This window comes from Lactuca virosa, chromosome 9 (genome assembly GCF_052849685.1).
Source record: "Lactuca virosa cultivar CGN04683 chromosome 9, Lactuca_virosa_CGN04683_v6, whole genome shotgun sequence".
Taxonomy (NCBI): domain Eukaryota; kingdom Viridiplantae; phylum Streptophyta; class Magnoliopsida; order Asterales; family Asteraceae; genus Lactuca; species Lactuca virosa.
The window spans coordinates 38,380,102-38,668,459 of record NC_136434.1 but is presented as its reverse complement, the minus strand read 5'-3'; the positions used below and the strand labels follow the sequence as shown (position 1 = coordinate 38,668,459).

Below are 288,358 nucleotides of genomic sequence, written 5' to 3'. Positions count from 1 at the left end.
CTTTTCTTATAAAAAATTTTCTTTTGTTGAAACTCTTTTTTCTGTTTCCTCTTATTGTTGTTAGTTTGTATTCCGAATTGATCACAAAATTCTCCTAATTGCCTTTTTTCATTAAGATGTTGAGTTTTAATTTGGTAATTTAGTTTTATTTCACTACATAAGGCTAAACCTTCCTGTATACAAGTTTCTATCAATTTTCCATACGTATAATCTTCATAAGGAATTGTATTATCTATTCTTAGTTGGTTTTTAACTCTTTCAGCAAAAAGATTTGGTAAACCATCTATGAATTTGGATTTCCAGTAAACGCTATTACAATCATTAAGTTCCATTACTCTACTTAAGAAAGTATCCTTATACCATCGAAAAGATGTAAGAGTTTTACAAAATAATCCATTTAATAGAGTACGGATATTTTCAGAATTATCTGACCATCTTCCTGTAAAATGTTCTATTATGGTACAAGTTAGAGTATAAACTACATTAGGAGTGGTTATTCCATTTTCTGTTTTAACTGTATTAAGAATAGCTTGTTGGGTTTTTTCATCCACATAATTGTCCCACGAGCCTTTTAATTGGCCAGTAAATCCGGCAATTAACATATTAGCTACTTGTTTATCACTATTTCCTGTATTTTTAGCAATTGTACTATACATTAACATTCTATGAATCATGTTATATATTTGTCTTTCAGTATAACCATCTAAATTCCATTCATAAACATTTTTACCATTATAACTATTATTAATTTCATATTCTTGTTCCTCATGTAGGACATCTTGGGGGCTCGGTCTTGGATAATAATATAATCTTTGAACATGTTTTCTAGCAAATTTACTATCATAATTGTTAATTTTGTTTATTTGAATATTATCTATATCTGAATCATCATCAGAGTCTCTATTTATAGTATTAATTTGTAATTTTTTCATTTGTTCTTGCAGAATATCTAGCATATAATCATAATTTTTAAGTTTATAACCAGTAATATTTGGTGGGGGTTGAATAGTAGCATTTATTTGTTGTTTTTTTTATCTTTTTCTGTATTATTATATCTTTATTGTTAATGGGTGAATTTATATTTTCTAATTTTTAATTGTTGAATCATACTATTAATATGATTAACATCTATTGTAAGAGTCTTTTCTTCAAAAAGTTTTTGGTAAGCCGAAAATTTTATAGTAACATTGTTATTTGTAATAGTAAAAGGGACTTGGGGTGGAAATATACTTGTTATTATTTTGTCTCCCGATAGAGTATAATCTCTTTCTATGTTGTGAATATTATGTAAAAAAGTATAAGCAAACCAAGGAATAAAATGTATAATTTGATTTATAGAGGATAAATATTCATAAAATTTATTTTGTATTTCTTGTAACTCTTCTTTAGAATAATTTTTAAATAACCATTCTTTAAAAAATGTCAATTTAGTTGAATAAAATTCTTCTGAAATAATTTTTCTTGCCTGAGAACCAGGACTAAAATCTATTTTTTCTTTTAAATCCATTAAACTGTAAAATTCATTTCAGAAGGAGTAGATGCCTCCGCCTCATACACAATATCATCATGTATATTTAAATTGTTTATCTTTTTATTATCAACAGAAGCACGAGTAGAGGGAATTTCTACGTTATAATCTAGTGGTGATATGTATGAATGTCAAGATCTTGCAGATCTTGTTCGTTTTATTAGGTCGTTATTATACTCTATTTCTTTGTTAAACTCAATAGTAACAACGCCATCAGAAGTTTGTATAATACTTTCTATATTATTATTTATTAAAGGTGTAGGTGGTATATTATTTTCTAAAATCCAGTGTTGGGGAAATTTTATTTCATCCCATTTTATAGCTTTTCTAGTTGTAATTTTTGACACATCAAAATTACTTTCTATTAAAATTGTTTCATTTATAGGTTTATTAACTATCTTACATTTAGGATTCATAGTTTTTAATGGTTTAAAATATATACGATAACATATACATATTACTTCTGATCCTGGTAAGTAATTATAATCATGAGTTTTGACATTTAATGTTAAGGCTTGAAAAATATTTTTATCAGATAAAGAAAGCTGTAAATTTGGGTAGACATTAAAATATACCGGTCCATGAGACAAACTAGATTCTATTATACCCATTAAAGATTGTTTCCAATTTTTATTTCTAGCATCCCTAAGAACTGCTAAAAAACTTTCAGGTAATCCCTATAATGTTAATGGTTTAAAAGCAATTTGCACCAAACCAATATGCAAGTAATTATAAATATGTTTATATCTATTAATATCTTGTGGAGTTATTAACTGAACTGTCATGTCATCTTCATTCATAGTTAAATTTTCTTCTGTAGTTTTAACAGTTTGGATAAAACCTAATTCTTCAAAAGTTCCTAATTCATATATAAATTTAGGGTTGATACTAGGAATAATCCATTTATTAAGAAGGTCTAAATTTTTTGGGACTTCATATTCTTCTATTAACTGATTTTTAGTCACCTGCTTATTACTGTTTTTGAATCTACTGAATATACTCATTAAGAGTAGAATAAATGAGGTAATATCACATAGTATTCCATGGCTCTGATACCATTTTCAAGCAGGATCATAAGCAGATAACGAATTTTAAAAATTTTGAAAAATAAAAACAAAAAAGAGTTGGGTGAGATAGGCGAGTCAATGAACCTTTTCACATACTTTAAAAAACCAAGTATGCTTTCTTTGAGGATTTTCATATAAAAAGGCTTTATGAAAGCTTTCAATATAATCCCAATATGTAAATTTCATTGGTATTTTTGAAGGAGGGATTAAAAATTCCTTTTCCTTGAGGGTACTTAAACCCCATTCCTCAGGTGATATGATCTTTTTGATAATGGCTTTACTAAAATTGTAAACATTGGTATTACCTCCGGATGTAAAATGAGAAAATTCAACTGATCCGGTTATTTTCAAAATATTCTCATAATATAATCTTTGTTTGTAAGAATATCCAGCGTATGTCGCTGTATCCAAGTATCTGGTCATCAAAAACCATGGATCGTCATTATTCTCAAAATAAAGCATTATATCTTTATGCTCCAAAATAATAATATTATCTTTATGAGATGATTCCTTATATTCAAAATTATCGTTGATGGTTTCACCATCTGTGATCATTTGAGCGAGAGTGGGAGTATTTTCCCTTTTTGATTCCAAAAATTTATTATTATGATTATTATTATTATTATTATTACTACTACTACTACTACTATTATTATTATTAATACTATTACTATTACTATTACTATTACTACTATTTTTATAATTATTATTATAATTATTATTATTATTATTATTACTATTATTATTATTATTATTATTATTGTTATTATTATTATTATTACGATTACTATTATGATTACGATTAATATTACTATTACTATTACTATTACTATTATATTATTATTATTATTATTACTATTACTATTACTATTATTATTATTATTATTATTATTATCTGAGTATTTCCCAGAAACATAGCATAACAGGAGAAGTTGTACGATCACACATTTGCCTTGTCGCGATCCCCTGTTGTACCTGAAACAATAAACTGAAACTGTAAGCCCGAAAGCTTAGTGAGTTGCCCCCAAAATACCGATACACATACAAGCCAAATAGCAATATCAGCATTAGCAAATCATATCATTCAAAAACAGAACAACATACACTGGGTCCACAACTTTACAAGCTGGACTACCCCTGGGCCCTCAGTACGAGTCTGGAATACCTACCGGGCCCTCAGCTCGTATCTGTAATGCCATCGAGCCCTCATTACGAGTCTGGAATGCCTACCGGGCCCTCAGCTCGTATCTGGAATGCTCCCGAGTCCTCAATATGAGTCTGGAATGCCTACCGGGCCCTCAGCTCATATCTGGAATACTCTCGGGTTTGTTGGCTACCGCACGGAGCAGTACAACCTCAACCCATCCCACATAACATGTCGACATGTAACAAATAAATGCACATACATGTAACCAATCAGTGTCACAGGCAGCCCTGCAGATCTACCCGACTGGCTTATCAACTGGCATACATTACTAACTCAACTCAACATATCAATAACTACTAGGATATCAAATCCAATGGGCCGGCCTTGGTGCCTTAGACCCCTTAGTATAGTGAGGATAACTCACCTTGTAGATGTCAGCTCGGTAAATATATCACAGCTCTCCGATCACTCATCAAAGACTCCACCACCTATTATCATAATACGAACATGCTCATAAGTCTTCATCCTCACAGAGTACTTCATAACCCAACTAGTTAACCTTGGTCAAAGTCAAAGTCCTTAGTCAAGGTCAACAGTCCATGTTGACCTTAACTCGTCGAGTACCCTTGGCTACTCGCCGAGTTCCTTGAAATCCTTACCCACTCGCTGAGTCACCGGGGTGACTCGTCGAGTTCCCACGATCCTTGATTGAGGCCCTAAGGCCACCCGTCGAGTTTCCTTCTAGTAACACGTCTATACACACGCATTCCTAACTTGGGGAAAACTCATTCGACTTGTCGAGTTGTTCATGCAACTCGTCGAGTCTATGGCAATCTTCATCGGACTCGCCGAGTTGTTCTTCCAACTCGTCGAGTTCACGGCTATCTTCATATGACTCGCCGAGTCGCCCTTGCGACTCGCCGAGTTCATTCAGTCCTTAAGCCATACAGACCCATTTTAAGCCATGCAATGGCTCCAAATTACAGATCCAAGCTTCCAGGGCATGCCTTTCACGTAAAGTTGCAAACTTTACGTGCACGCATGGCTAAAAAGGTTCTTAATGTCCAAAACTAAGCTCTTAATGGGTTTCATGCACAAGGGGGGCCTTATTCACGACCAAGACATGAACTTTATGAATCTAGAACTCGGGAAAGGTCCATATCTAAAGTTACAACTTCAGATCTAGCTCATGTCTTGCAATATCACCTTACTTAAACCATAAAAACCCTAGATTTCCACCATATGAGATCTAGAAGGGAAAAGAGATAAAGATGTCGACTTGATACCTTCAATGGGTGCTAACTGAGGTAGATTTCGGATTTCCACTCCTTCCTTGCTCCTATCCCTTTGTTCTCCAGGTTCTTCCTCCCACAAAGCCCTCCTTCCAAGCTTACAATGCACAAGATTGACACAATACATGGTTAGGGTTTTCTATGAGCTCTAACTGACTGCAAGGAGGCCAAATGGGGCTTATGCCTCCTTAAATAGAGTGCAGAACCCGGGACTTAGGGTTTCTTCTGCCAGCTCCTACTCGTCGAGTCCCTTTATGGACTTCGGCGAGTAGATCACTAATTTCGCGATCCCGCGTCGACGCTACTCGACGAGTAGGGCATCCTTTACTCATCGAGTAGGGCTTAAAAACTAAGGAAATTCTGAATTAATTTAATACCTGGGAATCGGGGCGTTACAACTCTCCCCCACTTGAACTAGACTTCGTCCTCGAAGTCCTCTGGAATAAACAACGCTGGGTAGTGCTCGTGCATCTCCGCCTCCGGTTCCCATGTCCACTCAGACCCCTTCCGGTGTTCCCACTGCACTTTCACCAAAGGTATTTCCTTGTTCCGCAAAATCTTCTACTTCTTTTCTAAGATGTCCACAGGCCTCTCCACGTAGTTCAGGCGCTCATCGACCTGTATATCATCCGGTGATACTACCGCCTCTTGGTCCGTGATGCACTTCTGTAACTGCGAAACATGGAACGTGCTGTGAATCCGACTAAGCTCTTCCGGAAGCTCAAGCCTATAAGCCACCTTGCCAACCCTGGCAATGATCCTGAATGGCCCAATATATTGAGGGCCCAATTTTCCCCTCTTCCTGAAGCGGATCACACCCTTCCAGGGCGAGACCTTCAGAAGCACCATGTCACCTACCTGGAATTCCAACTCAGATCGGCGTCTGTCGGCGTAACTTTTCTGCCGACTCTGAGCTATCTGTAGTCTCTGCCTGATCTGCTGAATCTTCTCGGTAGTCTACAAAACCACCTCCGTCCGACCCATCACCCTATGACCCATCTCACCCCAACAAACCGGGGTGCGACACCTCCGCCCGTACAACAGCTCGAACGACGGGGCGCCGAGACTAGAATGATAGATGTTGTTGTAGGCGAACTCCGCAAGTGGTAGGTGAGAATCCCAACTCCCACCGAAGTCAATGACACACGCCCTCAACATGTCCTCGAGGGTCTGAATAGTCCGCTCGCTCTGTCCGTCTGTCTGCGGGTGGAATGTTGTGCTGAAGTGCAATGGAAACGGGAATCCCATGGCGAGACATGATCTCACGAACGTACACTTCGGCCAACTTCTCGGCCGACGAACTCTCCCGTATGGCCAAGAAATGGGCACTCTTGGTCAATCGGTCCACGATGACCCAAATGGCATCAAACCCCTTCGCCGTCCTTGGTAGCTTTGTGATAAAGTCCATCGTGATCTGTACCCATTTCCACATGGGAATCTCCAGGGGCTGCAGCTTGCCATGCGGCTTCTGATGCTCGGCCTTGACCATCCTACAGGTCAAGCACCTCTCGACGTACCAAGTGATCTCGTGCTTCATACACAACCACCAATAGCTCAAACTCAAATCCCGGTACATCTTGGTGGCCCCCCGGTGAATGGAGAAGTGAGACTTATGAGCCTCCTCCATAACCATCTGCCTAACCCCACCAGACATCGGAATCCAAACCCGACCGCATCGGGTCAATAATCCCCGACTATCCTGCACGAACCTGGTGTTTTCACCCTTGATCCTCTCCAGCTTTAAATTCTCCGGTCGCATGCCCTCTATCTGGGCATCTCTAATCAAACTCACAAGCGGGAAATCCACTGCTATCCTCATACATATCGCGGGGGTGGAAGACCCAGTCGAATTGCGGCTCAAAGCATCTGCAACCACATTCGCTTTACCAGGGTGGTAAAGGATCTCGCAATCGTAGTCCTTGACTACATCCAGCCACCTGTGCTGCCTCATGTTCAGGTTCGGCTGATCCATGATGTGTATCAAGTTCTTGTGATCCGTGTAAATGGTACAGCGGACCCCATAAAGGTAATGTCTCCATATCTTGAGAGCGAACACCACCTCCCCCAGCTCCAAGTCATGCGTAGGGTATCGTGTCTCATGCGGCTTTAGCTGCCGTGATGCGTAGGCTATCACTCGTCCTCTCTGCATGAGGACCGCCCCTAACCCTGTGATGGATGCATCACAGAACACCACAAAATCCTCAACTCCCTCCGGGAGTGTCAAGACTGGCGCCTCACACAAACGCTGACGGAGGGTCTCAAACGCCCTCTGCTGCTTGGGACCCCACCGGAAATCCACCCCTTTCCTCGTCAGACGAGTGAGGGGTACTGCAATCTTGGAGAAATCCCGTATGAATCTTCGGTAGTATCCCGCCAATCCCAGAAAGCTCCTAATATCTGAGGGAGATTTCGGAACCTCCCACTGCATAACCGCCTCGATCTTGGCTGGATCGACCAAAATCCCCTCCTGGTTAACGAGATGTCCGAGGAACTGGACCTCTCGTAACCAAAACTCACACTTCAAGAACTTGACGTACAGTCGTTTCCACCTCTGGACTCCCAACAGCTCTTCCAGATGCTCCTCATTCTGCTCTCGGGTCTTGAAATACACCAAGATATCATTTATAAATACTATGACCGAGCGGTCAAGCATCGGTCTGCAGACCCGGTTCATCAGGTCCATAAACACTGTTGGCGTGTTGGTGAGCCCAAACGGCATCACTACGAACTCTTAATGTCCATAATGAGTTTGGAACGCGGTCTTCTCCACGTCCTCTTCTCTGACCCTGACCTGATGATACCCGGACCTCAAATCTATCTTGGATAACCAAGATGCACCCTGCAACTGATCGAAGAGGTCGTCTATCATCGGGAGTGGGTAAAGGTTCTTCACCGTTAGCTTTTTCAACTCCCGGTAATCAATGCACATCCGGTGCGAACCGTCCTTCTTTCGGACAAAAAGAATCGGCGCTCCCCATGGAGAACTGCTAGGTCAAATGAACTGCTTGCCCAACAGTTCCTGTAGCTGTGACGACAGCTCCTGCATCTCTGGTGGCGCCAGTCGGTACGACGCCTTACCGATAGGGGCCGCACCTGGCACCAGGTCGATCCTGAACTCGACCTGCCTTTCCGGAGGTATCCTTGGCAACTTCTCTGGAAACACATCTGCAAACTCCCTGACCACTGGTACATCGGAAACCGAGGTCTGGTCCCTGGCTCGCGTATCTACCACATACGCTAGATAACCCATACACCCATGCTGAATGTACTGCCGAGCCCTGGCAGCTGAACAAAACCCTGAGCCTACTCTGGTGCCCTCACCATATATAACCAGTTCTCCCCCACTTGGGGTTCGAACTACCGCTCGCTGGCCCTCGCAATCAATCATAGCATCGAACCGACTGAGCCAATCCATGCCCACAATCACGCACACCTCTCCCATGGGGATCGGAATCAGATCTATCGGAAAAGACACCCCGAAAATCTCCGAGTCACATCCTCGATAAACTGAAGAAGCAGAAACCCAGTGTTCGTTAGCGATAGACAATCGCAACGGACACTCTAACTCACCCACCGGCGCACTGAACTCCCTACTAAAAGACTGAGACACGAAGGACCGACTCGCCCCCGAGTCAAATAAGACCAAAGCAGGCAAAGAGTTCACCAAAAACGTACCTAATTACAGGTACAACAGATAAGCATACAAAAGATAAATAAAACGAGATGAGGATAGAAACATACCAGCAACCACATCTGGTGCTGCTCTGGCCTCCTCCGCCGTAAGCTGGAAAGCACGAACCTGAGCCTTCGGAGGCTCTGTCCTGACTGGTCTCCCATCTGTGATCCTCAAGGTAGCCGGCGCTGCAGCCTGCACCGGCTTGGCGGCAAGTAGTGGACAGTTGGCCCTCATGTGGCCAACCTGATCGCAGTGATAACATAACCTCATACCCTGAACTGGGGCAGCCTGGCGACAATCCTTCGCGTAATGCCTCTCCTTGCCACACTTGTGGCACCCACTACCAGCTCGACATATACCAGAATGACTCCTGCCACACTTCCCACAAGTGCGGCCCTGCTGACCTCCGGTCCTAGCATCAGCGGTCTTAGACCGCTTCGGTGCCGGCTGTGACAGTGTCGGGGCTGGCCGCTGCTCCCTTAGCTGCAGCTCAATCTCCAACTCCCGCCGTCTGGCGGCCTCCTACAACTCCAGAAGAGTATCACATCGCTGGGTAGATACAAACTGTCGGATATTAGTCTTGAGCATACTCAGATAACGGGTCATCTGAGACTGCTCGGAAGCAAACTCTAGGCAGAACATCGCCCGCTCGGTGAACATACGGGTGATCTTCGTCACCGACTCTCCATGCTGTCTCAAACTCAGAAACTCCTGTGCCAAACGTTCCCGCTCAACCCTCGGAATGTAACGAGCACGGAACATATCCCTGAACTGCTCCCAAGTAACAACAGCTCTCTGATCATCAGTGTAAGCCCCAGTCGTAAGTCTCCACCAGTCCTTGGCCCCGGACCTAAGCAGGTTCAGAGCACACCTAACCTTTTGGTTAGCAGGACACGAGCAGGTGAAGAAACACCCCTTAACATCCGAAACCCATCTCATAGCCTTGATGGGATCCTGTGTCCCATCAAAAGTAGGGGGCTTCGTGTTATCGAAGTCCCTGTACTGAAAACCCCTACCAACTCCTCCCCCTGCCGTAGATACAGCTGATGCAGCTGCTGCGGCGGCTGTCTCTGCGAGGGCTGCGTAACGCTCATCGAAATACTCCGCCATGGCGGTCTTAATTGACCCGAACATTTCCGGCAACTCGGCCCGGAACAACGCAGCAACCTCATCGTGCAGGATCGCTCGGATCCTGTCATCCATCTCATCTGGCCTCATCTGGACGATAGTCTCTAGTGCTGTCAGCTCCCCCTGTCCGCCCTCTCCTGATCCTGAACCTGATCCCGAACCGGATTCGGTCACAAAGCGTCTGGTCATCACCATTCTGAAACACAACACGAGGTATCAGATAACTCATACGAATAACTGGGGACCAACCCCCAACAAAACCCTAGGGGTTGTGACTTCCTTGTTACGCGTATGGGTCCTGTGCTTCCAGTAGTACGGGCCCATACTACCTTCCACACCTACCCATATTTGTTCCAAGTATCATCACAAAGCCCTAACAATACATATAATCATATCGAGCACTCAAGCCTCACTCCTAAAGGAAGGCTAAATGCCTCGAAGTCGGCGGACTCATCCCAACAACCTATCCATCTACAAAACTTCCACCAACCCTGCAGTACTAGTGTACACTAGCCATACATAACGCTGGACCCTATAGACTTTCGAATATTCAATCCTACCCTAAGCTCCCAATCAAACAAGAACAGAACATAAGGCTAAATCAAACATTTTCAGGCTATAAGATCTTAATTATGTACAACCGTGATGCCTACACTAGATAACTGCAGTAATGATGTCAATTTCATATAAGGAAAACCCTAGGCTAGCAGGCATAATGTATCAGACAATTCTATCATGCAATTCCTGAAGATCCCTAGCCTAGTACTATCATGCTGTTCTAACATATCACATAATCAAATAACTGTATGGTATTTTGGGGTTTACTTACTGGCTCCGGCTGATCGTACACCCTGCATCCTCCTTTATTTATTTCGAAAACCAATTTCTTAAAACATTTTTGAAAACCGTTCCTTGATTTGAGACTGGATTCACACGAATGTTCCTCCAATTCGCTCAAACCAAGGCTCCGATACCAACTTGTGACATCCAAAATTTCAAACCAATTTAAACTTTTTAAAACATGTCAAGTTCATCAAAATATTACAACTTTGTTTTCGAAATATTAATTATCAGAGTATTTCCCAGAAACATAGCATAACAGGAGGAGCTGTACGGTCACGCCTTTGCCTTGCCGCGATCCCTTGGTGTACCTGAAACAATAAACTGAAACTGTAAGCCCGAAAGCTTAGTGAGTTGCCCCCAAAATACCGATACACATACAAGCCAAATAGCAATATCAGCATTAGCAAATCATATCATTCAAAAACAGAACAACATACACTGGGTCCACAACTTTACAAGCTGGACTACCCCTGGGCCCTCAGTACGAGTATGGAATACCTACCGGGCCCTCAGCTCGTATCTGTAATGCCATCGAGCCCTCATTACGAGTCTGGAATGCCTACCGGGCCCTCAGCTCGTATCTGGAATGCTCCCGAGTCCTCAATATGAGTCCGGAATGCCTACCGGGCCCTCAGCTCATATCTGGAATACTCTCGGGTTTGTTGGCTACCGCACGGAGCAGTACAACCTCAACCCATCCCACATAACATGTCGACATGTAACAAATAAATGCACATACATGTAACCAATCAGTGTCACAGGCAGCCCTGCAGATCTACCCGACTGGCTTATCAACTGGCATACATTACTAACTCAACTCAACATATCAATAACTACTAGGATATCAAATCCAATGGGGCGACCTTGGTGCCTTAGACCCCTTAGTATAGTGAGGATAATTCACCTCGTAGATGTCAGCTCGGTAAATAAATCACAGCTCTCCGATCACTCGTCAAAGACTCCACCACCTATTACCATAATACGAACATGCTCATAAGTCTTCATCCTCACAGAGTACTTCATAACCCAACTAGTTAACCCTGGTCAAAGTCAAAGTCCTTAGTCAAGGTCAACAGTCCATGTTGACCTTAACTCGTCGAGTACCCTCGGCTACTCGCCGAGTTCCTTGAAATCCTTACCCACTCGCCGAGTCACCGGGGTGACTCGTCGAGTTCCCACGATCCTTTATTGAGGCCCTAAGGCCACCCATCGAGTTTCTTTCTAGTAACACGTCGATACACACACATTCCTAACTTGGGGAAAACTCATCCGACTCGCCGAGTTGTTCATGCAACTCGTCGAGTCTATGGCAATCTTCATCGGACTCGCCGAGTTGTTCTTCCAACTCGTCGAGTTCACGGCTATCTTCATATGACTCGCCGAGTCGCCCTTGCGACTCGCCGAGTTCCTTCAGTCCTTAAGCCATACAGACCCATTTTAAGCCATGCAATGGCTCCAAATTACAGATCCAAGCTTCCAGGGCATGCCTTTCACGTAAAGTTGCAAACTTTACGTGCATGCATGGCTAAAAAGGTTCTTAATGTCCAAAACTAAGCTCTTAATGGGTTTCATGCACAAGAGGGGCCTCATTCACGACCAAGACAGGAACTTTATGAATCTAGAACTCGGGAAAGGTCCAGATCTAAAGTTACAACTTCAGATCTAGCTCATGTCTTGCAATATCACCTTACTTAAACAATAAAAACCTTAGATTTCCACCATATGAGATCTAGAAGGGAAAAGAGATAAAGATGTCGACTTGATACCTTCAATGGGTGCTAACTGAGGTAGATTTCAGATTTCCACTCCTTCCTTGCTCCTATCCCTTTGTTCTCCAAGTTCTTCCTCCCACAAAGCCCTCCTTCCAAGCTTACAATGCACAAGATTGACACAATACACAGTTAGGGTTTTCTATGAGCTCTAATTGACTGCAAGGAGGCCAAATGGGGCTTATGCCTCCTTAAATAGAGTGCAGAACCCGGGACTTAGGGTTTCTTCTGCCTGCTCCTACTCGTCGAGTCCCTTTATGGACTTCGGCGAGTAGATCACTAATTTCGCGATCCCGCATCGACGCTACTCGACGAGTAGAGCATCCTTTACTCGTCGAGTAGGGCTTAAAAACTAAGGAAATTCTTAATTAATTTAATACCTGGGAATCGGGACGTTACATTATTATTATTATTATCATTATCATTATTATCATTACATTATTATCATTACGTGTTGATCATCGTTTGGGTTTATCAGTTTCCAGATCCTTCCCACCGCCTCAAATATCTTCAGTCAACCTTATCTCTCTTTTCTTCCACAAACCTCCCATCACTCATGCGAAATCGGCGGTGGAGAAAGCAACAATTTTGAACCAGACCGGTGTCGCAGCGGCATATGGCCGGTCACCGTCACCGACTTGCAGCAGGAACAAGACCGACGTCGGCCTCTTCTGATTTCGACATCTACACCTGACTCTCCTTCTGTGGCCGCTTCGTGAAGATATTACCGACAATCGAAATCGGCGGTGGAGAAAGCAACGATTTTGAAGCAAACGGGTGTCGCAGCGGCATATGGCCGGTCACCGTCACCGACTAGCAGCAGGAACAAGAGCCGACGTCGGCCTCTTCTGATTTCGACATCTACACCTGACTCTCCTTCTGTGGCCGCTTCGTGAAGATATTTCATACAATTCTTACCCAAATTACCCTTTATAATAGGCAATCTCTTCTAACCCTAAGATGGTAGTTTTTGAAAACATGATCAGATCTATTTCAATCACATGAATCAAATAAGAACCGACTCACATCTTTCTGATGATTGTGTTCTTTTCTTCAACTTTTGCAGAGGTAGCATTAGGGATCCAATTGGATACTTGCTGCTTGATACAGATAGAACTTCTGGGGATGGTAGGTATTTCAAAATAACTTCCTCTTGGTCAGTTTATACACATACCAAATCCCACTTTATGAGTCAGTTTATTATTGATTGATGATTTGATGAATAGGTATTGTCGGGTGGGAAGGTCCTTCTTTTCTCCTAATATTGGGAAAGTGCAGCAGCTAGGAGAAGGCCTGGAGTCATGGTGTGGATTCTACCAGAGTATTTGTCCTAATCAAATGGGATTGTCACTAAATATTGATATGACAGACACAGAACAAAAGTGTTTGAAATTAATTAAAAGGCTAGGATCATAATTGGAAAATGGAAAGTTACTGCTGATTTTATTTTGATTCTATAATATAGATATGGCTTCAGCGGCTTTTATTGAGGCTCCCCCGGTATTAGATTTCGTAGGCCAGCTTCTTGGCAAAGGTATGCTATCCAGACCGCTCTCTGATTCTGACCATGTCAAGGTATATTCCTTTCCTCTTTAATCAACAAATTATCACTCTTCTTGCATTTAATATACAAAATAAACCTGTTGTAGATTAAAAGGGCTCTTAGAGGAGTCAAAGTTGAAGTCACTCACAGAGGGAGTGTACGAAGAAAATATGGAATTTTTGGATTAACGTCGCAGCCCACAACCTTTCCATTTGGGTCTGATTTGGAAGTACAGCTACTCCATCTTAAACTTAGTCATTCTGTTTTGGCATAATGAATTCATATATAATTTTGGACAAAACTTCTCTGTGGAAAAAGAAACTAATTTGGGGCTTATTAGATTAGTTTTTTGTTCATAAGTGGCAAATTTGAAGATGCACATCAACTGCTGGATGAAATGCTTCAAAGAACAGGTATTAGACCTACTCCATCATCGACTACACAAGCTTCTTACACACACTTTGATATAAGTTTTTGGTCTAGATTTGGATTTCACTTCACAAATTATAAGTAATGTATCAACAAATACTTTTTTTTGGACTGAATGAACCGTCTGAACGAGATTAGATGGGTCATGTTAACCTTCTTTCAACAAGTGATACTAAATATAAAATGACTGAGAGTACATCTATAGAAGAAATTTACTTAACCTTTTTTTTAACAGATTCCCAGTTGATGACAATGCAAAGATGAAGTCTGTTGTTGAATACTTTCAAGAAATGTATGGATTCACTATTCGGCTAACTCATCTCCCTTGCCTTCAAGTAGGAAACCAAAAGAAGGCCAACTATCTACCAATGGAGGTCAATATCTGATTAGTTCATGCATGCAAGTTTGACTATTCCTGTTGGTATACTTTACTTGGCTTGACTACAGTATAAATTTACCTTTGAATTTTTTATTTATTGGCCAGGCATGTAAAATTGTTGAAGGGCGACGATATACAAAAAGGTTAAATGAGAAACAGATTACAGCTTTATTGAAAGTTACCTGCCAGAGACCCAAGGATCGTGAAAATGATATATTGCAGGTTGTTTTTTTTTATTCCTTAACTTTTCCAACTATTGTTTTTTACTATTTGTTTCAAGAGAACTGTCTATGCAAAAGGAAGAAAAAACTTCATCTTGCAAAATAAGGCCCAACTTTGAATATTATGATCATTGTAATTAGGGGTTTCCTTTCTGCTCAACATCCAATTAGGGTTTCATCTAATTAGAGTTACTTTTTCCAGTTTTTGTATTAAATCTAACTTTTTTTTTCTTATATGATAAAGCAAGAAAGCCTTCAATTTTGACCAACTTGTGATATTGCTAGATTATGAAATCCTGCAAGTTTTTTTTTTTTGAATTTTAAACTGTTCAAATTTGTTGCCACTTCAAGGGTTGTCATTCCTGACCAAACAGCCACAATTCCTGCAAATCCAGATTTTTATAGTTAATGAGATCACAAATATTGTCGTTTTACGGGTGTGGTCAAAGCTGGTCAAAGATAACTTCTTTTCAAAGAGAATTATGTGATCTTCATTTTGTGATTTAATCCGGTTTTGCGACTCATTTGGAACATAAACTTGATCTTTATCCTGTGTCAAAACTTATTTAACAAATGTATTGATCATGTTTGCCGTTGGTTAAGGTAGAAGGGTATTTTTGTCATTGTTACCACTTGCAAGCTGATTGCTACTAAGAAGGAATGAAATGAAGTAACAATGCCCTAATTTATTTATTTATTTATTATTAGTGTTTTTTTAAAATTGTATAAATTTTTTTTATATAAATATACAGGGCTTTGGTGTGACATCTCCAAAATCGCGGCCAGAAAAGACCGGTTTCATTTATGCTTTTAAAATAATTTCATAGTAAATCCTTTTGATTTAAAAGAGTTGCGGAGTTTGTTTCCAAAACAAAATATGATAAAATAAAGTTTATCAAAGCATTTCAGCAAGAGATGCATTTTCATTATATAACAATATTCTGGATGTCATGTTCCGATAAACAGACAAAAAACATAAACATAAAAAGATAGACTATACAACAGTTATATATAACAACCGGTCTAATATCAAAAGATCTTGATAAGTCATCCAACTTATGCTCTCGCGCCACTACATGTAATACAACAAAACTGAGTGGGTCAGGCTTGGAAGCCTGGTGAGCATATAGGGTTTTCAACCCGCAATAAATAATTATATTTAATTTCACCAACCAACTATAATCCGATTACACCTTTTCCGTTATCCTCACTTTATGTCCCTAAAACAACAGCTATTATAAGGGACCTAATCTAGGATTTTCATCGGGACAGACATTACTGCAAAGAGGTTTCCTTAACAATAGATGTCCGAAAGGCAACCATGAGGGGGATGGAGTACAGCAAATGAACACCCAAGTTCATTAAAACCTACAGGTAATGAGCCTGCTAGCGTTCTACTAGACTGTCTAGAAAAGTCCGTGGTCGTCATTTAAACTCCGCTAGATGACTGAATCAGCAACAACAACGAGGCCTTTCATCTGTTTATCATACATCAACTATCTACCCATGTTCTACCCAACATATTAGTAGATAAAAATATATATTTTTATACATAGTTTAAAACCTGTATATCATGTTCAATCAATACATATTCCACATAACAGATGAGGCACACACACATAACACATATTTCATAGAGAATAAATCATATCTATGAGTTAGAAGAAAGTGAATATACATTCACACACATAACAACAAAATATACACATAACACGTATTTCGTATAAAATACTTTATAATTATGCGTTAGAAGAAGGTAACTACACACTCATTTGATCAGAAGATGATCAGACAGCACTACGACTTGTAGAAGTAGTATTCTTCGGTAGATCTGGAAGATCTTCACACACCGGGCTTCTCGCAGGCAGAGCTTCGGCTCGGAAGTTATTTTCTTCTCGGGATCTTCGGACTTCGGGACTTGCTTCGGGTCTCGGGATGAACACCGGGGCCTCGGGGGGTTAAAATAGGGCTTAGAGAGAGTATCGGGAGTGGGAGAGAAGAGATGGAGCAACCATAATCGGCTGGCCCTTCAAATCTATTTATAGGGCAAAAATTTCAGGCTCACCTCGTGAGTTTTGCAATTCTCACCTCGTGAGTTTTGCAATTCTCACCTCGTGAGCTCGATATGTCATTGCGTTTGTCATGGCCACTTGCCCTGGAAGACGTCCGTCAACTACTTACCTCGTGAGTTTTGCAATTCTCACCTCGTGAGCTCTCACACCACCTTGGGCTTCAGAAATTCATAACTTTCGCATACGAGCTCCGTTTTTGACGTTCTTTATATCCACGCGTAGGTGAGATTATGCTCTACAACACTCGTTTAGCCTCCATTGGCTAATTTTGACTTTAATTTTAATATATTATTAATATATTATTTTTAGTAGGCCGGGACAGGTAAACTCCGTTCGAAATTCATAACTCCTTCATCTGAACTCCGTTTTCGTCTGTCTTTTTATCGTTGGACTACTATTGATGAGATCTTCAATTCTCATTTAGAAAGTTTTGGCTAAAAACCGCTCGATCTCAAATCGAGTATTCGGGCTGCACACTGCTAAGTCGAAACTTCGGAAAATCATAACTTCCTCATACGAAGTCAGATTTGGGCATTCTTTTTATGCACGCTCTCGGTTTAACGAACTCTACAACTTCCGTTTAGATTACTAGGGCTAAATACCGCTCTAATGTAAATTTCACTTTTTACGTCATTCAGCGTTGCCGGTTCTGTCACGAAACTTCGACAGGTCATAACTTCTTCGTTATAACTCAGATTTCGGCATTCTTTATGTATTCGAAAACCTCGTTTCAACTACTACAACATTATCTATAGATATCGAGCTTATCTAACACTTCATTTTGACGCTTATTTTTATTCTTAATTAAATTAAGACACACAATTAAGCACATAACACATAATATTCAAATATTTAATCATTAATACTTCAAAAAGAGTTACAAAAGCTAACCTAGACTATTACATCAACGATAATGCCTAGTCTGGAAACGCGGACATTACATTTGGCTTCTGTATCTATGGATTTAAGTGCAAGAGTTACAATCTGATATTGGTTCTTAGTACAATCTGATATTCAAGTGCAAGAGTTACAATCTGTATCTATGAAACCACCAAAAACGGTATGTAGCGTCTTATTAAAATGTCTAAGATACCCTTGGTAATCTAATATTGGCTTTCTTTTGTTTTTTTTAGGAGTGAGCATATGGGTCGTACTTCCCTTTTTGTTACTTCCTGCAGTTCCAAATGGACCTGTTTTGTTATACCTTTATCAGATTCATAGCATGGTAATCTGACAGCCCCGAGTGGTCCAAAAAGGATTGTCTGGAGGGATTAATAGATCGTTTTGTAGCTTCAAAATCAACCCACTAAAAAGAGTCCGCACACAAGGTACCAGATCCTGTGTTTAAGAGAATTACGGTTACTCTGGTATGCTATGAAGCGCAGGTCTCCAGGGCCGACGATTTGATTCAAATCTTCCATTAATATTACTACTATTGTTCATCAATTGAGTCAACAGAAGAAATATTTTTCATTATAAATAAATCGATTTATTTTTTAATTATTTTTGCTTTGGTTGTGATTATTTATGATACTTTTCGTTTAACTTTACACCACTTAATGGTTTCTCACATCAATGTAATGCATTCAACTTCATAATTCATTCCATTCTATATATAATATTTAATCAATGTAATGCATTCAACTTTTTTAAGATTAATATATTGTTAGTCAACATACTATGTTTCATTACATAATGGGATCATTTACTTTTACTAGACATATAATTTTTTATATATTTTATTATTTCTTGATTGATGTAACAAGCTGGAAGGCTGATGTTGTTGATATTCTTGATACCACAAAGGAATGACTTCAAGTGTTTGAATCTTTTGCTACGAAGTTTAGATGTCATGTTAACTTGATCAAATTGTTTCTTATGTTTTTGTTGTTGCATGGTTTTAGGATGATGTGGGGAGACACCTTTCACAATCAGAAAAACAAATAAACTTATGGAATCGTAAAGATGATGAGCAAAATGATGAAAATGGTCATTTTTACCAAAATCACCTAGATGGTAAAAATGCTTTCTGTCTCCCTATTATGTCATTGTTTAAGTGGCCTTTTTCTATTTTACTAAACTAAATGTCATTATATTGATTTCTTTTTATTGCAGAAAATTAGTGCAGACTCAATCAAAATATATCGGCAACTACTAAAAGTATCACAGACTACGGATGACTATAAAGGCATTTTACTTTCATTGAGTCCATTTAATTTTTCATTTTTTTTGTATTAAAATTGCATTGTATACTTTTGCTATGTAATTCACATCCAACCCATGCAAAACATGAGCACCTACACTTGAATATAGTAAAAGGATGAACCGAGTTGTGCAACTCCGTTGCCAGGTGTATTGTAACAAGTCCAACACGCACATAAGCACTCAATATTAATGATTGATTATCATGGATGTAGAAAACTGGCGATGACATCTACTACACGGGAGGTAAGTGTTGTTTGATGGAACTGGAATGTATCGTTATGCTTCAAAAAGAAGTTTCAGAAATTGTATCACATCCAAAGTTTTTTTTTTTGGTTAAAATCAAATGCAAAGTTTCTTTTGTAAACAATATTATTGCCCCATGACGAAAAAATATTATTGCCCCATAACAATACTTAAACTATAAACAAATAGTTGATCAAATAACATTTACAACGGAAAAAATCGTCACATCCGACCCCTGCAACGCGGGGGTTCCCAAACTAGTTATTATTATTATTATTATTATTACTATTACTATTATTATTATTATTATTATTATTATTATCACTATTACTATTACTATTACTATTCCTACTATTATTATTATTATTATTATTATTATTATTGTTGTTGTTGTTATTATTATTATTATTATTATTATTATTACTATTATTATTATTATTATATATATATATATATATATATATATATATATATATATATATATATATATATATATATATATATTAAAGAAATGAAAGTTAGGAACAGTGAAGTTCCTAACTAGACAGTTTTGGTCCTTTATTTATGTATATATGTTAAAATCCATATCTTCTCTGTTTATTTCCTTCTTTTTAAGGGTCCTCTTAGGCAATTTTTAAAACTAGAACTGCACACCCGTAGGTTCTTCCAGTATCTTCCTTACACCGCTCCTTATCCAAACCTCCTGTTCTCTTCCTCTTTCATCGGATAACGTTCATCACCACCGCCATCCAATCGACCGCCTCCACTTTGTCCATAGCTTTACTCCTGTTGCTATTCGTTTTCCCACATCGCTCTCTTCACCAATAACCACAACAACACAAGCACGACCTCCTTCTTCCATATCTTCGGTGGAGGTGAGTAGGGCTATGGAGGAGGTAAGGGAGAGGGGGTAACGGCAAATATCACACCTATTACCCCCTTCACACAATCAGAATGAAATCGACGTTGAGAAGACGAGAAAGACGATGAATACGACAACTGTGTCGCCGCTTAGTCTTGCCGCCATCATCACCCTTCATCGCAACAACCGTCACCAGACTCCCTCCCCTTCCGCTCTGGTTTAGTGTCGGATCCAAACATAATGGTGGTTTTCAACGGCTTCAAATTGGCTAGCCATCTGTTGGTCTTTTTGGCTATATGAAGAAAATGTTCCCATCCCACATTGCTAGAAGGATGAAAGCTTGGGAGGTCTCCAAGCTTATAAATAAAGACCAAGGCTTTGGTTTCAAAGCACCCCAACCAACAATACACTATAAGTGTTTGGTTACTTCTTTCTTTCTCTTATTTTAGAGTGGTGAAAGTATTAGTTAAAACTTTGAGAGTGTGGGTGTAATTTTGGGGGAGGCTTGAGAGATTAGTCTATGTGATTGTAACAATTTATCATATAGTGGATCTTTCTCTCTGGAGGCCCGTGGTTTTTCTCCGGTTTTGGAGTTTCCACGTATATACTTGTGTTCAGTTTATTTTTCTATTATTGTCTTTGGGAGGTTTGTAGGGATTATTGATGCCATTTTCCCAACAAGTGGTATCAGAGCTTCGGGTTTTTGGAGGAGGTCTCGGTTTTAGAAATTGGAGTATGCTCTGTGCTTGCAGCTTTGGCTGATCTTTCACATCAGAAACAAATTTCTATTAATCGTATTGGAGTTGTCTCGGTACTTTGAAGGTTCGGAGTATGCTCTGTGGTTGCAGCTTTATCTGATCTTCCACATCAGAAACGAGGATTCGACTAATCGTTTTGTGTACGATAGAGTTATATGCGGGCTGTAAATACGTATATATCCGAAGAAGGTTCTGTCTAAGAAAGATTGGTATTTAAGCGTGTCCGTTGTGACCCTCCACTCTTATATGGGAATCCTTTATTGGGTGTATTGCGTATAGGTCCGGTGCATATTTTTCTAGTATACAATACTGTTTTTGAGATACAGATATGATGGCAAAATTCAGTCCCATGAAGTTTGATGTAGAAAAATTTGACGGAAGAATCAACTTTGGTTTGTGGCAAGTTCAAGTCAAGGATGTGTTGATTCAGTCTGGGTTACACAAGGCGTTGAAGGGGAGACCTGTCCCCGGTTCTAGCAAAGATTCAGCCGGAGCCAGTAAAGTCGATGATGAAGAATGGGAAGATCTGGATTTGAGAGCGGCAACTGCTATTCGTTTGTGTCTAGCAAAGAATGTTCTTGCAAATATGCATGGGATCGCAACGGCAAAAGATTTGTGGGAGAAACTTGAGCAGTTGTATCAAGGCAAAGGCATCTCGAATCGGTTGTATCTCAAGGAACAATTTCATACTCTTCGTATGAGTGGAGATACAAAAATCTCAGATCATCTAAGTGTTCTTAATAACATCGTGTCAGAACTGGAGGCTATTGGAGTGGAGACTGAAGATGAGGATAAAGCTTTAAGACTCATACTGTCTTTACCTTCTTCCTATGAGCATATGAAGCCTATTTTAATGTATGGAAAAGAGACCCTGAAGTATGCGGATGTTACTGGTAAACTCCTGTCCGAGGAGAAACGACTGGAAAGTAGCAACTATACTTCATCAGAAGGAACGGCTATGGTATGCAGGAACGAGAAGAAGAAACACTCCCAGAAGATCTCGGTATGCTGGAGGTGTGGAGAGTCTGGGCATGTCAAGAGAAATTGTCCAGGTGGAGCAACGAGTTCGACAAAAGGCTCCGATACAGCTAACATTATCTCCGTCGCTACTGACGGCGATGAATTCTTTTGAGTTGTGTCATCCCTATGGTATGCCCGTGATACCATGGAAATGGATGTGTTTCTGTTAGCGGGGAACTGCACATGGGCATTGGATTGGCATAAATGCAAGATGTGTGGTGAAGTTATGTTGATGGCTGATGAACTTCCGGGTATGCCAAGTGGAAGTTGCACCATAAATTTTTCAGCAGTTTTTCAACATGTGTCGAGGTGAAATTCTTAGGATGGTTTTATTCTAAGTGGTGATACTTTCTTATGGTGGAGTATGATAATTCTATGCCTTTAGAATTATGATCGTAGATGAAAACGATGTTCCTTTATGTGGTTGCGGTTTTTCTTTCATTTATCCAAGGTGAAGATTTGTTGGTCTTTTTGGCTATATGAAGAAAATGTTCCCATCCCACATTGCTAGAAGGATGAAAGCTTGGGAGGTCTCCAAGCTTATAAATAAAGACCAAGGCTTTGGTTTCAAAGCATCCCAACCAACAATACACTATAAGTGTTTGGTTACTTCTTTCTTTCTCTTATTTTAGAGTGGTGAAAGTATTAAGTTAAAACTTTGAGAGTGTGGGTGTAATTTTGGGGGAGGCTTGAGAGATTAGTCTATGTAATTGTAAATATAGTGGATCTTTCTCTCTGGAGGCCAGTGGTTTTTCTCGGGTTTTGGAGCTTCCACGTATATACTTGTCTTTAGTTGGGAGGTATGTAGGGATTATTGAGGCTATTTTCCCAACACCATCCTTCTCTTCCAATCACTTTTCTCCTCCAAATAGATGTTTTCGAGGCTATGACACACGTGTCGATTATAAAGATTCAAGCTGCGTCGTGCTCCAACAATGAAAACCCCGTCTAATTCAACGTCATCGTCAAATTCATTACCCGGTTTTCCTTCACTTCTCTCTTTCTAATTCAAATTCACTTTAATTTTTTGTGGTTTACATCGATTTGAGTGACTTTCAGACGCATGTTGTTGTTATTTTATTGAAACGATTCGTATCATAGCATGCATGAAATGATCTTACAAATTTGTATTGGTTATTAATCGACAGTTCTGTGTTTGATTTTGTTGATTTTGTTTTATGACATGATTGTGTTATGTATGGTGAAACACGATCCCGATAACGAATTTTTGTAGGTTATTTTTCTTGGGACACCTTGACGGAGAACAACACACCTGGTCTCCACTCTCCTTTTTTTTTCCCTTCCCAATGGAGGTTTCTGACATTCTGCTATGGTATGTTGATATTAAACCCTTCGGATTCTGGTGTTGATGATGTATTTGGGGATAATGGTATTGAATTTGACTAAGTTTTAAAGTTTTCAAGATTGAATAATTATGATGATGTTATGATGATGATGGTGTTGTATTGTAGAAACTTATGACACTGAAACAGAAATCGTTAAAGCAATTAAAGCTTAGACTTTAATTTTATTGTGGCTATCTCATCCCTAATTTGTTTTCCGGTTTTGCTTTTGGAGTTGACTAGGACCAATCAATTGATTGCTGAATACCAGGCTATGTATCCTTGAGGAAATAGTGGCACATATACCTTCACAGATCAATCACAACCCATAAAAAAATGGTTCTTTAAATGATGAGGGTAATATGGTCTTTGCGTCATCAAACACACAGATCTTGATAGAACAGGAAATGAGTCACTCTTCTGCTTCCTGAGCAGCTGCCCTTGACATACCATTGCAGTCCTGATTCCTCATGAATATTGGAATGATAGATCTTTAATGGACAAAAATGAGGTTGAAGAATTGAAGATGCAAAGAGGAGATAGAATCACATGCTTATTCTAAAGGGTGAGCATAATTTCTTGAATTATTTAATTGAATATTTCTGTTAATTAATATTTTTATGTAATTACTAATTTCAGGTTGTTGAATAATCTAACACAAACCTTTGGTTCTTGTGGAGTACTGGAGTTGATCTTTGACAAGCGAGTATTTGTGTGCAATTCGATATCCACACAGGGACAAGTAGTGGATCAACTTCAACAAAATCTGAACTATAGTGGTTAAACTACAAAAATGGACAAAATATAGTGGCTTTCTTGAATTATTTAATTTAATTATAGGCTTTCCACTTGACCGTTTCTATTTCAGCGGGCCATTGAAAGCATAATTTCTCTTCATGAAAATGGTGTTACCATTATTATATCTTTTAGGTAAGAAATCACAATTTAAAAGTAATCCTCTTTGATTCCAAAAGTGAAAGATATCAACTTAAGGTTCAAATAAATGTTACTTAAAAATTTACATATATCAAGCTGTTAAACTTGCTCATGTTTTTAATATAAATCCAATTTCATTGGGTCATTCTATTCCAAAACCAAGGCTATGGTAAGTACTAATGACTATTTCTTCTTTTCCTTTTGTTTTTTAAATTGCTAAATGTAATATGGTAGTGTTTGGTATATTGGTATCAAGGAAGTAATGGAATGGTTCATTCCATTGGAATGGTCGAAGGAATGGAATGGGGCATTTCGATTCCTTCTGTTTTGTTACTTTCATTCCTTAGTCGATGCTTTTCTTTTCAATTCCTTCATGGAATGGAATGAACAATTGAGATATAACCCATTTTTATTTATTTCGTCTGTGATGACAACTCTTTTTACAAAAAAAAAAAAATCATTATTTTAATTAAGTTATAGTTTATTCTTAAAAGATAAATAAAAATATTATTTTCTCATAAAAATACATTTTCTTGTCATAAATTCTTTAGGTTTTAATAAACTTTCATTATCTTTAATTTTATTTTTTGAAAATAAAAGCTCTGCCACTGCTATAAGGTAGTTTCTTCTATGAAAGAAAAATATTACAGACAATTCCTTTGAAAAATATTCAACTTATATTTTAAAATAACTAATAAATATAAATACACGTTGCATATTGATATAATACATACAAAAGAAAAACCATCATAGAATGCAATCACTGATTCCATTTCATTGTTGAATTCCATTCTAGGTTGAGGAGCTTTTGAAAGGATAAGACAACGTACGCACACTTCAAGATCTTTACCAGAAAGTGGGGAATGTTCGGTAAAGTAGCTTACTATTATGAGATTTTTTTATATGTACGATGTGAATAGTAGTTGTGGTCGAGGTCGTGTTTGTTGATCTTTCACTAATGGACCTATGGTATTATTAGCCAAAATAAATTAAATTTCATCTTTGGAATTTGCATACATCTTGAATATCAACTAATTACACAAAACTCCGTTTAAAATTCTTTATAAGATTAGTTATAGTTTTATCGCATGAAGTAGTAAACGTGGTTGGCTCTTCAAATGCTAATATCAAATCAGGAATTACCGAATCAACCCTCATGCTGTGAATTAACCATGATGATGTGCAGGTTATTGAAACAGAAGAGCTACATTTTATCATCTTAACTTATAAAACTCTATTATTTGGATAACTTTATACAATATAATTACTTATTTTTTGGGACACTTCATTTGGTGCCCTAAGGCGAAGATGCTCGACTATGATGACATTCAAAGGCACACAAACTGGGAGAGACAGGGAATAACCTAACATGGAGAAGACAAATATATTGCATTATCCTAACCAAATTTAGCAGTGTACTTTTCATTCTTTTAGAACAAGTAAACATGAATGATTGTATTCTCTATTTCATGTCGCAGTCTTTTGATATAACTTCAAGTTATGAGACCGACCATCTGACCCGTGCAACGCACGGGTCTCTACACTAGTTATCATTATGATTATTATTATGGATATTAATATTATTATTATTATTATTGTCATCGTCATCGTCATTATTATTATTATTATTATCATTATTATTTCTACTATTATTATTATTATTATTATTATTATTATTATTATTATTATTATTATGACACAATTTCAATAGAGTTTGACGGGGAAGTGGTTAATTTTAAAATGAATGATGATTACTTTCCATATGATAATTTTTCTGTTAATTTTTTGGGTACCAATAGTCCTTTGTGTGAGGACTGTTGTGAGTTTTCTAATGTTTATGTGTAAGACTAATTTGTAGACAGAAAATTTTCTGACACATCAAAAGAGCTGGAAAAAGGAAAGCTTGGGGAAGAAGGGGAGAAAGTGGTTGTTAAAAAGAAGTTGACAGAAACATATAAGCTTGGGGAAAAGGAGAAGCAGATTTCTGCAGAGGAAAAATCAGAGAACAATCTAAAAAGAAAAAAAAACTTGTGGAAAAAGAAAAGGAGATGGTGAATGCTAAGAAGAAACTGAAAAGGAAAAAATCTGAGGAGGATGAGATTGCTGGAAAGAGAAGGATCAGAAAAAAGGAAAAAAGTTTTAGAAATCTCAAGAAGGACTAAACTGATAAAAATCTGAAGTCTTTCTAGTTTGCTGTGCAAGTTCCAGATCCACCTATTTTGCCATATCTGAAGGGATCTGGAGTAACAAAGAAAAAAAGTTGAGCTAAAAAGGAGTCCCAACCACACCAGTTGATAAATCTGGTTGGGCATAGTCAAGCCAACGACTTTAAAAATGGGCAGCTTTCTGAGAGGCAACCCGATGAGTATTTTATTTTTTATGCTTTCAATAAGAGACAGTCGCAATTCCAAGCAAGCTTGGGGAAATCAGAGGATCGTCAAAATTGTTGAAATTCAGATTTTTCACCAACATCTTCATTAAAAATCAGAAATTTCTACAAACTTATTAGGTATATTCTTTCTAGTTGTACCCTTTTTGTTTTTATATGTTTTATTGAGTTGTTCATTCCTTTCTGAGCATTGATGACGATGCTTCATTTTAAGCTTGGGGACGGAGTTAGTGTGAAAATTTTGCATTTTTAGTTATATTTTAAAATTTAAAATTTCCAGTTAGATTTTTCAATTTTATTTTTTGCATTGCGTTTGTATATATATATATATATATATATATATATATATATATATATATATATATATATATATATATATTTGAAAAAATCCAAAAATATTTTATGTTTATGTTTTTATTTTTCTGCATTTCATGAAAAAAAATTAAAAATTTAACAAAAATGACATGACATGAGGATACTCTTTACATTCGATAGCTCTAGAAAACGGTGAAAAATGATTGTCCGAACCAACAGGAACGATAGTGGAAGTGTAGAATCAACTACCATAAGTTCATAACCAGGGGACGTGACACCGTGAGCTGAGATGCCAATTGTATAATAATAAACCATAATATAAATAAAATATTGCGTAAGCGAAGGTGAAACAGTTTATTGAACTAATCTCTTGAAAATTTGAAGTGAATCCTCTGTTTAAGAACTCTTGACCCCCAGTAAACGGCTCTGTTTGATTTTCTCGCCCGCTTGGTTTGAAGGAGGGACTCATATTGCAAATGTAAATCGACATATTCATCTTTAATTATGTTTTAGAGGTGACCATAGTGTACATGACTATGATATCCATTGAACAACAGTAATACACATGCTATTCGTTCATATAGTTCCATTTTTCTATTTCAATTTTCTTCTTCATGGTTTACTGCCAATTCATCTGCCCATTGATTGACCGTTGACCGGTAAATTCTCTCCTCTTTATATCTATCTATCTCTAAACATATGACCAAGGGATTATCATTTTTTTTTTTATAATTTAAAGTTAAATTGTTATTTTCTCTTAATGGTTTTCGTTGCTAATGGGTATAGAGTTAAGTTTTGTTATAGGAATGCAGAACTGATAGAAAAGTTGAAGAAGACATATGCCTATTTCCTTGAAGAATGCAAGCAATAATAGATGTTTGTTCACACAAGAAGGTATCTATGATACGATGCTTGAAACTGTTTTTCCTTTTTCTTCTTTTTTTAATTATGAGTTTGCTCTTAATATATAACAATGTCCATCATGGTTATTTGAAGGTGGATGGAGGATCAGGATCCACACTTTTCCCTTTCCATTCAGACAAACAACTTTTAACAATATCCATCAATTTTTTGGCTTAGCCGATTAACTTATGAGAAATTTCATAAAATAACCATATCTTAAGGGGGTGTTTTCACCTTTTTACCATAAAATTTCGAAATTTGTAAAATGACCATCAGATCCGTAATCGTTTAATGGCTCTAAGGATCGGTTAATGGCTCTGATGATCTGTTCTTGAGCAAAACATAGTGTCAATTTTTTAGGTATGAAAAAGTAATTGCCCGTTTTTTGAGTTAATTATATATTGTTAGGGTGTATGATAGTTTGTATGAATGTATGATAGTTTAGTAATTAGTAAATCCCAAATTTTTATCCGATTTTTGCCATGGAAATATCGTTTCTACAAAGAACAGATCCGCAGAGGTGTTTTGCTCAAGAACATATCCACAGAGCCCCCTCCCCTCTAAGGATCGATGTTCGTCTCTGCGAAATTATTAATTTTTTATTTATTTATTATTTATTATTTTGATTTTATATGCGAAAATGATTATTAAGTAACAAAAATTATTAAAAAAATAGACTTGTTGATTTTGGCACTATGTTTTGCTCAAGAACAGATCCTCATAAGAGCCAACCCAAAAACACCCTAAAAATTGTCCTTTAGTGCTGCCACTTCATTAAGATCCTGAGAAGGGGTATTTTATGATTAAAAGGTGAAAATACCGTCCATAAATGTAACACAAAACACACAAATGGAAATCATAAATAGACTGAGCACTCAGGCATGACCTACTCTTCCCCCTTTAAATTCACCGACTCCGATGATGAATCAGGTCGTCTTCTTCTACCCATAACTAGTAGCTGCAAGAGTACCATAACAATAATCCCATCAAATAACATCTCTTCCACCTCTTTCATTCTTGATCCACCCTCTACCACCGATGACAAACCCCTTGTCGGAAAAGGTGGTCTTCGGTAGTCTATGGTCGTTGTTTATCAAGATTCGGTATCTCCATATTTCTCTGGTCGATTCTCAACATTGTATCAATCCACGTAATTATTCGGTATCTGCAAGATCTGGTACCGACCCAACTCTCATTAATGTTGTCGCCAGCTCGGAAAATCACCATCGTATTATTTGGTTTCAAACCTTCACCTTCATCGTCTCAAATCTCGCCGCCACCGCTGCCTAGGGTTTCAGTATCTGTTACTTCCGTTCATTGGATCTGATATGATGGGAAAAACAAACATCGTCATCACCGGTAGTCATTTAGATCTGAAAGCGGGTTCCAGATCTACGTGTGTAGATGTTTGGTTTCTCTATACCTCGACAGATCTGGTGGGTGGTGTGCTGCCTAGGGTCGATCTCCTCTATACGAAACCTTAGATCTGAAGTGGTGCTCTTCTACGTGAGAGAGGGAAAGAATGTTAAGGATGCAATGGCCGGAAAAGTCAGCCGGAGTTGGTATCGGTTGGAGTGGGTGGTGATGGTGGATAAGAAAAATTACTTCAAGCTACTAGTATCCAGGTTTTTATAAATTATGTTTCTTGTTTTTTTATTTTATTTATTTATTTATTTTTTTAAATCTATGTTTCTAATTTAATGACCTCTTTAATGAATCCTTCAATTCAGGAATAAAGAAAGTACCAACAAAATCACTATTGATCTTCATGGACAATATAGACATGAGGCAATGTGGTTTTTGAAGCTTCACTTGTGGTTGTTTAACAATTTGCGTAGTATGATCATTAACATTAGTTTATTTAATATATTTTCATGTCTTTTTCTTTAATTTTTTATTCTTTACAACAGCTGTAAAGGAAATTGTTGTGATAACAGGACATGCTATGATCGAGAAACGAAACCGGTTTTGAAGCCAATGGTACAAGTATTTTTATTCAATTTTAATTTTCAATACTTAAAGAATAAAAGATTTGCTTTTGTTTTGTAGGTCATTGGTTTATTAAAAAGATATGGAATGGAGCCTAAAGAATTAGACATTTCCGACTGTAGAGATGTCTAAACTAGAGGAAGCCTGCCAGGGTTGATGACAATGTCATCTGCATTACTGTTGATAAATGCATTGTATGGAAATTCCATCTCATTGGACCTGGAATGGTCAACAAAAAAATTCGACTGTCTTTAGTTTCTTCACTTGTTTTCTTTAGTACCTGATGATGTGGACAGAAATTAAAAAAATCAAATACGATGATAATGATCCAACATATATTTGACCAAATATATGTTGGATCATTATCATCGTATGTGATTTTTTTAATTTTTGTCCACATCATCAGGTGCGAAAGAAAACAAGTGAAGAAACTAAAGACAGTCGAATTTTTTTGTTGACCATTCCAGGTCCAATGAGATAGAATTTCCATACAATGCATCTATCAACAGTAATGCAGATGATATTGTCATCAACCCTGGCAGGCTTCCTCTAGTTTAGACATCTCTACAGTCGGAAATGTCTAATTCTTTAGGCTCCATTCCATATCTTTTTAATAAACCAATGACCTACAAAACAAAAGCAAATCTTTTATTCTTTAAGTATTGAAAATTAAAATTGAATAAAAAATACTTGTACCATTGGCTTCAAAACCGATTCCGTTTCTCGATCATCAGCATGTCCCGTTATCACAACAATTTCCTTTACAATTGTTGTAAAGAATAAAAAATTAAAGAAAAAGACGTGAAAATATATTAAATAAACTAATGTTAATGATCATACTACGCAAATTGTTAAACAGCCACAAGTGAAGCTTCAAAAACCACATTGCCTCATGTCTATATTGTCCATGAAGATCAATAGTGATTTTGTTGGTAATTTCTTTATTCCTGAATTGAAGGATTCATTAAAGAGGTCATTAAATTAGAAACATAGATTTAAAAAAATAAATAAATAAATAAAATAAAAAAACAAGAAACTTAATTTATAAAAACCTGGATACTACTAGCTTGAACTAATTTTTCTTATCTTCGACCTTGATCTCCTTTCTTAAGTTCTCTGCTTCATCCATCTTTTGATTTCCAAGAATTATACTTCCTTCCTTGTAAAATTTAGAGGCCTGCATTAAGAGAAGATAGAAAAAAGGTGTACATAAAAACGAGACAGAAAAAACTGAATATCTTTAAGAATAAAATTATTACTTGTTTGGTCCAATAAATTGGCACGACGTTCACTTTGTTTTGCATCTTGAATAAGATCTCTAATTTCTAAATTTCTTCTGATATCTACAATAAAAATAATAGTTTTATTGATTCTTTCTATTAGGGATGAGAATTTGACCCGAAAACCTGAACCGAACCAAATTAGGCCCGAAAAAGCAATTCGATTTGGTTTTTGGGTATCTATATTATGCTTATTCGGTCCGCGTTATCCAAATAAGACCTTATTCGGTTCTAAATACCCGACCCAAATAAGAGCGTATTGGATTTTACATTCTTATATCTCAAAGAATAGTTAATTCGTCGTTTACATTTTTACTACACAAATTCTAACCTTTTTTTACACCTTCGAAGCAATTATGTATACTTTGTGCATTATTTTTAATTAACAAATTTATTTATTTAAAGGATTTGTTAAGAAATCATAAGCTACAAAAGTCATAAAAAATACAATGTTTATAATCACATTGTAAATGTTGTTTGGGTTATAGAATCCTAATACGGTTTATTCAGGTTTTTTTCGGTTATATTAGGTGCTTAATCATCTTGTACATGTTATTCGGGTAATAACTGAACCGAATCGATTAATACCCAAACCAAACCGAACCCGTATTGGTTAATTGGTTCGGTTCTCGGTCCATGCAATTACCCTTATTTGGTTTTCGGGTTGTTCAGGTCGGTTCGGTCCGGTTCCAGTCCGAATAACATCCCTACTTTCTATGTTACAATAAACAACAAAAATAATGTCAAGGATACTAACCTTGTTGGTTGACACCCACGTAAAGTTGGCCACATCGCAGTAATGCCTCTAAAACCGATCGCCAACTATTTGTTTGATCACCAACCCAGTCCATCTCATTGTCAAAGTTGTAGTCTTTTTTATTCAAGAAAAATGTGATTTCAAAAACGCCCGGGTTTTCTTTGAGTCTGACATATTTTCTAAGTAAGTAACGACCGATCTGCAAAAAAACATAGATAGTTAATTATAAAAAATATATAATCATAATGTAAAATAAACAAATTTGTACCGCTTGATGATTTGTATTCCCCGAAATTATAGTTATTTTATGCAAGGCTGTTTAGAAAAATAAAAACTTACATATTAGTAAAGATATGAGAAGGTATCTAATAATAAACTAATGTTATAACTTCTCAGGTTAAATGCAATCCATAGATGAATATCTATAAGACAAATTGCATTCTCTTCTGATTGGTCTCTCAAATTGATTTTGATTGTGTTATGACGATCTCTATTCCTGAAATATAAACATCATAGTTGTTAATAACTTTATTTTTTTTATATAACTAATTGGGAGACCCATGCATTACATGGGTTAATTTAAAAGAAAAAAAATTAAATATAAAAAGTCAATATTTGAGAACTTTGAATTTATAAGAAAGTAAGAAAAATAATGAATTATTATAACTGAAATGTTTTTTATCTTTTAAATTTAAACAAATAATTTAAATAAATAAACATAAAAAACTACAGAGCTTTAATTTGAGAATTTTAAAATTTAAAGGTAAGTTTATTAATAAAATTGATATCAATTTATTACTATAATTATTGCAATTATTATATTAAAATATTATGTGAAATTTAATAAAATAGAAAAGCTCATAAAATGACATGTGGAAAAAAAAATTTAATTTAAAATAACCACAAAATGACATTTGGCAAATTGAATAAGAATGTGACATGTGACAAAAAAAAAACACTTCTTTTTTTAGAGTAGATTAAAAATAAACTTAAAGCTAACCTTAATTCAATCAATTTAAAACTCTCCAGTTTTTTGTTCCTTGCTAGATCCCTTTCTAGAGCCGGTCTCAATATCTCTTCCTACAAACAAAAGTCATTTAAAAGTTAAAACTATCCACTTTTTGTTAAAAAAATGCAATTTTTAACAAAAGAACTTTACTCTTTATAAAAAAAAAAAAAAAAAACTACATGTTTAAATAAAAATAACAATATTAATAAAAAACTGCATTTTAATAGCTTTTATTTGTAAAAAAACAACAAAACAGCACCATTTATAAAAAACACATCTTGTAATAATTCAAAATGACTTGACTCGTCATAATTCCTTATGGGTCAAATGGTTTAATTCTTACCTTCTTAAAGGAAGAAGTTTATGGGATGTGGGGCCTAAAGATAAAATGAGTTGGAGTTGGAGAAACCTGTTGAAGATTAGACCTTACCTTCGGGACTCTTTTTATTCTCATATTGGAAATGGTGAAGGTACTTCCATGTGGTTTGATAATTGGCATCAACTAGGTCCTTTGAGTTATTTCCTATCTCATAGAGAAATAGCTAATGCTGGGTTTAATATACGGGATAAAGTCAGTGATGTGATAGTTAATGAAGATTAGAGTTGGCCATTTGATTGATTGAGAATGATTCTACAGCTTGGAGATTACCCTGTTCCTAGGCTCATTAGAGAGAAAAAGGATGTTGTGTTGTGGATGAACTGGAAGCGAGATATTGTTCCTTTTACTATTAGTCATGTCTTTTCTTCTCTAATTAGTCAAGAGCCCAAAGTTGATTGGTATGACTTGGTTTGGTTTCAAAACAGAATTCCCAATCACTATTTCATTCTTTGGCTAGCTATTTATTCTTGGAAGACTCAGAAAACAAGATAGAATGAAAAAATGGAGAGTTTCTAATGACTTCTCTTGTGCTTTTTGTAACAATCAAGTGGATTCTCATACTCATTTGTTAATGAAGATATAGTTAATGAAGATTGGAGTTGGCCATTTGATTGATTGAGAATGATTTCACAGCTTGGAGAGTACCTTGTTCCTAGGCTCATTAGAAAGAAAAAGGATGTTGTGTTGTGGATGAACTGGAAGCGAGATATTGTTCCTTTTACTGTTAGTCATGTCTTTTCTTCTCTAATTAGTCTAGAGCCCAAAGTTGATTGGTATGACTTGGTTTGGTTTCAAAACAAAATTCTCGGTCACTGTTTCATTCTTTGGCTAGCTATTCTTTGTTTCATTCTTTGGCTAGCTATTCTTGGAAGACTTAGAACACAAGATAGAATGAAAAAATGGAAAGTTTCTGATGACTTCTCTTGTGCTTTTTGTAACAATCAAGTGGATTCTCATACTCATTTGTTTTTTGAATGTAATTTCCCAATGGAAGTTTGGAAGATGATAAAAGGCAATGTGAATTTCAAACAAAAACCGGGAAATTGGTTTGAGATGATTCAGGGACTTCAATATTCTTTAAAGGCAAAAACAAAAACCGGGAAATTGGTTTGAGATGATAAACAAAAACAAAAAAAAAAAAAATGACTCGACTCGTTTGACAACTATGCCCCTGGCTACTAACTAGTAAATCAACCCAATTTATTAATACTATTGACGACGGTGAGTCTAACCGCCGTCCTCAAAATCTAAGCCGTCTAAACTCCCACGTTCTTTCGATCTCGGCCGCATAAACTCGATTTTGACGGTTGTTTACGGTTCCAGCAATCGGTTTTGACGACCCTCCTCCTTCTCCCCACCTCCCACGTTCCGGTGCTCTGTAATTCTTCCCACGATCTCCCCTTATTTCTCTCTTGGCTTCACGATTACGTATGGAGGTTTCTTTGATTGAAGTCTAAGAAAGACTCCACTTCATCTCCAATGTTCCTGATGCTCCTCTATTTCATCTCCTTCTCTCGCTTCAGATCTTCATGTACAACCCATCATCCCCAATTCATGAACCTTAGCCTAAGTTTTTCATCTCGCACAACCACTCAGGTACGTTTCTCCTACTAGCTCCACACTGTGATTGTGTTAATTTTTCCCCCTTATTTAATCTCGAACCGAATCGTTTGTCATTGAATAATCCATGGCTACTTGATGTGGAAAAACATGGATTCATTTGATTTTCAGTTTGAGTTTTAATTGGAGGCGTTTGGAAGTATAAATAAGAAGAAGAGGCAAATTCCACTTCCCTTCCCTCACCTCCACAACTGCCACTCCTTTTCTCTATGCACACACACCTCTTTGAGATGTGATTGAAGCTTTTTCCGGCAAGAGCAAACCCTAGGACCAGAAGGAAGAATGAGAGATGAAAAATCCAAAAAGAATAAGGTTTTATTTTGTTTCCCTAATGTATTTTCGCATTTTCTCAGACCTTTACTTCGTTTCATTGATGATTTTGCTTAATGACGCTCTGTTGGGATATTTCTCTTGGTCAATTGGTTAGAAAGAGGTTCAATATCAAGAGAAAATGTAAGGAATTTTAGGTTGATAAAAGTGTTTATAGAGGTGGGTATCTGATGAATCTTCATTCATGCTCTTAAGTTTACTGATGTCTTGAATCTTTGTAGAGAGTTGAAGAATGTATGAACTGTTTCGTGCATTGAATCTAATTAGGGGGGTTTTATCTTATTTTTTGCAGGGATGTGGAAAGAAAACAATTATAGAGGTTCTTAATCGAAGTGTCAATGGTTGAGGAAGTTGAAAATGACTATTAAATTTGGAATTCTTCATACGGTATGAATATCCAACTTTCGAACTACATACATTCCCCTTTGCTATCAATTTTGATTTTACGAATTTCGTTTCTTCAGTTCAGCCATATTATGTTTCGATTAGGAAATTTAAATGGTTCTCTTGATTGATTGGAATCGAATTGCTCATTTTGCAAAAGGTCTGCTATAACGTTAATGTTATTGCATTCCCTGTACTTTAGAGTCAACAATAATGCTTACATCTTTTACTTTTGGTGTTAGAGTGGGTTTTGAGCTATTTTCTATAATGGTGATTATGTTCACCATACAATGAGGTAAATCTTTTCAATTTATGGCTCTTTAGATTGTCTTGCATATTCTTCTTAGGCAGGTTAGGGATTTATGGACATTGATCAGGTAGTGGAGGTCCTAGACACTAAAAAGAAATTCATATTAGCATTTATTCATGACAGAAAATACCTCTATAAACCAAATTGATGGATCCCGTATGATAACTAATGATTGTATTAATGGAAATGAGAGAAATGAGCCACATAAAAATGGAAAATCCGTCAACTTCCATGGGAAGCAGATATTATTTGTTCATTATGATATTTTATTTCTTATGTTAATAGATGGAAATTGAAAACTAACAATTATTTAGCTATTATTTTATTTTGCTCTAGATGAAGCCTTTAGATAAAGGTGAACTTTTACTCTATCTTTTTATTATATAAAATTCCTCTTCAAATTGATATTAAATAATATGGAAATTAGATCTTAGAATCTGATTTATCAATTATTGTGTTTTCAATGTTAATGATGATTCCATTGATCCATTCCTATACACCTCAAAAATGGAATTATCTTTGTGACACCGGATAAACAGGTAAATCTCTCTGTTAAGTCAAGTCAGGGCTTATATTTAAGAAAATGAGAACACGATTAGGGAAAAAGAAGGAAAAATAATTGAGGAAAGTTTATTGTAAAAAGTCAAGGAATTTGGTTTGAAAGAATCAACCTTCATTGGTGGTGGGATGTAAAGGGACAGAGGCATAGGGAGTGATCAAGTTCCTTTAGCGAACTACTTGCACTTAACAAAATTATTGCACTTCTTGGCCTTTTACAATTTTAGGACATGAACAAGTAGTGCCCATATCTGCATCATTTAATTATTTTATGAAGTTAAAATATTGATATTTATTGTTTTGTGAACAACCATATATTTTCAAGGGTGGAGAGAATGGAACATTAAATTGGCACTTAATAAGTACTAATGATAATCTGACACAATCATATACATTTCCAAGGAGTGTAGGAGAAAAACAAAGGATGGAGTGTATGTATACACAATTTTTTTGCTTTAGAATTCTTATTTGACTATCATAATTGTGTGATTTTGTTAATATTTGTGTAAGTGTAATAGGAACTTATTGTACGGTAAAGAAGTAAATTTTTTTTAAAACATAAACTCATCTTTAAGGCAAAAAACAGAAGCAACAAGATTGCACTTCTTTTAGTTCTGAGTTCTACCCACTTTTAGCATTTACTTTATTATTTACACTCAAAATATAAAATGCATATATAAATAAATTTCCTTTATCTATTATTAAAGTTAATATTGGCAATTAATCATATTCCAGAATTGTGTAGATAGCCACTTTTGTTGATGAAATATACCTTTTTGTTTGATTCCCTTTTTAGTGAGCTATGTTTATTTGTTCTATGATCATAGTATAAGTTTGTCCCTTTATGCACATGGGATTGAACCTCAGCCACGTATTTCACATTTGCCGCTCTAACCCTTCGGCGTACCGGCGCGGCAGGTCTGATGTAATCATAAATGATTATACAATGCCACCCGTTCCTTTCTCCTCCGCCACCATCCCCACCACCGTAATTGCCACCGCCACCACCACTACCACCACCTCTGACACCAGTCGACCCCACCATTGTCACCTCCATTACTTATACCACCGCCACCTCTGTCACTACCACCTCTTCTGCGACAAACTGTAATAATCATTTATGATTACTCAATCTGTAAACAGACATATATGTATAATCATTTATGATTATGCATATACGTATAAACATGTATAATCATGTATGATTATACCTCTCTGCCATATAATCATTTATGATTAGGCATACCTCGTTGCTGCTGGTACGCTGGAGCATTAGAGCGGCAAATGCGAAATATGTGGCTGAGGTTTAATCTCAATATCTCTACTTTTTTTTAATCTCAAGTGAACCGTCCCCTATATATATATATATATATATATATATATATATATATATATATATATATATATCTTTTCCACTATTTTTTTGATTCATATGTTACTTGACTATGCGAGTACAATGGACGAGTATGGTTTCAAACCAAGTGAGTTAGAACCTGATCACAACAAACCAGTTGAGTTAACCAAATCAAGGCGAGTACATGTGAATTAACTCCAACCAAGAAAATACATATCACTTGAAAAGGATTGATCATCACATTGTGCAGGTTTAAGTTCAAACACATTCGTTTTTTAATTTTCAGTAAATTTCATTTTTAGTCCCTAAGCTATAGAGAGCTCTCTCGGTTTGGTCTTTTTTTTTTCTTTTTTTCTTCTATATAATACTATTTTAAAGTTTTTTTGCTCCCTGGGTCATCAAAAGTCAACATACCAGTCTTTAAATTTGTGAAAAGAATAGTACCATTTTCTTTTGGTGTAAAAAGAAAATTATTTGCACTTTTGGTCCTTGTGGTACTATCTATTATTGAACCATGTGGTCATGTGTTGTCAATTTTACAAAATTTAATTATTGTTAAATATTTTAAAATGATCAAGATTGGAAAAACATAAACAGAGGGCAACGTACTTTCTTTGATGTTTTTGGGTTAATTGCAAAAAAGTAAACTTGATTACATGAAATAGCAATGTACTTTCTGTTTTTGCAATTAATCCTAAATGAATCCTGTTGATTCAAGCAATTAATCCAGTAGAAGGTCTGAGGCAGTATTACCTAACTTGATTGATTTTATATTGCAAGTTTTGAAGGAATTGACACTAACTGTTTTTGAATCCTTTTAACTTTATAACTTAACTTATTATAATCGGACGAGATTCAACCATTGTACATAACTTAAAACATTTCCTAATTCTTTGTTTGATATGAGTGATGAGTATGGTTGGTTTTCCTTTTAAATGAGCTCTCATCGAGGACAATGAATGCTTAGTGTGTTGGTTTTCCTTTTACATTAATAATCCTATATTACAAGTTTATTAGTCTTTTTTAGTAAATTGTTATTTACCTTTCCATTTTATTACTCTTTTTAGTATGATTCAGCACAATATATGTAGTAACATGAAGATGAAGCTGGCACCTTCGCTGAGATATTAGATTCGTTGCCGAAGCTGTTTGGCTGAGAAAGCAGCTTGGCTGTAGAATTTATGCTATACTGGCCCTTAATCGGAGACCCCTCTTCACATGTATGTTTTATATAGTCTCATTTTCTATTTATATTTAATGTGATGGATGATTAGCGGCTCGTTTTTTCTTTATTTTTAATGCATTGTAATAGTAACCAAGTTATTTTTGAATTTTTTTTATCTTTCCATAGAGAATGTCACAGGCGAATCTAAATCTTTGGTCATCCTCCCATGATAAAAGTCGATTTTAGATTGGCTTCATCTTTTGTTGTTAGACTATGAAAATGTATCAATTTCTCCAAATCATCAACACAACAACCCCGTAAATGAGATTACTTCTTTCCTCTTAAGAAAAAAGAATCGTGCAATCAATTTTAGAGTTGGTACTTTTTTTATTTCGGTTATTTGTATGGTTAAAAAATCTACATACTTACATACTTGCATTGATATCTTTGGTTAATTGCAAAAATAGAAAATGCATTGCAAAAAATAGCAATGTACTTTATGTTTTGAGGTCTATCATATCTAGGCCAGGCCTGAGTTTGTAGTTTAAAAAAATGTTTCTGAATTGGTTTTTTAATAGGAATGTACTTGAATAAAAAATAAAAATAAATAAAAAAAAGCTTTTAGATCTTATTTTTGATTGTGTATCATTTCCAGGTTAGGTCTAAGTTTATCAAGTTTTTTTATATATAAAAAAATGTTTCCAAAATGGAAATTTTGATAGAAATGTCAAAGGTTAAGTTAGGGACAAGAGCATGATCGGAAAGTTGAAGATGGTTCAAGAATTAAGACGTTTTGAGTAAGGAGCATATATGGAAAAGTCAAAGGTTATTTGGGGTTTCAAGAACTACTTGGACACAATATTAATGGCATCTCTTCAATGATGGGATCGAGTTCTAGAGGAGTTACTTGAATTTTCCCTACCCATTACTCTCAAGAAGAACTGGAAGTACGTTGCTATGTCTTGCATATGTCCTCTATTAGGCTAAATGCAAGAAATAACAATGTATTAGCATTTGTTTGTCTACATGTACCATACCGTATCACTTTCATTTTTTTTTATCTATTTTTTTGTTTATTTTATTTTTTCTTTTTCTTATTGTCTTTAACTATTGTAAATTGAAAGTACATTGGTTTAATAAGAAAAAAGTATTATCAAATTGTATACTTTGGTGGGAATATTTGGATGTCAACTTGCTTTTAAGTTTGTTGATAAAAAAATGAACCTTAGCAATGTTCTTTTTTTTATACCATACCTTACTTATTTAGTTTTTTACCTTGGATAAATGCTTCGATATAGGCAAAAAAAAAGATATTTAAAAAGTTGCTTCCTATAAAGAAAAACATTAGGTAATTTGTCCTTATGGCAGAAAAAAGATTACATAATTCATGTTAAAGCTGTTATTGGTTCTGTGTTACCATCAGTTAAAATAGTGATAATTTTTTTCTTGTAAACAATCAATTAACATGAAAATAATTTAAAACTTTCTTATAACACATTTATAAAATTAGAAATACTTGACAAAAAATGGAAGATGGTAACTAAGGGTTAACTCTTCATTCATGTCATGTGTTTGAATAGCATTCTAACCTTTTTTAAGCTTGTAGTAATGTGTGCCAAATGTGATTTTGTTTATGCAAAAGTACATTGCTATTTACTTTCAAAAGATAGAAAGATAATTGGATAGATTTGTCATGTACCAACTAATATAGAAAGTAATGAAAGTAATATGCTATAAAAATAAGATAAACCAATATTATTGTTTATTATTTTGTCAACCTGTCCACGAGACGGGTATGACACTAGTTATAGTTATTGAAGAACAGTTTACCTCAGCTGAAAGGTAGGCGAGACGTAGCCGGATACTCGCTGATTCTTCCGTGATATGGTCATACATGTCATCTTCTTTAACACCTACAAGATCAAAATACAAAAATACTTTTAGGTTTTCTAAAACCTCCCCTTCAAAGTATGACTTGAAGAGCCTTGAACCCCTTACTTGACGGATCTACATCTCCATGTAGTTTTCCAGAGGACTTTAAAGCATTTTTTAAATCCACCCAATATCTTATGGCATTAAGAGCCGTTGTAGAGAGATAATCCCAACAACTATCCAATGTAGAGAGAACCACATAAGAATGATCACGTATGTAAAGACCAATGAAAACATCAACTAATTAGGGTTAGATAAGGAACAATCAAGCTTACCTAGAAGTAAAGTTTACACTTGATGACCAAATGGCACACTTAGTGTATCTATGTGTGTGAATGGTGCTCCTGGGTACAAGTGATATCCAAGAAAAGAAAAACTAATCATTTAAGCATGCATATGGATCAAAATTCAATAAAAATAACTTGAGAACTAGGGTTTTTTCGAAAAAAAAAGTAAAACTCACCTAGGATAGTGAATACTTCAAGTGTGGTACCACGTGAATGCTCCAATGTGGTATCACGTGAGGGGTTTCGAGATGACCCACCTAATTCACAAGTGATGAACCAAAGATGTACATTGATTGAATGTCAACGACAGATAGATGAAAAAATCTCAACAACTAGCATAGAGATTACAGAGCTGTTCTTACAATAATCAAGTTGTAGATCTGCGTGAGTGTTGCGGTTCCGTACTGTGGTGACGTCGCCGGTTGTGGCGTGTGTACGGAGGCTGGCGGTGGTTCACTAATGGGACAAGAGGGCGGTGGTATAGCAATCCTAGTGTAGCTGTGGCAATGACGGTTGAAAAATTAGGGTTTTTGATAGGAGGAGAATATTGTCAATCGAAAGATGGAGGAGGGGATTCAAAATAATTGATTTTATTTTTAGGGCTTGAGGACGACGTCGTAGTACATACTTGACGACGTCGTAGTACATACCTCTCATGGTTTCCAGCATTTACACTATTTTTGTGTAAAACTAACACAAAAACTCTTTTCAACTCCAACCACACTAAAAAATTACACTAAAACATATTTTAATATTATAAATTATAAAGAATAATAGTAATAAAAAACTAAAAACAGTTAAAATAATGCTATTTAAAAGGTGTTTGGTGTTATGAATAGTGGCCTCTATATATAGAGGCCATATTTCTTTCCACAAAAATTCTTTTAGTGGTTGATTGGAGCTTTTATGACCTATATAACACAAAAATAAGTCCCCCCAACCTAATTTTCCTACCGAAATATTTTAAGTACGATTTTTCCAGTAAATTCGGTTTTTTTAAATGTATACAAACAAAATCACTAATTTTCAACAATTTAACAAATTAAACGTAATCAATTTTGTAATTTACCTAATTTGTTTATATGTTTGATTCATTTGTTCTTACTTTTTAAGAAAAACCCAAAGTGCATTGCTATTTATGGTTTTATTCATTTGTGTTGTACACTTTCTTAAGTAATCATGTCTGTAATCATGTCCAATCAACTCTAAATCATGTCCAATCAACTCTAAAGATTGGCGCTTGTGAAGTTGACTGAAAGTGGTTATGTTTAGTCAAGTGAGACCTTTCAAACACAACACACATATACACACAACAAACACACACACCAAAAAACAATGAAGGGTGTAATATTTAATGGACCGAGCCTAAGGACACCTGGTGCCTAATCACAACCACATTTTTTATTGGAAACATTTATCGTTTGTAAGTTTTGGTCCTTTTGGATCATGATGAGGATTTATGGCAGATGTATTTCAAAAGATGATCTAAAATAAATGTTGGAAGAATATAAAATGGGCGATGAGGCCACCATTGAAGATATAATATCAGAAATTCATGTGAATGTTGTAAGTTATACTATGCAAGTTATTATAAATGAATCATACTGTTTGAATAAAGTGTTGTATGAGATGCTATTATGACCCTGACAGGATGGCAAAATCAACTATGAAGAATTCTGTAAAATAGTAAGAAGCTAAAAGATGAGGTTGAGCAAATCACCCAATTTATTTCAAGGGTAATCGGTTGAGATCCATGTCCACTTGGTGAATTATCCATTGCATATTCTTTAGCTTCTGAAAAATTACAGGTTTTAACTCAAATTTAACATTTTATTAATTAAATTGACGTGTCTTACTCTCATTAATAAATTGTTAATTTACCTTCACTATTTCTTGATATGCCTTGCGATTGTGTCAAAATTAGGCCTGACAATCGTGTCGTGTTCGGATTGACGTGTCGCGGGTTGGCAGGTCACGGGTTGGCGGGTCATGGTTTGGCGGGTTTGGAACATAAATCCATATATGACCCGTCAACCCATTTATTTATACAGGTTCACAGGTTGGCGAGTTCGTGGGTCAGATTTGGGTTCATGGGTCCGAATTTTAGACATTTAAGTCTTAAACATCCAAATGAAAATTAAAAACATTCATAAAAATATGTTACGGACTTAGCATTATAGGTTACTACTTACGACCTTAGACCATCCACCACGAGTCAAAATGTCAAAACAGTCAAATGGTCTATGAATCAATGGTACATATTATATAATACTTGTTAAATATTAATACTTGATACATAAATACATTTAAAAATTAAATAATTTTTTATTAAGAATATAAGCGGTTTGGCGGGTCAACCTGTTTATTTTTTGAGAAACCCATATATGACCCGTTTAATAAACAGGTTGGCGGGTTGAAAAATTCAACCCAAACTCATTTATTTCGTGTCGTGTCGCGTGTTGTGTCGAGAATTGTCGGCCCTAGTCAAAATGGGGGTCAACACCTTGATATTCTTGAAGTCGTGTCACCTACAAATCCGTATAATTGTGTCAATTCATGAGGGCATTATCGTCTTTTGCACATACAAGAGTTCAAGAATGAGTCACTGTTTGTCCCACTAGTGATCATATGAAAATGATGGAAAAAAACAACGTACAGCCTTGCTGTATGCAAGTGAAGCTTCTTCTGTGGCTTCCACAAGATATTTCCTGTAAAATTACAAAAATACCCTTTTAAAATCACAAAGAGAATTTTTTTTTTTAAGAAAACACAATCTTACCTTATCTTATGCAGTGTTGGGCTGATTCCTGTGTATAAGTCTCAAGCAGGAGAATATGCTACAAAACTCTGAAAGAAACGACATGAGGAAGGCATTTATGTCTTTTGAGCAAAGTGATAGGTAAAGAGAATAAAAAGACACGAACCTCAATTTGGGGCTCATGGTTTCACACCTTTTGCACAACCAAGTCTTTTTCAGTTCATCGTTAATCCTACAGAATTTTCATATAGATTTTGTTTATTATGCAATTAGCCTAAATTAGAAATTAAGAATAAAAAAAAATCATGTCTTGTTAAAAAAACATGAAAGTGGTTCCTCACGTATTTATGTTGATGTTGTAACTTCAAATCTTTCACAAGCTTAATAAGCACACCAAGTATCTGCTCCAACACCTATGAAACAAACGTGAATTCAAGGAAACAAACGTGAATTCAAGGAAGCCAATTTCACCATCACCACCTGACATGGATTTCCAACTCCAAATGGTCCCCTGCGATTGGTTATGATTTTCAATTCAAAATCGGGAGCAGTTGAAGATGATGGCGGTGTTAATGATTATCATTTATCAAACACATATACGGAGGCTTGAAGTGAAGAATTGGGGTTCAGGAAGAAAGGTGAGGGATTTCATCGTCGTTTACATCAAAGACCAACTCCATTCTTCGTAATACCTTCTTTTATCACCTATTCGCTGGTGGTGACGGTTAGGGTTGTGGAGACTGTTAGGGCTTGTCGTCGTAACAGAAGGTAGAAGAGGGGCAAGAGAGAGTGGGCGATGGTGGAGGTAACTTAAGGTTAGGGTTTCCAGTGAATGGTGTGTAACGAAGGGTTATGGTAACATAGGGATACCGGATACGGAAGATGAGTAAGATAGAGATAAAAGAGATGTTGCAGGTAGGATGGTAGTTCGGGAAGAAGGAGAAGCCGCGTAACGGACGGCTTAGGGTTTCTCAATGAATATGACTGATTTAGAGTTTCAGAATTGTGAGCAGGAATAAAAAATATTGTTTGATTCCCAAATTAATTCCATAAACGATTCATGTAGATGTATTGGATAATACTGCGGGTTAGTAGGTATTGTAACTCTTAAATTTCAAGAAATATGTAATCCTTCTTCCTAATAAATGAAAATAATTTTACCATATGTCACTATCTCATTAACTTGGACACTTGTCACTTTTTGGTATCTTTGATTAAATGTTTTTTCATTTGTCATTTTCTCATTTTTATATTTTTTCTTAATTAACATATCATATTTACACCTCAATTAATAATTGCATTTGTTGAAAATTATTTTTGTATGTGATCATCACTGAAATAAGACGAACTGTTTTTATTTTTTCTGACAAATATTATCAGTTATTTCAGGTTGCGTGGATTCGTGCTTAAATGTGAAATACAAAAATACACGAAAGACGGAATACACAAAGACGGAAAAATAGCCGCATATTTGGTCGTTTGAAGACAAAACACATCAAGAGATAAAAATTGTGAAGACATCAAAACCTCAAGGGGCTATTATGAAAATTCAATAATCTTAAATGAATTTATGAGATACTCTCACGCTCTCTGTCAAATGAAGAAGCAAAGCAACGTGCCTATCTAGCTTCTCAAACAAATATCTACTACTCGACACAAAGTAAACAAATCCTTTACTCAAAAGCTTTCATCACTCAAGTGCATTAGATATTTGTTAATTTCTCTTGTACATATATGTACGTGTGTATGTAATATGAGAGGGTGAGTGTTCATTTTTTCCATTGTAAAACCTCCAGCTACATCTCCATACATCTTACATCTCTCCCAACCAAGAACACCAAGATCAAACAACAAGCAAGTGAAGAACACCAAGATCAAACAACAATGAAATGAAGAACATCAAGATCAAAAACAAAACTCGTCACTATTCATCATCATCTTCATAAACCTTCACCACCTTCGTTCATCATCATCATACACCAACCATTCACCACCAAACAACCTCTACTACATCAACCCACTAAAACACAACCATAAAACCACCCAAAAACCTCCTGCTTTAAAAACTCATACAAAACCTGTCACTATTCATCATCATCTTCATAAACTTTCACCACCATCACCACCTTATATCAACCATATATCAACCTTATATCAACCTTATTCTAACCTCCAAACAACCTCAAAATACTCTCTAAACACCCTTCAAATACCCTCCTTAAACCTCCTCCAAAAACCCTTTCAAATCACCACAACCATCACCACCTTGCTGTTTTTTACGACATCAGAATTTGCATGTTAGAAAATAAAAAACCGAGCACAACACAGCCAAAATTCTACTAGGGAGATTTTCACCACAAATTCTTCAGAACCTTACCTACATCTAGGAATTTTCGTGGACGATTTTGACCACGGGAAACCCCAGAGAGACGCGAGAGAGAATTGGCTATCCAGAGATATTTCTGTTTTCGACTTCAGAATCTTCATGTTAGAAAATAAAAAAACCGAGCACAACACAGCCAAAATACTACTAGGGAGATTTTCACCATCAATACTTCAGAACCTTACCTACATCTAGGAATTTTCGTGGACGATTTTGACCACGGGAAACCCCAGAGAGACGCGAGAGAGAACTGGCTATCCAGAGAGATTTACTCCGAAAATCTACATTCATCACCACCCAAAGCTCTTTCAACATCACCATCTTTGCTACCTTACACCACCAAAACTACAACATTATTACACTTCCTACCACCCTCCAAATACCCACTCCAACCTCATCAAATCTCCTCAAAACACCCAATACCCGTATACAAATACATGACCCGTGTACTTTGCACTGTTTTGTAAGCAACCCATTTTACATGAAAATGAACTTTGTGTTACATATGAAATACCGGATTGAACTATGAACAAATAGAGACACAGTCTATTAAGATCCAGTCCAACCCTAAGCCAGTTCAGTCATTTATTTGACGAACCTACTTGATAGACCAGTCGTTCCATCAGTCCAGTTCAGTCAATTTATTGACGAACCTACTTGATATATATTTATATACTTATATACTTTATTATAGCTTTACGTCATTTAAATATAGTCATTTATATTATTTATAGCTTTACGTCATTTAAATACAGTCATTTATATTATTTATAGCTTTACGTCATTTATATTATTATAACTTTCAGTCATTTATAGCTTTCATATTTATACTTATTCCGCAATTATTATTCTTTATATATATCTATATCTTATACCTTTAACTCATATATCTGTCACACAGTAACTGGTAACCGAGCCTTTTGTTGTGGTAATCACATTTTTATATTTCCAACAACCGGTATCTGAGCTGATATAAAAGAATATTTTACAACAGCATTAATTAAAATAACCAATAAATTATAATATTAGTACTCATATAATATTTAATATGTTTCTTTTTATATTCAAATTTTAAATTTTAAATTTCAAATCTAAAATTTCAAATTTAAATAAATTTTTGTTTAAACTTTTATATTTAATTTTTTGTTTTATCAAACCCGTATAACATACGGGTCTTTAATAAGATAGTTAATATATATATATATATATATATATATATATATATATATATATATATATATATATATATATATATAGAGAGAGAGAGAGAGATCCACTAATGAGAAAATGGTAAGAAGGTAAGAAGAAATAGTAATTAATGATTCATAAAGGGAAAAATTGTAATATTGGAGCCGATGATTTATTTAAGTAAGTGGTTTTAAAAAGGATAGGAGTAGGTCACGTATCCAATGTAGATATTAAAGACTGCCATCAGTTACAAAGTAAAAATGGTATATAAAGACTCCATTTTTTAACTCTATTTTCTTGTCTGGGCTTTTTTTGGAACGAATACGCATGATATATAAAGAGCAACCAACCTCTGTGAAGAAGCTCACATATACATCCACCGATTTCCAGATTCAGAAGGCAGAGGGTTACTGATTCACGTTTCACAACCAAGAGAAGAAGACGCATCAAAGGTTAGAAGTATACCTGTTTGGTTAAATAAGTTTACCAATTCAGTTTTTTTTTTATTTGAATCTAAAGACTGCAGTTTTTAATTGTATGGTAATGTGAATATGTTGATTCAATATGGTGTATGTTTTTATACATTTTGTTATGCTACTTATGTTATTCAATCATGTTATAACTGATGCAAGCTGTTTCTTGACTTATAAAAAATGCTAAACAAAGCTTTTAATTAAATTTGATTTGTGTATCCTGTGTTTCGGTTAGTTGAATATGTACTGGAATCGGTAAAACAAATGTGATGAAACAATGGATTCGTTTAGGTTTTTTTAAAGATTCAGTTTAAAAAAAACACAAGTGTCACAAAAAAAACTGCAACACTTGAATCACTTGAATCAGTAATTATAAAAACAATGATTTTGCAGCGTATAATCTATTGAAAAATCATATAACGTAAGATGAAAGTTATGTGAATCAGTTTTTAAATGAATCACTTGTAAGATTAAGGTTGTTGGCTGCATCATTTTATGTTGTTTCCTAGACTATGTGACAACCGTCAAATTCTGGTCAAGTCAAAGTCAAATAAAGTCAACAAGTCAAACCGGTCAACTCAACTAACCCTTGTATACTAGGGTTTACGTTAGGTAATTACTATACAACTCGCTATTCTAATGAGAAATCATCAATTGAAAAGTTCGTATATCTAGGTTTCCTTAACCTAAAAATGTGGTAAGTAATGAACCAAACTGATAAAGCGATGTTGCATACTCATCGGGAGTGTGTAGGACCCTTAAACATGGCTTAACGGGGTTTACGGACCTTGCGTTGCGAAGCCGGACACCCAAAAATGTCACAAACGAAACCTCTCTCAATCATTTTCACTCTATCTCTCCGTATGAGAAATCTCTCCCAAATCTTTCCAAGAATGTGAAATCTCTCCCAAATCTCTCCAAGAATGTGAAATCTCTCCCAAAACTCTCTCTGTATGAGAAATCTCTCCAAGAATGTGAAATCTCTCCCAAAACTCTCTTTGTATGAGAAATCTCTCCAAGAATGTCAAATCTCTCTCAAAACTCTCTCTGTATGAGAAATCTCTCCAAGAATGTCAAATCTCACCCAAATCTCTCTCAACTTTTTATAATCACTCGGGGCATCCCGACCCTCGAATTTGACGAAAACAGCTCGAAAACGGAAGTCTACGCGAAAAACAGCATTAAGGAGCCGAAACTCCTCTTAGGAACCGAAACTCCTCTTAGGAGCCGAACCTCTTAAGAGCCTAACCTCTTAGAGTCGAACCTCCTGAGAACCGAAACCCTCTCAACCGAAATGGACCGAGCACTCGGTCTGTTTCGGTCCCTTGACAAATCCGAACCGAGACTCTCCCCTTCCCACCTTCGGCCCGAGAGAGCTTGACCTTCGGTCCGAGAGGACTTGATCTTCGGTCCGAGAAGCGACCCGCGCAGCCGAACCCCTACTCTCGGTTCCTCTTCTACTCTCGGTTCCCATGCTCAACCGAGCCTCGCCTTCGGTTCTAAGCTCCTAAGGAGCCGAACCTTTGCATCCTCGGCCTGAACTTCGGAATTTGGCAGTTTTTGCCCGGTTTCCAATATTTTTAGCGTTTTGAGCCTGTTTTTCGAGATTTTAACGCGGGATTTTCACTCAAACTCGTATTTTAACATAATAAACCCTAAATATTCATATTTTAACTATATTTTGGGGAAAATCATGGCCTAAAAATAAAATCTATTTGGTAAGATATTTAGGTGGAGTGTTGACTTATCCTTTGGACAAGGACACAAGCAACCTCCCCATACCTTCATAGTACAACCCCTAGTCACTATTCACCCATCCCTAGTCATGTCAATGTCCTTTCTCATCATTTCAACCATTTTCCCACATTCTTAGGGCTGGAACATCCACCCTCTCTCATCACTTCACTCATTTTCTCTCATTTCCACCAAAAGATCAAACACTTTTCTCTCAACTCTTCTCTCCCAATTTCGAGATTTCCAAGGCTTTCCTTCTACTTTTGGTAAGTATCTTCATCCCTTTTATGATTATTTCACATCCTCCTACTCAAAATCATTGATTGCTTACACAAATCCCATCAATTTGGTGTTAGATCTACGAATCTTCTAGCAACATTCTAAGTGTTCTTGAGTTGAATACTTCTTTTATTCAACATCCATCCACTGAAATCACACAAGGTGAGTTCATACCCCTATATTTTTCACGTTTTCTTAAGTTTTAAGGGGGGGGGGGGGATACAAGTTAAAACACCAAGAACACAACTAAATTCTTTTAACAGCTTTCATCAGAAAAGTTGGACTCCATTCACGGACTGTTTTGGTCAACTTAAACATTTTATTTTTTAAAACTGTATTAGGTGCAAATAGTTCAGGTTCTTTGCTTTAAAATGACTACTTGCACATATCCATACGATTTTTCTACAATTTATGGTGATTTTTACAAAACGGCCTGTCATTTCAGAAATGAATTCGGACCAGTCTGTGAATATGAACATTTTAACACAAGTTAAAGACTTCCAAAAATTATAATAAAAATTGTGAATAAACTAGACACATTTTATGAACTCTCAGAATTTACAGATTCAGTTTTTGACTTTGTATGATTTTTCTATGATTTTTCTAAAACAGTGCTGAAATGTTAAAAACTAGTTAGCAGCTTACAACTTGCATAACACTTTGTAATATGTTGAGCAAACTGTATAACCATAAGTTCTAAATATTGAATGTATTATCTTGATTTATCATCATAAACTGAAATTTAGTCATTTATGATAGGGTTTACTCATTCATTATGAACGCATATAATAAACTCCAATAAGCATAGTTTATGGATTTTTACTACATGGTAAAGGTTTTACTTTCAAAACAAATGGGTTTTTCATATCCTACGTGATAAACTATAATAAGTAATAGTTTAAGGATTTCATATCACTAATTTATTCAGAAAATGTGATTTTACTTCCTCCACGGAAGAGATTTTAATGTCAAACTATTTGTAAACTAGTTAACTTAGGTTGTGAGGCAATTCTCTCCCCGTACGTTCGAGTACGGGATCCCAATTCCTGTAAGTTATAACCAGAGTCTCTTGTAGGGAGAGCGTGATAATTGTGTATAGATCTATATTGGGTTTGACACCCCACACCTTGCTGTTAGCTACAGTGGGACCTGCAGGTCTACGGGTGACAAGAGTCATAGCATCTTAACGTCTGAAAAACGTTGTGCAGGTTATTTCTAGTCATAGTATGGTTATAGCGACTCACATAGGTAGTTAACAATCTTTCAAGTTTACATGGAAACTTTTACATTGAAAGGGGGTTTACTCTAAATCAAACGAGTTTATGGCGATTTAAACTTACATGAATTACTTTAAGTATGGTAAAATACTTGTACACTTTCGGTCTTAGAATTAAAGACAACTCATAACACATAAAGTCTACGAGATTTTTCTCAATTCAAAAAGGGTTTTATGCCAATTTAAAATCACTTTTATATCTTTAAGTATGGGAAATACTTGTTCATTTTGGGTCCTGTGATTTAGGACTGCATAACTTTCATAAGGAAAATATTGGATTTTTCTTGGTAACACACAACTCATTATAAAGATCGGTTTCCAAACTCTTCGTCTAAAAGCTTATGAACTCACCAACTTAATTGTTGACACTTTTTCAAAACTACTTGTATTCTCAGGGAACCAACGAAATAGGAAATCAACAGCATTTTGAGGATGGGATGTTAAATCGTCGAACAGTTCATTTTGTCATCATAATGTAATTGATTTGGAACATGTAAACACATACTTTGGTGTAACTTTTTCAACTATTTTTAGGACGGTTGTAATTACTTTGAGCACTATTATACTCGTTGTTGTGATACTATACATGAAGTCCTCCACCCCCGGACGTTTCCGCCATCCTTGGTTTGGGGGTGTGACAGACTACATTTCCAATAAACCCATCGAGTCTGTATGAGGTTGTGCTTCACCAGGATACTCTCTGAGTCAAAAAAATTCTAACACCAGCGCAAAACCTACAGGAAATTGTATCTGGTTGCTGAATTTCGATATGAAGCCTTCGACCATACAATATTTATATTGTAACATCCAAAATTTCAAACAAATTTAAACTTTTAAAAACATGTCAAGTTCATCAAAATATTACAACTTTGTTTTCAAAACATTGATTATCAAAGTCTTTTCCCAGAAACATAACATAATAGGAGGAGCTGTACGATCACGTCTTGGCCTTGCCGCGATCCCCTGAGGTACCTGAAACAATAAACTAAAACTGTAAGCCCGAAAGCTTAGTGAGTCACCCCAAAATACTGATACATATACAGTTCACATAGCAATACCAGCATTAGCATATATATCAATAGAAAAACAGAACATCATGCACTGGGTCCACAGCTTTACAAGCTGGACTACCCCCGGGCCCTCAGTACGAGTCTGGAATGCCTACCGGGCCCTCAGCTCGTATCTGGAATGCCATCGAGCCCTCAGTACGAGTCTGGAATGCCTACCAGGCCCTCAGCCCGTATCTGGAATGCTCTCGAGTCCTCAGTATGAGTCTGGAATGCCTACCGGGCCCTCAGCTCATATCTGGAATACTCTCGGGTTTGTTGGCTGCCGCACGGAGCATTACAACCTCAACCCACCCCACATAACATGTCGACATGTAACAGATAAATGCACATACAGGTAATCAATCAGTATCACAGGCAGTCCTACAAATCTACCCAACTAGCACATCAACTGGCATGCATCACTAACTCAAACTCAACATAACAATAACTACTAGGATATCAAATCCAATGGGCCGGCCTTGGTGCCTTAGACCCCTTAGTACATTGAGGATAACTCACCTCGAAACGTCGACTCACAGAAATCAGCTCCAACCTTCGGGTTACTGTCACGAGTCCCACCACCTATATTTATCACGAATTGTATACGTAAGTTTCTGATCCTTCTAGAACTGTCCTCAAAAGTCAACAGATCAACTTAGGTCAATGGTCAAAGTCAACTGTCAAGTTCAACAATCCATGTTGACCTGACTCGCCGAGTTCCCTCGGCTACTCGTCGAGTTTCCTTGGCTTCCGGTGCACTCGCCGAGTCATCAAGTGACTCGTCGAGTTTCCCTCGTTTTTCGATTGAACTCTAAAGCCACTCGTCGGGTTTCCTAAGCGAAACTCGACGGGTACATGCGTGTACATAACTTTGGGGGAAATTCATCCGACTCACCGAGTTGTTTATCAACCCGCCGAGTTTCATGATGATCTTCATCGGACTCGCCGAGTTGTTCATCCAACTCGTCGAGTTCACGACTTTCTTCATCAGACTCGCCGAGTCATCCTTGTGACTCGCCGAGTCCGTTCGGTCCTTTTTCCATACAGACTTATTCTGAGACATGCAGTGGCTCCAATTCATAGATCTAGGCTTCTATGGCATACTTATCACGTAAAGTCACAAACTTTACGTACATGCATTGCTTTTAAGGCTCTAAATGCCAAATCTAAGCTCTTAATGGGGCTTCATGCCCAAGAGGGACCTCATACATGATCAATTCTGTGACTTTATGTTGCTAGAGCTTAGAGAGGGTTCAGATCTGAAGTTACAACTTCAGATCCAACTCATTGTTCAACTTATCAACCCTTAAGGTCCATAGAAAACCCTAGAACTTCATAAAAAGGAAAACTCACAGAAGAGATGGTGATTTAGGATACCTCTGGGAGATGACAACTGAGAATAGTGCTGATTTCCCCACCTTACTTGCTCCAACCTCCTCTTCCTTCAAGCCTTCTCCTTCAAAATCTTCAAATCAAGCTTCACACACTCACCAAAGTACACACACTCGAATCAGGGACTCTCTAAGACTGTAAAGAGGCCCAAGGGAGGCTAAGGCTCCTTTAAATAGGGACACAAACCCCGAGAATTAGGGTTTCACTTGCCAGCTCCTACTCGCCGAGTCCCACTAGTGGACTCGCCGAGTCAGTCACTTAAGTTGCGATCCAATCCCGCTGCTACTCGACGAGTAGAGCAACTGATAACGTCTATTTTATGCATATATTTATGATGTTTTCTTATTATTTTATACTATGTTTTTATGTTATTTAGAACTAAAAGATACTTAATATGTTTTGAAATATTCAATTACAGTTAAAATGGGAGCTGGAATGCAAAAGGAGGAAAAAGGAGCTAAAAAGATGCAAAAAGGATATTGCTGGCAGATTGACCCATCTTCAGTGTTTCGAGTATATCTGATGACTCGTAAGTCCAATTGACGAGATTCAAAATGTTCTGAAAACTAGACGAAATTTCCTACGACTTATGTGAGAGGGCCGTTTTGCTAATTCGGCATTTATCTTATCCAAAATCGGCCTTGAAGATGAAGCATAAAAGCTGGACGGAAATTCCCTCCAAGTTACTTATTCCCCAACCATCACTTACCTTATTTTTATTTGCTTAATCCCAAAGCCACCATTAGTTTCCTTATTCCAATACAACTCTAATACTCCATATTAATTCCATCTCCCTTCAACTATAAATACCCCATATCATTCCACCATTTTCATAATCTATGAGATTCCACTTCGACTTGTGCGACAAGAAAACTTCATAGCTGCCGTTTTGAGGGTCTAGAAGGCGGCCGGAAGGTCGTTAAGCTGACAGGAGCGAAGATCTGAAGGATTAGAGAGTGGATTCGTTTCGGTAATCATGTGGTTTGTTAACGTGACCATGTTTAGCATCCCACTGTGATACTATTATGTGTTTACTTTCTGATTTAGGTGTAAAAACCTTTTACTTTGTGTTTATTATTGAATGAAACCTTGATTTATAGATTAATTGTTAGATTAGATTGTTTGTTTATGTTTAATTTATCTTGCCAAGCTTGTTAAAAGATCCTTACGTGTTAATGATAATTATTTGCTGTTAATTGTCAAGTAAATTGAGTTGTATGAACATCTGCTTGATTGCTTGTCCATTATGATTTTGATGACCATCAAGATTATATGACTAGGAATAGCGAATGTGAAACTAGGATTAACTCGGAAATAAGTAAGTTAATGTGTGAGCCTTGTGTGATGAACCATCAACAAGAGGTTAAATTGAATTAGTAATTTGATTAACTATTATTACAAGTCTTGCTTGATACGAACTGAACACTAGGAAACATGTTAGTTTAATCAACTGATCACTGTTTGAATTGACTTGTTTGCTAAAGGATTAGTAATAGTGAACGCGAATCTAATCATTTTAGGAATCGGTGAACATGAATAAATGAATTTGTGTATGCAATTGTCTATGCTTTTAAGGTGTAATTTATCTAAACTAAAGTACCTGAAGAGATTTGTTTTCTTGTTAGTTTATCGAGATTTACTATTTAATTGTTTGGTTGAGATTTAATTTAATAAAACCTTTCTTATTACTTTTGTGTGTTTTTATATAACCTATAATCAAACATTCTAATATTAATTCATTATCGTTCCCCTTGTGTTCGACACCCTTGCTTATCAAAGCTATACTATACTCGATCAGGTTCACTGCCTGTAAGGTGTGGTTTAGATGCGATAAATTAGGAATTATAAATAAAAAACTAGTGCATTAAAAATTCACATCAAGTTTTTGGCGCCGTTGCCGGGGAACGGTTTTCAATTAATTTAGTTTGTTTGATTATTCGTTATTTGTTTTTAATTTTTAGTTCTATTTTATGTTTATTTTTATTTTCGTTGATATCATGTCACTTGTCGGGAAGGTTCTTGTTGTTATTTGTAGGAATTCGTGAAATATGCATTGCTTGGTTTTACTTTTTGCATGGGTTTCGAGATTGCAAGCGATTAGGGAATTCTTGACTTGTTTAGTCTACTACTTTGGTGATTTGTCCAACTCAATCCACGAGGCGTAGTATAGCAAGACGTATTGTGGTGGTTAAGTGGAAGACCGAACTCTTGCTACTCTTGACTAGTTGGGTTAACTCTTGTTCTACTTTTAGTTAATGGTGCAAAGAAAACAAAGGAAATAGTCTGACAGGTCCCGAAAGTATTTGGTTTCACAAACCACCTCTTGCATGCAAGGGATTTAATCAACAATTGTAGCTTGATTTCGATGAAGACGAGTGATCGTGATATCCTTTTTAGTTATTTTGGTTTGCTATTTTTTTTAGTTATTTTAGTGAGTTTTTATTTTTATTTTTATTTTTATTTTTAGTTTGTTTAAATTTTGTTTTCCATGTTGATGCTCTTCATGTTTCAGATCTTTGCAGAATTTTTGCCCTTCGGCTGCTTTCAGAAATTTCAACAATTGGGGTCGAATGATGATTTGTCACGAGAGAAAAAGCCGTGTGTGAGTTTGAAGTTTACAATCGAGAGCCACGACTTTTAATAAGTGTGGGGTGCATGTTGATATTGTGAGAGTTTATTATATAAAAGAGTGGCATTTCTACCATACATTGATTCCTATGGCATGGATGAGTTGTTCCCACACCATGGAGTTTTATTTTGACGCAAAGAAGAATTATTGTCCCGGCTGCCACGACATGGTTGACACTTTCCTATGTCGTGGGGGAGTTTTTCATCGCGAAAGGAGGCTGCCATTCTCGATACCACAACGTGGCCACCATTTACCACGTCGTGGCTATGCTATTATTCGCAATATAGATTTTACTTCACTCGACGACACGATATGGTCGACACTTTCCCACGTCATGGTTACTACACATTGCATTTATTTGCAATCTTTTGCACCACATTTTAGAAGTCAGTGTTCTTGAATTTATTTTCCGGCACATTCAGAAGCAACAATCTAGTTTCCAGTGTTCCACTAATTTTCGGAGCAACATTTAGCAGCCGCATTCGATCTCGCCACTACTACCCCAGGGGAGTCTGTTCCAATTCCCTCTCTTTAATTTATGTTCCTTGATTGTTTTAGAATACAATGAGGGCATTGTATGAAATAAGTGTGGGGTAGGGGTCGAAAAAGGAATTTAAATTGGAAAATTAAAAATTGCTAGATTAGGAAAATTTAAAATTTTGAAAACTTGAAATAATAGTTTAATTTAGGAAAATCTAGTAATAATTAAAAAAGATTTTGCTAATATTGTATGGGATGATCCGATGAGAACCCAAATGTTTACTTGAGCCAACACATGTTATAGTGTATTTGTGGCTTCCCATTTCCTAGTGAAAAGTCATGAGGTATGAAAGGTAATCTGGTAGTTTATATGACATAATATGTTCTGCAGCCTAAACCTGAAATCTATCCAGGAGAGCATATATAGTCATTGCACTTAGACTAATACCTTAACTAATAAAGGTTGAAGTTAAGCTCCTTGCTTAAGCATGTAGGATATGAGAGAAAAAAGTGAGATATTAAAAAGAGAGAGAGAGAGAGAGAGAAATTACCAAAAAGTTGAAAGAATTTTGGAGCAGTCAAGTATGAAATCCAAAGATCAAAATTCTGAAGAATCAAAAAGTTGAAGATACCAAAAATCAAACAAAAAGGTAGCGAATTCAAAGAAATCAAAACAAATATCAAAGAAGATATGAATTCCAAGAGCTCCATTGTGGTATCAAAGTGTAATTCTTTCTAAAGTTTATGTATGCTTGGTAGTTTAACCAAAAATACCTTGAGGTTAAGAAAGATTTCTGAGGATTGATTCGGAGGGTTGCAGAAATGAATGTCGTATAAGCTAAGGGGTGAAGGTTCATAAAGATTGTGAGTATTTAGTGTTAGATTAGTGTCTAAGTCCATAACTATTTTGGTATGTACTTGACCCGATTATGAGCATGGTCCTTTTGGGTTGCCTTCACCATAGCAATATGTAGGATGAATTAAGGAGAGAGAAAGGTTTAATTATGATTTATTAATATATTATAAGAATAATATATTAAAGGAGAAATCATATTGTTTAATTAATATTAGTCAAGAATTAATTAAGAATTAATTTTGTGACTAAAAGAGATTAATTAAATTAAGGGGACTGATATTGTAATTATAAGATAGTTACAAAGTTGGGCTTAGGATCCATTAGATGGCAATGGACGAATTCTATATGGAGGACCATAAAGAAATCGTCCAAGGGCCTTCTGGAATGGTCCATTGGACTGCTTAGGGCTTAAGCAGTCAGATTAGGGTTTCCTAGTTGCAAACCCTAATAGCCTACATGTATATATAGGACCCCTATGCCCCAAAAACGTGGCTAAGAGTTCCTCTAGGGTTTCCAGCCATTTTTGGTGCCTCCTCTCTCCTCCCTCTTCATCCAAGTTGCTTAGCGGTGTTTGTGACTCCATTAGAGGTGCAACACTTGAGGCACTAAGCTTTCTGAAGCCAATCAAAGCAAGGATTGATTGTTATTGCTATATAATAATCAAAGGTAATTACTAAACCCTTATTTCAGTTCTTATTTGATAGATCTAGGGTTTGTAAGTCTTGGATTCATTGTATGTACAATAGAGAAACCTAGATCCAAGCATTAGGGTTTGTATGAGCACATAGGATTGTTCTTATGCTTAAAACCCATCAGTGGTATCAGAGCCTTGATTGGTTTCTGTTGTATGTGATGCAATTGTCGTTTTTCTGTTGAAAATCAATTTTTTTGCCTCTGCCCGACTCAACTCGGCGAGTCAGTATCTGGACTCGGCGAGTTCAGGACTGACTCGGCGAGTCCGGGAGTCAGACAGAGTATATTTCGGGATTTACTTGCTGTTTTGCTGTAGGATTGATGCCAAAATCGTTTTTTGATAATAAAATCCGAATTTTATTGTATGTAAATGATTATCCTTACCAAAACAAAAGATAATTTCAAATCTTTTGAATAATAGTTTCTTTATATGATAAATATAGATTATTCAAATTATTTGGTAATTATCTTGTGACTAAAATTGGATTAGGTCAAATATAGATAATCACTAAATTAATTGTTTGATTTATATTATTTGTTATTTGATCCCTAGTAAGTCTGAATAGTTTCAAATTACTCCCTTTAGGTTTTATAGTTTAAATTTGAACTTAAAAGTTTTGTTTTTGAAATTTAAATAGTTAAACCCTAATGTTTTGAAATGTTTCAAAACTTGCCCTCAAGTTTTGGAATTTAAAATTTTGATTAATAGTTTAATTATGTAATATTTAAATTCTAAAACTCTAGTATTTTGAAAAGTTCAAATTACACCCTCATGGTTTTGTTAAGTTAATTAAAAGTTTAATTAAAAGAGAAAGTTAATAAAGCCACCTAGTATTTTAAAAGTGTAAAATACACCCTATACTATATATATGTAACATTAAAAGTCTAATATTATATATATGAGTAAAGAGTCAGTCTTACCGTTAGTAGGCCTCATTCACGAAGCTGGTCTATAAGGGGTGTTTAAGGAAATTGCCTATAAAATGACGATTGAATGGGTATCCACTCTTACCCACCGCACTCTTGACTAGTAGAGGGTCGTTAGCCGAACGGGTAGGATAGGACGAAACCTTCCATTGTAAGTATAATGAAGTACAAAGTAACTAAATGCTTTTACAAATTCCCAATCTTAGTTACTTTAGGGCAAAATGTGAATTTGTATACTAATCCATGGAATTACACTTCGTACCCTTGTCAAACGTTAGTGGAGCGTGTGTGGCTAACCGGCACACTAATTTGGGATTGACATTGGTGGCGAAGGGTGGCTCGATGTTTATCATAGATCAATGGAGCGTGTGTGGCTAACCGGCACATTGATTAGGTGATAGTAGCAATTGGGTGCACCACGTGATTCGTATGGTTATTCACACCTTGTTTATGATCCTCGGCATCCCAGTCACAAATAGAAGGGCATAATCGAGATTAAACATGCCATTGAAAAGTTCAATGAATCTCAAAAGATCTAGGAGTTTCAATTCATTTAAAACTTAAATTTCTTTTTCGTTTTTCATGGTGGGAATTGGTAAATCGTCATTTACCTACCTTCAAATATTCTGCAACTAGATTACGACATCCCTCTTCTAGGTTGTAGAGTATTGTGTTGGATCCTAGCCTTGATGTTTCATTTGGGTGTTACATCAAGGATTCCTATCAAATAACTTGAATTTTCTCCCGTTTTGTAGATGTCTAAATCTTACAATGGTCTTCCCAAGTCCCTTGGAACAAGCTTTCCAAATGAAGATGACGTTCCACGATACGATCAAGGAAATGAGAGTCATGCTTCACTTCCTCCACCTCCTCCAATTATTCTCCCTGACCCACAAGTTCAAAGGCTTGAAAAGTTCAAGCTCACTCAAGCCCTTTTGGCAAGTAAACACGAAGATGGGAAACCTGTGTGTGCACACATCTTAGAGATGAAGTCACACATTGATAGGTTAAGGATGATGGGTGTCGATATCTCAGAAATGTTGGCTGTTGACTGGGTTCTTCAGTCACTTCCTGAATCATATAGTGAGTTCGTTAGAGAGTACTATATGATGGACTATGACGTGACCCTCATTGATTTGACCTATTTGCTTATAGCTGCTGAATCAGAAATGATTTGGCATGCTGATCAAGCAAATTTGTCTGGCAAATCAAACTCCCAAACTTCAATGGACATTGAAAATGGTGACATTGGAAATCCAGAAAAGGTAAATTCTGAGATAGTTCCTTGTGCCATTCCAAAAGAGTCCATCTGCTTCTACTGCCAAGAGAAGGGGCATTGGAGACGAAGCTGCTCTGTTTACCTGAGAGATCCAAGAGATGGGAGAGTCAAGACGTATGGCTCTACTTCAGGTAAAATCTATTAACTAACTCTATAAGTTCCTATTCTTTGATTCTTAATACATGATGTGATAAGATTACATTTTGATATTTTTGCAGGATCAAAGAAAAGAGAGGAAGCTTAAGGAAGAAGCGTGCTGAATCTGATCATGAAGAAATGGATTTCGATCGCATGGACTCGAGGATCAGATTTTTGAGCTGCTACTCTAGAGTTAGGATAGAATGATAAGAAATATGTAATAGCATAGTTTTTCAGTTGAATTACATTGTAAGGACAAGTTTTTCCGCAATAAAATAAATTTTGATTTTGTCTTATTTATTTATCCTTGCAATGGTGTGTATAAAAAATTGATGTTTAATTGTTTCTATAATGGATTTGATTCTCAATTATGTTATTTGTGGAAATGTCGAGAATTTGCCAAATAAGGGAAGATTCTCATCGCCCAAGTTTCAGTTGGACAGAAACTTGGAATCATGGAACTTGGTTGCGTGATGAATGAGAAACTTCATATTTGGAAATTAGACTAATTCTTTGACAAAGTGTCAAGAGAAGGACTAGGAGATCGAGTACACTAGGTTGTGCGTTGATCAAGTCCACCACAAGAGTGATAAAGATATTCGTCATGATTTACTAAAGTTTAGTAAATATGGTTATACTTATAAGATTAAGTATAATTCTGAGTTGATTGAAAGAGTTTCAATCAATAGCAGAACAAATAAAAAGAATCAAGTAGGCAGAAAGATAAAAGTTTCTCTAAGAAGGGAGAGTACCTTTTATTGTGTTTTATGATAAGTCTTAATGATTAAGAACCATATCTCAGTTGATCCTCTAAGTGAGTCTTAGTGCAATTGCATGTCTAAGAAGAGGAATCGAGAATTGTAGAAATGGTTAAATCAAGAAGTCAATCATACTTCGTTCCAATATCAAGTCTTAGAGTCAAGATTCTGACATGAGTGACAAGTCTTAAGTAGGTTTATAACACTCGACAAATGTGGAATTTGGAAAAGTTTTCTTATTCTTGCACATTTGAAATTGGTAAGTTGTGATGTCTTGGATAAGACAAAGATCAACCAGGACCAATTGTGTGAAGTGTTAAACTTGACAAAAAAAGGCTACACTAACTCTTGAATATTTGTTTGTCAAGAAATGTTTCTTGACAAGAGAATCTTATATGTCAAGGAGTCAGTGGGAGTCTTAATGGTCTTGAAAAGTTTCAAGAACAAATCAAGAGTAAACCTAGTTGATCATCACTAGCACACGACTTGAGAGTTAAAGCCTATCATGGATGACATACTCTTTTTCTGTGTCATTCCAATTGAGTTAATTATGTGTGTGAGTTCTATGAGTTCTCATTTGAATGCATAAAGACAAAACACCTTGATCAATGGAAAGTACATTAATATGAAAGGGTGAGTTGCTTGGAAGACATGGTGGGCATTCATGTTACCATGAGGCAAGAAATCAAGATTGAACAAGTTCAGTCCATATGGTTTTGGATTTGTCGCAAACTTTTGTTTTGACAAATTCACATGGATAGGAACACATACATCATAAAATCTAAGTGTCATAAGGTTTTCCTCCTTCATGAAAATGATTGTGAGGAAATGCTTTCACTAAGAGAGATTTTAAGAAGATAGCAATTGTGAAAATTGTATTCTCAAATTCGATTATGATTACGGCATCCCTTTTCATAGTTCGAATTGTGAGATTTGGCAATTGATCTGAACATTTGGGACTTAGTAACATAAATTCTGAATTGTTTAGACACACATGTGAGCTATCTAAGGCAAAGGTGTATGAGCTTAAAAAGCTTAGATAAAGGCTTATCAAAGCATTAGGTATTAGAAATATGAACTTAAGGAATTCAATAAGCATTATTTTCTAGAAGTTCAATTGTTTTCTGAATACATGTCAAAGCTAGTGGGAGCATAAGTGTTATGCTGGTAAAAAAATAATCATCATGTTAGTGGGAGCATGATTATTATGGTAAGTATTTCAAGTTAGCAATATTAATTATAGAAAACAAAGATTCACTTTGCAAAGTTGCAAGGGTTGAAAAGTTGTTTTGCTATAATTAAGGGAGAGAATATTATACTTCGTTTCAAAATTCTAAAGCTTAGATCGAGAAACGTTAATAAATATAGTCAAGGATACATAGTGCATTCTCAAAATTTGATTATGATTATGGCATCCCTCTTCATAGTTCGGATTGTGGCAGAAGGCTGATAAAGTATCACGTCTTTATGTGAGACATTATGCATCGTGTCGAATACGCTTCGGGTATAGGATCGATTGCATATGCTATAATATTTGACCATTCTAAAATTTTCCAAATGCCTAAGGCCTTAAGAAGGAAAAAGGACTAGAATCGGTTTTGACTAAAATAATTAAACAACTATCAAAGGACAATCTGAGGTTCACTGAGGATTTGTCGCTTGTGAGTAGTTAGAAGTATAGTACTGGATGGACTATATTGACATTATTATGAATAGATAAGATTCTATTAAGAATGAGTTGTCATATGGCAAATATGGAAATGTTTCCATTAATGGGAGTTAGATATTAAGAAATATGTCTAGATTAGAAACTTTTATGCGAGAAGGAGGTTCAAAGGAATGTACTTTGAATGTGAGACTTCACGTCTATGGAATTGTCTTGTAACAATTTCCGATAGAATACCTTGTAATTTCATTAGCCGGGTCTTGGTGACTTTTGTGCTATGACATTACGAAAGAATCACTACATAAAATGTTAGAATCTGACATATTCTAAAAGTGGCAAGAATTTGGATTGGGGATTGTGAAATGAGTTTCATTGGAAAAGTTTTTTAATTGATCTATTTCACAAAATATGGACCATAGGAAACCAAAGTGTGCATACTTGGAGCATGGGACAATTGTGGTTATAATTCGAGTAATAAGTTGATTTTCTGAAACAGTAAGCAATGAATAATGAGTAATCAATATGGTGTTTAAATAAAAGTGTTTTTATTTACGCTCAAAAGTTTTGGGACCATATAGGATTAATATTATTATTGCGTTTCACTTTGCATGTTTTGACTTCCAGAATAACTAGGTTATTCGAACCTCCACAGTCGGTCATACGTTGGAAGTAGGTATGAAAGAAGACTGTCATGAATCTGTCTGTAGATTGTCTAAAGTGTTTAGACATAGCACAAGTTTGCTGCAGAGTTCATGAGTGCTTTGATAAGATTAAAGTATTGGATCAAACCCACGCTCACTAGAATCACTTCATGGTTTTATCACAAGTGATTGGTGAGACGATAACATTGTATATTCTTGAAACCGAGACGTGTGAATTGTTATTTGCTGGTCGGTTGCACATTGATGATAAGTAAACGCACCAGTAACTTGGTGTTATAAAACTTATTGTTGTGTGTGATTCGATTAGTAGGTACAAGCAAGCATTTGAGTCAAAGTTTATCCATTCCTTTTACCCAAGGTGGGATAAAAGCGATATCTGTGGGCCCCTCGATGATTTAGTGATGACAAAGGAAAGTGCTCGGCCGGGCCAGGACTGAGTTGATTTGTTCAATTAGTCAGTCGTCATAAATCGGAAATCGGGAAACGACACATAGACTGAGAGAATGATTTCAATCCATGTCTCATGTCTATACGATATCTTGTAGAATGGATGAATATATAATCCCTTATCTAAAGGACACGCGTATCTGATAAGATCAGAGTTGACAGCGGCTTTTGGAAGCTACGATTGCTGACCAGGTTCTGAAGTCATACACATAATAGTTATTAGACTTATCCAAGTGGGAGACTGTTGGATTAGTGTCTAAGTCCATAACTATTTTGGTATGTACTTGACCCGATTATGAGCATGGTCCTTTTGGGTTGCCTTCACCATAGCAATATGTAGGATGAATTAAGGAGAGAGAAAGGTTTAATTATGATTTATTAATATATTATAAGAATAATATATTAAAGGAGAAATCATATTGTTTAATTAATATTAGTCAAGAATTAATTTTGTGACTAAAAGAGATTAATTAAATTAAGGGGACTGATATTGTAATTATAAGATAGTTACAAAGTTGGGCTTAGGATCCATTAGATGGCAATGGACAAATTCTATATGGAGGACCATAAAGAAATCGTCCAAGGGCCTTCTGGAATGGTCCATTGGACTGCTTAGGGCTTAAGCAGTCAGATTAGGGTTTCCTAGTTGCAAACCCTAATAGCCTACATGTATATATAGGACCCCTATGACCCAAAAACGTGGCTAAGAGTTCCTCTAGGGTTTCCAGCCATTTTTGGTGCCTCCTCTCTCCTCCCTCTTCATCCAAGTTGCTTAGCGGTGTTTGTGACTCCATTAGAGGTGCAACACTTGAGGCACTAAGCTTTCTGAAGCCAATCAAAGCAAGGATTGATTGTTATTGCTATATAATAATCAAAGGTAATTACTAAACCCTTATTTCAGTTCTTATTTGATAGATCTAGGGTTTGTAAGTCTTGGATTCATTGCATGTACAATAGAGAAACCTAGATCCAAGCATTAGGGTTTGTATGAGCACATAGGATTGTTCTTATGCTTAAAACCCATCATTTAGGAGTGGGAAGTTCTTAGGAATTATAGACACAAATACATGCATTGCGGTCTTGGGATAATATCTGGGTTTGAAATGGATTATTCTATGCGATATTGGTGAGATAATAAAATCAGTTTTGCTTGAGGGCAAGCAAAAGGCTAGTGTGGGGTAGTTTGATAACGTCTATTTTATGCATATATTTATGATGTTTTCTTATTATTTTATACTATGTTTTTATGTTATTTAGAACTAAAATATACTTCATATGTTTTGAAATATTCAATTACAGTTAAAATGGGAGCTGGAATGCAAAAGGAGGAAAAAGGAGCTAAAAAGATGCAAAAAGGATATTGCTAGCAGATTGGCCCATCTTCAGTGTTTCGAGTATATTTGATGACTCGTAAGTCCAATTGAAGAGATTCAAAAGGTTCTGAAAACTAGACGAAATTTCCTACGACTTATGTGAGAGGGCCTTTTTGCTAATTCGGCATTTATCTTATCCAAAATCGGCCTTGAAGATGAAGCATAAAAGCTGGACGGAAATTCCCTCCAAGTTACTTATTCCCCAAGCATCACTTACCTTATTTTTATTTGCTTAATCCCAAAGCCACCATTAGTTTCCTTATTCCAATCCAACTCTAATACTCCATATTAATTCCCTCTCCCTTCAACTATAAACACCCCATATCATTCCACCATTTTCATAATCTATGAGATTCCACTTCGACTTGTGCGACAAGAAAACTTCATAGCTGCCGTTTTGAGGGTCTAGAAGGCGGCCGGAAGGTCGTTAAGCTGACAGGAGCGAAGATCTGAAGGATTAGAGAGCGGATTCATTTCGGTAATCATGTGGTTTGTTAACGTGACCATGTTTAGCATCCCACTGTGATACTATTATGTGTTTACTTTCTGATTTAGGTGTAAAAACCTTTTACTTTGTGTTTATTATTGAATGAAACCTTGATTTATAGATTAATTGTTAGATTAGATTGTTTGTTTATGTTTAATTTATCTTGCCAAGCTTGTTAAAAGATCCTTACGTGTTAATGATAATTATTTGCTGTTAATTGTCAAGTAAATTGAGTTGTATGAACATCTGCTTGATTGCTTGTCTCTTATGATTTTGATGACCATCAAGATTATATGACTAGGAATAGCGAATGTGAAACTAGGATTAACTCGGAAATAAGTAAGTTAATGTGTGAGCCTTGTGTGATGAACCATCAACAAGAGGTTAAATTGAATTAGTAATTTGATTAACTATTATTACAAGTCTTGCTTGATACGAACTGAACACTAGGAAACATGTTAGTTTAATCAACTGATCACTGTTTGAATTGACTTGTTTGCTAAAGGATTAGTAATAGTGAACGCGAATCTAATCATTTTAGGAATCGGTGAACATGAATAAATGAATTTGTGTATGCAATTGTCTATGCTTTTAAGGTGTAATTTATCTAAACTAAAGTACCTGAAGAGATTTGTTTTCTTGTTAGTTTATCGAGATTTACTATTTAATTGTTTGGATGAGATTTAATTTAATAAAACCTTTCTTATTACTTTTGTGTGTTTTTATATAACCTATAATCAAACATTCTAATATTAATTCATTATCGTTCCCCTTGTGTTCGACACCCTTGCTTATCAAAGCTATACTATACTCGATCGGGTTCACTGCCTGTAAGGTGTGGTTTAGATGCGATAAATTAGGAATTATAAATAAAAAACTAGTGCATTAAAAATTCACATCAGCAACCAACTCGTCGAGTAGGGCCAAAACCAAGAAACTATAATTGAACGATACCTGAGAATCGGGGTGTTACAACTCTCCCCCACTTGAACTAGACTTCGTCCTCAAAGTCCGCTGGAATAAACAATGTCGGGTAGTGCTCGCGCATCTCCGCCTCCGGCTCCCATGTCCACTCGGATCCCTTCCGATGTTCCCACTGTACCTTTACTAAAGGTATTTCCTTGTTCCGCAAAATCTTCGTCTTTCTTTCCAAAATGGCCATAGGCCTTTCCACACAGCTCAGGCGCTCGTCAATCTGAACATCATCCAATGATACCACAACCTCCTGGTCCGTAATGCACTTTCGCAATTGCGATAAACGAAAAGTATTGTGGATCCGGCTAAGCTCCTCCGGAAGCTCCAGCCTATAAGCCACCTTGCCAACCCTTGCAATGATCCTGAATGGCCCAATATATCGAGGGCCCAATTTTCCGCTTTTTCTGAAACGGATCACACCCTTCCAGGGCGAGACCTTCAGAAGTACCATGTCGCCTGTCTGAAATTCCAATTCAGTTCGGCGTCTGTCGGCGTAACTTTTCTGCCGACTCTGAGCTGTCTGCAACCTCTGTCTGATCTGCTGAATCTTCTCGGTCGTCTGCAAAATCACCTCCATCCAGCCCATTACCCTGTGACCCACCTCGCCCCAACAAATCGGGGTGCGACATCTCCGCCCGTACAACAGCTCGAATGGCGGGGCGCCAAGACTAGAATGATAGCTGTTGTTGTAGGCGAACTCTGCAAGCGGTAGGTGAGAATCCCAGCTCCCACCGAAGTCGATGGCACACGCCCTCAGCATGTCCTCGAGGGTCTGAATAGTCCGCTCGCTCTGGCCGTCTGTCTGAGGGTGGAATGTTGTGCTGAAGTGCAACCGCGTGCCCAGTTCCTCGTGAAACTTCTGCCAGAAATGGGAGGTAAACCTGACATCCCGATCCGAGACAATGGAAACGGGAATCCCATGGCGAGACACGATCTCGCGAACGTATACTTCGGCCAACTTCTCGGCCGACGAACTCTCCCGTATGGCCAAGAAATGGGCACTCTTGGTCAATCGGTCCACGATGACCCAAATGGCATCGAACCCCTTCACCGTCTTTGGCAGCTTGGTGATAAAGTCCATCGTGATCTGCTCCCACTTCCACATGGGAATCTCCAGGGGCTGCAGCTTGCCATGCGGCCTCTGATGTTCGGCCTTGACCATCCTGCAGGTCAAGCACCTCTCGACGTACCAAGCGATCTCGCGCTTCATACTCGGCCACTAATAGCTCAAACTCAAATCCCGGTACATCTTAGTGGACCCCGGGTGGATGGAGAAGTGAGACTTATGAGCCTCTTCCATAACCATCTGCCTGATCCCGCCAGACATCGGAACCCAAACCCGACTATATCTGGTCAGTAATCCCCGACTATCCTGCATGAACCTGGTGTTTTCACCCTTGATCCTTTCCCTCTTCAAATTTTCCGGTCGCATGCTCTCTATCTGGGCATCCATGATCAAGCTCACAAGCGGGGAGTCCACAACTATTTTCATACATATTGCGGGAGTGGAAGACCCCGCCGACTTGCGGCTCAAAGCATCCGCTACCACATTCGCTTTACCAGGGTGGTAAAGGATCTCGCAATCGTAGTCCTTGACTACATCGAGCCACCTGCGCTGCCTCATGTTTAGGTTCGGCTGGTCCATGATGTGTCTCAAGCTCTTGTGATCCGTGTAAATGGTACAGCGGACCCCATAAAGGTAATGTCTCCATATCTTGAGGGCGAACACCACCGCCCCCAGCTCCAAATCGTGCGTAGGGTATCGAGTCTCATGCGGTTTCAGCTGCCGCGATGCGTAGGCTATCACTCGTCCTCTCTGCATGAGAACCGCCCCTAACCCTGTGATGGAGGCATCACAGAACACCACAAAATCCTCAACTCCCTCCGGGAGTGTCAGGACTGGTGCCTCACACAGACACTAACGGAGGGTCTCAAACGCTCCCTGTTGTTCGGAACCCCACCGGAAATCCACCCCTTTCCTCGTGAGACGAGTGAGGGGTACTGCAATCTTAAAGAAATCCCGTATGAATCTCCGGTAGTATCCTGCCAATCCTAAAAAGCTCCTAATATCTGAGGGGGATTTCGGAACCTCCCACTGTATAACCGCCTCGATCTTGGCCGGATCGACCAAAATCCCTTCTTGGTTAACGAGATGTCCAAGGAACTGGACCTCTCGTAACCAAAACTCACACTTCGAGAACTTGGCGTACAGCCGTTCCCGCCTCAGGACCCCCAGCAGCTCTCGCAGATGCTCCTCATGCTGCTCTCGGGTCTTGGAATACACCAAGATATCATCTATGAACACTATGACCGAGCGGTCGAGCATCGGTCTGCAGACCCGATTCATCAGGTCCATAAACATTGCTGGCGCGTTGGTGAGCCCAAACGGCATCACCACGAACTCGTAATGTCCATAACGAGTTCGGAATGCGGTCTTCTCCACGTCCTCCTCCCTGACCTTGGCCTGGTGGTACCCGGACCTCAAATCGATCTTAGAAAACCAAGATGCGCCCTGCAGCTGATCAAAGAGGTCGTCTATCCTCGGGAGTGGATAACGGTTCTTCACCGTTAGCTTGTTTAACTCCCAGTAATCAATACACATCCGGTGTGAACCGTCCTTCTTCCGGACGAAAAGAATCGGCGCTCCCCATGGAGAACTGCTAGGTCGAATGAACTGCTTGCCCAGCAGTTCCTGCAGCTGCGACGACAGTTCCTGCATCTCAGGCGGCGCCAATCGGTACGACGCCTTAGCGATAGGGGCCGCACCTGGCACCAGGTCGATCCTGAACTTGACCTGCCTCTCCGGAGGTATCCCTGGCAACTCCTCCGGAAACACATCTACGAACTCCCTGACCACTGGTACATCGGAGACCGAAATCTGGTCCCTGACTCGTACATCTACCACGTACACTAGATAACTCATACACCCATGCTGAATGTACTGCCGAGCCCTGGCAGCTGAACAAAAACCTGAGCCTACTCTGGTGCCCTCACCGGATCCCGACCCTGATCCTGACCCGGATCCAGTCACAAAGCGCCTAGTCATCACCATTCTGAAACACAACACAAGGTATTAGATAATTTCATACACAACAACTAGGGACCAACCCCCAACAAAACCCTGGGAGTTGTGACTTCCTTGTCACGCGTATGGGTCATGTGCTTTCAGTAGTACGAGCCTATACTACCTTCCACACCTACCCATATTTGTTCCAAGTATCACCACAACGCCCTAACAATACATATAATCACATCGAGCACTCAAGTCTGATTCCTAAAGGAATGCCAGACGACTCGAAATCGGCGGACTTATCCTAACAACCTACCCACTCACGAAACTTCCACCAACCCTGCAGTACTAGTGCATGCTAGCCATACATAACGCTGGACCCGATAGACTTTTGAATATTCAATTCTACCCTAAGCTCCCAATCAAACAAGAACAAAACATAAGGCTAAATCAGACATTCTCAGGCTATAAGGTCTTAATTATGTACAACCGTGATGCATACACTAAATCACTACAGTAATGATGTCAATTTCATGTAGAGGAAACCCTAGAGTAGCAGGCACCACGTAATCAGGCAATTTTATCATGCAATTCCTGAAGATCCCTAGCCTAGTACTAGCATGCTGTTCTAACATGTCACATAATCAAATAACTGTATGGTATTTTGGGGTTTGCTTACTGGCTCCGGCTGATCGTACACCCTGCATCCTCCTCATTTATTTTGAAAACCAATTATTAAAACATTTTTTGAAAACCGCTCCTTGATTTGAGACTGGATTCACACGAATGTTCCTCCAATTCACTCAAACCAAGGCTCTGATACCAACTTGTAACATCCAAAATTTCAAACAAATGTAAACTTTTAAAAACATGTCAAGTTCATCAAAATATTACAACTTTGTTTTCAAAACATTGATTATCAGAGTCTTTTCCCAGAAACATAACATAATAGGAGGAGTTGTACGATCACGCCTTGGCCTTGCCGCGATCCCCTGAGGTACCTGAAACAATAAACTGAAACTGTAAGCCCGAAAGCTTAGTGAGTCACCCCAAAATACCGATACACATACAGTTCACATAGCAATACCAGCATTAGCATATATATCAATAGAAAAACAGAACAGCATGCACTGGGTCCACAACTTTACAAGTCGGACTACCCTCGTGCCCTCAGTACGAGTCTGGAATGCCTACCGGGCCCTCAGCTCGTATCTGGAATGCCATCGAGCCCTCAGTACGATTCTGGAATGCCTACCGGGCCCTCAGCTCGTATCTGGAATGCTCTCGAGTCCTCAGTATGAGTCTGGAATGCCTACCGGGCCCTCAGCTCATATCTGGAATACTCTCGGGTTTGTTGGCTACCGCACGGAGCAGTACAACCTCAACCCACCCCACATAACATGTCGACATGTAACAGATAAATGTACATACAGGTAATCAATCAGTATCACAGGCAATCCTACAGATCTACCCAACTAGCACATCAACTGGCATGCATCACTAACTCAAACTCAACATAACAATAACTACTAGGATATCAAATCCAATGGGCCGGCCTTGGTGCCTTAGACCCCTTAGTACAGTGAGGATAACTCACCTCGAAACGTCGGCTCACAGAAATCAGCTCCAACCTTCGGGTTACTGTCACGAGTCCCACCACCTATATTTATCACGAATTGTATACGTAAGTTTCTGATCCTTCTAGAACTGTCCTCAAAAGTCAACAGATCAACTTGGGTCAATGGTCAAAGTCAACAGTCAAGGTCAACAGTCCATGTTGACCTGACTCGCCGAGTTCCCTCGGCTACTCGTCGAGTTTCCTTGGCTTCCGGTGCACTCGCCGAGTCATCGAGTGACTCGTCGAGTTTCCCTCGTTTTTCGACTGAACTCTAAAGCCACTCGTCGGGTTTCCTAAGCGAAACTCGACGGGTACATACGTGTGCATAACTTTGGGGGAAATTCATCCGACTCGCCGAGTTGTTCATCAACCCGCCGAGTTTCATGACGATCTTCATCGGACTCGCCGAGTTGTTCATCCAACTCGTCGAGTTCACGGCTTTCTTCATCAGACTCGCCGAGTCATTCTTGTGACTCGCCGAGTCCGTTCGGTCCTTTTTCCATACAGACTTATTCTGAGCCATGCAGTGGCTCCAATTCATAGATCTAGGCTTCTATGGCATACTTATCACATAAAGGCACAAACTTTACGTACATGCATTGCTTTTAAGGCTCTAAATGCCAAATCTAAGCTCTTAATGGGGCTTCATGCCCAAGAGGGGCCTCATACATGATCAATTCTGCGACTTTATGTTGCTATAGCTTAGAGAGGGTTCAGATCTAAAGTTACAACTTCAGATCCAACTCATTGTTCAACTTATCAACCCTTAAGGTCCATAGAAAACCCTATAACTTCATAAAAAGGAAAACTCACAGAAGAGATGGTGATTTAGGATACCTCTGGGAGATGACAACTGAGAATAGTGTTGATTTCCCCACCTTACTTGCTCCAACCTCCTCTTCCTTCAAGCCTTCTCCTTCAAAATCTTCAAATCAAGCTTCACACACTCACCAAAGTACACACACTCGAATCAGGGACTCTCTCAGACTGTAAAGAGGCCCAAGGGAGGCTAAGGCTCCTTTAAATAGGGACACAAACCCCGAGAATTAGGGTTTCACTTGCCAGCTCCTACTCGCCGAGTCCCACTAGTGGACTCGCCGAGCCAGTCACTTAAGTTGCGATCCAATCCCGCTGCTACTCGACGAGTAGGGCAACCAACTCGTCGAGTAGGGCCAAAACCAAGAAACTATAATTGAACGATACCTGAGAATCGGGGCGTTACATATATAGCTTTAACAGCCATTCAATCTTTTTAAAACCATCATAACGGAAAAATCCGTAGTACAATATCTCCAATTTAATGGTATCCAATCTCCAATAATAAACCATCGATTCTTCTTTTTTGATTTGCAAATATGAATGATTTTTTTTGGGCGAACCTGGTATTCAACCATAATGAAATATGATGAAATACGGTACAACAAATAATAACTTTCATTTAAATGATGAATTAAGATAAGATAAATACGTTAAAACTTATCTCTTCATTATCCCTAATTTTATCACATGTCTTTTTGTCTTCCTTGCCCTAATTTCCGCCCAAAAATGAAGTCGGCATCGGTGATTGATAAAGAAAAATCAACAGTTTCAATGAAAACTATCAAATTGAAGATCATGCTCTACGATATTGAATTTCTACTCGAAGGGTTTATACCAATCTTCAATATTCCTCTATGAATCCGGTTATACACAACCATAATTTTCTCCCAAAAAAATCATTCATATTTGCAAATCGAAAAAGAAGAATCAATGGTTTATTATTGGAGATTGGATACCATTAAATTGGAGATATTGTACTACGGATTTTTCCGTTATGATGGTTTTAAAAAGATTGAATGGCTGTTAAAGCTATATAAATATTGTATGGTCGAAGGCTTCATACCGAAATTCAGCAACCATATACAATTTCCTGTGGGTTTTGCGTTGGTGTTAGAATTTTTTTGACTCACAGAGTATCGTGGTGAATCACAACCTCATACTGAGTCGATGGGTAAGTACTATTTGATAATCTTATTAGTATTCATGTGTTGTGAACAAGACATCAGTGCTTGACATTATTTATGCAAGTTATATACAGTTATTCTTAATGATAGTAGTGGTTAAGTGTTTAAGTGAATCAAGTGTTTTTTATTATTGTATATGATGTGAATTTATAGTCCGGGTAATAAAACCTAGGTAGAAAAGTGATTATGTTAGTTGAAATGATTTTGGTTACCTATGCTTATCTGTCAAATGAATCCGGTTAAACACGTTTTTGGTATTAGTGATGTATAAGTTGTATTGATAGATCTTTAACTGATTCAAATTACTGTAACATATAACCAGTTAGGTATCTTGCATTAATAATCGTTTAAGTAATTTATTTTTATATATTTGTTTCTAAAGTGATTACATCAGATACTTATTCTCGAAAGCGTCCAAGTGATGATGATGACGATTTTGTAAACCCGCCGCCTGTTACAATGTCGATACAGAAGATTGTGAGAAAGCAAACCAGAATAGAAAAGCCAAGAAACGTGGAAGATTCATTAAGATGTTTGAATACCAGGTTCCCTCCGGAACACATAACCCACATATTATAATTTTCATCTTACGTTATATGATTTACAAGTGATTCATTTAAAAACTGATTCACATAATTTTCAACTTACGTTATATGATTTTTCAACAGATTATACGCGCTGCAAAATCATTGTTTTTATAATTACTGATTCAAGTGATTCAAGAGCTGTAGTTTTTTTTGTGACACTTGTGTTTTTTTTAAACTGAATCTTTAAAAAAACCTAAACGAATCCATTGTTTCATCACATTTGTTTCACTGATTCCATTACATATTCAACTAACCGAAACACAGGATACACAAATCAAATTTAATTAAAAGCTTTGTTTAGCATTTTTTATAAGTCAAGAAACAGCTTGCATCAGTTATAACATGATTGAATAACATAAGTAGCATCACAAAATGTATAAAAACATACACCATATTGAATCAACATATTCACATTACCATAGAGTTAAAAACTGCAGTCTTTAGATTCAAATACAAAAAAAAAAAAAAAAAAAACTGAATCGGTATACTTATTTAACCAAACAGGTATACTTCTAACCTTTGACGCGTCTTCTTCTCTTGGTTGTGAAACGTGAATCAGTAACCCTCTGCCTTCTGAATATGGAAATCGGTGGATGTATATGTGAGCTTCTTCACAGAGATTGGTTGCTCTTTATATATCATGTGTATTCGTTCCAAAAAAAGCCCAGACAAGAAAATAGAGTTAAAAACTGCAGTCTTTATATACCATTTTTACTTTGTAACTGATGGGAGTATTTAATATCTACATTGGATACGTGACCTACTCCTATCCTTTTTAAAACCACTTACTTAAATAAATCATTGGCTCCAATATTACAATTTTTCCCTTTATGAATCATTAATTACTATTTCTTCTTACCTTCTTACAATTTTCTCATTTCTTAATGGATCTATATTCTATATGTGTGTGTATATATATATATATATATATATATATATATATATATATATATATAGATGTTGGTTCCCTTGAGAATAAAAAAATTAGAGATTGTGAGATATGTGTATAACTGTTTGATTTGCTTATGTTTGTTTCTGAAGCTATGCAGTGGCATATTTGTAATTATGTTGGTATCTTATTAAACTAACGCCGTTAATTTACGATTGTGGGGCTATTGTTGTAATTTTACAAAGATTGATATGAATTTTGCAGGCTACGATACTGTAACCGCCTATTGTTTTCTTTTCTTTCTCGATCGAAGTCTCAATTCGAACTCTCAGGAAACCCTCTTTTTCTTTCTTTATCTCATTTTGCCCTAGTTTTCGTTTCTTACCTGTTATTGAGAATCAGTAAATGTCTTCAGGAGAAAATATAAACGAAGTTGCATCTTCCTTAATCGAAATGAAAGGTTAGAATGCGAGTTATTTTTCATTTTATTGATAATGTATGTTTTTATTAATTAGTTAACTGTCGTTTTATGTTGATAATGGTGTTTTTTGTTTTGATTCAATAGGTTTTTCGTCATTTTAACTTGATTTTGATGATTGTCTCGTTTAGAGTTGATATGTTTTTTATTATGTTTGTTTGTGGTGGTTTTTGATGTAAGTTTTTGTTTATATTTTCACAGATAAGGATTTCAAAAGAAACTATGTTCGAAAAAAATTCAAAAATCAGAAAAATATCGAATGCGGTAGAAGTGTTGTTATTTCCGAAGGTACAGTTCAAAAAAAAAATCATCTATGATTAGAAGTAGAAATAAACATATAACTTAATGTTTGAAGTTATTTGTTGTAATCATAACTGATTTTTTTATTTTTTCAGTGTATTAAACATAACATCTAGTTATATGTTTACTTTTACTTCTAATCATAGATGATTTTATACATTTGTTTATAATCATTGGTAACTAGTAATGATAAATGTATTTTTATGTATCAAACATGAATATAAAGTTATTTTTGTAATCATAACTGATTTTGTGGTTCTTTTAAGTGGATTGTATATAACATTTAGCTTGTATTTTTATTTGTTGTTCTGTTTATAATCATTAGTGAATATTAATGATAAATGTATGTTTTATTTTTTACTAACACTATTTTTGTAATGAAAATTGTATTTAAAAAAGGGAATGTAGATAGCTCAAGGAAGACACGGTCATCTTCCAAAAGAGAGAAGGCGAATGAGGTGTCGCAAACGCGTTCAAAGACATCCAAAAAAACAGTTATTGAACAACCAAAAGTGAAGTTGAGGGTTAAGGTCAAAACTGTAAGTAAGAAACGTGAACTATCTGATGAAGATGATTCATATTTTCAGAGTCGTCCTGGATCTTCAAAGAAACCAAAGAGAGAAACTAAAGTTTTGAAGAAAGATAAAAAAGCTGTTGTTATAAAAGAATTTCCTTCATTGAAGAATAGATGTTCACCCGGGTCATTGTTGGGTGTTATTCAAGGTTTAAGTAGAGAACAGAAGGATTGTGTTAGGGATATGGGATTTGGGAGTTTGTTAGGGATGAATATGATTGATGTACCGTTGAAGATTGTTTATTATGTTCTTGATCATTTTAATTTTGAATCTTTGAAGGTGGAGTTTGATAATTGTGAAGTTAGTGTTGATAGTAAGTCTGTTCAAGAGATGTTAGGATTACCATCTGGTGGCTCATTACTTTCAAACATGGATTACATTTCGGAGAATAATGAAGAGAGTTGTATGTTTGAGTGGAAGAAACAGTTTGAAAATATTGATAAATTGAGATTGAAACAGCTAAAGAATAAACTTGTTCAAACTAGTGCTGCTGATGATAACTTCAAAATCAATTTTTTGGTTCTTTTTATTAATACTTTCTGTGAGTCTACAAGCATGGGTAAATGTAATCTGAATCCATTGTATTTAATTGAGAAGAGATACTGATTTAAGTAACATTGACTGGTGCGATTACATTGTGGATTGTTTGGTAAGGACGAAGAAGGTTTACAATCCAGAGAAAGAATCTTCTTTCTTTTATGGACCAGCAGCATACCTTATGGTACGTGAGTTATTTTTTGATATTTATTATTCTTGTTAGTTGTAAAAATATGTTTGTTTTTATAATAAATCATATATGATTTTATTACATATAATCATATATGATTATGTAGTATAATTTTTGTTTAATTATATATTACACATCAAAATCATATATGATGTTATATATGTTATGATTTTATATATGTTTTTTTGTAGTTGTTGTATGTGGATACTTTCAAGTTTGATCATTTGCAAGTCACACGTAAACGTCCAACTATTTTTTATTGGACGTCAGAGAAGATAAGGTTTCTTGAGGATATTTTACAAGAGAGTGGAGGATTTGGATGTGGACATGTTAATGAAGCATATGTTGAAGAAGAATTTCAAGAATCTGAGTATAATGAGGAGGAATCTGGTGGTGATGAGGTTGAATATGATGGTGAAGAGGATTTATGTGATGAGGATGAAGAAGATTTTGATGTTAATAAAGTTAGTGATGTGGAGGTAATTCTATGGTTTTATTCATTTATGATTTAATTAGTTTATTCATTTATGACTTTTTATGTTTAAGTATTTTAGTTGTAAGTATCTTTTTTCTTATGTAGGTGTATGAAAGTAAAATTTCATGTATGTATCAGAAGATGGAGGATTTGAAAAAGGATCTTGTTGTAAAGATAGATGAGGGAGTGTTGAAGTTTCCTCAAAGTCAAAATTTGAAAAATTGGAAATTGTTATTTCCTGTTGAAGATTTAAGCACTGAAAGTTTTGATTTCCGTTATGTTTCACAAAAATATAAAGAACCGATATTAACACCTGGTTTTGTTCAAGTTAATGATGAAGATTATGGGAATGATTTTCTTAATGATGATGAAAATGTTGAAGATTATGATCAAGGGAAATGTTCTGGTGGTAAGGGGGATGGAAGTGGTCCACATGAGGGCAATATTGGTAAAAATCACGTTGAAGGTAAAGGTGATTATGATGAAGATGATGAACAAGGAAGTGGAAGTGGATGTAATAAAGAAGAGGAGATGAATTTAAATTCTGTTTTCGAAAATGTTACTAAGAGTGTGGGTCTAATTGATAGCCAGGAAGGTGTATCTTTTAGTCAATTTATTTGCGATCCAGTTGTTGAAAGTTTTCTTAAAACTTTGGATCAAGGTAGGCATATTTTATTATTATATATAGTTTAATCATATATGATTTAAATTTTTTATATTTGAATTTTATAGGTACTGATGGTTGTTTAAATCAGAAACTAGTTGAAGATGATGTGAATTTGAATTTGACTGGTATTGATGATGGTAAGTATTTATTTATGTATTTTTAATACATAAAATATATATAAATATGTTATATAGATGATTCATTTATGATTTTAATAATTTAGGGACTGTAAATTTGGGTGAGGATGATCATAAGAATAAAGTAATTTCAGATCGTCCTGTTGATAAAATTATTGTAGCAAAGAAGGACGGAGAAGGTGAAGATGTTGAAGATTGTTCAAATAAAAATAAAGATGGAGGTAATTTGTTTATAATTATTGCTTATTCACATATATTTGTGTTTATAATTATTGTTTATTCATATATGATTTTTATAATTTTATTGGGTAGAAAATGTTGAAGATTGTGCAAATAAAAACAATGATTCAAATGAGACTCGATCATTGAAAAATGATCTTGTTCCAAGTTTTAGTCTTGGATTTAGTCAAGATTCTGAAGGTTCCAAGAAGTCATCTCAAAGTCAAATTTCTTCTGAACGGATGACAAAGAAAAAGATTAAGGATAGAGTTATTTTGGGAAACCCAAGTGCTGGTCCAGAGTGTGTTATTCCAAATGTTGATGTTATTGATGCTAGTCCAGTTTCTTTTGCACCCCCTTTGGGTACATTAGAAGGATCATCAAAACCTGTTTCTGGCAAACATAAAGATATAAATGAAGAAGCAACCTCAGTAGTGGATGTCAAAGGAAAGAGACAAATGAAGTTTTCTTATGTTTATAAGTCACCATTTAAGGAAAGACTGATTGATTTTAAACCTTGTTTGACACAAGTAGAAAATGTTGTTTGTGAATGGCTTTTCAGTCTTCAAGGAAATCCAGGGTAATTTTTTTTAATATAATTTTTTATTTTTATAATTATAATATTTTCTTTTAAATAACATTTAAATAAATATATACAGGGATATTGTATTGCTTATGGAAACAGATGTTATTGGGTTTAGAGCTAATTATGAAAGTCTTTATAAAAAAACCCATTTGCATGTTAGTGTTCTTGACTCATGGTCTCGTATACTAAATCATGAAGAGAAATTCAGAGATGTTGTTAATTCTCCACTCAGATTGTTCATGAATTCTGACACTGTAAGTTTTTATTTTATTATTAATAATTTTTTTATTAAATATTTACATGTTATTATATAATCATTTATGATTTTCTTATATTACAGACTTTGTTATTTGAATATACTCATTTGAATGAAACTGGAAAATATAAAGTTTTCAAGGAGAGCTTTTCTGGCAGTGTTTGTGGTGATAGAGACTTGAAGGTTTTGAAGGATGTTGATATGGTATATTTATTTTTTTATACATTTATATATATATATATATATATATATATATATATATATATATTAATATTTTATTTCTAATATTATACATGTTGATGTTAGGTATTTTTCCCGGTTTTGAGGCATGAGCACATATATCTTATTGTTATGAATCTGAAGAAACGTGCTTTTAAGGTTATTGATAATGGTGCAGATGATGCTGATTTCGATGATAAGTATGGTGCAGTTTTTAAACCTCTTGTAAGTTTCAAATGATATTTATTCTTTAAATTTGAAATCATATATGATATATTTTATAATTATTATACTTATATTTTTCTGACTTGAAATCATATATGATTTTCAGAAAAAGTCTTTTTTGAAGTATCTAAAAGAGATCGGTCATGTTAAAGCAAATGAAATGGCTGATAAAAGTATTACTCCAGTAAGATTGACAATGCCATGGAGGACAATTTATAACAAAGTGGATTGTGGAGTTTTTGCTATGAGACATATGGAGAGTTATTTTGGAGAAAAATGTTCTAAATGGAAATGTGGTCTTCCAAAAGAAGGTGGTTCTCAAGAAAAAATTCTGGAAAAGTTGAGAATGAAATATGCAGCAACAATCTTAACTTCTGAGATTAATACAAAGCGTGATGATGTGTTGAAAGCTGCATATGAGTATCAAAAATTTGATCAAAAGATTCGTGGTAAGCATGCATATGATGCTCAATGGAATATAGAAAGAAGGTTGTCAAATTTTTTTTGATTGAATATTTTCTTATTGATGATGTTATAAGAACAAGGTTGTTTATGTTGTGTATGTTATGGATATTGTGAAAAATGTTTGTTTTTATGATGATGGAAAACATGGTGATGGAAAACAAGTTTTTATGATGATGGAAAACATGGTGATGGAAAACAAGTTAATATGTATTTTGGTAGATTTTATTATCTAAGTTTGTTTGTGTGAATTATGTTATTGAATGTTAATCATAAGTGATTATGTTATATTTTTATATGTAATTTATGTTTTTACTATTGATTATATGTTGCTTATATGTAATCATTAGTGATTGTATCGATTATTTTTTTTATTTTTTTGTAATCATAAATGATTATATTTGTTGTACAACACATTATAATTTATTATATCTTTTTCTTGATAAGTGAGCTTATCTTTACTGCATAGAATACATCACCATGCAGAATCTTATCTTTGTAAGATTTTAGTTTTGTTTTTTAGTGTTTGTATTGAAGAATCTTTTATTTATAAATGAAAACTGATCGGTATAGCCATATATTGTATTTTTGATAAGTAATTATGTTTGTATAAAGGGGGTAGCCTCGTGCTACCCCTTATATTTCTTCAAAGATGAGTCCTTATACTTCCAAATGGTTAGTTTTGTTTATTAATTTCTTCAATTTTTATATATCACCATTATTTATTTATGATGTAAACAACTTCCATTTTGTTTCAGGTAAAATATGCAGTCTATAAGTCTAAAAGAACTAATTTTGTTGTATCTAATAACATGTTCCCCATTTTTTCAAGATTCTTGTTCTTTTATTTGTAGCTAGATTTTCATACAGATTGTAGCTGACTCCGAGAACGCCTCTTCCACCATTACTTAAAAAGTTTATCTTCATTGAACATATCAGATCTTTACTAGATGTCTTTGAAGTAGAGGAATGTTATTCATTTAAAGAATATTTCTTTTTAATGAACAACATTTCTCTACATCAGATATGTAGTAAAGATTTGTTAGGTTCAATGGAGATAATCTTTCTAAGTAATGGTGGAAGACTTCTTGGAGTCAGATACAATCTGTATGAAAATCTAGCTAGGAATATGAAGAACAAGAATCTTGGAAAATGGAGAACTTGATATTTGAGACTTGTGAAATTGTTTGTTATTGAAGATTTTATCATGTTTGATGTTATTCTATGATGATCAATATTGTTATCTTTAGATTTTTTATTAGCAGTGTTGTATATTTGTTAGGAACAATGTTGTTGTATATGGTTATATGTAATGGTTAGATGTTCTTTATGTGTAATCATATTTTTAATCACTTATGATTAAACAAAACATATGAAGTAGTATTACATAATATTTTATGATTTTACAGATGAATATTGTATATGGTTATGTGTAATGATTACATGTATTGAATAATAGTTATATGTAATCTTAAATGCTTGTAGTAACATTTAATAAAAGTTTAATCATGAATGAATATATTATCAAATCAAAGAAAGAATTATCAAAGTAGATTAAATCCAGAAGACAAATCATAGTAAATTCTGTTTTATAAAAAGAGTAAAGTGTACTAAACAAAAAGTATATTATTTTGAAAAAAAAATTATGACTTATTCATTACTGATTAAAGCAGTAAATATCTATGTAGCTTTTGATGATTGTTCTGCTGCAAGTTTGATTGGGCATGTCCGCAAGTTATGAGGAGCCCTTTCTCCACATCCTGAGCATCTTCTTGTTTGCTTGTTTGAATTTTTATACGCTATTTCTGCTGCACTTTGAATTCTACTTTTCTTTCCGCATCCTTTATTGCTTTGAACATTTGGAACATTGATGTCAATGTCTTTTGGAATAGTTATGCCCATAAGCTTTCCTACCTCTTTAACATCTGTCCTATTTTTCTGCAATTCATTTGTAGGATCGTTTTCATATTCCTTCAGCATGCTTTCTGTTTTCTTAACAAACAAATCCATTTTTTCTTTATTTTTTCTTACGTATTCCAAACATGCTTCAAAGTTGTAGTATGCTTGATTGACAGATCTGTTAATTTCATTGTCTCCTGTATCATATACATGTCTACCAAAATTATAATGCCTTGATATCACATCCTTTCTCCAACGATTCTCAATATACTGTTCAGGTGTCTCCTTATTTCCATGTTTCATGAGTATGTTGAATGCATGTCTGCACAAAGTCCCAAAGCGGTTGAAGTGTTCACATGTACATTTTACATCATTTGTTGGAAGTTTTATTTCTACCTGTTCAAAATAAAATTAAAGCATTAAGTGTTTTATAATCATAAATGAATATTTTTTTTATATTATGTGCTGATTCAACAAAAATTAAAATAAGAATATATTACCTCAAATTTTGTTTTTAGATCACTGTTTTTGTTCAGTTGTTCCACTTTGTATAACTCCCATTCATTTTTTGTTGCAAGATGTTCGTATTGGCAGTACCAGGAACCTTTATAGATTTCGTTATGTACTTCATAAAACAATGTACTTGTATAAACTTTTGCAGCATGTTTTTCTATTGGTCGTGGTGAAATAAATTTATATACCGCCTTCTTTGTTTGATGATCAAGCTCTTGTTGTGTATTTCTCTGTTTTTGAATTGCTGTGTCATAGTTCATCATGAAATGTAAAAGTAAATTTCCAGATTGAGAGTAAGTGTTGAAGAAGGAATTCATGCTTTCTGATCTTGAAGTGGTTTTCATCAATCCAGACATTCTTGTGTCACTGAAGTATGCAGGTATCCATTTGTCACGTAATTCAAACATATCATTGAACCATCTTTTATCTTTCAGATTGAATTCATTAATAATCAAATCCCACTTCTTTTCAAATTCATCAGGTTTGATATGCATGTTCCAAACAAGCTTGTTAAATCTTTTCTTGAAGTCTTTGTTTTTAAATAAATCGCCAGTAATCTATGAATGAACAATGTTGCTTATATAAGTATATGATTAATCATATATGATTACTGTAATATAGGATATACAATCTATGATTAATCATATATCATATATGTATTGTAATCATATATGTTTAATCATATATGATTATTTAATCATATATCATATATGTACTGTAATCATATATGTTTAATCATATATGATTATATAATCATATATGTTTAATCATATATGATTATATAATCATATATGATTAATCATATATCATATATGAGTAATCATATATGATTAATCATATACAATTACTGTAATGTAGGATATATCATCTATGATTAATCATATATCATATATGTACTGTAAAAATATATGTTTAATCATATATGATTAATCATATATCATATATGTACTGTAAAATATATGTTTAATCATATATGATTAATCATATATCATATATGTACTGTAATCATATATGTTTAATCATATATGATTATTTAATCATATATGATTACTGTAATGTAGGATATATCATGTATGATCAATCATATATGATTTAATCATATATCATATATGTACTGTAATCATATATGTTTAATCATATATGATTAATCATATATCATATATGTACTGTTATCTTATATGTTTAATCATATATGATTAATGTAATTTAGGATATATCATCTATGATTCATCATATATCATATATGTACTGTAATCATATATGATTATTTAATCATATATGATTAATCATATATCATATATGTACTGTAATCATATATGTTTAATCATATATGATTACTGTAATGTAGGATATATCATGTATGATTAATCATATATCATATATGTACTGTAATCATATATGTTTAATCATATATGATTAATCATATATGATTATATTGTATCATCATAATCATAGTATGATATATGATAACTTATATTATTATAATCATATATGGTTAATCATATATAATCATATATGATTATATAATCATATTATTAACATACTTAATTATATATCATTATATCAATCATATATGATTAATCATATATGATTAAGTATTTTAATAATATGATTATATAATCATATATGATTATATACTGTATTATCATATTACATACTATGTAATCATATATGTTTGTACAGTATGGTATCTAATAATTCATATTATTAGAATAGTTAATCATATATGATTAATTATATATGGTTATATAGTATGATATATGATAAGTCATATATGAATCATCTGTCATAATACTATATAATCATATATGATTATATAATGTATTTTTATTATACCTTTGCTTGCAGTTTTTTCATTATGTGCCACATGCATAGTCTGTGTCTTGAATTTGGTAAGATAGATTCCACTGCTTGTTTTATTGCTGCATCTTGATCAGTTAGAACAATTTTTGGAGCTTTCCCTTCATGAGCTCTAAGAAAAGCTTTAAGCAGCCATTCATACGACTCAATTGTCTCTCTACTCAGCAACCCAGCACCAACAATAATTGATTTCTTGTGGTGGTCAACTGCTGTGAATGGAACAAATACCATTTTATACCTATATAAAGAAAATGTGTTTAGTACAATCATATTTGATTAATAGTATGTTTGAATTTATATACATTAACTTACTTGTTTGTTCTAAAAGTTGCATCAAAAGATATAACTTCTCCAAACTCTGCATAAAAATCCTTTTCTCTTTCATCTGCCCTAAACATAGCAGCCAACAGATCTCCATCACGTAGGAACTCAAATGAATAATTTGGGTAATGATCTCTACGATCATTCATTTTGTTTATCATTATTTGAGCATCCTTGTAACATAAGATTCTATTTACTCCTCTCCTCAAGTTTTTGTAGTCTGTTACCTTCGCCCCTACATATTCATATCCTCCTTTCAAAACTGCTCGTATTTTGTGAGCCATTGTCGGACCAATTTTAGCTTTTGATGCACGTACTACAAACTCTTTTTCAGAATATGACATCTTTCTTGCCTTTTTCGTATAAGGTCTTTCCTCAATACTTTCCAGTGGGTGGTTGTGCATTTCAAAGAATTTCTTAACTTTGTAATCTGTTGTTCCATAAACATTTTCAAATATAATCTTTGTTGTACACCCAGTAATTATCTTGTTTGAATTTGGTTTCCTCTTGACAGAACTTGTAGCCAACGTATCACAAGGTTTTGGTTTATCCTTGTCACCCCTATTGCATATAACATATTTTTCTTTTATTATTTGGCTATTGTATTTTGATTGGCTACTCAGTCTTGTATGAAAACCTGCCATTTCTGCATAATCAATATACATTTTTACTGCCAAATTTAGTGATTTGAAAACACTGTTTACAACTGGTACAAATTCTGTAGGGACATCTGGTTTATATTCAGATTCTTCAATTATGTTACTGCAATATGATTCATTTGTTGAATTGGAACTTTCACCTGATAAAAGAAGGGAATGACAAATATGTTATTATATAATTTTATGTTGTAATAATCATATGTGATTAACGATATGTATTTATATTTTAGTATAAAAAATCATATATGATTTTAGATATTAATATATTATTAGATGTTAAATCATATTTATTTGTACATTGTATTATATGATTGATCATATAATATACTGTGTAATCATAAATGATTATACGTATCAATTTATAAATAATCATACTTGATATTGTTTAATCATGTATGATTAATCATATGTATTTGTAGTTTGTAATATATGATTAATCCTATTTTATGATGTATAATCATATATGATTATTCATCCAAATGTAATATTAATATAGATTTCAATTTGAAAACATATATGATAAATCATAATTACAAACTATAAATACATATGATTAATCATAGATATGAACAGTCATATATGATTATTCATCCTTATATGATTAAATCACATATTGTATTGTATAATCATATATGATTATTCATAATTTATATTATATAATAAAAGAATCAGAATGAAATGTAGAAACTGTCATGTAATATGTAGTATTAAACGTAGTTTGAAGTTCTTCAGAAGTGAAAGAATTTGAATCGATTTGTTCGTCGTTAGGAGATGAATTGATTTCAGCTATAATAGTATCAGTTGCGATCGACTTGTCAATTTCTTTTGGATGCGACATCATTTATGAAAATTGATTTTGATTCGATTTTCAAATGCTTTGTTTACGATTGCGAGGTGCTTGTTTCTTCGATTTGAGGTTTGTATCTCGTATTTATGAGGATATGAACTGATGCTCTGTTTCGATTGTTTTTTTCGATTTGAAGATTGCGAATAATTTGATAACAGATTCAGTAAAAATAGGATCTTTTTTATTATATTGAATGAGTTGTTGAAGATTGGATGATATGATTACGTGACTGATACTGAAAATCGATGATTTAGCGATATGATGATTTTTAGAGAAGGAATGTGTCCGCTTTCTCAACATTAATTTGAAGTTTACTATTATACCCCCTAATCATTTAACATTTGACGTTAGTTGACGTTAAGTTCCATTGGCTGATATTTAATCTCACAATCTCTAATTTTTTATTAATCTCAAGGGATATATATATATATATATATATATATATATATATATATATATATATATATATATATATATATTAAATCTAAAGGAGCCTAGGAATAGTAATTTTTTACCTTTAGGTTTTTGCCACAAATATTTACTGAATTTGACACTTTTAGTCCCTAAAGTCAAAACTTTTACATTTTTTGTTTTGATTAAGTTTTTGTGCCTTTAGGTTTTTGCCACAAATCTTTAGTGACTTTGACACTTTTAGTCATTTCAGTCAAAAGTTTTACATTGTGGTGTTTTTGCAACAAATCTTTAATGAATTTGACACTTTTCGTCCTTATAGTCAAAACTTTTACATTTTAACATAAAAAAAACACAAAACCTCATTTACGAGATGTGCCTAGTCCACACACGACCCTAGCGTTGCCGATGACGTGGGTCCACAAAATAGCCCAATTTAGGCACACTTGGCATCGGTCGCTAAGAGCTGAGGAACTTTTATTTGTGACAGATTCGGGTCAAGTTGATTTGATCGACCTAGCCAAAGATTTTACCGGCGCTAACTTTCTTTTTGTTGATGAGGTGACGAAACCTTCTATAATCCTCTGGAAAGATTAGATATGCTTTAGTTTGAATTTAGATAAGAACAGATAAAGATATCTAGTTCAATTTCAAACCGCCACATGTTAGTCTGTGAGAGGTTGGACTTAGTCAGCGGGTATGATTTTTTGGGAGCCTCTAGGGTTTTTGTTCACTATAAATAGGACCTTCCAGGTCCCATTTACATCACATAAAATTAACAACTCTCTCTCTCTCTCTCTCTCTCTCTCCGATCTCTTCTACTTCTTTGAATATTCACTTTGCGTTTATCGTTTTCCATATCTGTTGGAAAACCGATATATTTGCATTAAATCTTAAGGTTTTACTTTATTTTTTACAGCCCTAGAAGTGAAGTAAAAACCTCTAAGGACATAAGTAAGATCCATGCAATTTTCTATAATCAAGATCAGTCAGGTCAATTTTACTTTAGTGTTTCGTATTTAAATTCGTCTAATAACATGATAGTTTGTTTCTACTCCTTTCTTGTAACCAGATATGATCGTAAAGGATCATGATACAACCCAAAACCAGATATGATCGTAAAGGATCATGATACAACCCAAAACCAAGTTTCATAATGTGACGTACAATTTCACACTAAGCCGTTTTGTAAATAGATGTATAAAACATTCAACCATATACAATGGCGACAGTGGATATGATAAACCATCAAAGAAACATTACCGTTACATCTCTAAGATTATTGTGATTTGTGAATTCTATATTATTATTTTTCAGCCATAGTGTAAACATGGATTTTAACAGCATTCCGATGAGACTAACCATGGTTTTCTAGTCATCTTCTACAAGGGATATCACTTAACGGTTGCATTACCTGCAATCTATAATTTGTACACTCTGTTCCGCCCTCTACCACTGTGATCTTGAAGGTTGCCGCCGCGGCTTCTCTGGCTTCCCCTTCGGCACTCTAACAATAAGCTCTCGTCCTACAACAACCGCCTTCGCCAACTCCGATCGTGTAGTCGCCGGAAGACGAAATCTCCACACATCAACCTCCAATTTATCCAACATCAACTCCACCTCTCCAAGGCCATTTCCTCCCCTGACAACAACTTTCGTCACCTCCGGGTGAATCTTCACGGCATGAGCCCTTACCTGACCGGCAAAGGCGTTGTCCTCAATGTTCGCTGTAAACCTGTAACAATCAGATCTATCTTCGATTAAAACATCGGCATGTGATCGGAGAGGAAGCTCGAGAACTTGGCTAAAAATGTGTGGGAGCCTCCGAAGCTGCTTCTGTGGGTTTACAGGCATTGGAGATGAAATTGAATTGGGGTTTTGATGGACGTGTTGAGGAATTAAGATTGTTATCGGTTAATTTGTAGGGATGATGGCGAGGCGAAGAATAATTGTATGAGATTTAGGAGAATCAATACCTTGAAAACGTTGGGTTGATTGCAAAAGCAATATGGAATCTTTGAATCAAATCAATCGAAGTCGGTCTTTCAAGATTCTGTCAAACCCTATGTACTACCTTCATCGATCTTGAGTTCTTGATCCTACATATTACTTTTTCTTTAAATTGTAAAATATAATAAAGTAAAGAGAAATTGCAAATCTGATCCCAATGGTTTCTTGATTTTTATTAATACGGTCCGGTGATTTTAAAAATTACGGATATGATCTTTTTGACATAATCGTTGAATTTGTCTTCGTCGAACTTAAAAAGACTATAATGCTCATATAGTTTATTTATTTTTTACAATTTCTTATATTTTTTTTTTATAAATTAAGTATAATTGTCAATTATGGTGTTCTCCTTTTCGATTAACAAATGTGAACAAAATAAAATTATCTGAGATGAAAGTTAAAGATATCATCGAATACACTCTGATGGAAGTTATTTACAATAATTATAACTTTTGTGGTAAATGTTTGCCTTGATTTTATTAAATTAGTATGCACTACATTGTTAGGAAGACCAACTGCCATCAGCCCTTATCATAGTCAGAATTGAAGTAGATACACCTTTCAAGGTTGCCAATGAACAAAACAAGTGGTGCTCTTGGGGATGCCATATAATCTTATACTCTTTCTCCCAAGTATCATGAGATCAATTCATTTGTTTTCTTGAATAATAAGTTGTAATGTTTTATTTCTTTGAAGTTGTTATCTTTTGAGTACTTCTATAACTATATAAAAGGATTAGTATCTTTAAACTTCAATTCTGTTTGATAGATTTGGTAATATTTACCAACATTTATCTTGTAAATAGATTTGAAGGTTACGTGTGGATTTAAATTCTTTAGAGCCATATAGCTGGCTTATTTTGGCTTGCAAGTGGCTCCTGACCGTTGGTGGTGGTCAACAGAGGAAAGAAGTAAGTGGCAATGGGTTTAGGAAGGTTAGAGGTTGGAGTATGGGTGGGTGGGTATTTTTCTATATTAAAAAGTGTTTAGAAATTACAAAAAATAAATAAGATATGCAAAATAGTATTTTCAATGATGTTGGCGGGAGCACAAATCCATTATGAAAGTAGGCAAAAAGGATTATATTCGTAATGGTGGAAGTCATTGGATTGTAAACAAAAAAATCAAACGGACTAAATTTGCAATTTTCTCTAAAGTAACTTAGAGTTTTGGCCATGTGGTTTCCATTTGAAGTTATAATCCAACTTTTAAAATTTTGACTTTGTTCGTTGTTATGGTTTCTAAACTTGCACCATTGGTCCCTTACCTTAACACCATTTGAATTTTCTATTAACTCCAAGGTAAAAAGACCTTGTTGTCCTTGGACCAAAATTAAAAAATACCTATAAACTTCAAGGACCATATCTGAAAAATGTTATAAAACTAAAATTAAATACCCAAAACCATCTTCAACTTTGTTTTATTTTTCACACCAAAATTATATAAAAATAATAAAAAAACACGCTTCAACTTATTAACTTTTAAATATTTATTTACAATCTTTTTTATATAAACTTTTGAAATATATTGTTACAAAATTATAAGCAAATTAATTATTTGAATAATATTAATTAGAATTAGGTGTTATTTTATCCAAATGATATTTGTAAAATAAAAAAAAATAAAACAATAAGATAAGTTTTATAATAATTAACATCAATTTATATATAACATATCATTATAATGAACAATTCCTATATTTAGCATATACGCTTCATTTTTATCGACATAATATATAACATATCATTGGGGTTGAGGTTGGGATGGGGTGAAAATATAAGGTATCAAGTTGTGGTTAGTAAACGAACAGATCTAGTAAACGAACAGATTGAAAGCGAAAACTGTGACTTGCTTCAACTAATATTAGGGTGAGATTGGTGGAAGGATTGTTTGGATTAATTTTGGTAGTAGAAAATGTAATGTTTGTGTAAAATGAGTGGTAGAAGTATAGTATTTGTGTGATAAGTAGTAGAAAGTGTGGTATTTATAATTGTTAACTAAAAAAAATCCAATACAGCCATTATGTAGTTGATGGAAAAGATCCAAAGGAAGATATGTTTGACGCCTCATCCTAGTGTGGTGTGTGGAAGGACTACTCTGTCAACCTAACAAGAATATTAGTTCATTCGTATTCCAATAAAATTTCTTTCAATAACATCATCCTACTAGCTTAAATCCAATAAACTAACTCTGTATCGGAATCCACATTCAATAATCATAAAATTTATATTTTTCATTTTCAACATCGTTTCAATCTAATTAACATGTCTTTTCAGTCGTCTTCAGAGGGATATTATTTAATGTATAAATATGAATCGTCCCAAATCTTTCACAGGCTCGCCGCCATCTTCAACCTTGCCGATGTAGTTGCTTCGGCCTCCCTTTGGCGTTATAATTGTAAGCTTTCTTCCCACAACAACAATTGTCTTCAACTCAGGTTGTGTTGTTGTCAAAAGCCTAATATCCACACATCAACCTCCCTTGACAACAACTTTTGTCACTTTCGAGTGAATCTTCACGATATAAGCCTTTACCTGGCCAGAAAAGGTATTGTTATCGACATGTGTTGTAATCTACAAGCAATAAGATCTTTCCTGGATGAAAACGTTGGCATGTGATTGGAGAGGAAGCTCAAGAATCTGGCTAAAAACGTGTGGGAGCCTCCGAAGTTGCAGTTGTTGTGAATTTGCATGCATTGGGAATTGATGGAATTGAATTGGAATTTGTTGGATTAGTGTCTAAGTCCATAACTATTTTGGTATGTACTTGACCCGATTATGAACATAATCTTTTTGGGTTGCCTTCACCATAGCAATATGTAGGATGAATTAAGGAGAGAAATGTTTAATTATGATTTATTAATATATTATAAGAATAATATATTAAAGGAGAAATCATATTGTTTAATTAATATTAGTCAAGAATTAATTAAGAATTAATTTTGTGGCTAAAAGAGATTAATTAAACTTAGGGGACTGGATTTGTAATTATAAGATAATTGCAATTGGGCTATGGAACACCTAATAATATAGGTTGGACGAATTCTATGGGAAGCCCATAAGGAATTCGTCCAAGGGATATGATTAAAGGAGTCCATGAGCTGCTTAGGGCCTAAGCAGTCAGATTAGGGTTTCCTAAGTTCAAAACCCTAATAGCCTAAGTATATAAAGACCCCTAAGGCCCCCAAAACGTGGCTATGACTTCCTTTAGGGTTTCTAGACATTTTTGGGTTGCCTCCTCTCTTCTCTTCTTCATCTAGTTGCTTAGTGGTGTTTGTGACTCCATTAGAGGTGCAACACTTGAGGCACTAAGCTTTCTGAAGCCAAGGAATTGATTGTTATTGCTATATAACAATCAAAGGTAAGATCTAAATCCTTAATTTCAGTTATAGTTTATTAGATCTAGGGTTTATGGCTTTGGATAATCAATTGCATGTTCATTAGACAAACTAGATCCAAAGCTATTAGGGTTTGCATGTACACCATAGGAATGATGTAGTGCTCAAAACCCATCAGTGGTATCAGAGCTTAGGGCTGTTTGTTGATGAATTGATGCTTATTTGATCGTTTATTGGCTGAAAAATCGATTTTTACACCACCTGCTTGACTGACTTGGCGAATCAGTAGATGAACTCGGCGAGTCCAAGGGTCTGGCAACGATTTTTGGCGATTTTCTTGCTGTTTTGGCTTGGGATACTTACCATAAACGTTTTTTATTGATAAAATCCGATTTTTATTGATTTTGGGTGATTATCCTTGCCAAAATAAAAGATAATTTCATATTAATTGAATAATTATTTCTTTATATGATAAATTTTGATTATTTGAATTATTTGGTGAATTATCTTGCAAGAAATTGGACTAGGTCAAAATTAGATAACCACCAATTAATTGTTAATTGCCTTATTTGAATTCTTGATCTAGAATGTTCTTGAAAAAAGTTTCAAATTACTCCCTTTAGGTTTCATAGTTTAAATTTAAACTTAATAGTTTTAGTTTTTGAAATTTAAATAGTTGAACCATATTGTTTTGAAAAGTTCAAAACTTGTCCTCAAGTTTTGGAATTTAAAATTTAATTAAAAGTTTAATTTTGAAATATTAAATTCTAAAACCCTAGTATTTTTTGGAAAAGTTCAAATTACACCCTTATGGTTTTATTAATTAATTAAAGTGTATAATTAAAGGAGATTTAATAAACCCATAAAAGTTTTGGTTTACATTTAATTAAATTAAAAGTATAATTTATTAAATTAGACCACCTAGTATTTTAAAAGTGTAAAATACACCCTATACTATATATATGTAACATTAAAAGTCTAATATTATATATATATATATATATATATATATATATATATATATATATGAGTAAAGAGTCAGTCTTACCGTTACTAGGCCTCATTCACGAAGCTGGTCTATAAGGGGTGTTTAAGGAAATTGCCTATAAAATGGCGATTGAATGGGTATCCACTCTTACCCACCGCACTCTTGACTAGTGGAGGGTCGTTAGCCGAACGGGTAGGATAGGACGAAACCTTCCATTAAAAGTATAATGAAGTACAAAGTAACTAAATGCTTTTACAAATTCCCAAATCGTAGTTACTTTAGGCAAAATGTGAAATTGTATGCTAATCCATGGAATTACACTTTGTACCTTTGCCAAACATTAGTGGAGCGTGCGTGGTTAACCGACACACTAATTTGGGATTGACATTGGTAGTGAAGGGTGGCTCGATGTTTATCATAGATCAATGGAGCGTGTGTGGCTAACCGGCACATTGATTAGGTGGTAGTAGCATTGGGTGCACCACGTGATTCGCATGGTTATTCACACATTGTTTGTGATCCTCGACATCCCAGTCGCAAACTTGAAGGGCATAATCGAGATTAAACATGCCATTGAAAAGTTAAATGAATCTCAAAAGATCTAGGAGTTTCAATTCATTTACAACTTAAACTTCATTTTGTTTTTCATGGTGGAAATTGATAAATCGCCATTTACCTACCTTCAAATATTCTGCAACTAGATTACGACATCCCTTTTCTAGGTTGTAGAGTATTGTGTTGGATCCTAGCCTTGATGTTTCATTTGGGTGTTACATCAAGGATTCTTATCAACTAACTTGAATTTTCTCCCGTTTTGTAGATGTATGAATCTTACAATGGTCTTCCCAAATCCCATGGAACAAGCTTTTCAAATAAAGATGATGTTCCACGATACGATCGAGGAACAAGAGATCATGCTTCACTTCCTCCACCCCCTCCAATTATTCTCCCTAACCCACAAGTTCGAAGGCTTGAAAAGTTCAAGCTTACTCAAGCCCTTTTGGCAAGTAAACACGAAGATGGGAAACCTGTGTGTGCACACGTCTTAGAGATGAAGTCACACATTGACAGGTTAAGGATGTTGGGTGTCAAGATTTCAGGTGAGTTGGCTGTTGAATGGGTTCTTCAGTCGCTTCCTAAATCATATACTGAGTTCGTTAGAAAGTACTATATAATGGATCATGACGTGACCCTCATTGATCTCACCTATTTGCTTATAGCTGCTGAATCAGCAATGATTTGGCGTGCTGATCAAGCAAATCTGTCTGGTGAATCAAATTCCCAAACTTCAATGGACACTGGCAACATTGGAAATCCAGAAAGGACTAAGTATGAGATTGTCCCATGTAATGTGCCAAAGGAGTCCATTTGCTTTTATTGTCAAGAGAAGGGGCATTGGAGACGAAGCTGTCCTATTTACCTGAGAGATCTAAGAGATGGGAGAGTCAAGACGTATGACTCCACTTCAGGTAAAATCCATTATCTAACTCTATAAGTTCCTAATTTTGATTCTTAATACATGATGTGATAAGATTACATTTTGATGTTTTATAGGATCGAAGAAAAGAAAGGAAGCTTAAGGAAGAAGCGTGCTGAATCTGATCATGAAGAAATGGATTTCGATCGCATGGATTCGAAGATCGGATTTTTGAGCTGCTACTTTAGAGTTAGGGTAGATTGCTAAGAAATATGTAATAACATAGTTTTTCAGTTGAATGTATTGTAAGGACAAATTTTTCCGCAATAAAATAAAATTTGATTTTATCTTATTTATTTATCCTTACAATGGTGTGTATGAAAAATTGATGTTTGAATGTTTCTATTATTAGCAATGATGGATTTGATTCTTAATTAGGTTATTTGTGGAAATGTCAAGAATTTACCAAATAGGGAGAGTTTCTCATCACCCACGTTTCAATTGGACAGAAACTTGGAATCATACAACTTGGTTGCGTGATGAATGAGAAATTTCATATTTGGGAAATTGAGACTAATTCTTTGACAAAGTGTCAAGTCCACCACAAAGAGTAATAAAGATATTCATCATGATTTACTAAATCTTAGTAAATATGATTATACTTATAAGATTAAGTGTAATTCTGAGTTGATTGAAAAGGTTTCAATGAATAGCAGAACGAATAAGAAGAATCAAGAAGGCAGAAATATAAAAGTTTCTCTATTCTAAGAATAAGGGAGAGTACCTTTTATTGTGTTTTATGATAAGTCTTAATGATTAAGAACCATGTCTCAATTGATCCTCTAAGTGAGTCTTAGTGCATTTGTATGGCTAAGAAGAGGAATCGAGAATTGTGGAAATGGTTAAATCAATAAGTCAATCATACTTCGTTTCAAAATTAAGTCTTAGAGTTACGATTGTGACTTGAGTGACAAGTCTTAAAAAGGTTTATAACACTCATCAAATGTGGAATTTGGGAAAGTTTTCTTATTCTTGCACATTTGAAATTGGTAAGTTGTGATGTCTTGGATAAGACAAAGACCAACTAGGACCAATCGTGTGAAGTGTTAAACTTGATAAAAAGCTACACTAACTCTTGAATATTTGTTTTGTCAAGGAATGTTTCTTGACAAGAGAATCTTATATGTCAAGGAGTCAGTGGGAGTCTTAATGGTCTTGAAAAGTCTCAAGAACAAATCAAGAATAAACCTAGTTGATCATCACTAGCTTGAGGTTTATAACATATCATGATTGACATACTCTTGTTTCTGTGTCATTCCAGTTGAGTTAATTATGCATGTGAGCTCTATGAGTTCTCATTTGAATGCATAAAGACAAAGCACCTTGATCGATGAAAGTGCATTGATTTGTAGGTGTGAGTTGCTTGGAAGACATGGTGGGCATTCGTGCTACCATGAGGCAAGAAATCGAGATTGAGCAAGTTCGGTCCATATGGGTTTGAATTTGTCGCAAACCTTGGTTTTGGCAAATTCACATGGATAGGAACACATACACCATAAAATCTAAGTTTCATAAGGTTTCTTTCCTTCATGAAAATGATTGTGAAGAAATGCTTTCACTAAGAGAGATTTTAAGAAGATAGCAATTGTGAAAATTGTATTCTCAAATTCTATTATGATTACGGTATCCCTTTTCATAATTCGAATTGTGAGATTTGGCAATTAGTCTGAACATTTGAGACTTGGTAACATAAGTTCTGAGTTTGTTTAGACACACATGTGAGCTATTTAAGGAAAGGTGTATGAGTTTAAGAAGCTTAGATAAAGGCTTATCAAAGCATCAGGTATTAGAAATATGAACTTAAGGAATTCAATAAGCATTGCTTTCTAGAAGTTCAGCTGTTTTCTGAATACATGTCAAAGCTAGTGGGAGCATAAGTGTTATGCCAAAAAGGAAATAATCATCATGTTAGTGGGAGCATGATTATTATGGTAAGTATTGCAAGTTAGCAATATTAATTATAGAAAACAAGAGTTATACTTTGCAAAGTCGCAAGGGTTGAAAAGTTGTTTTACTATAATTAAGGGAGAGAATATTATACTTCGTTTCAAAATCTAAAGCTTAGATAGAGAAATGTTAATAAATTTAGTCAAGGATACATAGTGCATTCTCAAAATTCGATTATGATTATGGCATCCCTCTTCATAGTTCGAATTGTGAGAACATGATACATAAAATATTATGGCAGAAGACTGGTAAAGTATCACGTCTTTATGAGAGACATTATGCATCGTGTCCCATACGCTTCGGGTATAGGATCAATGGCATATGCTATAATAATTGACCATTCTAAAATTTTCCAAATGCTTAGCACATTAAGAGGGAAAAGGGACTAGAATCAGTTTTGACTAAAATAATTAAACAACTATCAAACGACGATCCAAAGTTTACTGAGGATGTGTTGCTTGTGAGTAGTTAGAAGTATAGTATTGGATGGACCATATCGACCTTATTATGAATAGATAAGACTCTATTAAGAATGAGTTGTCATATGGCAAATATGGAAATGTTTCCATATTGGGAGTTGGATATTAAGAATTTTATGTCTAGATTAGAAGATTTTATACAAAAAGGATGTTCAAAGGAATGTACTTTGAGTGAGAGACATCACATCTATAGAATTGTTTTGTAACAATTTTTGATAGAGTACTTTGTGATTTCATTAGCTGAGGTTTTGTAACTTTTTTGCTGTGACTTCACGAAAGGATCGTTGCATAAAAATCTTAGAATCTAACATATTTTAATAGTGGCAAGAATTTTTATTCTCACACTAATGATGAGGATTTAGAATTGTGAAATGAGCATCATTGGAAAGGTTTTCAGTTGATCTATTTCACAAAGTAAGGACCATAGGAAACATAGTGTGCATGCTTGGTGCATGGGACAACTATTGTTATAATTCGAGTGTTAAGTTGATTATCTGAAACATTAAACAATCAATAATGAGTAATCAATATGGTGACTAAATAAAAGTGTTTTATTTACACTCAAAAGTTTTGGGGCCATATAGGATTAAGTATTATTATTGTGTTTCAATTTTGCATGTTTTGACTTCCAGAATAATTAGGTTATTCGAACCTCCACAGTCGGTCATACGTTGGAAGTAGGTATGAAGGAAGACTGTCATGAATCTGTCTGTATATTGTCTAAAGTGTTTAGACATAGCACAAGTTTGCTGCAGAGTTCACGAGTGCTTTAATAAGATTAGAGTATTGGATTAAACCCACGCTTACCTGAATCACTTAATGGATTCTATCACGAGTGATTGTGAGACGATAATATTGTATATTCTTGAAACCGAGACGTGTGAGTTGTTATTTGCTGGTCGGTTGCACATTAATAATAAGTAAACGCACCAGTAACTTGGTGTTATAAAACTTATTGTTGTGTGTGATTCGATCATTAAGTGCAAGCAAGCATTTGAGTCGAAGTTTATCCATTCCTTTTACCCAAAGTGGGATAAAAGCGATATATGTGGGCCCCTCGACGATTTAGTGGTGACACCCTAAGCGTTTGGCCAAGCCGGGACTAAGTTGATGTGTTCAATTGTAGTCTGTTGTTAGTCGTCATGAATCAGAAGTCGGGAAATAGTACATAGACAGAGAGATTGATTTAATCCATGTCTTAGTCTATAAGATATCTTGTAGAATGGAGGAATATATGATCCCTTATCTAAAGGACACACTATCTGATAAGATCAGAGTTGACAGCGGTTTTTGAAAGCCACGATTGCTGATCAGGTTCTGAAGTTATGCAAAATAGTTATTAGACTTATCCAAGTGGGAGACTGTTGGATTAGTGTCTAAGTCCATAACTATTTTAGTATGTACTTGACCCGATTATGAGCATGGTCCTTTTGGGTTGCCTTCACAATAACAATATGTAGGATGAATTAAGGAGAGAAAGGTTTAATTATGATTTATTAATATATTATAATAATAATATATTAAAGGAGAAATCATATTGTTTAATTAATATTAGTCAAGAATTAATTTTGTGGCTAAAAGAGATTAATTAAACTTAGGGGACTGGATTTGTAATTATAAGATAATTTCAATTGGGCTATGGAACACCTAATAATATAGGTTGGACGAATTCTATGGGAAGCCCATAAGGAATTCGTCCAAGGGATATGATTAAAGGAGTCCATGGGCTGCTTAGGGCCTAAGCAGTCAGATTAGGGTTTCCTAAGTTCAAAACCCTAATAGCCTAAGTATAAAGACTCCTAAGGCCCCAAAAACGTGGCTAAGACTTCCTTTAGGGTTTCTAGACGTTTTTGGGCTGCCTCCTCTCTTCTCTTCTTCATCTAATTGCTTAGTGATGGTTGTGACTCCATTAGAGGTGCAACACTTGAGGCACTAAGCTTTCTGAAGCCAAGGAATTGATTGTTATTGCTATATAACAATCAAAGGTAAGATCTAAATCCCTAATTTCAGTTATAGTTTATTAGATCTAGGGTTTATGGCTTTGGATAATCAATTGCATGTTCATTAGACAAACTAGATCCAAAGCTATTAGGGTTTTCATGTACACTATAGGAATGATGTAGTGTTCAAAACCCATCAGAATTATGCTTGATGGATGTATTGAGGAGTTGAGATTATTGATTGGTTGATTTATAGGGATGGAATTAAACGTGACATGAAGATTCATTGTGTATTTTTGTATGAGAATCAACGTCTTGAAAACGTTAGGTTGATTGCAAAACCAAAACTTATTCACTGAATCCAGTCGATCGAAGTTGTTTTCTTTAAGATCATGTTAAACCCTAATATGAAGGTAGAAATTCCTATACTCTATACATTTTCTTAATAAACATTTTACCTATAATAAAGTTATTATATTTTAATGGTATAGTATTATATATTTTAGCCACAAAACAATTGTCTTTCAACAAGAATTGATATTGTATTTAAATACAACGAAGTTATGACATTAACTAAATTCCAATGATGTTGTATCTACATGATCAAGTTCTAATGAGACCTAGTGACAATACAATATATTAATATTCAAAATCAATGAAAGAGAATGCATTTAATCGGGATCACACCTAAAGGTAACGACATAACGACATGATATATTCAAATCATATTATCAAATAATTTGATTCCCTTAAATGTTTAGAAAAACTAATTATCTTGATATAGAAGATAAAGAGTCATGTAATTTTGCACATTGTATATATGTAAAAAAAATCGTTGTCGGATGAAATGGATTAATAGGGACTAGCGGTATTAAGCGTTGTTTTTCTTCTTTGAGGTCGAGGGTACAAGTCCCAACAGAGACATAGGTAGATGTAGGAATAGTTTAGAATTAAAGTAGATTTGTGTTCCAAAATAAAATGAAAAGCGAATAAAATAGTGGAAGATGATTCTTAATATAGTTTTTCTAAATGCGGAAAGCAAAGGAAACAATGCTTTTTAAGTTCTATAAATACAATTCGCTTATTTTATAACATCGGCTTCTAATTTCAAAGTTGAGAACATGCATGCCACATAGAGCCGGTTCTGAAAAATTAAATATTTTGAAAGGTGCAGGACGAACCAAAGAAAAAGAGTCATTATGGTTAATATAAGTTTTGATTTTTAAATCCATGATGGCACATTAACGGTGTCAATATCATTTTAGAAAAACCATGTGCGGTCAATATCATTTTAGAAATTGACAAGTTTGTAGGAGGATGGTGAAATTTTTTGTAATACTCGGTTCCATTTTAGTACTTGAAGTGTGTAGAGAATTGAAGATAAATATCAGAATAAGAATTTCTAGAAAAAATGTTTATTCAGGTACATGACTTTTCATGTACTAGCTTGTCTCCTTGTTTTTCATGGCGACCGCGTGTTTAAATATGTTTTGTTATCTGTCACTTGTAAATATTTCAAATTCGTGTGTCTCTATTGTAGACATTCTTTAAGAGGACTACTAGTTTGTTCACTTTCCCGTTTAGTTTTGTGTTGTCAGGTTTAAGCTAGGTGTTACTTTTATCGACTTATTCCTTATTTAATATTTATGATAATGATTTGATAGAGGTGCACATCAGGATCGCCAAGTCATAGAATTAAAAGGTGTGACGGTCTAGGTATTTTGCTGGTTATTGTGATTTTGTGAAAAAATAAAATCACATTGGCTATATGACCGTTTGAGAAGTTTTGTGACTTTTGTCACTTTTTTACCATTTTCAACCACTTGTATGTGTATAAATAAAGGTGGGTCGGTCATAAAATACTTCAAAACATTCCTAATAAGAAAAATAACCTCATTTTAATAAGGATCTTTGGATATTTTTAAAGAAACAAACCTTACACTAACATATACAAATATCTAGTCCTATTTACAATTTATATCCCTCTCACACAGTCGGATACAATAATCAATCGTCTAAACGCCATAAATATACAATATATTCTAGATAAACATTTGTTCTAACAACTCCACCAATTACAAAATGATAGACATGATACAATATCAAATAATATTGAAGAACATGAAAATGAACCATGAACGGCCTTTTTGTAATTATGTCAACTCTTGTCCAAGAAGTATCAAAATTAAATGCCAATCTTTAAATTGTCTTTTAAACACCAACATGATATCGTAATTATATGTTACAACTTTATAACAGATAACAAACTTAATAACCAGATCCTTATTTGATCGAATATAAGTTCTCTATATATTTTTAGCAAAATATTTTAACAGCATCTCTTAAACTTAATATTATTTAATGGATGCATCACATGTCATCTATAATTCATGCATCCACACTCTTATTTAATGTATAAATATAAGCCGCCCTCTTTCACCGCCATCTTCAACCTTGCCGCAATAGCTGCTTCGGCCTTCCTTTGGCACTAACAGTAAGCTTTCTTCCCACAACAACAGCTGTCGTCAACTCCGGTTGTACTGTTTCCGGAAGCCTAAATCTCCACACACCAACCTCCAATTTTATCCACCTCTACTCTACCATTTCCGCCCTTGACAACAACTTTGGTCACTTTAGGGTGAATCTTCACGACATGAGCCTTTACCTGACCTGAAAACATCGGCGTGTGATTGGAGAGGGAGCTCGAGAGTCTGGCTAAACATCGGCTTCCAATTTAAAAATTGAGAACATTATGCATGCCACACTCATAGTTTCATACAAGATTCTAAAACCACGTGCATCGGTCAATATCATTTTAGAAATTGACAAGTAATTTAAAGGAGGATGGTGGAAATTTTTGGAAGACTCGTTCCATTTTAGTAGTTGAAGTGTGTAGAGAATTGAAGATAAATATGAAGAATAAGAATTTCTAGAAAATGTTTATTCATGTACATGACTTTTCATGTACTAGCTTGTCTCCTCGTTTTACATGACGACCACGTGTTTATTACGTTGTTAACTTGTTATCTTTCATTTGTAAATATCTAAAATTTGTGTTTCATTATATATTTATATTGTAAAATGTAAACATTCTTTAAGATGACTCCTAGTAAATGTGTTCATATTTAATTCCCGTTTAGTTTTGTATTGTCATGTGTTGCTTTTACGGACTTGATTGAAATGGCGAGTCACATTGTCTGTGATGGACCGTTCGAATGGTGTAAAGTGATACCAACTAAGATCTTATGTTTTATCTTGAGAGCGAAGTTCGGTAGAATCTCATCACCAGTTTCGTTAAAATCAAGGGGAGTTTCAATTCTATCGACGATGTGTGGTTCATGCAACTTGGATGAGGAGACAAGCGATCACATCCTTCTCTTATGCCCATTGGCTAAAGCTGTCATGAATTCGATTTTATCTTGGTGTGAAATCTCATACGATGGATTTGACTCGGTGAAGGATATGTTACTTTTCATATCTCGGTGGTCGAAGTGCAAAAAGAAAATAAGTATGTTGAATGTGATCTTATGTGGAGGATTGTGATGTATATGGAAAGATAGAAATCAAAGGGTTTTCAAAAACATTCTCTTTGTACCGGCTAATATTGTGGAGAAGATAAAATCAACAACTTTCATTTGGTGTAAACATAGAGGTTCATTTCAAAACATGGATTGGAGAGTTTGAAATTTTGGTTCTTTTCTTTGTTTGTAATTTTCTTGTTTTTTGTTTTTTTTTCCAGTATTGTACTTTCCCCTTGGAGTCTTGATGTGAAGTGTTATTTTAATATATTTGTCGTTTCAAAAAAAAATTACGGACTTAATTTGTTTCTTTTATATATGAGTAATGAGATAAATTAAGGTGTATATTTTAGCACGGTTTCTTTTATATATGAGATAAAGGAGTACATTTTAGCACTTTCTTTATCATTTTCACCTTTGATATGTGTATAAGTAGAGGTTGGTTGGTTTAGTCTTAACAAAATTATAATAATAACTAGGGGTGTGCAAAAAACCGCACAAACCGCCCGCACCGCACAAACCGCACCGCATAATGCGGTTTAGAATTTCGTGGTGCGGTTTGCGGTTCGTCATTTTATCAAACCGCACTATGCGGTGTGGTTTGCGGTTTGTATTTATAAAATCTCGGTTCAAACCGCAACGCACCGCATGTTATATATATATATATATACTTTTTTTTCTTTACTTTGTTATAACTTCAAATCACGATTTAGAAACGATGTATTTAAATATATTTCTTACAATAATCAAATATATATAACGTAACATTAAATCACTATTAGATTAAGATCCCACAGTTTACAAGAATATAACAACTATAACGGCAATATAAAGCAATAACAGTGACACCTACAAAACTATAGTAGCATGAATCACAATTTATTAAAAACGATTTAACTTGAAAATTGTATTTGTTTTTATAAAATAAAAGCAATCAATTTTTTTTAACCGGGTCAGTTTTTTGGTTTTTTGATAGATTTAATGTTGAACAACTCATCAAACCGCACAAACCGCAACCAAACCGCATAAACCGCCCTCATCAAACCGCACCGCATAACGCGGTTTTGAACATTTGTGGTGCGGTTTGCGGTTTCTAAAATATTCAAACCGCATATGCGGTGCGGTTTGCGGTTTTGACTCTAAACCGCACCAAACCGCACCGCGCACACCCCTAATAATAACTAGAGTTGTAACCCCCGCTTCGCAGGGGGCAGGGGTAGTTGATATGGTCGTATGATATTGGGTCGAACAGTCAGCCAAAACAATCCATATCCTTTTTTGTTTTTGGGGTAGATAAATGTATCAAGAGATGACGATAAAAAGATATCGATTCATTAATAGATCATTACAGGGCATTCGATTACAAAAGAGTCGGAACAGTGTGGTTCCTTATGGTGTTCGGTGGTCTTCAATGATTTTTTTGTAGATGTCTGTTGCTGCACTCATGTTCTCCTGCATTATTTGAAATATGTCGAGAACGTGCCTGTATGGCATTTCCACTGGAGCTTCTTGTATCATATTGTGCTTTGATTGTGCATACCCTTGATTTCACATTACTCCATGAGAGTTTAACACCGAGTTCCAAATTTTCAGTAATAAAAACTTCTTGGATGTAAGGCTGCCTTTAATGTAACAACTCGTATCCCTACAAAAAAATGGTCATAAAATTGAATTCTTATATTAATCCACAGATTTGGATACTCCAAAAACTAAACGACAAATATGAAGGAGAGTCATCCATAACTGTTCCATTTAACTGATATGAAACCGAAATGGAATCCATAATTCCGGAGTTTGAAATGTTTTCTTCCAAAAAAAAAATTGTATCAAATTAATATCGTCCTAAAAATGTAAAAATTGTTTTTTTAATATTAAAACACTGTTCAGGGGCAATATAGTTCTAAAACTATAAAAATTGATTTTTATTAATATAAAAAAAGTGTTCAGGGGCAATATCATCCTAACACTATAAAAATTAAATTTTTTTTAAATGTAAAAACGGTGTGTAGGGTCAGTATGACCCTAAAACTGTAAGAATTAAATTTTATTAATATAAAAACAACGGGCAGGGGCAATATGGTCCTAAAACTATAAAATCGTTTCTGAACAACTTGATTTTAACTATTTTAAAGAAGAGTACTTTGTGTAAGTTCATAATTGGATATATGTTTCACTGATATTCTTTTGTTTTCTTCCAGTTCATACAAAACCAAAGGTTTATTTTCAGTGTCTCAAATGAAAATGAAATACAGGTAAGATATCTATATGTCCACGTAATTTCATCTCTTATACATTTTAAATATAGTTAAGAAAAATACATTAAGAACTCACTAAAGTAAGAAATTGAATGGATAAAAACATTTTATATATTTACTAAACCGTTGAATGGTAGTCAAAACTATACTTTTTTCTCATACTATTATGTCGCTTGTACCACCTACCAACGGTTTTCATAGCTTCCAATAGACTCTAGATTTCAACTATTACTAACCGTATATTTGAATGGAAAAAGACAACATGTAAACAAAAAAAAAGAGGAAAAGTTAAATCAACTAACCCCCTTTGATGAACTTCATGCTTTTGCTCCATAAATTTGACCGAAGATGAACAAAAACACCCGATTTCAGCTTTCTTTACTTAAAACACCAATAACCTACTCACTGATAATTAACTAAAAAATCAAAATAAAATAAATCTGAAAAGTTTGTTTGTCGCATATCATAATTAATGTTCACCTGTTTAGCAGCTGTGCTTTTTCCCCAAGAAAGGTGGACTACAGTTAGACCAATTTGACTTCCATGCATCCTTTGAATTGCTTCTTCAGCAGATGTCCTACAGGAAATTAGTAATTAACTTTTTACAGTTTTTTCATGTATCAAGTTTTTTTTTGACAAATTTAAGACTTACCTGTTGACAAACTGAACAAACCTGCATCCTTTTGCAGCAGGAATTTTGACATAAACTATTTCACCAAATTGCAAGAAAATCGACCTCAATCCCTCCTCTGCAACACCAGGGTCAAGATTGTCGATATAAACCTGCAATAAGAAAGAAGAAAGTTATGAAGAAAATGGGCATAAAGGTATAATTCAAAATTGCTAGACTTACAGTTGTGTTTGTTAGATCAGTGTCCATTGGGATAACAAACGTGCATATTTGTGGTTAAAAAAGTTAGTGATCGAGTTATGGATCACTCGATTTTGTATGTCTGCCTGCAAAAAATGGAGGTAATCAATACATTCACAAATCAGAACCAGAAAAAAGTTGGTGTAAACATACGAAAATTAGTAACCAGATCTCATTATTAAGATCTACAATGCCTTCCTTTATATTGTACTGCATAAAAAACCATGAAAATAAACATACTCCTAAATAAATTCAATGACTCAAGGATTCTCTCATTCCTGGCAACCTGATGCATTATAAATAGACAAATTTCCATATAACTTTAGAACCTTGCATGCCATAATAAGTAAAATAACAGAGAAATGAAGATGGATAAAAATGAAAGCATGAAACTGATGATCAAAATATGAATAAATCATTACCTTACTATATTCAAGGTATGGTGTCGATCCTTTTGATTTGACTTTCAATACTCGTACCGAGCAACGTCCGACCAATACACTAATAGTAAATTAAACAAAACAGGGAAAAGTTCTTCTACATTGTCAATAAAAAGCTTGGTAGAAGAAGACATTCGAAATTCCTAAAACCCAGAAACAACAAAAGCTAGCTTTGAACTTAGCTCAAGTAAACAAAAAATGTTTATGAATTCCAGAAAGAAACCCCAATTAAAGAACTTGTTCAAAATGGTGATTTTAAAGTGACTTCGATGTGGGATTTGGGATAGAAATGGAATTGGGCAAGAATTCCAAAATCACATGTGCTAAAAAATAGCTTAATTACCTTGATTATTTTGATTCCCACAAAATATGAAGATAGTTGTTTCTCGTGAATGGTAAACGTGGATATACTAAATAGTCCACTTAACTCACCTGCATTTGGTCATTGTGATCTTCTAGCATCGATTTCAGGTTGCACATGCCTCACCTACACTATGGGTTTAGAAGGGAAACATAAACGGTAAAGTGCATACTTACCAGAAGGTAATTTGGACATATCAGCAAGACGCAGGTAAAGAATTATTTTTGTTACCGTTGAAAGCTCCAAGCGATGGCAATCAGCGTCAAGAACGGCGATTGGTCAGCATAAACATCAATTTTTCCGATATCGTCTCCTCTTCTTCTGTTCTTCCTCATCTTTCATTCTTTCCTTTATGGACAAATTCTGTTAGGGATACGTTTCTTTGTTCAAACGAAGGGATACGGTGAAAACGTCAATGTAAGCATCAAGAAAAAACAAAAAGGGAGGAAAATGACACATAAATTATTACCTGTACTGAAAGAATTGGAAAACCCTAAAATAAAATTTGGACGCTTCAAACAAATTGTACTCGTCTTCAATAGAATCATCATCGATTGGAGGCGTAATCGAATAGAGAAGGAGCAGAGCAAAATCGACGAATTTAGGGTTCTTCACGGGAGGTTTCCAGGTTCAACCACGATCGATAAAAAGAAAAGAGAACCGACCCACTTCAATTGCTGAACTAATTTTGCTTCGATTTCTCTGTAGGGCGACGGAATCGTACCCCAAAACGAAGGAATACATAAAAATAAAGAGAAACACCAGATGCGGTCATTATATTTTGTAATAAAGCGTCGGGTGGGGATCGGAATTGCAGAAGAAGAGGATTAAAGGAGAGAGAAAAAGTCGTGCAACCGGACGGTTGCGTGAAGTAGAAGAACCATAGACCTGGTGAAGATGATGGAAGGAGTTGTCGATCCATTCGTCGCCAACCGATGGCTATATCGTTCCCAAGACTGGTTTTAAGTGGGTGAAGGTTTTCTAGAGGCGGTGGGAAGCATCGAGACAAGTGTGTATGGGCGGTGGGTTATACAGATAAATATAGCGGATGGCTGAAGATATTCCTGTATTGGAGCGTTTGAGTTTTGGATGGAATTGAAAATACAGAAGAAGAATCGAGAGATGGATAGAGTCGGTGAGGAAAATCGGGAATAGAGTCTATGGCGGTCGGGTGGTTTTAGGGATTTTTAATAGGAAGAGAATAAGAAGCGGTGGACAGCAACCTGAAAATCAAAAAAAAAAATTTGCAGCCAATCACAGGAAAGAACTGTTAAATTTTTTCACATCTTTAATATATATATATATAATAATAATAGTAAAAATAAAAGAAAAGTTATGGTATTCTCATATTTCATATTCTTGTTCTCAAATCCTAAATTAATTTCAACATCCGACCATATTGTCAACGTAACGCCATGACATGGCCGGGAATCTCTCATTTAGGAATATTTTAACTTGATTAATTAGAATTGAGGGCAGTGTTAGGAGATCATAATGCAAACAATGTGTCAAATTCCACGTTGAAACATCATATTTAAAATTCATGCTATGTCAAATTCTGAAGTAGTTATCCTTAAAAAAAAAAAAAAAAAAAAAAAAAAAAAAAAAAAAAACTATAGAAATGCAGTGCACCTTTTGACAAAGGTAAAAAAAACAGGCTTATTTGTCCTCTAGAAGAAAAAAAGAAAAAAAGAAAGAAAGAAAAACCTCCTTTAATGCATTATAAGGTTGCATAAATCAAATGTTACGCAGGTTTTTATTAATTGCATGCATGCACGGTTGTATTAGCTAGTATTTCAACTTTCATGTTCAATAAGTTTCAAAATTTACACTTGGGTAGAATCAACCGAAAGATTTTGTTTCACCGTTTGAACATTAATTCTACTATTATAAATACCAACGAAATCCATTAAACGAGGTGTCGAAAATATTTTACTTGTACTTGAAGCCTGTTTGATACTTTGGTTAATGTCAATTAAGCTAACTGAATAATGCAAACTTATTTGTGGTGAGTCGAGCGTTGAGTTGAGGTTGAGGGTGTATAAATTATAGCTAATAAGGATGTCACACTCTTATTTAATGGTTGTCATATTATTGTTACAGTATTAGTAAAGGGAGTACATCTCGTATTCATACTAAACGAGAATTTTAACAGGATCTCTTTAACTTAATATTATTTCATGGTTTCATCAAGTCAAATTGTCATCTATGATCTATAATCATGCATGCACTCGATTCTATTAATGTATAAATATAAACCGCCCTCTGTCTCTGTCACCTTCATCTTCAACCTTGCCCCCATAGCTGCTTCGGCCTCCCTTTGGCACTGTAACAGTAAGCTTTCTTCCTACAACAACAGCCGTCGCCAACTCCAGTCGTGTTGTTGCCGGAAGTCTAGATCTCCACACATCAACCTCCAATTTATCCACCTCCTCTCCTCCGCCATTTCCTTCCTTGACAACAACTTTCGTCACCTCCGGGTGAATCTTCACGACATGAGCCCTTACCTGGCCTGATGAAAAGGTGTTGGCGTCAATATTCGCTGTAAACTGGAAGCAATCAGATCTATCTTGGATGAATACGTCGGCGTGTGAATGGAGAGGGAGCTCGAGAAACCGGCTAAAAGCTTGTGGGAGCCTCCGAAGCTGCTTCTGTGGATTTGCAGGCATTGGAGATCGATGAAAGTAAATTGAAAGTACGGATGGATGTATGGAGGAGTGTTGCTGATCGGTTAATTTATAGGTTTGAACTTGAAGGGGATATGAAGAATCATTCTATATGAGAATGAGAATCAATATCTTGAAAATGTTGGGTACGTTCATCGCAAAACGAAAACGAGTTCATATTTGTCCTTTTTCAATATTATAAGTTTATAACCATATACTGTAAACGTGATGAATTTCCGTAACAGTAAATATATACATACTTTTTATAATAATTTTTATACTACTATGACTTTTTTGTTATAATAAATTAATATTGTATTTTAACGGCTAAAACGAATCTCCTTTAATTTCAGTCGGAATGAGAATCCTTTATGGTGCACCCGAATTTGACATTTCATCTTTAGTTGGGGTTTTTTATTTTTCTTTATTGTTTACTCTTATTTTTAATTTTTAATTTTTTTATTCAATACATATTATGATTATTAATATTATTAAAAAAATTGTTCGTTCGAACTGTATCTGTGTTATTCTTTTGTAACACATGAAAACAATCTATATTGTCTATATTTTTTTATTCATTTATTTTCTCAGAATTATTTACATTTATTTTCTTAAAATAATTTAATCAATCTAACTCCACCTTACCTTCATGAACAACACTCTCACCCTCGTACTATCCTCTATCCAAGTGAAAAAAAATATAAGAACATTTTTTGAAATTATTTATGCAACCTTCCCCATCTCAAATTATTAGTGCACCCTCTGATTATTTTGTTCATTCAGGACTACCCGTGTATTATTATTTTGTAACAATTTTTGTATCTTTACTTCAGCATCATTCTCACCCTTACAGTTAGGAAAGTCAAAAAGTCTCGTAAGACCATGATCTCTATAGAGGGTATTTGTTTAAAAAAATTATGGGCAGAAGAGAAGGAAGGTTTAACCCCCGCTTTTGTTTGGGGTGCGCAATCTCGTCCCAAAACTCCAACGAGGGCCCCGTTAATATTATATATATATATATATATATATATATATATATATATATATATATATATATATATATATATATATATATATATATATATATATATATATATATATATATATATATATATATATATATATATATATATAATAAATAATAAATGATTTTGAGTTGTCATAATTCAGCAATAAATCATATTTTTAAGTTGTTAGTATAATGTTTTTGAGATGTCATAACATTTTGTTTTTAACATGTAAAATTTTGCTATAAATAAAAAATAGTTTGTTTTAGCCTAAAAAATTGTCTTTTAGCCCCAAAAAAATCAAACCAAAATCAAGTGGGATGAGGGAACGGGGGAACTGTGGGGGTGGGGGTCGGGATGCAACCACAATCCCGTTTGGCCCATTGACATCCCTACTTAAAGTGACAATCCAAGTGAAAAAAGATGAGAACATTTCTTAAAATTATTTATGCACCCCCTGTAACATCCCGAAATCAAGAGTAAAAATTTCATTTTTATTATAATCAAAACATTAATGTAACTTTATCCAAACATTTAAAGGCATTTCAAAATATAACAATTATCAGAGTTTAATCCCAAAATCACGTATTGCGGAAAACACGGGTGTATGCGCTCCGATCAAGCCGAGTCTTTCCTTTCGAACCGGAAGTACCTGAAACCATAAACCACAAATTGTAAGCACAAAGCTTAGTGAGTTCCCCAAATATTACATACTAAACATATCAAACGATCCATATATATCATACATAAATAGTCAATTAATAAAAGTGTTATGTGTCATTCATAGTCTTGCCATTATGCCACGAGCCGCCTCGTGGTCTTCCTTGCCAGGCCGGGGGCCAAAACCCTGGGTCTTACAGACAAGTGTCAAGAGCCACCTCTGGGTCTTCCATGCAAACTGCCAAGGGTTATCCCCGGGTCTTCCAACAATACATAAACTAAATGGGCCGCAGTGGTTCCTTTGACCCTTAGAACAGTGAAGAGACTCACCTCGAATGCAGAGGTTCACTGAAAGAAATCCCTATTTGATGCCCTAACGACTTCCCAAGCTAACAATACAAAATAAACCCAATTAGCAATTGGGCTCCAAACTATGATCCAAAATCCATACTTGGGGTAAAATGACCATTTTACCCTTGGCCCAACTTGAACCAAAACTGAGGCCCAAAACCAAAAGATCCACAAAGGCCCGCTAATGGCTCAATTTTCCAAATTGGGCCCAACCCCTATATGGGCCTTATCCTAAGCCCATTAATTTCCTTAGTCCAATAATTATCTCAAATGGCCCAAAAGGCCCGAGGCAACAAGCTCCAAAAGACATCACGAGGCTTAAGCCCATTGGGCCCACAAGGCCCAACAAAGAAAGCCCAAAACCTAGTCCAAGGAGGAGTCTAATTCCAAAAACAAATCCTCAGTCCAAGAAGTCCAACTCTCAAAGCTCAAGATCCAAATCCAAGGCCCAAAGTCCAAAGATGCCAAACGAGCCCAAAATGACACTGGGCTATTTACATTCTTTACAAATAATAAAAGCACCACACCAAGTGCATGTCGATCTAACAACTCCCAATCCTCCTATTTCATAAGGAATGGCTTATCTTGTGACAAAGGTTCATGTAAATTCTTTGGTAGAGGTAGTCTTCATGTAACGACGTATAAAGCCACCATAGCTCATCACCATGGTTTGGCATAACGATTCACCATCGGCTCAGTGCCATGGTTCGACATAATAAGCCACCATAGTTCATCACCATGGTCCGACATCAATAAGTGTCACCATCGGCCGAAGCCATGGTTCGACCTATAAAGCCACCATGGATTATCACTATTGTTTGGCATAATGAGTCACCATCGGCTCAGTGCCATGGTTTGACATAATAAAGCCACCATGATTCATCACCATGGTCCGACATCAATAAGTGTCACAATTAACAGAAGCCATGGTTCGACCTACAAAGCCACCATGGCTCATCACCATGGTTTGGCATAACAAGTCACCATCGGCTCGGTGTCATGGCTCGACATATAATAAAGCCATCATGGTTCAACATCAATAAGTGTCACCATCGACCGAAACCATGGTTCAACCTATAAAGCCACCATGGGTCATCACCATGGTTTGGCATAACGACTCACCATCGGCCCAATACCATGGTTTGACATAATAAAACCATGGTTCATCACCATGGTCCTACATTATTAAGTGTCACCATCGGCCGATGTCGTGGTTTGCCCTATAAAACCACCACGGGTCTCACTGTAACACCCAAAATTTTCAAATAATTTTTCACAATTTAAAATCACACTTTCATTCATAATTGTCATAAAAATATCATTGTTTCACAACAATCCATAACATCACATCCCAAGATCATAGTATGTAAAAACTCCTCGTGTGTGTACTGATCAAGCCGGCGCCTTCCCGCGATCCTCACTGGTACCTGAAACACATAACACAACACTGTAAGCATAAATGCTTAGTGAGTTCCCCAAAATACCACACACAACACATATTAGCCACTCGAGGCTATAACTCTGTTTGACCCTCTGGTCAATGTGTCTCAGTGGGACCCTCCAGTCCCATAACTCTGTGGGCCCTCTGGCCCTAACTCTATGGACCTTCCGGTCCTAACTCTGTAAACTCTATAACATACATAGCATAAATCACATAGAAATCACATCATGCAAAAGCATACAAAATACTCTGTCACATAACTCTAATTACCACTCTAGGTAAGGTATAGTGAGAAGACTCACCTCGGGTAACTCGGTAATCTCGAACTCTGTAAAATCTGGACTAGCCTCCGCCTAATCATATGAAATAAACACTCTAAATCAATACATCTCTCAAGGCTAGTCTATTCCCTCTCTTAGTACTCTCAGAAGGGTAAAAGACCATTTTACCCCTCTCATGGCTCAAAGACCCTAAAGTTGACTAAACCCTAAAAGTCAACAAAAGTCAACTCTCCGGATTACGCTGCGCGTACCAAACATGTACGCTGGGCGTACCCGGCGTCCTCACAGAAACGGGGTGCGCGACCCCTTACGTCGCGCGTACTAGGATTACGCCCCGCGTAACCCCCAATTTCAGACTCCAAGCTCTTGAGGTCTTAAACAGTTAAGACCCACGTCCAACTTCTAGATCTGACCATTTCTAAGCCTCTTAATCCATAAAGTTGGTGACTTTAAGCCTTTGCATGGCTGGACAAGTCACTAACACCCATAACATTCCATTTCCCAACTCTAGAAAGCTCATAACTCAAGCATGACCTCATAACAACGACCAAGATGGAATTTTTATGGATCTATAACACAAATATCACTGAAATGGGACAGATCTAGGTCCATGGAGTACATTACACTCATAAAGTCTCTACCTTTGGGACTTTTAACCCTAGAAATGGTCCATGCAACATCAAACCAAATAAAGAGGAAAGTTTTGAACTTTATACCTCTAGATGAAGCTCTTTTCTCTGAAGATCTCAGATCCAAACTTGCACTTCAAGCCCTAGCCTCCACAAGCTCTTCTCCTTCTTCTTCACTAACACACCAAGACACTTTTAGCTCCAAAACACACACACTCAAGCTAAGGACGATGGAAGGCTCTCTCTTAGGGTTTCACTCTCTGATATCGAGGCTGAGAAATGAGCCTTAGCATCCTTTAAATAATGCACAAGCCAAACATTTAGGGTTTGCATTTGGACCTGTTACGCCCAGCGTAACCCTGGGTACGGCCAACGTACCCAGGCGAGTCCGCGTCCAAATTAAGCGCATGAGTACACGCAGCGTACTCCCCAGTACGCCCAGCGTACTCATTTGCTACAAGAACTCTCCCAAGGGACCAATCTTGACAACTTGACAAAATGTAAGGGTTAAATAGCTTACCTGAATTTCGGGATGTTACAACTCTCCCCCACTAGAACCAGAATTCGCCCTCGAAGTCTCATGCCGAAAACAACTCCGGATGCTGCTCCCGCATCTCTGACTCCGTCTCCCAAGTCAGCTCGGACCCCTTCCGGTGCTGCCACTGGACCTGAACCAGAGGCACCTCCCTGTTCCTCAGAACCTTGACCTTCCGGCCCAAGATCGCGACCGGTCTCTCAACATAATTCGGCCCTGCATCCACCTTGATATCCTCCAACGGCACTATCGCCGACTCGTCGGCTATACACTTCCTCAGCTGAGACACGTGGAAGGTATCATGAATCTGGCTCAACTCCGCAGGTAGCTCTAATCGATAAGCTACCCTGCCCACCCTCGCGATCACCCTAAACGGTCCAATGTACCAGGGCCCCAACTTGCCCCTTTTCCTGAATCGGATCACTCCTTTCCAAGGAGACACTTTCAGGAGTACAAAATCTCCAACCTGAAACTCGAGCTCGGACCGACGTCTATCCGCGTAGCTCTTCTGGCGACTCTGGGCCGTCAGCAACCTCTGTCTAACTTGCTGTATCTGCTCTGTCGTCTGAAGCACTATCTCAATGTTGTCCATCACTCGCTGCCCTACCTCTCCCCAACAGATGGGATTCCGACACCTCCTCCCATACAACAACTCAAAGGGAGGCATACCAATGCTCGAATGGTGGCTGTTGTTATAGGAAAACTCAGCCAAAGGCAGATATGTGTCCCAACTCCCTCCGAAATCCAACACACATGCCCGAAGCATCTCCTCGAGCGTCTGAATCGTCTGCTCACTCTGTCCGTCCGTCTGTGGGTGGTAAGCGGTACTGAAATGCAGCCTAGTACCCAACTCCTCATGAAACTTCTTCCAGAACTTGGAAGTGAAACGCACATCTCGATCTGACACAATCGAGATCGGTACACCATGCCGCGATACCACCTCCCTCACATACACCTCTGCCAGCCTCTCTGCGGAAGAGCTCTCACTGATAGCAAGGAAATGAGCGCTCTTTGTCAGCCGGTCAACGATCACCCAAATTGCATCGACACCTCTCGCAGTCCTCGGCAATTTGGTGATAAAATCCATGGAAATCTGTTCCCACTTCCACTGGGGAACCTCAAGTGGCTGCAACTTGCCATGTGGACACTGGTGCTCAGCCTTAACCCTGCGACAGGTCAAGCACCTCTCTACAAACCACGCCACATCCCTCTTCATACAGGGCCACCAGTAGTCTCTCTTCAGGTCTAAATACATCTTAGTGGCCCCAGGATGGATTGAAAACCTCGACCTGTGCACCTCCTCCATCAAAATGGTACGTGCCCCGCCCTCAAATGGCACCCAAATCCGGCCCTGGAAGGTCATAAGCCCTCGGCTATCGGCAATGAACTCAGATATCTGCCCGATCACCCGCTCTCTCTTGCGGTTCTCCGGTCTCATGGCCTCAACGTGGGCCTCCCGAATGATGTCCAACACCAGAGTCATCACTGTCATCCTCATACAAACATCCCGAATCGGGGCACTCTCTGCCCTACGACTCAAGGCATCGGCTACCACATTAGCCTTGCCCGGGTGGTACAGGATCTCACACTCATAATCCTTTACCACGTCCAACCATCTCCTCTGGCGCATGTTCAGGGTAGGCTGATCCATCAGATACTTCAAGCTCTTGTGGTCCGCGTATATGGTACACCGAACCCCATACAAATAGTGACGCCAAATCTTGAGGGCGAACACCACAGCCCCCAACTCCAGATCGTGGGTAGGATACCTCGTCTCATGAGGCTTCAGCTGCCTCGATGCGTATGCTATCACATGCCCTCTCTGTATAAGTAGCACACCCAGTCCCGATATCGACGCGTCATAATATACCACAAAGTCCTCCATTCCCTCCGGAAGAGCCAACACTGGGGCTTCGCACAATCTCTGGCGAAGTGTCTCGAATGAGGCCTGCTGCTCCGGGCCCCAAATAAAAGTCACGCCCTTCCGGGTTAGTCTGGTGAGAGGAACAGCAATCCTGGAGAAATCCTGGATGAATCTCCGATAATAACCAGCCAACCCCAGGAAACTCCTGATCTCCAAAGGGGATCTCGGCACCTCCCAACTCATCACCGCCTTAATCTTGGCCGGATCGACCAATATCCCATTCTGGTTGACGAGGTGTCCTAGAAACTGGACCTCTCGTAACCAGAAATCGCACTTGGAGAATTTGGTGTAAAGCCTCTCCGATCTTAGAACTCCGAGGATCTCCCTCAAATGCTCCTCATGCTGCTCTCTGGATCTCGAATATACCAATATATCATCATTGAACACGATCACCGAACGATCCAACATCGGCTTGCACACCCTGTTCATGAGATCCATGAACGCCGCCGGTGCATTGGTGAGCCCGAAAGGCATCACCACGAACTCGTAATGCCCGTAACGAGTCCTGAATGCTGTCTTCTGGATATCCTCATCACGCACCCTCATCTGATGATATCCAGACCTCAAATCAATCTTGGAGAACCAAGACGCTCCCTACAACTGATCGAACAAGTCGTCGATCCTCGGTAAGGGGTAACGGTTCTTGACCGTCAGCTTGTTCAACTCCCGGTAATCAATGCACATCCGGTGTGAACCATCCTTTTTCTTGACAAAAAGGATCGGCGCTCCCCACGGCGAGCTACTTGGCCGTATAAACCCCTTTCCCAGCAGCTCCTGAAGCTGCGAGGATAACTCCTGCATCTCTGGAGGTGCAAGGCGATAGGGCGCCTTGGCGATAGGCGCTGCCCCCGGAACCAAATCGATACGGAACTCCACCTGCCTCTCGGGAGGCACACCCGGCAACTCCTCGGGGAAAACATCCGGGAACTCATGCACTATCGGAACCTCATCGACCGACCTCGGTCTCTCTGCACCTACCCTCGTATCCACCACATAAGCCACAAACCCACTACAACCCTGCTGTAGACTTTGCCTTGCTCTCGCGGCTGAACAAAAAGATGACCCAGAACGGGTACCCTCGCCATAAACCGTAAGAACTCCCCTACTAGGGTCTCGTATGGTCACCAGCTGTCGCTCGCAGTAGATAACCGCTCCAAATCTGCTCAACCAGTCCATGCCCACGATGACACAGACATCTCCCATAGCAATCGGGACCAAATCAATCGGAAACTCAACGCTGAAGATCTCGAGTACACATCCTTGAATCACGTCAGTGGCATACACTGCTCTCTCGTCAGCTATGGAAACTTGCAAAGGTCGACTCAACGCCTCCCGACGAATACTGATGTGCTGACTAAAGGCTAATGACACAAAAGACCGACTCGCACCCGAGTCAAATAACACCAAAGCAGGTACAAAACACACAAGAAATGTACCTACGCATATCACAATATAAGCATAACACCACAAACTCAAAATAAACAGATGAAAGAATACATACCAGCCACAACATCAGGTGCTGCGCGGACCTCCTCCGCTGTCAACTGGAAGGCTCTCCCGCGAGCCTTCGGTGCCTCGGCCTTCACCGGCCGACTCTCCGTAGCTCGAACAGCAGCAGGGACAGATCCCTGAGAAGCTCCCTGAGCTGACCCTCGTAACTGCGGACACTCGGCCTTCCGGTGTCCGGTCTGGTTGCAGTGAAAACAAACTGCAAACCCCTTGGGGCAATCCTTGGCCATGTGCCCCTCCTTGCCACACTTGTAGCAAGACCCTGATCTGCACACCCCCTCATGACTCTTGACGCACTTGCCACAAGTGCGGCCCTTCTGGTTCCCTGATCTTGAATCGGTGGGCTTAGCCCGCTTGGCAGCCGGCTGGGACTGTGCCGGTCGCCGATCCCTCCCCTAAGATTTCGCCTCCTCCCTGGCCTGAGTCTCTAGCTCAATCTCCCTCTTCCGGGCATTTGCCTGAAGCTCGGCAAATGTCCGGTATGTCGAGTTCGCCACGAACTCGCGGATGTCTTTCCTCAAAATACTCAAATATCTGCTCATGCGTGCCTGCTCGGAAGACACGTGCTCAGGGCAGAACATCGCCCTCTCATGAAACATCATGGTGATCACTGTAACAGACTCGGTACCCTGCTTGAGGGTCAGAAACTCCTGGGCCAAACGTTCCCTTTCCACCGGGGGAACGTACTCATCACGAAACATAGCGGTGAACCTCTCACAGGTCACCGCGGCAAGCTCTGCAGAAGAATAGTGCCCTATCACAAACTTCCACCAGTCCTTCGCCCCCAAGCGAAGCTGGTTCAGCGCGAACCGAACTCTCAGATGCTCCGGACAAGAACACGTATAGAAGCATCCCTCAATATCAGAAATCCATCTCATCGCAGCGATCGGATCCTGTGCCCCATCAAACTCTGGTGGCTTTGTGTTGCTGAACTCCCGGTACAGCAACGAGTCACCCCCCTGTGACCTCGCAGCAGCGACGGCTGCGGTGGCCGCAGCAACATCAGCATCAGTAAGAGCAGCATAGCGCTCGTCAAAAGTCTCAATCAAGGTGGTCTTGATAGACCCAAACGTCTCTGGTATCTCGTATCGGATGGCAGCAGCCACCTCCTCGTGAATCAACCTGCGAATCTCCTCATCGCTAACACCACTGCTCTCAGGTGTGTGACGTATCCTAACCATGATGTCTCTCTGAAATACAACACAAAAAATATCAGAGACTCGCTCGAGTGTACACACACTCGATATCCCATTCCTACTCGCTCCTTGGTACCCTAAGGATTCTTACTTGGGTTGCGCACTAATCCGGTGCCTTCGGTAGTACGGGCCCAATACTACCGTCCACCCCGCATCAGTATTCACCCCAAGTCCTCCTCCTAGGATCCCAAGTCCCAAGTACTCTACTCTCTCTAGGCATAGTCTACTCTCTAGCAGATCTCTCATAAGCGCCTCGCTGCTATCTATTCACTCTCATGCATCTCCTAGCAGCAAAATCCCTAGGCTAAGGCATCACAAATCAGGCAACTCTAGTCCTAATAAGAATACCTAGCCTACTCTAGCATGCATATCATATCATAACATAACATATCTCATAACTCATAATGTAAGGGTATTTTGGGAAATCACCGTTCGGGCGCTGGCTGATCGTACACACTGCTCTGCTCTGCTCTTTCAAAACCTTTACTCTTTGAGAAAAAATTTGTGAATTAAATTTTGAAAATCTCTCAAATCCTCAGTTTGAGTTCAGATACGCCCGAAGGTGCACCCGAATCCCTCAAACCAAGGCTCTGATACCAACTTGTAACACCCAAAATTTTCAAATAATTTTTCACAATTTAAAATCACACTTTCATTCATAATTGTTATAAAAATATCATTGTTTCACAACAATCCATAACATCACATCCCAAGATCATAGTATGTAAAAACTCCTCGTGTGTGTACTGATCAAGCCGGCGCCTTCCCGCGATCCTCACTGGTACCTGAAACACATAACACAACACTGTAAGCATAAATGCTTAGTGAGTTCCCCAAAATACCACACACAACACATATTAGCCACTCGAGGCTATAACTCTGTTTGACCCTCTGGTCAATGTGTCTCAGTGGGACCCTCCAGTCCCATAACTCTGTGGGCCCTCTGGCCCTAACTCTGTGGACCTTCCGGTCCTAACTCTGTAAACTCTGTAACATACATAGCATAAATCACATAGAAATCACATCATGCAAAAGCATACAAAATACTCTGTCACATAACTCTAATTACAACTCTAGGTAAGGTATAGTGAGAAGACTCACCTCGCGTAACTAAGTAATCTCGAACTCTGTAAAATCTGGACTAGCCTCCGCCTAATCATATGAAATAAATGTAACATCCTGATTCGGTTGGTCCATGATTAGGGTTCGTGGGCCACGAGCCGGGCATGAGGAAGTCTCGGGTTGTGGCGAGTTTCTGGAATCGTAAAGCATCTCATCACCTTTCCGTAGATATGAGGATCTTTGGAATCGGAGTTATATCAAAGAAGCTATGGAAGTTTGAAGATTTGGCAAGATGAGCCCCTAAAATGGATAAGTGTGGCAGCGAAGTACGCTGGGCGTACGTATGCGTACGCTTAGCGTACAGATGCGCGTGTTTCTTAAGCAAGAGCCACCTAGTACGCTGGGCGTACCGGGGGTACGCTGGGCGTACTAGGCACAGAAGGAAACCCTAATTAAGTGATGTGTCCCTATAAAAAGAAAGAGATGGTCTCATTTCTGGCCACCTTCCCCAGTTAGTAAACCCTCTCAAACCCTAATATCCGTTCTTGAAGCTTGTGGTGACCATGATGAGCTTGTTTGTGTTCTTGTGGACTTTTAAGAGTTAAGAAGGAGCATGGAAGGGAGTGAAGTTGAAGAGCAGGCTGTGGATCTGAGCTTTCTTGGGGCTAGAGCACCATTTGAAGGTATAAAGCTCCAAGCTTTCCCTCTCTATTTGTTTTGTGCATATTAGGGTCCATTTTAGGGTTTTTGGTCCCAAGCTTGAGGCTTTATGAGTTGATGCACTCCAGATCTTAATAACCTGTCCTTCTAAGTGTTTCTTGTGGTGAGGAACCATAAAAATAAGGTCTTGATCGTGTGAATCTACCCATGCATGAGTTATGAGCATTTTGGGTTAAGAAAGTAAGAGTTTTTATGTATTGTGACCTTATCAACCATGCAAAGGCTTAAAGTCTAAAACTTTATGGAGTAGGAGATGTTAGGAAGTCCAGATCCAAGAGATGAGTTAAGGTCTTAACGGGTTAAGACCCAGAAATTGATTTAAGCAAAACTGAGAGTACGCCCAGCGTAATCCTAGTACGCCCCGCGTACTGGGCTGAGGTCCCCGATCAGAATTGTGCATGTTTGGGTACGCTGAGCGTACCAAAGGAGGTACGCCCCGCGTAACCCCTCTGTGGGCTTTTGGGCTAAGTGATGTTTTGGGCCTTGAGTGTTGGGCCTGGATTTTGGGCTTCATGCATAGAGTCTTAGGCCAGGGGAGTGTATATATGTGCTTTGGGGCCCTTGGTTTGGGCTTGCCTTTTTGGTTGGGAATTGGGCCGTGTGAGGACCCATTTATTATTGGGCTTTGGTGGGCCCAAAGGGGCTTAGGGTATTAATGGGCTGTTAGGTGGTCTATCTTTAGACCCAAAGAGTGAGAGGTTGGACTTAGCTCCTAATTGAGATTTATTGTGGGTTTGGCACAGAGTTAGAGTCCGGTACGTAGCAGCAGTGATTATAGGAGCTGTTCTTCATCCGAGGTGAGTCTTCTCACTATACTTTACCTAGAGTGGTAATTAGAGTTATGTGACAGAGCATTTTGTATGTTATTTATATGATGTGATACACTGCATTATTTCTATGTGATTTATGTTGTGTATGTTCCAGAGTTTACAGAGTTAGAACCGGAAGGTTCACAGAGTTAGGACCAGAGGGTCCACAGAGTTATAGCCTCGAGTGGCTAATATGTGTTATATGTGGTATTTTGGGGAACTCATTAAGCTTCGTGCTTACCGTGTTATGTGTTATGTGTTTCAGGTTTTCTTAATTGGATCGCGGGACGGCACCGGCTTGATTGTACACACCAAAGAAAGAGTTAAGAGGATTGTAACGACCCAAAAATCAAGGGTAAAAATTTCATTTTTAATATAACCCCAAAATAGATATCATTTATTCCAAACATTTTAAATCATCCTTAAGTAAAACATTTATCAGAGTTCATCCCAAAATCATTCATTGCGGAAATCATAGGTGTGTGCACTGCGATCAATCTGAGCCCTTCCTTTCCAAAACGATAATACCTGAAACAATAAACAAAACCTGTAAGCACGAAGCTTAGTGAGTTTCCCAGAGCATACCATACACACAATCCACATAACACATATCTTGTTAGCTATAAAAGCTACCTGCATCACATAAGCCATGCATACATAGAACCAGCAAGAATGCCATGGGCTACCCCACATGGACTTTACCTAGGACTGCCATGGGCTACCCCACATGGTCTTACATCCAATGTCATGGGCTACCCCACATGGTCTTTACATAGGACTGTCATGGGCTACCCCACATGGTCTTACATCCAATGCCACGGGCTCCCCCCGGGGTCTTTCATGCAAAACATACGATCACATTACATATCAAACACAAAGCGATTGCACATATACAAACACATAATGGTCCGGCCTTGGTGCCGTAGACCCATGGGTATGGTGAGAAGACTCACCTCGAATGCAGAAGCTTCCTGAACAAATCCCTAGCTGCTGCCCTGCCAGCTTCCCGAGCTGCCACTACCAATCAATATTCCCAAGTTAGCAATTGGGCCCCATACCATAATCCTTAATCCAAGCATGGGGTAAAATGACCTTTTTACCCCTGGCCCAATATGATCCACAACTAAGGGTCCAAACCCAAAGCAAAGGCCCAACATTATAATGCCCATAAAATCATCAATGGCCCAATTTTCCAAATTGGGCCCAGACCTTTCCAATGGACCTTATACTAAAGACCAATACTTACCTTAGTCAATAATCCTGACCCAAATGGCCCACGAAGGCCCACAGCAACCTAGTCCAAGAATTGGCCCAAACCGGGGCCCACAAATGTGAAGTCCATTTCTATATTGGGCCACAAGGCCCAATAGGCCCAACTATTCCATTATTGGCCCAAAGATGCATTCAGGCCTAACTATCAACAATTCCAGGCCCAAAACCATTTGGGCCCAAAGGTCCGAAGTCCACAAAGGCCCAATTCCTCTTGAGAGCGTACGCCCAGCGTACCTCTTCTGTACGCTTAGCGTACAGAGCAAATGAACTGTACGCGCAGCGTACTACATAGTACGCCCAGTGTACAAGCAGCTCATGCATAACATCCATTAAGTGCTTAATACTTGATCCAATAAGTCCAAATCACAGATCTGAGCTATACTTAACATCTAAATCCATAAAGTCGCTGACTTGTTGACTTTGCATGCCCCAAACAAACCCAAACTCCAAAAATGGCATTCTACTTCCATAAAAGTGACCCCAACTCAAGCATGAATCCATTAAGACCATCAAGATGGCAACTTTCTGCCTTAGGGACTCAAATAGCATCAAGGGTGGCAACCCCAAGCCTAAAAAACAGATTTGGAACCATAAAGCTCCATTCTTGGGACCAAAAGATCCAAAAACCCAAGATAGTAGATCTAAGCATTCAATGGTCAAGTTCAGAGCTTTATACCTTCATTAAGCTGAGAATGAGTCCTAAAAGCCAGATCCATAAGCTCCTCCTTGATTCTCATCCTTGCATCAAACTCCAACTTCTTGAAAATGGGTTAAACACCCCAAAAATGGACTCCTTAAGCTCAAAATGCCACCATGGATGCTATATGACGATTTCTAATGTTTAGAGGGGTGGAGGCTGAAGATGTTAGGGTTTGGTTATGAAATAAGGGGTTTAAATAGGGTCCAAGACCCTAAAATAGGGTTCTGATCTGACGGAATTACGCCCAGCGTAATTCTGGTACGCCCAGCGTACTCCAGAGAACCTTCGCGACCACTCCTGGTCATTACGCCCAGCGTAACTCAAAGTACGCCCAACGTACTCCCTTTTCCCCAGTACGCCCAGCGTACTCCTTGTGTACGCCCAGCGTACTCGGCTAAGCCTGAAACTACCAAACTTCCGAAAGCCATAACTTCTTCGTTATAAATCCGTTTTCAACGATCCTTATATCCACGGAAAGGTGACGAGAAGCTCTACACTTCTAACAACTCAAACTTTCCTTAAGACCTTCCGAACAAAAACCCATTATCCATAAAAGCCCGAACTGACACTTTACCAAATTACCCTTAGGCTCCAAAACACGACCCGAACACCCGAAACACTTCTAATACATCACCCACACCCAAATGGGACTAGATCTTACCTTATCTAGAGCCATACTCCTTATGAAGTCCAACCTTTGGCCCACAGCCTTAGACTAGAAATCATCCCGGAATAGAGCGTTACAACTCTCCCCCACTTAAATTAGATTTCGTCCTCGAAATCATGCATCACCTTCCCCGACACACCAGACAACCAGAACAGCACCGCCACAAACCCGTTAATACCACACCCTTACTCAAGGCAATTGAAACCAATCCTCATAAGGTTCTAGAACAAGGAGATGAACAAATTCCTTGCAACCCGATCACACCTGCCCCACCTGAAGTTTGAAGTCTCGAGATGGTATGTCTCCCTGACAGACTGCCCACAATGAATCATTATCGAACTGATTTCCCAAGATACCGGTCAAGATAGAATACTTCCCACTCGCAATACCTTGATGCTTCCTAAAGAACAATATCACTGACCAACCGCGACTACCGAATAACAAGCAATTCCACATACAGACCCCAAATCACTGAAGTCGCTCCTCCTCCCCTTGCTGCCACATGGCTGCTTTCCTGGAGAACACTCGGGGACCTCCTTGGTCTCAACCTATCAGCCAACCGAGCCCAACACAAAAGGTGAATACCACTAGAATAGTTGCAGACTTACATCACACTCGACCTCCGTCGACCCATCGCTTCCTGATTCCGACCTGTCGTGGCTCTATTACAAATAGGGCCACTCGAGACACATCACAATGGCTTAAACTATCATCAAGCCAATCCGATCACCACCCTAGAATTCTGCCCTCGATGCCCTTGGCATATAGATTCCCCACATCCACACTCACTGAAACAAAATCCCGCACGAATTCCGATTCGGGTTCCTATCCAAATCCAAATTGTTACTATGGTCCCATCCCAAGATTCTCGAATCGGCATTTGCATATTGTACCATGACTTCCTGTCATCCTTTACTCGACCGATTAATAAATACCCTTAGCTGATTCCCTGAGACTTCCAGTCTCGCACCTGGTCCAACCACCAGGTTCTTATGATATCCAATAGTAGGGCTACCCATCTGTAGCCCTACAGAAACATGCACTGTTCGACCACAAGACCCTATATCACAAGGTACAACCCTTAGCCCATCAGTCTCTACCGGTTCCATCCTAAATTCCCATAACCACCGAGCTCGCCCCCGGATATCTGATCGGTCAATCACCTATGGTCCTGATCCTCACCACAACCCAGCGAACTAGCCTGCCCTAGTCCAAATCACTCGAGAGAACCCGAGAATGCTACGGTTACCATGTAATCTTACAACACTTCCCACACCATCCGCTCATTAGTGAATTTTACAGCTCCCCCGTAGTCTTACAACACTTTCACCCTGACTGTCCATACACATCTCAATGTTGAGCACCCACGCAGTTTATCCTCCTAAACTGGACTATAAAACTGGCTGGGACAAAACCTGGTTCCCTCCCCCGAAGTCTGCAATATGACGTCAGAAAGACGTGTTCCAAGTGCTGGGGAGTTTCCCGAACTCCCATCCCATGATATCCGATACTCAGTCGGCCCCTAAGGCCGCCTTTCCATCCAAAAGGGGAATGCGAGACACATCCTCATTTCACACTCGCTTTTATCCTAGATATTTGAATGATTCTGCCCCACTTAGATTCGACTAAATCCGTTTGGCACCTGAAAATTGAAGAATTCCTAATCCTCATTACGTTCCAATGTTCACCTTGCTGACAACCGGTGCTTGCCAAAGCTAGAACACCAAGAATAACCTTGCATAAACAGTACACTACCTGAAATCCAGCTAACACTTCTTGTATCAATGACTTCAAACGCTTAAAAGAGACAACACGTCCAGATCTCGGAGTCCAACGAACGGATAGTCTAACCAAAACCTCAACGACAACTCTCGCTTCCCCCGGCAATCCCGATGGCTCTTCCAAACATAAATACCAAGGCTACTGAAAACTAGACATAACTCTCTCGCTCAAGCGCTTGGACCAACCCCGAAAATGACTGGAGCAGGTGTACTCACTGCTCCTCCCTGACCGTCAGACAGTCAACCTCCTTGTCGTCCACCTGAACACAATGAAAATATAATGGGCTTACTCCCTATGGGCAATCCCTGAAGTCGTGGCCAAACTTGCTACACCTGTGGCAACCCATATCACTGAACAGATTCTAACAACGACTTGAAGCAATCACGGTACATGCGGAATCCACTCCGCGAGATACATCCGTCAGAAGATCTCTCAAAGATTCCTCGACATGCTAAATGGCATCTGACAACCCTTTTTAACCCAGACAATAGTAGGAAGCCAACCCGAGATCCAACTTATCATAATTCCCAAGCGATACAATTACCCAATATCCACCGGAAATGGCCGAAGATAGCATATACGCCAACATATGAAGGAATCATGACCACCTCCTCCTATGATACCTCGACTACCCTGAGAACATGAGGTAACACCTCATTTCGATCCCAATAACAATCCAAACCCTTGGAACAAAACTTCGTCGCGCAGTTCTGCAAGTGTTGCATTGGATCCGACCCTGGTGGCCTCTCAAAAGCTGATCCAGACTCTTGGGTCTCTGCCCGAGACCCTCCAATAAATTCACCTGACCTGAACCTCTCTCATTGAGGTACCCTAATCAATCTTCCGCCCTCGGTTCTGAAATCCATATCATTCAGGGTATCGCACCCTGACACTCTCACCAGCTCAATTTATAGTAGTTGGGGCAACTGCTGCTCTAAACCGACTATAAACTATTCTCAAGACATAGTTTCAAATCCCAAAGCGCAATAAGTCGCACAATCAACCCTTGTCGTCGGATACAAGAGATCCAAGGCGAACTCGACATCTTGGCAGTCCTTCCACCAACTGGCTCACCATCGGGGCTGGGACCAAATCCTGATCCCAGTCACGCATGCTCATCCTCATTCTGCAAAGCAATTATTCCCACGATCAAGGCATAACCAAGAATTCTCCTTCCCATAAGCTTCTTAGATTCTCCAAGACTCTCACCGATTCGAGTATGGATCCTGTGCTTTCAGTAGTACGGGCCCAATACTACCTTCCACACCTATCCATACTTTCCTCAGCAATCCTCCTGAATCCTCTAAGTCGCTTACTTCACCAATACACTAACTTTCTGCTAAACAGCAAGACAATCTCTACCGTAGCACCTCCTAGGCTCCCCCTAGGTTCCCAACTTCACCGAACTGCCCCACTAAGCTCACTAGAGCATATCCTACGCATTCCTAGGTTCCCAACCTCGCCCGGCCCTCAGCTGCTGAAAGATTCCCATTATTGTCAACTAGCTGCCTCATGAATATAGCCACATGTAGCAGAGATCAGATAATCCTTCAAGTAAAAGACCCGTCCCTAGAACAGTTGGACTCAGACAAGAGCTGCGCAATATGGTCAAGTCCATCACTCTGAGATTATCCATTCTGTGCTACATGTGACTTGGCATATTCACCTGATAGCTAACTCACATTAATAAGAGTCCTACAAAGCACAAAGCAAGCAGCATTCAGGTAATCGGTAAATCTAACCAGCATACACTAGACAAGTCAGTCTATCCTCACATCCAATCTGCAAGTAGGTAACACCCATCACTAATCTCATCCTAGGCTCTCCCTAGGGTAGTCTCCAACGTGCAAAGCTATCATCAGACATTCAGTCCACGTACCACAACCCATGCTGTCAACATCCATCCATCCTCGCTGTCGGCTGCCATTGTGCATGCAAATTGTACACAGAACAGGAACGAGTCCTAACCGTATACAATTTTTAAAACATACACTTAACAGTTACAAATACCAATTATCATTCTAATTCCAACATGACATCCAATATCCTCATGGCTACAAGCACCACATATCAGGCCAACTTGTTGCTGACTACTCAGCACTAGCATGCAAGTCTACCAACTCATAAAACATATACATGCATCTCCCCTAGCCCTAACTAGCATGCGATTCACAGAGTCATAATCAAATCATAACAGATAACAATTGTGGGTATTCTGGGGAAACTTACTCGAGCTCGGCTGATTGCATGCACCACACCCTTTCTTGTCTTGGAAGTTCTTCACTTAAAACATTTTTCTTTTGAAAGCTTTACAGATCCTCAGTCTGAGTTCAGAAACACCCGAAAGTGTGTCTGAATCCCTCAAACCAAGGCTCTGATACCAACTTGTAACGACCCAAAAATCAAGGGTAAAAATTTCATTTTTAATATAACCCCAAAATAGATATCATTTATTCCAAACATTTTAAATCATCCTTAAGTAAAACATTTATCAGAGTTCATCCCAAAATCATTCATTGCGGAAATCATAGGTGTGTGCACTGCGATCAATCCGAGCCCTTCCTTTCCAAAACGATAATACCTGAAACAATAAACAAAACCTGTAAGCATGAAGCTTAGTGAGTTTCCCAGAGCATACCATACACACAATCCACATAACACATATCCTGTTAGCTATAAAAGCTACCTGCATCACATAAGCCATGCATACATAGAACCAGCAAGAATGCCATGGGCTACCCCACATGGACTTTACCTAGGACTGCCATGGGCTACCCCACATGGTCTTACATCCAATGCCATGGGCTACCCCACATGGTCTTTACCTAGGACTGCCATGGGCTACCCCACATGGTCTTACATCCAATGCCACGGGCTCCCCCCGGGGTCTTTCATGCAAAACATACGATCACATTACATATCAAACACAAAGCAATTGCACATATATAAACACATAATGGGCCGGCCTTGGTGCCATAGACCAATGGGTATGGTGAGAAGACTCACCTCGAATGCAGAAGCTTCCTGAACAAATCCCTAGCTGCTGCCCTGCCAGCTTCCCGAGCTGCCACTACCAATCAATATTCCCAAGTTAGCAATTGGGCCCCATACCATAATCCTTAATCCAAGCATGGGGTAAAATGACCTTTTTACCCCTAGCCCAATATGATCCACAACTAAGGGTCCAAACCCAAAACAAAGGCCCAACATTATAATGCCCATAACAAACCCAAACTCCAAAAATGGCATTCTACTTCCATAAAAGTGACCCTAACTCAAGCATGAATCCATTAAGACCATCAAGATGGCAACTTTCTGCCTTAGGGACTCAAATAGCATCAAGGGTGGCAACCCCAAGCCTAAAAAACAGATTTGGAACCATAAAGCTCCATTCTTGGGACCAAAAGATCCAAAAACCCAAGATAGTAGATCTAAGCATTCAATGGTCAAGTTCAGAGCTTTATACCTTCATTAAGCTGAGAATGAGTCCTAAAAGCCAGATCCATAAGCTCCTCCTTGATTCCCATCCTTGCATCAAACTCCAACTTCTTGAAAATGGGTTAAACACCCCAAAAATGGACTCCTTAAGCTCAAAATGCCACCATGGATGCTATATGACGATTTCTAATGTTTAGAGGGGTGGAGGCTGAAGATGTTAGGGTTTGGTTATGAAATAAGGGGTTTAAACAGGGTCCAAGACCCTAAAATAGGGTTCTGATCTGACGGAATTACGCCCAGCGTAATTCTGGTACGCCCAGCGTACTCCAGAGAACCTTCGCGACCACTCCTGGTCATTACGCCCAGCGTAACTCAAAGTACGCCCAACGTACTCCCTTTTTCCCCAGTACGCCCAGCGTACTCCTTGTGTACGCCCAGCGTACTCAGCTAAGCCTGAAACTACCAAACTTTTGAAAGCCATAACTTCTTCGTTATATATCCGTTTTCAACGATCCTTATATCCATGGAAAGGTGACGAGAAGCTCTACACTTCTAACAACTCAAACTTTCCTTAAGACCTTCCGAACAAAAATCCATTATCCATAAAAGCCCGAACTGACACTTTACCAAATTACCCCTAGGCTCCAAAACACAACCCGAACACCCGAAACACTTCTAATACATCACCCGCACCCAAATAGGACTAGATCTTACCTTCTCTAGAGCCATACTCCTTATGAAGACCAACCTTCGGCCCACAGCCTTAGACTAGAAATCATCCCGGAACAGCGCGTTACAAGGATCCTGGATTGTCATTTTATTAAACATAGAGCTATGTTTTTGTGATTTAATAATGATGTTTCGTGAAATATTGTAACGACGTAAATTTCCAAAACAATTTTTCCTTTTAAAATAATACTTTCAATCACACATTAATCATAAAAACATAATGTATTCGCTGTCATAACAAAACATGTCCCAAGATCTCATATACATAAATCTCCTCAATGTGTACGGATCATGCCAGCGCCTTCCCGCGATCCTCGCTAGCACCTGAAATACATAACACAACAACCGTAAGCAATAATGCTTAGTGAGTTCCCCAAAATACCACATACCCCACATACGCCTTTCCAGGCCATAACTCTATGGGATCTTCCGATCCATGCGTCTTAGGGGACTTCCGTCCCAAATCCCGGTAGACCTTACGGTCCTACCCGTATCGACCTTCCGGTCCGTACCTTCTTGACCTTCCGGTCCATAGCATACATAACATACATAGCACATACATATCACATAATCGCATATACCACATATATCTCATAGCGTACAAGACCTTCCGGTCACACATAGGTACCCTTCCAGGTACAGTATAGTGAGAAGACTCACCTCGTATGATGTCTAGTAACTCACGTGCTCGATATCTCTGAATCTCGAAACAACGACCTAGCCCCGCCTAATCACAACAAGTAATTATTTCAAATCATTAACGGCTCTCAAGGCTATACTACATCCCTTTCTACAATCCTACAGAAGGGTAAAAGACCATTTTACCCCTCCCTGACTCAAAAGTCCACATGTTGACCAAACCCCTAAAAGTCAACAAAAGTCAACAGTAAGCAGTACGCGGGGCGTACCAACTCCTGTACGCGGGGCGTACTCTTGCACTCCAGAATCAGGGAACGCGACCCCCTACGCGGCGCGTACTGGGATTACGCCCAGCGTAAGTCCCAGTTTCCTTCTTTCTTCATTTTAGGTCTTAAACAGTTAAGACATAATCTCATATTCCAGATCTGGCCATTCTAATACCTCTTAATCCATAAAGTCGAAACCTTTAAGCCTTTGCATGGCTGTAAAGGTTCCCACACCCTCTAACACCTTTCCTTTCTCCTCCAAAAGTCTAGATCTCATGCATGGCTCAACATTTACGTCCAAGATTGCATTTTTATGAACATACAACTCATATAGTCCTGAAATATGATAGATCTAGGCCAATGGAGACTATTTGCTCATAAAGTCTCCATCTTGGGACCAAAAACCCTAGAAATTGGTCCAAGAAGCACACAACACAAATAACAAGGCAAGTTTTGAACTTTATACCTCAGGAAGAAGTTCCAACCTCTGTAGATCTCAGATCTACTCTTGTCCACCAACGTCTAGCTCCTACAATGGCCTCCTCTTCTCTTTCACCACCTTGAAATGGCACTTTGAAGCTTAGAACACTCACACACAAGCTAGGGACGAAGGGAATACTCTCTTAGGGTTTCTTTCTGTGAAATGGTGGCTGAGGGACAAGGCCATCTCATTCCTTTTATAGCCCTCAAGTCATATTAGGGTTTTGCATCTGGGCCGGTTACGCCCGGCGTAACCTTGGGTACGCTAATGGATCCGCGTACAAATTAAGCGCGCGAGTACACGCAGCGTACTCCTCAGTACGCCCAGCGTACTCACAAGTCTAGCATTTTTACATAAAGGGACCTAACTTGACAACTTGGAAAAGAAGAAGGGTTAAATGGTTGTACCTGAATTTCGGGATGTTACAATTCTCCCTCACTAGAACCAGACTCCGCCCTCGAAGTCTCATGCCGAAAACAACTTCGGATGCTGCTCCCGCATCTCTGACTCTGTCTCCCACGTCAGCTCGGACCCTTTCTGATGCTGCCACTGAACCTGCACCAATGGCACCTCCTTGTTCCTCAGAACCTTGATCTTCCAATCCCGAATCGCAATTGGTCTCTCAGCATAATTCAGGCTCGCATCCACCTGAATATCCTCCAGCGGCACTACCGCCGACTCGTCGGCTATACACTTCCTCAACTGAGACACGTGGAAGGTATCATGATATTGGCTCAACTCTGCAGGTAGCTCCAATCGATATGCTACTCTGCCTACCCTCGCAGCCACCCTGAACGGACCAATGTATCGGGGCCCCAGCTTGCCCCTCTTCCTGAATCAGATCACTCATTTCCAAGGAGATACTTTCAGGAGTACGAAGTCTCCCACCTGGAACTCAAGCTCGGAACGTCGTCTATCCGCATAACTTTTCTGACGACTCTGAGCCGTCAGTAACCTCTGTCTAACCCGCTGTATTTGCTCTGTCGTCTGCAGCACTATCTCAGTGCTACCCATCACACGTTGTCCTACCTCTCCCCAGCAAATGGGAGTCCGACACTTCCTACCATACAACAACTCGAAGGGAGGCATCCCAATACTAGAATGATGGTTGTTGTTGTAGGAAAACTCAGCCAATGGTAGGTACGTGTCCCAACTTCCTCCGAAGTCCAACACACATGCTCGGAGCATGTCCTCGAGCGTCTGAATCGTCTACTCACTCTGCCCGTATGTCTGGGGGTGGTAAGCGGTACTAAAATGCAACCTTGTGCCCAACTCCTCGTGAAACTTCTTCCAGAACCTGGAAGTGAAACGTACATCTCGATCTGACACAATCGAGATCGGCACCCCATGTCGCGATACCACCTCCCTCACATACAACTCTGCCAGCTTCTCCGCAGAAGAGGTCTCACTTATAGCAAGAAAATGCGCACTCTTCGTCAGCCGGTCAACGATCACCCAAATTGTGTCGACACCCCTTGCGGTCCTCGGCAATTTGGTGATGAAAACCATGCAAATATGTTCCCACTTCCACTGGGGAACCTCAAGCGGCTGCAACTGGCCGTGCGGACGCTGGTGCTCAGCCTTAACCCTACGGCAGGTCAAGCACCTCTCAACAATCCACGCTACATCTCTCTTCATACAGGGCCACCAGTAATCTCTCGTCAGGTCCAAATACATCTTAGTGGCCCCGGGATGGATCGAGAACCTCGATCTGTGCGCCTCCTCCATCAAAATAGTATGTGCCCCGCCTGTATACGGCACCCAAATCCGACCCTGAAAGGTCATAAGCCCATGGCTATCGGTAACGAACTTCGGCGACTGCCCGATCACCCGCTCCCTCTTGCGGTTCTCCGGTCTCACGGCCTCTGCCTGGGCCTCCCGAATGGTGTCCAACACCGGAGTCATCACTGTCAGTCTCAAACAAACATCTCGTATCAGGGCGCTTTCCGCCCTGCGACTCAGCGCATCAGCTACAACATTAGCCTTACCTGGGTGGTACAGGATCTCGCAATCATAATCCTTTACCACATCCAACCATCTGCTCTGTCGCATATTCAGATTGGGCTGATCTATCAGATACTTCAAACTCTTATGGTCCGTGTATATGGTACACCGAACCCCATACAGATAATGACGCCATATCTTAAGGGCGAACACCACACCCCCCAATTCCAGATTGTGGTTGGGATACCTCGTCTCATGAGGCTTCAGCTGCCTCGATGCATATGCTATCACATGCCCCCTCTGCATAAGCATTGCACCCAACCCCGATATCGATGCGTCACAATACACCACAAAATCCTCCATCCCTTCCGGGAGAGCTAACACAGGGGCTTCGCACAATCTCTGGCGAAGTGTCCCAAACGAGGTCTGCTGCTCCGGACCCCATGAAAAAGCAACACCCTTCCGGGTCAACCTGGTGAGAGGCACGACAATCTTGGAGAAATCTCGGATAAATCTCTGGTAGTAGCCGGCCAATCCCAGAAAACTCCTGATCTCGGTGGGAGATCTCGGCACCTCCCAACTCATAACCGCCTCGATCTTGGCCGGATCGACCAATATCCCCTTCTGATTAACGAGATGCCCCAAGAACTGGACCTCTCGCAACCAGAAATCACACTTGGAGAATTTGGCATAAAGCCTCTCCGTCCTCAATGCCCCGGGAATCTCTCTCAGATGCTCCTCGTGCTGCTCTCTAGATCTCGAATACACTAAGATATCGTCGATGAACACAATCACTGAACGATCCAACATCGGTCTACACACCCTGTTCATGAGATCCATGAATGCTGATGGTGCATTGGTGAGCCCGAAAGGCATCACCACGAACTCGTAATGCCCATAACGAGTCCTGAACGCTGTCTTCTGGATATCCTCATCACGCACTCTCATCTGGTGATATTTAGTCCTCAGATCAATCTTGGAAAACCAAGACGCTCCCTGCAACTGGTCGAACAAATCGTCGATCCTCGGTAATGGATAACGGTTCTTGACCGTCAACTTGTTCAACTCCCGGTAATCAATACACGTCCGGTGTGAACCATCCTTTTTCTTGACAAAAAGGATCAGCGCTCCCCATGGCGAGCTACTCGGTCGAATAAACCCCTTCCCCAGCAGCTCCTGAAGCTGCGAGGATAACTCCTGCATCTCTGGCGGCGCAAAGCGATAAGGCGCCTTGGCGATAGGCGCTGCCCCCGGAACCAAATCAATGCGGAACTCTACCTGCCTCTCAGGAGGCACACCCGGAAACTCCTCGGGAAAAACATCCGGGAACTCACGCACTATCGGAACATCATCCTTTGAACTTGGCCACCCAACGGCCTCTCGTGTGTCCATCACATAGGCTACAAACCCGCTGCATCCCTGCTGTAAACTCTGTCTCGCTCTGGCAGCCGAACAGAACGCTGACCCACATCGGGTACCCTCGCCGTACACCGTAAGTACTCCCCCACTGGGATCTCGTATCGTCACCAACTGCCGCTCGCAGTCTATCACAGCCCCAAATCGGCTCAACCAATCCATGTCCACTATGACACACACGTCCCCCATCGCTATCGGGACCAGATCTATCGGGAACTCCACGCCGAAGATCTCGAGTACACATCCTCGTATCACCTCCGTAGAATATACTGCTCGCTCATCAGCTATGGAAACTCGCAGAGGTCGACTCATCGCTTCTCGTCTGCTACTGATGTGCCGACTAAACACTGTCGACACGAACGACCGACTCGCATCCGAGTCAAATAACACTAAAGCAGGTACAGAACTCACAAGAAAAGTACCTACGAATATCCTCATATAAGCATAATATCTCAACATAACATAAATAATTAAAGAATACATACCAGCCACTACATCGGGCGCTGGGCGGACCTCCTCCGCTGTCAACTGAAAAGCTCTCCTGCGAGCCTTCGGTGCCTCGGCCTTCACTGGCCGACCCTCGGTAACCCTAGCAGCAGGTGCAGATCCCTGTGCTGATCCCTGATGTAACTGCGGACACTCGGCCTTCCGATGGCCAGTCTGGTTGCAATGAAAGCAGACCATAAATCCCTTGGAGCAATCCTTGGCGATATGCCCCTCCTTGCCACATTTGTAACAAGCACCCGATCGACAGACCCCATCATGTCCCTTGCCGCACTTTCCGCAAGTGCGGCCCTTCTGGCCTCCAGATCTCATATCAGCGGACTTGGCCCGCTTGGCTGCCGGCTGAGACTGTGTCGGCCGCCGATCAATCCTCTGAGACTCGGCCTCCTCCCTGGCCTACGTCTCCAACTCAATCTCCCTCTTCCGGGAATTTGCCTGGAGTTCAGCAAATGTCCGGTAAGTCGAGTTCGACACGAACTCCCGAATGTCCCTCCTCAAAATGCCCAAATACCGGCTCATCCGTGCCTGCTCAGTAGACACCTGCTCAGGGCAGAACAACGCCCTCTCATTAAACTTCCGGGTAACCACAGCAACCAAATCATTACCCTGCTTGAGGGTCAAGAACTCCTGAACCAACCATTCCCTCTCCATCGGGGGAACATACTCGTCTCTGAACATGGTGGTGAACCTCTCCCAGGTCACCGCTGAAGTCTCTGCAAGAGTGAAGCTCGCCGTCACGAACTTCCACCAATCCTTCGCTCCCAAGCGAAGCTGGTTCAATGCGAACCGTACCCTCAGATGCTCCGGACATGAACACGTATAGAAGCATCCCTCGATATCAGCAATCCATCTCATCGCAGCAATCAGATCCTGCGTCCCATCAAACTCTGGTGGCTTCGTGTTGCTGAACTCCCGAAGCAACAACGAGTCACCTCCCTGAGGTCTGGCGGCAGCCACAGCTGCAGTGGCTGCAGCAGCAGCAGCCTCAGTCACCGCGGTGTACCGCTCATCGAAAGTCTCAATCATTTTGGTCTTGATAGACCCAAACATCTCCGGAATCTCGGCCCTGATCGCCGCTGCCACCTCACCGTGGATCATCTGACGAAGCTCATTGTCACTCACACCGCTCGCCTCGGGTCTGTGGCGTGTCCCAACCATGATGTTTCTGAAATACAACATAATAATATCAGAAACTCGCTCGAGCATACTCACACTCGATAACTCAACCCTATTTGTTCCCTAGTACCCAAAGGATTCTTACTTAGAGTGCGCACTGCTCCGGTGTCTTCAGTAGTACGGGCCCAATACTACCGTCCACACCACATCAGTATTCACCCTAAGTCCTCTTCCTTGGGTCCCAGTTCACAAGTACTCTATATCTCACTCGCATATGCTACCCTTCGGTAGACCTCTCATCAGCTCCTCACTGCTACCTACTCGCTCTCAAGCATCACATAGCAGCAAAATCTTTCCTAGGCTAAGGCATCACAAATCAGGCCACTCTAGTCCTAATATGAATAACTAGCCTACTCTAGCATGCATATCATATCATAATATATCTCATAACACATAATATAAGGGTATTTTGGGAAATCACCGTTCGGGCGCTGGCTGATCGTACACACTGCTTCCTTCTGCCTTTTTCAAAATCTTTTATTCTCTTTGAAAAATTGTTTATTTACAAAAACTTTCTCAATTCCTCAGTTTGAGTCCAGATACATCCGGAGATGCATCTGAATCCCTCAAACCAAGGCTCTGATACCAACTTGTAACGACGTAAATTTCCAAAACAATTTTTCCTTTTAAAATAATACTTTCAATCACACATTAATCATAAAAACATAATGTATTCGCTGTCATAACAAAACATGTCCCAAGATCTCATATACATAAATCTCCTCAATGTGTACGGATCATGTCGGCGCCTTCCCGCGATCCTCGCTAGTACCTGAAACACATAACACAACAACTGTAAGCAATAATGCTTAGTGAGTTCCCCAAAATACCACATACCCCACATACGCCTTTCCAGGCCATAACTCTATGGGATCTTCCGATCCATGCGTCTTAGGGGACTTCCGTCCCAAATCCCGGTAGACCTTCCGGTCCTACCCGTATCGACCTTCCGGTCCGTACCTTCTTGACCTTCCGGTCCATAGCATACATAACATACATAGCACATACATATCACATAATCGCATATAGCACATATATCTCATAGCATACAAGACCTTCCGGTCACACATAGGTACCCTTCCAGGTACAGTATAGTGAGAAGACTCACCTCGTATGATGTCTAGTAACTCACGTGCTCGATATCTCTGAATCTCGAAACAACGACCTAGCCCCGCCTAATCACAACAAGTAATTATTTCAAATCATTAACGACTCTCAAGGCTATACTACATCCCTTTCTACAATCCCACAGAAGGGTAAAAGACCATTTTACCCCTCCCTGACTCAAAAGTCCATATGTTGACCAAAACCCTAAAAGTGAACAAAAGTCAACAGTAAGCAGTACGCGGGGCGTACCAACTCCTGTACGCGGGGCGTACTCTTGCACTCCAGAATCGGGGAACGCGACCCCCTACGCGGCGCGTACTGGGATTACGCCCAGCGTAAGTCCCAGTCTCCTTCTTTCTTCATTTTAGGTCTTAAACAGTTAAGACATAATCTCATATTCCAGATCTGGCCATTCTAATACCTCTTAATCCATAAAGTCGAAACCTTTAAGCCTTTGCATGGCTGTAAAGGTTCCCACACCCTCTAACACCTTTCCTTTCTCCTCCAAAAGTCTAGATCTCATGCATGGCTCAACATTTACGTCCAAGATTGCATTTTTATGAACATACAACTCATATAGTCCTGAAATATGATAGATCTAGGCCAATGGAGACTATTTGCTCATAAAGTCTCCATCTTGGGACCAAAAATCCTAGAAATTGGTCCAAGAAGCACACAACACAAATAACAAGGCAAGTTTTGAACTTTATACCTCAGGAAGAAGTTCCAACCTCTGTAGATCTCAGATCTACTCTTGTCCACCAACGTCTAGCTCCTACAATGGCATCCTCTTCTCTTTCACCACCTTGAAATGGCACTTTGAAGCTTAGAACACTCACACACAAGCTAGGGACGAAGGGAATACTCTCTTAGGGTTTCTTTATGTGAAATGGTGGCTGAGGGACAAGGCCATCTCATTCCTTTTATAGCCCTCAAGTCATATTAGGGTTTTGCATCTGGGCCGGTTACGCCCGGCGTAACCTTGGGTACGCCCAGCGTACCCGAATGGATCCGCGTACAAATTAAGCGCGCGAGTACGCGCAGCGTACTCCTCAGTATGCCCAGCGTACTCACAAGTCTAGCATTTTTACATAAAGGGACCTAACTTGACAACTTGGAAAAGAAGAAGGGTTAAATGGTTGTACCTGAATTTCGGGATGTTACAAATATGTACTGAGAATTATAATTTTTGAAAAGAAAAATTGTTTTGAAATTTACGGTGTTACAATAAACACTCTAAATCAATACATCTCTCAAGGCTAGTCTATTCCCTCTCTTAGTACTCTCAGAAGGGTAAAAGACCATTTTACCCCTCTCATGGCTCAAATACCCTAAAGTTGACCAAACCCTAAAAGTCAACAAAAGTCAACTCTCCGGATTACGCTGCGCGTACCAAACATGTACGCTGAGCGTACCCGGCGTCCTCACAGAAACGGGGTGCGTGACCCCTTACGCCGCGCGTACTGGGATTACGCCCCGCGTAACCCCCAGTTTCAGACTCCAAGCTCTTGAGGTCTTAAACAGTTAAGACCCACGTCCAACTTCTAGATCTGACCATTTCTAAGCCTCTTAATCCATAAAGTTGGTGACTTTAAGCCTTGCATGGCTGGACAAGTCACTAACACCCATAACATTCCATTTCCCAACTCTAGAAAGCTCATAACTCAAGCATGACCTCATAACAACGACCAAGATGGAATTTTTATGGATCTATAACACAAATATCACTGAAATGGGACAGATCTAGGTCCATGGAGTACATTACACTTATAAAGTCTCTACCTTTGGGACTTTTAACCCTAGAAATGGTCCATGCAACATCAAACCAAATAAAGAGGAAAGTTTTGAACTTTATACCTCTAGATGAAGCTCCTTTCTCTGAAGATCTCAGATCCAAACTTGCACTTCAAGCCCTAGCCTCCACAAGCTCTTCTCCTTCTTCTTCACTAACACACCAAGACACTTTTAGCTCCAAAACACACACACTCAAGCTAAGGACGATGGAAGGCTCTCTCTTAGGGTTTCACTCTCTGATATCGAGGCTGAGAAATGAGCCTTAGCATCATTTAAATAGTGCACAAGCCAAACATTTAGGGTTTGCATTTGGACCCATTACGCCCAGCGTAACCCTGGGTACGCCCAGCGTACCCAGGCGAGTCTGCGTCCAAATTAAGCGCATGAGTACGCGCAGCGTACTCCCCAGTACGCCCAGCGTACTCATTTGCTACAAGAACTCTCCCAAGGGACCAATCCTGACAACTTGACAAAATGTAAGGGTTAAATAGCTTACCTGAATTTCGGGATGTTACACTCACACAATGATCCAACACAATAAAGCCGGTTTTCACACCATGATTCAACTTGCAAGAAAATCTGACTGAAATGTTTTGACCTTGCAAGAAAATTGAGGCCCTGTTTGATATGTCTCTGACCGAGTCGAGTCAGACGTTTTTGGCTGATTCGGTCAGCAAAAGTTGTTTGATAATGAAACTTTGGGGCGGCTGACTTGGAAAGAACATCTGATTCGGTTAGTATGGCGTAAATAGCTGACTGAGAAAACGAGATGCGTTTCCATCTTTACCTTTTCCCTACCGTTCCTCTTTCAGCAACTTCATCCTCGATTCTTCTGCTTCTTGCAGCGCCTCCATAGCCACACATATCAAATAACCTTCTGCAACTTCCAAACATTGGACCTACCCTAAATCCTTCTGCAATTCTCCCAACTTCCAAACGTCTGACCTACCCTAAATTCTTCATCCAGTTCGCCCAACTTCGTTTTTATTTCACGTGTGTGTTGGTATGTATGTGTTAATTATATTTTATGTTGGGTTGACTGTATGATTCACATATTTTACTGCTCAAATTCGATTGAATTTATGTGTGAGTGTTTAACAAGTTCTGGTTCTGTTGGTTTCTTCTGCTCGAATATATAATTATGTTGAAACAAGTCTTTAGCTTAAATTCGAATAAATTATTGAACGTTTATACATTACACTATGCGTTTGACAAATTTTTCTGCTGAAATTTGATTGAATTTCTATGTATCTGTATTGAACAAATTCTATTGATTGCATGTATGTGTTTCACAAGTTCTATTATGTTCATATGTGGATATGTTTTGTCTGTGTTAACCATTCCTCTGCTCAAATTAATTGAAATAGTATTTTAGTAATTAAAATGTTACTGCTATTGCCACAACACTTTGGTCCGAAAACTTACATCAAATGTTTCTTCAGGTTAAAAAAGGAAGTTGGGAGAATTGGATGATTATGATGATGATGATATCACAAGTGAGGATTTTACAGTTATGTGTAGACAAGCAGTTTGTTCTTCTGGTTTTGTTACCTTTTTTTAAATTGTTGTTGTTTACACATACAATTCAAAGAATGAATTGTTTGAATTATCTAAAAACAATGAATCTATTATTAACTTTATAAAAACAATGTTTCCTTTTATAATTTTTATTTGGATTTAAAAAAGATTTGTGTGTAATTTACATTTTGTATGAAAATTTGTATGTATTTGTAATTCTTCAGCAACCTCATTTATCACTCTATAGAGCAGAAGGGTAAAATGGTAATTTTTCATCGGTCAGCATATTCAGTCGGATGTACAATCAAACACCATGGTTTCTTACCCAGTCAGGATTTCTTACCCAGACAGACCTTTCCCACCCAGCACTTTCTCAACCAGCAATTATCAAACGAGACCTGAGTCTGCACAAAGGTTAAAAAGGTGAAAAAGTAGTGTAAAAATCTGATTTGGCTTTATAGGGGTAGAACCATGTAAACCGGGAATAATCATCAATGAAGATGACATAGTACACGTACCCATCTTTGGAGACAGTAGGGGCAGGTCCCATACGTCACAGTGAACCAAATCCAAAACATGTGATGATCGTTTTAAATTTTGATCAAAAGGTAATCTTTTGCTTTTTGAAATAGCACATGAAGAACAAGTAATAGGTTTTGGTAAAATTGAACTAGTAGATAAATATCCAAATTTATTTAACAAAGAAATACAATCAAAAGCTACATGTCCTAGTCTAATATGCCAAAGTTCATAAGAAGCTTTGTTGCATTTATTTCTTAAAGTAGCTAAAAAAACTCTTATGTCCTCTCTCAAGCACATATAATCCTTGATCAACGCTGCCCTTCGCTAGAACTTCTTTGGTTTCCTAATTATGTATGACAAAGAACTTGTTAGAAAATAGAACATCAACTGGTAAATCATTTGCAATTTGCTGATAGAAAGCAAATTTTTGGTGAGATATGGAACAACAACAACGTCTAAAAGTTTGACATCTTTAGTGATAGAAGAAGTTCCAATATGAGAGATGTGTGAGTAATTACCATTACCAAATACCACTTGTTCCTTGCCTGAATATGAAGATGAAGAATCAAGATTTGTAGTAGAGTTGGTCATATGTGAAGAAGCACCAGAATCGGAAAACCAGTCTAGAGTGTTAACATTGCACTGAGCTTAAAAAGCTTGGGCAAGGTTAGCATCAACAGGAGAACCGTGAGTAGCATAAGTAGCGAGATCAGGACAGGAATTGGCATAGTGGCCATTCTTGCGACAAAGTTGACCATTTATGGGGCGTCTGCCTCGACCTCGACCACGACCACCTGAGGAACCCCCCCCCCTCCCCTTGAGTTCCTGGTTCGTCCTTTAGAAGAAGGATTGGGAATGCGAGTAGATTGAGTATTAAAGGCAACTAGAGGGGGATAGTTGTTCATGGAGGCAAGAAAGAGCTCATGACTCTCCACTTGGCATAACAGATCACGGAAGCAGGGGCGAGGACGTACAACTGTTTGAGCTGTTGAAAACGTCTCAAAAGAAGAGCCAAGCCCACGTAAGAACCAATGGGCCTTATCCATCTCACTAACGGGATGGCCAATAGCGCTTAGTTAATCACAGGTAGCCTTAAACTTGCGACCATACTCAGCAATAGTGGAGGAACCCTTGTTTAATTGACGAAGAAGATTCTGAAGGGTTTGCATCCATTCTTGGGAGTCATGACAATATGCACGTTCAAGAGAGACCCACACCTCTCGTGTAGTTTTGGAGACCAGTAGTCTCAGTCATGGCTTCTTCTGATAGAGAGGATTATAGAATAAGAAAGGCTTTTTGGTCGGCCTCTTTCCAGGGAAGAAATTTAGGATTGGGGACAGATTTGCCCTCAACTTCAATTGTCGCTAGAGGAGCAACTAGGGTTCCATCGACATGATTAACAAGTTGTTGGAAAGACAAAAGGGGAAGGACCTGATTTCGCCAGCCAAAGCATGTAATTGGTAGAATTGAGCTTCACCGTGAGAAGATGAAGAATAGTAGCGAGAGAAAAGAGTTTTTGATGAGTTGTCGGCCATGGAAAAGAAGAGGGAATTTTAGGGTTGGGATCGTTTATAAGGATGATACCATATAAGAGTTATTGATTTTCCCTTAAAATTATAGGTTGTATATTGATGGTATATATAGTAACTAACTAGCCATACAAATAGAGATTTAAAACTTAAATCAAATCTAATCTAATTGTATTGCATTATCTCTAATAACATGATACAACATCAAATAATGTTGAAGAACATCAAAATGAACCATGAACGACCATGTAATTATGTCAACTCTTGTCCAAGAAGTTTCAAAATTATATGGCAATCTTTAAATTGTATTAAACACCAACATGATATCGTAATTATATGTTACAATTTTATAACAGAATAACAAACTTAATAACCAGATCCTTATTTGATCAAATTATAAGCTCTCTCTCTCTATATTTTTAGCCAAATATGTTAAGAGCATTAAACTTAATACTATTTAATGGTTGCATCACATGTCATCTATAATACATGCATCCACTCTTATTTAATGTATAAATATAAGCCGTCCTGTTTCACCGACATCTTCATCCTTGCCGCCATAGCTGCTTCGGCCTCCCTTTGGCACTGTAACAGTAAGCTTTCTTCCCACAACAACAGCTGTCGTCAACTCAGGTCGTGTTGTTGCCGGAAGCCTAAATCGCCACACATCAACCTCCACTTTATCCACCTCTACTCTGCCATTTCCTCCCTTGACAACAACTTTCGTCACTTCCGGGTGAATCTTTGCTACATGAGCCTTTACCTGACCGGAAAAGGTGTTGTCGTCGACATTTGCTGTAAACTGGAAGCAATCGGATCTATCTTGGATGAAAACATCGGCGTGTGATCGGAGAGGGAGCTCCAGAGTCTGGCTAAAGATATGTGGGAGCCTCCGAAGCTGCTGCTTCTGTGGATTTGCAGCCATTGAAGATCGATGAAATTGAATTAATGAAATTAGGTCCGATTATGGATGTATGGAGGAGTTGAGATTGTTGATCAGTTCATTTATAGGGATGAAGTTGAAGAGGGGCATGAAGAATCATTGTGTATGAGAATCAAATCTTGAAAACGTTGCAAAACGAAAACTGGTTCAATGAATCGAATCAATCGAAGTTGGTGGCTTCAGGATCATCTTAAACCCTAAATGCCAATGAAGTTGCATCTACCTACATGCATGATCAAGTTCTAATGAGACCTAGTGACAATGCAATAAATTAATATTCAAAATCAATGAATAACTGATTAATGGGGATCACACCTAACACCCCGTTCCCGAGTTCAACTTAACGAGAGAAAGGAAAGGAAATGAGTGGAAATGAGAAGAAAATAAAAGAAATTGGTATTCCCGAGTTTCATTAAAGGAGGGAAGTGGAAGGAAGTAGAGGGAAATGGGAGGATCACTTTCCCTCCTAACTTTCCTTCCGATTTGGGAGGATTTGGAAAGAAAGAACAAAATGATTCATTTTCCTTCCGCTCACTACAAGAAATGTTCGCATTACCGGCGACACCGTTAGCGGCGACCAGAGGCAATAGCGGCGACATGTAATTGACGCATTACATGTCGCCGCTATTGCCACTAGTCGCCGCTAAAGGTGTCGCCGGTAATGCGAAGCAAACGGCGATCCGCGTCAACAGTAAGCTTTCTTCCCACAACAACAGATGTCGTCAACTCAGGTCGTGTTGTTGCCGGAAGCCTAAATCTCCACACATCAACCTCCACTTTATCCACCTCTACTCTGCCATTTCCTCCCTTGACAACAACTTTCGTCACTTCCGGGTGAATCTTTGCTACATGAGCCTTTACCTGACCGGAAAAGGTGTTGTCGTCGACATTTTCTGTAAACTGGAAGCAATCGGATCTATCTTGGATGAAAACATCGGCGTGTGATCGGAGAAGGAGCTCCAGAGTCTGGCTAAAGATATATGGGAGCCTCCGAAGCTGCTGCTTCTGTGGATTTGCAGCCATTGAAGATCGATGAAATTAGGTCCGATTATGGATGTATGGAGGAGTTGAGGTTGTTGATCGGTTCATTTATAGGGATGAAGTTGAAGAGGGGCATGAAGAATCATTGTGTATGAGAATCAAATCTTGAAAACGTTGCAAAACGAAAACTGGTTCAATGAATCGAATCAATCGAAGTTGGTGGCTTCAGGATCATCTTAAACCCTAAATGCCAATGAAGTTGCATCTACCTACATGCATGATCAATTTCTAATGAGACCTAGTGACAATGCAATAAATTAATATTCAAAATCAATGAATAACTGATTAATGGGGATCACACCTAACACCCCGTTCCCGAGTTCAACTTAACGAGAGAAAGGAAAGGAAATGAGTGGAAATGAGAAGAAAATAAAAGAAATTGGTATTCCCGAGTTTCATTAAAGGAGGGAAGTGGAAGGAAGTGGAGGGAAATGGGAGGATCACTTTCCCTCCTAACTTTCCTTCCGATTTGGGAGGATTTGGAAAGAAAGAACAAAATGATTCATTTTCCTTCCGCTCACTACAAGAAATGTTCGCATTACCGGCGACACCGTTAGCGGCGACATGTAATTGACGCGTTACATGTCGCCGCTATTGCCACTAGTCGCCGCTAAAGGTGTCGCCGGTAATGCGAAGCAAACGGCGATCCGCGTCAACAGTAAGCTTTCTTCCCACAACAACAGCTGTCGTCAACTCAGGTCGTGTTGTTGCCGGAAGCCTAAATCTCCACACATCAACCTCCACTTTATCCACCTCTACTCTGCCATTTCCTCCCTTGACAACAACTTTCGTCACTTCCGGGTGAATCTTTGCTACATGAGCCTTTACCTGACCGGAAAAGGTGTTGTCGTCGACATTTGCTATAAACTGGAAGCAATCAGATCTATCTTGGATGAAAACATCGGTGTGTGATCGGAGAGGGAGCTCCAGAGTCTGGCTAAAGATATGTGGGAGCCTCCGAAGCTGCTGCTTCTGTGGATTTGCAGTCATTGAAGATCGATGAAATTGAATTAATGAAATTAGGTCCGATTATGGATGTATGGAGGAGTTGAGATTGTTGATCGGTTCATTTATAGGGATGAAGTTGAAGAGGGGCATGAAGAATCATTGTGTATGAGAATCAAATCTTGAAAACGTTGCAAAACGAAAACTGGTTCAATGAATCGAATCAATCGAAGTTGGTGGCTTCAGGATCATCTTAAACCCTAAATGCCAATGAAGTTGCATCTACCTACATGCATGATCAAGTTCTAATGAGACCTAGTGACAATGTAATAAATTAATATTCAAAATCAATGAATAACTGATTAATGGGGATCACACCTAACACCCCGTTCCCGAGTTCAACTTAACGAGAGAAAGGAAAGGAAATGAGTGGAAATGAGAAGAAAATAAAAGAAATTGGTATTCCCGAGTTTCATTAAAGGAGGGAAGTGGAAGGAAGTGGAGGGAAATGGGAGGATCACTTTCCCTCCTAACTTTCCTTCCGATTTGGGAGGATTTGGAAAGAAAGAACAAAATGATTCATTTTCCTTCCGCTCACTACAAGAAATGTTCGCATTACCGGCGACACCGTTAGCGGCGACCAGAGGCAATAGCGGCGACATGTAATTGACGCGTTACATGTCGCCGCTATTGCCACTAGTCGCCGCTAAAGGTGTCGTCGGTAATGCAAAGCAAACGGCGATCCGCGTCAACTTACCCCCATCCGTCCGATTCGTTTTCAATCCAACGGTTGTAGAGGAAAGCGAAAACGCGCTGACTTTTCCCTCCAAGGTGTCGTCGCTATTGGCCTATTGTCACCGTTAATACGCTATCGTCGCCGCTATTGCCCGTCGCCGCTAATACCGCGTGCAGATAACCCTTTTCCAGTTCCCTTTTCCGCGACATTTTCCTGCTGTTCTTTCCTTCTCTCGCTCTCGTTTCTTGCCTTCTCAACAAATCTTGGACCAGTCGACTAATTAAGTGGAGGAAGAAGATTTAAGGCGGTGCTAGCCCTCCTGCCACCACAAGACCGCCACACCTTCCCCCGTTACCGGCTACCATTGAGCTCAATTCCGAAATTGCCCACATTCAAGGTCAAATTCCTCCTATTTGCTATTATTTTTCTGTTTTGGATGATAAGTTGGTGCTATATGTCGGAAATTGCCTCTTCAATTGTTGTTATATTACTGATAAACACAAGACCCATTCGTATTTTTTTTCTTGCTTATTATCTGTTCATGAATATATAAATTGATGCTATATGTGGGAAATTGCCTCTTGAATTGTTATTAGATCACCTATAAACACAAGACCATTAGTATTTTTTTTTTCTTGCTTCTCTGCTTGCTTGTCTACGCATTAAGGATCGATGAGGAAGAAGTAGGAGGTATCAAACCTCCTGATTTAACCAAACTCAATTACAAAATATATATGATCAACCCCTCAACTTCTGATTTGTACGGTTTTAGTCCCTTGCTCTAAAAAATAATTAAAAGTCTAGTCTTAAACAAAGAAACTTCAATTAAAATTTTCAAAGTTTACCCTATTGAAATTGGCATGAAATTTGGCAAGACATTGGCTTAAAAATGAAATTGGCATGTTTTTGTAATTTTTGTTTATACCACATTGGCTTAAAAATGAAATTTGTGTATGTTTTTGTAATTTTTGTTTATACCACATTGGCTTAAAAATGAAATTTGGCATGAAATTGAAATTTGATGTATATATACATTTGTTTGATTTTGTTTAATTAGAAAATCAAATTAATTTATCTTTAGAATCAAATTAAGTTACATTTATAAAATCAAATTAAATCAATTATAAAACCAACTTAATAGTAACATACTTTTAGTGACTTAATGTTGGTCATTACAAAATAAAATTAAATTAATTTTAAAAAAATCAAATTAATTTTAATATAAAATAAAATTAAATTAATTTTTAAAAAATCAATAAAAAATAATAAATTAATTCTAAAATCAAATTAAAGTAGTTTTAAAATCAAGTTATTGTTAATACTTTATCCATATTTGATTATTTGTTCATGTGTTCCCATGTTGGGATACTTTTTGAATCATCAACTTTATGAATACTCTACTTGATTTTCGTTTCCCGTAGAGTAAACCTTAAACACTAAATTATGTTTCAGTTGCATCATGTCTATTGATAAAAGCTGGACTACTAATCCACATCGTCAATCTCCCGAGTTCCAGCTAGGACTCGACTCTTTTGTCGAGAGATCCATGTTACACCTAGATTGTAAAGGTGAAACCAGATGTCCCTGTGAGAAATGTGATAATCGTTACTTCATGGATCCAAAAGCAATGAGACGTCATGTTCGTATATATGGTTTCAGTCAATCATACGACACGTGGATATATCACGGTGAACCTTTAATCCCTCCAGTTGTAGATGTCGTATCGCCAAGCAACGAGATGGCTGATGTTATTGACGATGTTATGTGGGAGTCGAGAGAAAATGATACAAACCTCGATGAAGGAACCTCGAATACAGGGGGTAGTGGTGTCGATGATGATTTTGAAGAGTTGTAAGAGGCAGTCGAAACCAAGTTATATCCTGGTTGTACGTTTTCTTTCCTTGATTTTTTAGCAAACCTGATGCATATGAAGGTCAACAACAAATGGACTGATAGTTCATTTGATCAACTCCTTGAGTTGTTGCATTCGGCATTTCCACCAGACAACAAGGTTCCCCGTTCATATTATTTAGCAAAAAAGAAACTGAAGAAGTTAGGTTTGGGGTACGAGTCAATTCATGTGTGCAAAAACGATTGTTTTCTCTTCTGGAAGGAACACAAGTCATTGCAAGTTTGTCCCGTTTGTAAAGAGAGTCGGTGGATTGATAAAAACACCAAGGGTAAGAAAGTGGCTCATAAGGTGTTACGGTACTTTCCAGTGACCCCTAGACTACGCCGTATGTATTGTTCATGGTACACTTCTAAAAATATGATATGGCATAATATTGGGAGATCAGAAGATGGTGTGATGCGTCATCCCGTTGATGGAGAGTCTTGGCAAAAATTTGATCTAGATTACCCTGACTTCTCGAGCGAACCTCGCAACGTACGTCTAGGGCTGGCAGCTGATGGCTTTAATCCATTTGGTAACATGTGTAATCCACATAGTACGTGGCCGGTTGTACTCACCACATACAATTTGCCACCATGGCTTTGTATGAAAGAGTCATCATTCATGTTGGCCTTGTTGATTCCCGGCCCTAAAGCGCCTGGAAAGGACATAGATGTTTTCCTTAGGCCGTTAGTGGAAGAGCTTAAGTTTTTATGGCAATCAGGCGTACGTATTAAAGACGCAGCGACAAACACATTCTTCACGATGAAAGCTATGTTGTTATGGACAATAAACGACTTTCCAGCTCGTAGTAGTTTATCGGGCTGGAGCGGACAAGGGTATAGAGCATGCCCGACTTGCAATGAAGACACTCCTTTGTGTTTTGCAGAATAAATTTGATTTGGATAACGTTAACATGGATCCGGAGCGTGCTCAATTGTTGCGGAGCATTGATTCGAGTCTTGCAAAAGTTTACAGAGGCCGAAAAAGTAAAGCTCATTCTTATTTTAAGGAAATCGGGGGGGTATGCAGATATCCTAGCCGCATTAAACAACCCCCCTAATGGTATGTCACATGAAAATTGGGCGAAGGCAGTCGAACATTTTCAAACGCCAAAATTTTTAAGGCGTTCGGCGTTAAACAAAGAATGTCGTGCAAAACAAGTAGTTGTAAATAGAGGGGGGTCGAGCTCATACAACAATGCATGTTTCAAAGAAGTAAGTTATAATATATTTAAATATTTATTTAAAGTATAAGTAGTCTAATTTTTAATGTTAAATAGGATATCAGTCGAATCGAAGTTTTTCGTAAGGCTAATTCCAATCGCCAAGGGGTATTTTATAGTCCTGCTGTCGAGCAACAATACGTAAGTGGTTCATTTGTATTTTTCATATAAGTGTTTATATCGTCAAGAGTATTTAGTAATCAAATTTTTATAATTTTTATTATTTTTTAAAAATACAGAATGCTTTACTCGAGGAGATCAACCAACGAACCCAAGCTACTTCTGAAGCAAGCGGTCTAGCACCAACTGATATAAAAAAATTGTTTTGAAAAAATATTGGGTGTTCGACGCGGACATATCAGAGGCATTGGGCGTAAACCCCCTACCGTTGTGTCCATGTACGATCAGGAACAACCAATGACACAAGAACAACCACAATCACAGGTAATTGTTAGTAAATGCTATAATGGAAAGTAGAATGCTATAATGATATGTTGGTTATGATTTGATATGTTGATATTTTGTAGTTTGGTAATTTTTGGAAAGTAATGCTATAATGGAAAGTAGAATGGTATAATGATATGTTGGTTATGGTTTGATATGTTGATATTTTGTAGTTTGGTAATTTTTGGAAAGTACAATGCTATAATGAAAAGTAGAATGGTATAATGATATGTTGGTTATGGTTTGATATGTTGATATTTTGTAGTTTGGTAATATTTTGGAAAGTAAATGCTATAATGGAAAGTAGATGTATGTTTAAGTGTATTTGATATGTTGATATGTTGATATTTTGTAGAATGGTATAATTAATTATAATGCTATTATGATATGTTGTTAATATATTTTGTTTTCTTTATAGTTGGAAATGTTGCAAACAATACTAAAGGACTCGGCCTGTTCTGCAGCATTGGAAGAGTGGTTTCGCTCATTGCCGCCACCAAATAATGAAGGAAATGATGAGGACGAGTAGTTACTTTAGGATTTTATGAAATGTTTTGTAATTTGGAAGAATACTTTAGAATGTGGTATGGATTAATATTTTGGATTGATTGTATATGGATTAATATTTCTATAAAAAGTTATCAGATTTTATAAATGCTATATGGATTAATATTTGGATTGATTATAAATTTAATGTTAATGAAATAAATTAAAAAAAAAAATCAAAACAGTTTTTGCGGCGACATCTTTTGTGGCGACAAACACTTATTAGCGGCGACAATGTATTAGCGGCGACGAGTAGTATTACCGGCGACAGGTCAATAGCGGCGACGAGCAGTATTAGCGGCGACAAGAAGCGTATTAGCGACGAAGCATTACTAGCGTCCCATTTGCAGCGACAGGTCGCCGCTAAAGGTATTAGCGGCGATATCTCTAACCTTTAGCGGCGACAGGCGTCGCCGCTGTTGCCCAATCTTCTTGTAGTGGCTTCTCTCCAACTCGGGAACACAAAAGAAAATTTTGTTTTCATTTCCTTTTTCTTCTTTTCTCTCATGACTTTCTTTTCTCTTCTCTTATTTTCTTTTGTTAAACTCGGGACGAGGCGTAAAGGTAATGACATGATATATATAATTCGCATTTGCAAATAATTAATTTGGATCCCTTAAATGTCTAGAAAAAAATATTTAACACCCAATTTATATTTGAAAAAATAAAGTGAAAATATATAAAAGAAATAGAATTTAAGCAAATTAACGTTATGCCCAAATAATTCTACATGACTACATGTGCATGACTACGTGTGTATGTATGTAAAAAGGATTAACAACATAATAAGAAGCTATAGAAAAACTAATTATCTTGATAGATATAGAAGATAAAGAGCAAATCATGTAATTTTGCACATTGTATATATGTTAATTAATTATTTTCAGTATTGGATGGAATGGAATAAAAGGAATGAAAGACGAAAAAATTAGTGGAAGATGATTCTTTATATATATTGTTTGTCTCAATGTGGAAACAAAATGCTTTTCAGTTCCTTCAGTATGATTATATCGACTTCCAATTTAAAAATTGAGAACATTATGCATGCCACATTCATGGTTTCATACAAGATTCTAAAACCATGTGCCTCGGTCAATATCATTTTAGACATTGACAAGTAATTTAAAGGAGGATGATGGAAATTTTTGGGAGACTCGTTCCATTTTTAGTAGTTGAAGTGTGTAGAGAATTGAAGATAAATATGAAGAATAAGAATTTTTAGAAAATCTGAAAATGTTTATTCATGTACTAGCCTGTCTCCTCGTTTTACATGACGACCGCGTGTTTATTATGTTGTTAACTTGTTATCTTTCATTTGTAAATATCTCAAATTTGTGTTTCATTATATATTTATATTGTAAAATGTAAACATTCTTTAAGATGACCACTATTTAATTTGCTCACATTTAATTACCGTTTAGTTTAGTTTTGTATTGTCATGGACTTAATTTGTTTCTTTTATATGTGAGATAAAGGTGTACATTTTAGCACGGACTTAATTTGTTTCTTTTATATATGAGATAAAGGAGTATTTTAACTTGATTAGAATTGAGAGCGGTGTTAGGAGATCATAATCCAAACAATGTGTTATTCTACTTACAGTGGAAGGAAATTCCACGTTGAAACGTCATATTTAAATTCATGTTATGTCAATTAATACTGAAGTTGTTATCCTTAAAAAAAACTATAGAAATGCAGTGCACCTTTTGACAAAAGTAAAAAAACAGGCTTATTTGTCCTCTAAAAAAAATTTAAAAATTTAAAAGAGAGAGAGAGAGAGAGAGAGAGAGAGAGAGAGAGAGAGAGAGAGAGAGAGAGAGAGAGAGAGAGAGAGAGAGAGAGAGAGAGAGAGAGAGAGAGAGAGAGAGAGAGAGAGAGAGAGAGAGAGAGAGAGAAACCTCCTTTAATGCATTATAAGGTTGCATAAATTAAATGTTACGCAGGTTTTTATTAATTACATGCATGCATGGTTGTATTAGCTAGTATTTCAATTTCATGTTAATTTACACTTGGGTAGATTCAACCGAAAGATTTTGTTTCGTCGTTAAGTTTGAACATTATTTCTATTATTATAAATACCAACGAAATCCATTAAACGAGGTGTCGAAAATATTTTACTTGTATTTGAAGCCTGTGTGATACTTTGGTTAATGTCAACTAAGCTAATTGAATAATGCAAACTTATTTGTGGTGAATCGAGCGTTGAGTTGAGGTTGAGGGTGTATAAATTATAGCTAATAAGGATGTCACACTCTTATTTAATGGTTGTCATATTATTATTAGTAGTAAAGGGAGTTCATCTCGTATTCATACTAAACAAGAATTTTAACGTGTAGGATCTCTTAAACTTAATATTATTTCATGGTTTCATCATGTCAAATTGTCATCTATGATCTATAATCATGCATGCACTCGATTCTATTAACGTAATATAAATATAAGCCGCCCTCTGTCACCTTCATCTTCAACCTTGCCGTCATAGCTGCTTCGATCGGCCTCCCTTTGGCGCTGTAACAGTAAGCTTTCTTCCTACAACAACAGCCGTCGCCAACTCCTGTCGTGTTGTTGCCGGAAGTCTAAATCTCCACACATCAACATCCAATTTATCCACCACCTCTCCTCCACCATTTCCTTCCTTGACAACAACTTTCGTCACTTCGATCTGAATGAATCTTCACGACATGATCAACACTTACCTGGCCTGATGAAAAGGTGTTGGCGTCAACATTCGCTGTAAACTGGAAGCAATCAGATCTATCTTGGATGAAAACGTCGGCGTGTGAATGGAGAGGGAGCTCGAGAAACCGGTTAAAAACTTGTGGGAGCCTCCGAAGCTGCTTCTGTGGATTTGCAGCTGGCATTGGAGATCGATGAAAGTGAATTGAAAGTACGGATGGATGTATGGATCGAGGAGTGTTGTTGATCGGTTAATTTATAGGTTTGAACTTGAAGGGGATATGAAGAATCATTCTATATGATCAGAATGAGAATCAATATCTTGAAAACGTTGGGTACGTTCATCGCAAAACGAAAACGAGTTCATACTTGTCCTTTTTCAATATTATAACCATAAACTGTAAACGTGATGAATTTCAGTAACAGTAAATATATACATACTTTTTATAATAATTTTTATACTATGACTTTTCTGTTATAATAATTTAATGTTGTATTTTAACGGCTAGAACGAATCTCCTTTAATTTCAATCGGATTGAGAATCATTATGGTGTACCCGAATTTGATATTTCATCTTTAGTTGTGTTTTTTAAATTTCTTCACTTTCTATTATTTTTTATTTTTCTTTTTAATTTTTTTATTAAATACATATTATGATTATTAATACTATTAAAAAAAATTGTTCGTTCGGACTATATCGGTGTTATTCTTTTGTAACGATTTATGTACTCGTTATGTATATATATATATATATATATATATATATATATATATATATATATATATATATATATATATATATATATATATATATAGGGCTAGGTTATAATGTGGATGGACAACTATTATGTGGACGTGTGGATAATGTTATTTTATGAAAATTACTAAGAGCATATGTTGTTTAGTAATGTGAATACATTCAATCTCACAGAACTATTGTTATTTTAATGGATTCTTACTAATTCTAATTCATTTTTGTTCTCATTCATCGTTTTTTATTTATTTTAATTCTTACAGAATACGACTCAATAAATATCATGATAACATTCTGACAGAATGATAATAATTAAAAAAAATTGTATAATAACCTTATAGACGATTTAATTAGCGAAAATGCTTAATAATTAAAATAATTATATAAGATTGAACGTATTCATATTATTAAACATCATATTTTCTTTGTAATTCTCACAGAATAACATTATCGTTTGGCGGTCTCGAACCGATTACGATTAGGGTGTTTGGCGGAGATTGGTCAAAATCAGTCAAACTCGGGCTTGGCGGACCTTGGCGGCCTTGGCGGTCCTCGGCGGTCATAGGCGGGAAATATTTAAAAAATTAAAAAAAAAATTTCAAATATTACACCAAAATTTTAAAATTTTTAAAACTTTTAAATTTTATAATATTATACTAAAATTTTTAAATTTTCAAAATTTTAAAATTTAAAATTTCCAAATACTTAATTTTTTAGGAAATATTAACTTTTAAAATAATTTTATTAATAATTTAGGGTCCCCGATTAATCGCCGATTAATCCCCGTCGAGTCTGATTAATCACTTATCGCCAGTCGACCGCCGAGCGATTTTTACAACCTTGATATATATATATATATATATATATATATATATATATATATATATATATATATATATATATATATATATATATATATGTTGTTGTCTATATTTTTTTGATTTATTTGTTTTCTTAGAATTATTTACATTTATTTTCTTAACATGATTTAATCAATTTGTCTGCACCTTATCCTTTCTAATAAATGAAGATTTTTTTTTGTCACTTGTCACACTCTCATTCAATTTGTCAAATGTCATTTTGTGGTTATTTTGAATTAATTTTTTTTCTACATGTCATTTTATGAGTTTTTCTATTTTATTAAATTTCACATAATATTTTAATGTAATAATTACAATAAATGTAGTAATAAATGGATATCAACTTCATTAATAAACTTATCTTTTAATTTCAAAATTCTCAAAACTAAAATTGGTTAGTTTTTTTATTTATTTAAATTAATTGTTTAAATTTAAAAGATAAAAAACATTTTCATTATAATAATTCATTATTTTTCTTATTTTCTTATAAATTCAAAGTTCTCAAATATTTTGACATTTATGTTTAACTTTTTTTTAAAGTAACTCATGTAATACATGAGTCTCACAACTAGTCTTCATCATAACACACTCTTAGCTCGTACTCCAATTCAAGTGGGGAAAAAAATGTGAGAACGTTTTTTAAAATTATTTTTGCAACCCCCCCCCCCTCTCAAATTAAATGCATCTCTGATTAATTTTTTTTTTGTTCATTTGGACTACTCATCTCTCAAATTACTAATGCATCTCTGATTAATTTTTTTTCTTTTGCTCATTTGGACTACCCATGTATTATTATTTTGTAACCATTTTTATATCCTCACACCAGCATCACTCTCATCCTTTACAGTTAGGGATGTCAAAAAGTCTCGTGAGACCCCGATCCCGTATGAGATATTTGTTTAAAAAAATTATGGTCAGAGGTGGGGGAAGGTTTAACCCCCGTTTTAGTTTGGGGGTGAACAATCTCGTCCTAAACTCCCACGAGGGCCCTGTTAATATATTAATATGTATTTATATATATAAATTATATAAATGTAATAAATAATAGCATGATTGAGCTGCCATAATTCAACAATAAATCATATTTTTAAGTTGTTAGTATAATATTTTTGATAGGTCATAATATTTTTGTTTTTAACATGTAAAATTTTGCTATAAATAATTATTTTTATCAAAAAAAATAGTTTCTTTTAGCCTAAAAAATAGTTTTTTTAGCCCAAAATCAAGCGGGACAGAGGAATGGGGGGATTTCGGGGGTGGGGACGGGATGCAACCCCTGTTCCATTTGACCTCATTGACATCCCTACTTATGGTGACAATCCGAATGAAAAAAGATAAGAACATTTCTTAAAATTATTTATGCACCCCCCTCTCATTCCCCTCTGCATTAAATATTTTTTTGTTGTTTTAATTTTATTGTTTTGTCTCTTTGTTATTTTTTTCTATTTTATATTCTTATTATTACACAATACTATTAAAAAAATCAAAGTAAATTATTGAGATCATGTTTCCTTCCTATTTTTTTTTAGTTCGGACAACTCATGTCTTAATTTTTTATTGTGATTTTTATATATATATGGGAAAAAAAACTTTATTGGCATTGTCTGTGTTTTCTAATTTTTTTTACTTTTATAGAATTTTAATATTATTTTTTTAAATTACCCTCATCCCCAACATCACCCTCACCCTCATAACTAGAACAATCTAAGTGAATAAAATAGAAATATTAATAACTCGTGGTGAAATGTACACATTCATTAGAAAACAAAATAGCTAAGAGGGGGATAATAACCCGTAGAATTGAAAATAAACCATAAAAGACAAAAAAAAAACAATAATAATCCAAATGGTCGTTGACCAATATATATAATATAACAAAACTTACACACAAACATAGTTCGTATTTTTTGAAAACAAATATATTAAAACTATAATAATAATAATAATAATAATAATAATAATAATAATAACTAGAAAGGTTACCCTCGCTACGCGGGGGTCAGAAGCTTTCAATATTGTTTCTGAATTGATAAATATGACAGACATAGAAAGTGCAAAGATGAAAAGTCCGGGCTTTGCCCCGGACAAAAAATGTAAAAGTTTTGACTGCAAGGACCAGAAGTGTGAAAATGGCTAAAGAATTAAAGGGGTAGGAATTAGCAACTTTTTAGAAAATGGATCAAAGTTGTCAAACCGTTAAAGTTTTGTGGCAAAACTTTAAATATTAAAAGGTTCCAAAAAAGTGTAAAAATATTGATTGCAAGGACCAAAAGTGTCAAAATAGGTAAAGAATAATGACCAAAGTTGCCAAAAAAACATCCAAATTTAGTATTCCTAACTTCCAACAATAATACAGGGACCAATTCTGCCAAAAAAATGGGAAGTTGAATGGAACACAAACAAAAGGACATGAATAAATTAATTAAAGAAGTACAGGGACCGGATATGTAAATCAAGGGACCAAACCTGGACAAAGTATCCCAACTTTACTATTCCTTTCTTCCACAACTTTAATATAATAATAATAATAATAATAATAATAATAATAATAATAATAATAACTAGAAAGGTTACCCCCGCTACGCGGGGGCCAAAAGCTTTCAATGTTGTTTCCGAATTGATAAATATGACAGACATTGAAAGTGCAAGGATGAAAAGTCCGGGTTTTGCCCCGGACAAAAAATGTAAAAGTTTTGACTGCAAGGACCAGAAGTGTGAAAATGGCTAAAGAATTAAAGGGGTAGGAATTAGCAACTTTTTAGAAAATGGATCAAAGTTGTCAAACCGTTAAAGTTTTGTGGCCAAACTTTAAATATTAAAAGGTTCCAAAAAAGTGTAAAAATATTGATTGCAAGGACCAAAAGTGTCAAAATGGGTAAAGAATAATGAGCAAAGTTGCCAAAAAAACATCCAAATTTAGTATTCCTAACTTCCAACAATAATACAGGGACCAATTCTGCCAAAAAAATGGGAAGTTGAATGGAACACAAACAAAATGACATGAATAAATTAATTAAAGAAGTACAGAGACCGGATATGTAAATCAAGGGACCAAACCTGGACAAAGTATCCCAACTTTACTATTCCTTTCTTCCACAACTTTAATATATATATATATATATATATATATATATATATATATATATATATATATATATATATATATAATAATAATAAAACAACAAAAGACAAAAGACACAAAAGTCAAATTAAAATGAGTTTATTAGACAAAAAAATAAAAAATAAAAAAACAATATATTTAAGTCAAATCAAGAGGGTTTAGTTTATGTCAAATCAAGGGTATGTATAGAAACACACACTCGTGGTGCTTCTTGACCAATCTCTTTGCCAAAAACCTATTTAAATAGGACATTAAGCTCTTATTAACATGACTTATTCCATAAAGAGCTTAATGCAAATCCATATCTAAAATGATCATTCACTTGATCACTAAAACTTCATGTTACAACTTTTTGTCTCAAAATCAATTAAGCTCCACGAATATCCTATCTATATGTCATAATTCATTAAGATGTCAACTTAATTTCAAGTTTCCAACACTTTCATCATTTAGGGTTGATAACTCGCAATACTAAATTAAAGGATTCATGGTTATGACACTCATAACAACATTATACTTTTAAATTCTAAGCATTGGAACCAAGTAATAACAACTTATTTAATTTTCACCATTAAAGCTTAATCAAGCTTTCTAGGAAGAAGAAATTATGTTCAATCAAATATAAAGATGCCTTGATTCTCATTCCTCTTGGAAATCCTTGGATAAAACATAATTCTTCTGATCTTGAGCTCTCAGTTTTGACCCTAGATGAGTGAAAATGAGCTAAATATCGAATTAAAGCTTGATAAATATCTACCTGACCTTGGTTACACGTCGTGAAAATCTAGTTTACATGTTGTGTTATCTTTAAGATATGTAACATCCAGTTTCGGGATGTTTCTGATTCCGGTTTAGCTTACCGTAATTTGATCGAATAAAGTTATTGGGCTTCAAGGGAATGTAGTTTAGACCCTTTTAGATATTGATAATGTCGGTTAAGTAATTTAAGCCCTTGAATTATGCTTTGGAGCCAAAGTGTATAATGGGAAAAATGATATTTCGGACTTTTTGCATGAATTAATGAATTTAGTTTGGTATGTTTTAAGTAAAAAGTAATTATATATAACTGTGGGGCTTGTCAATACCTTCGAGTAATATAAATATCACTGAAAACGGAGTTGAAACGAATAATTTATGATTGTTTGAAGTTGGAATGGAATTGGGAAAAACTCGTCGTGGTTAACCATGGAGTGGTGAGTTGTGTAACCCAAACCCATTAAATTAGGGTTTGGTTCGTATTTAAATTTTTCAACCCCTTGTTTTATGTAATGTCACAAAAATTACAAAGAGATTTTTGATTTGAAAACAAATTAACCGATTAAAACCTTCAACTTAAAAGTTGTAAGTGACATTCAAAGTTTTAAACCATAGTATTATCATAACTAAATTAGAAGAAAGCGAAAATCATTATCTTTGATGTGTGTGTACAGTTTCATTGATCTTTTTTCACGAACGACCTGCAAAATGGTTAATCCACAATTGTAAGCATAAAGCTTATTGAGAAACTCACCTGAATTGAAGAACCAGAGAGGCACAGCACACTTACACCTTGCATTGTTCGATCATGCGAACCGACTAACACCAAAAAGACATAAACCCTTAATCAACAATCCAAACCTCCAAGTTTGACCACAAGTGTTGGTCAAAAGTCAACAGTCAACAGTCCATAAAAGTCAACGGTCAACCAAGTCAACAGCCACCACAATGTGGAGACCTCTTGGCCATGTCGTGGGCATGACATGATAAAATAGACGACATGCAAGACATCACCACGTTGTGGACTCTTCTTGTCCACACTGTGGGCATGTCCGGATAAAAAAATTATGAAGTTAGATTCCACCATGTCGTGATCATTCCTTAGCCACGTCGTGGTCACTGGCAGATTTTACAACTCTTCATTAAGAGCTTAATCCTAACAGATATAGGCTCAAAACTTCAGATCTAATCTGAAGACCAAAGATCATGCGTTTGGGGAGTTCAAGGAGTGGAAGACCATGGTTGAGAAAAGGATTAGAAAACAGGTCAAGACTCTGAGGACTGACAATGGGTTGGAGTTCTGCAATGCTCCGTTTGATAATTTTTGCAAGGCAGAAGGTATAGTGATGTAACGACAGAAATTTCAAACCAAAATTTTCAATTTTAAAACTCATAAAACATATGTCTCATCATTAATTCTCAAAAACAATCAACAAGTTTTTAAAACAATTATTCCAAATCCAGGATCCTCAAACATGTTCCATCTCAACTGTGTGTGTGTGTGTACAATCATACCGGCGCCTTCCCGCTATCCCCCGAGGTACCTGAAACACATAACACATAACACGGTAAGCACGAATGCTTAGTGAGTTCCCCAAAATACCTCATACAAAAAATTCGCCACTCGAGGCTATACTCTGTAGGACCCTCCGGTCCATGTGTCTCAGCGGGACCCTCCAGTCCCGTAGCTCGTTGGACCCCCCGGTGCGGTCTAGCTCGTTGGACCCTCCGGTACGGTCTGACTGAGATCCCTCTGGCCTCATAGTTCGTTGGACCCTCCGATCCGGTCTAAGCAACAAATAATATAGCACACAATACATATCACACAATACATATCACACAATCATGCATAACTCAAGCAAGCACATAAGACCCTCTGATCACACATAGTTACCACTCTAGGTAAAGTATAGAGAGAAGACTCACCTTGTAAGATATCTAGTAAAAATCTTGTGCCCGAAATCCTCGATCTAGCCTCCGCCTATCACAAGTTAATATTTCTAATTAATATTCTATTCTTATATCTGAAAACTGAGTAAAAGACCATTCTACCCCTCCCTGACCCCTTTCACTCAGTTTAACCAAACCCTAAAGTCAGCAGAAGTCAACTCCAGTCAACACTCCAACTTTGACCAGACTCGTCGAGTGCACTCAGGAGACTCGTCGAGTCCAGTCGATTCATGGCAACCCCAGCAAGCTCCAACTAGACGAGCTAACCCCTAACTCGTCGGGTCACCATCTGACTCAGTTCATCGGGACAAAACCCTGGGCTACTCGCCGAGTCAGCGGCTCGACTCGGCGAGTCTATTCAGACTCTTTTGCATCCAGACAAATTTAGTGCAAGATACTTTCCCAAACTTCATATATATGCACTCAAGGCTCATTAATCACGTAAAGGTTCGACCTTTATGTCCATGCATCACTCATCTAGCTCTATTTGACAAAATAGCCCTCATAATGGTGTCTTAGGCTCAATATTCTTATGTGACTGCATAAAGTTGGGTTCTTGGGGCTCTCTGGACCTCTCAAGGTCCAGATCTGATGTCTAAGCCTCAAAGGGACTTCACATATTTCATAACTCAACTTAAAAGAGGGTAAAGAAACCCTAAATTCATGAGATCTACTAATCATACAAAAACAGGTATCGATTCATACCTTCAACAGTAGCCTTGAATGAAATAGTGAAAGATCTGAGCCCCTCTAGACAGTTAAGCTTGAACCCTCTCCTTCTTCCTTGCAAGAATGCACCAAAATGAAGAAATTAGCTCCTTCTTTCTCTCTAAGCTCTCTGGATCGATTAGGGTCTCTCAAGGGAAAGTGTGGCCGCAAATGAAGGACATAAGAGCCTTTAAATAGGTCACAAACCCGAGCAATTAGGGTTTTTCTCAGCAGCGCAGACTCGGCGAGTTAGATACCCGAATCGTAGAGTCCATTCATTAAACACGTCACCAAGTCGCAATACCACTCGGCGAGTTGAGGCACCAACTCATCGAGTCCCCCCAAAATCCTTAAAATAAATATTTAAACTAATATACCTGGAAAAACGGATGTTACAATTCTCCCCCACTAGAATCAGACTTCGCCCTTGAAGTCTTGCTCCGCAAATAGCTCGGGGTACTGCTCTCGCATCTCTGACTCCGGTTCCCAAGTCAAATCGGACCCCTTCCGATGTTTCCACTGGACCTGAACCAGGGGCACTTCCTTGCTCCTCAAAATCTTCACTTTTCGATCTATGATCGCGATCGGCCTCTCGATGTAATTCAGGCTCGCATCCACCTGAATGTCCTCTAGTGGTACCACTGCCATTTCGTCGGCCACACACTTCCGCAACTGGGACACGTGGAAGGTGTTATGAATCTGACTCAACTCTTCAGGCAGCTCCAAACGGTAAGCTACTTTCCCCACTCTGGCGGTCACTCTGAAAGGACCGACGTATCGGGGTCCCAACTTTCCCCGTTTTCTGAACCGAATCACCACTTTCCATGGGGAAACCTTCAGGAGTACAAAATCTCCGACCTGGAACTCGAGCTCGGATTGTCGCCTATCCGCATAACTCTTCTGGCAACTCTGGGCTGTCAGTAACCTCTGTCTGACCTGCTGAATCTGCTCAGTCATCTTCAGTACTATCTCAGTGCTGCCCATAACTCTCTGCCCCACCTCTCCCCAACAGATGGGGGTGCGACACCTTCTCCCATACAGGAGCTCAAAGGGAGGCATACCAATGCTCGAGTGATGGCTGTTGTTGTAAGAAAACTCAGCCAAGGGTAGGTATGTGTCCTACCTCCCACCGAAGTCCATAACACATGCTCGAAGCATGTCCTCGAGCGTCTGAATCGTCCGCTCGCTCTGTCCGTCTGTCTGTGGGTGGTAGGCGGTACTAAAATGCAATCCCGTTCCTAACTCCTCATGGAACTTCTTCTAGAATCTAGAAGTAAATCGCAAATCCCAATCAGACACTATGGACATCGGCACTCCATGTCGGGATACCACCTCTCGCACATAAATCTCTGCCAGCCTCTCAGCAGAAGAGTTCTCACTAATAGCAAGGAAGTGAGCACTCTTCGTCAACCGATCCACAATCACCCAGATCGGGTCAACCCCACGCGCCGTTCTCGGTAATTTGGTTATAAAGTCCATCGAGATCTGCTCCCACTTCTACTGGGGAATCTCCAAAGGCTGCAAGGGACCATGTGGACGTTGGTGCTCTGGCTTGACCCAACGGCAGGTCAAGCACTTCTCGACCACCCAAGCAACATCCCTCTTCATACAGGGCCACCAATAGTCTCTCTTCAGATCCAAATACATCTTAGTGGCCCCGGGATGGATCGAGAATCTTCATCTATGCGCCTCCTCCATCAGTATGCTACGTGCCCCGCCCAAAAAGGGCACCCAAACCCGACCTTGGAAGGTCATAAGCCCTCGGCTATCCGTCACAAACTTGGATACCTGCCCAATCACCCGCTCCCTCTTGCGGTTTTCTGGTCTCACGGCCTACACCTAGGCCTCTCGAATGATATCCAATATCGGAGTCATCACTGTCATCCTCATGCATATATCCCGAATCGGGGCACTCTCCGTCTTGCGACTCAGGGCATCGACTACCATGTTAGCCTTGCCCGGGTGCTACAGAATCTCACAGTCGTAATCTTTTACCATGTCCAACCACCTTCTCTGGCGCATGTTCAGGTTGGGCTGATCCATCAGATACTTCAAGCTCTTGTGGTCCGTGTATATGGTACACCGAACCCCATACAAATAATGGCGCCAGATCTTGAGGGCGAACATCACTTCCCCCAACTCTAAATCGTATGTGGGATACCTCGTCTCATGAGGCTTCAGCTGCCTCGTTGCATATGCTATCACGTGCCCTCTCTGCATAAGCACCGCTCCTAACCCCGATATAGATGCATCGCAGTAAAAGGTAGTACAAGGCAAGCAGGTTCGATCCACAGAGACATGGGATAATTAGTTTATACCTCTTTGCGCAAGGTACTATGGTCACCAACAGTAAAGAGGGGGGGTTGAGTGTAATGATGTAGCAAACCAATTTAAAACACGAGTAAACAACTAAACCAATGAATTAAGTTCGGATTTTGTAAGGACTCCAACTCCATGTATGACAATCTAGCAATGTGAATCAAAGATGACAAGACATTTGTTTCATTCTATCTAAGTTGGTACTTGAAAGTGTTAACAAGCTCTAACACTTTCCATTCACCACATTAATCAATCAAAACAAGCTCTTTGATTAATCCTAACCTTACTAACCTAATCTAAACAAGCTCTTAGAAGTAGATTAAAAGATTGCATTAAGCTTATTGTGAATGTTCCCAACAACACCCAATACTCCTCACAAGCTCGGGAGCGTAAGAATGTGTGAAAAGATTTACACTAAATTCATTCATAAGAAATCAATTTAATGCTTGTTACTTAGTTCAATTCACAAAACAATTACAGATTTTGCAAAATGAATAACTTGAATGACCTAACCCTAATTCAAATGGCCAATAAGAATCATTATTAGAATCAAACATTCGATTGAAGTAAAATCAGTTTCACTAGATAGAAATTAAACACAAACATCAGGTCATATGATTTGATTCACAACCAAGAAGTCAAAACATGAAATTGGAGAAACTAGGGTTCTAGCCACACATGGCTAGAACAAGATCACAAGTCTAAAAGATGAAATTAAGTGTAATTACAACTTACAAAAACGAGAATTAATGTTTCCAAATGATTAACGGACAAACCCTTGCAAAAACCTTCGAATTCTCCTCTCCAATGGTGCTCTGATATGTTGTGTGTGTGTAAAAATGGCCCTCAACCCGTAATATGAAAGATAGGAAAAACTGCCAAAAGTTGGTTTTTGGGTCGAACACGGCCCGTGTTAAAATAGGCTAAACTGACACGGGTCGTGTTCAGCAGCCAACACGCCCCGTGTTGATTTGCACTAAACTGACACGCCCCGTGTTCAGCATGGTCAACAGCTCCCATTTTGGTCAAACACGCCCCGTGCCCACTTTTCAGTGTAAATTCAACACGCCCCGTGTACCTCTCTGACTCCAATTCCAAACTTGATTTTTCCAACTTTTTCGTTCTTCGCCCGATCATCCCGAAATCTTCACCAATGCTTCCCGGCACTTCCCAAAGCGCGTTCCAACCTCCGGTTTACCTGAAAAAGACATAAAAGTGTGCAAATAAAATTGTTCTAGAGACTAACATGAATATGATGAAATGCAAGAAAAATGAAGAACAATTGTGCTAAATAGATGCATGAAATGGGACTAAAAGGTGTGCAAAAAGGTGCACAAATAGCACCTAACAGATAGTCAGAAAATAAAGACAACAGAAAAAACTTATTACCACCCAGGCGAATGAAAAAAGTCAAATTTAAAAACTTTGCAAACTTACTAAATACCTTTCTTCTTGAAACTTGAATGATATAAATTTTGTTCAAATTTAATTCATCAGCTTCTCATAAAATTTAAAAGGTAAGCAGTTTTGGCTTTCACGCTATAATTCCTACAAAAGGGATGATAATCCCAATTATATTAAAAAAAAATAGATTTTTGATCCAGATCCCCGCCGGCAAGAAGAAAAAAAACCATTCAAAAAAGGAAGGATTTTCAATTTTTTGATGAATACAAAGTGGGTTTAGACAGAATTGTTCTAACATACGATGACATCTCCAATTCCTTATCCCTATAACAACTCTTAACTAAATAAATTGAAGTTGGAGTCTGGGAAACGTTATTGGAATTTTGAATTAAATGAGATTGAATTTCAATTCCACGCCTAGAATTTCGTGGTCATGAAACTAAACTAAAACAATTCACCACTAAAATGATTATGTCATACTCACATTTTTCCTAAAGATGAAAAATGTTTTGTAATTTCTTCAGTGAAGTTTGTACATTTGTTGGGTTCCAAAAGCCACTTATCAACGGTGGCATTGGCGGGAACCACAGTGTTGGTCCAAGCATTTGTAAAGAAAGTAAGAAATAATCATAAGTACAAACTAAATTAAGAAAACCCTCCCAAAAAAAAGATAACCTTAAATTTTGATATCTTAAGAGTTTTGTAGAACATGAAGCTAGCCTAAGGGTGTTCTTAGGAGCACTTATACAAAGGTTGTCTGCAACTACAAACCTCCATAATGCACCAGCACCTTCAAGCAAAGCATAATCTATCCCCATGCGTGGGCTTCAGGCTTATCCAATAATTCCAGATCACTTAAAACACCAACCAACTTTTTTCACATTCCATTCACAAAAAAAAAAATGTGATCGAATGTTCTAAAAATAGAATTCTAACCAATGCTTGGTCTAAAGTCTAAATGGCCTAAAAAATCGAATCCCTACCCTGCATTTGGTTACAAATGAATGCATAATTGAATTCCATGGGATTTCAAGATGGAATTCATTCCTTAGTATTTGTACCTTGGTAAAATTACTCAAATACCCTTTTAATTATGATTCAGACCGAAGAGGTGGAGGGTCTTTGAACTCTCTCCAAAATGATATATTTGTTTTTGAATTTGTTAAGGTTCTACATTTCATTGAGTGGTCAATTGCCTGACACATAAAAACACATCTCAAAACAAATTATAAGGCTTTAAAAAGGTCTTTCTAAAGATGACTTTTCGGAACCCTTAAATAAAGAGTTTTTCATGCGTAAGAAACTATTGATTTCTAACTTCTAACTTATAACTTTTCGTATGGAGGACAACTTATAAAATCAAATAAGAAAATCCAAATAATTTTAACTTACTAATTTTTGTGATCTTATAAGCAAATAAGTAATCAAAACACTTTCTAACTTACAATTTTTTATAACCATATAAACAAATAAACACTTTTATAAAAAATCTTATTTAACTTAATTAAATAAGCAATCCCAAACACCCCTAAATAAGATAAGAGAGTAAAATGGAACATTATTATTATTTATTAAAAGGGTTAATTAAACATTTAGTACAATCCAACCTCTTTTGTATTATTGACCCAAAAAACTTTCTAATGATAAAAAGTTAGTTTTAAAGTTGATTTTTAATAGTTAACATCTTAAAGATGACTTCTATTAGAAATGTTCATAGTAGATTGGATGATGTTAATTATGTGTTCGGAAAAAAAAAACAATTTAGAAAAAAACTTAAAAATAAAGATCTCGTAAAAAAAATTCTCGCAGAAAGGATTATTTTATTTGAAAATTTAAAAACAATTTTGTATATTTTCCATAAAAACGATATTTATGATAAATATCTAACATATTGTTATTTGATCTAACGTAAATACCACAAAAGTCACTACGTTTATACAAACATTCGATTTTGACGCTGCTTTATTTTTTTATCTCAAATTATACATTACGTATCAGTATGTCACATCATCAAAATGGATACGCCGTCAAAATTGATATGTCATTATGTAAAAAATACAACATTATATATATATATATATATATATATATATATTTGTTTTTGTTATTTTTGTGATTAACTCTTTTTTATCTAGAGTAATGAAGAATGAAGGAGCAACAAAGGAGCTCACTTCGTGGGAAATGATCATGGGATGAGGAAAAGAAAGAAAAGATGCAAGGTGAGGAGATATCGAGAGGTAGAATATGTGATATGAGTTCAAAGGAATTAGTTAAGACATGTCAGATAGATAGATAGCCTTATTAAATGAAAGTTGTACACAAACCCGCCTGGAAAGCTAAGAGTCGGCGAAGACCAAGCTGTCGAGGAATGAAAGGAGTCGCTTTCTAGGAAAAGCTCTAATTCATTTTGTTACAAAAAAAGGGGAGGAAACTTAGTACCAAATGTTTGGCAAATCCTTGGCAGAGATTGTTTATGATTTCATGCTTAACCTGGTAAAAAAACAAATACGGGTCTTTCCGGAAATGTTAAACAAAAGTTTTTCCCTTGCATCTTGGTCCTATATTTTGTACCTATTACTTGTTATTTTAGACAAAAGTTTTCCGGAAATGTTAAACAAAAGTAATAGGTACAAGTAATAGGTACAAAATATAGAGTTTTCCGGAAAAAAAACTCAACTTTTACCTATTACTTGTTATTTTAGACCCTAGCAGGTTACCAAAAGGGAAATTAAGTATTTTCATTTCATAAAAAACTCTATATTTTGTACTTTTTTCCAGTTTAGACCTAAAATGTTTTTTATTTCAAAATAAACTCAACTTTAAAATTGGTTACAACCTTTAAGACTAGTTGTCACACCCCAAAACCGGAACGGCAGAAACGTTCTGGGGCGGAGGACGTCATGTACAGTATCACAACACAGAATAATAGTAAACAAGCAAACAACATCATCCATTGCATTAATAATATATTTTAATACAAGTGTGTTTTGTACAGTTTATAAGACACCAAAAATAATGAATCAAAATAAAAGATGAGTCTTGAAAGTGCTCCATCTTCTCAAAAGCTGGCCTCGGTACCTGTCTACTGACGACCTGAGAATACAAGTTATTTTGAAAGAGTTTATCAGCTTTAAAGCTGGTGAGTTCATAAGCATTTTAGTGTCATTGTTTGTATGTAAATGTTTGTAAGCGTTTGAATGTATGAGTTTGTAAGTGTTTGTAGTAATTGTTTGTATCTCTTAGAAAATCCTATATTTTCTACTAAAAGTAGCCTTCTACCAAGGCATCAAGTGTGTTGTGTGTTTGTTCATTGTAAGAGTAAGTATTCCTCCCAAATGTGACTATCATTAATAAAATATAGTTTGTACATTATTGTTTATGTGAAGATCACAAAGTAAATGTAATGGGGAAAATAATGAAGTACTATAGTTTTATGTTATAGTAACTACTGTTGTACTAACTACCTTAAACCAATTGTTAATTAAGGTATAACGTGATATAATTTGTAACCATACTTGATCGACCTAGTAAAACACGACGCTCGAAGACGTCGAAATGGTATGACATTCATCACCCGAAGACCTGCAGGTCCCACTGTAGCTAGCAGCAAGGTGTAGGACGGTCAGTCCAATATAGATCTATACACGAATCCACGCTCTCCCTTCAGAAGACTCTGGTTACAAGACGAGCCATGACAAATGCCATGCCCCGAAGTAGTGCCTCACATTTATGTTATAGTGTGTATGTATTGTATGTACTAGTGTAGTGTATGTCCTCTCTGATTCTCATCATAGTACGTTCTGTTGTATATTATATAGTGTGTATGAATAGTATGTACTAGTGTATGATCCCTCTGTATAGTGTATAGTATGTTTCGACTCATGTATGAACTGACTCTTTGTATGTTTCATTGTACGAGAAATTAGCAAGTAGTATAACCCTAAATTATACCTATTATACCTTACTAGAACTGTTGTTTGAATGACTTAGCAAGCTTATGCACCTTTGCTACCCAAAGGTGTTGGAACTGAAGTAAAAGCTTTTTATCCATACATATATACATAATATATAACTAAGGATCAGACGACACTCGGACAAACAACAGAGTACTCTAACTCCACAACCAAACAAGGAACATGAATTAAAGTGAGTTATCAGTCCTAAGTCCTTCAAACCTTACTTATATAACTATATATGTACTGGACATTGTTTTGACAATATATAAGTTTAAAGAATTGAAAGTAATGGTTTGGTAATTAAGAACAAGTTTTATAATAAGTTTAACGTGTAAAAGAGTTTGATAATCATTTTGAAGTAGTTTTGTTGACAAAACAGTTAGAAGTATAGTAAATCCACATGTTTGATAGTTATAAATCACATGTGATTGATATTATAACTAAAGTTATTCAACTTGTATTCCCCCCCCCCCCCCCCCCATAAAAGCATTTAAAAACATTTAAAAGGTTAATTAAGGGGTATGAACTCACCTGTAGTGAGTGATGCGACTGTAAGATCGGTTTAGGAAGTTGAGTGTCAATTGCGGACTTGAGCACAAACGAATCCTATCAACCATATAATGACATATGTATGTATACAATTAGTGTTGGTAACAACTAATTAATGAATTTGGACCACCTTAGGGACTAGTAAACACTTATATTGAAGTGTTACAACCATATCTGATTGTATATAAGGGGTATATGGCTATACAAGGGAGTGTATGGTCAAAATACACCATTTGTGTGTGTGTGTGTGCGGCCAGGGTGTGCGGCCATGGTGTGTGTGCGGCCGCACACACCCCATGAAGTGTGTCAAAACGTATTTTTAAGGCCTTAGGACTTATCTAGGAAGGTTTCTACTTCATGTTCTAGCCTTATATGGAGTTTATTGCCATTTTAGGACCTAAAAAGGGTGTGTATGGTTGCACATGGTGTGTGCGGCCGTACACATGGTGTGTGCGGCCGTACACTCCTGAAGATCATGAGAAATGGCGTTTTTCCTGCATATCTTCAAGTGTTCTTGGCATGTAACAAGCTATGATAAGTGTATGCACGATTTAGAGGCTTAGAAGTAAGGTTAAACTCCAAAAAGTTTAGTATGTGTTCTTGGTGTTCTTGGTGTTTTTGAAGATCTAACACCAAAAAGGTGTTTTTCATGGGTCAAAGTAGGGAAGAAGGCTAGTTAAGTTCATGTATCAACTAATCAAAGGAAGGATCACTTATTTTTATGAAGATCAAGATGAAGATTTGGATGGTACTTGAGAGAGAAACGTGTTTCAGCTTGAAGGAGTGGGAAAAGTGTTCAAAAATGACTAAGTGTAGCATTTATAGGTGGGAGTGTGTGGCTGGAATGGGTGTGTGGCCGTACACTCAAGTGTGCGGCCGCACACTCCATGTGTTGGAGTGTTTGGCCCGAGTGTGCTTGATATGCATCGTGTTATTCCATTTCTAGGCTCCTACCTTGATTGTACTTGGTTTAGAACACTCAAATAGACCCTAAACAGTGTTACAAGATAGCAAAACGAGTCTAACTTTGATTGAATTGATCTATTGTTCGAGATAGAAATTTCGGGTTGTCACACTAGTTGTATAAGGTACTTAACTACACCAATTTAATGATCTTAACTTCGTTCATGCATAAAAAACTATATCCTTTTAAATTAAAATGAAATCCTAAATTTTATTATGGTAATTATTATGATTATCCTTGAGAATCAATAACCGTGATATACAAACACCATGTATTGATCTAAACACCATGTATACATAAGATAGATTAATAAAACGAGGTAGTAAACTAACTATTCAATTTTCTTTTTTCTACAACAAAAATTCATACTTTTGTCATTTTTCTCATTCACCAAATTCCAACCATTGTTAATAATGTCAACCATCGTATTTTGATATTTAAGTGTGCGGTATCATTCTTGTTATTTGGATTTTCAACTTACGCTCAAATGGTTTCATTCCCAAAATATAGTTTTATGTATTCACATGTGATGTTAAAAAAATTTTAAAAAGTCTTAAACTTGAATCTCATATATCTAAACAAAACTATTACGGATGTTTAGGATTAATATTTTTATGTATTTATTTGATATAATTATAACATATTATTTAATAATGGGCTAATGCTACAAAATATTCTATGGCTTTGGTTTAGGAGTATGATATTGAGTGTGTTTGTTAACTGTTCTAAAAAAATTGATTAAAAAATTCGGCCAAAAAAAACAATACAGAAAAGTGAGAGGGAAATATGTCCAAACTCACCAAATAAGTATAATAAACAATAAAAAAATTATTTTGTATACAGTTTGTTAAATTATATGGTATTTTTTTTCTTCAAAAAAAAATGTTATTATGCTAAAAGATTCTTCTTAGCCATGTATTATCTATGTTACCATAAAATATCAAATTAACATCAAACTTTTTATTAGCGGTAATAATAACATTTTCTATAGACAATATATCAAGTTTAATGATATAATATATATCCAAAATAAAGTTTAATTATATCTTTTAGAAAAAAATAAAATTTTGCAATTCTTTTAGGTTATATTCGCTCAAAAGATAATAGAATAGATAACATTTTTAGTGTATACATGTATACTTTTTTTTTCTGTGTAGTCAAGAAGTACCTTATATATTTGGTCTTGAAGATTATAACCAATTTTAAAGTTGAGTTTATTTTGAAAAAAAAAACATTTTAAGTGTAAAATGGAAACAACTACAAAATATAGGGTCTTTTATGAAACAAAAATACCTAATTTACCTGTTGGTGACTGAAATAACAAGTAACACATAAAAGTTGGATCTTTTTCGGAAAAAAAAAATAATTTTAAGTCTAAAAAGAAACGTCTTTTATGGAAATAACGCTAATTTCATTCAAATGTGGTTAGAAACTAGCAAACAACCCCTTAGCAAAACTATGCTTAATATCATCTTTTTAAAAACTAAAATCAAAATATCAAAAAGAATCATAAATATTAACTAACAATCAAAATTATCCATTGACCAAGTAAAGTCTTTCTGCCAGGCAGAAAGTATAATTTCATTGTTGTCATCATTTAGTGGTATATATGTCATTCGTTTGTTTCTTACTCGTGCACAGACGTGCAAAACAAAAGCAAATCAGTGGTTAAGTATTGAAAAGTATAATTTAATAAAACATATTTGTACCTTTGTCTTAAGAACTGGATATTCGTGTGTATCTTTAGCATGCTTAGTGATTATTTATAAAAAAGAAATTTTAAATAAAAAAAAAACATAAAAAAAGCTATTCAATAAACTAGTGTTACAGAACATACTTCTCAGGTTGAAAAACAACCACAGATGAATTTCGACAAACCATATAGCTTTATTTTGATGTTGGTCGTACAAATCGATAATTATTCTATATGTGTTTTCTTTGTTCCTGAAAAATCATGTATATAATTTCGTTACTTATATTTAAAAATAGAAAATAAAACGACATCGTTTTGATTATAGAAAACGTGGGTTCAATTAAAAGAATGCATTAAGTTGATCATTAAATTAGAAACATTGAGTTAAAAAAACAAGGCAAACATAATTTATAAACCTGAACTCTACTAGCTTGAATCTAGTTTTTCTATCTTCATTGTTCGTCATCTTTCCCTTCTTTGTCTGTTATTCAATTTGATTTCCAATAATTATTTTTCCTTCACTGTAAAAGTGTTAATCACTTTTTTGAGATAAAAGAAAAAAAAAATGTATTTAAAGAGAAGATAGAAAAAACTGAATATCTCCTCTAATAAAATTATTACCTTTTGTTCCAATAACTTGGTTTTACGTTCCAATTCTACTGCATCTTTCCTAAGATCTTATACTATCTACATATTTTCTAACATCTACAATAAAATTCAAAGTGTTAATGGTTCTTTCTAAGTTACAATAAACAACAAAAAGAATATGTCCACAATACAAACCATGCAGGTTGACACCCTCATGAAGTTGGTGTCATAGCAGTAAAGCCTGTAAAACAGTTTGTCAACTGTTTATTTCATCATCAGCAACCAACTCATCAGTAGAATCTCCATCTGAAAAGACATAGTCTTTTTTCCTTCGAAAAAATGTAATCTCAAATATACCGTCCCAGTTTTAAGTGAATTGGACATTCTTTTTCAATAAGAATTTACCATAATAACCACACGTGGTTAAGTATAAAAAGTATGTGATAATATCTAATACTGTAAAATGAACAAATTTGTTTTCTTTTCTTTAATTTGACATCTTTGTTTGTATTCCCCGTGATTACTATTATTTTATGCACGATTGCAGAAAAATAAAAAGTTAAAGATTAGTATAAGAGATAAGAAGGTATTTGATAGACTAATAATCTTACTTCTAAGGTTAAACGCGACCTAGAAATGAATTTACAAAAACCAAATTGTATCCTCTTTTTTATCTCTAAATCACAGAGATCAAAAAAAGGGGACGCAATTTGGTTTTTGCAGATTCAGGATCGCGTTTAACCTTAGAAGTAAGATCATTAGTCTATTAGATACATTCTTATCTCTTATACTAATCTTCAAGTTTTCATTTTTCTAAGCAGTCGTGCAGAAAATAACAGTAATCACGGGGAATACAAACAAAGATTTCAAATTAAAGACAATGGAACAAATTTGTTTATTTTACAGTATTAAATATTACCATATACTTTTTATGTTTATCGGTAAATTCTTATCGAAAAGAATGTCCACTCCACTAAAAACCGGGACAATATATTTGAGATTACATTTTTTCCGAATAAAAATGATTATGTCTTTTCAGATTGAGATTCTATGAGTTGGCTGCTGATGATCAAATAAATTGTTTGCAAACTTGTTTTGGAAGCTTTACTGATATGTCACCAACATCATGAGGGTGTTAACCCACAAGATTAGTATTATATACATATTCTTTTTGTTATTTATTGCAACTAAGAAAGAACCAATAACACTTTTAATTTTATTGTATTTGTTGGAAAAGATGTTGACACTATAGATCTCAAGAGAGATGCAATAGAATTGAAACATAAAGCCAAGTTATTGGAACAAGATGTAATAATTTTATTAGAAGAGATATTCAGTTTTTTTCTTATCTTCTCTTTATGTACATCCTTTTTTTATTACCTCAAAAAAATGTTTAATAGTACACAGTAAAGGAAAAATAATGATTGAAAATCAAATTGAAGAACAAGCAAAGAAGTTGAGAAAGATGACGGACAATGAAAATAAGAAAACCAGCTTTAAGCTAGTAGAGTCCATGGTTATAAATTATATTTCTTGTTTTTTTAATTCAATGTTTTTAATATAATGATCAACTTAATGAATTCATTCAATTGAACCCACGTTTTCGAAAACCAAAACAATGTCGTTTTTTTTTAAATATAAGTAACAAAATTATATTCATGATTTTTTAGGAACAAAGAAAACACAAATAGAATAATTATAGATTTGCACAGCCAGCACCAAAATAAAGCGATATGGTTTGTTAAGATTTATTTGTGGTTGTTTTACAACCTCGGAAGTAAGTAAGTCCTCTGACACTAGCTTATTGAATAGTCTTTTCTTTGTTTTTTTATTTAAAATTTTCTTTTCTATAACAACTGTAAAAGTTATTTATATAATCAATGGACATGCTAAACATAGACACAAAGATCTAGTCCTAAAGACAAAAGTACAAATATGTTTTATTAAATTGTACTTTTTAATACTTAACTGCTTTGCTTTTATTTTGTAGGTCTGTGCACTAGAAAGATACAAAATAATAACACTTATACCACTAAATGATGGCAACATTGAAATTATAATTCCTGCCGAAGAGAAAGATTTTACTTGTTCAATAGATAATTTTGATTGTTAGTTATATTCATGATTCTGTTTGTTCTTATTTTGATTTGAGTTTTTAAAAGGATGATATTAATCATAGTTTTGCTAAGAGTTCCTTTGCTAGTTTCTAACCAAATTTAAATGAAACTGTGTTGTTTGATTATCTCTTTACGATTAAGTGTTCGTCTTCTTCGCTTTTTCCCATCAACATTTAATTGTCTTGTGATTTTAATATTTTCGATTTTGTCTTGTGATTTTAATATAACGGACCCATCGAGGCCGGTTTTGGGTACGACTACCCGACAGAACCGTCCCCTTACCCATCCTCGTTTATTGCATTCAGGTAATACCCATTTTTGTCCCTGGTTAACTTGGAGATTTACCCGGTCAACTCGGTTTCGAGTACCCATCGGGTACAAGTTTTTTTGCCATCTCTAAGTGTCCATAACAACACCCTTATTTGATGATTATAAACAATATTAGTTTTAAAGTTTAATATATATATATATATATATATATATATATATATATATATATATATATATATATAAAACGTAATGTTCGAGTTTTTTTAATGAAATCTAATAATGATAATATATATAAACAAAAATCATAGTGACATCCATTTGTGAATCCATTAAGTCACAAACAAAGGCCACCTTCATTAAGAAATAAAATAAACAAGGAGAAAATATATGGTTAACCTTGATTGATGAGTATAAAGTTGTCCAATTAATTCTTGATTGTTTATATCCTTTCTCAACTTCACATCCTATAAACAAAAGTGATTTAATTAGGGGCGAAACCCAAAAAAAACAATTAGGGATAGCACAGAAGTTGTAGATTAGTTTCCCAACATGAGGTGTCGCTACAATGGGTCTTTTAGGCAATTAATGTGTTTTAAAACATCAAATTCAAGTTTTAGTAGTAAATTTTCTACTAAGCTTGTTTGATATTCCACATATTAAACTAAAATTATACATATAGATAAGTATGTCTTGAGACAATATAATCCAAAACAAAGTTATTTGTGAACCAGAATTCAAATCTTGTAAATAAAATAAACCTCGATGAAAGAAAGACTACTACAGTACTGCTGATGCCTATAAGGCTATGAATAAAATCAAACTCAATGAAGGAATCAAATGAACCAACGAGTGCTGATGCCTATAAGGCTATGAATAAAACCAAACTCAATGAAAGAATCAAATGAACCAACGAGTACCGAATGAAAATGTATGGAATTCAGCTAACAAGTTGAAAGAACTCTAAAATATTCCTTCAAAGAATCACAATTGAAAATTAAGGCAATAAACCCTCAATCTAGCATTGCACCTCTGCAACATCATATTTTTTCTACATTTCTTGAATTTAAATCAACCCAAATTATAATTATTGAATAGTTTACCTGATATGGAAGGCTTTTGAAATGTTGCTTCATATCCATTGATTTTTTCCAGATATTTTTATAAATGACATCTTTTTCAATTTCTACAATATCAGAATATATCATGTTTTTAGATTTTCAAAAACCAACCCTTCAAAGTTTAAATGGTTAGCTTTTTATTGTTGTTACAAAAATACTTGAAGAGTTTTGCAACATTTACCTCCGGGTTTTCATTTCCATGTAGTCTCCCGCAAGACTTTAGAGAATTTGCTTAAGCCTCCCAGCTTCTTACGTCTTCACCAACATCCATTGAACATGTAGTTCCGACGAAAACTTTGAAAACAACGGTAAATCGGAGGTGTTCGTCAGGAACCGCTCTTCCTGCCAGAATGAGATACGAGCAGCAGCATGCGGCTAGGATTCCGTTACTCGAATGGTTAAACAGGAACGAAGACGGAGACGTCAATTTAGGGTTTGTTAGTGGCTACCGGAGAGACTCTTGGGGAAAAAGAAATTACACTCAGATGGATCTCTCAACTAGGCTGCCAGAAAACTGAATCGACCATAGCAGCACAAAACTCTCTCAATCAGTTTTCAGACTCACGTATCAACTCGTCGGGATCTCGCAGGGAAATAACAGCCACCGCTCTTGATTCAACTGAGGTCACCAACAACTCCGGTTTGAAATTTGTTGCTGCGTTCCTTCTCCCTTCTCGAAATTTCCTTGTATCTCTTGTTTAGTTCCCTCATGTTAAACTTGTGATGCAAATCTGATTTTGAGTGATGAGACATCGACTTGTTACGGGGGGAGCAAGCTGAGAACGCATTCACCGGAGGTTGGATACATAATCTTCCTTCACACTCTCTCGCTGGCTTGGCTACTGAAGGGAGAGTTTCATCGTAAAATAATCAGGAGAGCTAATCGGAAAGAAATACCCTCACTCTCTCTCACGCAGACAGATACACACACTACAAGAACACATTGATTTTCTTTGCTTCTTTTCAGATATGGATTCAAAACTGGTCAAAGTGAATGCTAATTTGAGGTTACAAACAAATCCTTTCAAGGAATTCCAGAATTGATGGTCGGATTTTGAGAAAAAGGACGATTCCCCTGCAGATATGCGATCAACGACTGTAACTAGAAGACAACATGATTTCGGCATTTGACAGCTTTGGTCCCTAGGTTTAGCATTCCGACATAGTCTACCCTCAATACAATTATATCTACTGATTTCTGAAAATTACACACTACCCCCTGGACTTGTAATTCCCAATTAAGTGGATTGATTTATTTTAATTTCTTATCATTATTATCATTTTTTATTATACCTTGCTTATTTATGTAATTAATTAATTGACTATTAAGTAGCAAAAATCGTATAAACACATTGTTAAATTAATTAAAGCACTCCGCATTTAATAACCATAATATTAATATTCCTCTAAAGAAGTTAAAACTGAAACGAACTGTTACAGCCTTCAGATGTTTTAAGTGGATCAAGAGATGTGCCAAGTCCACAAATGCACGCATAGCCTTGTCGATGACGTGAGTCCACAAAATAGCCTGATTTAGGCGCACTTGGCATCGGTCGCTAGGAGTTGAGGAGCTTTTATTTTTGACGGGTTCGGGTCAAGTCGGTTTGACCGACCTGGCCAAAGATTTTACCAGCGTGACTTTGTTTTTGTTGATGAGGTGACAAAACCTTCTAAAATCCTCTGGAAAGATTAGATAGGCTTCAGTTTTGAATTCAAATAAGAACAGATAACGATATCCAGTTCAAGTTTCAAACCGCCATGTGTTAGTCTCTGATAGTTCGGACTTAGTCACCCGGTATATTTTTTTAGGAGCCTCTAGGGTTTTTGTTCACTATAAATAGGACCTTCCAGGTCCTATTTACATCACATGAAATTCAAATCTCTCTCTCTCTCTCTCTCTCTCTCTCTCTCTCTCTCGGAGATTTCTTCTAGTTCTCTAAATATTCACTTTGCGTTTATCGTTCTCCATATCTGTTAACCAATATATTTGCATTAAATCTTGAGGTTTTACTCTATTTTTTACCGCCCTAAAAGTGAAATAAAAACCTCTAAGGACATGAGTAAGATCCGTGCAAATTTCTATAATCAATATCAGCCATCACACTGGTCGGTTTTACTTTACTGTTTCGCGTTTAAATTCGTCTAATAACATGACAGTTTGTTTCTACTCATTTCTTATAATCAGATATGATCGTAAAGGATCATGATACAACCAAGTTTCCTCATGTGGCTAGGCCCAAACGTGACGTCCAATTTCCCACTAAATTGAATGATTACCTTATATAATTTAGGCTCCATCTCAGTGAATACCTCCTCAAAATCGTTTAGAGTAATTTTTCAATTTTATTGTTATTTCCAATTATATTTGCTTATATTACTTCAGGTATGTTTTTGAAAAATGTACTTATATAATGTAACTAGGTATGAGACTCATGTATTACATGAGTTTATTTAAAAGAAAAAACTAAATATACGATTCTTGATAAAGCATTTGAAATTGGTAAGTTGTGATGTTTTGGATAAGTTGTAATGTTTTGGATAAAACAGAGACCAACATAGGCCAATTGTGTGTAGTGTTTGTCTTGATAAAGAATCTGCACTATATCTTGAATATTTGGCAAGAGAGTCTTATATATCAAGAGGACAATGGGAGTCTTAAAGGTCTTGGAAAAGCTTCAAGAGTCTAATCAAGAATAAAACCTGTAGTTTATCACTAGCACACGACTTGAGGTCTATAACCTATCGTGTTGACATATTCCTATTTCTGTGCTCATTCCAGTTAAAGTTGGCTTTACATATGAGTTATGAGAGTTCTCAATTGGTTGCATAACAACTTGGAAGCAATGGTAGGCCCTTGTGCTGCCAGATGGCAAGAAGTAAAGACCGCACAAGTTCAATCCATATGAGTTTGGATTTGTCACTAACCTTGTCTTGTGATTATGGTTTTGACAAATTCACATGGATAGGAACACATACACCATAAAATCTAAGTGTCATAAGGTTTCTCTCCAATTCATGAAAATGATGGTGAGGAAACGCTTTCACTAAGTAGATTTTAAGTAGATAGCAATTGTGATATTTGCATTCTCAAAGTCGTTAGTGGAACGTGTGTGGTTAACCGGCACACTAACATGGAATTGTGAGTAATGGCAAAGGTCTAAACAATTAAGACTATGATTATGGCATCCCTTTTCATAGTTCTGAAATTGTTTAGACACACATGTGTGCTATCTAAGGAAAGGTGTATGATTTTGATAATGTTTTATCAAAGCATCGCGTATCATAAATTTGAACTTTGGTAAGAAAGTCAATAAAGTATTGATTTCTAGAAGTCCAGCTGATTTCTGAGTACATGTCAAAGCTAGTGGGAGCATAAGTGTTATGCTAATAATCATCATGTTAGTGGGAGCATGATAATTATGATAAGTGTTGCAAGTTAGCAATGTTAATTATAGAAAACAAAAAAGTTTCAATTGGGAAAAAGTTTTTTTGCTATAATTAAGGGAGAGGAAATTATACTTCGTTTCAATTCTAAAAGCTTAGATTGAGGATTTAATCATCTTTAGTTAAGGATATATATATATATATATATATATATATGAATTTTATGTTGGAATGGCTCAACATAAGGAAATTCTATATATGGGTCCACTATTTGCGTTCTAAAATTCGATTATGATTACGGCATCCCTTTTCATAATCTGAATTATGAGAACATGGCAAATAGAAATGGAAATATTATAGCAAAAGACTGGTCTAGTATCATGTATTTATGTGAGACATCATGAATCGCGTCCCATATGTTTCAGATATAGGGTCGATTGCATGTGCTATAATATTCATCCTTTCTAAATTTTTTCCAAATGCCTAGAGCATTAAGAGGGAAAAAGTACTAGAACTAGATATGACTAATTTGATTAAGCAATTGTCGAGGACAATCTAAGGTTTACCAAAGATTGGTTGCTCAGGGACAGTTGGAAGTATAGTGTTAATTTTGGAAGGACCATATTGACATATTCTGAAAAGAGACAACTCTTGTTCAGAAGTGATACTCAAAATGGGAATATGGAAATGTCCCATAGGTGGAAGTTATTCATTAAATATGTGTAAGATTAGGAAACTTAATGCAAGAAGGATGTTCAAAGCAATGTACTTTGAATTTGAGACTTCGTTTCCATGGAATAATCTCCATTGGAATACTCTGTAATATCTGTTGATAAGTCTTTATGACTTTGTGCATAATCATTACAAGAGGATCAGTGCATATAAGTTTAAAATCTAACAAGATTTCGGTAAATGGCAGGTATTTGGAATTCTTGCATTTGCGGTAAGAATTTGGGACTGTGAAATGAGAATCATTAGAATTATGTTCAATCGATCTATTTCACAACGTAAAGATCATAGACAAACTTAGTGTGCATACTTGGTGTATGGCATAACTAATGTTTGGACAAACATAGTGTGCATACTTGGTGTATGGCATAACTAGTGTTTAGAAAACATAGTGTACATGCTTGAAGCATGGGACAACTATTGTTTTAATTCAAGTATAAAGTTGATAATTTGAAACAGTATGCAATGAATAATGTGTAATCAATATGGTGATAAATAAAAGTTGTTATATTTATATTCATAAGTTCTGAGACCATATTGGATTCGATTATTCTTGTGTTTCACTTTGCATGTTTTGACTTCCAGAATAACTAGGTCATTCTTCCCGAATGACTAAGTTATTCAAACAATCCACAATCGATAATACATTGTAAGTAGGTATTAAGGCAAGATTGTCATGAAGTTGGTTTGTAGATGTCCAAGGTATTGGACATAGCAAGAGTTGCTACAACATTCATGAGTGCTCATAAGTTCTGAGTATTGGATTAAACCCACGCTCATTTGACTCACTTCATGGATTTTATCACGAGTGATCATGAGACGATAATATCTTATATTCTTCAAACTTAGAGATATGAGTTGTTGCCTATGAGTTGGTTATACATTGATTGCACGAAAACGCATTTGTAACTCGATGTTATAAAATGTGCCTTTGTGTATGATTCAACAAGTTTATCCATTCCTTTTACCCTTAAAGGGATAAAAGTGATATATGCGGGCCCCTCGATGATTTATTGATGACACCCGAAGTGCTTGGCCAAGCCTGGACTGATTTGATTTGTTCAATTAGCCGGTCGTTATAAATCGGAAATCAGGAAACAACAGATGGACAGAGAGAATGATTATAATCCATGTCTCAGTCCATATGATATCTAGAATGGAGGAATATATGATCACTTATCTAATGGACGCGTCATTGATTTGTTCAGAGTTCGTCAGCGGATTTCAAGAGCTACGATTGCCGGTCAGGTTTTGAAGTCATACGCAATAATAGTTTTAGACTTATCCAAGTGGGAGATTGTTGGATTAGTGTCTAAGTCCATAACTATAATTGGTATGTACTTCACCCAACTTGGCATGGTCCATTTGGGTTGCATGGCATCGGAACAATTGGATAGACAAAATGAGAAAAAGGATACTAGTAATTTATATTAATATATTATAAGTTCTAATATATTAATATGAAATCATATTATTTAATTAGTATTGATCAAGAATTAATTTAGTGATCAAAAGGAACTAATTAAATATGGACTCTTATATATAGTTGGTGGGCCAAGTTCATTTAGGTTGGGTTAAGTTTGCATGGATAGTCCATGGAGTTTTTAACCCATGGATCCTATGGAAATGAAAGGTTATGGGTATTAGGGCTTACATGAATGTAACCCTAATCCTCCACACTATATAAAGAGGTCTATGGTTCATGAAATGACACTAGTGGAACTAGTGTGACAAGTGTGTGTATACAAGAGGGAAAAACCGAATTTTGTACAAGTATCCTTTATCTCAAGTTATTCCAAGATGTTGGTGATGTTGTGTGAACCATTTAAGGTGTCACATTTGAGGCACTAGGCTCTTAAGCTCCATGGAATCAAGTTGCAACAAAGAGGTATGTAATTCTACTAGAATTTATATTATATGTACTTCATATTATGCTAGTTAGAACAATACCTTGGAAAATTGATATTTGCATGTATAATAGAGAAAACATAGATCCAAGGTATTTAGGGTTACATGTACACCTTAGGAGTGTTAGAATGCTCAAAACCCTTCAGTAAGACTACGGGGGAGCCGTAGCATTCACTAATGGTCAGTTAGGGTATAGTGTTGTAAGACTGCGGGGGAGCCGTAGCATTCACTAGCAATAGAGAGTGTTGTAAGACAGTGGGGTGCCGTAGCATTCACGGGTTCTCTCAGGTGATTTGTACTAGGGCAGGCTAGTTCGCAGGGTTGTGGGGGAGCCACAACTTAGTTAGGATCAGGACCAGAGGCGATTGACCGGTCAGTTATTCGGGGGCTAGCCCGGATGGTTATGGGAATTTAGGATGGAACCGGTAGAGACTGTTGAGCTAAGGGTTGGACCTTGTGATACAGGATCTTTTGGTCGAGCAGCGCATGTTTCTGTAGGCTACGGCTGGGTAGCCCTGTTATTGGATCTCATAAGAACCTGGTGGTTAGACCGGGTGCGAGACTGGAAGTCTCAGGGAATCGGCTAAGGGTATTTATTAATCGGTCGAGTAAAGGATGATAGGAAGTCATGGTACATTATGCAAATGCCGATTCGAGGATATTTGGATAGGACCGGAGTAACAATTTGGATTTGGATAGGAACCCGAATCGGAATTCGTGCGGATTTTGTTTCAGTGAGTTGGGATGTGAGGAATCTATATGCCAAGGGCATCGACGGCAGAATTCCAGGGTGGTGAACGGGTTGGTTTGATGGTAGTTTAAGCCATTGTGATGTGTCTCGGGTGGCCCTATCCGTAATAGAGCCACGACATGTCGGAATCAGGAAACGGTGGGTCGAAGGAGGCCGGGTATGATGTAAGGCTACAACTATTCTGGTAGTATTCACCTTTTGGCGTCAGATTCAGTGGCGACAGGTTGTCAGTCTATCTCGATCGGATGGATCAATGGATTGAAGGAGATAGGGAAGTTATGGTTAGATGGGGTATCTGTCGGAGGTCGCAGGAGGACTGTTGAGTGTGTTTTGGCTCAACAATCGAGTACGTGTGCGGTGTTCTGGAAAGTTGGCAGACAGGTTGGGACCAGGGAGGTCCCTGGGTGTTCTCCAGGAAAGCATCCATGTGGCAACAAGAGGAGTAGGAGCGACTTCAGTGATTTGGGGTCTGTATGTGGAATTGCTGGTTATTCGGTAGTCGTAGTTGACCGGTGATTTTGTTCTTTAGGAAGCCTCAAAGTATTACGAGTGGGAATTATTCTATCTAGACTGGTTTCTTGTGAAATCAGTTCGATGATGATTCGATGTGGACAGTCTGTCAGGGAGACAGACCACCCCGAGACTTCAGATTTCAGATGGAGCATTGGGTAGGCTGTGGTATTCACGGGTTTGTGGCGGTTAGGGGTGCAAACGAGCCAAGCTACTCGCGAGCTACTCGAGATCGGATCGTTAAAAGCTCGACTCGAAACCGATTTTAAACGAGCCCGAGCCGAGCTCGAGCTTAATATTAAGCTTGTTTATTAAACGAGCTCGAGCTCAAGCCTATGTCACAAAGCTCGATTAGGCTCGCGAGCCTAAACGAGCCTTTATATAATATTATTTATTATTATTTATATATATTAAAATAAAAACATATTAGGGGAATTATGAATTTCGGGTATTAGTAAACGAGCTTTTTAACGAGCTCGAGCCGAGCTTAAGCTTATTTAGGCACGCCTGATAAAAACGAGTCGAGCCCGAGCCCGAGCCGAGCTTGTATAACTCTTTACGAGCTCGAGCCGAGCTTAGTAAAAGAAAGCTCGAATCGAGCCGAGCTCGAGCTCGAGCCTCATATAACTTAAACGAGCCCGAGCCGAGCTTGGCCAGGCTCGGGCTCGGCTCGGCTCGTTTGCACCCCTAGTGGCGGTGTTGCTCAGGTTGTCTGGTATGTCGGGGACGGTGATACATGATTTCGAGGACGAAATCTAATTTAAGTGGGGGAGAGTTGCAACGCTCTGTTCTGAATTGACTCCTAGTCTGAGGGGTGGCTCGAAGGTCGGTCATTATAAGGATTATGGCTCTTGGGAAGGTAAGATCTAGGCCCTTTTGGGTGCGGGTGATGTATTAGAAGTGATCCGGGTGTTCGGTTCGTGTTTTGGAGCCTAGGGGTATTAGAAGTGATCGGGTGTTCGGTTCGTGGTTTTCAGGCTTATCCGAGTACACGAGGAGTCCAGATACGAGCTGAGGGCCCGGTAGACATTCCAGACTCGTACTGAGGGCTCGGTGGCAATCCAGATGTAAGCCGGGGGCTCGGTAGGCATTCCAGACTCACACTGTGGGCCCAAGGGTATTCCAGTCTGTAAGCTGTGGACCCGTTACATGTTGTTCTGTTCAGTTGGTTATGTTATTGCTGATATTGTTATGTGGACTGTATGTGTATCGGTATTTTGGGGGTAACTCACTAAGCCTCGGGCTTACAGTTTCAGTTTATTGTTTCAGGTACATCAAATGATCGCAGGAAGGCAAAGGCGTGATCATACAGCTCCTCACCTTTTATGACTATGTTTCTGGGATACTCTGATATAGAATTGTTTTGAAAACAAATTGGTAATAACTGATGGTTTCTAAATGTTTTAAAAAGTTTAAATTTGGCCTGATTTTTATGGATGTTACAAGTTGGTATAAGAGCTTTGGTTTGAGTGAATTGGAGGAACATTCGTGTGAATCCAGTCTCAAATCAAGGAAAGGTTTTCAAAATGATTTCTAAAATGGTTTTTAAAATAAGTAAAGGAGGATGCAGTGTGTACGATCAGCCGGAGCCAGTAAGTAGACCCCAAAATACCATATAGTTATTTGATTATGTGATATGTTAGAACAGCATGCTAGTGCTAGGCTAGGGATCTTCAGGGATTGCATGATAGAATTGCCTGATTACATGATGCCTGCTAGCCTATGGTTTCCTTTACATGAAATTGACATCATTATTGTAGTTGCTTAGTGTATGCATCACGGTTATACATAATTAAGATCTTATAGCCTGAGAATGTTTGATTGGCCTTATGTTCTGTTCTTGTTTGATTGGAAGCTTAGGGTAGGATTGGATATTCGAAAGTCTATGGGGTCCAGCGTTATGTATGGCTAGCATACACTAGTGTTGCAGGGTCAGTGGAAGTTTCAAGGATGGGTGGGTTGTGTGAGATCGGTAGGTCAATTGTGAGACAGTTAGCCTTTCTCTAGGAATGAGGATTGAGCGCTCTCTATGTTTATGTATATTGTTAGGGTGTTGTGGTGATACTTGAGACAAATATGGGTAAGTGTGAAAGGTAGTATGGGCCCGTACTACTGAATGCACAGGACCCATACGCGTAGCAAGGAAGTCACAACCCCTAGGTTTGGGTTGGGAGTTGGTCCCCTGTCATATTATGGATTATCAGAGATCTTTCTGGTGTCTTACCATAATGGTGGTTACGAGACGTTTTGAGACAGGATCCAGGTTAGGATCAGGAGTTGGCAGCCAGTATAGGCTAGCATTGTCAGAGGACCGTGCCAGTGAGATCATTTGGGAGGTGATCGAGTTTGTCCAGGGACAGTTACCGGAGATGTTTGGGTCTATTAAGACCGTCATGGCTGAGTATTTCGACGAGCGCTACACAACCATTATTGAGGCGGATGTCGCAGCAGCTATAGCAGCTGTAACGACGGCAGGGGAAGGAGCCGGTCGAGCTTTCCAGTACCGGGACTTGTTACTGGAACATATTCTGATGAGCAGAGGGCTGCAGTTACTTGGGGTCAGGGAGATGTTATGTACTTGTTACAGTCTGCGGGTTAAACGGGAGAGTCTAACACATGCGTTTCTAGATTTGAGGCTTCGGTGGTTTTGCTCGAGGCCGAGATGTGAGTCGTGGGGACTCCGGAAAGGAGTAATGATTATGTTCAGCTGGGGTTTTGCAGCTGGAAGTAGAAGGTTTAATTGATGGATTGGAATGTCGTTTTCTAGGGAAAGGATTGTGTCATTTCAGTTTGCGAGCTCGAAGGATTGAGCGGGATTGTGACCTCAGGATCAGGTTATATTCCAGCTTGGGGTCAGTTGGTCGTTGGGATTGGCGACAGTAGTTCAACGCTGGTGAGCGCAGGTTGGTCGATATGGAAGAAATATTATGTGAGGTTCGGTTCGCCTTTGATCTCTTGTATCAAGTGGTAATGATTGATTGTGCGATCTATTGCACTTTTGGGACTGTAGACTATGTCCTGGAAGTAGTTGAAGCCCGGTTTAAGGCAGAGGTTGTTTCAACTATTGCAATTCAGCGGTGGATGATCGAGCTAGTGAGTGAGTCAGGATGCGTGACCCTGAATGATATGATTTCTAGAGCCGAGAGTGGGAGATTGGTTGGAGTACTTTGGGAAGAATGGTATTATGTGGGAGGTCTGCGGACAAGGTCCCATAGGATGGTTATTCAGCATTGTCAGGATTCAGTGGTTTTAGTAATCGTTATTAATTGGCGTATGAGAGCGCCGAAGGAAATAGCTTATTGTTGAAGTATTAGTAGAGCATCTATCTTTTGGTCCTTAAGAATTGAGTGTAGGATCATTTAAGCATCAAAGATTGTCGGTTAATTTATGTTTTGATTTCACACCGGTGGGTGGTGATTAGTGTTCTAAGTGGGGGAGAATTGGGAATTCTCGGGTTAAGCGTTAGACATTGAAGGTTTTGTCTGTTTCTGTTCAGATTATGGTTTCCAGAAGGGTTGGATAGGCGTTAATCGATGAATCTCTCAGGGAGCAGAAATCCTCCGAAGGAATTCAAGAGGTGACCGTTGAGAAGCTAGGAGCATGTCACCAATTCCCTTATGCAATGTGCTTATGTTTCCTAAGTTTTTGGGGTATGTTTTCCCTCGATAATGGAATAGAATTTTGATTCGTATCGGACTCGGATTTCGGTAACTTTCGGGATAATTGTGGAAATCTTCTCGGACTAGTTTGGTATTAATAGAATCGGACCAGTCTCGATCGAGTATAGGCTTTGTGGCGAGTAAGTATGGAGTTAGGGATTCTCAATTATGTGCATGGCAGTGATTCTTCGCGTGTATCTATGGGTATTCAAGGTGACAATAGAGTTGGTTCGGATTACGTGTGATCAGGGCTGGGTTATAGTCTGCAAAGTTGAATCTAGAGTTTGACTATCCTTCTATTATGGGATCGTGTGCGACCAAGGTCGTAGGATTTTGCTCGGATAAGCAACTTGTTCTATAGGTGGATCGTGCATAGTGGAATTTCAGCATTGTGGCGTTGGTGGGTGTTGTGAAGGACATTGGTTAGGCCTTTTCTCTTGGACAAGGTTGATAGTTTATCAGGAGCATTCCAGTCATGAGCTGAGGGCTAGGTAGGGCATACCAGACTCATACTGTGGGCTCAGAGGCAATCCAGACCTATGCCGAGGGCCTCGTAGGGGGTATTCCAGTCATAGGTTGTGGGCCTAGTGATCTTAGTAGTCTATTTCTTCTGTTTTAGCGCTTTCGGAATGGGCACATTGTTGAGATTCGGGCGAGCTGTAATCGGCCGCGAGGAATCAGAAGATTTGGTGAGAAATACAAGGGCATGTCCTTGAACCTCAAGTTATGAGTTTAGACCGAGTTTCGTATATAGTGGTATTCTGATCTAGGGTATTCCATCCCGAGGATGACCACACCCTATGATCGATTGGACCTGATATGCTTGGTATACCAACCCGAGGGTTGATTGGGCCAAACATATGCATGATGCGAGGGTATTCCATCCTGGGGATGACCGGACCCGTCGTGGGCATGCCTGGTATTCCAACCTGAGGCTGTTTGGGCCAGGTATGAGTGTTTGGGCTTATGAGTCGGTTATTATATGAATGCGGATCAGGAACCAAAGGGAACGTTGTCTTGCTGATCCAAAAGGGTTCATCACCCAGTTTACATCATGTTGTTCATTATATCACTATGAATTGGTTAGCAAGACGAATTTCTCTTGAAGGAGTACTTAATCTCTTGTCAAGAAGAGAATTACAGGTAGCAATGTGGGATTGTGATTCTGTTTTCGGGTGGGAACCCCAGGGTTTTAGCAGTTGAGTAGCCAGTTGGGAGATAAATGCAATGAATTCAACAATAATGATCCAGTGTGGGCGGTCTGTCATGGGGCCAGACCATCTAGAGACTTCAGATTGCGGATTGAGTAAATGTGATCATATTGCGAGGAATTCACTTATCTTCAGGTTTTAGAACCCTACGAGGGTTGGTTACGGTTGCCTTGGAAAGGCTGGGGTTATGCTCGTAATTGCGGCCGTGTTGCTTAGGTTGTCTGGCGTTTAAGGGATGATAAGAATCGATTTCGAGGACGAAATCAAATTTAAGTGGGGGAGAGTTGTAACATCTCGTTTAAAATAGAATAATTAAATAATAAACCCTGAACCCCGAGAAGTAATTTTATTATTATTTTAGATTATTATAGCCCAAAAACAGATGATAATTAACGGGATGTTAGTTTCGGGGGTTAAAGTGTAATTAAGGGACTTATTTTGAAAAGGTTTTGTAAGAGGAAGGGCTGTTTGGTATCTTTTGGGCTTAATATAAAAGAAATTATTGAAACAGGGGTTAGATAGTAAATATCAGACTTATTTTGTAAATATTTTAGAAGGCAGGGTAGAAATTGTAATTTCTGGATCGAATATGAAAGGAAAAGGAGAAGGAGGGATCAGTTTTGTCATTATGGACCATAGTTTTGAAGGGAGCGGGTATAAGACTGTTCTATTGCCCCTCTAACCCTAACCCTAGCATCCAGCTGTCACTCCCTATCCACCCTTGTCCCTCCAGCCGCCACCACCCCCTCCTTCCTCCGATCTCCGACGTCGCTATTCTCCCACGGTTGTCGAGTCACAGCTATCGTTGAACTCTTGTTGTTGACGACGAGAACTCCCCGACGAAGCTGTATGCGCCGCTGCCACCTCTCCGTCGTCCTTCTTTCTTCTTCTCTTTTCTGCCACCGCCCAATTTGGAACTCGTCACACAGCAGCCGCCACCGCCTGCTGTCGGTTGCTTGTGTGGAGGTTGCTGCCGTCCGATGAACGCCGCCAGGAGGGTAGTAACGACCATTATTCATGGCCTACGATATGGAAGCATATGAAGGGTGGGACCTCTGTCGAATATAGATCATGGAGGACCACCATGGCGGCCGGCCATGATGGTTGTTGCCGATAACCGTTGCTGCTGGCCGTTTTCCTTTGCTGCTGTTGCCGCCAATCTTGTGGCCGTCACCACTGTGAGCCACCAGGTGGGTGGCTGGAGTATATTCTGAAATCGGATATGTGTGTGTGTTTATAAATTAGTGTGTGTGTTATTTCCTTGATTAAAGCATTGTAACATGTAATTTGAGATTAGAAGAATGAAAAGAAAACTCAAACCACCACCGTGAGGTGGTGGTTACCGCCACCGGCCGCCGTGTCGGGAGGCGGTGTGCTTTGATTGCGTTTGGACCTCGTTTGGGGGATGTTTGGACAAATGTTGGACTAATGAAACCCTAGTGGGCCCAATGGAACCCTAATGGGTCAATAAGGCCCAATGTGACCTAAAAGCCCAACCATTGGACTAATGAACTACTATTGGGTTGGAAAACCCTAATTAGGGTTTGGAAAACCCTAAGGGGCATAAAACCCTAACTTGTGGAAATTGATCGGGACACACACACGGGAAGTATGTAATAAACTTGAAATATTAAATAATAATCATTGGCAAACTAACTTAAGGCAGTAAGGGACTAAATGGATTAAGTCCTTAATGGGTTAAGTGAGAAACACTTAACCCTAATTGTCACTTTATGTGAAACCCTAATTTCACTCGGGCTTTGTGTTGGGCCTTCCTATTGGGTTTTGGCGATTGGACTATTGATGGGCTATCCAAGAACAAGTTAATGGACCAAAATAATTAGATGGGCATTGGGATAAGTCCCATGTGAGGACTTGGGCCCAATTTGGAAATTTGGGCCATAGATGGGCCATAACTGGACCTTTATGATTATGAGATATTGGGTCATTGGTATACCAATAGTTTGGACTAGAATTAATGGATGGGCCTTAAGGAGAGACCATGTAGAGGTCTGGGCCCAATTTGGGAAAATTGGGCCATATGTTGGGCTTTGGCCCATTACTTGACTACTGGGTTTTTGTAGTATGAGTTGGACTTTGGGCTTGGAACCCAATTATTAATTGGGTGATGTTTTGATATTGACAGTTCGGTAATCTGTCATCCAGCAGCTGGGATTGTGTCTACGGGACTTCAGCATTTTGAGGTGAGTTATCCTTACTATACTAAGGGGTCTAAGGCACCAAGGCCGGCCCATTGGATTCGATATCTTAGTAGTTACTAATATGTTGAGTTTGAGTTAGTAATGTATGCTAGTTGTTATGCTAGTTTGGTAGGTCGGTAGGATTACCTGTGATACTGATTGATTACCTGTATGTGCATTTATCTGTTACATGTCGACATGTTATGTGGGATGGGTTGAGGTTGTACTGCTCCGTGCGGTAGCCAACAAACCCCAGAGTATTCCAGATATGAGCTGAGGGCCCGATAGGCATTCCAGACTCATACTGAGGACTCGGGAGCAGTCCAGATACGAGCTGAGGGCCCGGTAGGCATTCCAGACTCGTACTGAGGGCTCGGTGGCAATCCAGATGTGAGCTGAGGGCTCGGTAGGCATTCCAGACTCACACTGTGGGCCCAAGGGTATTCCAGTCTGTAAGCTGTGGACCCGTTACATGTTGTTCTGTTCAGTTGGTTATGTTATTGCTGATATTGTTATGTGGACTGTATGTGTATCGGTATTTTGGGGGTAACTCACTAAGCCTCAGGCTTACAGTTTCAGTTTATTGTTTCAGGTACATCAAATGATTGCAAGAAGGCAAAGGCGTGATCGTACAGTTCCTCACCTTTTATGACTATGTTTCTGGGATACTCTGATATAGAATTGTTTTGAAAACAAATTGGTAGTAACTGATGGTTTCTAAATGTTTTAAAAAGTTTAAATTTGGCCTGATTTTTATGGATGTTACACTTGGGGTTGCCACCCTTGATGCTATTTGAGTCCATAAGACAGAAAGTTGCCATCTTGATGGTCTTAATGGGTTCATTCTTGAGTTATGGTCACTTTTATGGAAGTAGAATGCCATTTTTGGAGTTTGGGTTTGTTTGGGGCATGCAAAGTCACCAAGTCAGTGACTTTATAGGTTTAGATGTTAAGTATAGCTCAGATCTGTGATTTGGACTTGTTGGATCAAGCATTAAGCACTTAATGGATGTTGTGCATGAGCGGTTTGTACGTCGGGCGTACTATGTAGTACGCTGCGCGTACAGTCCATTTGCTCAGTACGTTAAGCGTACAGAAGAGGTACATTGGGCGTACGCTATCAGGAGGTCTTGGGCCTTTGTGGACTTCGGACCTTTAGGCCCTAATGGTTTTGGGCCTGGATTTGCTGATAGTTGGGCTTGAATGCATCTTTGGGCCAATAATGGAATAGTTGGGCCTATTGGGCCTTGTGGCCCAATATAAAAATAAACTTCGCATTATGGGCCTCGGTTTGGGCCAATTCTTGGATTAGGTTGTTGTGGGTCTTCGTGGGCCAATTGGGTCAGGATTATTGACTAAGGAGAATATTGGGCTTTAGTATAAGGTCCATTAGAAAGGTCTTGGCCCAATTTGGAAAATTGGGTCATTGATGGTTTTATGGACATTATAATGTTGGGCTTTTGTTTTGGGTTTGGGCCTTAGTTTTGGATCATATTAGGCCATGGGTAAAATGTCATTTTACCCCATGCATGGATTAAGGATTATGGTATGGGACCCAATTGCTAATTGGGTATAGTGATTGGTAGTGACAGCTCGGTTAGCTGGCGGGGCAGCAGCTAAGGATTTCTTCAGGAAGCTTCTGCATTCGAGGTGAGTCTTCTCACCATACCCATGGGTCTAAGGCACCAAGGCCGGCTCATTATGTGATTATGGTATATGTGTTAGTCATTATGTGATTTGATATGTTATGTGATTGTGTGTTATTGCATGGAAGACCCCGGGGGGGGGGGGGGGGGAGCCCGTGGCATTGGATGTAAGGCCATGTCGGGTAGCCCATGGCATTCCTAGGTAAATACCATGTAGGGTAGCCCATGGCACAATGGTGTAAGACCCTGGGGGAGCCCACGACATCCTTACAGGTTTATTTGTGTTATGTGTAGATATTTCTGTGATATATGATATGTTTATGTGATATGTGTTATGCTAGTTGTCTTTGTGATACTTGCATGGAAGACCCCGGGGGGAGCCCGTGGCAATTAGATATAAGACCATGTAGGGTAGCCCATGGCATTCTCAGGTTAAGACCATGTGGGGTAGCCCATGGCACAATGGTGTAAGACCCTGGGGGGAGCCCACGACATCCTTACAGGTTTTTGTATGCATGGCTTATGTGTTATATGTAGCTTTTATAGCTAGCGGGAAATGTGATATATGTAGCTTTTATAGCAACATGATATGTGATATGTGGTTTGTGTGTATGGTATGCTCTGGAAAACTCACCAAGCTTCGTGCTTACAGGTTTTGTTTATGGTTTCAGGTATCATCGTTTTGGAAAGGAAGGGCTCGGATTGATCGCAGTGCACACACCTATGATTTCCGCAATGGATGATTTTGGGATGAAATCTGATAAATGTTTTACTTAATGAAGATTTGAATTGTTTAGAATAAATGGTATCAATGTTTTAGCTATATTAAAAATGAAAATTTTACCTTTGATTTTTGGGTCGTTATAATAATAATAATAATAATAATAATAATAATAATAATAATAATAATAATGAAACAACAAAAGACAAAAGACACAAAAATCAAATTAAAATGAGTTTATTAGACAAAAAAAAACAATATATTTAAGTCAAATCAGGTGGGTTTAATTCATGTCAAATCAATGGTACGTATAGAAACACTCACTCGTGGTGCTTCTTGACCAATCTCTTTGCCAAAAACCTATTCAAATAGGACATTAAGCTCTTATTAACACGGCTTATTCCATAAATAGCTTAATGTAAATCCATATCTGAAATGATCATTCACTTGATCACTAATTTCGTGTTACATCTTTTTGTCTCAAAATCAATTAAGCTCCACAAATATCCTATTATATGTCTTAATTCATTAAGATGTCAACTTAATTTCAAGTTTCCAACACTTTCATCATTTGGGTTCTTTTTCCTTTGTTGATTAGGTAAATGTTCATACTGTAAAGACCTCTATGTTGATCCGTAAATGTAAACAACTCTTTAATTGACATGTTTAAGAAGTAAGCTTGAATAAACAGAGTTAGTATACTTAAACACCAGTGAAGCAGCTATCATTGCTACAACAATTTCAGTTGCAACTTCTGATCCTAGGGAAGATACGTTTATTTGTATCACAAGTCTTTTTTTCAGTCGTATCTTCAGGTCGATCCCAACATTTGTGGTCAAGATCTGGGTCACCGATCTGAATGTAGAGCACATTAGGTTCAGGATGAACATTGATGAAGTAGTCGGTGAGCCATTTTAGTGAGTTTTTAGCGGATTGTAATTGTTCGGCTATAGTCCTTTGATCTCCATAGTCGAGGATTGCCCATAAAAGAACAGTGGTTGTGTAAGCCATATGAAATTGAAACTTCATATGGTCTACGACGTCATACATTTAATATGTTTAATCGATTAAGAATCGTAAGTAGCAATGAAGTGGCTTGAGAATCAGATGTTGAAAAGGCATCGCCGATGACTCGATGAGGAAGCAAGAATAAGGAAGGAGCGTCATTGTCGTTCGGATACATAACCCTAGAATGATTCTCTTCTTTAAATGAAGGGCATATTTGGCAATACAAATATATTTGATTGGATTGATTAAAATCTGCTGTGGAAAAATCACTTCCCGACAGCCAGACACCCCCTAAAATGGATAGTTTGGTAATAAGTAATAACAGATCATCCATTAATATTATAGCAATTCATCAAAGCCTCTATCTGCTTCGTCTACGGTGTTCCTTTTCTGCCACGCCATATCCCCCACGACCACCGTCGACGGTTATGACCGTGAATGCGGGTGCTAAAATCGATTATTTCCGCAGAATTTGTATTTAGGTCAGGCTTCATACGATTTTGCACCGGAGGAAAAGTTAATTACAACAATCATTCAACCAATATCTTGACCTAGGGTAAATGTATTGCTGATTTGTTTTTAATTTGGATTTGATTTTCAGTTTTCAAATCAGATGCTCTGTTATTGGAGAAACCGATTAGAAGAATGCCGCCATTTGCCATAACACCGAAAAGCTCTGCTTATTTCTCTGCTCTCACCCAAGAGATCGATAAAAAGCTCCATAGGGTTTGTATAATTCTTCTGTGCATATCAATTGCCGTTTTAATTTGATTCGTTATTTATGATTTCTATGCATCTATACACGTTGATTGATCGGTTAATTTGAATCTGTTAATTGAGCGTTTTCTTCATAACTTCTTCAGGCAATAGCCTCAGCAACTCAGAGACGCGACTTATTACAAGCTCTGTTCGCAGACATAGCTTTAGAAGTTGATGATCGAGCTAGAGGTAACAAAGTGCAGAACAAACTTGGCATTAATTTGTACATCAACCATATCAATTTTTCCTTGGAACAGATATCATTCTTGCCAGAGAAGATGCAACTTCTGAAGCATTGGTAGAAGTTCAGGTTCCCATATGCTTCTACGATGTTCTGGCTGACCATTTCTCCTTGCAACCTGAAAATGGGAAACCAATTCTTGTTTTGATTGTCCAACTCTGGAGTCAGCCATTTGCCTCTCATATTTTCGCCCTTCTCTTCCATAAATGGGTATGTAAGTCCTTACATACATGTTTTCTTGATTCATCTCTTTTCTTATCAATGTTTAACTTTACTACTTTATGTTTATCTTGCAGTTATTTGAAGTTGAACTTGATAGTGCAGATGTCCTCCTTCGTTACTCATCAGCTCTTGTACAAGGTGCTACAAATGTCTTCTGGTATGAACTTTGATGGCTTTTGTTTTGGCCTAAATTCAATCCATTTAGGTTAAACTCTTGTTTGATTCTGATGCATTTGTATTCTTATTTGTAGGATTGATGTCCAGACAAACACGACACACTTTAAGAGTGTTTTCTCGGTGTGAGGGCTTCTAGTTTATACTATTTATAGTTCATGACTTTCAAGATCTTTTAAATCACACATTATTAGTTTATTTTTTTTAGTATCTTCTTGAGGATGTTGCTTTGGTGCCCGAAAAGTTGAAGAAAATCCCTTTACAGGTTAATAAACAAACAAAAATCAACCCTATTCATATGACTATACTTACACTTTCTTTATACTTTATTGTGTATTAACATATATAGATAATTATATCCTTGTGGTTTTCAGACACAACGAGATCTATTTCTTCTGCTTTCAAGATTCATATTCCTTTATAATCTAGGTAATATTACTAATACTCAATTATACCACATACAAATACAATGTTGCTATTAGATTCTATCTTAAAATGTATTGTTTCTTACAGTGGACAAGATTGAAAGCTTTTTAAAGAACTTTCCGGAATACCCAAATGCTTTCCTAGTAGGGGGTCCTGCAGATATACTTGTTATCGAACTCTCTGATCAGGTAAGATCAAAGAAACTGTTTTATTTTATGAATTTATTCCATGGAAAATTTAACACTTTCTTATTGGTCAGCTTCAAAAACTCAAAGTGGAACCTGTGCTTTTACATTATTTCTCCCACATTAAACTTCTCCAAGGTAATAACAAATACTCTTCATTCAGTAATTACACTTTTTCACCTGACAAGAGACATGACAGAACAGGTTGAACTGTGACTGATGTCAATGGGATAAAATTAAAAACTAAAACTTTTTGTCCCACCCAAAAAGGTGGAACTTTCTCGTGATCTGGTGTTTGTGCAAAAAGACGTAAATGCCCTTTTTTTTCATAGGTTTGGAGCTTCGAATGACTACAAGTACAAGGCTTAAAAGCTGCTTGTACAGCTTCACTTCTCCTGGTGGTCCGATGTATCCAACAAGAGCTGTTCGTCATGCAGCCTGGGATGCTCTGGATTTTCTTTTCCCTGTAAGTAAATCTTTATTTATTTATTTTTAATCTGAAAATTTTAATATTTGTTTTGTTTTGGTTATAAGGTGGGGCGATATCCACGACATATAATTAGTCTGTTTTTCCGGTTGCTGTATCCATGGTACTGGCCATCTTCATGTTGGCATTTTGTCTTGTCATTCATACAAGCCATATTTTTCTCCATTTTGAGGCGTATCTTTCCACGTTATAAATTCAAAGATCCTCATGAACATCAATCTTAGCCATGGCCCGCCACCTGTGTCCATACAAAATTGCTGTTTCTGGCTCGACACGTGGGCCCGCCTTTTTTGTTCTCGTGAACCGATGTTGGGTTGTTGTATTTTGGTAAATTCATGTTTTTTTATTATTATTATTATTAATAGGGTTAATGTCAAAGACATAATGGCAACCAACTATTATTGTTTCAAGCCACCCGATCGTGTACTGTATTATTCAACATGTTATTAAACATCTTATGTGCTTTCAATTATACTGTCACCCCGATGTGGCAAAAATTTTAAGTTTTTGTTTTTGTTGAAAGTTAAAACTTATACTTTTATTATCGTCTTCAATTTAGGGTTTTGAATTTTAAGAACCATTGACTTAATGATCATCACCTTCATTGTTATCTTCCGTATCACCTTTGATATGGGTTAGAATTATGACAATATTTAGATGTTTATTCATGTGTGTTACAAAAATATAATCTCCTATGGCTTAAAAATAAACGAAAAAAACTAAGGAACGTATAAAATGGTGGTTTTGGTTCTTTGGAAAATCATAAATGATGTAATGTTATGTTGTGTATTTTCTACAAATGCAAAATTAAAGATTTAAGGAATAAAATGTAAATTGACCAATAACTGAAGGACTCTTTATGTAATTAACTTCTATTTCATTTCAATAGCCGCTGCAACTCGCTCACTCCCCGGCTGCATTTTCACCCAAATGAGAAAGCTCCACCGTCATCGTTCCATCCGGCCTCTTCCGCACCCAAATCCCATCATCTCCACCACCCTTTCACCGTCGTACCCCACCAAACACGAAATCAACGGCCACCTTGATAATGACGAAAACCTCATATCCACTATCACTAACATTGTTCATGGAAACCAAAGCTGGAGTGTATCTTTCAACAACACCATCTCTAGCAACTTGAAACAGCAACACGTCGAAAAGGTCTTGCTCAGAACCCTAGACGATCCAAGGTTAGCTTTACGCTTCTTCAATTTCTTAGGCCTGCACAGGAACTTCAACCACTCAACTACGTCGTTTTGCATCCTCATACACGCACTCGTCCAGTCCAATCTCTTATGGCCTGCTTCTTCACTGATCCAAACGCTCTTACTACGAACATCGAGTCCGGAAATCGTTTTTAAGTATTACTACGATACCTATGTGAATTACAATTTTTCGAGAACTATAGGGTTTGATTTGTTGATTAACGCGTATGTTCAAGGCAGGAGAGTATTAGATTCTTTTTCGGTTGTGAATTTGATGAAAAGCAAGAATGTAATGCCTGAGATTAGAACTGTAAGTGATGTTTTCAACGGATTGATTCGAATTAGGCGATTTGATTTGGTGTTGAAGTTCTTTGATGAGATGACGGAAATTGGTATCAGGGGCAATGCTTACATACATACTGCTATCATTCGATGTTTGTGTGAATTAAAGAATTTTGATAGGGCAAATGAATTGATACAGTGGTTAGGGTCCAACAATCATGAGTTAAATATCGTTATGTACAATGTGTTCATTCATGGGCTCTGCAAGAGCCAAAAGATGGAAGAAGCAATGGAGTTAAAGCAAGCATTGCCTTTAAAGGGTTTGAAAGCTGATGTTGTCACATATTGCAGTTTAATTATGGGTTTCTGTAGATTACAACAATTTAAAACTGCTAGAACTCTAATCAGTGAAATGGTGGACATGGGGTTTGTCCCAAGTGAAGCTGTTGTTTCAGGTGTTGTTGAGGGGTTGAGAAGAAATGGGGATGCTATTAGTGCTTATAATTTGATACAAGATTTAGACTCCATCAAAGCATTACCAAATATATTTGTATATAATGCATTGATCAATTCGTTATGCAAAGAGGGAAATGTAGATGAAGCCAACATTCTTTTTAAAAACATGGATACCAATGGTTTAACCCCTAATGATATTACTTACTCAATCATCATTGATTCATTTTGCAAAAGAGGCCAACTTGAAGATGCACGTCTTTTTCTTGATAAAATGAATGATTCAGGAATAAAAGCATCCGTTTATCCTTACAATTCTCTGATAAATGGATACTGTAAGTCAGGAAAACCAAGAATTGCAGAAACTCTTCTAAAAGAGATGGTTTTTCAAGATGTAAATCCAACAGTTGTGACATATACATGTTTAATAGATGGATATTGCAAACATCAAGATGTACACAAGGCATTGAGGCTTTACCATGAGATGACAGGGAAAAGAATCTTTCCAAACACTTATACATTTACTTCACTAATTTCTGGTTTTTTTAATGCAAACATGGGGACAGAAGCAAGTGCTTTCTTTCTTGAAATGATGGAAAGAAACGTGATCCCTAATGAGAGAACTTACAATGTTATGATTGAAGGCCATTGTCAAGAAGGAAACATGGTAAAAGCCTTTGACTTGTTTGACCAAATGGTGGAAAAGGGTCTGAAACCCGATACATATACCTTCAGATCTTTAATGGCTGGACTTTGTTCGATTAATAAAGTTTCTGAAGCTAAAGAATTTGTAAATAACCTCAACAGGCAAAACCACAAACTAAATGAAATGTGTTATAGTGCTCTTTTACAAGGTTTCTGCCAGGCTGGACTTTTAGATGATGCAATTAGTGCTTCCAATGAGATGATAGAGAAGGGAATCGACATGGACATTGTTTGTTATTCCATGCTTATAAATGGAAGTGTTAAAGAAGGTGATGATGTAAAATTAATACACTTTCTAAAAGAAATGCACGATAAAGGAATGAAACCAGATAATGTTTTATACACAATCTTGATTGATGCTTTTGGAAAAAGAAGAGATCTTGGGAAAGCAATAGGGTATTGGGACATAATGATTAGTGAAAAATGCAACCCCAATGTTGTGACATACACTGTGATTATAAACTGTTTATGTAAATTAGGGTTTATAGAAAAAGCCGAGGTTTTATTCAAGGAAATGCTTGTGAATTCCATCTTCCCAAATCATGTGACATACGGATGCTTTCTTGACTGTTTGACTAACGAAGGGCATATGGAAAAAGCATTACACCTTCATAATATTATGTTAAAAGGGTCTCTAGCAAACACGATAACATACAATATTTTGATTCGGGGTTTTTGCAAATTGGGTAGAATTCAAGAAGGTGTGAAGATCTTGGATGAGATGTTTGATAATGGAATCTTGCCAGATCATGTGAGTTATTCGACCATTATTTATGAATATTGTAGAAATGGGAATGTACATGAAGCGATTAAGGTATGGGATTTGATGATTGATTCGGGTTTGAAACCAGACACATTGGCATATAGTTTTATAATACATGGTTGTTGTGTTGCTGGAGAGTTGACCAAAGCGGTTGACTTTCGTGATGACATGGTAAAAAGAGGATTGAAGTTGAATCAAAGTCTGGAGCTTTTGTGATTCGATTTGGGTGTCTGTTTTCATGAAACAATCGGGGTAAGGTTTTAATTTTTTTTTTTTTTAAATAGTTAGCCTTATAAAGCAATTAATTTAAGATATAAAACTTGCTTGTGTAGCTTCAGTTCCCAATTCCCATGGTGGTTGTATGTCACCAAAAGAGGTGATTGTCATGCAGCCTGGGAGGCTTCCCATGGTGAGTGGTGGAGGTGGCAAGGTGGGGGTGGGGGTGGAGGTGGTGGTGGTGGTGGTGGAGACATTGGGGTGGAAAAAGAAATACATAGGGTAAGAATTTACAAAAACATCTTCGAAAATCAAAAGCTATTTTTTTGTCTTTGGGAAAAAGAGGCCAAAAAGACTATTTTATGTTTTTTGTTTCTTGAAAAACAAACAGTCTGTTTCTCAAATGTCTTTCCACATGTAGACAAAAGAAGTCAAAAAGACTTTTTGCCAAAAAACAAACACCACCTTAGAACCTTTTGAAGTGGGGTTTTAAAAGGTTAGTTCTTTTATCAAATTCCCTTTTGGTAATTAATGTGATTAAGTTCATTTGTCAAAGCTCTAATATAATTATGTGTTACAACTAGGTGTGTTGTTGAAGGCTCACCTCAAAAAACCAGACCAATTGTGTTGAAACTCAGTCCTGAATTTGGGATTCTGGAAATAGAAGGTCGTTTTTGTCATTGCATCCAGTTTTGGCTCATAAGCTATGTTTTACATAGCCACAAATGTAAAATATTCGTGTAATCTTTATTTTTGAGATGCTTTTATGTGGTTTTTTTGCTTTTATTGCTCGACTTGAGGCATTAGAGTTTAGGGTAACTACAGTGGTATGCTGAAAGTTATGGATTTTGTCCATTCCTTGAGTGTTTAACATTTTTTGTGCATAAAATGTATTTTTTGTAGGACTTTCTGTCTTTGAGCTGTTTAATATAACGATTGGGACTATTGAGTCCATGTAGAATGTATGTCATCAGCTTCACCTATCATCACTTTATCGTTATGTTCAAGAAACCCTAAATCAAACATATCTACAAAACTAATTCAACCAAAAATCAAGTATACAATTTACAGCAACAGACTCTGAGAATCTCATTAAAATGAGGCATGGGAGGTAGATGTTGACAAATGACAATCATGTCTTTATAAGGTGTAGAGCGACTACATCGCATAAATGATCTCAGGCATATGCAAAGGATATCTTGTAAAAAGAGACATGAGACAGATGTAAAATGAGACAGGTAAGGTGAAAGTAAATCAATGTGAAAGTATTGACAAATAAGGTGAAAGTACAGCAGATCAAGCATACAACTTAAACAAAGCTAATCTTAATTGGGATGATTGACGTTCTTTTATTCTTGTTGTCATTCATCGTTTCTTGATGTTCAATTTATTTTATGTAGGTATCTGTTGACTTAAATCTGCTATAAGTTATGTGACTCTTGAATTGTGGTTCATATATACTAGAGATAGGTTAATTGCACTCGGATATTTCTTTTGATTTCTTGGTTTCTTCGTTTCTTGGTTTTGCTAATTGTAGTTCATATACACTAGAGATATGTTAAGTGCACAGTTCATTATTTCACTTGGATTTATTATTCCACGTATAGTAAAAAAGCACTCTACAAGGTCATCGTAGGGTTTAGGGTTTGCAAGAGAAATTCTATAAAAAATGTAAAAGATTTGTAGAAATCTGAATGAATTAGAAATAGAAATTCCATAAAAATGTTTTGTTGAAAAATTAATGGAATGGAATTCTATTAAAATCCATTAAATTTGTAGTAGTAGATTTTATCATTTCATACGCTATATCCAAAGAATCTATTTTACATACCCTTTCTTCTACAAAAAGAGAACAAGTTAATCTTGAAATAAACCTAAAAAATATAAAACAAAATGTTGAGGGCATATGGCTCTTGAAATAAACCTAAAAAATATAAAACAAAATGTTGAGGGCATATGGCTCGATACATATCAATTGCACTATGATATATTTTGTCATCCATGTGCATAGTCCCATTCTCCTATATACGGCCATCATGTTCGATCTAACTTTTCATTGATTATTTCCTAGGGTTTCTTTTTTTCTCTATAACATTGTGTCATTGACACTTCACATAAAAACCTTTTCTTTACATCTTCTTTGACCTCTATGTATTTTTTTAGGCCTGATACTCAATTCTTTAATGTATATTTTTGCAATACAATTAGGATTCACCTATGTAACATGTTTGAACTCCTTAATACAAGTATGACTCTCATCGAGTCCTTTAATTTGGAAAGACCTTTGCTTGTTCATTCATTGTGGCCAAAGTTCTAATGAACAACTAAATTTTTTCTTATTAATACCACATTTAACTCGTAGCATTTGGGTGGAAGATTTGGATACCTATTTACAACATAATTTGTTAAACAAAAACTCATTTCTTTTATAGTTGCATACATTTCCTAATATATGGTCTCATATTATTCTAAAAAGTATGTGGGTCATGGATACCATATTCAACACTAACTTCATATGTTTCCTCGTCCATTTTTTTCTAAAAGTTTCTCACTATCAGAATCAGTGGCGGAACTTAAACATCTAATTTGAGAGGAGGGGGAAGGGGGGAGAGAAGTATAATATGTATTAAAAATGGAGAGCATAGAGGCATAACCCATATTTTATATTTTTAGGCCTAATATGTATAAAAATAATGGACGATGGACTACTTCTAAGTTCTAACCAAAATATCAAGAGGGGTCATAGCCTCTTTTGACCCTTATAAAGCTCCGTCCATGATTAGAATGTTCCTCCTCTTGAATTCTTTCTTCATTGTTTTTTGTAATCACGCGATAATTGCATAAATCATGTAGAAATGCATCACTTGAAGTTTAAAGTATTCTTCCTTGTCGTTGTCATTCAAATCTTCATCCACCACAAAAGTAGGTCCCCCTTCATCACTTTTTAATCCCGAATTATTTTCTTCAAAGATTGAATCGGAACATTCTGCCATCTCACTGTGATGAAGCATTCACACGAGTTAAACCGTTATTTTCAACAATTAACCAACCGATGAGAAATCAAATATTTTAATGCATGAAACGAACGGTACATGCATATGGCTTACCGGGAAGCAAGCAAGTAACTAGTTATTTGGTCAACAATGAACAAAAGTTTAAAATATAATGTTCGATTTAGGAAAATAAATGTCAAGACTGAAAATAATAAAATAAAAATATAATGATTTTTATATAATTTATCATTGTAAAATGAGTTTGAACTGCATTTCGATTTTCATTTAGGAGGTAACTATCTTCCCCCTTCCTTGTTTATCCTTCTTCTTCCCTTTTTCAAAATTTTGGGATTTTATTTGAAAACTACTTATTGATTTCTTAGGGTGCGTTTGGTTGTGGAAACTGTTTTTATTTCCTAAGAAAATGTTTTTAGAAAATAGGGATAGCTAGAAGAAAATCTTGAGCATGTGGTGCACGTAAACACTGGAAAACTGTTGTAACATCCCGAAAATCAAGATATAAAAAAATTGTTTTTAGATTAATAAATCGTTAATACAGATTGTTTCCATAAAACCACAGTAACCAATATTTAGCAAAACATCATTAAACCAGAGTAATTCACAGAATGCGGAAATATGTGGTGTGGACTCTGCAATCATCCCGAACTCTTCCATTTGAAAACCGGAGTACCTGAAACATAAACTGAAAACCGTAAACACAAAGGTTAGTGAGTTCCACAATATATCATACCACATACAACCACAGATTATCATGCACATACATATAGTTGCCATGGGCTCCCCCCATGGTCTTTACCTGGAATGCCATGGGCTCCCATATGGTCTTTACCTGGAATGCCATGGGCTTCACCTATGGTCTGACATCCAATTGCCACGGGCTCCCCCTGGGGTCTTCCATGCAAGTATCACAGAGACAACTAGCATACCACATAACATGTAATGGGCCAGCATTGGTGCCTTCGATCCATAGATATAGTGAGAAGACTCACCTCGTACTGTTGAATCATACAGAAACACCATTGGCTGTTGGTTGATAGATCCCCGAACTATTAATAACAAAACAACACCCAATTAACAATTGGGTTCCAATCCATAACCACATCTTCCTATCTGGGGTAAAAAGACCATTTTACCCCTAACCTAGACTTATCCAAATCTAAGACCCAGACTTACAATCTGAAAGGCCCAAATGCCAATAAATCAACCAATTGCCCAATTTTCCAAATTGGGCCTAAACCCCTTACATGGGCCTTACTTTAAGGCCCAACCATTCTTTATAGTCCAAAACACTTTGTATTCCGATGGCCCATTAATAACTCAAACACTCAAACTCAAAATACCAAAAATCACTCGTGACCCAAACCATGGCCCAATTTTCCAAATTGGGCCTAAACCCCTTCGTAGGCCTTCTCAAAATAATTATCAGCCCAAAAGAAACAACTCAGCCCAACCGAAGCCCATACCAAAAGAGTCCAAGTCCAAAAAGCCCAATTCCCATCTGATCAGACGTACGTACGGTGTACATGGCTTGTACGCACGGCGTACGTCGTCGGTCCAAAAACGGGTATCATAACCGGAACGCACGACGTTCCCAATGTTACACACGGCGTTCCCAGCGGCCACCCAAAAGTCATTCCAATGACTTAATCCTTAAGCCAAACGTCCAAAACCTCATAATAGCTAAATACAAGTGACTTGATCCATAAAGTCGAAGGCTTTAAGCCTTCGCATGGCTTAATGAAGCCCAACTCAAAAGATGAACCCTAAAGGTCAAAATCACCCCAAAAAATGTCTTAAAAACTTCTTAATACCTTAAGACCTTAATCCAAACTTCCAGATCTGGTTTCAGGGGACTTCTTAAGTCATAAAGTTTCCTTATGACTTAACATAACGCAATGGGACCCAAATCAAAAGCCCAAGTCCCAAACTTCATCAAATGACTACTAAATCATTCATGGAAGGTTTATACCCATAAAGATCCAAACTTTATGACTCCATAACCTCAACAAGGACCAAATATGAAGCTCAAAGGTTCTGGAGTAACTTCTACTCACAAGAACCACCTCAAAGGGACCAAAACCATAACAAAATACCACTTAGCTAGATCTACATGAAAGAGTTTTCAAGGTTGAGACTTTATACCTCCAGAAGATGGATCTAGGTGCACAAAGCCTGGATCCAAAAGCTCCAAGTCAAGCAATGACTCTTCAAGAAGTTCTTTCTTCTTCCTCAAGCACCAAAACACATATAAATCACTTTGAAGCTCAATAATCACACAAATGGAATCTAGGGTTTCGTTCTTAGGGTTAGATAGGATGGAGGCTAAAGGAAATGAGGGTTGGAGGTGAGTTAAGTTCTTTAAATAGGGTCCAAGACCCTAAATTAGGGTTTTAATCTGGCCTGAAGAACGCAACGTGTTCCCTTGGGGAACGCAGGGCGTTCCCAAATGCACCCCGTCCAAATTCTTGTGTACGCCATGCGTACCTCCCTTGTACGTCATGCGTACCCGTTTTGGCCCAACACCCCTCTAACTTTAAATGGCATAACTTTTGCATCTCTTATCCGTTTTTGATGTTCTTTATATCCACGAAAAGGTAACGAGAAGTCCTACACATCTATAAACTTTATTTAGTCTGAAAACCAACCGAAATTAAATCCAAAATTCATAAAAGGCCCGAACCAACACCTTTACCGATACCCTTAGGCTCCAAAACACAAACTGAATACCCGAATCATCCAAACTACATCATCAACCTCCAAATGAGCCCAAACTCAATTCTTCAAGGGTTCTAAGCTTGCTAATACCTACTCCTTGATCACCACCCCGCAATGAGAAACGATTCGAAACCGGGCGTTACAATTGCTTTCTTCTGAGTCGTCATGTCTCCTGTGGAATATCCTACCATCCTCAAATATTGACTCTTGATTCCAATATTCCCAGCTGACAAGATATGTCTGATGTGCCGTAAGACATGTTTGGACTCTTTTGGAGAGCATGCAGTTCATTGCAAAGAACTCCCGGGGTTCAAATACATGCACGATTTGGTTAGAGATGTTTTGGTCGACATAATTAAGCGTGCCAGGGTTTCCGCCAAGAAAGAGGCTCCTGTGAATTTCCTGACTGACCCGACAGAAGGAATGTCAACCCTTTGACCGGCTGGCGTTTTGATTTTTGGATGAGTTGGAGGGAAACACGCATGTATGGACCTTACATGGGTATCCCCTCTCGTAGGCTTGAGAGTCAGGGTTTCACGGCGGGACAGGATGCATTAAAAGCTGCTACTTGCAAGGTTACCAAATATGAGAAATCGTGTGTGGAAAATCAACACGTGTTCATACCTTTTGCATTTGATACGTTTGGTTTCTTTACGTCGGATGCGGTGGAGCTTCTTAGTAGAGTACAACGGATCATGCATAGCAATGTTATATCCCCTATATCTATGGATGTAGTCTTCAAAAGAATTGATTTTATCATACAAAAAAGCTTAGCGGTACAATTTGTTGCTCGTTTGCCTTTTCATTCGTTGTACGGTGATAACTAATATGTATTAATTTTAAAAAAAATTTGAGTTTTCAATGAAGATTTTAAAAAATGTGTTTGGTTGGAAGCGATGGAGTTTTCATTTTCTATCTTAGAAAATTTGGAAAACTTTGGAAAAATGTAAAATTATCTTTTTTAATTTACATGCAATTTGGAAAACTGAGAATTTTTAATTTTCTTAAAAAACTTTGAAAAACTGAAAAAACCAAAAGTGTTTTCAAAATTTCCGTTTTTCTTGAAAAATTTTCCACAAACAATCGCACCCTTAGCTTTTCAAAAAGCTAATAAATCAAAAATATTGTTTGTCGCAAAAGCTATTCTTAAAATAACTTTTTGAAAAGTTAAAAACATCTCATATTTTGAAGAGATCATAAATCAATAAGTGATTTTGGTTATATGTATAAGCTAGTCAAATATATTTTAAATTATTAACTTATTGATTTTCATTTCACCACAGAAACTACAGTATGCAACGAGGGATTAAGATGACAAACAAAAGTTAGCATTTGGGAAACCATTCTTGCTTGCAATAACAGCACCAGTTGGATTTATGGTTTTCGGAGCATGCAAAAGACGCTGGAAAAATATGACAATGTTCATTCAAACAAAAATTAAAAATCTTCTTTCTATAACGAAACGAATATACATATATCATATCTATCTATCTGAGTTAAACTAACTAAACGCGGGAGCATCTCGATTAGCACCGGGACCTCCATTTCCAAATTCCACCTCCCTCGATTTCTTGATGTTCTTAATCAGATCGACAGAGGCATAAATCAAGATCACCAATGGCCATTCTTTCCTATTAACCCTGAATTAGATAATCAAATAAGAAACCTTCGAATTCGATACAATTTGTGTTTGTAGCATATGCTCTCCAGATAGAGAAATCAAGAAATTTGGGTTGAGATCGAGAGGGACAGAAACGGAGACTACTTGAATTTTTTTACAATTAAATTAAGTTTAGATCAAAAGCGGTTTCGTGGTGTAGTTGGTTATCACGTCAGTCTAACACACTGAAGGTCTCCGGTTCGAACCCGGGCGAAGCCATGTTCTTAATTTTTTTTTCCCTAGTGTTTTTCCTTTATATTAACTGAAACTGAATGCAGCTTCGGTTTTTCCTTTATCAGAAAAAAATATAATTTTAAATACATTTGTTGTAAGTTTATAATCAAATAAATTATGAACTTATATAAAATATAAAATTACTTTTGATATTGGGTTTTTATTATGAACTTATAACATACGGAAATTAGTTTTTGAGCTTAAAATTGTCAACAATAAATATGTTTGTCGATGTTTTTTTTTTCGTTTTTCTTTTGAGGTACTATGATATTTTGTAATCTAACTCAACGGGTATGTAGGTTTTGATACAAAGCTCCTTTGTTTTGAGAAAAAAATTAATTCGATGAGTAGACATAATCGCAAATGAACTTATAGCATTTGTATGATCCAAACTTTAAATTACATAGTTTATTATAACATTTTCAGTCTCTCTCACTAACTTAATTCCATCATAACATTCTCAATCTTGCTCATTTACATCGTTAACTTAATTCCATTAAATCCTTACAACCAAAAGGCTTTTAGTTCAACGATATTCGGTGTTGTCCTTTCTCTTTAAGGTTGAGGGTTCAAGTTTTGCAATGGACATAGGTGGAATAATTTAACTATAGTTTAGTATATTTTCTGTCTTTTTTGTGTTCTTTCCTCTCTTTCTTTTGTTTGTTTTTTCAAGAACATGTCAACTATTGTTGCATAATGATCATTCCCTCCAAATTCAACTATCATTTCAATGGATAGTTTGCACCTCTCGTCAAGACTAAATGATATTTTTTTTGTCTCCATGTTTAAGTGTTTTTTATGAAGTCCAAAAAAAATGCATAACAGTCATAGGTTTGTTTGATATTGTGTTGACCGTGTCTCGTCAACAAATTTTGGTTGACTCGGTTCGGTCAGGCCGTTTAGTAGAGCCCCAAATTGACTGACTCGGTTAGCAATAGCTGACCCATCTCCTAACTCGATCCAACTCAAGATTGTTGTTGACACAAAAAAAAAACACCTTGTTCCCATTGTGCCCTCTACGCCCTAAAAGAAAACACAAAAAACACGCCTCCACTCAGCAACAAAGCTGACATCGCTTCTTCATTCCTTCCATCTTCCACGAAGCCTGAAACTAGGACCTCCCTCCGGCGACTTCGACGCCTTCTCAACCTCTGTCAGTGTTGACCTCTACAACAGTAGGTACGCATTTGTTTTTTTTTCTGAAATTGGAATTTTTGATTTGATATGATATTCACCTTTGTATGGGCTAGATGGGAGGGCATAACACATGATTCTAAAGTTTTGAAAGAAGTGGTATTTAATCCGACTTCCATAATTCCATTTTGTAACGCCCAATTTCTGGTATGTATTTTCACTTTTAAAATTGAGATTTATGGTTGGCTACGACGTGGTGAATAGGTTTCCACGACGTGGCAACCTTACATGAAACGCGAGTTCATTTTGGATCCCACGGCGTGGCAGGATGTGTGCCACAATGTGGGGGCAACAGACGTGAAAACCCCTAATTTTTGGGCTTAAGACCTTGTTTAAGGGAAGTGATGGCTAGGGCTTCCTCCACCTTCAGCCTCCATCACCTCCCAAAACACCCTTGCTAAACCATATCCTCCGTTTTGAAGTTTTGGTTCATTTTGGTGTTAGTGGTACTCTTTGAAGGAAGAAGAAGAAAAAGGTTTTGATGCAAGAATTAAATGTTGGAAAAAGTGTCCAATGTCATTAACTATTGGTAATGTAACATCCCAATCATGAGGTACTTCTAATTTTGACCCTATAATTGAATTATATTGCATTTTGGTCCCTAAGTTTAATAAAGAGTACAAAAAGGGCCCATAGTGCCATTTTGGTAAATTGAGACTTAGAGGAGTACGATGTACGTACGTATGTATATCGACCCCGAAGCAACCATAAGAGAAAGATAGCCATTTTTGGGCCTTCAAGAGAGTTTTGAAGTACTTTTGAATAGAGAAGAAGGTAGTGAGAAGATCTTAGAGTTGGGAGCACTTTGGATCTGGGACTTCTACTTGGTTTGCAACATCTTGAAGGTATAAAGCTTGCAACTTTACATCTCCATCATGTAGATCTAGATTCTAAATCTTTTAAGTCACTTTTTGGTCCCAAAATGGTGATTCTTGACCATGGACTGTTCTGGACCCATTAAGTCGTCCCTTCAGAACTTAGGGAGTGTCTTCAGTCATAAAAATGGGTTCCAAATGGTTGGTTTTGCTTCATGAATCATTGAGAAGGTCTTAATGGATTAAGAAGTTGAGTTAAGCACTTAATGGACATGCAAAGTCATAAAGTTGGAAACTTTATGACTCTTGAGGGTATTTTGGCCATGGATCTGAAAGATGGATGTGAGAGCGTAAGTCATTAAGCTCTTAATAAGAGTTTAGGATATCTGGGAGTACGCCCCGCGTACCTGGAGTACGCATCGTGTACGTAGTCAACCACCCTGATGATGGTCAATGCTCGGGTACACCCATCGTACCTTAAGAGTACGTCCCGCGTACGCGTACTGTGTCGACTCGACTAGGTTGATTCAGTTGACTGATGGATTTTGACTGGGTTGACTTTGAATTTGACCAAGTTTGACCTGAAGGGTATTTTAGGTATTTTGCATTTTAACTGAGAAGTGGTCATTTGGTTGGATAGGTGACGGTTAGAGCTGAGATTCAGAGTCGAGACTGTGAGGTGAGGTTTCCTTACTTCGAAGGCACCAAGGTCAGCCACTGGATTAGATATCATGTTATGTGATAGTATGTTATCGTGTTGTGGTGATCTGCTAGATCTGTATCCTGGTATATAGGATAATGTTATGCTTAGTGATATGTTGATCTGTCTGATTATCTGTTGACTAGTTATATGTTTATCTGTTATATGTGCATGTATTTTGGTTTTTGGTTGAGGCTTTACTGCTATGTGTGTGGGCCAACAGACCGGGGGCATTCCAACCCGATGGTTGATTGAGCCCAAGGGTATTCCATCCCGAGGATGACTGGACCCGTTGGGCATTCCAACCTGATGGTTGATTGAGCCTGGGGTATTCCAACCCGATGGTTGACTGGACCCATTGTATATTGGCATTCCACCCTAGGTATTCCATCCTGATGATGACTGAACCCGAAGGGTGATTGGGCCTAGGGTATTCCAACCCGATGGTTGATTGGACCCGATATGCTGTTGTATATGTGAATTGTTTATGTGTTGGTACCTTGGGGGAACTTACTAAGTTTTGGCTTACGGTTTTTAGTTTACTGTCTCAAGTACTTCATATGATCGAGGGAAGGCGAAGGCATGACCGTACATATCTTTTGGTTCTTATGGCATTGTGATTTTTTAGGAAAACTCTGATGTTTGATAAACAATTTGGAAACAATGATTTTGTAACTGTTTTATGATTTTGGGTTATCTCTAAAAAGTTTAAATTTGTTGTGATTTTATGGTTGTTATAGGTTGGTATTAGAGCCTTGGTTTGACTGAATATGAGGAACACTCGTGTGAATCTAGTCTCAAACTAAGGAAAATGTTTTAAAAATGATTTTCAAATTGTTTTCAAAATAATCAAAAGAGGATGCGGTGTGTACGATCAGTCGGAGCCAGTAAGTAGACCCCAAATTACCACATTGTTATTTGATATTATGATATGTTACAACAGCATGCTAGTGATAGGCTAGGGATCTTCAGAAATTGCATGATAAAATTTCCCGATTATATGATGCCTGATAGCCTAGGGTTTCCTTATATGAAATTGACATCATTACTGTAGTTGCTTTGTGTATGCATCATAGTTGTACATAACTAAGATTCTATAGCCTGAGAATGTTCCATTTGGCATTATTTCATGTTCCTTGTTTGGTTATGGGCTTAAGGTTGGGTTGAATATTCGACCGTCTATAGGATCCAATGTTATGTATGATTAACATATACGAGTGCTCTAGGGTTGGTGAAAGTTTCATGGATGAGTTGGGTGGGGTTAACCGACCAATCGCGTGATGTTTAGCCTTCCTTTAGGAAGTGAGGATAGAGTGTACGCATATGATAGCGAGTATTGTTAGGGTTGTTGTGATAATCCTCTTAGACAAATACAAGTAGGTGTGGAAGGTAGTATGGGCTCGTACTACTGGAAGCACAGTAGCAGGGAACTCACAACCCCTAGGGTTTTGTTTGGGAATTGGTTCCCATGATGTTATATGCATTTTATCTGATATCTCCCTGGTTGGTTTCAGTATGGCGATTACGAGACGATTTGAGGCAGGATCTGGATCAGGATCAGGAGCAGGTGGCCAGGATAGGCCATCATTGACTGAGGATCAGGTTAGGGAGATCCTTCAGGATAAGGTTGTTTCCATCTTATGGGTGTTGGATTAGGTGTCTAAGCCCATAACTATAATTGGTATGTACTTGACCCGAGAGTAGCATGGTCCATTTCGGGTTGCATATCACCAGGACAATTTGAGGATGGATATTTGAGTAAGAGGTTATTTATGATTTATTAATATACTATAAGTTCTAATATATTGGTATGAAATCATAATATTTAATTATTATTGATCAAGAATTAATTTGGAATTAATTTAGTGATCAAAAGAGACTAATTAAATTACCGGGGACTGATTATGTAAATCAATGATATATATATATATATATATATATATATATATATATATATATATATATATATATATATATATATATATATATATATAAATATATATATATATATATATATATATATATATATGGTTTGGGCTATTGATCCATGATGGGCTAAGCTTATGTAAGTTTCCATGAAGAGTTAGCCCACATGAAATATGGATCATAACCCAAAGAGTATGGATTAGGGTTCACCCATGACTCTTGGATTCCTACATATATATATATATATATATATATATATATATATATATATATATATATATATATATATATATATATATATACATAACCCCATGGCTAAAATCGGTTACAACAAGTGTTCTTGGAGTTCATAACCGATTTGTGTGCCTAGTAATCTCTCTCAAGTCATCCAATTGTTCAAGGGTGTGTTGTGAACCGTTTGAGGCATCACACTTGGGGTGCTAAGTTCTTAAATGTCAAAAACTACAAGCTACGAAAAAAGGTAATTCTATAACTCACTTTTATGTTGATTATGTCAATTGCATGCTAGTTGTAGGCTTTATGCTCTGGAAACAATATTGCATTTATGTAACATCCGGAATTCCAGGTATCATATTTTAATTATTTATTTTTGTCAAATGGGGGGACTCGACGAGTTGACGCCTAGACTCGTCGAGTAGGATCGCGATTTGCTGACTGGATTTAATGAAGGGACTCGACGAGTCAGGGAGTCGACTCGACGAGTCCGCGCTGAGGGCAGAAACCCTAAATCCTCGGGCCTGTGCCCTATTTAAGGGATCTTACGGCCCTCATTTGCGGCCACCTTTACCCTTGAGAGCACCAGAGAACCAGAGAGCGTAGAGAGAGAGAGAGAGAGAGAGAGAGGAAGCCATTTTCATCATCTCTAGTGTGATTTTGCAAGGAAGAAGGAAGGAGGGCAAGCTAAACGGCTTTAGGAGCTCAGATCTGCTACCATTTTATCAGAGGGGGCTACTAGAGGTATGGATCTATGCTCAATCTCGTGTTTAAGGTGATCTACTTGAATCTAGGGTTTTCTTTCCCCTTCTTTAGCTTGGATTCGAAGCTTTTGAGGTCCCAAGGTGGAATAACTCTTAGATCTGGACCTTAAGAGGTCCAGAGAGTCCCAACCATCCTGCTTTATGCTATTCCTTTGGAGATATGAACCTAGGGTGTCGTGGGGAGCGCCGATCCTTTTTGTCAAGAAAAAGGATGGTTCGCACCAGATGTGCATTGATTACCGGGAGTTGAACAAGTTGACGGTCAATAACCGTTATCCATTACCGAGGATCGATGATCTGTTCGATCAGTTGCAGGGAGCATCTTGGTTCTCCAAGATAGACTTGAGGTCTGGATATCACCAGATGAGGGTGCGTGATGAGGATATCCAGAAGACGGCGTTTAGGACTCGTTATGGGCACTACGAGTTCGTGGTGATGCCTTTCGGTCTCACCAATGCACCAACAGCGTTCATGGATCTCATGAACAGAGTATGCAGACCGATGTTGGATATTTAACATCCAGAAATTTACAACCAATTTAAACTTTTCAAAAACAACCCATATTCATTAAGTTATTACAAAAAGGTTTTCAATTCATTTATTATCAGAGTATCCCAGAACATCTGTTGGGTTTTGAGCATTCTAACACTCATATGGTGTACATGCAACCCTATAAACCTTGGATCTATGTTTTCTCTATTATACATGCAAATATTAACTATTCCAAGGTTTCATCCTAACTAGCATATTATGAAGCACCTATACTACAAAGTTCTAGTTAGATGACATACCTTTTGATGTAGCTTGATGTCTTCAAGCTTTAAGAGCTTAGCCCCAATAGTGTGGAAGCCTCAAATGGAATCACAAATCACCAAAACACCTTGGAAGAACTTGAGAGAATATGTATGCACACTAAAATCGGCCCACTCTTATTTTCACACACTTGTGTCAATTTTGTGAGCCAAGGACCCCTTTATATATTATGGAGGATTAGGGTTACATCCATGTAAACCCTAATACCCATGACCTTTCATTTACATAGGATCCATGGGTTAAAAGCTCCATGGACCATCCATGAAAGCTTAGCCCAACCTAAATGAACTTGGCCCATTCCATATATATAAGAGTTCATATTTAGTTAGTTCTTTTTGATCACTTAATTAATTCTAAATTAATTCTTGATCAATACTAATTAAATAATATGATTCCATATTAATATATTAGAACTTATAATATATTAATATAAATCATAAATATACTATTCTCAAAAGACTATCCATATAAATTGTGCCGGTGAAGTGCAACCCAAATGGACCATGTCGGGTCGGGTCAAGTACATACCAAATATAGTTATGGACTTAGACATTAATCCAACAGTCTCCCACTTGGATAAGTCTAAAACTATTATTGAGTATGATTTCAAAACCTAACTGGCAATCGTAGCTCTTAAAGCCGCTGTCGAACTCTGACCTTGTCAATGACTTGTCCATTAGATAAGGGATCATATATTCCTCCATTCTAGATATCATATGGACTGAGACATGGATTATAACCATTCTCTCTGTCCATTTGTTGTTTCTCGATTTTCGATTTATGATGACTGACTGATTGAACAAATCAAATCAGTCCTGGCTTGGCCAAGCACTCACATGTGTCATCTCTAAATCATCGAGGGGCCCACAGATATCGCTTTTATCCCGAAGGTAAAAGGAATGGATAAACTTCGACTCATATGGCTTGTTCTACTACTTGTTGAATCATACACAAAGGCACGTTTTATAACATCGAGTTACCAAATGCATTTTCGTGCAATCAATGTATAACCAACTCATAGTAACAACTCATATCTCTAGGTTTGAAGAATATAAGATATTATCGTCTCATGATCACTCGTGATAAAATCCATGAAGTGATTCAAATGAGCGCGGGTTGAATCCAATACTCAGAACTTATGAGCACTCATGAGTGTTGTAGCACCACTTTGTCCACTAACTTGGACCTCTACAAACCAACCCATGACAGTCTTGATTCATATCTACTTCCAACATATGACCGACTGTGGATGGTTTGAATAACTTAATCATTCAGGAAGAGCGACTTAGTTATTCTGGAAGTCAAAACATGCAAAGTGAAACACAAGAATAAATGAATCAAATATGGTATCAAACCCTATGAATAAAATAAACACTTTTATTTATCACCATACTAATTACTCATTATTCATTGTTTCGGTTTTATCAAATTTATACTTGAATTAAAAACACTAGTTGTCCCATGCTCCAAGCATGTACACTATGTTTTTCTTAAACAATAGCTTTGCCATACACCAAGTATGCACTCTATGTTTGTCTATGATCCTTACTTTGTGAAATAAACCAATTGAACATAATTTCAATGATTCTAATTTCACACTCCCAAATCCTTATCGAAAAATGTGAGAATTTCAAATTCCTATCATTTATCGAAATCTGTTTAGATTTTAAACTTATATGCATTGACCCTCCTGTAATGAATATGTACAAAGTCACAAAGACTTGTCAACAATCATTATAAGGTATTCTAATGGAGATCAACTCCATGGGAACTAAGTCTCATATTCAAAGTACATTGCTTTGGACATGCTTCTTGCATTAAGTTTTCTAATCTTACACAGATAACTTCCACCTATGGAGACAACTCCATATTCTCATTTTGACTATCACTTCTGAATAAGAGATGCCTCTTTTCAGAATATGTCAATATGTTCCTTCCAAAATTAGCACTATACTTCCAACTGTCCCTGAGCAACCAATCTTTGGTAAACCTCAGATTGTCCTCGACAATTGCTTAATCATTTTAGTCATATCCAATTCTAGACCTTTTCCCTTCTTAATGCCTCTGGGCATTTGGAAAAATTTGGAAATGACAAATATTATAGCATATGCAATCGATCCTGTACCCAAAGCAAATGGTACACGATTCATGATGTCTCACATAAAGACATGATTCTAGACCAGTCTTTTGCTACAATATTTTTATTTGCCATGTTTTCAAAATTTGACTATGAAGAGGGATGCCGTAATCATAATCGAATTTTGAGAACGCAATATATAGAATTTCCTTAAGTTGAACCAATCCAACATGAAATTCATATATATATTCTTGACTAAAGATGATTAAGGTCTCAATCTAAGCCTTTAGAACTGAAATGAAGTATATCCTCTCCCTTAATTATAGCAAAACAACTTTTTCAATCTCTGCAGCCTCACGAATTGAAACTTTTGTTTTCTATAATTAACATTGCTAACTTGCAATACTAACAATAATTATCATGCTCCCACTAACATGATGATTATTAGCATAACACTTATGCTCCCACTAGCTTTGACATGTACTCAGAAATCAGCTGGACTTCTAGAAATCAATACTTTATTGACTTTCTTACCAAAGTTCAGATTTCTGATACGAGATGCTTTGATAAAACTTTATCAAAATCATACACCTTTCCTAAGATAGCATGCATGTGTGTCTAAACAATTTCAGAACTATGAAAAGGGATGCCGTAATCATAGTCTCAATTGTTTAGACCTTTTGCCATCTGCTTCAAATATACTTGGTGGAAGTGTTTCCTCACCATCATTTTCATGAATCGGAGAGAAACCTTATGACCCTTAGATTTTATGGTGTATGTGTTCTTATCCATGTGAATCGTCAAAACCATAGTCACAAGACAAGGATAATGACAAATCCAAACTCATATGGACTGAACTTATGCAATCTTAACTTCTTGCCACCTGGCAGTACAGGGCCTGCCATTGCTTCCAAGTTGTTATGCAACCAATTGAGAACTTTCATAACTCCTATGCAAAGCCAATTTTAACTGGAATGGGCACAAAATATGTCAACACGATAGGTTATAAACCTCAAGTCCTGTGCTAGTGAAGAACCTCAGGTTTTATTCTTGATTAGTTCTTGAAATTCTTTTTAGGATCTTTAAGACTCCCACTATCCACTTGACATATAAGACTATCTTGCCAAATATTCAAGAGATAGTGCGGATTCTTTATCAAGACAAACACTTCACACAATTGGCCTTAGTTGGTCTTTGTTTTATCCAAAACATCACAACTTACCAATTTCAAATGTACAAGAGTAGGACACTTTTACTCTTACATTTGATAAGTGTTTTAAACCTTTCTTTAAGATATGTCACTCAAGTTACAATCTTGGAGTATGACTCTAAGAATTGTTTTGGAACGAAGTATGACTCATCTTCCTGATCTAACCATTTCAACAATCCATGACTCCTCTTCTTAGTCATAAGAATGCACTAAGATGACCTTTAGAGGACTAATTGTGATATGATTTCTAAATCATTAAGATGATCACAAACATGATACTAAAGTACTCTCCCATCTTTTCAGATTTGAGAAACTTTTATCTTTCTGCCTAATTTGATTCTTCCCATTCGTTCTGCCATACATTGAGACTTTTCCAATGTTTCAGAATTATACTTAAACTTGTAAGTATAACCATATTTACTAAACTTTAGTAAATCAAATAGTCTTAACGAGCTTTGTGGTGGACATGACCAGTGCACAAGAATGTGTACTCGATCCCTTTAGTCCTTCACTTGACTCACACATCCATGTGAACAAGTAATTAGTCTTGATTTTCCAATGCTTGAAAGTTCTCATTCATCATACTATTCAACTTGCATGATTCCAAGTTTCGGTCCAATTGAAACTTGGGTGATGAGGAACTTTCCTGATTTGGTAAATTTAGACACTACCACAAATGAAAGAATCAAATCCATTTTCCAATATTGCTGTCAGTGGAATCATATAAGCAACAATTTCCTACAAATGCCATTGTAAGGATACTTCAAATAAATAAAATTAAACAATTTTCTTTTATTTTAAAACTTTGCGGAAAAACTTATCCTTACAATCCACATGGAAAATTGTTGTTATATATTCCTTAGCAATATATCATAACTTCTTAAGCAACTGCTCAAAATTCTGATGCGATCGAAATCCACCTTCGCGATCAGAATCAGCATATACTTCCTTTAAGATTTCTCTCTATTCTTTGATTCTTAAAACATCAACATGTGAACCAGTCACATCATGTAATGAGGATCTCAGAATAGAACTTAACAGAGTTAGATAATGGGCTCTACCTGATGTAGAGTCAAACTTATTGACTTTAACATCCTTAGGTAAATTTGGCAGCTTTGCAATCAACGCCCCTTCCTTTGGCAAAATAAACATATGGACCCTTTGGTAATGGGACTATCTCAGACTTAGCCTTTCTCTTTACCATTTGGTCAACCGTGTTGACTATGGCCAATCCCTTTCCATTGGGAAGCGAATGCTTTTTCTGGATTTCCAGTGTCACCATTGTCACTGTCCATAAAGTTTTTGGGAAGTTGATCTTCTAATCAAATTTGCTTTACTATCGTTCCAAATCATTGCTGATTCAGCAGCACCAAGCAAATAGATATGATCATTAAGGTTAATGTCATAGTCTGTTTCATAGTAGTCCCAAAGGAACTCACTATGTGACTTAGAAAGTGATTGAACATCCAACTTTCTCAAGACTTTGACACCCAACTCTCCCGGCTTGTCAATATGTGACTTCATCTCTAAGATGTGATCACACATAGACCTTGCTTGCCATTAGGGCTTGAGTGACCTTGAACTTGTGGGTTAGGGAGAATAATTGGAGGAGGTGGAGGAAGAGAAGTATGACTTCCATGAGCCAAACTCGGGAAGTCATATTCATTAGGAAAGCTTGGTTTGGGAAGATCATTGTTGTCTAAACCAGACATCAACAATGGGAGAAATTCACGTAAAGTTGATTTAAGTCCTTAATATAACACCCAATATGATATATTAAGGCTAGGACCCAACAAACTATTTTATAACTTGGAAGAGGGATGCCGTAATCCAAGCTATAAAATATTTGAAGGTAGGTGAATGACAATTCACCAATTTCCACCAAGATAAACGAAATGTATTATTAGGTTTTAATTGGTTTTGAAACTCCTAGATTCTTTTGAGATTCATTGAACTTTTCAATGGCATGTTTCAATCTCGAGTGTGCCCTTCAGGTTTTGTGACTGGGATGCCGAGGATCACAAAACAAGGTGTGAAGTAACCATGCAAATATACTTGGTACCCTTAATATTTACCCCTCAATCGATGTGCCGGTTAACCACACACGCTCCCACGATACTATGATAAACATTAAGTTACCCTTTGCCTACCTTGTTAAGTCCAGGTTAGTGTGCCGGTTAACCACACACGCTCCACTAACAGCTTAAACAAAGTGCAAAGTGTAATTTCATGGATTAGCACCTTATTCACATTTTCCTAAGTAACTAAGATTGGGAATTTATAAGTGTTTAGTTACTTAGTATTTATCATTATACTTATAATGAAGGGATAATTATAGTCCTTGTCCTACCTGTTCAGCTAACGACCCTCCACCGGTCAAGGAAGCGGTGAGTGAGAGTGGACACCCATTAAACTGCCATTTTATAGGCAGTAACCTTATACCCCCCTTATAGACCGGCTTCGTGAATGAGGCCTACTAATGGTAAGACGACTTGCTCTTATACATATAATATATTAAACTTTTAATATTATAATAGTATAAGGGTTTATTTTAGACATTTAAAATACTTGGTGGTTTAATCTATTAATTAAACTAGACTTTTAATTTAATTAAACTCAAACCATATATTTATGGATTAATAATACTCTTTTAATTACACGCTTTAATTAACTATTAATAAAGTCCATAAGAGTTAATTTGAACTATTCAACAAAACATCATAATTCCAATTATTAAACTCAAAATTAAAACCATTTAAGTAATTGTTTAAGTTATGAACCCAAGAGTTTTAGAATTCAATTCTTTTTTTCATTAAAAACTTTTCTCAAATTCCAAAACTTGAGGGCAAGTTTTGTAATTCTTGAAAACCTTTGGATTCCATAACTTATGGAATTAATGGTGTTTTATGATGAAACTTTTCATGTTCCATAACTTAAGAACAAGTTATAGAATTCTTTAAAACATTAACACCAAATTTTGTAACTCCATAAAAACTTTGAATCAAATTTTTTTTTAAAAAAAAAAACTTTCATGTCCATAACTTATGGAAGTTTCAAAAACCCTTAAGATCACAACTTTAAAAAAACTTTTGAGCTCCAAAATTTTATGACAAAATATGTAACTCCTTAAAACATTTAGTTCAAACTTTTAAAACTAATAAAATAATCATATCATTTTATCTTTTACTAAATTTGACCTAATTCAACTCATATAACAAATGATTCAAATTTTACAAATAATTCGTTTTTCACAAAACAAGTAATTATCTTAAAATTTGACAAACGTCATGTTTTTTTTTCTTTTTTTTTTCAACTTGAAAATAAAACATTTGCATCAATATAACAGAAAGCAACCCATGGCTCTGATACCACTGTTGGGTTTTGAGCATTCTAACACTCCTATGGTGTACATGCAACCCTATAAACCTTGGATCTATGTTTTCTCTATTATACATGCAAATATTAACTATTCCAAGGTTTCATCCTAACTAGCATATTATGAAGCACCTATACTACAAAGTTCTAGTTAGATGACATACCTTTTGATGTAGCTTGATGTCTTCAAGCTTTAAGAGCTTAGCCCCAATAGTGCGGAAGCCTCAAATGGAATCACAAATCACCAAAACACCTTGGAAGAACTTGAGAGAATATGTATGCACACTAAAATCGGCCCACTCTTATTTTCACACACTTGTGTCGATTTTATGAGCCAAGGACCCCTTTATATATTATGGAGGATTAGGGTTACATCCATGTAAACCCTATCCATGGGTTAAAAGCTCCATGGACCATCCATGAAAGCTTAGCCCAACCTAAATGGATTTGACCCATTCCATATATATAAGAGTCCATATTTAATTAGTTCTTTTTTATCACTTAATTAATTCTAAATTAATTCTTGATCAATACTAATTAAATAATATGATTCTATATTAATATATTAGAACTTATAATATATTAATATAAATCATAAATATGCTATTCTCAAAAGACTATCCATATAAATTGTGTCAGTGAAGTGCAACCCAAATGGACCATGTCGGGTCGGGTCAAGTACATACCAAATATAGTTATGGACTTAGACATTAATCCAACAACATCAACATAAAACTGAGGAGCGGTACGATCACGCCTTCGCCTTGCCACGATCTCCTGAAGTACCTGAAAAAAATACACTGAAACTGTAAGCCCGAAAGCTTAGTGAGTTACCCACAAAATACCAACCACAATACCATACACATATCATATCATATCATATCATAAACAGAACAGCCATGCATATCGAGTCTACAGTGTGACTGGTCCGCCTGCACTAGGCCTTCAGTCCACCCGGTCCACTCTCTCTCCGAGTCTACAGTATGACTGGTCCGCCCGCATCGGGCCTTCAGTCCACCTGGTCCACCCTCTAAGTCTATAGTATGACTGGTCCGCCCGCACCGGGCCTTCAGTCTGTCTGGTCCACTCTCCGAGCCTCGGCACGTCTGGTCCGCCCTCTTGGGGCCTTCAGTCTATCCGGACCGCTCGCCGGGCCTTCGGCCTAACCGATCCGCCCTGGGTATGTTGGCCTACAACACAAAGCATGACCCGCCTCAACCTAACCCCAGTCCAACAACCATGTGCACATAAACATATAATCATACAACATCTCACAACTAATCAAACCGATCCAGCATCTCACATAACATAGCAACATCCTAACCAGAATACCAACCTAACCGGTCACTAGCATATCATCATCCTATATACCAGGATACCGACCTTAACCAGGTCTCTAACACATACCATCCTAACTACCAGGATGCAAACATAGCAAAGCAATAACATAACAAACAATACCCGGATTTCCATCCGATAAAGGGTCGGCCTTGGTGCCGTAGACCCTGTCAGTATAGTGAGAATAACTCACCTCGCAAATGCCGACTGAAAGGTTAAGATCAGTTGCTCCGATCACCGACACGAGCTCCACCTCCGAACACTACCAAAGAACCAATTCCATAAATACCAATAATTACCAAAATACCCTTGGAAGACAAACTGGTCAACCCTTGGTCCAAGTCAAAGTCCTCAGTCAAAGTCAACCTTCCTGGTTGACCCTACTCACCGAGTCAACCCGTTGACTCGTCGAGTCCCTATGCTCAGAAACTCCAATGCCACGACTCAACTCGCCGAGTCGCCCCAAGACTCGCCGAGTCCAACAAGTTCCGAGTCCCTTCTTGCTCAACTCACCGAGTCATCCCTCGACTCACCGATTCACAGCTCAACCAGAAAAGGTTAGGGTTCCACGACCAGACTTGCCGAGTCCAAGCATAGACTCGCCGAGTCCCAGGCAATCTTCAACAGACTCGCCGAGTTGTTCTTCCAACTCGTCGAGTCCATGCACATATTCATACAACTCGTCGAGTGCACCCATGTGACTCGCCGAGTCCAAACGTAACATCTTCATTCAGACGGTTTCAGGCCATTTCATTGCTTCCAATACATAGATCTGGACTCCTAGGGCCAAATTCACACGTAAAGTTTCCAACTTTACGTGCATGCAAGGCTCAACAAGCTCCAACCAAGCTACAAGAAGGTTTTGGGACAAAGGCACTCTCAATCAAGCCCCATGGCTGATGCTTTCTGCCCTCATGGCTCCAATACAACCTAGATCTGAAGTTGCAACTTCAGATCTAACCTCTAAACCCGAAATGGATTCCAAACAAGCTAAAATTCCCAAAACAACAACCAAGAATGGATTTCGAAGGAGAAAACTCAAGGTAACAACTTGTTACCTCAGAAATGTGCCCAAGAAGGAGTAGATTCCGGATCTACAATGATCTCCCGATGCTAGCCTCTTGATCTTCTAACTTTCTCCTCTTAAATTCTTCTTCCAAGCTCAAACTTTAACAATGGAGGATCACACACACTAATTAGGGTTTCTGGAACTCAAATGGGCAGTAAAGAGGCTGAGGGTGGCTATAATGTGCTTTATATAGGGCACAACTCCCTGAATTAGGGTTTTCTCCCTTCAGTACCAACTCGCCGAGTCCACTTCCGACTCGTCGAGTTGGTCACTTAACACATGACCAAAATCGCGACTCGACTCGCCGAGTCGACCTTCCTTATTCACACTAAGAACCCTGATCTTGCACTTCTGAACTCGGGGTGTTACAGGATAGATCGGTGATTGTGTTCATCGACGATATCCTGGTGTATTCGAGATCTAGAGAGCAGCATGAGGAGCATCTGAGAGAGATTCTCGGAGTTTTGAGGTCGGAGAGGCTTTACGCAAAATTCTCCAAGTGTGATTTCTGGTTACGAGAGGTCCAGTTATTGGGACACCTCGTCAACCAGAATGGGATATTGGTCGATCCGGCCAAGATTGAGGCGGTTATGAGCTGGGAGGTGTCGAGATCCCCCACCGAGATCAGGAGTTTTCTGGGGTTGGCCGGCTACTATCAGAGATTTATCAAGGATTTCTCCAAGATTGTCGTGCCTCTCACCAGGATGACCCGAAAGGGCGTTGCTTTTACGTAGGGTCCAGAGCAGTAGACCTCGTTTGATACTCTTCGCCAGAGACTGTGCGAAGCCCCGGTGTTAGCCCTTCCAGAGGGAATGGAGGATTTCATGGTGTATTGTTACGCATCGATATCGGGGTTGGGTGCGGTGCTTATGCAGAGAGGACACGTGATAGCGTACGCCTCGAGGCAGCTGAAGCCTCACGAGGTGAGGTATCCCACTCATGATTTGGAGTTGGGGGCCGTGGTGTTCGCCCTCAAGATATGGCGTCATTATTTGTATGGGGTTCGGTGTATCATATACACAGACCACAAGAGTTTGAAGTACTTGATGGATCAGCCCAACCTGAACATGCGCCAGAGGAGATGGTTGGATGTGGTAAAGGATTATGACTGCGAGATCCTGTACCATCCAGGCAAGGCTAACATTGTAGCCGATGCCCTGAGCCGTAGGGCGGATAGTGCCCCGATACGAGATATTTGTATGATGATGACGGTGATGACTCCGGTGTTGGATACCATCCGAGAGGCCCAGGCAGAGGCTGTGAGACCGGACAACCGCAAGAGAGAGCGGGTGATTGGGCAGGTATCTGAGTTTGTTACCGATAGCCGAGGGCTTTTGACCTTTCAGGGTCGGATTTGGGTGTCGTATACGGGCGGGGAACGTACCATCCTGATGGAGGAGGCGCACATATCGAGGTTCTCGATCCATCCCGGGGCCACTAAGATGTATTTGGACCTGAAGAGAGAGTATTGGTGGCCCTGTATGAAGAGGGATGTAGCGTGGTTCGTCGAGAGGTGCTTGACCTGTCGCAGGGTTAAGGCCGAGCACCAACGTCCGCATGGCAAGTTGCAGCCACTTGAGGTTCCCCAGTGGAAGTGGGAACAGATTTCCATGGATTTCATCACCAAATTGTCGAGGACTGCAAGGGGTGTCGATGCAATTTGGGTGATTGTTGACCGGCTGACGAAGAGCGCTCACTTCCTTGCTATCAATGAGAGCTCTTCCGCGGAGAGGCTGGCAGAGATATACGTGCGGGAGGTGGTGTCGCGGCACGGGGTGCCAATCTCGATTGTGTCAGATTGATACGTGCGTTTCACTTCCAGGTTCTGGAAGAAATTTCATGAGGATTTGGGTACGAGGTTGCATTTCAGCACCGCTTACCACCCACAGACGGACGGACAGAGTGAGCGGACGATTCAGACGCTCGAGGATATGCTTCGAGCATGTGTATTGGACTTTGGAGGAAGTTGGTACACGTACCTACCATTGGCTGAGTTTTCCTATAACAACAGCCACCATTCGAGTATTGGTATGCCTCCTTTCAAGTTGTTGTATGGGAGGAGGTGTCGGACTCCCATCTGCTGGGGAGAGGTGGGGCAGCGATTGATGGGTAGCACTGAGATAGTGCTTCAGACGACTGAGCAGATACAGCAGGTCAGACAAAGGTTGCTGACAGTTCAGAGTCGTCAGAAAAGCTATGCGGATAGGCGACGATCCGAGCTCGAGTTTCAGATTGGTGACTTCGTACTCCTGAAGGTATCTCCTTGGAAAGGAGTGATCCGATTCAGGAAGTGGGGCAAGCTGGGGCCCCGGTACATCGGTCCTTTCAGGGTGACCGCGAGGGTGGGCAGGGTAGCGTATCGTTTGGAGCTAGCTGCGGAGTTGAGCCAGATACATGATACCTTCCACGTGTCTCAGTTGAGGAAGTGTATAGCCGACGAGTCGGCGGTAGTGCCACTAGAGGATATTCAGGTGGATGCGAGCCTGAATTATGTTGAGAGGCCGATCGCGATCCTGGATCGGAGGATCAAGGTTCTGAGGAATAAGGAGGTGCCCCTGGTTCAGGTCCAGTGGCAACATCGGAGAGGGTCTGAACTAACTTGGGAGCCGGAGTTGGAGATGTGGGAGCAGCATCCAGAGTTGTTTGCAGAGCGAGACTTCGAGGTAGAAGTCTGATTCTAGTGGGGGAGAACTGTAACATCCGGAATTCCAGGTATCATATTTTAATTATTTATTTTTGTCAAAAGAGGGGATTCGACGAGTTGACGCCTAGACTCGTCGAGTAGGATCGCGATTTGCTGACTGGATTTAATGAAGGGAGTCGACTCGACGAGTCCGCGCTGAGGGCAGAAACCCTAAATCCTCGGGCCTGTGCCCTGTTTAAGGGATCTTATGGCCCTCATTTGCGGCCACCTTCACCCTTGAGAGCACCAGAGAACCAGAGAGCGTAGAGAGAGAGAGAGAGAGAGAGAGAGAGGAAGCCATTTTCATCATCTCTAATGTGATTTTGCAAGGAAGAAGGAAGGAGGGCAAGCTAAACGACTTTAGGAGCTCAGATCTGCTACCATTTTATCAGAGGGGGCTACTATAGGTATGGATCTATGCTCAATCTCGTGTTTGTGGTGATCTACTTGAATCTAGGGTTTTCTTTCCCCTTCTTTAGCTTGGATTCGAAGCTTTTGAGGTCCCAATGAAACATCCCAAAAATACAACCCAAAAATTTCGTTTTTAAAACATTATTAGAACCATCAACCATCCAGAATCATAAGTAAAATCATAATCGTGTATCATAAAACATCATAGTGTCTGTCTCAAATCAAAATCTCATATCCAAATATCAGAGTCTAACTCCCAGGCTGAAGACTGTGGTGTGTGCCATGCGATCATCCTGAGCCCTTCCCAGTGCCAGTGGAAGTACCTGAAACCAAAACTGAAAACCGTAAGCACGAAGCTTAGTGAGTCTCCCCAATCTACCACATACCATCTACACATAGCATGTAACGAGGAGATACAGGCCTCGCCCACACTCGTGGAGATACGGGCCCCGCCCACACTCCGCTATCTAAGAGATACGGGTCTCACCCACACTCCCCTATCTAGAAGATACGGGCCTCGCCCACACTCCACTATCTCTGAGGTACGGGCCTCACCCATGCTCAGCTACTTCGAGATACGAGCCTCGCCCACACTCGGATATGATGAGATACGGGCCTCGCCCACACTCAACTGCTAAACCCATTATACAAGTATCACACAGACAACATGTAAAGCTAATCTAATGCTCATACATCATAATCAACTACCACTATGAGATACGGGCCTTGCCCACCATTTGCTAAGATAGAATACGGGCCCCGCCCACACTCAGCTACTATCATCTCATACTACGGGCCGGCCTTGGTGCCGTAGACCCGTTCCTACTGAAGGAGAACTCACCTCGTAATGCTGGCTGCTGAGTTGCTAAATCCGAAACCGTCTGACTGCTGCTCCGGAACTTCCCGGCTACAAATCCCATAAACACTAAATCAGATATGGATAACTACTCTCAGGGTAAAATGACTATTTTACCCCCGGTCAAAGTCAACATCCTGGTCAAAGTCAACTTTCAGTTGACCGGACTCGCCGAGTTGGCCCGCCAACTCGTCGAGTCCCTATCATCCTTTCTAATTCTCTACCCGCTTCTACTCGTCGAGTTTGGCAAAGGCTCGACGAGTTCTTCTTCGATACTAGCATCTAGTCCATCTTCATCTGACTCGCCGAGTTGTATGAACAACTCGTCGAGTCCTCCTTTATCCTATGAATGAGATTAATCCTGGACTCGCCGAGTTGTATGAACAACTCGTCTAGTCCCTCCACTACTAGATCTGAGCCTTAACTCACCGAGTCCATTACCTACTCTCTGATTCCACCTTAACTCTCAAATAGGGAAAAATCGGGGACTCGCGACCCGACTCGTCGAGTCTAAAGGACAACTCGCCGAGTCCCAAGCATGCCATTACTATACAGTCGATTTATCTCGATTCCAATGCATCCAATTCATAGATTTGGGTTCCTAGAACTGATTTCACACGTAAAGTTTCTAACTTTACGTTCATACATGCTCAAGATAAGCTAAAATGCCCAAAAAGGAGTTAAAAGAGGAGATCTAGGTTTGGAATGGGTGCTTAGCTCAATAAAGGTGGCAACCTTGAGCTTAAGAAGTCCTGAAATGCTTAGATCTGAAACCCATTCGACTTAACTACCCAAAAATCGACCTCAAAGTCTAGAAAAGGCTCAAAAACCACACTAGCAAGCTTTTAAGGAGATCTACATGATGACAAGCCAAGATTCGAGCTTTATACCTTAATGGAAGCTGGAATGACACAATAAACTCAGATCTTCTTTGCTTCTCTTGAGAACTCCTCTTCTCCCTTCTTCTTCTAACTTCAAAATGCACCAAAATCCTCCACAAAATGAGAAATATCCCAAGAATGCTTAAAGGAAGGCTAGGGTTTAGTAAGGGACGTTCTGAGGGTGATGGAGGCTGGTTTGGGGCGCATAATAACGTTTAAATAGGGTGCAAACCCTTGAAATTAGGGTTTCATCCAGACTGGCAGACTCGCCGAGTCCGAGGATATGGACTCGTCGAGTTGCCAACTTAAACTGCGTGCAAATCCCGTCTCTACTCGACGAGTCGGGCTACAGACTCGTCGAGTACCCCTTTAAGAAATGAAAATTACTTTAATTAAATCACATACCAGAAATGGGGCGTTACACCCAAGGTGGAATAACTCTTAGATCTGGACCTTATGAGTTCCAGAGAGTCCCAACCATCCTGCTTTATGTTATTCCTTTGGAGATATGAACCTAGGGTGCCATTTTAGAAGCTATTTCACCAAAAGAAGCATTATGGACATTGCATGAGTGCCAAGATTGGACCTTTACGTGATTATTAAGCATTGGGAAGTCAGATCTATAGGTTAGAGAAACAGATCTGACCTCAGAAGGTCATTTGAGCATGGCCATGGTAGAAACGCGCCGAGTCCATAAGAGAACTCGACGAGTCGAGTCGGGGTTGCCCCGCGATTCATGACCAGTGGTAACCCGTCGAGTGGAAGGTTCACTCGACGAGTCGAGTGAGGCCTTAGAAGGATTCAGAGGACACGCTTGGACTCGCCGAGTCACCCATGTGCACTCGACGAGTCTGGTCAAAGTTTGACCGTTGACTAGCGTTGACTTCAGTTAACCTTAGGGTTTTGGTCAAGCTGGTTCAAGAGAGGTCAGGGAGGGGTAGAATGGTCTTCTACCCATCCTTTAGAAGTGAGGACATGAGAAAGTGTTGATTAGAGATGTTGTTATGTTAATAGGAGGAGGCTAGGTCGGGTTATCGAGCGCGAGAGGTTATCCGACATCGTACGAGGTGAGTCTTCTCACTATACTTTACCTAGAGTGGTAATTATGTGTGACCGGAAGGTCTTATGTGCTACGAGTAGAATGCAATGTATGTTGTTATATGATATGTATGTTGTTATATGATATGTATGTTCTATGTATGTTATAAGTAGTATGATATGGACCGGAAGGACAACAGTGTATGGACCGGAAGGTCAAGATGATGAGGACCGGAAGGTTATACGGGTGGGGCCGGAAGGTCTACCAGGGTTGGGATGGAAGTCCCCTGAGACACATGGATCGGAAAGTCCCATAGAGCTATGGCCTTGAGTGGCGTATGTGTTGCATGTGGTATTTTGGGGAAACTCACTAAGCATTTATGCTTACCGTGTTATGTGATATGTGTTTCAGGTACTAGCGAGGATCGCGGGAGGCGCCGACATGATCTGTACACACTGATGAAGATTTATGTACTTGAGATTCTAGGGTTGTTTATTGAGATAATATGTGATACAATAGATTTTATTATGAATGAAATTATGTTTTAAAAATGAAAATTTGTTTTGGAAATTCACGTTGTTACAATTTATAATTAGAGAAAACATAGATCCAAAGTATTTAGGGTTGTATGTTCACCATAGGATGTTGTAGTATACAAAGCCCAACAGTGGTATCAGAGCATATGATTGTTTCCTATTATATTTGATGCATGGCTTAATTTTCAAAGTTGAAAAAATCGATTTTATGGCCTCTGACTGATGAACTCGTCGAGTCCACTGGCTGACTCGACGAGTCCACTCAGTATAAGGTCAACTCGGCGAGTCATGTTCATGCACTCGACGAATTGATGCTTCTGATGGCAGATTTTCAGGATTTTTGGCCTGTTTTGGATTAGGATCATTACCACAAAATGTTTTAGTTCATAAATTTTGATTTTGTTGATATGGTAGTGATCATGCTTATCCAATTAAAAGATAATTGTCAAAATTTTCAAGATTTGTGTTACTTTATATGATTAGGCTAATTTCTTGCAAATTGTTGATATGAATTATCTTGACTTATGAGTTTAACTTGAACATAGATAAATTATTTGATTATTTTGTTAGTTAAAATTTTTGATCTAAATGTTCTTTAAAGTCCTTCATAACTTGTCGGAACATGAAAAGTTTTTTTCCATAAAAACCACATTAAACTCACAAGTTATGGAAATCAAAGGTTTTTCAAGAGTTACAAAACTTGCCCTCAAGTTTTGGTATTTGAAAAGTCTCAAATTAAGAAACTCTTGTAATTAAAAGGTGTAACTCTTGGGTTCATAAATTAAAAAAATTAATTAAATAATTTTTAATTTTTAATTTTTTATATTTAGAACTTTGAAGTATTTGAATAGCTCAAATTGCACCTTATGGACTTTATTAAATTAATTAAAGTGTTTAATTAAAAGAGAATTAATAATTCCATAATGACATGGTTTAAGTTTAATTAAATTAAGAGTGTAATTTATTAATAGATTAAACCATCTAGTATTTTAAAAGTTTAAAATACACTCTTATACTTTATAAAATTAAAAGTCTAATATATTATATATGTATAAGTTAAAAGTCAGTCTTACCGTTAGTATGCCTTATTCACGAAACCGGTCTATAAGGGGGGTATAAGGTTACTGCCTATAAAATGGTGATTTAATGGGTGTCCAATCTCACCACCGTTTCCTTGACTGGTGGAGGGTCGTTAGTCGAACGGGTAGGATAGGACATTAATTCTCATTAAAAGTATAATGAAAAATACCAAGTAACTAAATGTTTTACAAATTCCTAATCTTAGTTACTTAGGAAAAATTTGAATTTGATGATAATCCATGAAATTGCACTTTGCACCTTGCCAAGTTGTTAGTGGAGTGTGTGTGGTTAACCGGCACACTAACTTGGACTAACAAGGGTGGCAAAGGGTAGCTCGATGTTTGTCATAGATCAATGGAGCTTGTGTGGTTAAGCGGCACATTTATTAGGTGATAAATGACATCGAGACTACCAAGATAATTTGCATGGTTATTCACACCTTGTTTGTGATCCTCGGTATCCCAATTACAAACTTAAAGGGCAAAATCGAGATTTAAACATGCCATTGAAAAGTTCAATGAATCTCAAAGGATCTAGGAATTTCAATTCATTTAAAACTTAATAATCAATTTTGTTTTTCATGGTGGAAATTGGTAAATCGTCATTTACCTACCTTAAAATATTTTGCATTTGGATTATGGCATCCCTCTTCCGAATTGTAAAATATTGTGTTGGGTCCTAGCCTTAATATTTCATTTGGGTGTTATATTAAGGACTTAAATCAACTAACTTGAAAATTCTCCCATTATAGATGTCTAGGTCAGACAACTATGGTCTTCCCGAATCTTATGGAAAAGCTTTCCTCATGAAGATGATATTTCACAAAGACGATCAAGGTGAAAGATTAATCCCTTTTTCGTGTTGTAGTGGAACTTCACTTCATCCACCCCTCCAATAATTCTCCCTAACCCACAAGTTCAAAGACTTGAAAAGTTTAAGGCCACTCAAGCCCTATTGGCTAGCAAACACCAATATGGAAGGTTTGTGTGTACACATGTTTTGGAGACGAAGTCACACATTGACAGGCTGGGAATGTTAGGAGTCGATGTCTCAAGGAAGTTGGCTGTTGATTTGGTTCTTCAGTCACTCCCTGAGTCGTATAGTGAGTTCATTAAGGACTACTATATGACAGATCACGACATGACCCTTATCGATCTTGCCTATTTGCTTGTTGCTGCTGAATCAATAATGATTTGGCGCGCCGGTAAAGCAAATTTGATTGGAAGATCTACTTCCCAAACTTCCATGGACATTGACAATGGCAATATTGGAAGTCCAGAAAAGCTTTCTCTTTCCAGTGGAAAGGGATCGGCCATGATCAAGTCATTTGACCAAATGGTAAAGAGAAAGGCTAAGTCTGAGATAGTCCTATGTACCATTCCCAAAGAGTCCATGTGTTTCTGTTGCCAAAAGAAGGGGCATTGGTTGCGAAGTTATCATATTTACCTGGAAAATAGCAAGGATGGTAAAGTCAAAAGTTTGACTCTACTTCAGGTAAAGTCCACTGTCTAACTCTATTAAGTTCTTATTTGGAGATTCTTAATACATGATGTAATGTAATTACATTTTGATGTTTTGTAGAATCGAATAAAAGAAAGGAAGCTTAAAGGAAGAGTAAGTTGATTATGATCGTGAAGAGATGGATTTCGATCGCATGGTTCGATGATGAGAATTTTGAGTTGCTGCTTAAGAGTTATGATAGATTGCTTAGGAATAGATGACAACATAGTTTACATATGTATTTGCATTGTAAGGATAAGTTTTCCGCAATTTTTATAAATAAAGAAATTTTTTTGAAATTTACCTTATTTTAAGTTTCCTTACAATGACATTTATGAAAATTATTGCTTATATGTTTCCATTGATAGCAATATTGGAAAATAGATTTGATTCTTTCGTTTGTGGCAGTGTCATAATTTACCAAATAAGGAAAGATTCTCATCACCCAAGTTTCAGTTGGATAGAAACTTGGAATCATGCAACTTGTATTATGTGATGAATGAGAACCTTCGTCTTTGGGAAATTAGGACTAATTCCTTGTCTACATGTATATGTGAGTCAAGTGAAGGACTAGGGGATCGGGTACTGTGACAACCGTCAATTTCCGGTCAAATAAAGTCAACGGGTCGAACCGGTCAACTCATCTAACCCTTGTATATTAGGGTTTACAATATGTTACTATTGTACAACTCGCTATTTTAATAAGAAGTTATCACTTGGAAAGTTCGTACGTTCATAAATTCTAAATCCTAATCGGGGTAAGTGATGAAACTATTCGATAAAACATTATTCCATACCCCTCGGGGACGTATAACAATCATAACGAGGCTTAACGAGGTTTACGAACCTTGCGTTGCGAAGCTAAATGCTCAAAAAGGTCACAAACATAGTCTCTCTCAATCTCTTTCACTCTATCTCTCTCTATCTAAAATCTCTCCCAAATCTCTCCCAAATCTCTCTCAAAATCCCTTTTAACTTTTTATAGTCATTCGGGTCATACCAACACTTAACTTGGTGAAAAACCGCTCAAAACGAGAAGTTTATACGAAAAATAGCCTTAAAGGACCGAAACCTCTCTATTAGAACCGAACCCTTTTGGAACCGAACTGCCTAGGACCGAAGTGCTACAGGACCGAAGTTGGCTAGAACCGAACCCGAAGCTCCTGCTGAACCGAACCCGAAGGTCCCTTCGGACCGAACCTCCTTTCGGCCCATTTCGCCTTTGCTTCCTTACCTGACCAGTTCGCCTTCGGTCCTTGCTGCTGGGGGACCGAACTTCGGCCCAATCTGAGAGGCTTCGCTGAAATGCATTTTTCACCCGGTTTTCGACCCCGACTCCGTTTTAAGCCCGTTTTTCATTATTTTAACGTGGGATTTTCACCCAAACTCATATTTTGACATAAAAGACCCTATATATTCATAATTTAAACACATTTTTAGGGAAATCTTTATTTAGGAATAAAATCTAGTGGGTATGGTTTAGAGGTGGAGTGTTGACTTTACCTTTGAGTCATGACACAAGCAACCCTCCACACCCACTCCAGGGCCATACTCAGCCACTATTCCCCCATACTTAGTCAAATAGTTGTCCTTTCACCCTTTTTCACCAGCCCATAATAAGATCAAAGGCTGGAATTTCTTATATCTCTTCCCACATTCTTCACACTTTCACCAAGAATCAAACCCATTTCTCTCTCTCTCTTCCTCTCTCTAAAACTCGAATTTGAAGGCTATTCTTGAGCTTTTCCCTCCAAGTTTGGTAAGTAACTTCATCCTACACTTGATTATCTTACATCCTTTCACTCAATTCATGGATTCCTTACACAAATATCATCATATTTGTTACTAGATCTTCGAATCCTCAAGTATCTCCCAAGTGTTCTTGACTTGGAAACTCCTTTTCTTCATCATCCATCTACTGAAATCACTCAAGGTGAGTACATACCCCTATATTTTCATATTTTTCTTAAATTTTAAGGGGGGGGGGGGAATACAAGTTAAAACACCAAGAACACCATTAAACTCATCCATCAGCTTTCATCAGAAAAGTTTAACTCCATTCACGGACTGTTTTGGGCAACTTAAACTTTTTAGTTTTCAAAACTGTTTTAGGTGAAAATAGTTCAGGTTCATACCTTTAAAGTGACTACTTTTACATCTCCATAATATTTTTATACAATTTATGGTGATTTTTACAAAACTGCCTATCATTTCAAGAACAAATCCGGACCAGCCTGTGAAAATGGACATTTTCACACAAGTTAGAAGCCATTAAAAATCATAATAAAAATTATGAACAAACTAGACTCAAGTTCTAAACTCTCAGAATTTACGGATTCTGATTTGGACCTTTGATGATTTTTCTACAAATTTTCTAATATCAGGAAACAGAAAAGTTAAGACTAGAAAAATGTTACCAATTTCTTTTACACCTTGTAACTTGTTGAGCAAGGTGTGTATCATTATGTGAATATATGTGTTATATTATATGTTATTTTGTTATGGTAGATAGACATACATCAGAAAACAAATGGATTTTTACCTTCACAAGTATGGTAATTAAGTATAATAAACAAAGTTTATATCCATTGCACACCAACATTTTGACAAACTATTGTAAGTATAGTTTATGTTCACTACTACTACCATTATTTGATAAACTATAATAGGTATAGTTTATGATGCACTTACACAGCAAGTTCATTACCAAAGGTTTCATTTACACAAAAAGGGTTTTCATTCACTACACGTAAATCCGTTAATGACTAAATTGTGAGACATTCGCTTCATGTTACTTTTCAAGTAATGCACTTTAAGTCCTGTATTGTAACCAGAGTCTCTTGTAGGGAGAGCGTGATAGTTGTATATAGATCTATATTGGGTCTGACAAACCCACACCTTAGCTGCATGCAACAGCTAGACCGGCAGGTCTGGGGTGACAAATGTCATTAACATTTCTGACGCCTGAAGAACGTCGTTTCAGGCCAACTAGGTCATAGCATGGTTATAATAACTCACACAAAGTATTAACAAAACATAGGATTTACGGGGATTTCACTAAATCAACGAGTTTATGTCGATTTAAACTTGCATTGCTTTACTATAAATATGGAAAATTACTGGTACATTTCGGTCTTTGGATTTTAAGAATACAATTCACACTTTAAGGAAAAATATTGGATTTTTCTGGAACAAACATCACTTTTACAAGAAAAGGTTTTCATCAGTACAGTCAAAAGCTTATGAACTCACCAACTTAATTGTTGACACTCTTTCAAAACAACTTGTATTCCCAGGAAATCAGTAAATCAGGTAATCGGCTGCTTTGGAGGATGGAACGCTAAGGCGTCAAACATTGTATTTTGTCAACATAATATAATTGATTTAGAAACATGTAAACTTATACTATGATGTAACTTTTTCAATTATATTTATGTTGGTTGTTTGTACTTTGAGCACTATTATACTCGTTGTTGTGATACTATACATGAAGTCCTCCACCCCCGGACATTTCCGCCATCCTTGGTTTGGGGGTGTGACAGGTACACTTGTGAAACATCCCAAAAATACAGGCCAAAAATTTCGTTTTTAAATCATAAAACCATAAATATCATCATCATATAAAAATCATAATTAGTGTATCTCAAAATATCATAACAGCTATCAAAATATTCCAGAGTATCAATATCACAGGCTAAACAAATGGTGTGTGCACTACAATCATCCAGAGCTCCTCTTTTGAAAACCGAAGTACCTGAAACCAAAACTGAAAACTGTAAGCACAAAGCTTAGTGAGTCTCCCCATACTACCACATACCATACACTGGGTCTTGCCCACTACATCGGGCCCCACCCGACATCGAACCGAAATCCGGTATACATATAAACACATCAATAATGCAAATAACATAAACACATAACATAATCATAACTTGGGCCTATCCCACTGCATCGGGCCCCGCCCGACATCCGACCGAAGTCCGACATACATACAACATATCATATAACATAAACACATATACTAACATGAAAACTTTCCTCGGGCCGTAGTCCGGAACATATAACATAACATATAAGCTAAACATTCATCAGGCTTGCCCCGACATCGGACCAAAGCCCGGAACGCATAACACATAACATGCAAGAATCATAAACACATCAAGCATACATAAATGCTTCTCGGGACCACCCCGGCATCGGACTGAAGTTCGGAACATATAAGCTACATCGGGCTATCCCCGACATTGGACATAAGTCCGTCATATGCTAACATACATAAACATGCCGACATTGGTGCCTTAGACCCGTTCCTACTGGAGGAACACTCACCTCATACTGTTGAAGCCCCGCATACAAAACCCTAGCTGCTGGATGACAGATTCACTAATGTGTCAACATCAAAATAACACCCAATTAATAATTGGGTCCCCAACACATATCCATAAGTCCATTCTTGGGGTAAAATACTACTTTACCCGTGTCTTAGCTTGATTCAAGCCCAAGGCCCAATCCAAAGGCCCAAAAGTCTAATAATGAACCAAGGCCCAACTATGCCAATTTTCCAAATTGGGCCCAAACCTCTACATGGTATTGCCTTAAGGCCCAACCATTTATTCTTAGTCCAACACTTGACACTCTGATGGTCCAATATCTCATATCATCAAGGCCCATCAATGGCCCAGTATTCCAAACTGGGCCCAAGCCTATCCAATGGGCCTTATCCTAAAGCCCAATCCAAATATTCTAGTCCATATTCTTGTTCTTGGATGGTCCATTAATAGCCCAATCACCAAATCCCAATAGGAAGGCGCAACTTAAGGCCCAAGTAAGATTAGGGATTCACATAAAATGACAATTAGGGTCAAGTGTTTCTCACTTAACCCATTAAGGACTTAATCCATTAAGTCCATCACTCTACTAGATAAATCATGTGGTGTGATTGGGTGTAATTCACAATTCCATTCCAATGGCCCAAATGTGGGTCCCGATAAGTCCAAGGCCCATATATCCAAAATTAAGGTTTTCTAAACCCTAATTAGGGTTTTCAACCTAATCATAGCCCAATAGGCCCAAAACTAAGTCCTTAGATCAATTAGGGCTTCATTAGGCCCACTAGAGTCTCATAAGGCCCATTAGGGTTTCATAAGTCGGGCGCCACCCACTACCACCTCGGGTAGTGGTGGTCTACAGCGGCGGCCACCACCTCACGGTGGTGGTTATGGTCCTAGTAAAATCGTGTCCAAGCACTCCAAAAGCAATCCAAACACAAACTAAGCACACCGCCACCCAACATAGCGGCTGGTGGCGGTAGGAGGCGGCAGCCACCACCTCACGGTGGTGGTTATGAGTTTTTCTTTATTATACTATTCACTGATTACAAGTTACAATGCTTTAACTAAAAAATAAACACACACACAACCACCCTTGTGGTGGTCGGCGGTGGTAGATGGTGGCAGCCACCACCTCACGGTGGTGGTGGTGGATTTCCCCGAGAATTCCGGCTAAACAAAGCACCCCACTTTACTGAAATAAACACACACAACACTCTTTGCCCGAAATAGTAACAAAGCCATCCACCTGGTGGCGTATGGCGACGGCAGAACTACGGAGAGGCGGCAACGACAATGATTTTGCGATGACAGCCACCACCTCACGGTGGTGGCGACAGTTTCTCTTGGTCTTCTGCCCGACAACAGGTCAACACACGTGGGTGCATGCTGGAAATACATCTAACCACCGCCACCCTTGTGGTGGCGTATGGTAATCAGAGAGAAGGGCGGTGGAACGATAACCCTCGAACTAAAACGAAAGGTGCTTCATTGGCAAGGCAACAATCGGCGGTCGATCCATTCATTTCACAGCTTCGTTGGTAGCTTGAAACAACACGGCGGTAGTGGCTGCAACTAGCCGCTGTGGGATGAAGTCGGAGGCGAAGGCAGCTGAAACATCCCAAAAACACGGTCCAAAAATTTCGTTTGAAAAATTATTATAAAACCATAAATCACCCTTAATCATAAAGAAAACCATACATCATGTATCTCAAAACGTCGTATCAAATACTGTGACAAACACATATGATAAAATATCAGAGTCTCAAAACAATCTCAGGCTGAATACTGTGGTGTGTGCCATGCGATCACCCCGAGCCATTCCCCTTGCTACCGGAAGTAACTGAAACCAAAACTGAAACTGTAAGCACGAAGCTTAGTGAGTCTCCCCAAACTACCATATATCATACAAATATCATACAACTAGGAGACACGGGCCCCGCCCACTCTCATCGAGATTCGGCCCCTACCCACACTCCGTTGTCTAGGAGATTCGGGCCCCGCCCACACTCCGCTGTCTAGGAGATTCGGGCCCCACCCACACTCCGCTGTCTAGGAGATTCGGGCCCCACCCACACTCCACTGTCTAGGAGATTTGGGCCCTGCCCACACTCCGCTACTAACATGCTTACAAGTATCACACAGACAACAAGTATATCTACCAAGTAGTCACCTAGCTATGCTCAAGTAATACTAAGAGAATCGGGACCCTCCCATACTAGATTGCTACGAGATTCGGGCCCCGCCCACTCTCAGCTACTAACATATCATATGGACGGGTCGGCATTGGTGCCTTCGACCCGTCCCTACTGAAAGGAAACTCACCTCGAATGACTGACTGCTGAAAATCTGGGTGAGGAATCCTTGTTTGTTGCTCCGGCGACTCTCCGTCTATAAATTCCATAATGACACTTAGTCAAAAACTGATAACTATTCTTAGGGTAAAATGACCATTTTACCGCTGGTCAAAGTCAACATCCTAGTCAAGGTCAACTTTCCAAGTTGACCAAACTCGCCGAGTCAGCCTTGTGACTTGCCGAGTCCTGTAACTCAAAACCCTGGAATCGCGACTTGGCTCGCCGAGTCACCCCATGAATCGTCGAGTTCCCAAGCTACTTGTCATCGCGATTGGTCGAACTGACTCGTCAAGTCGTCCTCAGACTCGTCGAGCCCTGGCATAATCAGAAAAGGGACAAGATCATCCAACTCGCCGAGTTCCTTAATCAACTCGCTGAGTCCTATGAACATCATCGAGGGTTCTTCATCGGACTCGTCGAGTCCCTTGCAGATCTAACCTAGTTAACTGATTTCACCCTTCTATAGCTCCAAAATACAGATCTAGGTCGTTTCCATGGTCCATTTCTATAAAGTTGGAGACTGGATGGCTTTGCACACCTCAAATGGACCCAAACTCAAGTTATAGCAACCTACTTCCATGAACATGACCATGGCTTGGATGGAAACGGGTTCAAGACTCCTTTTATGACTCTAGAGGCTAAATATCACAGGAAAGAGGGATTTCTTGGCATACAACCCATGAGAAGCAACTTATCCTACTCAAAAGGGTTAAAAAGACCCACAAATCAACATTAAAGGAGATCTAAGCTATAGGTTATCAAGCTAAGAGCTTTTTATCTCAGAAGGCTGCCAAAGATGAATGTAATCCTGGATCTTGATCCTCTTCTACAAGCTTGATAGCTCCAAGCTCTTCCAACTATCTTCTATAATACAAAAACACACTCAAAATCTCAAAGGAAAAGCTCTCAATCGGATTACGGTTTCTAGAGGACAGTGAGGCTGGTAAAGGAGGCCCAAAGGGTAATTAAGTGGCTTAAATAGGGTGCAAAACCCCGAAAATAGGGTTTCCTCCTGGCAGACCTACTCTTCGAGTCCATGATTGGACTCGCCGAGTAGACCCTTTAAACCCCGGGTCCTCTTTGGCATCTACTCGATGAGTTAGGGCTACCAACTCGTCGAGTAGCTCAAAAAAAATAATACTTTAATAATTTAATTGCGTACCAGGAACTGGGCATTAAAATTCTCCCCCACTTGTCTTAGACTTCGTCCTCGAAGTCAGCTGTGTCTGAAAACAACTCTGGGTAGTGCTCCCTCATCTCCTCCTCTGGCTCCCATGTCCACTCCGAACCCTTACGGTGCTGCCACTGCACCATCACTAGCTCGACCCTTTTGTTCCTCAGCTCATTTGTCTTGCGATCCAGAATCGCCACCGGTCTCTCTATGTAATTCAGGTTGTCATCAACCTGAATATCCTCTAAGGATACCACTGCTGAATCATCCACCAAGCACTTCCGCAGCTGGGAAACGTGGAAAGTGTTGTGGATCTGGCTGAGCTCTGCTGGAAGGTCTAACCGGTAAGCAACCCGACCCACCCGGGCCAAAACCCTAAACGGACCAATGAACCTGGGGCCTAGCATGCCCCGCTTCCGAAACTGGATAACACACTTCCAGGGTGACACCTTCAGGAGGACCATGTCGCCCACCTGAAACTCCAAATCCGAGCGCCGCTTGTCGGCGTAGCTCTTCTACCGGCTCTGAGCCGTCTGGAGCCTACTCCGGACCTGCTGGATCCGCTCCGTGGTCTTGAGTAATACCTCTGTACTCCCCATGACCCTCTGACCGACCTCACCCCAACATATCGAGGTCCTACAGTTCCTCCCGTAAAGCATCTTGAAGGGAGGTCGGTCTATACTGGAGTGGTAGCTGTTGTTATACGAAAATTCCGCTAACGGAATATACGTATCCCAACTGCCATTGAAATCTAGCACTTATGCTCGAAGCATGTCCTCGAGAGTCTGAATCGTCCTCTCGCTCTGTCCATCCGTCTGGGGGTGGAAAGTGGTGCTGAATTGGAGACGAGTACCCATCTCCTCGTGAAACCGCTTCCAAAATCTGGAAGTGAAACAGACATCTCGGTCTGACACTACCGAGACAGGCACTCCATGACATGCCACTATCTCTCGCACATAAATCTCGGCCAGCTTCTCGGCCGAGATGCTCTCCTGGATCGGTATAAAGTGAGCGCTCTTGGTCAACTGATCCACGATGACCCATATCGAATCGACCCCACGTGCGGTCTTGGGAAGCTTAGTAATGAAATCCATGGTGATATCCTCCTATTTCCACATGGGAATGTATAACGGCTGCATCTTGTCGTGAGGCCTCTGGTGCTCTGCCTTGACCTTCCTGCAGGTCAGGCATCTCTCCACGTACCAAGCTACGTCCCGCTTCATGCAGGGCCACCAGTAATTGAGTCGAAGATCTTTGTTCATCTTCGTCACCCCTGGATGGATGGAGAACCTGGAATTGTGGGCCTCACCCATCAATACCTGTCGTACTCTGCCCCAGTATGGTACCCAAACCCTCCCACGCAGGGTCAACAACCCTCGACTATCACAATCAAACGAAGCTACTCGGCCCACAATCCTCTCGCACTTCCGGCTCACCTCCTTCAGGCCCTCGACCTGCGCCTCCCTAATCTGCTCCAACAGTGGAGTGATCACTGTCATCCTCAGACAGATGTCTCGGATCGGGGCCGCCACCGCCTTGCGACTCAGGGCATCGGCCACTACATTGGCCTTGCCCGGGTGGTAAAGTATCTCACAATCATAGTCCTTCACCACATCCAACCACCGACGCTGCCTCATGTTCAGATTCGGCTGATCCATGAGGTAACTCAAACTCTTGTGATCAGTGTAAATGGTACACCGGACCCCACAGAGGTAATGCCGCCAAATCTTGAGGGCGAACACCACTGCCCCCAACTCTAAATCGTACGTCGGATAGTTAACCTCGTGAGGCTTCAACTGCCTCGAAGCATAAGCAATCACCCGACCTCGCTGCATCAACACTGCTCCCATCCCTGTGATCGAAGCATCACAGTAGACTATGAAGTCATCTACTCCCTCTGGCAGGGTGAGAATCGGCACCTCATACAATCGCTGCCTGAGCGTCTCAAAGGCTGTCTGCTGCTCAGGACCCCAATGAAAAACCACCGACTTCTTGGTCAGTCGGGTGAACGGAACTGTTATCTTGGAGAAGTCCTGGATAAATCTCCTGTAATACCCTGCCAGACCCAGGAAGCTCTGAATCTCAGTTGGAGACCTCGGAGTCTCCCACTGCATCACAGCCTCTATCTTGGTCGGATCTACCAAAATACTGTCACACCCCCGAAACCAGACGGCGGAAACGTCCTGGGGCTCGCGTGACTTAAATTGAATACCATCACAATGAATATACATGAATCATAACATAAACATCACCATGCATCAATACATTACAACTGATATTGTTTACATCCAGTACATTGTTTTAAATATTACACATTCATAACATAAATTGTTTAAGAGTTTTCAAAAACATAACATCCTAACATTACTTGATATTACCCTTCCGCTTACCTGTTACCTGAGAATACAAGTTATTTTGGAAAACGTCAACATATGAAATGTTGGTGAGTTCATAAGCAATGTTGTGATAAAAATGATTTGTGTAGTTTGTAAAACCCAGAAAATCCGATATTTTCTGAAGAGACCATAGTTTATCAAAGTGTGAAGATCCATAAGTAGATGCATGAGTGATTTCATAACGTGTATAAAAAGGGAGTTTTGTATTACAATTATTTAGGTTACGAGCGAGTGTTGTTGAATTCCCCGAAAAACCCGATGTTTTCCGATGACGAAAGATATACTTGATTACTAATTTCTATACCGCCACAACGAATGATTTTTGATTACTCTTCCTTGATTACTCGGGTGGTGTCGGATATTATCAATTCTAGTGAGTCGTTATAACTATGCCTGATAATGACTGGTTATAACTACCAACTACAAACGACCCTTAGAGGTGCCGTCCATTATTACTCACTTAATCCAAACCACCTTGATTACTATTGATTAACGACCTGAGTCTGTTTACTTTGATTACTCACAAGCCTTAGCAACCGAGAGAAGAGGAGTATGAAGTCCTACCACTTTCGTGAGTTACTTTAGGCTGTCGGGGATGCGAAGAACACGTTGGCCCATCTCGCATTTGATTACTTTGACCTTACTAGCAATACAAACGGACCACTAGGGCCCAATAGCACATAAAAGCCATTGAAGGTCCCTTTATATGGAATTGGGTCATAGGAGGCCCAATAACATATAATGGTTTTCCCTTGGGCCCCAAAGATCATGTTAATGGATTTGCAAGGTCCAACAAGCATGATTTGAAACTTTCAAGCCCAAGTGTCGAATGTTTACTCGTCTTAGGTATCGCATAACTATTGGAGGGTTCGATTGAGCGATTGTTGTTTTTGTATCGACTCGAGACCGGTGGATTTGCTTACAACGATATTTGGATTTATGCGTATATTCATCTTACAATTTTTCGTAAGTCGTAGTTAGTATTTTTGGCTCGATACTCTTTAAATAAATTAATTTACTTAGAAATAGTGGTTTGACCTTTTCAACCCTTTTCTTTTATACAAATAACAATTTTAGTCCTTTATATAAAAGGAAAGTCATATTAAGCCCTTAAAACATTTTCTTGACACTTTTGCATCATAGATTTGTTGAAATGATATTTTTAACTCAAAACTTATTTTGTTGACAGTTTCAGCCCTTCCAGAATCGTATTTTCCGGTTAAAACCCAACTTTTTGCAATTTTTACAATTTTAGCCCAAAATCCAAAAACTTTACATTTTTTATCCTTTTTGGAAATGAAAAGCATTTTTAACCCCTGAAATAGTTTTATTACACTTCTTATCCCCTGTTTTGAAGAAATTACCACTTCAGCCCCTTTAAAGGTCATAATTTCGCAATTTTTGGGCTTATTGGGCCGAACAGCCCAAAATTTAGCCCATTAAGCTAATATTTACATTTTAAGTCCTTTGAAGATCATAATATTCACAAAAACAATTATTAAAACTGTTTTGACCCTTTTGACCTTTTAGAAAACGTGATTTGGCAACTTTTAACCCAACTTTTGTGTATTTGACAATTTAAGCCCAAAAATGAGTTTTGTGGTGAAATATGTTTATCACAATCTTATAAGTTATTATTCTTGACTTGTTTAGTGTAAAATAACTTAGATCATGTTTGGTTTCCTTCTTATGTCCTAGATCTCGAGATATCTTCCCTTTTTGGTTACATGTTCATCACAAAAACACATAAAATCACACATACATGCATAAAATCATACATAGCATACACATACACATAGATCTACACATTTTCTTGTATTCTCCCCCATAAAACATATAAAAACCGAAAAGAGAGGGGTATGAAGCTCACCTTTGCTTGTTGTTTTCGGTTTAGAAGGAAGAAATGAAGAAGTTTGATGCAAATCTCGGCCTAGTAAGCTTCTTGGAGGATCTTTGGCTTAGATGTGTTCTAAGATGCAAGATCACGAGTTTGAATAGATTTAGAAGAGATTTTTGATGAAATGAAGTAGTTAGATCATGGATTTAAGTAAAGACTTACCAAGAATGATGATTTTTGTGGAATAATCTCCTTGGAATGCTTCAAATTCTCGAAAATTTGATGATGAAGAAGGAGTGTTTCTTTTGTGTTTGAGAGAGATTTTTAAGAGTGTGTGTGTGTGTTTGAGTTGGTTTCGGCCGAGATAAAAAGAGAGAGGAGAAGAGAGAGAGTGTTGATGAGATGGTTACTTGGAAACATGGGATATTTGCATGGATGTCCCATGTATAATGGTGAGGTGGCAAGTACAAAAGTCAACCCTTCCTCCTATTGTGTAGTTTGGGCCGAGAAGGGGAGAAGAAAGAAGAGAGATTGGGCCCTTCAATGCTTAAGCCCATATATTGATCCAATTAGGTGATTTTCGGCCCAAAATAAATCAAGGAATGATTTTTATGGCCCATTAAGGCTATATAAATTTGTTGTGGCCCAATAAGGCCCATTAAAGTTAACCTAGTTCATTTTAGGCTTATAAGGCCCAAAATATTAAGTTTCATGTATATGGGTCCAATTAGGCCCATTTGAGAGTTCTATGTTCAAGATAGTTAAATTGGAAGCTTATTGGTCCATTAGGCCCAATAAGGAAATCCTAGTCCAAAATGGACTTAAACCGGGATTTCTAGGGCTTCCAATTCTTTGTTGACTATTTGTAGTGCTTGAATAAAGTGTTGGATTGAAGTTTTGTTGTTATTGAATAAGCATCATGCATGCTTTCACATTGTGGGTTTACAAATGTTATCATTGTTGTTGTTACAAGGCGTCAAAATTCCTAGTTGTGACATCATCCCCCCGTTAAAGGGAATTTCGTCCTGAAATTCTTTTGAAAGCTAGATTTGAGAATGCGAGAATAGGTGAGGGTACTTCTGCTTCGTTTGATCTTCGCGTACCCATGTGAATTCTGGTCCGCGTCGTGCGTTCCATCGAACCTTCACAATCGGAATGCGGCTCTGCTTAGTACGCTTCACCTCCCTATCCATGATTTCAACTGGTTCCTCAATGAACAGGAGATTCTCGTTGATTTCGACTTCTTCTAATGGAATGACGAGAGTCTCGTCGGATAAGCACTTTTTCAAATTGGAAACGTGGAACACGGGGTGTACACTGCTGAGGTAAGCGGGTAGCTGCACTCTATACGTCACTGGACCGATTCGGGCAAGAATCTCGAAGGGTCCAATGTATCGAGGGTTCAGTTTTCCCCGCTTTCCAAAACGAATCACTCCTTTCCAAGGAGAGAATTTTAGTAACACCCTATCTCCGACTCTAAATTCCAAGGGCTTCCGTCGATTATCGGCGTAGCTCTTTTGTCTGTCTCGTGATGATTGCAGTCGGGCCCTGATCTAAATTATCTTCTCGGTTGTCTCGCGTATGATTTCCGGTCCCGTTAAGGCATTGTTTGGCGTTTGTCCTCTTGCTAGCTGGGTGTCTCCTACCTCAGCCCAACACAACGGTGATCTACATTTACGCCCGTACAATGCTTCGAAAGGAGCGACTTTGATGCTCGAGTGATAGCTGTTGTTGTATGAGAACTCGATCAAAGGCAAGTGGGTATTCCATGATTTTCCAAAATCTATCACACACGCGTGAAGCATATCTTCTAGCGTTTGAATGGTTCGCTCGCTTTGACCATCCGTTTGTGGGTGGTAGGCAGTGCTAATGTCAAGTTGTGTTCCCATAGCTTTCTGAAGCGATTGCCAAAAGCGTGACGTAAACCTAATATCTCTACCTGAGATGATAGATACGGGCACTCCGTGGAGTCTCACGATTTCTTTGATGTAGATTCTTGTCAGGCGCTGCATCTTGTATGATTCTTTTATTGGTAGGAAATGAGCGGATTTTGTTAATCTATCAACTATTACCCATATGGTATCCAAACCATCCGTCGACTTGGGTAGTTTGGTCACAAAATCCATGGTAATCCTTTCCCATTTCCACTCGGGAATTACTGGTTGTTGTAGTAATCCGGAGGGCTTCTGATATTCCACCTTTACTTTAGCACATGTGAGGCACTTGCTAACGTAAGTGGCAATCTCTGCCTTCATGTTAGGCCACCAATAATGTTGCTTAACATCCAAGTACATTTTGTCTGAACCCGGATGGATGGAGTATCGCGTCTTGTGGGCTTCGTTCATGACTACTTCTCTGAATCCCCCAAGTTTAGGGACCCAAATGCGGTTCATGAAGTAATTTGTTCTATCTTCCTTCACTTCAAAGTCCTTCTCCATTCCACGCAACGCTTCGCTTGTTTTGTTTTCTGCCTTCATGGCATCGAACTGGGTTGCCCTGATTTGAGAGGTTAGGTGGGATCGAATGGTTATGGAGAGAGTCTTCAAACGACGATTCGAGTATTCTTTCCGACTCAAGGCATCAGCTACCACGTTAGCCTTGCCTGGGTGGTACTTGATTTCATACTCATAGTCGTTCAGCAGCTCAACCCATCTTCGTTGCCTCATGTTCAACTCCTTTTGGTTCAAAATGTGTTGGAGACTCTTGTGGTCGGTGAAGATGGTGCACTTAGTACCATAAAGGTAGTGCCTCCAAATCTTCAGGGCGAAGACCACTGCTCCCAGTTCCAGATCATGAGTGGTGTAATTTACCTCATGCGTCTTTAGTTGTCGGGACGCGTAAGCTATCACCTTTCCACGCTGCATGAGTACACAGCCTAAACCCTGATTTGACGCATCACAGTAAACTATAAAGTCTTCTGTTCCTTCTGGTAGTGACAGCACCGGCGCACTGCAGAGTGCTTGTTTCAGGGTTCGGAATGCAGCTTCTTGCTTGTCCGTCCATTCGAAGGGTACGCCCTTTTGTGTAAGCGAGGTAAGTGGCTTTGCTGTTTTAGAGAAGTTTTGAATGAATCTCCTGTAGTAGCCTGCGATGCCTAAAAATTGGCGAATTTCGGTAGGTGTTGTTGGGATCGCCCATCCTTCGATGGCTTGGATTTTAGAAGGATCCACATGAATTCCTTCCTGACTAACAACATGTCCCAAAAAGTTCACACTACGGAGCCAAAAATCGCACTTAGAGAGTTTTGCGTATAACTTTTCAGTTCGCAGGGTTTCCAGGATTTGTCGGAGATGTCGTCCGTGTTCTTCCTCGCTTCGAGAATAGACGAGGATGTCGTCGATGAAGACGATGACAAAGTTATCAAGGAATGGTCGGCATATTCGATTCATTAGGTCCATGAATGCGGCAGGAGCATTCGTTAGACCGAAGGGCATTACGACAAATTCATAATGTCCGTAACGAGTTCGGAAGGCGTTTTTAGGAATATCCTCCTCCCGGACTTTGAGTTGGTGGTATCCAGATCGCAGATCTATCTTTGAGAAGTAACTAGCTCCTTGGAGCTGGTCAAATAGATCGTCGATTCGCGGAAGTGGATAGCGGTTTTTGATGGTAAGCTTATTAAGTTCCATGTAGTCGATACACATCCTGAAGGTACCATCTTTCTTCTTGACGAAGAGAACCGGAGCTCCCCAAGGTGAGAAACTGGGTTGAATGAATCCTTTGTCCAAAAGCTCGCTGAGTTGACTGGACAACTCTTGCATCTCCGCAGGACCCAACCTGTAGGGCGATTTAGCGATGGGAGTAGCTCCTGGCACTAGATCAATTTGGAACTCGACTTGTCTTTCTGGGGGTATTCCCGGAAGATCCTCCGGAAAGATATCCGGGAAATCACAAGCCACAGGGATGTTTCGAATATTGATCTCTTCTTTGGACTTATCCACTATATGAGCTAGAAACGTCAAGTCCTTCTTTCGTAGGTACTTTTGTGCCTTAATGCACGAGATGAGACGAAGGTTCGTGCTGGGTTTGTCTCCGTAAATAACTAGGGTTTCGTGATTTGGGAGATGAAGGCGAACGGCCTTCTCGTGACACATAATTTCAGCATGGTGGGGGCTTAACCAATCCATGCCGATAATCACATCAAAACTCCTAATGGAAACAGGCATTAAGTTTATTTGAAAGACGTGATGATTTAAGGTCAGGGTACATCCTATGTAGATCTCCCCAGTGGATTCTGTTTTCCCATTAGCCATTTCCACCGTGAAGGTTTCATTAAGCTTCTGGGGTTGTTGATTTAATAAGTGTTTGAATTTATTGCTCACAAAACTTCGTTCTGCCCCGGTATCAAATAGGATGCATGCATAAGTGTGGTTTAGGAGAAACGTACCGGTAACAACAGCGGGATCTTGAACCGCTTCTCCCTGACCCATAGCTAGCACCCTTCATGTTCCTCCGTTCCCAGGGTTGTTGGTGTTGGGGCAGTTTCGACGGATATGCCCAGTCTTTCCACATCCATAGCAGGTGGGGCTTGATCCTGTGTTATTGCCGCTATTGTTGGTGTTGTTGTTGTTGTTGCAGTTATTGTTGTTGTTGTTTCCTTGCTGTTGGTTCTGGGGAGGATAGGTCCTGCAATACCTTGCTGTGTGACCCTTCCGATTGCAACTGGTGCATTGCATTTCCTTGCATTCGCCATTATGATGGAGACTGCACTTGTTGCACTTTGGGAGATTCCAAGAATACTGCCTAGGAGTGCTTGGGTTAGCTGAGGCTGGAGCATGTGGTGTGGAGGGTACTTAGGTGGTTGCAGCGTTGGCTGTCACTGTTTGTTGCTTCTTTGTCGACTCCGAGCCTTGTCGCCCTTTTCTCTTGTTGTTCTTTCCCTTCTTGTTGTCACTCTCCTTCTTGCCTTCAATTTCTGTTGGCTTCTCGCCCTTTTTGTTGTTGTGGTCGTACAGTTTCTTGGCCAACCTCTTGGCATTGTCGAAGGTTTCAGAATTTACAGCGATTACATTTCCTTGAATTGGGTAGGTCAATCCCCAGATGAATCGTTCGATTTTCTTTCCTTCTGACGTAATCATGCCAGGGCACAACAATGACAGCTCGCTAAACCTTAATATGTATGCATCAATATCAGAGTTTCGGACGGTGAGATCCCACAACTCTTGCTCCATTTTCTGAATTTCGCCATGAGGGCAGTACTCAGCCATCAGCATTTCTTTCAGCTCCGTCCATGGCATAGCGTTGGCTACGGGGAGAGTCATGGCCTCTATATGTCCATTCCACCAGGTGAGAGCCTGGTCAACAAATGTGCATGCGGCAAACTTCACTTTCACCTCCTCGGGGCATTCACATATTTCGAATACTGATTCCACCTTTTCCACCCATCTCTTTAGCGTTATCATTCCGCCCGTGCCATTAAAGGTTCGTGGCTTGGCGTTGGTGAAGTCCTTGTAGGAACATGTTCTGGTAGGTCCATGATTTGTTCCATTGTTCGAACTCCCAGCCCCTTGTCCATTGACTCCACCATTGTTCCTTTGCTGGATTTGTGCCATGGCTGCAGTAACTGCAGCAGATACAGCTGCTTGGAATGCAGCTGAGTTGACTTCGGGTGGGGTTGGTCCAGGGTTTCCACGAGTTGGTCGTTGAGGCATCTTTCTGTCATGGAACGGAAAGATGTTGAGTGCCTATAATTTTCGTGAGATTGTGGTCCTACAAACTAAGTGTTTTGCATGAACTTAAGTGGTTTCACAAATTAGCATACAATCATGTATATATAACACATAGCAGATCACAACATCACAATAGAACACATAAAACTTTTCATTAATATTATCCGCATTTTTGATACATGACATTTTGCTCAGAAGAGCATACATAAGTGGTGCAAGTTCGGCAGCGTAACAGCTCTATGAGTAGTGTAATCACTTAAACATAGAGTCGATGGTACATAGCATAGATCACCTAAGCATAATACTAAAGATAGATATGACTAATCCTAACAATTCGAGATGCGCTTGCCGGTGGTAGATATGGTCATATACCAAAATGTTGTGCCAACAACTGGGCCATCTCGGTCATTTCTCCAATGACTTCATCTCTTTCCTGTCCTGCTTGCACCGCGCGTGCCTCCATAGCGAATAGTTGTTGCCGCAGAGCAGCAATCTCAGCCTCCGGAGAGCGATTCTCCCTTGCGGGATTTCTCGGTGGGGCGGGGTGATCCTGCTGCATCTCGTTGGTTGGTGATGTGGCATAATCCTTGCCTGAGTCTTGTTCTTCATCCATGTCGTCGTCGGTACCATCAAACTCATAGTCTGTGTATGTGTACTCGTCGGGCCCCACTTCGTGTGCTTCTGCTTGTTCTACCTCTGGCTCATCCTCGATCATCCCGTGGGCTACTAGGACCTGATAAAACTGCATGCCCTGATGTTCTCCTTCCATGTCGACTGAGAGGAGGTATAAACTATTATTACTCCTAATATGATTTAGTTATTATGTAATTTGAATTTAATGTTCTCTTCTTGGTAATAAGGGGTATGTTTTTAGGTTTACTGACCATCGAGGTTTTTCCGGGGCATGTGATAGTTGCACTTCGGAGGAAATGTAGTTGATCAGGCTACACTCACCCCTTACTACAACCATGAACAGTCCCGACTTAACTGAGATGTCAGTGTTATTTTATTTGATTTGGTATCATATTCTTTCTCCTATATCACCCAAGTAAAGATGTTTTATCATTGTGTTTTATTTGTTTTGTTCAGAGCTGTTTTAGTCCCTCTTTGCTTTATAGTTGCATATCAATGTGTGGTTAGATATGCCAGTTCACTATAAACAGAGATCTGATACCAACCTGTCACACCCCCGAAACCAGACGGCGGAAACGTCCGGGGGCTCGCGTGACTTAAATTGAATACCATCACAATGAATATACATGAATCATAACATAAACATCACCATGCATCAATACATTACAACTGATATTGTTTACATCTAGTACATTGTTTTAAATATTACACATTCATAACATAAATTGTTTGAGAGTTTTCAAAAACATAACATCCTAACATTACTTGATATTACCCTTCCGCTTACCTGTTACCTGGGAATACAAGTTATTTTGGAAAACGTCAACATATGAAATGTTGGTGAGTTCATAAGCAATGTTGTGATAAAAATGATTTGTGTAATTTGTAAAACCCAGAAAATCCGATATTTTCTGAAGAGACCATAGTTTATCAAAGTGTGAAGATCCATAAGTAGATGCATGAGTGATTTCATAACGTGTATAAAAAGGGAGTTTTGTATTACAATTATTTAGGTTACGAGCGAGTGTTGTTGAATTCCCCGAAAAACCCGATGTTTTCCGATGACGAAAGATATACTTGATTACTAATTTCTATACCGCCACAACGAATGATTTTTGATTACTCTTCCTTGATTACTCGGGTGGTGTCGGATATTATCAATTCTAGTGAGTCGTTATAACTATGCCTGATAATGACTGGTTATAACTACCAACTACAAACGACCCTTAGAGGTGCCGTCCATTATTACTCACTTAATCCAAACCACCTTGATTACTATTGATTAACGACCAGAGTCTGTTTACTTTGATTACTCACAAGCCTTAGCAACCGAGAGAAGAGGAGTATAAAGTCCTACCACTTTCATGAGTTACTTTAGGCTGTCGGGGATGCGAAGAACACGTTGGCCCATCTCGCATTTGATTACTTTGACCTTACTAGCAATACTAACGGACCACTAGGGCCCAATAGCACATAAAAGCCATTGAAGGTCCCTTTATATGGAATTGAGTCATAGGAGGCCCAATAACATATAATGGTTTTCCCTTGGGCCCCAAAGATCATGTTAATGGATTTGCAAGGTCCAACAAGCATGATTTGAAACTTTCAAGCCCAAGTGTCGAATGTTTACTCGTCTTAGGTATCGCATACCTACTGGAGGGTTCGATTGAGCGATTGTTGTTTTTGTATCGACTCGAGACCGGTGGATTTGCTTACAACGATATTTGGATTTATGCGTATATTCATCTTACAATTTTTCGTAAGTCGTAGTTAGTATTTTTGGCTCGATACTCTTTAAATAAATTAATTTACTTAGAAATAGTGGTTTGACATTTTCAACCCTTTTCTTTTATACAAATAACAATTTTAGTCCTTTATATAAAAGGAAAGTCATATTAAGCCCTTAAAATATTTTCTTGACACTTTTGCATCATAGATTTGTTGAAATGATATTTTTAACTCAAAACTTATTTTGTTGACAGTTTCAGCCCTTCCAGAATCGTATATTCTGGTTAAAACCCAACTTTTTGCAATTTTTACAATTTTAGCCCAAAATCCAAAAACTTTACATTTTTTATCCTTTTTGGAAATGAAAAGCATTTTTAACCCCTGAATAGTTTTATTACACTTCTTATCCCCTGTTTTGAAGAAATTACCACTTCAGCCCCTTTAAAGGTCATAATTTCGCAATTTTTGGGTTTATTGGGCCGAACAGCCCAAAATTTAGCCCATTAAGCTAATATTTACATTTTAAGTCCTTTGAAGATCATAATATTCACAAAAACAATTATTGAAACTGTTTGACCCTTTTGACCTTTTAGAAAACGTGATTTGGCAACTTTTAACCCAACTTTTGTGTATTTGACAATTTAAGCCCAAAAATGAGTTTTGTGGTGAAATATGTTTATCACAATCTTATAAGTTATTATTCTTGACTTGTTTAGTGTAAAATAACTTAGATCATGTTTGGTTTCCTTCTTATGTCCTATATCTCGAGATATCTTCCCTTTTTGGTTACATGTTCATCACAAAAACACATAAAATCACACATACATGCATAAAATCATACATAGCATACACATACACATAGATCTACACATTTTCTTGTATTCTCCCCCATAAAACATATAAAAACCGAAAAGAGAGGGGTATGAGGCTCACATTTGCTTGTTGTTTTCGGTTTAGAAGGAAGAAATGAAGAAGTTTGATGCAAATCTCGGCCTAGTAAGCTTCTTGGATGATCTTTGGCTTAGATGTGTTCTAAGATGCAAGATCACGAGTTTGAATAGATTTAGAAGAGATTTTTGATGAAATGAAGTAGTTAGATCATGGATTTAAGTAAAGACTTACCAAGAATGATGATTTTTGTGGAATAATCTCCTTGGAATGCTTCAAATTCTCGAAAATTTGATGATGAAGAAGGAGTGTTTCTTTTGTGTTTGAGAGAGATTTTTGAGAGTGTGTGTGTGTGTTTGAGTTGGTTTCGGCCGAGATAAAAAGAGAGAGGAGAAGAGAGAGTGTTGATGAGATGGTTACTTGGAAACATGGGATATTTGCATGGATGTCCCATGTATAATGGTGAGGTGGCAAGTACAAAAGTCAACCCTTCCTCCTATTGTGTAGTTTGGGCCGAGAAGGGGAGAAGAAAGAAGAGAGATTGGGCCCTTCAATGCTTAAGCCCATATATTGATCCAATTAGGTGATTTTCGGCCCAAAATAAATCAAGGAATGATTTTTATGGCCCATTAAGGCTATATAAATTTGTTGTGGCCCAATAAGGCCCATTAAAGTTAACCTAGTTCATTTTAGGCTTATAAGGCCCAAAATATTAAGTTTCATGTATATGGGTCCAATTAGGGCCCATTTGAGAGCTTTATGTTCAAGATAGTTAAATTGGAAGCTTATTGGTCCATTAGGCCCAATAAGGAAATCCTAGTCCAAAATGGACTTAAACCGGGATTTCTAGGGCTTCCAATTCTTTGTTGACTATTTGTAGTGCTTGAATAAAGTGTTGGATTGAAGTTTTGTTGTTATTGAATAAGCATCATGCATGCTTTCACATTGTGGGTTTACAAATGTTATCATTGTTGTTGTTACAAGGCGTCAAAATTCCTAGTTGTGACAAATACCCTTCTGGTTGAGAAGGTGCCCAAGGAACTGCACCTCGCGCAACCAGAAGTCACACTTGGAGAACTTCGCATAAAGTCTCTCCCTCCTCAGTGTCTCTAGTACCTCTTTCAGGTGCTCCTCATGCTGCTCCTGAGTCTTGGAGTAAACCAAGATGTCATCAATGAATACTATTATAGACCGATCCAACATCGGTCTGCACACAGGGTTTATGAGGTCCGTGAACACGGCTGGAGCATTGGTGAGCCCAAACGGCATCACCACAAACTCATAGTGACCATATCGGGTCCTAAAAGCGGTCTTCTGCACATCATCGTCTCTGACCCGCATCTGGTGATATCCGAACTGCAGATCAATCTTGGAGAATCAAGATGCTCCCTGAAACTGGTCAAACAAATCATTTATCCTCGGGAGTGGGTAACGGTTCTTCACTGTCACCTTGTTCAGCTCCCGGTAATCTATGCACATACGATGCGACCCGTCCTTCTTCACAAACAGGATCAGGGCTCCCCATGGTGAACTGCTCAGCCTGATAAAACCCTTGTCTATCAGTTCTTGCAGCTGCGTAGACAACTCCTGCATCTCGGGAGGAGCCAACCGATATGGTGCCTTGGCTATCGGAGCCGCACCGGGGACCAGGTCACTCCGGAACTCAACCTGCCTTTCCGGAGGTATCCCAGGTAAATCCTCCGGAAATACATCCGGGTACTCTCGCACCACTGGTACGTCATCAACTGTCACCTTACCCTTATCTCGGGTATCCATAACATAAGCGACATATCCTGCGCAACCCTGTTGAAAGTAGCGCCTCGCTCTCGCCGTTAAACAGAGAATCGATCTGCGATGTGGCCTCTCGCCCTGAATCACTAACTCTCCCTGTAACATCCCATTTAAAATAAAATAATTAAATAATAAATCTGGAACCCCGAAATATAATTTTAATATTATTATATATTATTATAGTCCAAAATCAAATAATAATTAGTGGGGTGTTGGTTTCGGGACGCCAAATGACAATATTTGAATCTCCAGGGGTTAAAGTGTAACTTTGGGACTTAATTTGTAAAGATTTTCATAACTCAAGGGTGTTTGGTATTATTTGGACTTAATATGTAAGAGTTTATGGAAGCATAGACTAAATGGTAAATTCTGGACTTGAGTTGAAAAGAATTTGTCATGGAGGGGCCATTTGGTAAATATTGGATCAAAATTGAAAGGATTTTAAGGAGTCAGGGGCTAAATGGTAGTTTTGGGACGTAATATGAAACCAAAAGGAGAAGGACGGATCGGTTTTGCCATTATGGGTTGAAATTTGAAGGACTGGGTATATAACCCGTGTTATTCCTCCCGTCGCACCTGGTAACCCTAAACCTAAGCGGATGAGTAGTCGTCACCTTATGCCTCCCTCCACACCAGCCGCCACCCCTCCCTCACCCACCTCCGGCGCCGCCTCCATAACACTCCAGTGAGCCAACGATCGACTGCCATCACGAGTCCGGCGATGGGATCGAAGTTCGACATCGTGGCTGATGTCGCTGTTTTCTCAACCGCCGTCGATGACGACAAAGCCGGAAGCTGCTGTCGCCGTCGTTTGGTTCTTCATCCACTGCTCCGATCATCATTTGACACCCCGAGGAGGCTGTCTTGGCGAGTATATGTGTTCGTTCGGCAACAAAAACCCGAGGAAACCACCATGGCTGTCGGCCATGGTGGCTGTCGCAGATAACGCCGCTGCTGCCCTCCTCCTTAAGTCACCGCCGCCACTCCGAGCGTCAGAAGAAGTTGTTGTAGTCGGACATCGTGAGTAGTCAAGAAGAACCACCACGGCGGTTGACCATGGTGGTCGTCACTGTTAGCACTGTTGATGCCGCTAGCGCTGCTGCCTGCTTTCCCGTACCGCCACCATCGCTAGGTGGGTGGCCGGAATCCTTTGTATAAATTAGATTTCGTGTGTGTGTTGTAGGTGTTTTTTGATGGCCGGAAAACGGAGGAGAAACCCACCATGGACGCCAGCCATGGTGGCTGCCACCATCTACCACAACCTGCCGCCACAACGCGGTTGTGTGTGTGTGTTTATTAGATTAGTGTGTTATTCGAGTTGGGCTGTAAATTGTAATCAGTATAAGAATAATAATAGAAAAATCCATAACCACCACCGTGAGGTGGTGGCTGCCGCCTCCTGCCGCCATCAACCGCGACGTTGGGTGGCGGTGTGCCTCGTTCGCGTGTTGACTCGTTTGGGGATGCTTGGACAAAGTGGGCCCAATGAAACCCTAATGGGCCCAGTAAAGCCCTAATTGACCTAAAAGTCCAACCAGGTGACTAATGGGCTAGTATTGGGTTGGAAACCCTAATTAGGTTTTGGAAAACCCTAATGGCATAAAACCCTAATTTTGGGATTGATCGGGACCGCACGAGAATTATTTATTAAACTTAGAATATCAGTTAATAATCATTGGAAAATTAACCTAAAGCACTATTGGACTTAATGGATTAATTCCTTAATGGGTTAAGTAGGAACACTTAACCCTAATCGTCATTTCATGTGAAAAACCTAATTTCACTTGGGCCTTGAGTTGGGCTTTGGTGATTGGACTATTGATGGGCTATCTAAGAACAAGTTAATTGACCAAAATAATTAGATGGGCTTTAGGATAAGGCCCATTTGAAAGACTTGGGCCCAACTTGGAAAATTGAGCCATAGATGTGCCATAATGGGGCCTTTATGATTATGTGATGTTGGGCAATGGGAATACCAAGAGTTGGACTAGAATAATGGGATGGGCCTTAAGGAAGGACCATGTAGAGGTCTGGGCCCAATTTGGAAAATTGGGCCATATGTTGGGTTGTGGCCCATTACTTGACTATTTGGCCTTTGTAGTGTGAGTTGGACTTTGGGCTTGGTACCCAATTATTAATTGGGTATTGTTTGATGTTGGCAGTTCGGGAATCTGTCAACCAGCAACTGGAGTTTCATCCGCGGGACTTCAGCAGTGTCAGGTGAGTTATTCTCACTATTTCAACAGGGTCTAAGGCACCAATGTCGGCCTTTCGGATTGTATCCGGGTTTATTTCATGATATGCTTATTAATTTACATCCTGGTAGTTAGGATGGTGATATGCTATATTAGTGACCGGTTAGCTATGTATCTTGGTAATAGGATGTTGCTATGATTAGTGATCGGTTAGATCGGTTTGATTGTTATGTATGCTAGCGTATGATATATATATATATATATATATATATATATATATATATATATATATATATATGTGTGTGTGTGTGTGTATGTATGTATGATATGTGTACATGTTTGTTGATTGGGGGTTGGGTTGAGGCGGTCTTGCTTTGTGCTGAAGACCAACATACCCAGGGCGGTCCGAATATACTGAAGGTCCTGCAAAGGGGTTCAGTTAGGCCGAAGGCCCAGCGAGCGATCCAGATAGGCTATAGGCCCTGCGAGGCGGTCCAGTCAGGCTAAAGGCTCATTATGCATGTTGTTTGTTGTTTGTTTATATGATATGGTTATACATGTATGGCGTTGGTATTGTGGGGGTAACTCACTAAGCCTTCGAGCTTACATTTATTGATTATTGTTTCTGGTACTTCTGATGATCGGGGGAAAGCGAAGGCGTAATCGTACAGCTCCTCATATTTCATAATTTTATGATTTGATTATGTGGACACTCTGATGATTAAACTATTTTGAAAACAAACTGTAATAACTTCATGGTTTTAAATGCTTTAAAAAGTTTTAAATTGGCTTGAATTTTTGGGATGTTACAAGTTGGTATCAGAGCCTTGGTTTGAGTGAATTGGAGGAACCCTCGTGTGAATCCAGTCTCAAATCAAGGAAAGATTTTCAAAATAATTTCTAAATGGTTTTCAAAATAAGTAAAGGAGGATGCAAAGTGTACGATCAGCCGGAGCCAGTAAGTAGACCCCAAAATACCATACAGTTATTTGATATTGTGATATGTTAGAACAGCATGCTAGTACTAGGTTAGGGATCTTCAGGAATTGCATGATAGAATTGCATGATTACATGATGCCTGCTATCATAGGGTTTCCCTTATATGATATTGAAATCATTACTGTAGTTGCTTAGTGTATGCATCACGGTTGTACATAATTAAGATCTTATAGCATGAGAATGTTTGGTTTGGCCTTATGTTCTGTTCTTTTCTGATTGGGGGCTTAGGTTAGGATCAGATATTCGAAAGTCTATAGGGTCCAACGTTATGTATGGCTAGCATACACGAGTGCTGCAGGGTTGGTGGAAGTTTCATGGGTGGGTTGTGAGAGGCTGGGAGGCCAGTTATGAGATATCTAGCATTCCTCTAGGAGTAATGATTGAGAGCTCGCTATGTTTATGTATATTTTTAGGGTGTTGTGGTGATACTTGAGACAAATATGGGTAGGTGTGGAAGGTAGTATGGGCCCGTACTACTGAAAGCACAGAACCCATACGCATAGCAATAGGGGTTTTGTTGGGAGTTGGTTCTATGTCCTTATATGGGTTTTCGAAGATCTTTCTGGTGTATTATCAGAATGGTGGTTACGAGACATCTTGAGACGGGATCCGGGTCAGGATCTGGGGCTGGCAGCCAGGATAGGCCAGCATTGACAGAGGATTATGTCAGGGAGATCATCCAGGAGGAAGTGATTGAGATTGTCCGGGGTCAGATTCCGGAGATGCTTGGGTCTAATGAGATCGCCATGGTTGAGTATTTTGATGAGCGCTATGCAACCTTGCTGATACGGCTGCCGCAACAGCTACAACAGCTGTAAGGACGACATAGGGAGGAACTGGTTGAGCTTTCCATTATCGGGACTTGTTACTGGGACATATTCTGATGAACAGAGGGTTGCAGTTATTTGTGATCAGGGAGATGTTCTATACTCGTTACATTCCGCGGGTTGAGCAGGAGAGGCTAACACAAGATTTCTAGATTGAGACTTCGGGGGTTTTGCTTGAGGCCGGAATGTGAGTCGCAGAGACTCCAGAAAGGAGTGATGATTATGTTCAGCTGGGGTTTTACAGTTGGAAGTAGAATGGGTAATTGATGGATTGGAATGTCATTTTATAGGGCAAGGATTATGCCCTTTCAGTTTTCGAGCTCGAAGAAGTGAGCAGACTTGGGACCCCAGGATCAGGTTGTAATCTAGCTCGGGGTCAGTTGGTCGCCGGGATTGGCGACAGTAGTTCAGCGCTGGTGAGCGCGGGTGGGTCAATGTGGCATAAGTATTTTGTGAGGTCCGGTTCGCCTTGGATCTCTTGTATCGGGCGGTAAGGTTTGGTTGTGCGATTTATTACACTTTTGGGGATTGGAGACTATGTCGTGGGAGTAGTTTGTAGCTTGGTATAGGGCAGAGGTTGCTTCAGCTACTGCAGTTCAGTTGTGGATGATCGAGCTGGTGAGTGAATCAGGGTGTGAGACCCTTAATGATACTATTTCTAGAGCAGAGGGCGGGAGATTTGTTGGAGCACTTTGGGAAGAAGGGTATTATGTGGGAGGTCTGCGGATAGGGTCCCACAAGATGGTTATTCAGCATTGTCAAAATTCAGTGGTTTTAGTAACCGTTATTGATTGGCGGATGAAAGCGCCAATGGAAGTAGCTCATTGCTGAGGTATTAGTTGGAGCATCTATCTTTTGGTCTTCAAGGTTTGAGTGTGGAAGCATTCAAGCATTAGGAACTCTCAGTTTCAATGGGATTCAGGAAGTGTTCATCTAGTTCTTAGAAGTGTGTAATCATTTGGGATTGGCTAGTAGTGGAGCACTAGTTGGAAAGAGTTGGTTGTCATCGGATCGATTGTTGGAAAGTAAGAAGGATTGGGAATTCTCCAATTTTCATGTATTGAGAAGACTTAGTCGAAGCTAAGTGGGGGAGAATTATCCCAGGATTTAGAAGCAGGAGCGGTTTCGAAACTGGAATAAGTTTCACATCTCCGTCAGGGAGGAAGGCGGCCAAGTGGCTGTTTGGTTTGAGTGTTGTGTGAGTTGGGAGTTCGGTAAAACTCCCCATCATGTGAATCGCGTCTTCTTGGTGCTTGATAGCAGAATTTGGGGAATCAGTTTGGGATTCCAGTCATGAATGGAGTTCCGTTCGGGTGTTCGGTCGAGTGTGTGCTCGACTCTGAGGGTTTTTGGATTGATAGATTAGGGGTTTTGTTAGCTGTTAGGGCTCGACAGTACATTCAGCACGGGTGTACGGGCTATTTAGCGTATGTGGTAGATACGCGGGTCAAGGATCAGACCACGGTTTCTCTAGAGGGTGGGCGATCAACATGAAGACTCTGTATGTAATCTGTTAGATCTAGCGGTCAGATAGTGAGGGAAGTGTTGTGAGACTGCGGGAGGACCCGTAGCATTCATGAATTGCTTTAGACGATTAGGCCAGTGTGGGCCAGTTCGCAATATTGTGGGTAGACCACAGCATGATCGGAATCAGGAAACGGTAGGTTGTTGGAGACCGGACATGATGTAAGACTACAATATTCCGGTAGCGTTCACTTTTAGTATTTGATTTGATGGCAACAGGTTGTCAGGCTGTTATGGTCGGATGGACCAGAAGGATTGATGGAGCCATGAGTGGCGATATAGTTAGGGCAGTTATTGCTAGTCGAAGTTTCCTTCGGGAGTCGCATGGGGCGACTATGAGATTACTCTTGGCTCAGCAACCGGACAGGACTTCGGTATTTCAAATAAGTTGGGACCGGGGAGGTCTCAGTGGACTTCGGAAGCAACCATAAGGCAACCTACTGTTTCAGATAGTTTATGTGTTTAGGGCGGTATTGAAGACTTGGGTTTTCAAGTGTATGAAAAGTATCTGGATGTTGGAACCCCAATTATTAGGAGTTGAATCGTTAGATGAGAAATAAGCGGAATGGGTTCAACAACAATGACTTGGTATGGGCGGTCTGTCAGGGAGCCAGACCATCTCGAGACTTCCGATCTCGGGGTGAGTAAATGTGATCATATTGCAAGGAATTTGTTTATCTTCTGATTTTAGAACCATGCGAGGGTTGGTTACGGTTGCCTTGGAAAGGCTGGGGTTATGCTCGTAGTTGTGGTCGTGTTGTCCAAGTTGTCTGGCGGGTAAGGAATGATGAGAAACGATTTCAAGGACGAAATCAAATTTAAGTGGGGGAGAGTTGTAACATACCATTTAAAATGAAATAATTAAATAATAAATCCGGAACCCCAAAATGTAATTTTAATATTATTATAGTCCAAAATCAAATAATAACTAGTGGGGTGTTGGCTTCGGGACGCCAAATGACAATATTTGAATCTCCAGGGGTTAAAGTGTAATTTTAGGACTTAATTTGTAAAGATTTTCATAAGTCAAGGGGTGTTTGGTATTATTTGGACTTAATATGTAATAAAGATTTTCATAAGTCAAGGGGTGTTTGGTATTATTTGGACTTAATATGTAATAATTTATGGAAGCAGGGACTAAATGGTAAATTCTGGACTTGAGTGGAAAAGAATTTCTGAATTTGTCATAGAGGGGCCATTTGGTAAATATTGGATCAAAGTTGAAAGGATTTTAAGGCGCCAGGGGCTAAATGGTAGTTTTGGGACGTAATATGAAAGGAAAAGGAAAAGGAGGGATCGGTTTTGCCATTATGGGTTGAAATTTGAAGGACCGGGTATATAACCTGTGTTATTCCTCCCGTTGCACCTGGTAACCCTAAACCTAAGCGGATGAGTAGCCGCCACCTTATGCCTCCCTCGACACCAGCCGCCACCCCTCCCTCACCCACCTCCGACACCGCCTCCGTAACACTCCAGTGAGCCAACGATCGACTGCCATCACGACTCCGACGATGGGATTGAAGTTCGACATCGTGGCTAATGTCGTTGTTTTCTCAACCGCCGCCGTCGTCGACGAAGTCGGAAGCCGCTGTCGCCGTCATTTGGTTCTTCCTCCACTGCTCCGATCATCATCCACCACCCCGATGAGGCTGTCTTGGCGAGTATATGTGTTCGTTCGGCCAGAAAAACCCGAGGAAACCACCATGGCTGCCGACCATGGTGGTTGTCGCAAATAACGTCGTTGCTGCCCGCCTCCTTGAGTCACCGCCGCCACTCCGAGCATATGAAGAAGTTTCTGTAGCCGGACATCGTGAGTAGTCAAGAAGAACCACCATGGCGGCTGACCATGGTGGTCGTCGCTGTTAGCACTGTTGCTGCCGCTAGCGCTGCGGCCTGCTTTCCCGTGCCGCCACCGCCGTTAGGTGGGTGGCTGGAATCCTTTGTATAAATTAGAATTTCGTGTGTGTGTTGTAGGTGTTGTTTGATGGCCGGAAAACAGAGGAGAAACCCACCATGGCCGCCAGCCATGGTGGCTGCCACCATCTACCACCACATGCCGCTACAACGCGGTTGTGTGTGTGTTTTTATTAGATTAGTGTGTGAGTGTGTTATTCATATTGGGCTGTAAATTGTAATCGGTATAAGAATAATAATAGAAAAATCCATAACCACCACCATGAGGTGGTGGCTGCCGCCATCAACCGCCGCGTTGGGTGGCGGTGTGCCTCATTCGCATGTTGACTCGTTTGGGGATGTTTGGACAAAGTGGGCCCAATGAAACCCTAATGGGCCCAATGAAGCCCTAATTATCCTAAAAGCCCAACCAGGTGACTAATGGGCTAGTATTTGGTTGGAAACCCTAATTAGGGTTTGGAAAACCCTAATGGCATAAAACCCTAATTTTGGGATTGATCGGGACCGCACGAAAATTATTTATTAAACTTAGAATATTAATTAATAATCATTGGCAAATTAACCTAAAGCACTATTAGACTTAATGGATTAAGTCCTTAATGAGTTAAGTATGAACACTTAACCCTAATCGTCATTTCATGTGAAAATCCTAATTTCACTTGGGCCTTGAGTTGGGCTTTACGTTTTTGGCTTTGGTGATTGGACTATTGATGGGCTATCCAATAACAAGTTAATGGACCAAAATAATTAGATGAGCTTTAGGATAAGGCCCATGTGAAAGACTTATGCCCAATTTGGAAAATTGGGCCATAGATAGGCCATAATTGAGCCATGGGAATACCAAGAGTTGGACTAGAATAATGGGATGGGCCTTAAGGAAGGACCATGAAGAGGTCTGGGCCTAATTTGGAAAATTGGGCCATATGTTGGGCTTTGGCCCATTACTTGACTATTGGGCCTGTGTAGTGCGAGTTGGACTTTGGGATTGGTACCCAATTATTAATTGGGTATTGTTTGATGTTGGCAGTTCGGGAATCTGTCAACCAGCAGCTGGAGTTTCATCCGCGGGACTTCAGCAGTGCCAGGTGAGTTATTCTCACCATTTCAACAGGGTCTAAGGCACCAATGCCGACCCTTCGGATTGTATCCGGGTTTATTTCATGATATGCTTATTGATTTACACCCTGTTAGTTAAGATGGTGATATGCTATATTAGTGACCATTTAGGTCTGTATCCTGGTAATAGGATGTTGCTATGATTAGTGATCGGTTAGATCGGTTTGACTGTTATGTATGGTAGCGTATTATTTATATATATATATATATATATATATATATATATATATATATATATATATATATATATATATATATATATATATATATGATATGTATGATATGTGTACATGTTTGTTGATTGGGGGTTGGGTTGAGGCGGTCCTGCTTTGTGCTGAAGGCCAACATACCCAGGGCGGTCCGGATATACTGAAGGTCCTGCAAAGGGGTTCAGTTAGGGCGAAGGCCCAACGAGCGGTCCGAATAGACTATAGGCCCTGCGAGGCGGTCCAGATGTGTCGAAGGCTCGGAGAGCGGTCTAGATAGGCTGAAGGCCTACGAGGCGGTCCGGTCAGGCTGAAGGCTCATTATGCATGTTGTTTGCTGTTTGTTTATATGATATGGTTATACCTGTATGGCGTTGGTATTTTGGGGGTAACTCACTAAGCCTTCGAGCTTACATTTATTGATTATTGTTTCAGGTACTTCTGATGATCACGGGAAGGCGAAGGCGTGATCGTACAACTCCTCATATTTCATAAGTTTATGATTTGATTCTGGGGATACTCTGATGATTAAACTATTTTGAAAACAAACTGTAATAACTTAATGGTTTTAAATGTTTTAAATTGGCTTGAATTTTTGGGATGTTACACTCCCCCACTATGTGTGCGAATCCTCACAGGCTGTTGCTCGCAGTCGATCACCGCCCCATTGGGGCTCAACCAGTCCATACCAACTATAACTTTATTCCCTTGCAGGGGAATAGGAATCAAATCCACTGAAAACTGCTCGTCAAATAACCGTAGCGTACAACCTCTATGAACCCTCGCAACCCTGAAGGTCGTATCATCTGCTATCTCTACATCAAGTGGGCAATCCAGCTCCCCCGGAGCTCTACTAAATCGCTTGCTAAGCGCGAGCGACACAAAAGATCGGGTAGCCCCCGAATCAAACAATACCATAACTGATATACCGTTCACTAAGAATGATCCTATAAACAAACACACAAAACATTAGTAATAATCAAAAATAACAAAGAGATAATGGAGAAGGTACATACCAATAACCACATCAGGGGCTGCACGTGCCTCCTCTGCTGTCAATTGGAAGACTTTGCTCTTCGTCACTGGCGCCTCAGCCCGTCCCTGACGGCCGTTTGTAATCCTCAAAGTGGTAGGAGCGGGTGCCATCACCTATCCTACTGATGCTAGACTCGGACACTGGGACTTCTTGTGTCCCCTCTGATTGCACTGAAAGCAAATCAAATCAGATGTTGTAGTGGTGGTAGTAGTAGTAGTACAATCTTGGCTGACATGTCCAATTCAGCCGCACTTGAATCAGCCTGAACTACCCGCCCTACACGGTCCCTCATGCCCCTTGTCGCACTTGCCACAAAGGTCTCGGCCCTGATGGCCCTTCCCTCGGGAATCTACCTTGGGCTTCTTGCCCGAGCCCTCCATGCTAGACACAGCCTCTGACTTCCTCTTCCTCTCCATCTCTAAATCAATCTCCCTCTCACGAGCCCTCGCTATCATATCCTCCAACGTCTTGCAGTTGGACAGGCTCACAAACTGTCTGATATCACTCCTCAACATCTCATGATATCGGGCCTTTCATCTCCTTGTCCGCCACATACTGAGGAACAAGAAGGTCCCTCTCCCTAAACTTGGCGGTAATCTCCTCCAATGTCTTTGTCGTTTGCTGGAGATCGTGGAACTCCCTAGCAAGCTGCTGCACCTCAATGACAGGTGCGAACTCGGCCCTGAACCTGGTCGTGAAATCACTCCAGGTCATCGCATCCAAGACTGTATCATCACCAATGGCTCTCCCAACCTCCTCCCTGTTGGATTAAATGTCATACCCATAACTATTATTGGTATGTACTCGACCCGAGAGTAGCATGGTCCATTTGGGTTGCATAACACCAGGACAATTTGTTAGAATGGACTCTTGAGAAAAGGTTATATATATTTTATTAATATATTATAAGTTCTAATATATTAATATGAAACCATATGTTTTAATTAGTATTGATCAATAATTAATTTGGAATTAATTTAGTGATCAAAATAGACTAATTAAATCTATGGGGACTAATTATGGTAATTATTTATATTTATATGTGTTGGGCTTATGATCCATGTTGGACCAAGTTTATGTATGGACACATAAAGAGTTGGGATGTCCACTCTCACCCACCGCTTCCTTGACTGGTGGAGGGTCGTTAGCCAAACGAGTAAGACAAGACATTAATTCACCTTTCATTAAAAGTATAATGATAAATATAAGTAACTAAACTTTTATTAAATTCTCAATCTTAGTTACTTTAGGAAAATATGAATTTGGTGCTAACTTTCATTAAGTATATTTGTAGTGTTAAAAATAAAACTTTCATTAAGTATATTTGTAGTGTTAAAAATAAAACTTTTATTAAATTCTATCGTTGAAGATTGAAACAAAAATCAACAAAAATTAAATCTATTTGTAGTGTTAAAAATAAAACTTTCATCAAGTATATTTGAAAGTTAGGTATTAATGACCGATGGTGGTCAATGCTTGGGTTCACCCATTGTACCTCAGGAGTACGCCCCACGTACACGTACTGTGTCGAATCGGCTAGGCTGAGGGATTTGGATAAAAACTCGTGTGAATCCAAACTCAAGTTAGTGTTTGTCTAGCTCTAGGTACGTAAGGTGTATGAAGATTGTTCCGGTTGTGCGCATGTTAAAAATGTATTTATAGTCTAGGTTATGTAACTACAAGTTCGATATTTCTGGGATTCTGTTGAACTGGTATTTGCACGTGCTTTGACTTGGTATTTATGGGTCTTAAGCTTGATTGAGACATTTCTTCGTTGAAAAGGAGTCTTATGTTGACAATTTCTGCACATGTGAGAAATAAACAAAAAATATAACCGTTAAGCTTGTTAGGAAATAATAATAATAATAATCAGGATCCTGACATATGAATTTTTGGATCCTTAGGTATCTTTAAGATACGGAATACTGGATATGATTCAGGATCTTGACCCTAACACTTGGATCTTTGAAAGTTGATAAGTTGAAAATTGGTATTATAAAGAACTTACCTTACCCAACAACTGTTAGGGGAAATACACTATTTTCTAGTCCATACAAGGATTTACAAACATAGAATTTTCAAATATCATAACACCCGATGTGCCAACTTCTGCAATATGATAATTTCGACTTCATCAAAAAGAACGCTATTCATTTATAATCATTTTAATAAATACATTATAATAACATTTTGCTTACTTTATTTTCTAGTACAATAAAATTTCAATATCTTATTCCTAAATAAATATATATTATTTGACATGTCATTCCTAATAAATAAATTATACAAATAATACCGAAAATTTGATGGAAGAAGTTTAAGAAAGGGAGAAAAAAAACTTAGGCGGGAATGATGAATTATTCCCATAAATTTCAAATAGAATTCAAAATTTAAACCGATTCCCATTGGTCCATTATACTTCACACGGATTACAGGTAAACCACAATCCAACGGCTGATACTAACCCATTTTACAATTCCAAACCCCTCCCACACCACCATATAAACAATGCCGACGCTACTCCTCCAGCACCATCATCTACAATCAACTCACTCAGTCATTTCTGAAAAGCAATAAACATAAACACATGGAGGGAACCGGAAAAGTGAAGAAGGGTGCCGCCGGAAGGAAGGGTGGTCCGAGGAAGAAGTCGGTGACTCGTTCAGTCAAAGCCGGTCTTCAGTTCCCCGTCGGTAGAATCGGTCGTTTTCTGAAGAATGGACGTTATGCTAAGCGTGTTGGTACCGGTGCTCCGGTGTACCTTGCTGCCGTTCTCGAATACCTTGCTGCGGAAGTAAGTTTTCCAGTTCAATTTGTTCATATACGCTTTATTCACCCTATTACCTCACAGATCTGCATTTATGTTGATTGATTTGCCTTTGATTTATATTCGTTTAGGGTTTTCTGCTCTCCGTCGATTCTGAGTATTGTTTCTTTGCTTTCAGGTGTTGGAGTTAGCAGGGAATGCAGCCAGAGACAACAAGAAGCACAGAATAATCCCAAGACATTTACTTTTGGCAGTTAGGAATGATGAGGAGCTTGGAAAATTGTTGGCCGGAGTAACAATTGCTCATGGTGGTGTTCTACCGAATATCAACCCAATTCTTTTGCCCAAGAAGACTGCTGCTGCCGCAGAGCCAAAATCTCCTTCTAAGGCTGCCAAGTCACCTAAGAAAGCTGCAAAAGCCTAGTTTAATGTTACATTTAATCCTATGGGTTTTAATCTGTTAATCGTTTGTGGTTGATTGTTCGTTAAAGAGCTTAGAATAGTTTTTGTTAATCAGATGTATCCAATTCGAATGAATGAAACAGCTTGTTTCTTAATTTTATGTACCTTTTGGAGTAACTTATGTTTGTCGTTTTTTGGTATGTCGATAATCGTTTCATTTGTTATTCACATTATCTGTATAATAGTGCGGGTGACCTTGGGTTGATCTTTTTCCATTTGCATGTGCAAAATATATGTAAGCGATTAAGGACATTTTTAAGAACCAACAAAATTTACATGGAAAGCCTTTCAACCATGTTTGAAGTCTCGTAGTCACATCCTTGATAAAACAATAATACGAAGCGATTTAGACAATTTTTAGAAATTTGACAACAATAGTCTTAATCAACTGAGATGACCAAAACATAAATGTGGTCAGATTGAGCCAAAAGTGTACAAATGTCTTCCCAACTCGTAGATCTTTAATTTTAATGGTAGAGATCGGATTTGGACCAAGTTTGATTCAGCTTTAGGACTCGTGAACAAGAGCAATAGAATCTGTCTAGCCATAAACTATGAATAAAATCAACCCATGTTGCAGCCCACAATTTGAACTTCAGCAAACTACAGTCATTAATATTTTGACAACCTACGTTGATTACCTTCAACAGCCCAATATCATTAGTTTAGCCCTCACGTAAACATGGAAAAAGAAAGAGGGGATCAGTTATAAGAAATAATTTTTGGGGAGAACCAACTCACGCACAACAGCAGAGGAGCGACCGAGTTGAAGGCTTCAAGTATCAAAATAATCTTTTGATTTTCGGTTGTAAGTTAATTTTTTATTATTTAGTTTCCGGTAATCTAGTCGTGAGAAACAGCTAAACCATCAGTATCAACATTCGGCTTATAATCTTGTGATTGATTTGTGGATTTGCTATTGAAGTTGTCGATTGCATTTATTTTTTCTTTTTAGCCATATGATTTCCCTTTACAACAATTTTCGTTTTGTAACACCCGGTTTCGAGAATGGATGAGTGTGGGGCATTAAGGAGTCAAAGACATGATTTTTGGAAAAAACTATAGGTCACGACGTGACCATAAGGAGGTCACGACATGACGAGCCAAATGAGGACACATATATGAAGCAGTGGTCACGGCGTGACACATAGCTGGTTACGACATGAAAAAGGCTGCAACCAAGCCCTTGATCTTTTAGGGTTTCCTTCGTATTTAAGCACCCAAAACTCGGATTTATGGTTCATTTCTCAGACTGCATCTCTTTCAAACTTCAGAAAACACTAAGCCCAACTCATCTTGGTGGTTTTGGCTCATTTTGGGTGGTTTTAGTTCCTTGTTGAAAAAGAAAGTCCCTTTGGTGCATTGTTTTAGCAATCAAGCCTCCTCCTCACCATCTTGTGTTGTTTTTGGACCTTTGCAAGTCCTCAAGTTCTTGTCTTTCTCATTTAAGCATACTAGATATAAGTTTTACCCACTTTTCTCCATGCATGGGTTGAGTAGGATGCACGGAATCCATAAAGTTGGCAACTTTATGTATCTTTGAGATCATTTGATAAGCATAAGTCTCAGATATGAAGTTTGGTGGTGGATTGGACTCCAAGCATGAGTCTTGGTCTCATTTTCCTTTGTTTTGACCAAGTTAGTGTTTAAGTAATGTATAACAAAAAAAGCTACAATATTTATGGTCCTTTGGGTTGGGATAAGCCTTCTGGAAAGTTGGAGTTGAAGAATGAATGGATTAAGGACTCAAACCATTAGGATTATACTTCAGAAGATGAGATGTTTAGGGTTGCTCCTCCTCAGCCTCCTTCACTTCTTAGACCTCTGGAAACCCTAATCTCAGCTCCCATTGAAGTTCTTGGTCATTCTTGGTGTTATTCACGAGTTTTTGGATCCTTGAAGCTCATTGAGCGAGAAGAAGATCATTTGTTAGCATCTTGGCTTCTTCATCAGCTAGTTGTGGAGCTTTTGGACCTCTGTAAGTCCTCAAGCTCATGCATTTCCTTTCCTTGCTTGCTAGATCTAAGTTTCCATGCATTTTATGGCTTATAATGTTAGTTAGCATGCATGTGATACATAAAGTTGGCAACTTTATGGATCATGGTGGTATCTTAAGTATTATAAGTCTTAGATATGGATTTTGGTCATGTTTTTGGACTCCAAGCTTAAGTCTTGGTCCTTTTTCCCTATTTTGATCTAAGTTGGTGTTTGAGTCATGTATTGGACATGTATGACTGAACGACTTCGAATTTTATGGTCCTTGGGGTCAAGGAAGACCCTCCAGACTGTCCCATGTTAAGGCTTATTGGATTCATTTTTGGTCAGATCTCGACTCACGATGGGAGGAATAAGACCTCACGACATGAGAGCGTGTTTGAGGAAGTTACTGGGTAAAACCCATGAACTCACGACGTGAGCCACTCCTGTGCAAGTTTGGGCTCTTTGATTGTTGGCTAGCTTGGTCTTGGACTTATCCTTTGGTTTGGGCTTATATTGGACTAAGGATTTTAGAGTAATGGACTTCTGGTTGGGCTTGCCTTGTTGGGCTTGTCCTAATGGGCCTTGGATGGTGAATTGGGCCTTAGCAGGCCCAATAGGGTTGGGCCTTGATTGGGCCCAATGGGCTTGGGCAATTAGTGGGACTGGTTAGTTGGACCGTTTATGGATTGGTGTCAGGGGGCTTTGCCATGGTTAATTCTTAAAGAATGGTTTGGTTGTTGGTTTATTTCGTGGAACCCGGTACTCAGCAGCTGCAACGATTGTTGGATTTATCTGCCGTTTGAGGCGAGTCTCCTTTTTTAGAATTCGTGGGTCGAAGGCACCAAGGCCGACCCATTGGATTTATCTGCCGTTTGAGGTGAGTCTCTTTTTTAGAATTCATGGGTCGAAGGCACCAAGGCCGACCCATTAGTTATGATTTTACATGATGATTATCTTCTTGATAATGATCGGGTGTGCATGTACTGTTTGATGATTCTGTGAATTATGTATGATACTATATGGTAGTGGTAAGTGGTGAAATAGACTCGGTATCCGGTTTAGATAGACCGAAGGGGCAGGTCGAGCACCCAGATATGCTCGGCAGTATCTGGTTGAGATAGACCGAAGGGGCAGGTCGAGCACCCATATATGCTCGACAACATCCGATTGAGATAGACCGAAAGGGGTAGGCCAGTACCCGGATATGTGAGCATTTGGAGTATTAGTTTGAGAGTGTAACACCCGGTATCTGGAATACTAATTAAGGAAAGATAATGTGCAAATTGAAGGTCTACTCGTCGAGTCCAAGGGGGATAAATCGACGAGTAGGAATAAGTTTGGGACACGGGTTGAGAAACCTACTATACGAGTTGGGGATGACCATCTTTGGATGAGCTTGTGAGTTGTTTTTGAGTGAATCTTGTGTGTTTGAAGATTGTGGAAGAAGGAGAAGATTGGGGATTCAAGAAGAAGCATTAGGTCTGGGGTCTTTTCCATCTTTGGCAGCTTTCTGAGGTAAAAAGTCCTTAACTTGGTGATTCATAGCTTAGATCTCTTCTAGTTTTGATTTATGGGTCTTCTTGACCCCATTGTGGGAAAAATGACACCCTCCATGGATTTTATGTTAAGGATTCCCACTTTCTAGTAACAGTTGGCCCTTAGAAACATAAAAAGGGTCTCAAACCCATCTTTGTCCAAGAAAAGGCCATGTTCATGAAAGTAGATTGCTATATCTCGAGTTCGGGTCCATTTGAGGCGTGCAAAGCTATTATGTTGTAAACTTTACAAAAATAGGTTATGGAAACAATATGGATCTGTATTCTGGAACCTTAGATCTGAAGAAAAAGCTGTATAGTCTAGAAATGCAAGGGACTCGACGAGTTCATAGAGGAACTCGACGAGTTCGGTCAAATATTCCTGATTCTGTTCATGGAACTCGGCGAGTCCACAAGGGAACTCGATGAGTTGTATGGAAAAGTCTCGTTTCTATTATAAGGAAGGACTCAGCGAGTTGGAGGAGAACTCGACGAGTCAGATCCTGATTTCACGACTCTGTGAGTCATGGGAACTCGACGAGTTGAAAGGTAAACTCGACGAGTTGAGTCAACTCGGAGCATTAATTTTGACTTTGACTAGACGTTGACTTTGACCATAGTTGACCCTAGAGGGTTATGAAGTATGGAAAGGGTTCAAAAGGGTTGAGTAGAGTCCATTTTTTGACAAGAGTATGTGAGGGGTGGAATGGTCTTCTACCCCAGTGAGGACTTTTGGTTAAGTTATAAGAATCCCGAACTTATCTAATTTGTATGATGATCAGTAACTCGGGGAGTCGAGAGATCAACAGTTCGGGGACCTGGCAGCTAGCAGCGAGAGGTTTATTCGCGGGATTCTGCAGTCAGCTTGTGAGGTGAGTTTTCTCCTGTAGGAACGGGTCGAAGGCACCAATGTCGGCCCGTGTAGCTAAGTGTAGGCTAGGCCCGTATCTCAGTATTATCTGAGTATGTTTATGAATGGGTAGATTATGGTATTAGTATATTCCGGACTAAAGTCCGATGTCGGGGTCTCACCATTAGCAGAGTAGGGGCGGGGCCATGATAGGCGAGCCCTTAGGACGAGAATATATAGTACTGTGTATGATTCTTTATGTGCTTGTATGATTATATGTTATTGTTTGTATGTGTATAGCGGGCGGGGCCCAGAGACAGGCAAGGCCTGTTAAAAACAGATATGTATACCGAGCGGGGTTCGATGCCAGGCGGGGCCTGATGCCGGACACCGTCCGATGCCGGGCGGGGCCCGAGGAAGGGGCAGGAGCCCAGTATATGTGGTTATGTGATTATGTGATTATATGTATGGTATGTGGTAGTTGGGGAGACTCACTAAGCTTCATGCTTACAGTTTTCAGTTTTGGTTTCTGGTATTTCCAGTAGCAAGGGGAAGAGCTCGGGATGACTGCAGTGCACACACCATTATTTCAGCCTGGGATGTTTTTACTATGATATATTTGACAGATGTTTATGATGTTTTGAGAATAATAACTTATGACTCTATGTAATGTTTTGATAACTATGGTTCTATTAATGAATTAAAATGAAAATTTTGGATCATATTTTTGGGATGTTTTAGAGAGAGTGACTTAGAGGATTTAAGACGATTCTTGAGGAAAGTAGGGATAGGTGTGGAAGGTGGTATCGGGGCCATACTACTGTAAGCACAGGATCCATACTCGAATCGGGGAGAGTCCTGGAGAATCAAGGAAGCTTGTGGGAGGATGATTCTTGGGTATGTTTTGATCATTTGGTTGATGTATTTCAGTTTGGTGATGAGCACTCAGGAAGGAGGTTCTGGTTCTGGTTTCTGCTCAGGTGCAGGTACTGAGCCGATTAGCGAGCAGATACGGGAGTTCATCTCACCGGAGATTACCCGCGATATTCTGGAGTGGGCCCTTGTGATCTTTAGTACAATCAAGGATGAGATTTTGGAGTTATTGGATAATCATCTCGGGGACTTTTAGACCGAGATCGTTGTGGGGTACTTAGGGGTTCATCTGGAGCCTAAAGCGTATGGATCTCTGGGATCCTTTAGGAGGGGGGATCCTATTGTTAGCTCTTGTCAATTGGGATCGGAGGTGGGTTATGCATCTTGTCTTCGGGAGATTCGACCACATGATTGGATTGTCGGGGAGGTTTCCCGAGCCCTATGCAAGGAGTTACCTGACATCATTGGGCGTGTCACTAATAGATTGGTCGCCAGGTTCGAGGGTCGGACCTCGAATGTTCAAGTGGTTGATAGGATGGTCGGGGTAACCCGTGAGCAGGAGATTGGTTTGGATAGGAAACTGGGGAAGAGGAAGCGGAATCATGGTCTGGCTCGGCAATCTGAGCAGTTGACTGTTGCCATAGCTGGTGTAAGAGACCCGGGGAGTCGTGGTGGTCGCATGAAGGATGAAGGGGCACATGAGGATGTGCGCAGCAGGTCTAAGTGCGGTAGGTGTGGATGGAAGGTTCACCTCTGCCAAGAATGCACATTGGAGGTAGAGTTATGCCATCGTTGTCATCAACCTGGTCATATCAGGGCGAATTGCCCGCACCCAGTGGTTGGGGCAACTCAGGTTTCGTTGCAGGTACTTCAAAAGGTAGAGAGATTCAGGGTTTCTTCAGACGATACTACGAGATTGTGATTTTCCATTTTGCATGTCGAGAGTCTTGTTGAGCGGGTTTTAGCGAGTTCAGTTGTTGTTCCGGGTCTTTGTCGGGATCAATTCAGGGGTATTGCTTGGAGGATCTTTTGTCAGGGTTAGCGGTTTAGCTCTCCAGTAAAGTCAGGGTTCTGTTGTTTTATCCTTGATCTAGTAAGATCGGCAGTCATCTATTGAAGAACTTTTGGGGTTCAACACTACCGTTGCTAGGGGAGGAGCGGTAGCAGGAAGATGGTGATGTCAGTGCATGAGTTGATTGGTCATTGGAAATGTCAGGGGAGTCTTATGTTCGCATGGGGTGTAGATGGTTAGAATTCAGTAATTCTTTGAGGATGGAAGTTGGGGTGAAGATTCGCCAGTTCAGAGCGAGGGTTATGGTTTTAGTCCTCAATATAAAAGCTTAAGGAATTGGTGTGGTATCGTGGGAGGTGAGTTGGATTATCAGACCGATTAAGATTTCAAGAGTATTCTTTAGGACTCAGGAGTTGGACGATCATTGAGATTGGGTAGTGATGGAACGCTAGTATTGTTAAGCGCAGATCATAGAAGGTTCTGTTGGATTAGGTGTCTAAGCCCATAACTATAATTGGTATGTACTTGACTCGATAGTAACATGATCCTTTTGGGTTGCCTTTACCGGAGCAATTTCATAGGATGAATATTTGGGAAAGAGGTTATTTGTGATTTATTAATATATTATATGAATAATATATTAATTGAGAAATCATATTATTTAATTGGTATTGATCAAGAATTAATTTGGAATTAATTTAGTGATCAAAAGAGATTGATTAAATTTACGGGGACTGATTAGGTAAATCAGTCATACTTATAGTTTGGGCTAATGATTCATGTTGATTAGGGATGGGCTAAACCTATATGAGAGTCCATGAAGGTTTAATCTGTCACACCCCCAAACCGGAACGGCGGAAACGTCCGGGGGTGGATGAATTCATGGTAAGTATCACAACACATGCATCATAGTAATCAAAGTAACAGCAACCATCATATTGATAATATAATATTTACATTGTGTTCAAAACTTTACTTGAATAACATTAAAAGTACAACAAAAGTTAAGACGTAAAGCTCTGTCTTCGCAACACCCGAGAGGTACCTGTCTACTAACGTTCCTGAGAATACAAGTGGTTTGGAAAAGTGTCAACATTAAAGTTGGTGAGTTCATAAGTATTTTTGTTATAAAAAGTATACTCTTTGTTCTTTGGAAAAGTTTGCCCGTTCCTCCAGAAAATCCTATATTTTCTTAATAAGTAATATGACTGTAGTTATTCCTTCGGTGATCATTTAGTGAATACAAATTATATATAATACAGATCGATTAGACAGTTGAATGTGTGAATCTGCCCTAAGCCCACAACCAAACAAGGAGCAGGAAATGAGGCGGAAGTCACACATTCCACTGTCTACCAGATATTTATTATATATAATCCTAATGTATTCATCAAGTAATCACAGAATTAACATTAATGATTCTCTTGTAGAAAGGTATCCACAATAGTTCATTCTATAATCACTTAGTTTATACTAAATAGTAAATATATATATATATAACCTAATATCGAATGGACAGTTGAATGTGTGAATCTGCCCTAAGTCCACAACCAAACAAGGAATAGGAAATGAGGCGGAAGTCACACATTCCACTGCTTATCGGATATTATTTATATATAATTCTGATGTATAAACTAAGGAATTATAGAATTAACCATTAAAGGTCCTTTATGTTATACTAGTTTGATAATAAGTATTAAACCATTTGTAAATAAGTTCCTAGTTCCACTTACTCTATTGTAAAACATTGTTTTCAGTAATAATTGTTATTGTTTTCATAAAGTTCTATCGATAATTGTTTAACTTTAAAATATTACCTTTAAAATAACGATGTTTACCATAGAAAATTCTATATTTTCTATAAAACTGACTTGTAATCTTAATCGTTCCAAGGCCGAAAAACACAAGTATAATTATTATACTTACTTTAATGATATCTAGTTTTGTTGATAAGTTAAACTGGATAAAGACTTGTTTGCCCTGAAAACCTAATGCGACGATATTACCCTCCTATGATCACTTAATACATGTGAGTTGTATATAACTGAGATCGAACAGACAGTTGAACGGGTGAATCTGCCCTAAGCCCACAACCAAACAAGGAACAGGAAATGTGGTGGAAGCCACACATTCCACTGTCTATCGGATTTCAATTTTGTCTAACCTTATTGTATATATTGAGTATCATATAGTTAATATCCCTTGGGAAAGTTTAGGAAAAGTATATTACTATGTAAACATGTCGTTGTTTTCTCCTTATGAGTTCTCATAACCATACTTGATGACCTAAGATGGCCTGAAACGACATTCTTCAGGCGTCAGAATCGATATGACGTTTGTCACCACAGGTCTGCCGACCTAGCTATTGCAAGCAGCTCTGGTGCGGGATTTTCAGTCCCGTATAGATCTATACACAAACTCATGCTTTCCCTCCAGGATACCCTGGTTATTAGTCAGGACTTTAATGGGTACTTATATAAGTACATGAAGGCGTCTCACAAATTGCTTCAACGAATTTACTAGTAATAAAGCAGAAAATCTTTTTGTAAATAACAAGTAGTTTTGTAAAAAAATCCTTTTATTCCATAAACTATACCTATTATAGTTTATAAGTTTATTTTCCATGTTTTAACCTGGACTTTGTAAAATAGTTCATAAGTTCCATAAACTATACCCATTATAGTTTATAAGTTTATTTCCATGTTTTAACAAGTTTCATGTTTAAATTCACATTGACGGTAAGATAACGAAATAAGTAAAATTACATTTTTAAACACAAGATTTCTTGTGTGTTACTTGTATTCCCCCTCCCCCCAAAAAAAAAACATTTAAAAAGCTTGGGAAAATATGGGGGTATGAACTCACCATATGTTGGGGATTCGATTGAAGATTCGATATAGGATGTTAGCTCCACAAGTGAAGTCCCGTTAACAAAACAAGTCCTAAACACGATTCATATAATATACATGTATAATTATTAATGAATATAATCAAACAAATGATAGGGAATCGAACTAATTTGCAAGTTTAACTTACAAATAAGGGTGTTAGATGCAAAGTATGAAGGCTGTAAGCTGTTCACGACCAGCTGGGTGTTCACGGCCCAAGAACACTTGGTGTTCTTGAGTTCACGGCCCAAAGATCTTGATGAAAGAGGAACACTTGAAGATCCTAAGCAAGCTTCTAAGAAGATCAAAGGAAGATGGATGATATTTCAGAGAGAAAAGAGTGTTCACGGTTGAAGTGTTTGAGAGAGAATGGGTAGTTTTCGGCTGAATGTGAAGAAATGAGGAAAAATTTCGGACTTCTTTAATATATAAGTGAAGGTTCACGACCGTAAACACATCCTGAGGTGATAAGCCTTCTAGAAACCGCCTCACATTTTGCGGTCTGAAGGGAGTTCACGGCCGAGGCGAGATCACGGCCGCAAACCGAGTGTTTACGGTCCGAAGGCTCGTTTGCGGCCTATGCAAGGTTTGCGGTTCGGACAAGGCTCCCTAATATTTCACTTCTAATTCAATCAACTCTTCTAATTAAAGGTTTTAAACCAACTTTAGGTTTCAAACCTACTGAAATACGATAGATCAAAATGAGAAGTTTGACTTTTACAAGAATAAAATTTTCGGGTTGTCACATAATCCAAAAGGGCCTATGAAATGTGTTGAGTCATGGTGAATTAGGGTTTACATGTGAGAAACCCTAGGAATTCCACACTATAAAAGTAACCCCTAGCTTCCCAAAATCGGCCACTCTATTCAATAGTGAAACCCTAGCCGATTTTGTGCTTCCTAACCTCTCTCTCATAAGCCTCCTTTTGCTTTTGGTGTTTGTAACACATTAGAGGTATCACACTTGAGGTACTAAGCTCTTGAAAGGCCAAGGATTACAAGCTACAACAAAGAGGTATTCATGTAACTAGTTTTTATGTTGTATATCTCCAATTGCATGTTAGCTAGGGTATATGCTTTGGATAAAATGAAATTGCATGTATAACTTGAGAAAACTTAGATCCAAAGCATTAGGGTTGTATGTGCACCATAGGGATGTTATAGTGCTCAAAACCCATCAGGTTCTTGCTATATGAGGATTGTCGGGTTGGGAATCCATTGGATTGATGGGACGAGAGAGAGAGAGAGAGAGAGAGAGAGAGAGAGAGAGAGAGATTCGTCTAATCCAAGTGGGGGAGAATCCATCAGAATTTCCAGGATTTGGATCGAGTATGGAACTAGGGAAAGCTTTGCATCCTGGTCAAGAAGAGAGACGACCCAAGTGGCCGTTTCGATTGAGGTTGTGTAAGTGGGAGTTTGGGGAACTTCCAGAAGCTGATCAACGTATTCTTGTTATGCATAGCAGGTATGTGGATGGATCCAGGTCGAAGGTTGTGTTACAGCCTCACTGCCTGTTCTTGTCTGATGAAGGCTTTGGGGTTCGAAGCATGACCTGAACATCTAATTGGATGTTGGTTCGGCTCAGGGTACATGGGGTTGTGATGGATAGAGTGTGGTAAGACCATGGGTGGTAACAATGGTTGGTTAGAAGTGTTGTAAGATTGCGATGGGTCATAGCATTCACTAGTTTACGATGGACTATCGTTGGAGGTGGTCATGAGAGTAAAGGGGGAATGAGTTCGTGCTTTAGACACGCTGGTCAAGATTAAGTGGGTGGTTAGTGTGTGATGCAGAGGCGTTTTTAGGCTAGGTAGCCTTGTTATTAGACTCTTGGGAATCTGGTGGTTGGACCAGGTGCAAGACTGGTTGTCTCAGCGATGTTTGGGAACCTTTATATCTCGGGTCAGTGAGGAGTTGTCATGAATCAGAAGTTTTTGGGTGAGATCTTGAGTTGGGTATCGCGGGTGTTTATGTGCATGATTTTCTTTTCAGTGGGATAAGAATTTGGGTATCTATATGTCGAGGGCATCAATCGAAGGGTTCAAGGGTAAGGAATGGGTTCAGTATTAATGATAGATCAAGCTATTGTGATTGTGTCTTGGATTGGTTCTAACTGTGAAAGGGCATTAAGACAAGTTAAACGCAGTATTATTGAGTTGGAACTCGTGTGTGGAGTCGCTTGTTATTTGGAGAATATGTTAGGTCACTTGCAATTTGGATTAAATAATCTCAGAGTAAATGATTTGACCTTGTTGCGCAGCTCTCGTTTGAGTCTAACCGTTGCAGGGTTGAGTATGTGATTCTTTCTTTTCTAGTTGGAACCTCAAGTTATCAGAAGTTGGGTAGTCAGATGGGAAATAAGTGTAATGGATTTAACAATGGTTCAGTATGGGCGGTCTGTCAGGGAGTCAGACCATCTCGAGGCTTCATATTTCAGGTTGAGTAGACGTGGCTGTTTTGCAAGCGATTATTTTAGGTTGAGAAAGGATTTGTTCATCTTCGGGTTGGAGAGCCTTACTAGGGTTGGTTTCGGTTGACTTGGAAAGGTTGTGGTATGCTCGGGGCATGGTCGTATGGCTCAAGTTTCCTGGTGTGTCGGGGATGGTAAAGAATGATTTCGACGACGAAATCTAATTTAAGTGGGGGAGAGTTGTAACATCCTGTTTTAAGCCGATTCATATTCGGGACCGTGACCCGAATATATGTTACCAAGAGGCTTCAAATCTTAAGGAAGAAAGGTTTAGACCCATTTGAGTGTAGGTAATGTAGCTTAGATGATCTGAGGGTTCAGTTTGTATTTTTGGAGACCAAGGGTATATCGGTAAACTGGCAGTTAGGACCTTTTATGGAATTTGATTTTTGTTTGGAAAGTTTTATGGCAATGGGGAGTTTATAGAAAGGGAGGGTTCTTCAAGACCTTTCCGTGGATATAAAGAAGATTGAAAACGGAGTTGAAACATAGAAGTTATGGTCGTTCGAAGTTGGAGTGGTTCGGGTGAGTGATCGTTGACTTGTTGACCAAGCTCATTTAAGACTCACGATGTGAGCATGAAGTACTCACGACGTGAGAGGCACCTGATGCCCTAAAACCCTTATTTTCATGTATTTAAAGGTATGAGATGATTAGGGTTGCTCCTCCTCATCCTCCTTCACTTCTTAGATCTCTGGAAACCCTAATCTCATCCCCCATTGAAGTTCTTGGTCATTCTTAGTGTTATTCAAGAGTTTTTGGGTGCTTAAAGCTCATTGAGGGAGAAGAAGATCATTTGTTAGGATCTTGGCTTCTTCATCAACTAGTTGTGGAGCTTTTGGACCTCTGTAAGTCCTCAAGCTCATGCTTTTCCATTCCTTGCTTGCTAGATCAAAGTTTCCATGCATTTTATGGCTTGTAATGTTGGTTAGCATGCATGGGATCCATAAAGTTGACAACTTTATGGATCATGGTGGTATCTTAAGTATTATAAGTCTTAGATCTGAATTTTGGTCATGGTTTTGGACTCTAAGCTTTAGTCTTGGTCCTTTTTCCCCATTTTGACCTAAGTTGGTGCTTCGAATTTTATGGTCCTTGGGGTCAAGGAAGACCCTCTAGACTGTCCCATGTTAAGGCATAATGGATTAGGAGCTTAATGCTCATTTTTGGTCAGATCTGGACTCACGACATGAGGAATAAGACCTCACGACATGAGAGCGTGTTCGAGGAAGTTTCTAGGTAAAAGCCACGAACTCACGATGTGAGCATAAGGTGCTTACGACGTGAATCTCTCCTGTGCAAGTTTTGGCTCTTTGATTGTTGGCTAGCTTGGTCTTGGACTTATCCTTTGGTTTGGGCTTATATTGGACTAAGGATTTTAGAGTAATGGACTTCTGGTTGGGCTTGCCTTGCTGGGCTTGTCCTAATGGGCCTTGGATGGTGAATTGGGACTTAGTAGGACCAATAGGGTTGGGCCTTGATTAGGCCTAATGGGCTTGGGCAATTAGTGGGCCTGGTTAGTTGGACCGTTTATGGATTGGTGCCTGGGGCTTTGTGTAACACCCGGAATCCAGAAGGCCAATTAAGGAATGAAAAACCCCATGTCAAGAGGTCTACTCGTCGAGTCCAGGGGGATGACTCGACGAGTAGGAGCGAGTTTTGGGATGCGGGTTAAGTGACCTACTCGACGAGTTGGAAGACCAACTCGGCGAGTTGTTCTGGGTTTGGGAAACCCTAAATTCAGGCTTTTGTTCCCTATTTAAGCATCTTATTTTCCTCCCATCAGCCTCATTTCCAGCCTACCCTGCCCAAACCCTAATCCATAAAACCCTAGTGCCTTCCATGAGCTTGTGAGCCATTTATGAGTGTTCTTGAGTGCTTGGAAGCTTGAAGAAGAAGGAGAAGCCTTGAGAATACAAGAAGAGACTAGTAGATCCAGAAACCTCTTGCACTCCTCATCATTTCCTAGTAAGAAAGTTCCAACCTTGATCATTATGCACTTAGATCTCTTCTTTGTCACTTTATGAGGGTTTTTGTTCCAAGTATCCTAGCATGTGAAGAATGGACGTCCCTGTCACACCCCAAAACCAAGAACGGCGGAAACGTTCTGGGGCGGAGGACGTCATGTAAAGCATCACAATAGTGCAAAGTAGTAAACAAGCAACAACATCATCCATTGCATTAATAGTAAAATTTTAATACATGTGTATTCTTTTATAGAATAAGACATGATAATAAGTAATCAATATAAAAGACGAGTCTTGACTGCTCCGTCTTCTCAAAACCTGGTCATCGTACCTGTCTACTGGTGACCTGAGAATACAAGTTATTTTGAAAGCGTAGATCAGCATTTAAGCTTGTGAATTCATAAGTATTTTAGTGTCATTGATTTGTAAAACTGTAAAGAAAAGACTTGTAAATGTTCAATGAAAAAGTTTGTATAAGTATGAAAACCCTAGAAAATCCCATATTTCCTACTAGTATAAAAAGTAGTCTTCTACCAAGACCCGACTGCTTTGAAGGTTTGCTTCTCTGTATGAATGAAGGTTTTTCCCACGTACAACTATATTTATCAAATTATAGTCTACCTCATCGTTTATGTGAATGTGTCACAAGATAAAAGTAATAGGGAAGATTATATAATCATTGAAATCGTATCCTTTTGTCTAGGATGAACACGGCGTGGTAACTCGCCGAACAGTACAACCGAGAACATCCGTCGATGAACAGGTCCCGCTGTAGCTAGCAGCCAGGTGTAGGATGGTCAGTCCCGTATAGTATGTAGTAATTCTCCTTGTATAGTATATAGTATTTCTCTCCGTATAGTATGTAATAGTATCTCTTCATATAGTATGTAGTATATTTGTATAGACTCGTGAATGAACTGACTCTTGTGTGATTCCTTGTACTAGGAATAGTAAATAGTATCTCCTAAACTATACCTATTATAGTTACTAGTAATGTATGTATAGGACTGAATGAAGGTGTGCCTTTGCTACCCAAAGGTACTGAACTGACTAATAGAACTTCTATGTCTACATATGTATACATAATATGTAACTAATATTTAGACGACATTCGGACAAATAACCGATACCCTAAGGTGTGACAACCGTCAAAATTGAGTCAAGTCAAAGTCAAACAAAGTCAACAAGTCAAACCGGTCAACTCCATTAACCCTTGTATGTTAAGGTTTACGTTGTACAATTCGCTATTTTAATGAGAAAACATCATTTGGAAAATTCATGTGTTTGATTTTCCTTAGCCTTAACAGTGCTAAACAACGAACCAAAGCGATAAAACACTATTGCACAATTATCGGGGGCTGTGTAAGACTCTTAAACATGGCTTAACGGGGTTTACAAATATGACAATTGTAAAAATCTCATCATATTTACTATTTACTATTTATTATTTACTACCTACTATTTACTATTTACGTTTTAAAAATTACTATTATTAACCAATTAGTATTAACCATCTTCTAGAAACATTTGTCATGATTACATCATGAATATGTCATATACACTAACTAGTTATATGGAGAATGTCAACATTTAACACTTATTATTAAAGAATTATATATGAATAGTAATTCTTACTAGTATAAATACAAGGCTTAAGTCACTCATTTTCTACACCATTCTCTCTCAATTTCAAGACTTCCAAGGTTAATCATCAAGCTTTCTTCCACTCTTGGTTCTCGATTCGTCAAGGCATCTTCTAAGTGTTTTTGAGTTGAACACTTCTCTTCTCCAACATCCATCCTCTAAGAACACATAAGTTGAGTTCATACCCCTACATTTACATGTTTTTCTTAAGTTTTAAGGGGGGAATACAAGTAAAATCATCAAGAACACAATTAAACTTTTTCTATCAGATTACATCAGAAAAGATGAACTTCGATCACGGACTGTTTTGGTCAACTTAAATATTTTAGTTTTCAAAACTGTACCAGGTGCAAGTAGTTCAAACTCTTAGCTTTAAAATGGCTACTTGCACATCTCCATATGATTTTTCTACAATTTATGGTGATTTTTACAAAACTGTCTGTCATTTCAGAAGCAAACCCGTACCAATCTGTGATTATGAACATTTTCACCTCTGTTAGAGATCACTAAAAATCATGATAAAATTAACGAACAAACTAGACTCATATTCCAAACTCTCAGAATTTGCAGATTTGGATTTAGAGCTTTGATGATTTTTCTATAAATTTTCTAAGAACAGTAACATAAACTGTATTCAACGAAAAGTTGCTGTCAATTTCATTTCACCTTGTAACATGTTGAGCAAGGTGTATATCTTTATGTGATTATATGTTATTGCAATATATGACATTTCATTTTAATATTTAGACACACATCAGTTTACAAATGGATTTGGACATATAAAATATAAAGAATAACAAGTGATTATAATCAAAGTACAACCGATACATTCAAACATTTAATAAACTATTTTGAATATAGTTTGCATACATTACTACGTACTACCCTTGGTTGATAAACTATAATAGGTATAGTTTATGATACATTACATAACACATACATTAAAAAATGGTACATTTATACAAAGGATATTTTCATTAAGCAAGGTACGGCCATACGGTACCAAGTTTTCATAACACGTAATTCCGTTAATGACTTTGTGAGACATTTACTTCAAACTACCATTAAGTCCTGTATTGTAACCAGAGTCTCCTTGAAGGAGAGCGTGATAGTTGTGTATAGATCTATATTGGGTTTGACAAACCCACACCTAAACTGCATGCAACAGTTAGACCGATAGGTCTGGGGTGACAAATGTCATAACATTTCCGACGCCTGAAGAACGTCGTTTTAGGCAACCTTGGTCATGGTATGGTTATAATAAACTCACATAAAGTATTAATAAACATTGGAATTTACGGGAACTTCATTAAAATTTAACGAGTTTATGTCGATTTAAACTTGCATTGTTTTACTATAAATATGACAAATTACTTGTACATTTCGGTCTTTGGGTTTTAAGACTACATTTACACATTAAGGAAAATATTGGATTTTCTAACACAAATACTACTTTTACAAATGAAAGGCTTTTAATAATACCAAACAAAAGCTTATGAACTCACCAACCTTTGTGTTGACACTTTTTCAAACAACTTGTATTCTCAGGAAATCATTAAACAGGTAACCAAGTGCTTTTGAGGATGGGGCGCTAAGGCGTCTACTATTTCATATTTTGTCAACATATTGTAATTGATTCGTAAACATGTAATTCATACAATGATGTCACTTTTTCAATTATATATATGTTGGTTGTGTTTGCTTCAATTACTATTACAATTGTTGTTATGATACTATACATGAAGTCATCCACCCCCGGACGTTTCCGCCATCCTTGGTTTGGGGGTGTGACAGATTGGTATCAGAGCACAATTTATAGTGAATTAAGTATATCAAACCACATAAGATATACAAACTATAAACACAATTGGGACTAATAGTCTCTGATTTGTGCATTTTTCAAATAAATATACTTTTAGAAAATAAATGATTTTTTTATTAAAAGTATAAATACATGCATACATGCTCATATAGTGTCATAACTAGAAGAACATAAAATAAAAGAAGAGGAGTTGTACATTATGGGTATGCCTTGGTATATGTAAATCAAGTCTGGGAAGGATATAGCCTGATCAACTATATCTGTCCGAGGAGTGACTTGCATATACTGGGGGATAGTCATAATGGGCAACAAATCTATCAACCTAACTACACCGTACAGAGAATACTTTAAGAATCGAATCTAAACAGCTAAAAATACTATAGGAGTATTTGGTGATACTATAACCAACTTATGTGAAAAATAAAGACCTCTATTAGTAGGCCTATGATAACTGAGTGCATACGCCAAGGTTATACATAATTAAAGATATTATAGACTCAGAATTTATGACTATTGCTCTACTTCCTGTTCCTTGTTTGGTTGTGGACTTAGAGTAGAGTCATTTATTCGAAAGTCTATTCTATCTCAAATTATGTATAACTGATATGCACTACGTGATTATAGACGTAACTAATAAGGATCACCCCTATAAGTAATTATAGGATTAGGCGTCTATTAATTATCTCTTCTACCCCTATTCTCGCACGAGCAACATGATGTGTAAATTTTAACGCCCGTACAAAACCTACTTCTACCCACTACCATAACTCCATCTCCAAGACGTTAACAGAAACACCAAGAATAGTTCACTAAAGTGCGAAATTATACATGTGTATATAAATGGTAAGGATATTTACTAAAAGGTTTATCAATGAAATAGGCATGCATTTTATTTCATTGAATCTCACTACTTGGTATTACGAACAATTTACAACTGGTAACTCTAAGATTCTTTAGGTGTACCTCGAAGTTATGTGTAATTAAGGAATGATTGACCTAGAAATGGTGAGTTCGCCTTAGGACCTGTTCCTTGTTTGGTTGTGGACTTAGGGTAGACTCATTAGGATCAACAGTCTAATAAAATTTTAATTACACATAACTGGGGGCATGTCAAGTGAATCTTAGGAGTGGATCAGACATGGAACAAATCACAAGATTATAATCAAGTTATTCCTACTAAATTCATAAGTCTATTTATATAGACCTCTGGTATAGAGTCGTCGGCGTAGTCGTGTCGGCAATCTAGAATATGGCTAAATACATAATACAAACTATAATACCCAAATTATACAAAATTTTATGCATTAAAAATCAATAGACAAATACATAAAATGAAACTAAAAAAGAGTATCAAACTATCAAGAGAAAAACACATACAATGTAGATTAAAATCCACTAATGATAACAAAATGGCTAAGGATTGTTAAGTCCTCTCTTCTTATAAATAGCTTTGAAGCAAGCTTGCCTAAGCTTCTTTGTTCTTTCTGTCAATTCCATACCTGGCAATTTCTCCATCATCTTCTTGTGCCCTTCTAACGTCTCTATATCCTCCTTTAATCCCAACTCCTAAATTTTTTTTTAAAGGTAGATACAATATATTTTTCATGTGAGTTCACAAAATTTACAATGAGTTAAGTTTATATAAATATAAATCAGGAGATCGTAGTAAATCAATTGATTTGATGTGACATATGCCTAGGACCTATGTTTAGTTATAAAGAAGCTAACGATTAAAATTTTAGAAAATACCAAAACTACTTTGGTTACCAAGTGCATGAGTAATGTATAGAAGGTTATTATCATAATTTACCTTGGCATTTTCAATGAGGGATTGAAGGCTCTTAAGTTTTCTATGAGGCCATCTGTTTATGTTTAGCTCTCTACATCTTTTCTTCAACACTGTTAAACTTATCCCTAGTTCCTTTGCTGCCATGATTATCGGCATCTCAAAGTACTTCTCTATCTCTTCAAACTCCAATGGTCTCAATCTCTTTGCCACCTTCCGGCCACCGTGATCAGTGGTGACAGCACTAGCACTACATGTAGCCTCACCACCGGATTTATAGTCTTCACTGAAACTAACCAATGGTAAATTACCATCCTCCCAACAGTCCCATAAGCTTATATCTTCAAGGGGATCAAGATCGTGAAACTCATTTCTAGAAATGACGTTTTGATCCTTGTTAAGTACTGTGGAAACGTTCTGATCGAGCCCTTCATGCAATTTTTCCGACAACTCGTAATCATGATGGTTGAGCATGTCACCACTGCAAAAATCCAAAAAAAACTCAAGATAATCAAATCCAACACGATGAAAGACTCTTTTTGATCACTACAAATCCAAACCATGTTTTGATCAATGTCGACAAAATCACTTTTCTGTGCGTAAGATGGTGTAATGAGTGACGTTTATATATACCTGAAAAGATCTTGATGATCAAAGTACTGAAACCAATCGAGGTCATCTATGGGGTTTTGATGATCTGCAGGTGGATCCATTTGTGAGGGAGAAGTTAAAAGTCGCGGTAAGAATGTGATGATTTATATAAGTAAAGAGGGAGAAGTAATTAATAAGCAAATTGTTGGGAATGCAACAAAACAAGTTAAGCACTTCTGAAAAATTGATAAATGATTTCGGTAACACTCGCGGAATATAAACTAGTGAAAATTACAAATGAAATGGAATATATATAGTCTATGATGTTATGGTTATTGTGTATCTAACAAATGAAGAGAAAATGAATATATATATATATATATATATA

The 288,358-nt window shown here is 38.2% G+C and overlaps 11 protein-coding genes, 1 long non-coding RNA gene and 1 other non-coding gene across 31 annotated transcripts; 5 read left to right on the top strand and 8 right to left on the bottom strand.

The window, feature by feature from the left end:
• The first annotated feature begins 12,904 nt into the window (after positions 1-12,904).
• Positions 12,905-19,506, top strand: LOC145135825 (protein argonaute 10-like). 6 transcript variants are annotated; one of them, XR_013720063.1, is made up of 10 exons: positions 12,905-13,413; positions 13,517-13,578; positions 13,677-14,025; positions 14,100-14,406; positions 14,658-14,796; positions 14,907-15,023; positions 15,775-18,154; positions 18,228-18,422; positions 18,999-19,110; positions 19,210-19,506. XR_013720063.1 is itself a non-coding variant. In XM_079070038.1 (9 exons), the coding sequence occupies exons 6-9, from the start codon at positions 14,683-14,685 to the stop codon at positions 19,215-19,217; spliced, it is 351 nt and encodes a 116-aa protein (XP_078926164.1). In that variant the 5' UTR covers positions 12,913-13,413; positions 13,517-13,578; positions 13,677-13,754; positions 13,916-14,025; positions 14,100-14,406; positions 14,658-14,682; the 3' UTR covers positions 19,218-19,390. The 6 variants fall into 6 exon arrangements, 2 of the variants coding, with proteins under 2 accessions (XP_078926164.1, XP_078926163.1); XR_013720064.1 differs by lacking the exon at positions 15,775-18,154 and having other exon boundaries at positions 12,912-13,413; positions 19,210-19,390; XM_079070038.1 differs by lacking the exons at positions 15,775-18,154; positions 18,228-18,422 and having other exon boundaries at positions 12,913-13,413; positions 13,677-13,754; positions 13,916-14,025; positions 19,210-19,390.
• Positions 19,507-30,594: 11,088 nt separating this feature from the next.
• On the bottom strand, positions 30,595-45,222 carry LOC145136352 (uncharacterized). Of its 3 annotated transcripts, XM_079070482.1 has the most exons (11): positions 41,785-41,954; positions 41,599-41,679; positions 41,411-41,479; positions 41,202-41,311; positions 41,034-41,116; positions 33,095-33,174; positions 32,484-32,590; positions 32,363-32,409; positions 32,095-32,293; positions 31,317-31,400; positions 30,595-31,234 (listed from the first exon to the last, which is right to left on the bottom strand). In XM_079070482.1, the coding sequence occupies exons 5-11, from the start codon at positions 41,097-41,099 to the stop codon at positions 31,227-31,229; spliced, it is 591 nt and encodes a 196-aa protein (XP_078926608.1). In that variant the 5' UTR covers positions 41,100-41,116; positions 41,202-41,311; positions 41,411-41,479; positions 41,599-41,679; positions 41,785-41,954; the 3' UTR covers positions 30,595-31,226. The 3 variants fall into 3 exon arrangements, 2 of the variants coding, with proteins under 2 accessions (XP_078926608.1, XP_078926609.1); XM_079070483.1 differs by lacking the exon at positions 31,317-31,400 and having other exon boundaries at positions 41,785-41,957; XR_013720403.1 differs by lacking the exons at positions 30,595-31,234; positions 31,317-31,400; positions 32,095-32,293; ... (6 more) ...; positions 41,599-41,679; positions 41,785-41,954 and adding exons at positions 43,728-43,950; positions 44,079-44,130; positions 44,202-44,269; positions 44,347-44,412; positions 44,522-45,222.
• Positions 45,223-82,437: 37,215 nt separating this feature from the next.
• LOC145139152 (protein FAR-RED IMPAIRED RESPONSE 1-like) lies at positions 82,438-86,015 on the bottom strand. The gene is made up of 4 exons (XM_079073079.1): positions 85,342-86,015; positions 85,006-85,267; positions 83,157-83,726; positions 82,438-83,052 (listed from the first exon to the last, which is right to left on the bottom strand). Exons 1-4 carry the CDS (start codon positions 86,013-86,015, stop codon positions 82,438-82,440), a joined length of 2,121 nt encoding a protein of 706 aa, XP_078929205.1.
• An 18,257-nt stretch (positions 86,016-104,272) lies between these two features.
• Positions 104,273-108,075, bottom strand: LOC145140858 (polyadenylate-binding protein RBP47-like). Of its 11 annotated transcripts, none has more exons than XM_079074243.1 (9): positions 107,359-108,075; positions 107,121-107,269; positions 106,511-107,020; positions 106,329-106,374; positions 106,071-106,174; positions 105,870-106,000; positions 105,698-105,794; positions 105,520-105,615; positions 104,273-104,607 (listed from the first exon to the last, which is right to left on the bottom strand). In XM_079074243.1, exons 5-8 carry the CDS (start codon positions 106,095-106,097, stop codon positions 105,586-105,588), a joined length of 285 nt encoding a protein of 94 aa, XP_078930369.1. In that variant the 5' UTR covers positions 106,098-106,174; positions 106,329-106,374; positions 106,511-107,020; positions 107,121-107,269; positions 107,359-108,075; the 3' UTR covers positions 104,273-104,607; positions 105,520-105,585. The 11 variants fall into 11 exon arrangements, with proteins under 11 accessions (XP_078930369.1, XP_078930368.1, XP_078930372.1 ...); XM_079074242.1 differs by lacking the exon at positions 106,329-106,374 and having other exon boundaries at positions 106,511-106,589; positions 106,872-107,020; XM_079074246.1 differs by having other exon boundaries at positions 106,071-106,374; positions 106,511-106,589; positions 106,961-107,020.
• Positions 108,076-108,430: 355 nt separating this feature from the next.
• Positions 108,431-109,558, bottom strand: LOC145139151 (uncharacterized). Its single transcript, XM_079073078.1, has 2 exons — positions 109,149-109,558; positions 108,431-108,461 (listed from the first exon to the last, which is right to left on the bottom strand). The coding sequence occupies exons 1-2, from the start codon at positions 109,556-109,558 to the stop codon at positions 108,431-108,433; spliced, it is 441 nt and encodes a 146-aa protein (XP_078929204.1).
• Positions 109,559-143,668: 34,110 nt separating this feature from the next.
• Positions 143,669-144,088, bottom strand: LOC145139150 (uncharacterized). The gene has a single exon (XM_079073077.1). The coding sequence runs from the start codon at positions 144,086-144,088 to the stop codon at positions 143,669-143,671; it is 420 nt and encodes a 139-aa protein (XP_078929203.1).
• Positions 144,089-144,739: 651 nt separating this feature from the next.
• On the bottom strand, positions 144,740-145,129 carry LOC145139149 (uncharacterized). The gene has a single exon (XM_079073076.1). The coding sequence runs from the start codon at positions 145,127-145,129 to the stop codon at positions 144,740-144,742; it is 390 nt and encodes a 129-aa protein (XP_078929202.1).
• A 618-nt stretch (positions 145,130-145,747) lies between these two features.
• On the bottom strand, positions 145,748-146,137 carry LOC145139148 (uncharacterized). The gene has a single exon (XM_079073075.1). The coding sequence runs from the start codon at positions 146,135-146,137 to the stop codon at positions 145,748-145,750; it is 390 nt and encodes a 129-aa protein (XP_078929201.1).
• Positions 146,138-168,478: 22,341 nt separating this feature from the next.
• On the bottom strand, positions 168,479-177,770 carry LOC145138430 (uncharacterized). Its single transcript, XR_013721526.1, has 4 exons — positions 176,920-177,770; positions 176,721-176,803; positions 176,017-176,084; positions 168,479-168,576 (listed from the first exon to the last, which is right to left on the bottom strand). It is a non-coding gene; the product is annotated as an uncharacterized LOC145138430 (long non-coding RNA).
• Positions 177,771-194,785: 17,015 nt separating this feature from the next.
• On the top strand, positions 194,786-197,463 carry LOC145135918 (uncharacterized). Its single transcript, XM_079070127.1, has 12 exons — positions 194,786-194,948; positions 195,068-195,192; positions 195,330-195,414; positions 195,483-195,676; positions 195,763-195,845; positions 195,940-195,985; positions 196,071-196,127; positions 196,237-196,291; positions 196,376-196,476; positions 196,548-196,611; positions 196,806-196,939; positions 197,008-197,463. Exons 2-12 carry the CDS (start codon positions 195,112-195,114, stop codon positions 197,182-197,184), a joined length of 1,077 nt encoding a protein of 358 aa, XP_078926253.1. The 5' UTR covers positions 194,786-194,948; positions 195,068-195,111; the 3' UTR covers positions 197,185-197,463.
• A 408-nt stretch (positions 197,464-197,871) lies between these two features.
• On the top strand, positions 197,872-201,494 carry LOC145138301 (Pentatricopeptide repeat (PPR) superfamily protein). 2 transcript variants are annotated; one of them, XM_079072399.1, is made up of 3 exons: positions 197,872-200,620; positions 200,707-201,080; positions 201,169-201,494. In XM_079072399.1, exon 1 carries the CDS (start codon positions 197,891-197,893, stop codon positions 200,582-200,584), a length of 2,694 nt encoding a protein of 897 aa, XP_078928525.1. In that variant the 5' UTR covers positions 197,872-197,890; the 3' UTR covers positions 200,585-200,620; positions 200,707-201,080; positions 201,169-201,494. The 2 variants fall into 2 exon arrangements, with proteins under 2 accessions (XP_078928525.1, XP_078928524.1); XM_079072398.1 differs by having other exon boundaries at positions 200,701-201,080.
• A 6,624-nt stretch (positions 201,495-208,118) lies between these two features.
• On the top strand, positions 208,119-208,192 carry TRNAV-AAC (transfer RNA valine (anticodon AAC)). The gene has a single exon. It is a non-coding gene; the product is annotated as a tRNA-Val (tRNA).
• Positions 208,193-267,835: 59,643 nt separating this feature from the next.
• On the top strand, positions 267,836-268,647 carry LOC145137861 (histone H2A). The gene is made up of 2 exons (XM_079072002.1): positions 267,836-268,117; positions 268,269-268,647. Exons 1-2 carry the CDS (start codon positions 267,911-267,913, stop codon positions 268,512-268,514), a joined length of 453 nt encoding a protein of 150 aa, XP_078928128.1. The 5' UTR covers positions 267,836-267,910; the 3' UTR covers positions 268,515-268,647.
• Positions 268,648-288,358: the final 19,711 nt, after the last annotated feature.

Bases quoted from the DNA above. Each gene is read 5' to 3' on its own strand.
- LOC145135825 (XM_079070037.1), top strand. From the start codon at position 14,683: ATGAAGTCTGTTGTTGAATACTTTCAAGAAATGTATGGATTCACTATT. The intron at 14,797-14,906 runs GTCAATATCTGA...TTTATTGGCCAG, and splicing joins CCAACTATCTACCAATGGAG to GCATGTAAAATTGTTGAAGG. The intron at 15,024-18,998 runs GTTGTTTTTTTT...GCATGGTTTTAG, and splicing joins GTGAAAATGATATATTGCAG to GATGATGTGGGGAGACACCT.
- LOC145136352 (XM_079070482.1), bottom strand. From the start codon at position 41,099: ATGTATGACCATATCACGGAAGAATCAGCGAGTATCCGGCTACGTCTC. The intron at 32,294-32,362 runs GTACAAATTTGT...GTTTTTTTGCAG, and splicing joins GGAATACAAATCATCAAGCG to ATCGGTCGTTACTTACTTAG. The intron at 31,401-32,094 runs GTTAGTATCCTT...TTTTTATTGTAG, and splicing joins CGTGGGTGTCAACCAACAAG to ATATCAGAAGAAATTTAGAA.
- LOC145139152 (XM_079073079.1), bottom strand. From the start codon at position 86,015: ATGTATATTGATTATGCAGAAATGGCAGGTTTTCATACAAGACTGAGT. The intron at 85,268-85,341 runs GTAAGTTAATGT...TTCTTTATATAG, and splicing joins GCAACTTTTAGAACAAACAA to GTATAAAATGGTATTTGTTC. The intron at 83,053-83,156 runs GTAATATATTCT...TATTTTGAACAG, and splicing joins ATCTAAAAACAAAATTTGAG to GTAGAAATAAAACTTCCAAC.
- LOC145140858 (XM_079074245.1), bottom strand. From the start codon at position 106,097: ATGGACACTGATCTAACAAACACAACT. The intron at 106,001-106,070 runs GTAAGTCTAGCA...TTCTTATTGCAG, and splicing joins CTGATCTAACAAACACAACT to GTTTATATCGACAATCTTGA. The intron at 105,795-105,869 runs GTAAGTCTTAAA...AATTTCCTGTAG, and splicing joins TTTGTTCAGTTTGTCAACAG to GACATCTGCTGAAGAAGCAA.
- LOC145139151 (XM_079073078.1), bottom strand. From the start codon at position 109,558: ATGCCTGCAAATCCACAGAAGCAGCTTCGGAGGCTCCCACAAGCTTTT. The intron at 108,462-109,148 runs GTTTATATTTAT...TTTTTTTTTAAG, and splicing joins GGTGACAGAGACAGAGGGCG to GATAACTACTTCAGAATTTG.
- LOC145139150 (XM_079073077.1), bottom strand. From the start codon at position 144,088: ATGGCTGCAAATCCACAGAAGCAGCAGCTTCGGAGGCTCCCACATATC.
- LOC145139149 (XM_079073076.1), bottom strand. From the start codon at position 145,129: ATGGCTGCAAATCCACAGAAGCAGCAGCTTCGGAGGCTCCCATATATC.
- LOC145139148 (XM_079073075.1), bottom strand. From the start codon at position 146,137: ATGACTGCAAATCCACAGAAGCAGCAGCTTCGGAGGCTCCCACATATC.
- LOC145135918 (XM_079070127.1), top strand. From the start codon at position 195,112: ATGCCGCCATTTGCCATAACACCGAAAAGCTCTGCTTATTTCTCTGCT. The intron at 195,677-195,762 runs GTATGTAAGTCC...TTTATCTTGCAG, and splicing joins CCCTTCTCTTCCATAAATGG to TTATTTGAAGTTGAACTTGA. The intron at 196,477-196,547 runs GTAAGATCAAAG...CTTATTGGTCAG, and splicing joins TTATCGAACTCTCTGATCAG to CTTCAAAAACTCAAAGTGGA.
- LOC145138301 (XM_079072399.1), top strand. From the start codon at position 197,891: ATGAGAAAGCTCCACCGTCATCGTTCCATCCGGCCTCTTCCGCACCCA.
- LOC145137861 (XM_079072002.1), top strand. From the start codon at position 267,911: ATGGAGGGAACCGGAAAAGTGAAGAAGGGTGCCGCCGGAAGGAAGGGT. The intron at 268,118-268,268 runs GTAAGTTTTCCA...CTTTGCTTTCAG, and splicing joins TCGAATACCTTGCTGCGGAA to GTGTTGGAGTTAGCAGGGAA.